Source organism: Gasterosteus aculeatus, chromosome 1 (assembly GCF_964276395.1).
Source record: "Gasterosteus aculeatus chromosome 1, fGasAcu3.hap1.1, whole genome shotgun sequence".
Classification (NCBI taxonomy): Eukaryota; Metazoa; Chordata; class Actinopteri; order Perciformes; family Gasterosteidae; genus Gasterosteus; species Gasterosteus aculeatus.
Genome location: NC_135688.1, coordinates 12,911,904 through 13,197,021, shown reverse-complemented (window position 1 = coordinate 13,197,021; position 285,118 = coordinate 12,911,904). Strand labels below are relative to the sequence as shown.

The 285,118-nt window shown below is 43.5% G+C and overlaps 15 protein-coding genes across 37 annotated transcripts; 5 read left to right on the top strand and 10 right to left on the bottom strand.

The window, feature by feature from the left end:
* Window positions 1-28,178: 28,178 nt before the first annotated feature.
* tada2a (transcriptional adaptor 2A) lies at window positions 28,179-37,589 on the top strand. The gene is made up of 15 exons (XM_040192097.2): window positions 28,179-28,451; window positions 28,949-29,055; window positions 29,142-29,201; window positions 29,360-29,451; window positions 29,958-30,115; window positions 30,561-30,649; window positions 30,866-30,938; window positions 31,017-31,080; window positions 32,110-32,153; window positions 34,168-34,278; window positions 35,290-35,361; window positions 35,766-35,898; window positions 36,288-36,331; window positions 36,658-36,737; window positions 37,212-37,589. Exons 1-15 carry the CDS (start codon window positions 28,352-28,354, stop codon window positions 37,395-37,397), a joined length of 1,413 nt encoding a protein of 470 aa, XP_040048031.1. The 5' UTR covers window positions 28,179-28,351; the 3' UTR covers window positions 37,398-37,589.
* Window positions 37,590-43,333: 5,744 nt separating this feature from the next.
* dusp14 (dual specificity phosphatase 14) lies at window positions 43,334-49,111 on the top strand. 2 transcript variants are annotated; one of them, XM_040192114.2, is made up of 2 exons: window positions 43,334-43,562; window positions 47,041-49,111. In XM_040192114.2, exon 2 carries the CDS (start codon window positions 47,127-47,129, stop codon window positions 47,751-47,753), a length of 627 nt encoding a protein of 208 aa, XP_040048048.2. In that variant the 5' UTR covers window positions 43,334-43,562; window positions 47,041-47,126; the 3' UTR covers window positions 47,754-49,111. The 2 variants fall into 2 exon arrangements, with proteins under 2 accessions (XP_040048048.2, XP_077944600.1); XM_078088474.1 differs by lacking the exon at window positions 43,334-43,562 and adding an exon at window positions 46,480-46,881.
* Window positions 49,112-52,067: 2,956 nt separating this feature from the next.
* synrg (synergin, gamma) lies at window positions 52,068-80,692 on the bottom strand. 10 transcript variants are annotated; one of them, XM_040192061.2, is made up of 24 exons: window positions 80,611-80,690; window positions 77,550-77,590; window positions 76,720-76,898; window positions 76,199-76,326; window positions 75,533-75,638; window positions 75,316-75,427; window positions 74,755-74,949; window positions 74,548-74,652; window positions 73,709-73,987; window positions 72,563-72,643; window positions 72,198-72,394; window positions 69,927-70,136; window positions 69,702-69,841; window positions 68,667-68,791; window positions 68,172-68,234; window positions 65,805-66,767; window positions 60,567-61,118; window positions 59,244-59,407; window positions 59,060-59,113; window positions 58,710-58,806; window positions 58,256-58,404; window positions 57,623-57,733; window positions 57,467-57,505; window positions 52,068-52,977 (listed from the first exon to the last, which is right to left on the bottom strand). In XM_040192061.2, the coding sequence occupies exons 1-24, from the start codon at window positions 80,643-80,645 to the stop codon at window positions 52,846-52,848; spliced, it is 4,257 nt and encodes a 1,418-aa protein (XP_040047995.2). In that variant the 5' UTR covers window positions 80,646-80,690; the 3' UTR covers window positions 52,068-52,845. The 10 variants fall into 10 exon arrangements, with proteins under 10 accessions (XP_040047995.2, XP_040047979.2, XP_077941420.1 ...); XM_040192045.2 differs by having other exon boundaries at window positions 74,548-74,949; XM_078085294.1 differs by lacking the exon at window positions 57,467-57,505.
* Window positions 80,693-87,008: 6,316 nt separating this feature from the next.
* Window positions 87,009-102,159, bottom strand: hnf1ba (HNF1 homeobox Ba). Of its 2 annotated transcripts, XM_040191315.2 has the most exons (10): window positions 101,464-102,159; window positions 99,545-99,744; window positions 99,042-99,309; window positions 98,718-98,941; window positions 93,663-93,817; window positions 92,478-92,598; window positions 92,210-92,392; window positions 91,630-91,748; window positions 91,173-91,217; window positions 87,009-89,072 (listed from the first exon to the last, which is right to left on the bottom strand). In XM_040191315.2, exons 1-10 carry the CDS (start codon window positions 101,841-101,843, stop codon window positions 89,052-89,054), a joined length of 1,716 nt encoding a protein of 571 aa, XP_040047249.2. In that variant the 5' UTR covers window positions 101,844-102,159; the 3' UTR covers window positions 87,009-89,051. The 2 variants fall into 2 exon arrangements, with proteins under 2 accessions (XP_040047249.2, XP_040047258.2); XM_040191324.2 differs by lacking the exon at window positions 91,173-91,217 and having other exon boundaries at window positions 87,149-89,072.
* An 18,294-nt stretch (window positions 102,160-120,453) lies between these two features.
* Window positions 120,454-124,339, bottom strand: dynll2a (dynein, light chain, LC8-type 2a). Of its 2 annotated transcripts, none has more exons than XM_040175120.2 (3): window positions 124,089-124,339; window positions 123,364-123,573; window positions 120,454-122,787 (listed from the first exon to the last, which is right to left on the bottom strand). In XM_040175120.2, exons 2-3 carry the CDS (start codon window positions 123,493-123,495, stop codon window positions 122,650-122,652), a joined length of 270 nt encoding a protein of 89 aa, XP_040031054.1. In that variant the 5' UTR covers window positions 123,496-123,573; window positions 124,089-124,339; the 3' UTR covers window positions 120,454-122,649. The 2 variants fall into 2 exon arrangements, with proteins under 2 accessions (XP_040031054.1, XP_040031042.1); XM_040175108.2 differs by having other exon boundaries at window positions 121,075-122,787; window positions 123,364-123,532.
* Window positions 124,340-124,825: 486 nt separating this feature from the next.
* srsf1a (serine and arginine rich splicing factor 1a) lies at window positions 124,826-129,108 on the bottom strand. 3 transcript variants are annotated; one of them, XR_013451059.1, is made up of 5 exons: window positions 128,624-129,108; window positions 127,906-128,084; window positions 126,593-126,765; window positions 125,639-126,412; window positions 124,826-125,238 (listed from the first exon to the last, which is right to left on the bottom strand). XR_013451059.1 is itself a non-coding variant. In XM_078081554.1 (4 exons), exons 1-4 carry the CDS (start codon window positions 128,809-128,811, stop codon window positions 126,215-126,217), a joined length of 738 nt encoding a protein of 245 aa, XP_077937680.1. In that variant the 5' UTR covers window positions 128,812-129,108; the 3' UTR covers window positions 124,826-126,214. The 3 variants fall into 3 exon arrangements, 1 of the variants encoding a protein (XP_077937680.1); XR_013451099.1 differs by having other exon boundaries at window positions 126,074-126,412; XM_078081554.1 differs by having other exon boundaries at window positions 124,826-126,412.
* A 2,438-nt stretch (window positions 129,109-131,546) lies between these two features.
* Window positions 131,547-134,612, bottom strand: LOC120827748 (fructose-bisphosphate aldolase C). The gene is made up of 9 exons (XM_040190856.2): window positions 134,407-134,612; window positions 133,723-133,859; window positions 133,375-133,586; window positions 133,163-133,217; window positions 132,897-133,057; window positions 132,728-132,811; window positions 132,440-132,614; window positions 132,134-132,333; window positions 131,547-132,054 (listed from the first exon to the last, which is right to left on the bottom strand). Exons 2-9 carry the CDS (start codon window positions 133,832-133,834, stop codon window positions 131,962-131,964), a joined length of 1,092 nt encoding a protein of 363 aa, XP_040046790.1. The 5' UTR covers window positions 133,835-133,859; window positions 134,407-134,612; the 3' UTR covers window positions 131,547-131,961.
* A 2,118-nt stretch (window positions 134,613-136,730) lies between these two features.
* On the bottom strand, window positions 136,731-141,875 carry LOC120828436 (uncharacterized). Its single transcript, XM_078107681.1, is given in 12 exon segments — window positions 136,731-137,479; window positions 137,557-137,667; window positions 137,752-137,840; window positions 138,122-138,211; window positions 138,379-138,406; window positions 138,490-138,630; window positions 138,632-138,786; window positions 139,236-139,305; window positions 139,882-139,950; window positions 140,028-140,111; window positions 140,194-140,772; window positions 141,573-141,875. Coding segments are annotated over 12 exon segments (1,914 nt in total). The 5' UTR covers window positions 141,777-141,875; the 3' UTR covers window positions 136,731-137,185.
* Window positions 141,876-142,363: 488 nt separating this feature from the next.
* LOC120828347 (bridge-like lipid transfer protein family member 2) lies at window positions 142,364-158,343 on the bottom strand. Of its 6 annotated transcripts, none has more exons than XM_040191926.2 (40): window positions 158,070-158,343; window positions 157,368-157,574; window positions 157,099-157,225; window positions 156,873-156,922; window positions 156,613-156,754; window positions 156,411-156,529; window positions 156,246-156,306; window positions 155,987-156,170; window positions 154,965-155,088; window positions 154,759-154,883; window positions 154,581-154,648; window positions 154,335-154,471; window positions 153,983-154,101; window positions 153,339-153,532; window positions 152,940-153,234; window positions 152,382-152,587; window positions 151,251-152,301; window positions 150,929-151,120; window positions 150,603-150,805; window positions 150,307-150,425; window positions 150,002-150,225; window positions 149,699-149,889; window positions 149,194-149,293; window positions 148,883-149,082; window positions 148,497-148,794; window positions 148,235-148,392; window positions 147,771-147,977; window positions 147,317-147,416; window positions 147,061-147,243; window positions 146,796-146,917; window positions 146,518-146,673; window positions 146,307-146,428; window positions 146,041-146,221; window positions 145,661-145,747; window positions 144,892-145,002; window positions 144,670-144,805; window positions 144,220-144,344; window positions 144,023-144,124; window positions 143,321-143,455; window positions 142,364-143,150 (listed from the first exon to the last, which is right to left on the bottom strand). In XM_040191926.2, the coding sequence occupies exons 2-40, from the start codon at window positions 157,436-157,438 to the stop codon at window positions 142,965-142,967; spliced, it is 6,711 nt and encodes a 2,236-aa protein (XP_040047860.2). In that variant the 5' UTR covers window positions 157,439-157,574; window positions 158,070-158,343; the 3' UTR covers window positions 142,364-142,964. The 6 variants fall into 6 exon arrangements, with proteins under 6 accessions (XP_040047860.2, XP_077961152.1, XP_077962269.1 ...); XM_078105026.1 differs by having other exon boundaries at window positions 153,983-154,137; window positions 157,368-157,497; window positions 158,070-158,332; XM_078106143.1 differs by having other exon boundaries at window positions 157,368-157,497; window positions 158,070-158,332.
* Window positions 158,344-158,353: 10 nt separating this feature from the next.
* Window positions 158,354-161,295, bottom strand: glod4 (glyoxalase domain containing 4). Its single transcript, XM_040191982.2, has 9 exons — window positions 160,952-161,295; window positions 160,585-160,634; window positions 160,366-160,486; window positions 160,136-160,280; window positions 159,467-159,603; window positions 159,281-159,367; window positions 159,073-159,186; window positions 158,899-158,985; window positions 158,354-158,803 (listed from the first exon to the last, which is right to left on the bottom strand). Exons 1-9 carry the CDS (start codon window positions 161,039-161,041, stop codon window positions 158,738-158,740), a joined length of 897 nt encoding a protein of 298 aa, XP_040047916.2. The 5' UTR covers window positions 161,042-161,295; the 3' UTR covers window positions 158,354-158,737.
* Window positions 161,296-161,364: 69 nt separating this feature from the next.
* Window positions 161,365-163,640, top strand: mrm3a (mitochondrial rRNA methyltransferase 3a). The gene is made up of 4 exons (XM_040191962.2): window positions 161,365-161,940; window positions 162,190-162,434; window positions 162,513-162,674; window positions 162,767-163,640. The coding sequence occupies exons 1-4, from the start codon at window positions 161,585-161,587 to the stop codon at window positions 163,351-163,353; spliced, it is 1,350 nt and encodes a 449-aa protein (XP_040047896.2). The 5' UTR covers window positions 161,365-161,584; the 3' UTR covers window positions 163,354-163,640.
* A 248-nt stretch (window positions 163,641-163,888) lies between these two features.
* nxn (nucleoredoxin) lies at window positions 163,889-207,297 on the bottom strand. The gene is made up of 8 exons (XM_040191970.2): window positions 206,430-207,297; window positions 174,546-174,663; window positions 172,523-172,656; window positions 170,956-171,056; window positions 170,741-170,847; window positions 169,887-170,066; window positions 169,619-169,743; window positions 163,889-164,919 (listed from the first exon to the last, which is right to left on the bottom strand). Exons 1-8 carry the CDS (start codon window positions 206,736-206,738, stop codon window positions 164,737-164,739), a joined length of 1,257 nt encoding a protein of 418 aa, XP_040047904.1. The 5' UTR covers window positions 206,739-207,297; the 3' UTR covers window positions 163,889-164,736.
* A 273-nt stretch (window positions 207,298-207,570) lies between these two features.
* txndc17 (thioredoxin domain containing 17) lies at window positions 207,571-209,805 on the bottom strand. The gene is made up of 4 exons (XM_040191994.2): window positions 209,294-209,805; window positions 209,009-209,090; window positions 208,301-208,376; window positions 207,571-208,088 (listed from the first exon to the last, which is right to left on the bottom strand). Exons 1-4 carry the CDS (start codon window positions 209,436-209,438, stop codon window positions 208,020-208,022), a joined length of 372 nt encoding a protein of 123 aa, XP_040047928.1. The 5' UTR covers window positions 209,439-209,805; the 3' UTR covers window positions 207,571-208,019.
* Window positions 209,788-226,520, top strand: kiaa0753 (KIAA0753 ortholog). 3 transcript variants are annotated; one of them, XR_013468483.1, is made up of 18 exons: window positions 209,788-210,211; window positions 210,428-210,724; window positions 210,834-211,104; window positions 211,267-211,376; window positions 211,473-211,535; window positions 211,909-212,118; window positions 212,742-212,916; window positions 214,138-214,325; window positions 214,550-214,671; window positions 215,175-215,327; window positions 217,156-217,245; window positions 218,062-218,149; window positions 218,283-218,354; window positions 218,493-218,642; window positions 218,802-218,880; window positions 219,087-219,207; window positions 223,881-224,204; window positions 225,640-226,520. XR_013468483.1 is itself a non-coding variant. In XM_040191945.2 (18 exons), the coding sequence occupies exons 1-18, from the start codon at window positions 210,071-210,073 to the stop codon at window positions 225,785-225,787; spliced, it is 2,709 nt and encodes a 902-aa protein (XP_040047879.2). In that variant the 5' UTR covers window positions 209,788-210,070; the 3' UTR covers window positions 225,788-226,520. The 3 variants fall into 3 exon arrangements, 2 of the variants coding, with proteins under 2 accessions (XP_040047879.2, XP_040047872.2); XM_040191945.2 differs by having other exon boundaries at window positions 218,286-218,354; window positions 223,971-224,204; XM_040191938.2 differs by having other exon boundaries at window positions 223,971-224,204.
* Window positions 226,521-229,279: 2,759 nt separating this feature from the next.
* Window positions 229,280-283,831, top strand: pitpnm3 (PITPNM family member 3). Of its 2 annotated transcripts, none has more exons than XM_040175588.2 (20): window positions 229,280-229,615; window positions 239,590-239,685; window positions 247,221-247,328; window positions 256,862-256,932; window positions 257,106-257,326; window positions 263,968-264,157; window positions 266,434-266,556; window positions 267,212-267,399; window positions 268,996-269,153; window positions 269,571-269,741; window positions 275,051-275,248; window positions 275,421-275,569; window positions 277,253-277,369; window positions 278,512-278,628; window positions 278,727-278,875; window positions 278,965-279,114; window positions 279,275-279,458; window positions 279,589-279,717; window positions 279,872-280,271; window positions 281,327-283,831. In XM_040175588.2, the coding sequence occupies exons 1-19, from the start codon at window positions 229,591-229,593 to the stop codon at window positions 280,193-280,195; spliced, it is 2,868 nt and encodes a 955-aa protein (XP_040031522.2). In that variant the 5' UTR covers window positions 229,280-229,590; the 3' UTR covers window positions 280,196-280,271; window positions 281,327-283,831. The 2 variants fall into 2 exon arrangements, with proteins under 2 accessions (XP_040031522.2, XP_040031513.2); XM_040175579.2 differs by having other exon boundaries at window positions 229,282-229,615; window positions 247,218-247,328.
* Window positions 283,832-285,118: the final 1,287 nt, after the last annotated feature.

Sequence of the window (285,118 nt, the reverse complement as noted above, 5' to 3'; positions counted from 1 at the left end):
GCAATGCAGGATGAAAATAGTAACATCTAATTACAGGTTAGCAAGCTCCACGTTTCCCACGTAGGGCAGAGTGTCGGGCCGCTCAGCGGACATGGGGCTGCCCTTTGGCTTTGCACTCTTGCAAAAGACCCTCGGCGAGTAAATGATTTGCAGGTACAGTTTCATTCTCAAACACCCTGTGCGCGCATTAGTGCCGTTCCTGCATAGTTTGTGCGTAGCTCTCCCAAACCGTGGTAAAAGTGTGCTGGAAGTCAGATGGCAGCTGGGTTGAAGGAGGAGGTGGAGAAGGAGGAGATGGCGGTGAGGGCGGAGAAAGGCCCAACCCGTGAGGTTTTCCTCGCCCATGAAAAAGAATACATCAAAGAGGAGCTGCGGTTTATGAAGCGGTGCCATGCTGTCGTTCTTCATACTGCCTCACAATGAGAGAACTGAAGCAGGGCGGGGTTGTGACAGAGTTGGTGAATCTTTGTCCCACTGGATTGAAAGAAATGTACATGTGTAGGAGACATCTGAGCTGTACGGCAGGACTTTTGGTACTAATGAAATTTACTGTGCACGTATGAGGGAAATTAGTAGCTGAAACAGTTTTGTTTAGGAAAAACTTTACTTTGTAATTATTGTAGTAAAAACATAACTTAAACCCCTTCAACTGGTTGTTTTATTTTCTTGCACATATCCCCGGTGAGAGTGTTATTGATGCCGCATATGCATAGTTACGCTTTGGGCCTTCTTGTATGTTCCGTCCCGGATTATCCAAAGTCTAATCTTGTACTACTCACAGGCAGCTCTACCCATCCCTCCAAAGCAAAAGGCATTAACAGTGAGTCATGATGTAAATCCACCTAACTGCAACAAACTGGAACAGCTGCAAAGATGTAAAATGATTGTGTCCTTTTTTAATTTTGCAAGATCAGCTTAGTAAATACAAAAAAGAAAGACCTAGACACAAATTAGTCATCAAATGAGAGAGGCTTGCTTGATACTCTACTGCAGCAGTATTTTCCATAAGAAGCTTTGTGTTTGGGTTGATAAAAAAGCTTGTAGATTACAGATATTACAGATGACGGCTTTATTTCTCGGATTTCTCCCATCTGTCTTCCTAAGCGTCTATGTCTTGGATTACAGACTCGATGAGTTGTAGTGCACAACTCAATGTCATATGCTTCTCTGGTTGTCCCTCTGAGCCCGTTTGCTTCTCTGACGCAACAGCTGCACTTCATAGAATCAGAAATATGCAGATGGAGTATTTATTGTTGGGAAAAAAAGACTCCCCTACATACTGACTTGTGCATTTCCTCTGATGCACATCCATCTAGCAGGCTTTTGAAAATCTGTCAAGTAAGACCAGAAGCAGTGACCTAAGGTCAAAGGTCACAGACCCACAGTGGCAACATTGCAGCAGTATGATGCTTGGATCAATCGTCGGCCAGGATTATCGGAAAAACACCCCAGGCCTGAGGTGAGGGAGGCGTCCACATGTGATAAGCTCACCCGTACACTTGGGTGAAATCTGTGACTGACCATGATTAATGTGCTACAGATACACTGTGGTTGGTTTCGCTAGAAAGCATTGCAGCTCAAATAAATCCACCTTGGAGAGCTAAAACACCAAACAAAATAAGATTAAAACATCAAATATTATTTTTAGTGAAACACACTTAAGGTTACTTAATAATCTATGACTTAATATGCAAATTTTCTTTCAATATTTATGAATATGATTTTTTTGTAATATTTGCGAAAAAGCCCTAGTCTCCACATCCATGTTCTTGTGTGCATTGTCTGGTGTTTAGCCAGCTTCTCCCCTTTAAACCATCCATGGTAACATACATCTAAACTGCCCATTTCTGCTGTTGAAAAAATACAGTGGTTGTTAACAGTGGTTTAATGAAATCTAATAAATTTACTAAAGTACTGTACTCAAGGCCAACAACTGACCTAACCTCTCATGCCAATGGAAGCCGATTTCCACCACAAAAAAAGAAGGGTTAGAAAATCGAAATTATGAGATAAAAAGTCCAAATTATAATTTCAATTTTGTCATCATCATTTCTTTTTTTGGAAATGGGCTTCCATAGTTAACCAATCAATTAGCTAACAAAGTAAATCAATTTGTAGGTGTGTTGATAATCATTGAAGTCATTTCATATACAAAAATTGTCCTGATTCCATATTCATAAATGTATTCATTTTCTTGTTATATTTTTGTTTTATTTAATCTTTTGAACTTGCCTCATTTGGCTAAACACATATGGTGACAATTTGGAGTTCTGGGTCCACAATCCCCCTAGTGTGTTTAAGCTTCATATTTTGGTTCTTTTAGGAGAATGTGAGAATTTGTTATGTGCTTAAGGGATGTTTGTTTAGGTCTAGGCCTTTCCATACTGGTGTGCAAAGTTATGTCGTTATAGTTTAAGCAATCTGCTTGACGTCATATTTCTATTAGATTTGGGTTTATCATTGTTCTCTACAAAACTACAAAGATCAACGCCAGCAAATGTTCTTTTCCCTCTAACTTCATCAATGAGACACAACTAAAGAAATATTGCACTTGCAAATGCATTTCAGACCCAACTTGATATTTTTATGAAGTTTTTGTTGGGTAAAAACAGCCCGTATTTGACACCTCTGTGAGGATTCTCCGACAGCTCATTTGCAAACTCCCAGAGAGGTGCGACTTTTTTAACCTCTGTTTGCATGCTGTGGGAAAGAAAAGTGTGTATTTGAGATTTTTGTCTTGTAAATCTGTTGCTTCCTGATATATGTACACTATGTGATTCAAAGTAATTATAATCTTTGTGATTGCATACACAAACACGCCAGTGTTATTACGTTTAAGTGCTTTACTTTTTGCAGATGGAGCACAAAGCTGACTGTGTGAAAAAAAAGGTTTTTTTTTTTATAGTAAATCATGTTTGCAGAGTAATTGGAAAGGATAGGTCAGTTTCAGTATTTTCTGTTCATACTAAGAATGTCTTAAACCCTTGATATCCATTCGTAATATAGTTCTCTGACTGTGTAATTTCAGGAAAACAAAGCTTAAAAAATAGAAATTCAACGTATTGCATAAGATTACATCTACGTACCGTGTGAAATGTAATTTATTCAAAGCGGTTTTGTCTCTGTACATCTCAGAATAAAACTCACTTCAAGGGTTTGGCATTTTAATAAGCACCATCTCAGATAAAACAGTTTATATTTAACTTTCATGGCCATGTGGACAGTGTGCACGCAGGAGGTTTTGCCGTTTGAGTCGATGAACCTGAAATGTCCTTCAGTGACCGTTGCTTACATGAGTCGACATTCACGATGACAAATCCTTCCAGCAGCGTGTGAACCTCCAGAGGCTCCCTGGTCATCCACATCAAAAGCTCCTTAAAAGAATATCACTCGGACTGTACTCTGTGTCCCTATCCTCTACTTTATTTTCTAAATTCCCCGGCTACCTAAAGCGGATCTTCAATTCCTGTCACACCCAAAGTGAAAAGGACAACCTCTCTGCTAATAACTCAACCTGAATTACTTTAATATTTAGACTCATTCTCTAGTTTAAAGTCACCATTCTAACACCCTTGTCTAAAAACCTACTTTCGGTTTACCTTGAACGCATTATAATGTAACCTAAGTCCTTTGTTAACTCCTTTATTAACCCAAGCAGCACCGGCGCTCACAGCTAATGTTGACCAACTTTCCTGTTTCCTGTTCCTGCAGAATATTTGTTACATAACAGCTTTGTCAGGAAGAAAAAAGTGTTTAAGCACTAGAAGTACGCGTTTGCAAATGTCAGTACCAATAAAGCCAGGATACGGATCCGATAGTAAGGAACACTGGTTGTTGCTGTGGTTCCAGTGTAGCTTACACAAATTGAAAGGTTAAATGATCAAATTAACTGCATACTTACCAATACAACATTTTAGCCTGAATTTCTGATACTGTTATTGGTATTGGAATAACTCTAAGCTTTCATTAAGTTAATACTATGTTTTAATACCACATGTTTAAACAATCTAATCTCCATTATTTACACATTTCGTTGTAATGAAAGTGCAACTGAAAAAAAAGATATAAATAAATAAAATTCTCATCAACTAGAATTAACCTAGCTTAATCTTGCGTTTAATCGTTTTCACCTCAGAATCCTCTCACTACTAAACACTGTTGTGTTTTGCTTGTGGAAACAAATCTCTCTGGCCTGAAGTCCTGCAGATAATCTTAACTCCAGCCTGTAGCCACTAAGTAATGCTTTCCTGCAACCCCGACCATGCAACCCATAATCTGACAGTGTGGTTAGTGCCACATGGCAAGTACATGAGCAGAGCAAAGGACTAAAATAGACTACAATGAAACAAATACATTATTTTGGCCTGTTTTGTGGAGTTAAAACTGAACCTTTTTGTAAGATAACTATCAACCATCCGCCTGCTAAAAGTGACTCATAAGAATATTGAACACAGGATGAAGCTGTTATTTCACATCCTTCATCCTAAACATCTCTCCCCAAAGATGAGATATTTGATTAATGATAAATGTCTGTACAGTAATGCAAATGAAACATTATGTTTCTGCAGTTCAGTCTGGCTTAACTTGAGTTTTTTCCTATGATGATGTGCTTATCATAAATTAGTTTTTCACTGGTAACAGCAAAGAGGATATCATTAAAAAAATACACATACACACAGTTTTGATCTGATTTTTACTTACCATTTAAACACAGATTAAAATAACTGTACCAATATTATGGCATGTTGTCCAGACCTTGTTGATCTGCAGCAGAAATAAAAAAGTGATATACAGCAGAATGGATGATATGTGTTTACTGTATACACAAAGTAAAAAAAATGTATTTAATACTAATATAAACATTAATTGTAACAATAAAGTATATAATGCAAAAAATAGTCCGAAATGAAGATATGAAGGAAGCAGGTTACATCAATCAAGACAAGGGTTATTCAACTTTTGTAGTATTAATCTGGAATTTTTCTTTTCTTTTTTTGATGATTTATGGATTAGATCATTTTGTCCTGTGGACATTGGTTAATACCCAGCAGGTTGCATACCACCAACAGTATATTTCAGTGTTGTATTCATGGAGTAAAGCCCTGCAGTAGCGATGTCACACTCCTGTCAAGCCCAGTTTAATCCTATTACAACCACTTTCATCATCACCAAGATATCTAGATTAAATTTCCTGTGTCAACAGCGATTACACCGGGATGGCAACGGGATTGCTGGAGCATCCAGATGGGCAGAGGCAACTGGAAGTGATCAGTAATAGTATAAGTATAGATTATGTAGTTCTCTGCTGGCTTGGGATGCAGCAAAGCTCTTTCCCTTTCTGCTCCATGTCTCTCAATCATCCAGTTGAAGAAGAACTGAAATTATGTGTCTCTCAAATTGCATTTCAAGACCGCAAAAGACACATTTTTCTCTCCTCCTTTCATGGCAAAGAGAGGAAAAAAAGAAAGACAATCTTGACCAGATGGTCCGGCTAAGATTATCCTCTGGACATGGCTGGCCAGCCTCTTTGAGGCCCAAACGGCCGCACGTTGTTTCAAAGAAGTCAAACACATTCAGCTGTGTGTAAAGCAGGTCTCTCCACTTGGGGTCCGCACGTCGAGTGTCTTTGTGCGTTTGCAGTAACGCGGTCAGGGAAGGGTTACTCAAATAAGTGTGGTTTGTCTTTAAACCCAGCTGCATTCAAACACACAGCACCACCCACACAAGTCTTAGGCCTTTAGTCCCACATCTGTGCTGTGGCTCAAATATCATTACCTCCCCCCCGCACAAGCTGCTGTGAAAGGCGAAGGACGCCGCCTTGCACGAACGCGCGGATTGTCTCATGTCTCGTTCCTTTGGAGACACCTCCCTCAACCCCCTGAGATAACCTCCCCTCCTACGGTGGAATATTAGCTCTGGTTTATTCCGAAACTTGTTTTGCCCAGATGTGCAGGCACAGTCCCCCCTCCTGTGCTCGGTCAAGATTAACCTCATCCTGAGCTGCAGGAACGGCCAGCTTCACCTCCCCGATGGAGACAGAGAAGACAGTGTGAGGAGTGCATAGTGCTTCCTTGAAGGAGTGTCGGTGCGCGGAGGTAGAGTGGAGCGGTTGCCACGGTGAACACGCTCCGTTTCACCAAACCATCCTCTGATTGGCCGCAGCCACGTCTAAGGGAAGAAAACTCTGCCAATTGGAAACAGTTGATGTTTTGTTGCCGGGCCAAGCTGTCTTGGCACAAAGAGGTTTATTGGCAACAAGGTCACACGTCAGGTTTATACGGGTGACACTTAAAAAAGGGCTCACATATTTGGTCATTTGTGTGGATGTTTGAGTAGAGCAGTTTTTGTTTTCCCAGATGAAGTGGCTGACAATCCAATATCATTACTGAAAGAATTATTTTTATTCAAATAAATTAGCAATATTTCACTTACTTCACAATGGAAGTAAAATAGTTTTAAACGGCCGCTAACGTGGTCATGAATAAGTAAAAATTAAAAAAAATGTAAAACATAACATAACAGTAAAGTGTCTTTACTTTATACACAACGCATATTTTACAAATACTTTCACCTAAGTAACGTGAGTGCAGGATTCATTTGTTGCACATTGTGGCCCTCTTAGACCTTCAGTAGGGCAGAATAATAGTAGAGTACAATGTAAACACATAAATAGAGCTGGAAGCGCCTCACACTTCAAAAGACAACTCATCTTCTCTATTGATATTCTCATGTCTCTGGTGGCTAAATAAAGCCAGTAGAACTGTATCCACCTGAGTATTGATTACTGAGGGCTGCCGGCCAAATACAAAAAAACAAGCAAGTTTGCTTGGAGTTTATGTGGGATACACCAAAACCCTTGAGATAAGCAGCCATTGCTGATCTATTTATACTTCATTGCAATGAAGTATAAAAACTAATAAAGTATTAGAATTATTAATATTAGAATTACCTTCAAATTGAGCTGAATATATTAAACTAGATTTACCTACTTACTCTACATTTCAGGCGTGTTACATTAGATTTATGAATTATTGACATACTTTATTACATCTGAGCAGTTCGTCCAAACAGATCCTCCCTGCTTTTATTAAAATACCATCCCTCTTTGATTTCAGGTTGGAAGCTGTGCGACGTGAACTTTCTGAACTTGGTGCGAAAGAGGAAAAACAATGAGCTCAGCGTGCTCCACGGAGGTTTCATCCTCTTCTTACTTTTTATTACCTCCTTTTGTATATGTAAGTTAGGTTTCCTTGCAACATGAAACTAAAAAAAGCTGATAGTTTAAAAAGCCTTTTGGATGTAACATCCAATTAAGCTCCTGTTCTCATTTCCTTGATGATGTCACACACAACAAAATTACAGTCAACCTCAAAAACGTAAAAAACCACGTTGAGTCTTTTTGTCGAATCATTGTTTATTACTGAGATATGTAGTGTTGACATGACAAGATGTAAGGTGTTACTTAAAAGGAATGTGGTGTTATTTTGATCGCTGTGTGTGGAACGTTAGGCGTGCATTAATGCAACGTGGCAGCGTGGCCTGATGTCATTCATTAGTCATGCATCTCCGACTGCCAGACACACATTGTCAGCAGCACGTGAGTAATTGAATCGGGCAGGCGTGCCTAAACAATTGGCTCTAATTGCATTAGTCTTTTAGACCATGGCAACTATTGTTCGCCTAAAATGTGCTCCTTCGGCACCAATAATTGCATACGTAAATCACCAACATTTGCCACCTAATAAGAGGGGAGAGTTAATGTAATAAAAGGAATTTGTCCACTGTGGTTGATTTACAGCGGCAGGTTGAATCAGACAACAGGATTCTGTTGAGCGTTGCTTCATTGCTGCACACTGTATCTCAGAGGAGATGTTTCATGGCTTTGTTTTAAAAATGAAAAGGGGGATGCATGCAGGTTATTTAATAATTAATAATCAAACCACCAGTCAGTTCACTTGCATGCACACGATCATTTTGAATTATTGACCAGATTAAATACATTTAGCCATAGATCAATTTTTCATAATCAAATACTACTTTTGTTTAGTTATAATTTATCGTAAGCGTAATTCATCAGTTCCTATGACATAGTTTTGAGTCATGTAAGACTTTTAGATCCCACGATTTCACATAGGTAGTTGCTAAATGTGTGCAGGAGTATCCATATTATGTCGTTTAGACTGTAACAGAATGGAGGGATGGAAGTGGGTCACAGTGACCCTCCGGTGCATTTAAAACTGACAGCAGACGAGAAAGGAAACATTTGACAGCAACTGAGGCTGTGGAAAATCTACCGGGTTGATCTGAAAAGTGGGAACGCCCTCGGTCAGCTGATTGTTTCAACAAAGAGGAGATTCCAGAGAAAATGTTGTAATAACACTGAGCAGGGTCTTTTTTTTTTTATAACTGTCATGAACATAAATTCCAGCCGCCTTCTATACGAGAATAATTTCCGTACAGTCCCTTGAAAGCTCGGCCTCCTCGTGAGTTGTGTGTGTCACACTGGGCGGTGCTAGGAGCGCCGAGACCGGCGGGGTCACGTTTCAGTTTCCCTGCAGCGGTCCCGCCTCCCTCTCGACCCTGCTGCGTTCTCCTTCCTCGTACTCCTCCTCCTTGGGGTGCGTTGAGCAGTCGCTCACATCTGGAGCCGCAGTCACGGGGCCAAACATGGCGCCAGCCCAGCGCGCAACCAACACCACAGAAACACACACGGAAACACACATGTCTTTTGTTTTTGTCACAAAATATTTTCGCCGCTCACGCTGAACTCATTATTCGACCGATTACAGAAGATGTGGAGTTCTGGATGCGCAGTTCGGATTCAGGCATGCAAGGTTTTCATGTGACTCGACAAAGCGGGACAAAGAGTCACGCTGCTCTGCAAATCTCTCCCACTGAAGTGCCCTTAAAAGCTTCTTAAATGAATCCAGAGAAATTAACATAAGCAGACCCCATTCCCTTCTCATTGAGGCAGGGCATACCCTCCTGCACGTTAATTGTTCACAGCTTTTATAATCCAGTGTTCCACGTGTGGGACGTGATCCAGGCGGCCTGTTTCTGATTAAGAATCAGCCACGTGGGATGAGACATGATGAGAGAGGGATTTTGTGGCACATTTTTCTGGGGTTTGAGGGTTCTGAAGCTATTCTCTTGATTAGTCGAGTGAAACTTTGCTGTGATGCTCAAAGTTCTGATTATTGCTTATTTTCTCAGTTAGATTAAAACAATGCATGCTGGGTAATTACATTTGTGGAAAAGGCGGGAAAAAGTGAGATCAGGATTAGTTGGTTATTTCTTTTTTTAGGAAATGATTAGTTCCTCCACTGAGAGCTTTACACTTTAGTCTTTCACGGGAATCTGTTGTTCAGGAACAATGTTCACAGTTTCTAGCAAGATAGTGAACACATTTTACCTGAGTTGTGTTCACATCGCGGTAGAGGAAAAGATTTAGCATAAATAGGCTCCTGTAAAACCAATGACTCATATCATGCTTATGTTCACATATTTCTTCATCTAAACATACTGACTTTATAGAGTACACAGGTTGTATTATCATCTAACCATGTATTCTTTCCAAACCTATTCTGAAAACACACAACAATCAAGTTTATCTAAAGTTTTCATTTTTAATAGCTTTCCCCAACATCATGAATAATTGAGAAACGTCAGCTGCTTATTTAGAATATTAAGCTATTTAGATATTAAGAGTATAAACTTGTAATTTGCTTTTGACTGTGTAGTGGGGGTTTGTTTGAAGTAACTCAATTCAAATGTTACACAACTTGGTTTGACCCTTGACTTTAACTCTTCCTCACAATGAGTCTCTTCAACTTCAAACCAGCGAGAAAGCAAATCTAAAGTGACCGCAACTGTTTTAACTTTGGGAGAAAATGTTTGTTTGTTTAAAATCCTATCGGTCATATTATGTTTTTTTTGTATGTTTTTTTCCAAACGTGTGTTCCATTGGCCCCTGTGACCTGGCTTCATGGCCCCTGGCTGTATCCTGCCTACCGGAGCAGACCGAGCTGCAGGTCCTGGTGTGATGAAGAATATGATCGTTAAGGCAGTGCTGTTTCTGTAGTGATGGGTCGCCAGGGAGCCCTCCATCACTGACAAGGCCATCCGTTGCGTTGTGCCCCCCCCGCCGGTTCAGCGTGTCGGGTTTCAGACACATGGAGCGGATTAACTATATGTGGCACTTTACCGGGGCGACGTCCACCACACCCTGACCAAGCAGCGGCTGGTTTGTTAGGAGGTCCTGCCTTGTTTTCTCTGTAAACACAATGTACATATAAGACTTGTTGTTGCAGGATGGCGGCCGTTTACTGCCGCTGAGGTCACTGTTGTAAAGCAGTCTGAGGAATGCTGCTGGAATTTAGCACACGTTGTTGAGAAGAACACGCATTTCATTGGGAGTAAACCGCAGCCTACATGTTGAGCATCTACTTTTCAAAAGCATTTCAGTTTTATTTTGATACATCTAATCCAAGCCCACCACCAATAGATCTTTATGCGACAAGCTTCTGTTTGTCGTTTACTGAGCTGCTTTTTGTAGCAACAACCCAAACAGCTGACAGGCAGTAAAACCAAAGGCTGAAAGGTGCTAATAAAGCTCCGTAGAGAGAACTGTACATCTGGTCGATAAGTCTCTGAGCAACTCCTTTCAGGGATGCGAGATACCATGAAAAATCTTGATTTTATTTTTGTGAAACCATCAGCGTGGCAACTTACTGAATTTGCTTCAAGGCCAATTGTACAATTTCTAATACAAAGAAAGCACAGTTTGTATGTGAGACGTTAAAAAGTGATCCTTTAAAGGGAAAATACATCAAAAGGATTGAAGTGCAAGGTCAGCTCCAGCGCAGTGGGCCAAGACTGTGTGTGTTTTGCTGAAGGACACTTCAGAAATCCATTGAGACTCCATTCAGCTTGTGTGTACATTGCTTATATCTTCTACTTTTGACGGCACATTCCTGCTTTTTTAATATAGACGCAGGCTTTTAGAGCCAGAGGAGGAGTAATACACTGAACCACGTTCAACAGCTCAGGGACTTTCAGTCGACATCAAGAGCCACCATTAATGAACTAATTGAGCCATTTATTAGCACCAGTCATCGGTGAACTTCTCCCTTTCAGACAATGCTTGGCTCCTGAATGAAGCTAAAGCTGCAAGGTGCTCCCACACTATTGACTGTAGATGTTTATAGGAAAAGGGTTTCTGCAAAATCCGATTAAGAAAGTGGAAGCCGAGACCTTTGCCAAGGGACGGCAGTGTCATGTGTGGTGTGTAATTTTGAGTCATTTAACACGTCCATCTCGTTCCATCTCCAAAAGCACCAACTGATTTCAAATGCATAAAAGGGGCAGTTAATCAAATTACAATGACATCGCCTCTGTCAACTGAAGTGGAGTTTACATTCTGTAGCACCTGAAAGATGAAAATGATGTCGTTGTCTCTTTCCTGTTCATCACCCCTTTCCTCCACGTCTCCACGCTGCATACATAATAACGGCAAAGACAGGGTTAATCCAAATGAAAATAGATTGTGTTATCTCAATCACGGCGGCTGAAGTAAACGTCAGCCGGGAAGGTCTCACGTTTCCGTCATGTCCCTTTAGACACAGCTACGCTCTGCTCTGGTAATGTTAACGCTGACTTATCAAGCCACACACGTCTGTAACAATGTCACACCGCCGGGATGAACATGTGAAGGAGGCCACAGATCGCACTTGGCAGGCATGGGAGCTTTGAACCATGCCGTTGAGTGACGCAGAGATGGTTATCTTTAGTCCGGAAAATACACATGAAGATGAGATCATTCACACCCAAGAGTCTTTCTTCCACTAAAGGAATGGTTTCGTTCAGCCAAAAGTTTCACGCCACACAGGTTTTGAGACCTGTAAGGTTTCTTCCACCCCCACGGAAGTGAACGGACTCACTTGTGGAGCATCGAAAGTGCCGCCTGCCAATCAAAATTGAATTGGAACTTCTCTTTCCAGAGAGAACGACGTGTACCAGTTTACTCAATCCATTAAAAAGTGTCAGATAAATGAATTATTATCAGCTTTTAGTTACGCGCTGTTATTTTTTTCTTCTCCTATACCTTTGTTGTGTTGTAACAAAGAAAGTGGTCATTGAACGTATTGCTTCAACAAAAACTATTAAATAGGAAAATTAAATGGTGAATAAAGAGCATTTTTTAGTTAAAGGATTTAAAAAAGTCAGCCAGATACAGTGAGGCAGATTCACATTGCATTTCCTCTCCTCTTATATATGTCTTACATGTCTTAAAGCCGCAAGGGAAAGGGACACCGTCTCCATCTTAAATGAGGAATCTAATGCAACAATCTCTCACAACAGTTTTATGGTGTACGATGGGTGACGCACAGGAACTGACTGATCAAACAAGAACGTGTCGAAAGGTGGTGAAAAATGATGGCGATAACATTGTAATGGCCTTGAGTGGGTATAAATTCCGGGCCGCTGAGCCTGTCAAGACAGCGGAGGATGAAGGAGTTGAGGTTGGGAAGTCGTGAACTGCCGTCATGAGCTTTGTGGTGACGGATGAAACAAAGATGGATGATAGGTAGGAGAGATAAGTCACTCCTCTGCCTGTGAGCTGCTCTATCTCCTGTCACAGTCATCAAAAGAGACCGAAAAAGAACAGAGTTGATCCTTCGATTGCCTCTTTGCAGGCGAGAAGACATACTTTGCTTTTTTTTTAAAGGGGACTTATACTTGTCATGTTTAAAGAATAGAAACCAGTGACAGAAGACGTCTAAACCTAAACTGTAGGCTTGATTTCAGCTTGCAGATGGACACAGTTCTCTGTTAACACTACTCCGCTCTGACCAACAGGGAGGCCACTGACCTTTGACCCCAGCTGGACAGCTATTCTTGCAGGGAGGGGCCCTGCTGCCGGTGTGCTGCCGGTTTAACAACATAATGAAAAGGTCTTTCATCAGGGGAAACAGCCATATGTCTTCTAAGCCCACCTCACATCTGCTTCAGTCAGGACATTATTGATTATTTTGGGAGCGATTTACACCACTGGTCAAATGAGAATAAAATGTATTTAAGGGCTCTGCCGATAAACACATTTCACTGAAAGACTCAAGTGGGCCATGTCTGCCTGATCGGAGGGTAAAATATTGAACAACGGGGTCGGGATTGAGGAGATAATGCCGTAATCCCCACCTGCAATTTTGAAATCCACTCAATAATCCTGGTTAAAATGGGGAGCTGCAGTTCTGTGTGAGCGTCTCAAAACTCTGCTATCTGCTAAATGTTTAATCCCTGTAAAACAATTTTTTACCAACACAGTAAGTCCCGTGCCGGTGCTCTGATCGACACAATTTTCAAAGCTGGGATCACGCAAACACATTTTGGACATAAAACTAAACAAAAATACCAAAAATGTCTGACCAGTAAAGGTGACTTTGTTTACCAGTGCTATAGCGCTACTATGTAAATAACAGTTATTAGCTGCAATTAAATCCATCCATCCATCCATCTTCAACCGCTTATCCGGGGTCGGGTCGCGGGGGCAACAGCTCCAGCAGGGGACCCCAAACTTCCCTTTCCCGGGCCACATCTACCAGCTCTGACTGGGGGATCCCAAGGCGTTCCCAGGCCAGTGCAGAGATATAATCTCTCCACCTAGTCCTGGGTCTTCCCCGGGGCCTCTTCCCAGCTGGCCGTGCCTGAAACACCTCCCTAGGGAGGCGCCCAGGGGGCATCCTCACCAGATGCCCAAACCACCTCAACTGGCTCCTTTCGACGCAAAGGAGCAGCGGCTCTACTCCGAGCTCCTCGCGAATGGCTGAGCTTCTCACCCTATCCCTAAGGGAGACGCCAGCCACTCTCCTGAGGAAACCCATTTCGGCCGCTTGTACCCGTGACCTAGTTCTTTCGGTCATGACCCATCCTTCATGACCATAGGTGAGGGTAGGAACGAAGATTGACCGGTAGATCGAGAGCTTTGCCTTCCGGCTCAGCTCTCTTTTCGTCACAACGGTGCGGTAAAGCGAGTGCAATACCGCCCCCGCTGCTCCGATTCTCCGGCCAAACTCACACTCCATCTTCCCCTCACTCGTGAACAAGACCCCGAGGTACTTGAACTCCTTCACTTGGGGTAAGGACACATTCCCTACCTGGAGTAGGCAATCCATCGGTTTCCTGCTGAGAACCATGGCCTCAGATTTAGAGGTGCTAATCCTCATCCCGACCGCTTCACACTCGACTGCGAAACGCTCCAGTGAGAGTTGGAGGTCACAGACGGAAGATGCCATCAGGACCACATCATCTGCAAAAAGCAGCGATGAGATCCGCAGCCCCCCGAACTGTAGACCCTCCTCCCCCCGACTACGCCTCGATATCCTGTCCATGAAGACCACAAACAAGATTGGTGACAAGGCGCAGCCCTGGCGAAGGCCAACCCCCACCGGAAACGCCTTCGACTTACTGCCGAGCACCCGAACACAGCTCTCGCTTTGGGCGTACAAGGATTGGATGGCCCCAAGCAAGGACCCCCTCACCCCGTACTCCCGCAGCACCTCCCACAGTATCTCTCGGGGGACCCGGTCATACGCCTTCTCCAAGTCCACAAAACACATGTAGACTGGTTGAGCATACTCCCAAGCCCCCTCTATGATCCTGGAAAGAGTGAAGAGCTGGTCCGTTGTTCCACGACCAGGACGAAAACCGCATTGTTCCTCTTCAATCCTTGGTTCGACTATCGGCCGAACCCTCCTTTCCAGCACCTTAGAGTAGACTTTACCCGGGAGGCTGAGTAGTGTGATACCCCTGTAATTGGCACACACTCTCTGGTCCCCCTTTTGAAAGAGGGGTACCACCACCCCGATCTGCCACTCTTTTGGCACTGTCCCAGACTTCCACGCAATGTTGAAGAGGCGTGTCATCCAAGACAACCCCCCAACACCCATTGCCTTTAGCATCTCTGGACGGATCTCATCAATCCCCGGGGCTTTGCCACTGCGGAGTTGTTTGACTACCTCAGTGACTTCCACCAGGCTAATTGACGATGATCCCTCCTCCGCCTCCAGCTCCGCCTCCACCAAAGAGGGCGTAGTAGTTGGATTCAGGAGTTCCTCAAAGTGTTCCTTCCACCGCCCGATAACCTCCTCAGTCGCGGTCAACAGGGTCCCATCCTTACTGTAAACAGCTTGGATGGTTCCCCGTTTCCCCCTCCTGAGGTGCCGGATGGTCTTCCAAAAACACTTTGGTGCCGACCGAAAGTCCTTCTCCATAGTTACCCCGAACTCCTCCCATACTCGCTGCTTTGCCTCCATCACGGCAGAGGCTGCTGCCCTTCGAGCCTGTCGGTACACTGCAACTGCCTCTGGAGTCCCACCGGATATCATAACCCGGAAGGCCTCCTTCTTCAGTCGGACGGCTTCCCTGACCACCGGCGTCCACCACGGAGTTCGAGGGTTACCGCCCCTTGATGCACCTAAGACCTTGAGGCCACAACTCACCGCCGCGGCTTCAGCAATGGAGGTTTTGAACATAGACCACTCCGGTTCAACGTCCCCTACCTCCACAGGAATGCGAGAGAAGCTCCGCCGGAGGTGCGAGCCGAAAATCTCCCGGACCGGGGCCTCCTCCAGACGTTCCCAGTTCACCCTCACTACACGCTTGGGTTTACCGGGTCTGTCCCGAGTCTTCCCCCATCCTCTGACCCAGCTCACAACCAGATGGTGATCAGTTGACAGCTCTGCCCCTCTCTTTACCCGAGTGTCCAGAACATGCGGCCTCAGATCAGACGATACGATTACAAAATCGATCATTGATCTTTGGCCTAGGGTGCTCTGGTACCACGTACACTTATGAGCATCCTTATGTTCGAACATGGTGTTTGTTATGGACAATCCGTGACTAGCACAGAAGTCCAGTAACAAACACCCGCTCGGGTTCAGATCAGGGAGGCCATTCCTCCCAATCACGCCTCTCCAGTTATCTCCATCGTCGCCCACGTGCGCATTGAAGTCTCCCAGTAGGACTATGGAGTCCCCTACAGGAGCCCCATGCAGGACTCCATTCAGGGTCTCCAAAAAGGCCGAATACTCTGAGCTGCTGTTTGGTGCATATGCACAGACAACAGTCAGAGTTTTCCCCCCCACCACCCGAAGGCGTAGGGAGGCGACCCTTTTGTCCACTGGGGTAAACTCCAATGTAGCAGCACTCAGCCGGGGACTTATGAGTATCCCCACACCCGCCTGGCGCCTCACACCATGGGCCACTCCGGAGTAGAATAGAGTCCACCCCCTATCCAGGAGTTTGGTTCCAGAGCCGAGGCTGTGCGTAGAGGTAAGCCCCACCAGATCCAACTGATAACGCTCCACCTCCCGCACAAGCTCCGGCTCCTTCCCCCCCAGAGAGGTTACGTTCCACGTCCCCAGAGCCAGCATCTGCCGCCCAGGTCTGTTCCGTCTAGACCCCCCACTGTCACTGCCACCCTTGTAGCAGCGCACCCGACCCCATCGGTTTCCTCCACAGGTGGTGAGCCCATGGGGAGTAGAGTGTTGGGCTGCCGCGTCACTCCTTCGGGCTGTGCCCGGCCGGGCTCCGCGGTAAACCCGGCCACCAGACGCTCGCTGTCGGGCCCTCCATCTGGGCCTGGCTCCAAATGGGGGCCCCGGGCTTCCTCCGGGCCGGGTAACTCCTTCCCTCTTCCGTTTTTTCATGGGGGTCTTGAACCATTCTTAGTCTGGCCCCTCGCCTGAGACCACTTTGCCAAGGGTAACCCTACCAGGAGCACAAGGCTCCCGACAACACAGCCCTCAGGTTCATAGGGACACACAAACCTCTCCACCACGATAAGGTGACGGTTCCCAGAGAGGGACTGCAATTAAAGTTTTCTTTTATACAACTGTTTGTATATTTGCACAAATAGGAACAACATGGTCACATGCATTGTCATTACAACTTCTGGCGTAGTGGAGAACTTGTTGCCAGCTAATAAAACCTCCATAAAGATGAGGGGCGGTGCAGATAGTTCTTTGCTCATATAGTTCATCTATATGAGTGACCCTTTGTCACATTAATTTCATTGTTTTCATCAATTACAGCTGCTTTCAGAATAAAAATATCAAACTAATAAGTAATCCAGTGATTCGCAGGCAGACCGCGTCCCCTCCTGAATGTGTGTTTTGGTAATCTCTCTGTGAGGTCCACGAGGACCTGAAGCTGCACGATTACCTCTCTGTATGAAGCACCACTTCACATGCACTCAGGCAAAGTGCAGTGGCATTCGCTGAAAAACACCACCGGTCATGGATGACAGTCTGCACAAGTAAAGACAAGCTTTCACACTAAAACGCACTGCCTTCAAGTTTGAAGGGGGGGGGGGGGGTTTCGCTCAGCACTTATGTCACTGACCTCCAGCGTTAAATAATTAAGGTAGACACATTTTGCCATGTAGTCTTGTAGTAGGGGACTTTCTTTTACTCTGATACATTCAAGGCGAGCATTAAAGCATCAGCTGCAGTCTTGGCCTCTTCATGAATTAAACATTGTGCCATCCAGCCCAGAGGGAGCGTTACCTTGATATCCACAGCAGAGCCGGGTCCGTCAGTACGAGACCGCCAGAACCTTAAAACTTGCACATGGTATTTTAGTTGCACCGTCTCACCGACTTCGGTATTTGTAACTCGCTGTAGTGCATCCTGAGGCTCATTTGAAACAGTAGACATCATTAGCAGCCTCAGCACTTCTTCCTCCCGATTAACACACAAGATCAGCACTTTTTATACGGCACACTAACTTTTGGCACACTTTTTGTCTCTCTTTGTTCTCGCAAATCGAGTTTGCTAAACTGACTTTGCAGTTGGGGGGGGCTGGTGGTCCCCGTGCTTCTCTGATGGCAATAACAATCTTCTTGAAGAAGAGATGTAAAAAGGCAGACATCCATGCAGCCCAAACAGGGAGAGCTCTGTCAACGCCGTGGTCGGTGTCATTAGATACTGGAGTTGCACTCAGGTGGGGGGGGGGGGGGTAAAGAAAATAAGGAAAGAAAAAAATATTGAAATTCTCTGGAAAATAGTGTATATGGCAATTGTAATGCACTTAGCCTTTCAACTCAATAAACTGTGTTTTGCTGGATTACTTTTATTTATGATCCCTTCTTATTATTATTAATTATCTGTAAATAGACAACTAAACTCTTTACGTAACATCCTGAGGCGTTACAAAAGCATTTAAACTATTTTAACACCTCAGATGTTCTCTTATCTGGAACAAAAGGATGCAGTTTTTTTGTGAATAAATCAAACTGAATCATAAGGAATGAGGGAGTACTTTGTCTTTTTTCATTATTTGTAGACCAGTATTGGAGAATTCAATTGGTTTAACTCAGAAGGTTTCCCAAGGAGCTTTTTAATTTGCGTGTGTGTGTGTGTGTGTGTGTTAACCAGTGAATCTTAATTTCACATTTGTGTCACTTGCCGAGCAGATAAGCAGACCGTTGAGAGACTCAGGGCATCGTGAGTGTTGAGAGGGAAGTTTATTTGGCTTATACAGGAAGCATGTAAACTGAGCTGGAGTGCAAACAGGAAGTAAGTGATAGATTTCAGGTTTTGTCCCAGCGGAGACAGGAAACACTCAAGAGTTCCTCACTCGCTTCAGCACATGGTCGAGTTGTTAGGGAGCTGTTGAGTTGTTGTAAAACAGAAAGAGGGTTTGTGTGTTTAATCTAAAATGTCTCGTCATTTCCAGAAATTGTATTTTCATCTTTTACATTAGACTTCCAATATGCGTCCTTTTCAATTCTCGAAACTGACTGGAGATGTTTGTCAGACAAAAGTCAAATGTTTTTTTCAAATAATGGATTATTGAACAAATTGCTGAGAATATTTTAGTTGAATTGTAAAACTCCAAGATTTATAAAGGGCTTCCTTGCAAAGAAAGAACATTTGACATGTGAGCTATTAAAGGAAACAAACAAAGACGCTTTCATAAAATATGATGAATTTTTTAAAATACACCCACTTCCTCCATATCCGTTGTACTTAATACAGACTGTATTAAACTGATAAACGAATAATTACTTACTTGTTTAATCATTATGCTGTTGTAATTAGCCCCCTCCACCTCCTCATCAGCTCCTGCTTTCGTTTTCCGGTTAAAAAAACTAAACCTCATTAAATTGAACACAAAATGATTCCTCTCAATTTCACATCGTTGAATGCTTTGTGATTCATTCAGGATACAATTAAATTAGCTTCCTGGAAGACTGAAAGGAGAGCGGGAGTTTGAACAGTGAGCTGATGCTGTCTTGTTTACTGACGGCGTTATGAAGATTGTTTCAGGGGATCAACAACTGAGCCAAACCCGCCGATGAGACAAACAGAAAGCCAGGAGGTGGCTGGAGGCTCTCGATAGCGGCGCAGCTTTCAATCCCCTTTAATGTCACACGCATGCATTGTATTAATTGTACGTGTTGTCGTTCTCTTGACATCCTTCATTGTCTGGAAGAGAGATGCTGCAAAATCAGGTCGATTTCCCCGTCCTCTGCAGATAGCTGCGTTCTAGCTTTCTGTCAATGTGGCTGATAAACTCTCGCAGCAGTGCTCCTCCGTTGTTCTGCTTCTTTACCCTCAGCCAGAGAGTTCATAGGTCAGATTCAAACCTACTTTTTTACTTCCTCTGCTTCTGGTGTCGCATTCCCCTGAAACTGATAGAGCTGACACAAGAGATGGACCTTCTTTCGTGCCACTTTTCTGCTGCAGCTGCAGAGGTCCCGAAGCAGCAGCCCGACTCACAACTGACACATCGACGCCAAAGAGAACATTAGTGACACGTTGAAACTTTCAGATCCCAGTGCTTTAACAATACAAACTGCTGCTGAAATGTTTGGACGGCTCCCTAAATGAGCCAATAACGGTTCTCTATCCCATACTGCAGCTCTTCAGTGGTCAAATGTAATTATGTTCACATCAGGAATCAGGAAACACATGCCCTGCTGCCGTCATTCTCATAGACACTACAGCTGTCCATTATCCATCTATATCTACTGCATGATAATGACTTTGAGCATATCTGCGGTGTGGCGGTGGATGCACAGGCTGGCTGTCTCTGACACAGTGCATGCCCGTACAGTCTCCCTGTAATCATCTTCCTGGCTTCTCCAGATAAGACACAACGACACAGTGTGAGGCTGCAGCTGGCTTCCTACCGGGAGATTTCCAGGCAAATCGTCTGCGGCGGTGTTGCTCGTGTGGACGCCTTGACCCCCCCCCCGAAGTCCAACGGAACCGATTTACCACTCCAACATCGTCATCCGAGCCGTCATTATCTTTGCTCCATGTGGTAATTACTGAAACCCCTTTCAGAAGATAATGAATGATAATGAAGTTTATTTTAAGTTTGAATCCGTCATCTAGGTCAGTAACAAGCAGGGGGGACGCCGCGGGCGCTTCTGCAGTGGCCCGGGGGTGTGTGGAGAAGTTGAGGAGTCGCTCAGCCCATTTGAAACGCTAGAAATAATGATTCAAATATGTATGTATACACTCATTGAGTCAGCTGAAATGAAAGTAACTAATGAAATAGCAAGTGATCAAGCTAATAGCAGTCATGAATAATAAAAGGGAAATGCAATTTTAAAAAGCGTAAAAGGGACTACAATAATATCTTTGATATATTTAATATCAAATGAACACACTAATGTGGAGTCGAGGAGGGGTTACTTGAGGTCACCTCAATTGGATAAGAGTGTTGAAAATAGAAGGTTGGGAATCTGATCTGGGTTGTTCCTTTTCTTTTATTGATTCCTGTTTGAGTTTGTACACGGTCAGTAAAACCTGGACACACCAGGAGTTGATTTACGTAGTTTCCCTCACCATAACGCACAGTATACAATCCATCGCAGTAGACATGAAGGCTTCAACATGTTTTCTCAGTTTCTGTGCACATGAGTTTTTTTTCTTCATGACAGTGTGCTCATTCTGTTCCATTCACCTAAAGAAGGACTAATCCTGTTGTGTGACCCTTGAAACCTTTTCATTAATGGATTTCTTTAACCAGTAAGTAGAACCATTTTCAGCTGTGATGTACATCAATGTTTGCTTTTGCAAAAAAAAGAGCATATAAAACAATCCATAAACAGCAAAAAGTTGTAAACAAGATGCACTTTGTTCTCACATCACATTTTTTATTCTTTAACAATTGACCTCAAAAAGGACTTAAGGATGTGACCTGTCTTAAAAAATCTTTATCAGCTCTGAACAGTGATCTCTCCTCATAGTTTGGCCTGTACTTTTGCTTGTAATAACTTCCATTCCTCCCTGATTGGTATTGGACCGTCGACCTACTGTAAGTAGTTCTGTTTAAAAAAAACAAAGTCCCTCTTCTCAAGATGATTTTAACAACAGTCCTGTACAATAAATCAGCTCCCAAACCGCTTAGTCAGTGGAAATACTCTCCATGTGGACGTTTTCCTCTGTACCATCAGCCAATAGAGTAGGAAAATGTTTTTTCAGCGCTCTGTGGGGCCGTGCAGCCAGAGCTCCCTCGTTACAAACCAACGGACACAATCGCACCGGAACATGTGGTTTTGATCGGCTCGGCGTGCGAGGCCGAGGCCAGTTAAAGCACCAGTACGCAACGATCACTCACTCTGCTGCAGCCAACGAGAACCACATGCAGGTTTTAGCCCAAATGCCCCGATCCCCGTCACTGGTTTCAGTGTTGTCTCGTCCCGCGAGAGCCCAGTTCCCAAGCTCACAAACAATGGCTCTGTATTCGTTCAACTTTGCCAAGCAGTTGTGAGACGGTCTCGCCCCAAACACATTGCCGATGTGGCGTACAGTAGGTTTTTAGATCTTTATTTGCTGAAAACAGCCCCCCTGCTGCGGACAAAAACAACGAGAAACAAGTGTGAAGCAGAGCAGTAAAGTAGCAGCTGAACAGTGATATAAAAGTCGATGAGGCCGAGGGAAGTGGCAGATTGGGGTGATAATTCTCTGTAGGTTCATTTCTTTCATACACGTTCCCCAAACTTTTGATGGCATGTCTCAATACTATTATAAAAACAGAGATTTGGCCACTTTAGTCACTTTAAACATAAGTTTATTTAAAATTATTCTCGCTTTCCCAAACTTTCGAAAGATACCTGAATATATTGCATTGCATTTCGAATGTGTATCAAATGATCAATGATCTGGAATATTTACCTTTTCTGAAATAGTGTAGTCATAAAATGCATGGACTCTTATTCATGGATTTGAATATTTACTCATATAATATCAATGTAGAGTAGTAACAAGCAGAGACAACACCTACAGGTCTGTGTGGGGTAAAAGAGGAAGTTGAGGGGTGCTGTGTTTCCCTCATATGGATATTTTTCATATAAAAACAAATTGCAGAGAACTTGTGTCAGGTATTTTGACTATTCCTTTATCTTTTAATAAATCAATACCAGAAAGAAAACACCATTATTTGAACGTGTGACAAAAAAACACTAAAGAGCATTTGGCAAGTTTTCTCTAATAATCAGCACAACAATCATATTAGGTCCCTTTTCTGGTGTTGGCCGACCTTTCACACCTTCTTACTAACTGGCCGACTGTGATCTCTATCGGCAGGTTGGCAACAGCATGTCGCACGTGTCCCTCCGCCCTTTGTTGCCGTTACACTTGGTCCATTCACTACAATACTGTTCAAGGGGCAAAAACCAAACAGCTACCCGCCCCTCCCCCCGCCCCCCCCCTGGTGATCTGGTCCCACACATCCAGGCAGTTTATAGATACGTTTCTGCTAGTGGAGAGCAGACAGGTCTGAAACCAGACCTGGCGACTCTTACCAACATGCATGTGTCCACATCTCGTCTCACGCTGTTGTCATTGCATTCCTCATCTGACCCTGACCGGCATCCATTGCCAACTTCAGCACACACTTACTTCTGAAAGAGCAGGTGAAAACCAGGAATACTTTCACTCTCCTGGCAGGCTGCATTTCACTGTGAGAGGTGAATATAGTGATGACGTGACACATTTTTACCCACCCTGTAAGAGCGGAGACATTATAGATTAACTTTTGTATCCAATGAGGTAATCCGGTCACGCTCTGAGGATATTGTTCTTCTCGTAGAGCTTGAGGCCATGCCCCAGCGACATCAGATGAGCCTTTGATAAAAGAAAAAAACATTTTTACATTACCCTCTATGAACCCTCGCTGTTATTTCTGTCCATTCACCGGAACCCCGCCAGAGATAATGCACGTCTACATTCCCCCCACAGATCAAGCCGAGGGGCACATTGTGTTAGCGAGCTCTCTGCAATGTGCTGGGGGACCCGGGCCGGCGGAGCTCGCCACCAGGAGCCGGACTAAACCAACAGGCCTGTTGTATCTCTCCAGGGCGCCACGGGGCAGAGCCCGAGCGTGGAAGCCGTCAAGGCTCCAGCGGCTGATGTGTTCTGACATTGTTGTGGTGGAGCCGCTCTGCCGTGTGAGGTACGGAGGAAACACGGCGCGGTTCACATGGGGAGATCCTTTTCCATCCGCAGCTCGGCCTCAGCGGGGTGCGCAGTCTCAAACACCCGCTTTCTACTCGCTGTGGTGTTACTTTTACTCAACATTTAAGAGGAATGTTGCACATTTGGTGCTTGTAGTTTATTGGTCACTTCCGAGTAGGCTTTGTGGATTTGCAGTTTGCTGTGCACGGGCCTGACACGTGTTTTCTCAGGGTTTGTGTGTGGAGGTACGCCGCGTGGGAAACACTTGCATTCCACACCCACTTGTTGACCTCGCCAAACTCTCGCCGTGCTGATTCCTCGGTGACGCCTCGGCCGTGGGGAGAGGACGTCCACCGAGATCCCGGGGAGGAGGCACATATGTAGTGGGAATCTCTTGTGTGGGAGGCATCTGTTTTTCATTAATTGAATCACATGTAGCACTGCTATAGGGAAGTTATTGGGGATTGTTATTGACATTTGTGTGACGCTTAATGCAGAGTCGTGGTCATTTCTTCAACACCTCACTGCTTGCGCCTGCACATAAATCCGCTGTGTAAAGTGCTGCATGTCGAGAGACATTTGGATACAACTTAAAACTCTCCACTTAATACAAAACCTGAGTAAAGCAAGCGTGTACAAGAGGAAAATAAAGATTCGCCTGACAATGCCAAAAATGTGGAACTGCTCCAGAGTGAAAGCATGAGCTCTTTGTTCAAAGACACATAGTTCTGCCTTGAGTCATTTGTCACCACGTAATGATCTAATCGTGTGTTACGTTTACTGTGTAACTCAGGTTGGGTTTGGTGAGAGAAAAATCTCACACAGCAACTGTAAGTTTATGATTAACAGCAGAATCTGAACTGATTGTAAACCCTGGGAGTGGTAATAAAACGTAACTTCAAGCCATTTGTAGCACACGACAGATGGAGGCTTACGAAAGGTTAAGAAAAAGTCTGTCGGTGTAATTCGGATTCAAATGTTTGTTTGTTTCTTTATGAATCAAACATTCCATGCATTTTTAAAGAATTCATTTTAGATTTCCTTCACTTGAAACCCATTTAATTGTTCATCTAAAAACATAATCAGTTGAAAGGACCTCCCTGAACACTAACTGTTACCTACCGGTTTTCTCATTGAAGCGTTTCCATTTACTAAGTGGACATTTTCCTGTCGCAACTGCGTGTTAATGAGCGGTAGTGCCGAGATGGGGGCAGGTAGTCTAATGAATATAAAAGTATCCTTTAGAGAGCGATGACACACATTACCACTCACACATTCGGAATTTCAAAATAAAGAAATACAATTTTCAGTGCTGAACGTCACCCACAAAATCCAATTTAAAAAGCAAAGCTCTCATTGTGCGTCTCTCCACTCCATTGTGACAACATCGACGGTATCCAGGTGTCTCGCAGCGTTGCCTTTTGTCCGAACTTATTAAAGTGCTCGTGTCCATTTACCTCTTTGCTTTTTTAAAGGGGCTTAATCCTGTTTCAGAACATTTCCATGACAGGAGCAGTTTAACACGTTTCCTCAGCCTCTAAGGCGTGTGCCAGATGCCCTCTTTTCTTCAGAGGGGCCCTCATATTCAAATCACAGCAGCTGGGAAGTGCTTTGGTAAGAGGCAAAGAAAGTGTGTGCAGAGACCCGGGGAGTTTTTAAGGATGTAATGGGATGGGGGGGGTGTGAGTTTGCCAGGCCGGCGTATAATCCGGCACACGTCTACAGCAGAGAAACCCGAGGGCTCTCACTTTGATCCACATTAGCCGTGTGAGGCCTGCAGGCTGGGGGCTCGCCTGGCCTCTCGGGGCTTTTTCTCTGGAAGGCATTGAGGGTGGGGGGGGGGGGTGGCATGTGGCTCAAGAGACAGCAGGTTGTCTGCCCACAGGCGGTGATATTGAAGCAGGGGCCGCACACACACGTCCCTCTGTCAGGCTGACAGTATTTTCTTTGTTAGTCTCCATGTGGATAATGGAATCTGCCCGCATTCGCTGCCGAGATATGATTCTAAACATTATGCTCCCACATATGCTCAACCTGACATTTTAAATTGGCTTTTCAAGACATTTCTTTTCAATTGACTTCATATAGAGGCTACAGTTCCGTCCTCGTGCAAATTATTCTGCCGCAAACACCCACTTCCATTGTTTCACGGTTATATACATGGCATTTTTACCTTTTCATATATTGTGACTGGTCCTCGGATCTGAACCAGGGTTCCACAAAGGTCACTTGAAGTTGTATGCGTTTTAGACCACTAGCACACTAGAGCACCACGTCGGTAGTCGTTGTATTAAGCCACAAAGAACACTGTGGGAACGTAAATAACAAATAACAAAAGGTAAGTGGACACCCAGTTGCAATTCGGGGCAATCTAAACGCTTCAGAATGCAATGCTATTTCAGACAATGGCATATTTCCTACAGTTTGGTGAAGACCCGTTCTTGTGGTATTCTTTATGAAGCTTTGTGTGGAAGAACTTTAGTGGTTTAAAATGGAACATTCAAAGAAGAGCCAGGCTCCCAACATCAGGGAGCAAATGGGGGCAAATCCCTAAAGCCAGGGTGTAAAATCTTCTGCGTGTTAGACTGAGATGTTCATAAATCTCAAATGGGTGCAGCGTTTGGTGTTCTTAACGTTTTCATCTTTAAATATACAGTTGTTGTGAGCTAACGGATGGGTCGTTCGGGGTGAAACTGTCAAACACAAAAGGGAAGTTCTTCTTTTCAAGATAAATAAATCATAACGCGCTCACAGGATTGTTAAACAAACCGCCGGCTGGCAGTTAGATGAAAATTCCCCCCAGAGGGAACTTACAACCGTCCCTTTATAGCGCACAGTCGGCTGGGAAGGCGCTTGGTGGTTACTCATGGATCCGCGTGGCTCGGGGGAGGATGACTGAGACGGTCCAGAGAGGTCCAAGGAAGCCCCAGAGGGTCAGGAGACGGGATGCAGGGTACGCTGCACTGAAAGTACTTGTCACTGTAGATCCTCCTCAAAGACATGGCCCAGAGTAAAAAGGGAAAGAAGAACATCTGCGATTTAGTAGATGCACACTTCCTCCTTCTTTATTTTAGAATCAAACGGTAATTTCATTGAAATCATGAAAAATAAAGAAATAACATGATGTTTCAAGGCATTTATATATTATATCTACCAGGTCTCGTGATGTGCAGTCAGCATGGGTGTCCTTAAGGAGATCTATTTGATTCAGGGTCTATTGCTGGTCACATGAAGGCACTGGAACACATCAGGAATCATAGATATGTACTGCATTAGAGGGAGCTGCATGCATGGTTATTCCTTGCTGGTGTGGGTTTTAAGAAGGGAAAAATATTGAACTTAACATGCAGTACATTGACCTGCGCAAGGCTCATGAAGTTGTAGGTGCTCAGAGAAAGACAAAGAGAGACTGTCGAGGCGTTTATTTATTTCTTCACAGAAATGGTGCAAGATCAACACCATGTGGTAGAATGGAGAAAGGCCACCGTCCCCTCTTTAAAAAAAGATAAACAGAATTCAAAGAAAATGTGCTGTTCAAAATCAAATGTTTATCATCAAGGGGTCATTTTGGTTACTTTTCCTTAATATGCTTAAAGGCAGAACATAAGCATTAAAAAAAGCACACCTTATCTTGTAATTTAGGGTCTTACAGTAATTTCATTGAGTCCAATCTCCTTTGTTCCATGTATGCACCACCCACCATGACAATTTCCTTGTATGTCCACCATACCTGGCAAATAAAAGTTTCTGATTCTGATTCTGATTTGATAAAAAAGGGTCACGCTGCAACTGAAGTTATGTCAACAAACTGCTTTCTCCAGAATGATTGGAAAGAATATGTTGTCAAGACAAACTACTGTGTGTTAGGTGCTCTAAAACTAGGATGCTATGCATAAACATAGCAAAAGACATGCCTGTTAAAGCGAAGAAACATGTACAGCATATTGTGGATTTAGCCTGAGGGCGAAATAAAAGAGGATCTGCAATGTTCAATTCGTATGATGTAAAAAATAGTGTTAATCCAATACCAGTATAAATCATGAAAAAAGCAATCTGGGGAATTTGAGTTGGGCAGTTGAAAGTGGAGGGAAACGTGCTGATTTAGATTTGTAGTAAGTTACATAAGTGATGTTCTTCCCGAAAAATATATTTGAACAGAACGTATACTTTAAACTGACAATGATTTATAGATTGTTGAAACTAGTTTTCTAATTATTCACATAGACATGTAAATACCAACACACATATACACACACACATATGTATGTGTGTATATATATATATAATTAATTATATATATAATTAATTGTTTTCTTTGATTTCTATGTTTTAATAAAAGACAGAAATGAAGATGAAGATGTAGTAAATGGGTTATAAACAATGTAAATATACCACGAATAGGCTTAAACAAATTGATAAAAATATCTGATAATCAGAGTTGAAATAAAAACAAACTTAAACATTTTGTGTATCCAGACTTGTACGACATTCCTTAAAATAGGTCTGACAAATCAAAGCAAACAATGTTTTGTTTGCAGTGATTATGTTTGCTGCTCAGCATTAAGTCAGTTAAATAAATTACTTTCTTTGGTTCTCATTACCCAAATGGAGTGTAAATAAAAATACTGTTCACCTCTCTACCACATATTATTTTATAATACATGTGTAGGTATCACAAAAAATAAATTTGATTTGTTGTGGTAAATTATGGCAAAATAGATGGTGGGAACTGCATTTGGTTGAATAGATAAAGAGAAGCCATTTAACATTTTACCTGAAATATGGTCGGTACTGAGACGTGAAATAATGGGAAATTGGATTAAATTAAGATTGTGACACATTAACTGAGCGGTCCTCCAGAGGAGGGCAGCAATGCGCTGATGTCATCAACTACCTTTAACGCTAAAGAAGAAGAAGTAGACAAACATTATTTTGGTATTAGAATTTGTTGTCTTATGGACCGCCTGCAATCTTTTGGGAGTAAGTTTTGATCATTTAATTATTATAGACAAGCTATAAACGGACAAGTATATCCAACTTTTCTTTAAACATGTCGCTGCTTTCCTAAATTACTCCTGGATAACTGCCATCAGCTCCACTGCAGCTAGCATTGCTTTGCTAGCGCTAGCATACTTAGCTATGTTTACCTTTTCAGTGCATGTCAGTTTTTGCTAAAGCAACATATCGTTTGAGTTTACTGTGAGATCACGTTCAGACATAACGATCGGGAAGCCGAGATAGTTAAACCTAACTAGTGTCCCTTTATCAGCAGCGTTAGCATAGCTAGCATCAAGGCTAACGTTACCGTCCTATGCGGTGATTTGTTCAGTTACAGCCGAAGAAAAGCGTTCGGCTCTAGTTCGCTTTGACCTACTTTGTACTAATGGCCTTTAGCTTGCAAGTGATCACTTTCTCATCATAGCAAATGCTCTTCTTTTTAGTTGGCAGTGATTAACGATTAATCCTGTTCGTTTCAGATGATCCTTTTGATAAACCACCGTGCAAAGGTTGCTCATCTTCTCTATCTGAGCCCTACATCAAGTGTGCAGAATGTGGACCTTCTCCCTTTCTACTCTGCCTCCAGGTGAGCCCTTATCGACCATAAGCATGTGGCATTATGGCTCTTGGTTATTCATGGCCTGAAATAAAATGTTTGTTTGTTTTTTTCAGTGTTTTACCAGAGGATTTGAATACAAGCAGCACGAGAGTGATCACAAATATGAAATCATGGTGAGTGAAATAAATAAAAATGTTTCTCCCAGCTAGACACTGACCGCGCTCTCACTGTGTATACACACATATATATATATATATATATATATATAATATATATATATATATATTATATATATATATATATATATATCCACACTCTACTCCCGATACAGACATCAGATTTCCCCGTGCTGGAGCCTGGGTGGACGGCCCTGGAAGAGATGGCCCTGTTGGAAGCCGTCATGGACTGCGGCTTTGGAAACTGGTGGGTGCTTTGTCACCTGTAGCTTGTTAGTCATTTTCTTGGTCAATCATCGACGTGTTGATCGCAAGGTAGGGGCTTGTTGAGATCTTTACCTAACAGCCGATGCCTGTCTGAATGGCACGTCTCTCCTTCATATTATTTTATTACAATGAAATCTGTAGAGGACCTGAACTCAATGTTATTAGTTGTTTGATGGAATGTGAAACATTTCTCCATATAAAGACAACCACTTGCATATTGTTGTCACACCACGTGATAAAATGAGGTAAAGCCCCACCGTGGAGAAACTTCTAGGCCAAAATATGAATTTTGTCAATTTAGTCAGTCAGCTGCTCCTTACTGGAAACTCACTTGTGACAACGCTTTAAGACGTTGTGTCATGAACTTGTTCTTTGAACAAATACTTTGCAATTACAATAAATCTGTTGAGCTTTCATTTCAAACAAGGATTTAGCGGTCTTGACGTATTTCTCTGAGTTTTTATTTGTGACATTTGTCTCCTGCAGGCAGGATGTGGCATATCAGATGCGCACCAAAACCAAGGAGGAATGCGAGAGCCACTATATGAAGAATTTCATCCATAACCCGCTGTTCTCCTCCACCTTGCTCAGCCTCCGGAAAACAAAAGACTCCCGCTTTGCAGAGGGCGCTATTCCTTTCAAACGTAAGTGCGTATTGTCTTCCTTCTTTGTTCTTGTCTTTCACTTGCATCAAAGCAAGAATAATAACAGATGTTTAATATTTGTTGGTTTAGTTATGTGTTGCCGTTACACATCTGTATGCCTTAATGTGAAATTATAATCGGAATAGGTCTTGCAAATGATCGTGGCATCGCTTATGGGCTTCCAAAGGAGGACTTATAGTTAGTAATTTAGTATGCCCGTTAAGCATACTACGGAACTTTGTAGAAGTCTCAAGGTCTCCATCTCCCACCAACGTTTGAGAGCTCGAACAACATTGCACTGTGAGAGTTCATTTAGTCTTATGACTGCTGTACGTAGTCAGAAATAAAGGTCTTGGAAGGAGTTTACTGGAGGCAGATTTCCTGTTGTCATACACGACACAAAAGCACCTTGATGTGCATTAACTGCATAGCTGTGCTTTTACAGCCACTGATGATCCTCCGCGGCCTACGTTCGACTCTGTGTTGTCTCGAGACATGGCTGGATACATGCCTGCTAGAGCAGACTTCATGGAGGTGAGGGGATGCATGTGTCTGTACTTCATCATCTACGTGCTAATAATACAGCCTGTCAACATGAATAAAAACTACAAATGACTTCATGATATTGAAACCGTGACTCATGCTCTTATTGTCATCTCCCAGCGTTTTATTTCATTCATAAATTGTTTTCAAATCTAAAAAAAAAATTCAAACCAGATGATGTACATTCATGTTTTAACGGTCTTTTAGGAGTTTGACAACTATGCAGAGTGGGATTTGAAAGACATCGACTTTGTGGACGATGATTCGGACATTCTACGTGGTTTGTAAAATCTAAAAAAAAATGGTGAATTGATTTGAATTATATACTTTACTTTTACTGTATATTCTTCTCTTTCAGCACTCAAGCTTTCAGTTGTTGATATTTATCATTCAAGACTAAAAGAGAGACAGCGAAGGAAAAAGTAGGTCATTTTCTTTCTTCATTAAATGACACATAATGGGCATTGGGTGTATTTGGGACGTTGTGATGACGCCTGTCTGTCAGTAGATGGCACTTTAAGCTTCTACGTTGCACTTATGAAGCCTCTTTTCCTTCAGTTTTTTTCTGCTTTCAGGCTGAATAAGAGCATTTCCTACTAAATACAAATGTACAAGCCAAAGAATTTTGAACCACTATCTGTGCCTTTTTATTATTAATGAATTCAAATGAAATGCTAATATAGTTCTAATTCCTAAACTGTTATTTTTGTTATAAGCACTTTAAAGATGTGAGTCCTGGGAGACTGGAATTGTTCAGCAGCGTGATTCTAATTGCATATTTAAGCCTTTTTTTTTTTTAAAGCTCTGATTTCAAGCTTCAGGTCATTCATGGCATGCAGAGAGGTCTCATGACACTGCTGTTCATTATGATGGCAGAAGCGCAGCATGGAAAAATGGTTAATGTAAGGCACGTAGGTTTACTTCTATTCAAAGTCTGAATCATTTTGGGAATGGGGAAAATGTTTAAAAGCCCCAGAATAGGTATGTTGAACATTTTGTGTTTTGGATTTCAGAGAAACAATAATGTCACACTAAACGATTCTAACAATCCTTCCAAATGAGCGCACAGTTTAATGGGATCAACAGCTCTCCTTCATGAAGGCAGATTATTATCAAGAGACTGTATAAGGTTACAAAAGGTATTGCCAAGTTTACCCAATGAGTGTACTTAATTGGCATAGGTTTTCACTACTCGCAAATGTAAATAACCCTAACCCTAACCCATTTAAACATATTCTTCTGAATATTGATGGCGTTTTGCCGGCTCATGTTTCGCTCTCTTTGGCTCTTTTCCCTCCGTTGTGTTTCCTTGTTCTTTCCTCTTATGGAAAAGACAGCTGTATTTATCATGTCACAATGACTTTATAGATTATTCCATATGGCTGAATGCCACGTTTTAATGTCATAGAGACGGCAATTCAAATTAAAAATGACATCTCGATTTCCCTCAGGGTCATCCGAGACCACGGATTGATCAACCTGCGGAAGTTCCAGAGTAAGTACTCACTAGCTGGCTCGCACTGGCTTGTTTCGTGGCCGTGTTCTTTGCAACTCAGTGAGGCATCTGATATCCAGCAGCCAGATCGCTGCTTGGGGTTTCTATGGATGCATGATGCAAAACAACTTCAGCGTAACAACAACCGTTGACCTCCACGGTCCCTCCGGGAGCTTAAATGTGGCAACTGATGGAGTTCGTATTTACGATCGAGGCTGCAAATTGTCTCCTTTTTGCCGGTGTGCCTCTGCGTGATTGCCTCTCTAAGAAAAGACCCTTGTGCGGTGAGCACTGCTGCCGTAATGAATGAAGGGCAGGGGGCTTTTTATCGATCCACGTTTCAAAAGGCTGGCTTTGAGCTGCTGGCTCAGTAATGTAATTCTTTGCATCTTTTGGGCTCTTTGCACCAGAGGTCAGAGAGAAGGCGAGCGATGTTATGTATTTTTCTTTTTAACCAGTTACAACCCCACCGCCCGTCGTTACATCTCCACTTGTTGCTCAGCGAAATTGTCTGTTGTTTGCGAGTCCTGCAGTCCTCTTCCCCTCATGTTTTATTTATGCTCCCGCCAGCGTCCGGTTAGACCTCCTCCCTCGTTTCCTCCCTCCATCCCCTTATCTCTGCAGACTTTCAAGACAAAAGGGAACTCTGAGTAGCTGTAGAGCTGCAGACTGGTTGTCATGGAGACTGTCAAAGACCGTGTGGCCGTACCTTGTGTGTGTGTGTGTGTGTGTGTGTGTGTGTGTGTGTGTGTGTGTGTGTGTGTGTGTGTGTGTGTGTGTGTGTGTCACATGCATTAATGGAGGCAGTTTCCGAGCCCGGGAGGCTGACGGTATCATGTCTCAGTAAGTGCCGCAGGCAGATTGACCACCTTTGTTGTTTTTAGGGCAGCGGTCCATCTGATGTCCTGCATGGGCTCGTTGCATTAAACAATTCCAGTTCGTGTGCTTCAGTTTGCAGTTAGTGTTTGTGCGCAGTCACATACAAGTCCCTCATCGGTGCCTCCAACATTGTTTTCTGTTTAAGAGCATGACTTCATGTTTTTCGCCCGAGATGCCAGCTGCTCATTAGCACTTGAATGCAAGAGCCCGATGAAGGAACTTGACTTACACACACACACACACACACACACAAACACACCCTGTCCTCTCACACCCACACAACAGCTGTCCTCTCTGGCCGTGACACTTGTCTGTTACTCAGCAACACGGGCGATGCTTTGAGGCGAACAGTACGATCGTTTCAGAGAGGGAGTGTGTATGCAGAGCTGAATGGTTGGTTGCAAATTGCTTTTTAATGCAGTTAGGTTGCTTGATACATATTCTTGTTGTGGTCTTAAAGCGGGCTTTGTATTTGTAAAAGGAGGGAAAATGAATCCAAAACATAGCTGGATTCAAAACACTTGGCTCTGACTGACACACTACAATACACTGAAATGCCTTCTGTTGGAAATGAAACCTCGGGGACTGTTTTGTTGTTGGATAAGTAGATATTGCATTCTTTACAATAACAGTTCAAGAAGAAGAAGTTTAGAAACCAATTGTACCAAGTATGTGTTTACAAGGAATCAGGGAGTCTCTCCGTTGAAAAGCCGACTGGTACGCTAATAGCTGGCTTAAAAACTGCATCTTGATCAGAGTTCAAAGCGTTCTGCTTGATGTGTTATTCCTACAAAGCCTGGTGTGCAATGATAAAACATAGACCCGTACGATCCGTTATGAAAATCCCTGCTCGGCAGTTTCAAAATAGTACTATTACTATAAATGACTCTTACTTTGAAAATACTAGTTAAGTATTATTCACAGGCATTTCAATCTAGTGTTGAATTTGAGTTGCTGATGAAGTATGTGGAAAGTCAGGCAAAATAAAATAAACAAAGTTACTGAACTTCCCCAAATGCACAAAAAAATCCCATCAGGCTTTGGTGTGTTGGTGTTCGGATTATTTGTTCAAATTTCCTGTTATATTTGTTTGTATCTTCGGCCCGCTCACTTCTCCCCTCCTTCTCTCCCTCAGTGCTGGAGCGATGTTACCCAAAGGAGGTGCAGGAGCTGTATGATGTCATGAGACGATTTGCCAGAGTGGCTGGACCGATTGAACATGATAAATTCATCGAAAGTCACGCACGTCAGTATCCGGCTCAGTGCTCGTCGATAGACTGAGGGTCACAAACACACAATCAATCGAAACATCGTTTTTTCCAAAGTGACCCTTTTTCTTCCCATCACTGTGTATTTGAATGTACAAATGGGTTGAACATGAAAGGGACAACCAACATGAACTGTGTTAACTTGTGAGGGTTTTTTTTCCAGTATGACCAGATCAGCTAGTTGTAGATTCTCCATCTGTTTAACAAGTTATTCTTCCATTTGGAGTTTTGATAACGGTTGAAAGTGCCACACAACACACTTGTTAAACAATGATGTCACTCAACAAATTCATTCAGATTTAAGTGAAAGTTTGTTTTATATATATTCTGGTAGCATTGATACCGCTCTTTATCTATTGCATAACAGCCAATGGTTGCTTTCCCATTTAGGCATTTTGAAATACGGTGTAAAACTGCAATCATTTTCTTTTAACCACTTGGGGGCTGCGAAAACAGGTCGAGGCTTTGTTTCTGTTTCCAGCTTTTTATATATGAAAGTCAATATCCCCTGGTCTCTACCAGCTCCTGAGGGAAATATCTGGGTCTTTATCTGCTAAATGCTCCTCGGTGTCCCCCAGCTCGTCTCTAGCTGTGTCGCTTTGTGGTTTGGTGCCGAGGACGTAGTGCACAGTGGGTTTCTTTAAAGCTTTTCCGCTCCCTGCAAACAAAAAACGAACTACATTTGCAAAAATGTGAGACTCACTGCCCAATTAAATGTCCTAACCTCCACATCTTACCATAACCGTCTAGCAAGAGTTGTTTAAATTGAGGGTTACCATTGTTTCCAGACTTTGTGCTGAGCTAAGCTAACCAGCTGCTCCAGTTAGTGGAAAAGCATATTGACCTTTTCAATTTGTCCGTATCGCCAACAACATGCACACTCTGCCATGTGAGTATTGATTGATTGGAACTTGTATGAACTCGTGAAACTTGATGCTTTTTTTGTTAGCAGTCTTTGTCAAACGCTGTTCCCTTTTTTTCCTTTTCAGTGGAGTTTGAGCTTAGGAGAGAGATCCGCAGGCTGCAGGAGTACAGAAAGGCCGGGATCAAATCTTTCTGCAGTGAGTTTGCTTTGCCCGTTTTTTATTCCTTTGTTCAACAAAACTTCATTTTAAAAGTTTCATGCATAAGCAAGAAAAATATGCAGCGTTGCAGCAGTGAAATGGGTCTTTGAGTCATTTGGGGTTTATGTATGCATGGCCCACTAAAGAACTCTTTTAGTGAGGTGTCATATCAGCTACACATGGAATGAGATCAGAGAGTTGCTGACAGAATTATTAAAACTTGAATATTTCCATTTACGTGATGTATGATTTCAGCAAATTGAGCCATTCTAAATCATTAAAACCGAGCCCCCTCACCTGGATCCCATCATTGCTCTCTGAGTATCATTCGCCACCCCGAGCCCACGTGTGCGTCTGTGCTGACCTCTCTGTGTGTGTGTGTGTGTGTGACCAACTCTCAGGTGCCAAAGTGTACGAGCGGGTGAAGCGGCTGCGGGAGGAGGAGCGGCGGAAGCGGACCATGTTGTGTGACGTGCTGCAGTACATCCAGGACGGCCGAGCCTGCCAGCAGTGGCTCAGCAAACAGGCTGCAATGTGAGACTTTGGGCCCGGTGTCCAGGGTGTGGTAGACGCACTCCTCCGAGACGCCAACCTGCGTCATCGCGCACACACAGCCGCTCAGAGACTAATGGAGCAGGCGTTTATGTTGCCGTGCATCCTCCTTAAACCTCCAGTCTCATTGGTATTTTTATTCTTTTTAATGATGCGTTTGTCTTTGGATAGTCACCAACTTCCTCTAATTATTCCACCTCAAAGCATCTTGTATGCGATGATTCATGGTTTTCTGGATGATGTTCCAAGTGAGTGAACAGAACAGCGAACAAAGCCCAGAAAGGGAGGAGGTGGGTGGGGGGAGGGGGGGGGGGGGGTTCGTGTGTGCGTGAATAAGACGCCAACGCTTGACTTTCACTTTGTGATTACAGAGATTCCGGCATCACTCCGGCTGTCACGACGATCACCGTGTCAGGTACGCTGCTTCTCTCCACGCGGCCCCTGGCACAGTCACTTTAATGCTGATGCTCCTCCGTGAATACATTTTTAAAAATAGGCCCCAACGTTCATATTTATCCTGCAGTTTCCCCTTTTTAAACGAGCTGCCTTTCCCTCGCCACTGGAGCACGAACAGGAAGTGCGCTGCACAATGTACTCGCTGTAGATATTTGTTCCTCTGTTTCCTCCAAGCAGAGGATGGAGCTGCATGTTGTCGGTCCGCTGTGGTGTTACTTGAAGTGCAGATCAACGCCGGCGTGCGGCGAATGTCCGTTTGACTGTTGTTGAATTTCTGCTCCACAGCAACAGGTAGGCGCAGCGCCCCTCCGCTCAATCTGACCGGGCTGCCGGGGACAGAGAAACTCAACGAGCGCGAGAAAGAGGTACGACTCCCCTTTATCTGCTCTCAGAGCGTCGCGCAGAACCACTTCACGTATGCATGAATGCTTCATATGTTGCCAAAAATACTTCTAAAGGCAAACTGGTTTGTACTTGAGGCAAGAATCTTACCCCAATGCATTTAAGGTAAAATCCTGTTAAGTGCAGCTGGATAAATGGTTATAAATTGTCCATGGTTTTTCTTTTACCTTTTACTTGGCGCTAATTGAATGAAGTCAGAGGCTCACCACAAGTCGTGTTGATTCCTCCTATGACATCAATTGAATAGCTGTTTAGATTTCGGGTGGACAGACCAATGCTTCCACGCCGCCGCGTTGCGGACATTGGACGTGCCAAACTCCCTCTTATTCTACCAACGTTTCAGACGTAGTTGGATTGAGGAGCATTTTCTTTGAAGCCCACCGAGGCGAGAATAAGGCGACGTGTCTTACTCCCTGGTGCTTGTTTTGTGCTTGCAGCTATGCCAGGTTGTGCGCCTGGTGCCGGGGGCCTACCTGGAATACAAGCAGGCGCTGCTGAACGAGTGCAGGCGACAGGGCGGGCTGCGGCTGGCTCAGGCCAGGTCGCTTATCAAGATCGACGTCAACAAAACACGCAAAATCTATGATTTCCTGATCAAGGAGGGCTACATCACTAAGGCCTAGAAACCTCCCTATGAGCACAAAGGAGAACGGGCTGTGGTTAGTGGTTCGCGTTATCTAATCTTGTAACTTTGTAAGCCTGTGTCATGTTAGCGGTTCTGCTTGTTGTTGTTGTTCATTTTGTAACATTTGTAAGGTTTGTTCATGTTTTATGAGTCTAATGGAATAAAATGGCAAATCTTATAGAACTCAGAACAACAGGGACTCGTGCTAAATGAGGATGTATTTATTTCTCCTGTCATAAAATGTTGATGCTGATATTTGACATGCTGATACATGTCAGATAATACAGGCCAAACAGATCCAGTCTTGTACTAATTACAAGACTTGGCAAAGACTGGTTCCTTTCTAATTAATTCATTCCAATTATGAACATTTTTTGCATGCAAACGTATAAGGTTTCAGTAATACATTTACTGGAACATTTTATCAAGAAGTTCTTTAACTCCTGTAACAATATATACCTTTGTCATTTCTCAAGACAAACAGTTATTTTAAGAAACCCCTTAAAACATTAACCTCCTAAAGTAAAATTGCAAAAAAGAAAGTAGCTGATTCACGCCAGCGGGAGAGGCGACGGGTATTGATCGGTCTCGACACCAGTCCAACACTGTTGGAAGTGAACTGGTTTGGAAGTGAATAACGAGTAGTATGAGGTAATGCGTTATGTTTCCCTGCCTGTGAATGGCCTCTACAGAATTACAGATTAAGTCAAATCTATACTGTAAATCTCATTGTAGAGTCGCACAATTCAGCCCCATCGTTGCTGCGCTGACGGTTTTGTCAACACGGTGATAGACACTCATTGGCATCGCGGACTCTATCCTCCGCGTCTCCATCTGTGCACGATGTGACGATGGAGGTCTGTGATGAATCCGACGCTGGCAGGAGGAGCAGGGAGCAGCCGCCGCATCCACCTCAGCTAACAGCCTGATTATAACGCCAGATCCCGAACCTCCACGATGACACACCGTCAGGACGCTGAGCCAAGATGCTGAAATGCCGGGATAGGATCTTGATTGAAGAGGTTGTAGAGGACAAGAAATTTCCAGGGTTTTTTTTCGATGCCAAGTTATTGATCCATAACAAACGAGTTGAATTACACCTTTCCCTTCTGCTCATTTCACAGGATGCCAGTTTCCTCATGTTCCACTTAACGAGAGGCTTAGTTCCAACAAGCCTCAACAGCCCAGGCTTTGATCTCTCCCCTCGAACGTTTTTTATTTTCCTTTTAACGCTTGTGTTCTTATGGCCACAAAATAGCGGCAGTTCGGCTTCTGTCTTTGTTTTAAGCAGATTAATAAATGTCACTGAGAACTCGACCATATCACTGACAATAAAGCCGCCGCAGAGTTACAAAAATTGCAATATATACCGCTTGAAAGATACACTGAAAAGTTAGAACACAGCTTGAAGGGTCGAACTCTGGCAACAGGACGAAAATGATAAGAACATTTTACGGTACATTTTGGTTGCCATAAAACTGAACACATAGTTTGCACAGTATCTAATTGCGACTGAGCTCAATGACCTTCACACATGGCTGTGGATTAGTTTGTCATGTTGCATTTGACCAATCACACTTGCTACTTAATCAGAGGTAATTAAGCCCCGCTTTACTCTACCGTTGTTCTTGATAATACTTTTTTTAATTTTTTTATCCTTGCAGAATGTTTAGTAGAAATGAAATGTCTCACAGCTCTTGTATTTGTTTTGGTTGTATTTGGATGATTGCATGCATATTGGGACTGGTCTGTATAGGCTTTGCTTCATTGAGTTCTGCTCCTGCAGCTGCGAGAGCCAAGCTGAGCAGACCGTTACGTTTAGACGTTTGTGACTAAAGAACAGGGTTGTGCATGTGAAGGCCGAAGACTTGAGACATTTTTCACAGCAGTAAAATAAAAGATGATCCAGTCACAAGTTAAAGGGCCTTTTTTTCCACTGCACTGACATTTATTCACCGTGTGGAATGTCTTCAGGCTCCTCACTTGTCTCAGCCGTGTCGCAGCACGGCTCGTGCCACAGTAGAGTCTGTGCTGTGGTGGCGTGCAGATGTTCGTGTCCCTGTTCTGCGTGTGCGCTCAAAGGCGACGTTTCTCAACGCGCCCACACAGACTCCTCCTCAGACGCCGTCTTCCCTTCGTGCCTCCTGCTGAGCAAGCGAGTCGGTGCTTCTTTTCAGAAGCAACTGGTGTCTCTGATATAAACATCACACACTCAAGACTCAAACGCTTGTTTTTGTGATGAGGATATGATATTTTTTCATTTGTCCTTGTGTTACTGTTTGTGGGGTTTTATGTGTCCACAAAAAAAAGATTATCAGGATCAGATAAATTTATCAGGATTTTCACACTGAGCAGAATGAAAGCAAGCAAATCCAGTGGAAATGATGGATCTCCATCCAGATATGTTAATTTGCCCTCAATTATTCATCTAATGATTTGCATGCTTACAATATTGAGATAGAAATGTAGTTTTAATCAGAATCAGTGAAAATATGCATGTTTTTAGAAATGAAAGACAAAAGGCAACATCTCCAAAATGCTCCTCTGTTGGCGATCATTTTTTTTTCAACTTATGTCTCCCACATTTTTGCTCTGTGTTGTTGTGACCCACTTTGAAAATGGCAAACACTACACGACCTGCCTGCCCTTCCTAATTTGCCTTTATCACTAGGTAGCAGTGAACCAATCAACACCAGAGGTTACCTTGGCAACCGGGTCAGCGCCATGCTGCAGTACAGGAGCGGCGATGGAGAGGAGGGAGGCAGGGGACGGACATTCGCCCTGTTGCTCATGTTCATTTGCTGGGCGGAGGAGTCGTGACTAACCAGACCCCCCCCTCCCCTCCCCTCCCGACTCCCCCCTCACACCTCCCTCCCCACCCTTCTGAGTACGTGCTTTTTCTCACTGGCTCACTAACATGGAAGACAGAGAGCCAATAGATGCGAGCCATTCAGCACTCAATGAGACATTACATCGGGGAAAGATACCTCCACTCATGTGCCCTCCGTGGATGTGACTGGTAACAGTGTGCGCACGTGTGTGTGTGTGAGACAGAGGCGCCTCGGGTCTCATTCCTTTTTTTTGCAAAGCAGCAAATGTGTCTTTGATGTGTCAGCGTCACTGATCAGAGCGACGGGAGACCACCTCGCTGCTCGCCCGTGTTGCCACAGCAAACACTTGTCTATTTACCAGCGTCACGGCCGCAGCCAAAGGGCCACCAGTGGGATCAGCAGCAACTTTATTTAGACCCATCACGATGCCTCCTTCCTCCCTCCTGCTCGCATGTCTTAGCATCTCCACCACCGCTGCTGACCAGAGAGCACTTTCCATTCCCGTCATCTTACACACCGGACTGAAACCAACGTCTCTAGCCGGTATCCTCTTGGACATTTACTGTGTGTCTTTGGGTTCCTCGGTCAGGGATCATCGTCAGTCCACTTGCTGCTGCTCATCTGGACTCTTATAGATTAATATTTCCAGATGCCACGTGTTTTTCTGCCGTGTGCTTGCCGTCATGTTCGGCATTCTACCTCAATATTTTATTTCTCGGGCATCCTGAATGGGATTGTTGTTGTCACAGTTTACCGTGAGGATCTCTGCTGCCTCTGAGAAAATTCCCAAACTGAACTGCACTGGTTATTTGCGTCTGTATGTATGAAAGATGTGCAAAGGATTTCACGGTTACATCCCACGTCTGCACAGTCGAGCCCATCGGTTCCCCCGAGGAACAGGCAGTCAGAGATAATCAATGTCCCCGCCCGCTTCATTCGGGGCAGACACCTCTTTCAGAACGTGGCTGCAGGTGCTTGTTATTACGGGGACGGCGTCATTGTAAATGTCCGGCCTCCTTGGCGGCCATATTAAACAGCAGCGTCTTTCCAGAAGGCCTCTGACTCATCTGACATTTCCCTCTGAACCCCAGTCGTCGTGTCTCCAGCCCCGCAGCTCTATCTTTCCCAATCTTATCCCTCCATCCATCTTATTGATCTTTTGCTCACATTTCACTGTTCAAATTCAAGGTTTCTGATTCTTGACTAGGATTATTATTTTTAGTTTTTTCACCATTTCCCCATATAGATCTCGGTTTCCTAGCATTTCTAAGTACGTGGTCAATACACCTTTGCAGCAGTTTGCACCGCTTGCCGCTGAGGCTGTTTGTTTCCAGTTGATAGAATTTGCAGTGTAATTAGGAGAGACTCTTCAGCGGAGGCCACGTGTTTATGGATAGTGTAATTTCTCCCGCATGAGCTCTTTGAAAGGGGATTGACTCTGGAAGGCACGTCTGATTATAGTTTGTACACGGATATACACGCAAAGGGCTGCACACACAGCTCAGCTACTTGAAGGTCTCCAACTGTGGGCGTGCAGATGGGGGAAAGGTCTCTGAGTGTTGAGGTCTGCAGGGATATCAAGCTGTTTCCTCCAAGGCAGGGCATAATGAGACATGAAATAACCCACCCATACAACAGGCACTGTGTATGTTTTACATACCCGCCTGTAGCCGGCGTTCAGGGCAACATTTAAATTGGTAATTTAAGTGTGTTTGAAGCGATAACAACTGAAATGCAAACATATTGCCAATTATGGGTGCGATCCGACACGGTTTATTGCATCTCCAACTCTGGGTTTCTCTCAGGGTTATATAAGTTTAAGACCTGCAACATGATCGCATACGTCCAGGCTTTGCTGGGGTAGGAAGGGCAGGAAGGGGAACCTTGGCCACTTAGGCTGACGTGATCCCATTTCAAACAAAGGTAAAGAAGTACCTTTGTTTAAGGTAACAGTCCACACATTGATTAGTCTAATAATGTGATTTACTTTTCTCCATCCTAAAAAAAAAGCATGGCCACATTATTAAGGACACTTAAAATGTTGAGGTCTATTGACATAACATATGCACCTGTCAACTGATATTTGTTGTAAGCATTGTATTGCCTCAATAAAAGGCTGCAGATTATTGGAAGAAAAGGCCTTGACTTAACCACAAGTAAAGATTTAATTGAACGTAATCACAGATTGGCAGATAGACAAACATCATTGACCCCAAAGGAATTTGTTCCGGAAACCAGAAAAACAAAAGACCTGAACACTCCGTGACGGTTTGTTCATTGATCTTGCGTTTGTAGCTGTTTCTGATGTATCAGCCCTGAGACCCAGGATGGCTATCATTAGAAAACCGTTTCATGTAATTGTTAGTACTGCATGTACATTCATTAGTGTACAGGGTGAACAGGACTGGTGAATGGTGACTGGTGAAACAGTCTAGCATAGGCCCTCGGGTACAATGCACTACGTGCATTGTACTTTTGGTTGCATCATCAGTGACTCTTTGCAGTGTGCATGCAAACCGGTTGGGATCCAGCTGTGGGCCTACATCCAGATGTAATTTGCTCACTAATTGCTTCTACATCTTCTACATACACTCCGAAAGGGTTTCTTTTCACACGTGTGATGATCGCCCTTTTCCATTGTGTCGGTACAGAGATTTTGTGCGTTCTCATGCATTCAGGGTTCAAGGTTTCATGTACAAATGTATTAAGCTAAATGCACGTAGTGTAAATTGGAGTAATGTAGTTCTTGTCAGAGTTGTATATTACGAAGTTGTATTTTTAAATAAATAATATTATTCCTGATTCTTTCAAAATGTAAACAGCCATTTAATGTTGCAGCTGGTGGAGCTGGAGCAGATTTAAATTCAAATTTTAAATTTCCCTCTTCAAGTTTTAAATATAAAAAATCATCTTCTTCAATAAAGTGAGAAATGGGCGCAGCTGAAGCGGGCAGATAAACGTAACAACTACAATATTCATTTCTGATGAGTGTAAACCGAGCTTGATGTGCAACCTGCGGGTATTTGAACGGGGCACCGCCTCGAATCTGCATGCAGCTTCTCTTCATGAACGTCCCTCCCTCCTCTGGCGCGTCAGCGCGGCACGGATCACTCCTCATACGCACGCACGCTGCTGTCAGTGTGAAAGCAGGCGGGCGTCCCGGCGGCTCTTGTTTCTGATGACTTTCGCACTATGTTCGTTGAGCGTCTGCTTCTACTCGTCCTCTCTCCCTCCCGCCGGACCGTACGTGTCCGCGGTGTGAGATCAGCTCGGCGGATCGCTGCAGGCGGGGAAGACGCTCCACTAACCCCCATCCGACGGAGGGTCCTCTGGTAAGTTGGGTTCTCACATGCGGGCATCCCGGAATATGACGCAGGCAAGAGACCGTTCACATCTATATCAATATATATTTTCCTCCAGTTCAGTTTTCTGATGTAAAAACGGGGGGAATTGGGGAAACTTCTGTGGTGCCACGTGTTGCTCAGTTTTGTCGTATTCGAGCAAAGATTCTAAAGACTCCACAATTTGTATTGTTACACTTAAAATAATCGATTCGCGTCACGGGGACGAGCATCGCGTGCGCGGAGGAGCGGTCCGGTTCACATCTGTAATCTCTAATAATAAACCTCTCGGAATCATTGGCTTAAAGCTCCACATGTTTACACGCAGTGGTCCCGCACTTCCTTTTACAATTAGACCGTTTTTTATATTGTCCGAGTTAATATTTGAATGTGTCCAAGGCAACAATAAATAGCCTTTATTTCCCAGAGGAAGATGTCTTTATGTCCACTTTACACTCTAAAGAGCAACTATTTGAGCTGTAGAATAATGTGCTGGTTTTACCCTTCATTAATTGTTTATTCGTCTATTGAAGAGTCGTTTGAATTTGTCAGGGCTCAAGATGTCATCGTCAAAATGTTTCCTTTATCCGACCAAAAGTAAAAGTCCAAATGTAAAGATGTCAAAGCCAAAGGAGCAAATTATACATTGAAGAAAGCTGGAGTTTATGATTTCATCACCGTGGTTCCAGTGATATTTACCTGTTATTCCCCCGGCACTCTGTACAGTTTCTAGGAAAATATTGAATGGGCTTTGTTGCAGATTCATTTTAAAATGGTTTCAGCTCTGTTTTAATGTGTTATTGCTTGTAGCGCCAGTCGTTGGTAATCGGTCTATTCAATTCAAACAGTCATTGTTTAAACATCACTGGATTTATCGGTTTTATCCATCTGACTTAATGATGGATGCAATTGTCCCTCTCAAAAACCTTCTACGGCTCCATACGATGCTTCATTCGGTAATGTGTCTGTCAACAGCGGTTCAGCCACCTTGTTTAATGCTTTTGTACTATATTTGCACGCTGGCCATCTCACAACGTAACATCTGGGCCCACGTCTCAGGCTGTTGTGTTGGTGTCCGAGGTGCAGCGTTGTGGTTTTGATGAGCTGAACCCAAAGTCGAACCCGTTCCTCAAGAGGACTTTGTCCCTTTGCAGTCAACTTTTGCTACCTTGTCCACCTTTTGCTACTGACAATTATCAGACCGTTCAGAGGTCCCCCTGACCGAAGGGACGGGTTGCATTAGATGGAGAGTTGAGGGCTGCAGGTACTTGAGCACCCTCGCCTGCTGCGTGAGGAGCGTCAGACAAGAATCCCGTTGGCGTTGGTGGGGTTTTTTTCCGGAAGGAGTCGGGAGGGCGAGGTTGCCATCAGGTTTTTGCTTCTCTAGTTTACCTGCAGGTGGGTCAGGTTTCCCTCCTCGAGGAATCCTCGCCCCCTCACACTGCACACAGTTAGAGTGACGGAGATGTGCAATAGAATTTTGTGAGGTGAAGCCGCCTAGTTCACCTTTGAATGATTGATAGTCGGGTTTCTATTGTAATCAACAAACACATGAGGACTTGGTGCTTTGATTTGGGAAACAATGTCCCTCTATCTGCTGTCCTCCGAGTGCCACTGCCCCCCCCCCCTCACCCTCAGTATTTGATTGACAGCCGGCCGCAGTATCCTCACTATCTACAAGATCACAGTAAATTGTTCTCTTTGCATAATTCTCCCTCATTCCACTCTCTGCAGCTCCACCAGGCCTTGCACGTGTCGTATTAATAACCCATGTCAGCACAGCTCCGGCCTTCATCAGCACTTTGGGGAGGGACGGGGATTATTTTGTTCCCTTGTCTTCTTCGTAAGGACAGAGTTTGTACCCATGTCAGCTGATGCTGTACATCTCATCCATCTCCTCAAACTGTGGCACCAACCCTCTGAAACAAAAGGTGTATGCAGGACATCGGTTCCCCTTTTTAAAATCAAATTGATTGATTGACCGATTTATTGGAGTAAGATAAACCCATGTCTAACATCATACAACCAATGCCAATTGTGTATTTTCCTATTTCAATTTTAGTTTATTGAATTTTGTTTCTCAAGATATTTGTGCTGCTATGAACATATAATAAACTAACTTGATTCTACAGATTTATCCATTGGTCATTTGCTTGGTTAAGGACAAATATTATGTATTTTACTCAAAATCTCAAGGGAGTTGCCAATTAAAAGGCTTTTAAAAGGCTTACGCAGGACCTTTTATTATGTTGTGCTTCTCTGACGGCCTCCTGATGTGCTCACTTTGATGGTCACACTTTTTTCCCCACTGGTTTGTTGTGTCATCACCATTGGCGACGGTGTACAGAGGCAAAGTAATTGGCAATAGGGAGACACGGTGGGGGGTTGTTGTTTGAGCCCTTTGATTCTTGTTTTTCTGAAAGAGGAACCGAACATGCTGAAGCAACGGAGCTTCAGAGGGAGCCGACGAAGGTGACGATGAAGCTCAAAACCTTCTGGTGATGAGGGTTAACCATTTTAACCAAACTTTATCTGAAGATGTTAATGATAGATGCACATGGAGGCAAAGTTATTTCATAAGGAATTTGAAACAAACAATTCCAAATTGTGGAAAAATCTAAAATTCTTTCGCAAATACTTGACTTTGACATCTATCCTGCTAAATAATACACAGTTGACCTGATGCTTGGGACCAACTGATTGAAAGGATTAAGTAGCATTGGTTAGCAAAGCAACGGGCACAATGTCACTGTAACGCAGATGTATTTAAATCCACGTCGTTCCGCTCCGGTTTTCAGCTAGAATTTATGAATCCCAAACCGCGTTGGCGGCCAGGAGCTGTGCGTCCTCTGCTGATGGCAGAAGTATTCACACAGGAGGGTGTTTCTATCATATGCAGTGCAGACAGAAATGTTGTTACGGTTCATATAAGATCTTCTTTTTCACCAGCTCATAAAAAATACCTTTTTTTTTTTTTTTTTGCAGGAAAAAAAAGCAGTTCCAGTTGCATTGCAGTTGTAAATGTGATGCATGAAGGACGTGTTTTATCAGAACATTTTGCCTAGATTGTGTTTCTTATGGAAACTTTCCGTTTGGTGCCAAAATGACATCAACGGAATGACGGCCGAAGAGAGGAGAAATATAATATGTATGTGAGGGCTGTGGATGGATGAACATGAGATGAGGTGAACGCACGCCTGCAGGGTGGAGGCTTGTCGGTGTGTTGCCAGGAGGCCATTCAACCGGAATGTGAAGAATCCTACAGCAGAGATCTCTGCCGATCAACACGTCACAGCATTCCCGTTAATTGGTGAACTTTTGTGTATTTTTTGCAGCGAAACGATTCCTAGAAACAACTGTCAGCACAATGCAAGCCACAAAAAATGAATGTTTGAATGAATGTCGTACGTTTGACTGCTTTGAAAACGTTGAATTTGGACTCAGGAGGGAATCTGTTTGTGTGTTACAGGATCTGTTTGGAAGGCTGCACTACTATGACTCTGAGTTCCTGAAGATTTAACTTGAAAAATAATTTGAAACCCACTTGATTCCTCGATGGGTTCCCGCAGCCATGGCTTCTTCCAACACCACCACCATCGTAGCGCCATGGTGCCCACCATGGTGCCGAGGCTACTCCCCGAGAACAGCAGCCTGCTGGGGGGAATTGCGCAGATCACCCCCAACCTCTTCCTCAGCAGAGGGAACGTGGCATCCAACCGCAGCCTGCTGCTTTCTAAAGGCATCACCTGTGTGGTCAACGCCACCATCGAGCTCCCCAACTTCAACTGGCCCCACATGGAGTACGTGAAGGTCCCGCTGGCCGACATGCCGCACTCCCCCCTCTCCCTGTACTTCGACAGCGTAGCCGACAAGATCCACAGCGTGGGGCGAAAGCGGGGCGCCGTGCTGGTTCACTGCGCGGCGGGGGTGAGCCGCTCGGCCTCGCTGTGCCTGGCGTACCTCATGAAGTACCACCGCGTGTCTCTGGCCGAGGCCCACGCCTGGGTCAAGGCCCGGCGCCCCGTCATCCGGCCCAACGGGGGCTTCTGGCGCCAGCTCATCGAGTACGAGAGGAAGCTGTTTGGTCGGAACTCTGTTAAGATGGTGCAGACGCCTTACGGGGTCGTGCCCGATGTTTACGAGAGGGACCGCAGGAGCCTGGCTCCGTACTGGGGCCTCTAAGAGCCACACTTAAGGGATCGAGACGGGGGGGGGAAGGAAAAATGAGCGCTCTCGCCCTCCTGCAATGCAGCTGCATGCATGTTCGGGCAAAGTGAGAAGCATGCGGGTGTACATCGGCGTTTGTAATGAATTCTGGTGCGTTTGGACAAACGGGGACCAAACGAGGGGTTTTGGTGCCGTTCGTCCAACCAGTTGGCTCCGTTTAGTCCTTGTGCTTGAGCAAAGCAGCTTCAACCCCAGGATCCTTCGAGCCAAAGGATCAGTCGGGCCAACAATGATTTCGGATGAGATTGAGATCTCTGATGTTGTTTTGGTGTCTATATTACACGTTGATTGGAGGAAGCGCATTCGGTGAAGGCTTTGACACTGCCGCTCTGACAGCGATGTCAAGTCCCTTTTTCCTGGCGTGATGATGTCATGTGGTGGTATTGTGCCAGTTATGCAGTAATCTTTAGTGTGAAGGGCAGCAGCAGTTCTCAATTCGTGGTACAATATAAATGTGCTGAAGGAAGAAAAAAAACACGCAGACAGTTACTTTATTGGAATGATCTGATATTGAGGAACAAACGGCACATTTCATGTCAAGGGTTAAAGATGTATCCACCGTCTTTGAGTTAGAAAAACGGAGAAAAGCAAAAAGTCAAGATCTATGGAAAGCTCCTGTGTAACACAGGGTCGACCGTTTCATCATGTGACCACACTATGTTATTGAAGTGCTATTTGATGCTGTATTACAAAAATATATAACAAACAAAAAGATACATCGCACCACAAGGGAATCTGTAGCTGTAGGACAGATGCTTGTCTTCACCTCATTTTCTCCTTGTTGTTCATAGGTTGCAAACGATTTGTCTTTCTTTGTAAATCAGCCTAAAGAGCGTTGTGACAGGCTGAACATCCTACTTCTGGTTGAAATGTTGAACTTTGCTGCGCATCCCGTCCCCACACTTATGAAGTTCAGAACCACTGCAGTATATCGCAATGAAGACCAAAGCATACCAATATTATCACAGTGCATTAAAGACTTATTTATTTTCCTTTTTTTAGTTTTTGGTATAGTATATTTTTCTTCTAAAGGTATTCTGTCGAGATTTATGGTAAATAAACCATATCCTTAGGCTCGAATACATTTCTTTTCATTTATTCATTCTTTTTAAATTTATTTTATAATTTTTTTAATTTTTTGGATGGGACCGTTGACACTTTTTATTTTTTCCCCAACAATGCCATAATACATTAAATGTGATATTACAATAACATCAGGTGTCAATTGTTAATAGGAAGGAGATATTCTGTAATCTGACGTCTAGTCCTTTGATTCCCTGAGACCGGCATATTAAAGTGGTGTTAAAAAAAGATGTCATGTCACTGTTTTTTTGTGCAAATTTGATTCAATTTTCAGCATTTACAGGAATAACTGCCCACATTTTTCTTCTGAAGACAACATGTCTGAGATGTTGTTGCTTGATCAGAATGCAGCGTTTCTTCTGCTGACGCCTCCTGATCTCAGTTACGCCGGCACGTTTTTCCTCGGGAGACATTTTCAGACGTCAAGCGCTGCAATCCATCACGTCATTTTGCTGTGGCTACAGAGCGGCAGGCAGATTATTGATGAGCGCCATGTGCCTGGTGCTCACTCCCCTCTGGAGTGGTCTCCACGATAAACACCATTACCCAGAGGGACATCGGATGACCGGCGACCACGACGGTGATGCACAGGGGATGTGCTCACATTACACTGCGCTCCATTACCTCACAGCAGAAAGAAATCCTTTTCTCTTTCTCTTCATTCTCACATTTTAGAGTAAATGATTTTTTTATATATATATATATATATATATATATATATATATATATATATATATATATATATAATTGTTGAATGTAGTATTTCCCTCTCCTGTGATAGTATTCGGAAGTACGGAGGGTTGTGAAAGTGTTGAGGAAGACAAAATGTATTAAAAAAAATACAGCTCAACAATTATATTGATACATTTTATGCGGAAAAAAGGGAATATTTCAGTTCATATTTCCGCACCACTCCAGTTTTGCATATTTGACTGAGCAGGTTTTTTTTCAACCACTCAAACAAAATATGAACATCTGCTATGGATGCAATGAATTACAGAATCACGGCTTCTCTAAGCTTCAAATTATCCTTTAATAATTTATTATAATCACTATGAGTCACTGCACTACTCCCATACGTGTAAACACTACATTTCCATTTTAACAAGGCCGTACGCACAACGCCAGTTATTAACATGCTGCTTTCCCTGCTGTTATGATCTGACAACCTGATTTAGCCACATATGCTGCTGGATGTAATTCAAAGTATGTATTTATTAGTTGCAAAAAGTAGCCACATCAAAAATGTGGATTATTTTGCTGCCAACAATCTTTGTAGACCTAAATAAATGTGAGTACAGTTTTTTTAAATGATGGTGTTTTTTCATGTTCACATCATACAATTATACAATGGAAGATATAAAGAATCCACAACTGAAATGCGCTTAGAGAGAATAAAACCCCTCACAGGGAGTGTAGAACTTCCTAAGCGCAGTGGGATGTGTTGCCTGATACGAGCTGGTCTGCAGCGAAACGAGTCAATCTTCCTCAGTGAGCGGCTGAATCAGCGCGTAACAATGACTCATCCGTCCATCGCGTTCACAGCCTCGACTGGATGAACTGATGAGAGCTCCGAGGCAACAGACTGTGAGCCATGGACAATGAAAATGACAGAAATTAGTGTTCAGGTCCGTGGGGAAATTTTGCATCTTTTTGGTGCTTTCGTTAAAAACGGCGGTACAGGATTTTTACATAAGTGTGATTTTTCTTGTTAGAAAATCCGATGAAAAGATTAAAACCGTGAAATGATCCTAAAGGTTTGTATCCCACACTCTCTCCTCTTCCTCTGTAGATCGTCTCATAGTTCGTTGAGCGCTGACTAGTATGTTTTTCTAGTTTGTTGGCATTTTATAACTGATTTTGGCCACGAAGGATTGATGCTGCGTAGCCCATATAGATTCAAACTCAAATATCACCGCAAGCCTCTAAAATCTAGTAGATACTCATCATGAATAGAAGACAACCTTACAAACGTTATGCTCTTCCCACAGTACAAAAAAATTACAACCCAAACAATGGAAATGTTATTGGAGAAAAAGAATGCAGGAAGCAGCTCTATTCCCAAGAGTTGAGGCACATGAATGTGATGGAGCACAGTCATGAAATACCAGTTAAACAGCACAGCGTCTCTTCCAACACGCTCCCCTCCAGCAGCCATCATCTCAGCACGGCGGACAATAGGCGCGCAGAAGACAGGTATTTCCATTTACGAGCTTTATTCAGCAATTGATTTTGGGGCGTGTAATTGTCTGTAGTCCCGGTGCTCACAGAGAGGATTTCATTTTCTGCAGGAAATGAATTAGGTAACAGCGAGAGGTAAATGGATGTTGGAGAGCACACCTGAACACACACACGCACACGTGAGAAGGATAATGAGACGAGTTTCACTGAGGCCCAAGATGCCTCGTTTCAGTGGTTGCGCTCAACCGCCGGCGATAGAAATGATTCCATTTGGTCGTGAACGGGTGGAGACGAGGCCTCTCCGGCCGAGGAGGCGGTTAATTACAAATGATGGAGGAGGGGGGGGCAAAATTCATGCATTTGGCCGAGGAAGCTTCTTGGAAAATCAGGCGGAAGATGAAAAGCCTTGTGAATTAAAAGGCTTATTTTAAGGCTGTAAGGCGCCAACACACAAAAATGTAGGAGAAACTATTTGGAAAACCAACGTTAAAACGTTGAACAGCGATGCGGAGTTCAAGAAGGTTATTTTCTTTATGACTAAAGTTAGATGAGATGATTTATACTTTCCCTTCTGTACTCAAAGCTACTGTCATTAGCTGATAAAATTAGCATCAAGTCATCAATGTATATAATATAAATACATAATTTCAACACCGCGGAGAGAAGCTACGAGAGTGACTTATTTTAAGATGCGTTTTATTCAAGGAATTGGTCAAATGAACCGCGGTATCCCATTTAGCCGTGGAGGACAGTTTTATCCTTTCCTTACACTTTTGCTCTGGTGTTTTTAAGTTTGAGATATATTAGCATTGTACCCAAAGAAAAACCACTCTACTCAGAGTATCGCTGTTGTTGCAGCCTTTTATGTAGCTGATTGAATCCCCGTTGGCAAACAGTCCAAATGTTTGGCAACAGCTCAAAAGAATTGATTAAAAATAAACTCACTGTACATACGAGAGTATGGTTTAAAAATAGCCTTTAGAAACGCTCAATAACGTCTGACACTTTAAACTGTATGCATATTTATTTACATCACATTTGGGTTATAATTACAATGCTACAGCACGACACTGTAATATACAAAAAGTGCTGCTGCAATTCCAGTTCAGAATCATTCTTTACCTTCAGCTCTAGCTGCACACAAAGACGACACAAAAACCAAACCGTTAGCATGAACCCCTTAAACACCTCGAATCCAGACTCTTTTCCTCTATAAAATATACATTTTAAATACCTTTAGAAGAGCTGAACTCTCCTTAACCGTGCAAAAATATTCAAAGCCATCAATTCAACATAACTCAAGAAAACCCACAAACGGCCCCAGTTTAAATGTTAAAGGTCTCCTATTAAAAGTTCCATTAAACAGACCTGACCCACAAATGTAATTCAAGAACAATAGGTTTGATTCAACGGCTCTGGGTCAACGGGAAGAAAGGAAGTCGTGAGAATAAATCCTCTCAAACAGAAGTAACGAGTCACATTAAAAACCCCAGATTTATATTGCACAACTAATAATTTAAATACATCGTTAACGAGTGAAAATGGATTCATTGACTTTTTTCAACAGTGAAAATCAGTGGAAACTATATAATAAGCACATTGCTCATTACTAATGTGACCTATGCAGCTGAAATCGAACATGGTAAATACAAAGGAATCCAGTGTCTTTGAACGTCCTCTTCTCGCTCCGCGGCGGCAGCCGGAGCGGCGTCGTCGCCGGCGCTCTACCTATCTGATGTTGATTAGCCTGTGCCCTGTTGCCATGGCAGCCGCAGCCCAGAGCTCACAGCAGGTCAGGTAGTATGAGGCCGGGGGGTTTGGGCTCCACACAGTTAATCCAGAAATTGGCGCAGCTGGCGTGGTACTGGTGGCCTCCGTACAGCAGTTTGAAGTTGTCCGTATCAGAGTTGAAGGCCTGTCAAAGTGGCAATTGGTATATTATGGTTTGTTATATATTATGCACCGGAAACAAAGAGACAATTAACTCATCTGTACACACAGGCGAAAGAGGGACAGACAGGGAAGATATGGACAAGGAAGGAGACACTGTATTATGCCTTCACGCACCAAGAATACTGAAAATGGGCACCAATGTTCATTTAGAGCATGAGTTTAGCTTTCACATATGGCCCCTACTGTACATTTCAGCCTAGTCGCATTTCAATAGACGTGGTTTTCAACCATCTAATCCCAGATAGGAAAGACTTAACTCGCTTTTCTGTCTATCCATACAACTGAACATCGCATGCATATAAATAGTGAAAAACCTAAAATAGGAATAACTGAGTCTTAATGTTTTCTAAAAAAATGATGTTATATTCAAAGTCAAACCAGGAAAATACAAGATGCCGAGACACCTTAAGCTCACTGAGACATTAAGACAGTGTCTTTGTTATTTTGGGGTAACTGAGGCTCAGATTATGGAGCGAATCGACCTTTAATCCCCAAATGGGTGGTTTGTTCTCCGGCTGCTACTGTTCACATGTTCACAAGTGTCCCCTGCGTGAGACACTGAACCTCTTCCCCCAGAGTGCTTTACAGCTGCAGAATGCTTATGGGGAGTTAAACGCACATTAAATCACGGTGTGCTGTGTCGGTTGTAAGTATCAATAAAATTAAAAGGGTTTTCTTGTGGTGAAATAAATAAAATGTAGACCACATGACATCAAGAGAAGAATCCTTATGCACTGTAAATGTCTCTGCTCAACCCTAGCAAACCTTACCGCATGTTTGTATGTCATTGCCTTTAGGCAAAAGCAACATTTCTGAAAAAATATCATATGTAGACGTATATTTAAAAACTGCTTAGGACGTAGTAGGAAGTATAAACCGCGTGTTGATGTTCATGAGAGGCTAATGTCTGCAACGTGCTGTTTGACAGTTTGCATCGGGGGGGATGAGACACCGGGAGAAAGGAAATGAGACACGTGCAACGAATCACAGCTTGCATGCAGAAAAGCAACAACTGCACCCAAATGCAGACTGACACGCCTCCGCCTGACTGAAAAACGCCTGCAGGGCACGCGGCCAGCGGGACAAAAGGCGTCCTCACGCAGACTGAATGCCCCCCTTCCCACACTGACTTTTCTTTAACACTGGCCCACTTGTTATCATGTACCTGCACGCTGCCAAAGCTGGAAACTGTCAGAGAGAAAATATACTAAATAACGGTGTGGTGACGCAAAGGGTAAACCGTCATCCCTTCTCCTCTCTCCATGTAGACTTTACACTTCAAACATGCATTTGTATGGGCACTGACTCCTCCCTAGACATCACCTGTTTGGCAGCGACTGTGGGCTGATTTAGTACTTTTCTAGACAGACGTGTATCATTAAGCTTTTAGACGGGAAGCGACTTGTAACTCAGGCTGAACATAAATGAGACAATCTATGCTTTCAAGCTGGAGCTGGTCAGATAAAACTACACCTCTTCTAATTCGGCTGACCTTTTAGGTGCATGTTAAGGGTAAGAATTCATACTACCATTCATACATGCTACCAGGAAGGAGAAGCAAAAAAATGGCCCTGAAACAGCCTTCTGCACCTCCACTCTACAATAGTAAATTGAATTTTTTTCAATTTTTGAAGAGGCATAATTACCCGTAACCCCCAGTCAGTGTCAATAAATGCCCGTTAGCACAAGAGCGGTCAGCATGTACAGGTACAGCAAAGCGTGCAGAGGTAGAGCAGCGGGCAAACATTACGATCAGCTGTTTTACCACAAGAAATCTCCCTTTCCCAGTACATTTGGGAGTGAAAACATGAAAAAGTACATGTTATTACACCTCAGGGCTACTTTCAGTCTTCAAATTCAAGTGATCTGGCCTTGATTGATAGATAGTACTGATATATGCCTCAGTCGGCATGCTCATGGTGGCAGGTCAGTGCAGTCCATCTGAAATATACACCATGTGCATGCACTTCACTTGTAAAGCTTCCTACGACATTCATGTATGCACTGATTTGTTTGGTTGAAAATATGGCCATTAAATACAAACTATTCTGCTGCTGTTAACAGCTGCTCTAACAACAAACTGAGCTACTTAACTATGAATCAATTTGACCGACCATTTCCGTTAAATCCTCAGCATACCTATTGGTTGCTGTTTCTATAGTTCCTGACATGAATTCCACTTTTACAGCATCTTCTTCCCGTAATAAATTGTGCATTTCTTCAGATTACAGTAGAGAAATTGTTTTTTTTTTACTACCATGCCATTCCATCTGGGTTTAATTGGCTGATTACTGATACAGCGGTGGAGGTCAGACACAATCGGCCTGCTGAGGCTATTTCTTCCCCCTACAGTCTGTGTCAGAACCAATGTGTGACTGAATAACTTGCACATGCACACATCTCCCCCGAGGCTTGGCATTACCTGAGAGATGTATTTAGCTGCGTAGGAACCTTGCTAACCCGAGGAACTGTTCCACCAAAATACAGATTTACCAATTCAAATTAGGAGGATTGGCACATTTGCAGAAAAAGGCTCTAATCCTCCTCAAGTAAAAAGATACACAGAAATATTGATCCAAACTCTTTAGGCACTTGGCAAACTGGCATTAACACGTAAATAGGCAGATATGCAAAATGATTCAAGTCCTTTTTCAGTGCTTCTCCCTGTAATTGCTCCAATTAACATTGGAGAAAAAACATCATTTAGGAGATGCACCAGAGCATCGTTAGCTGAAAAGTGTCATTTATGATCAAACATAACTGCTGCATTTGAATGACAAACAGAGATGAAATGAAGCCCTTAATGAATTGCAAATAAAATGCACTTTTTTTGGATCAGTTTGTTTCAACAAAGACAACACTTTGGAAAAATTGAAATTCAGTACCTTGTTTGAAAAACAAACAAGTACCTCTTCACTAAAGGACAAAGCAACAATCTGGGCCGTCTGCTGTAGCCAAAGCAGTTCTTTCACTTCATTATACTCTGAGGGGATGCTATTCTTCACGTGGCTTTATTCATTCTCAACAGTGTGGCTCTGCCAAAAACAAAAATGCAATTAAACGATGGGTTATTAATCTCGTGCTAGTGGCACCGAGACAAAATAGAACTGCATTCATTTCAGCCTGCTTCTATGCACATTCGAGTGAGATGTGAGTGTGTGTGTGTGTTTGTGTGCAGGTCTAATAGTCAGTAGTACTCATGCTCGTGACTAACGTGTGAGGCACATCTGCTCCTAGATGCCCCTCAGTCAGCCATATCTTGCCAGAGCCATCCATCTGTTCCTGCTCGGCCAACAGAGACAATTTGCGCCGCCATCCTGCCCTCCAGACCGCAGGGTCCGAGTACCCCGTCAGAGGCCCACGTCGATGAAAAGCAGAGCCACCGAAGGCGAGGCGGTAGACACACACACACACACACACATTTTGCACACAGCCCCAATTCACCGTTGATGACTGAACACTTAGCAGAAACACCAATAGTAGTTAGCCGCGGGTGGCGAGATGAGCAGTTACCCTGCGTAAGAGGTGGAAAATGAAACCCTTCCAAGAAAAAGTGACCCGCGTGACATTGAAGAACCAATCCCAGAGTCCAAGGACCCTCCCCGAGGTGCCAAAGTGACAACTGCCCTCTCTCAGCTATTTAAAGAGTGCACATTATCATCCAGATTTTTCTCAGTCGTCCTTCAGCACGAGAGCGGTGATCGTCCAATCACAGCTCAGCAGCTGGAAGGAGACATGTCAGCCCTGCCAAGCCCTGGATTTCTTCACATGTTGGAACGGTGCACATGGGTCTCTAGTAGGAGACGCGAGGGGAGTAATAAGGGGTGTGTGCTTTGTTTCAAAAATAGATCAACAAAAGTGTAAAGAATGAAGAGCGTCCTCTTCTCCGAAGTTCCTTCCATGTCAGATTAACGACTAGGTTATTTTGTGGAGTTATATAATTTAAAACAATACCACAATATTTATTACATTAAAGCGCCAGTTACCGGAGTTTTACGCACTAGTTCATTTTTAAGATACAAGCCTCTTTTTTCTCTTTTGTAGTGTACACAGTTCAAAGCTAACAGTACCACAACCTCACATTAACTTCATCTTCACTGACACAAAAAATACTTTATATGAGAACGGCGAGCCTTCGCCTGAGACGTTCCGATTTAGTTTCGTAAACATAGCATAGCTAACATCGCTCGCTGGCTATAAGTGATCTGGCAGCAACGGCGCTCATCATCGGTTTGTTATAAACTGCACGTGTGCTATGTGCGAAACAGAAGGCTTGACAGGCAATTGGTTAATGTTTGATGGATTGATTTGGGCTGGAATCTAGTGCGAGTCTTGTCACTCTGCCCCCCCCCCCCCGCTCGGGCTCGTCGGCAAGAACAGAATAGGCCCCCAAAAGCCCCCCAGAGGGGAAGAGTGGAATGAGATTTAGTTTACAGTTGAATGTCTCATACTCGTTTAAACAGACGTCCAATAGCGCTTTCTTCTTTCCTCTGCAAAACGTTTCAAAGTCAAACAGATGAGCACAACAATATTTGTGTAAAATAAATGTATCCACTAGCAGTTATCCTGTGTGTGTGTGTGTGTGTGTGATTGTGTGGGGGACCAACCTTGCTGCGTGCGACGACGTTGAGTAGACACACACCACAAGCCAACTCCTTGGCGTTCTTAATGCCGTGCCTCAGAATACAGGAGGAGAAATCGAGGGAGCTCTCATCAGGCTGCACGCACGCATAAAGAAAAACACACACACAAACTCATTTTACTTCCTGCCGCAGGGAAAAATGTAGTCATAATCATCTTTCCTAGAAGTGTACAAACAAAACCGATACAAACGTCGGTCTTTCTTTCTGTAAGAAAAACAGTAACTGATTTAATTAAACATTAGTTGCATTTGTTTTTTCTGCCTCCTTCCTCGAGCTTCCGCAATGTGAAAAAACTCTTTGAATGAGGACAGTCGTCCTCAGCAGACAGTTTAAAGCTGGGGTTTAAAGTCACATCTTTTGATTCAAACACCAACCTGCCAAAAAGCTCAAGCTACACTGCAAACAAATCATTGAATTTTTTTCCTGCAAACGGAACAACAATATTGGTTATGCCACTATTCCATTCGCTTATTGTTCGCTGTGTATTTCTGTACCTACACTTAAAAAGTTTAAACAAAAGTTTAAACGTATCCGGACGGCATCCGAGTCTGGTGCTTTTACTGCGTAACTGTGAATTGTTGCTAGGTTCTATCTTACAGCGAGCTTGGCCAGCGACATGAAGCCCATGAGGTTGTTCCACACGCGGCTGATGTCCTTCAGCAGCTGCTGCAGCTTCTCGGAGCACACGGCCGTCGCCTTGATGCCCAGCTCCACGCGCCGGGTGACGCGATACACTTCCACCACGCCTGTGGGAGGGAAATACACACACATCACGAAAACGAGGGCGGTGCGGCGTCTTCAGTCCCAGTAGCTCATTAAAAAGGAGAGGAGCACGACGAGGGAGCGGGACCTCGTCGAGGCGGGCGGAGATAAGCCATCGCACCAGGTGGGTTTAATCCTGTCCCCTCTGTGTCCTTCAGAGGGGCGCAAGGCCACACACAAGGTTCTTTAACAGCCTCACACTGCATAGCTCACATTGCCTTGCTCATGGTGGTGTGTGACTCTGTGTGTGACTGTGTGTGTGTGTGTGTGTGTGTGTGTGACTCCTCACCCAGCAGGTACTCCATGCCCTGAGCGGACTGGATGACCTCGGTGCAGACGGAGGAGCTGCTGATGCTGTTCAGGATGTTGTTGGCTTTGGTGATAACCTTAATGTGGGAAGATAGAAGCCAGCATTATAACACTATGCAGATGTACATTTTCATCACAACTTTACTTACTTGACAGTGCGCTGTTTTACTGTGTTAATAAGGAACCCGCTTCCAGATTCTGGTCTGGACATTTCAGGTGAAAAAAACGTCCACTTATAGTTATAGTTATGTTAATTATTCTTTATACTTGAATAGTCACTCTCGCGGTGAAAAATCACCTTGGGACAAGGCGGGACAAACAAATACAAACCTCCAAAGCACTTTCCAGACACCTCTGCCACTCGTATGCGTAGCGCTCGCTCTCCTGCAGTAACAGAGCACAAAATTATCTCCCATGAACACCAAAGCAACAGAGAACCACGTCTTTGTTCTGGAGCTTTTCACGGGCCGAAAATCTGGTGGTTGGAAATAGTTGGCGACGGGCGCCTCCTCACCTCTACCTCCCCGGTCAGGTCCTTGTACTTGTCCCTGATGACAGGCAGCGCGGGCTTCTCGCTGAGGGTGTTGGATCGGTCTCTGAAGGGCTGGTCCGGGGCCGGAGACGGGGGAGAACGCCCAATCTCCTTGTCGCCCAAACTGTGGCTGCGTTTGTGAGAGCCTGAGACAAAGCCGGAACACAAACTCGTTTTGTTTCACAGCCACCTGAGGTGAGGACTCATTTTGTCCTTTGTGGACAATGACAGCTTCAGTAAATGCTTAATTTGTGACAGCGATAATTACATATAAAAGAGAGGCACAAATATGCAGGTATGAATTATTCACCAGGACTCGCAGGCAAATCCTGGCAGGGCACCACAGCAAACATGGGCTATTCCAGTGGGGCTGGCAGTAAGTGCATTTGTGTGTTTGTGTATTCAGACGCAGGTAATCTACCCACCCCCCCTCAAAATTCTCCACCACCCACAGAGACATGCGTCATCGTCCCCACGACCCAGAAGCCCCCGCCCCAAGATCAGATTACTGTTCCACTGGGCACAGAGAGGAAAGAGAGGCTCGCTTTCTCACACAAATTAAATCGAGCACAGGGAGATAAATAGCAAATGGGCCTTTATGGCGGTGCGGGAATAGCTGACAAATTATTCCTGGAACATGACCGCAAACGGCGGTTAAAAAAAGGAGCAGCTTCTACTTCTTTCTCTCGGTGGATGGGGTTAATTTGTGCTCATGGATTTGGCCTCTGCTAATCCGTCTCACTCGTCATCCCAACACTGCCATCTAACGCCCGACAGCCTCACTGCAGGTCTGATAGGCTGAGCATGCGAGGGTGGCAGGAAAAGAGGCTTTTGAACAGTGTTGTCGCGCCATTTTAGGGCCCAGGGGTTTAAAAATAGCCCACAGCAGTGGTTCCGATACTCTTTCTGCCAAGTCCCCTTTTGAAGGCTCCCCCCTCCCCAAATGGGGAGTACCTTCTTTGTTTTGAACTAATTGCATTGAAATATATATACAAACCACATACAATATGAGTTTTTCTTCCTAAAATAAGAACACGATTCCTGAAGTTCTTAGTCGCAAGATTTCTGAACACAACAGGATCAAATAGATTAGTTGAACATGTTTTTTTTCTCTATACATGATTGAAATGTTTCCCTTTCTGATTAAATGCTGCAAGCGATGAGTGTTTTCACTATCAATTATTCCCATTTTCTTTGCTGTTCCTGGGAACCACTATTGAGAATAGTTAACATCAAAGAACGATGACGACGCGGTTACTTCTGTCTCTCACACGTAGTAGGTTCAACGTGATGATTGTCACTCACCTTGAACCGACAAGTCAAAGGTCGCCAGTTCGTTCTTGATCATCTCCTCGCTGGACTTGACGTTGGTCTGAGCGCTGGCTTTGAGGAAGTCAGACTTGCCAAACTTGGGCTTGTCCCCCTGAAAGGCCCCAAACTCATCAGAGGCCTCGTCTTGGTTTCCCTCGGAGCCGCCTTCGGCAGCGGCAGCTGGCGAGTCAGACTTTTCAGAAACAGTGCTCGCAAAGTCCCCAAAGTCGTCCTCGTCGTCGACACCGCTCTGCTCGCCGGGGCCCGAATCAACAAAGGCCTCAAACTTGTCATCCGTGGACGAGCCGTCCTCCGTGGGAACGGAGGCAGCGACCTTTGCTACGCCGCTGCCCGGGAGGTTTTCTGCACTGCCAAAGGTCGGCTCCTTCCTTTGCGCCGGCACTAACGAGGGAAGGGAAGCCCCCTCGAAGCCCTGCGGCTTCCTGACCTCACCGGGCAGACATTCCTCGCGGTCGGACCAGTCGTAGCTGGCCAGGGTGCTGAGCGCCGACGTCCCGAAGGGGTCAAATCTCATGTCGTCGCCGTCTGTAATGAGAACACAGACACCGGTGGTTCCTGGGAACAGACGCTGCCATGACAGGAGGAAGATCAATGAGCCTGGGTGAGGGACTGAGATTTTTGTTGGATTATTTACTTATTGATAGTTCAGGTGTTATAATACCTCACTTATCTCTGGTGGTGTCAAGCCCGAAGACAGTTTGGGTTTATTAAGTCTGACATTTCTGACCCAAATACAATCTTTTAGTGGTGCTCAGGAGAATCACACTGAAAAGCAACCATCTCATTTGAAAAAACAATACCCGTGATTACCTTGGATACCTCACCGTGGACAGTCCCTGCATGATTCAGAAAAATTATTTTATATGTGTTGAATCTACTAAATGTCATTTTCAATCCTGTAAACACCAAACTATTGTTCTGGAATGGAGGCAGAAATCTCAAGATATCTAAAGAATGTGCGAATAAAATCTGAAAGTTTACTAGTATCTTGTGTGGTGTCTCTATGCTGCAGTCAACATGTGGTGTCATGAATGAGATAATATTGTAAAAGGCAATATAACCACAAAGTGGGGCTGACTTCTCTGTTTCAACACCAGCGCCTGACTAATTGTTGTTGTAGTAAGTGACACATCTTTCCATGCACATTTCTCCTCACAAATATGGAACAAAATGTTTTGATGTTTGATGTCGATCATGTTCATGAGAAGAAAATGGCCGCTGTCAATTCACTACAACGCAATGAATACTAATACTGCTTGTTCTTGTGGCGCATAGTTCTCTCTACAATGGCCGCCACCTGCTGCCCTGCTCGCATTGATCGTCACTTGACCTCTTTATACTGAAAGATCAATAAAAGATCCCTCCTGCCGTTACATCTGCCATGCTTCTTACACCGTGTTGTGTTGGCAGAGCACAGTTTGTGTTCTCTTTCTTTAACAAAAACACTAACTGACACACCTCAAGCACATTTGTCACAACACCGGAGGATTCGCGGCTCTCTCGCGGTTATTTTCCGACACATCCGCACACGTCGACCTTGTTTTGCATGACAGAAGCCCTCAGACAACAAAAGCAATTTGTGAAATTGACAAGGACCAAGTACCGTAAGCCTTGTGTTATTAGATCACTGTGAAGAAATGGAAGAAGGAAAAAAAGACGGTACGCATTTGAGCAATACCAACAGTAATATTTATTACGACAACATGAGTAGAGAGAAAGAGAGAGGTCAGAAAGTACTGTGAAAGAAGTCTATCATTACAAGAGGTTTGTCAAACTAACACTTGTAAAATATTAGATTTCAGTCATTTAGAATACAAGGGCATGCAGTCAGGAGAAAAGGGTAGAAAAAAAAAAAACAGAAGTAAAAGCAAGATAATCCGAGGATATTGAAGCAGGACCCAGAATGAGAAGGCACATCCACAGACTAAAATCAGTAATTCTGGGGGGAGGACAAACTGTGTTTTACTATTGGGATGTAAAGCAACAGGTGTTTTGGAAAAGATTTGAGTACAGAACACTTGCAAAGCCAAGTTGAAAAGATAAAGTAAAGAACCAGCTCAAGGAAGCAATAACCCTTTGAGGACTTGAGGGAAGAATTGGTTTGTTTGGAAAGTCTGAACTAAACTGCCTTTTAGGAGCAGTGAAGACTAAAAATATACAATTCAGGATGCTGCCATTTATCTATTTACAATTATGAAATAATATTTTAGTCCTTGGGTTTATTCTAATAACACATTAAGGGGAGGTAATCACAACATCTGCATTAACCTCCTCATCTGCATCTAAAAACATTAAGTGATCTTGTTCAAGCACTCAAAGGGTTGCAGAAAACAAAGCCTGACATCCCAGAAAGGGTTTTAATTACATCCAAGCACAGATGCAGAAACAGATTTAAAGAGACAGTATCCCTATTCCCTTCAATAGACAGTGATTGTTTGACAAAGCAGGCCAATGTGCACGCACTCTTATAATCCTTTAAATTATACCACATCACTACTCGAGACAACAATGTTTTTGTTGACCCAAAATATTTTGATCTCACTAAATACTGCAGGCTACATTTAATTGACATACGTTGCAAATCACATCAGTAATCAAGGAGTCTTTCATAATCAGAGCTCAATAGTCCTGTAATAAAAATACACTATTAAATCTGTATGTATACATTTGTTTCCTTCAATAAAACAACTTGCAATACTGTTATAAATAAAATGATATATTGTATTATGTTCTTGTCAATTTCACAAATTGAAAAGGCAGGCATACTGCAGCAAAGAGCAAGGCAGGAAGGGTAATACTAACGGCGTGATGTTCTCAGAGAGCCAGACCAGAGAGTACACATGATGATTCATGCCGCACTATCACAGACAACGGTGAAAAACAAAGAAACAAACAAAAAAGAAAGATTCCTAAAAAATTAATTAAAAAAGGAACCTAACAAGTGAAATACTGCCTCTTTAAGATTACGTACATGTCCAGAGAACCAGGTGGTGCTCAAACTGCTCTGCCTTCTACACCTAAACAATAGATTAGCCCCAAAGCTCTCCGGAAAACACAACATGGGATAGATAAGGACAAAAGCCCGGTACGGTCGTGTAAAAAGCTTCTCAGGAATTTGTCGACTTTTAAACTGGCCGCGGTTATCAGGAGTAGCCTGCAGCTCCTTAGACTCAAATCAATCCAACTCCGTCACTACAGAGGGACCAGTTTTATTTTGATCACTGTACAGAAACTCAAATAAGGCAATGGGGATGTTTATATTCAGGATATCTTTTTCTGATCAGGAAGAAGAATGATAAATTCCTCGGGTGAAATGATATGAGAAACCTGTTGTTTAAGCAAGATTATCTGATAAAGTCGAGGAACAACAAAAAGTTGGATGTATGAGTGTAAAAAAAGAAAAGGGTTCAATAAAAGGTAGAAAAAGTAAAACTATTGTCAAAACTACTGTTTTAAGCTTGGAGGCTTTAACACATTAAGAATGTTTCTGTAAAACATGAGACCTGGCATGGAAGGTGATACGCTCAATGAATAAATGACAAGCACAGGAGAGGGAGGGCTGACATGGACGTCACCGGATTATCACCAAAACCGGGTTCTATTTCCTTTTAATCAAACTAGATCAGTGTATGCTCAATCAACGTCACCCCTGGGTGTAATTGCATGGAACACCACAGGGTTCAATTAGCAATTGACCTTCAATGTTAATAAACTTTGAACGAACAAGGAACAGCCCTGTGAGCCACCTCGGGTGTCAGCAGGCTGACTCAACCCTGTCCATATATCCGTACGTATGAATGAGATTGTAAAAACGCCCATCCAATCAACTTCGACCAATCGACTGCCGATGACCCAAGAGAAGTGGGTGGAGTTGATTGGACGCTGCGAGGACCAATTCCAGGGGTTAAACACTTTGACTCCACTTTCACAAAAGGTGATGTGCACGCAAAACAGAGGACCATTTGATCCGAAGAATACTGCATGGTAGGTCTGAAATACTGCACAGCACCACGACAGCACGAAGAACACCGGCCAAAGAATGCTTTTGCATACAGCTAAGATGCATTTAACATTTCGGCTGCTGCTGTGGAACACTGCTTCATTTATAAATAAAAAAAACATGTATGTAAGGAGCTGTATGCACTATTCTGAGCATTTATATAGCACTAAACAATTCTTTGCCATGTAAATACATGGTGGAGGAATGTCTACCTGAGCAGAAAATCAGTGTGAGTTGTTTACTTGGGCTTCCCTGTGCTTTGTAGACATACCCGCCCAACGGCGCCCGGACAGACTGCAGCGGCGCCCAACGGCGCCCGGACAGACTGCAGCGGCGCCCACCCTCCCGTTCCCTTCGGGGTGCACACACTGTTAGCCCGGACAGCCCTTTAACTGTGGCTGGTGCTGTTGGTGCGGTCATCTATGAGCCACTGGCCCGCCGTGTACCAGCTGAGAGCTACAGAACAAAGCGTCTGGCACATTTAAGTAAACTAAGGACTATATTTTTTAGCTAATCCATATTATGTTTTGCAAACCGTGAAAAAAATGTTGATTGATGATTTAAAAATTTAATTAAATAAAAAATAATGAATTGAAACTGCAGCCGACTGTGGGAAACGTGTGACGGGAATAAACAACACGATTGTCCCTGTAACCATCTCTTGTTCTCGACTGTATTCTATTCCACCGCTCCGTCAGCTCTGGGCGACACGTCAATAACACACTCCTAAAGTCGGGCCTGTGGGGACAAAAGGTGCAGTGGGGGGAGGCCCGCCTGCTACAACACATAGGGAGTCACAGTCATCCAACCTCGGCCTCCACCATTTTGTTTGACAAGAGGAACTTTCTGTCAATTATAATAAATGCTGGGGGCAGGGGGAGGGGCGGAAGCAATATTGACAACAAAAAGGGGAGGGGAACTAAGGATTCAAGTACATTAATAAATAATAAATAAATAAATATGATTTGATGAATGATGACCCGTGGAATGAATGATACTATGCATCTACTCTGATATGTTATTCATGTAGTGTTACGTCTCATCAGCGCTGGAGCGTATTCAATTTTAATTAGGGCTTCATTACTTGCCCTTTGATCCCTGTTTTTTGGTCACAAGTGGGCACTGAGGAGAAGAAGCCACCGCTGGCTATGAAATTAATACTGGATGTGACTGGATGGGGCCTCACCAGAGCAATCGCACTAGTTCCTCACCTGTAGCGGGGGGCTGGTGGGCCGAGAGGCCGGGCAAATCCAGAGAGCTGTCCGACATCACATGCTTCAGGTCTCCGCCCATATCCGAGAGCTTCATGTCCAGCTGCACAGAGAGTGCGTCTTCCGAGTCGTCCTTTCCTACGCTGCTCCCCCCGATGGACGGGAGGTCGAGGGACTTGACGGAGGCGGAGTCCTCTGTGGCCTGTTTGAAAGCGGCCACCTTGTCCACCAGCGTCTTTTCCGAAGCCCCGAGCGCCGTGCAGAACTTTGAGGACTGAAAGTCGGCAAAGTCGTCGGTGTCGCTCTTGAGAGAGAAGAAGGAGCCCCCGCCGCTCTCCTTGCCGTCGTCGTGGGCCGGGCCGCCCTCCAGGGACAGCTGCTTGAATACATCATACTTGTCTGAGGCGTGCTGAAGTCGCTGCTGAGTGGAGGCCTCCTCTTGGACCCCCACGCTGCTGCTCTCGCCTTTGGGCTCCCCACCAGAGGCGCCGAACGCCATGAAGTCTGCAAAGTCGTCCGGCGCTGCCGCCACGGCTCCTCCCACCGCTGTAGCCTGAGCAGCATCGGAGGATGAGCCGAAGAGTGTAAAATCCCCAAAATCATCTGCACCTCCCCCTCGAGGTTTACCTCCACCTGGTCCGAGCAGCAGAGAGGGGGGCACAGACACTGTGGGGAAGGGGCTGGGTTTTGTCTCAGTAGGGGCAGGCACAGAGGGGGCTATCGAAGAGAAAAGGTCCAGATCGGCCATGTTGAGAGGATTTTTGGGCTGAGAAAGAGACACTGCGGGCTGTTGCTGCTGGGGTAGATGTTGTAGAGACTGAGAGGTTGGGAAAGCAGAGGGGAAGGAAGGTTGAAAGATCTTGGCCGGGTCTGAAGGGTCTAATGGAGAGACGCTGTCTGCGGTTTTAAAGTCTGTGAAGCCGTCGTCGGCACTGGCGGACTTGAAATCGGCAAATCCTTCCCCTGTGAATTAAAGACGACAGTTTGAGATCATTAAAAACGCCGAAACCCAGCAGAGAGACATAATCGAGAACGTTCAGCTGCAGCGTAATCCTACAAGAAAGAAGAGTGGGTGGTTATCGGTTACGGCTCGGCCGCCTTGTGAACGTCGAGCCTTCTGATGAACGGTGGGCTGCAGAATGTCCAATCAACAACTCACAGCAACGCACACAAAACGCTACGCTACATAGAGACATCCACACTACCATGCAAAGAGCTGAAGAGGAAGACATTTTACAAAACGTAAGTGCATCTTAACAAGTTATGTTGTCCCTGGTGTCTAATAATCCCTCAACACCCTCCCAGTGGAGGAATAGTCAACATGCTGCCAGTACAAGTAAGACCACAATGCAAGACCGTTTTCTGTCCTGATACTATTGATAGAGGTAAAATGCCCGACGAGGTGCCCATCATCGTTCATGATAATGGACACTTTGAAGGGGATAATCTTGTTTACACAATATTACTAGTCAAATAAGAAAACGATCAGTGAACTTTCATTGTTCTGTTCCTTTAATTACAATAAATTAACTTAATTTTCTTGGTAACGGTACGGGATAGTGCACTGAATTAGATACTTGAGCAAAGGTTTATTATAAAACACATTTTGCACCTGGTCATGTTAACAAGGAAGAATATATTCCCTAGATAAGTCACAAAAAGGTTAGGCCGTTGCCAGTATCTAGACCTGTAACAATGTAACCAGTAGGTTATTTTACATTTTGGTTGACTCATTAATTCCAATTAGAAACTGAAATTGTTGAGATGGGTGTTGTTTGCAATGACAAAGCTCCATATACGCTATAAAAAAGACCAGCAGAAACATCTTTTGAAAGAGAATATTTTTGTTTCAAATCGTTTGAAACAAAACGCTGCTATAAAGAAAAAAAGTCTGAATGTATTCTTGGAGTTTGCGGGGTTGTTAATCTGCCGCTGTATGATATATGCATGGATGGAGACAGAGGATCTGTTCACACTGCTGCTGCAGGGTGGAGAAGAGATAACTAATGGGCTCATTAAGGAGATGGAGCCTGACAATGCCAAGGAAAGGTCACCGCAAAGCATGACTTACTGGAGTTGCAAGAGCTGTCCCCATCGGAAACTGTTCTAATGAAACGGGGATGGGAAACACACTAGTATCAACACGCCGCGCTTGCAAAACAACATATAGTGTAAAAAAATGGCATTTAAATATGGTATTGTGGCACTCTAACAACAACTACCCGAGTCATGAAATCCTGTATAATTTGGGGGAGTATCAAACGTGGGACCATATCAGTCCCAGAGAGGTGGAAGGAATGGCCATAGTTTGGTTAATGTGTGCATTTTGTAATCAGAAGCAAACTTCAATGTGTCAGAGTTTCTTACCGACTGGTTTCTTGTCAGCAGGTTGCTCAAGTTGTCTGAATACACTGTATTTGTCCCCAAAATCTGGATCGGAGGAAGAAGAAGAATGGGATATTTATGACCAGAAAACACAACACATTGAAATGTTAAACGGAATGTTCCCTTAATGTGATTAATAATATTATTATATTGTAGAAGATAAAACAATTTCCAGAAAACTGAAGGTGCCCCAATAAGTAAGCAAGTAAGAATTGATCAAATATCAGAATTTGAGAAATAGTGGTGCTGTTCCTGCGTCATGGTGAAATGTGTGGAAACCCGCGGGAGGGACGAGATATCACCTGTGTCATTAAGTTGGGATCACGTATGAAGGAACATTTCCTTTGGCCCTTCCTCGAGGGGGCCACCCACACTACTCCCTTATCTACTCTAATCTTTTCTTCCTAGATTCACCTGACTGGAGCCTTTCCTTGAGAGTGGACCGCGACTCGTAACATGCGTTGCCCTACAAGTTACCTGAGGCGGTGGGCGTAGGCTCCGCCGGCTGCTCCACCGACAGCTGCTTGAACACAGCGTACTTATCAGAAGAAGTAACGGAGGCGGATGAGGAACCGGACACGGGAGTCAGCATGGCAGACGCACTGCAGGGACACAATAGTGAGGTTTGTATAGAAGATTAAGCTGATTAAACATTCGCCGTAGGCTGTAAAGTGTGGTGAGTGCAGTGTAACACTTTTATCCAGATGTGTGGTTTACTCATGCAAACACTGAAAAAAAGACTAAATCACACATTTATTAAATATCTCTGCTATACGTTTTAAAAACAACTCGCAGTCCCTCTGAGGTTTTGTTGCTGCCAAATGACATTCAGACCAACAAAAAAACACTTTGTTCCAATTTATGCAATTGTGCTTTATTATTTCTAAATTCCCAATTGAATTTAAATGTTTTTTTCCCCTCAAAGCCCTTTTTCTGCACACATGCCAAACCAACATGAGCTTTTCGGTTTTTCATTAATTAGACAAGAATATAAGGTAGGAATCCTTCTTACGTTGTTGAAACAGTCTTTTCTACTTAATAATAGTGAGACTGTTAAATGATATCTCTGTCTTTTAACAGATAATTGCTTTTCAAATTCCTTTCTAACAAGACAGTCTCTCAAAATCTGCTTGGAAAGCAATATAAAGGACTGAGCTGATCTACTATTCATCGAAATGAATTCATTAAGAGATGACTCAAACTCATTGTTATTCTAGGGAGGTTATTACAAGATACTAAGACACTGTATAGTTTCAAAGATAAACGATTGAAGACTCAAATATTATGCAGAACAGCTCAGCTATAAATAGCACCTCGGGCTGAATATTACACCCTCATCACGACAAACATATTTTCTTAAGAAAGGTAGGACAAGTAAGAAGGCAAAGAGATGTAAGAATTAAAAGGGAACACTGAAGAAATATATGGCTTGTATTGTAAACTCGTTAGAATCAAATCCCTTTGCTAATTAAGTGAGCTAGAATTACAATTGCATTTAGGGTTGGCCGTTACCCTTTCTGGTGCTGCGGTGCGAGTGTGGTGGGGAAACTTCCGCCAGACTCCCCCTGGAACTCAGTGAAGGACTGGTCTCCGCCTCCTGGCTTTGGAGCCTCCTGGAAATCCTGGAAGTCGTCGTCATCGGCTTTGGGCCCCTGGGCCGGCAACGGGTTAGTGAGTACGCCGCGAATTATGACCATCTAACGGATAATGCAGAACTCAAAGGCATGCTCTTGTTACCTGTGGCGGAGGGAAACTGGCGATGAAGTTAGTGCCTGTGGGTGCTTGAGCCTGCGGCGGTGCTGACATGGAAACAGGGGGCTTGGTCATAATGGGCTGCTGGTGCTGGGGCATGACGGAGGCCATGGCCATAGCCAGGGCTGGCAGGTTGGGCACTGGTGGAGAAGGGAACTGGCTGAGAATTTCCACATTCATTGCTGGGAGCCCACTCTGAAACGAAGGAAAGAGACTTTAAGGAACTGGCGAGGGAAGCTATTGTAGAAACCCCACACGGGGGGAATGGATGCTGTGACCAAATTGAATAAGCCCCAATGGTGATATAAACTGAGCACTGCAAACTTATTTGATCAGGCGTACGGGAAATAAGCACATTTAATGACCCAGAGGCCTTAATCATCTGCTAATAAAAAATATCTTGCATCACAATTCGGTAAAGACAAATCAATTACAGCTCCTGACTAATCACTGGCAAAGTGAAATGTCATAACTCATCAAAACAATTTCTTTCTCCTTTCTTTTCCTTTGATTAGTTAATCAAACTGGGAATAAGGCTTTCACAAGGCACTCATCCCAACTCTGATGAAAATCTCCACGCTACAATTTAGTATTTTCAGCTACTACAACATAGCAGGAATGAAAACGGCCTCTAGGGCAGGGGTTTTCGAGTCATTCGTTGACGGGGGGGTAATACCGACCATTTTACCGACTCGGTTCTTTGAATCTCGTTCAGTAAAATGAACGAATCTTTCTTCGAGTCATTCGTGGAGGGGGGGGGGGGGGTAAGATAAATTCCCGACCGTGTCTTCGGGTTAATGACTTGTTCATCGTACTTTGAAGTCAGAATGCGTATCAGGTTGGCAGGTCTGCTTATTGATAGAACGGTGGACCACTTTACCTTCTGCCTCGTCAGTCCCCTCACCTCAAAATCTACCAAAAACTGTAGCGTTAGCTAGTCATTTTCCACCGGAGCTTTAGCTAGCTGCCCAACGTCGCGTTCTCTCCTGCGGTGTTAAATGACTCAATTCCTCAAGCTGTAGCTAACGTTAGCTAAGTCTATGTCAACAAAGCTCCTGGTTAACTTAACTTGGATATACCAGAAATATTAAAACCATCACTCACCCTGTTCGCAATTCACTGAATCTCGCGCTCCCTTCGGACACGCGCACCTGTTCGCAGTTCACTCAATATGAATACACACCCCCAAAAAAATCGAATCTACACAATTCACGTAGGTCACCTATTTTGGTTTCAAAACGGCAAATTTCGCCGAAAGGTGAGGGATTTTCATGCCTGACATAGACAAAGAGATGTGCCCAATCTGTAAATATACATTACATACAACATACACGTTACTCTTCATAGCTACACCAATGGCCAACGGTAGCCTTAATCAGGGCTATGGAGAGAACATGCTTTCAGAGTGTTATTTACAAGACTGGTGGAGTGAAGTGACGCCATCTCATATATATATATATATATATATATATATATATATATATATATATATATATAATTTTAAGACACACCAGTCAATATGAATGCACTTGCTCTCCACCGCTAGAGCATCTTTGGTTTAAGGTAAGACTATCTTAAGGTTTAGGCATTCCTCCCTCATCTCGCAATTGCCAGTCGAACATCTTTAAAAACCAGAAAACCATCAAACAATAAACAACAGTTGTTCAATTCTTCTGACAAAAAACCTACTGAGACAATGGAGGAAATAAGTTTCAATGTTGCCACGGAGCTAACAACACCTCCACGCTCCCACCTGCTCATACATGGACATGACTTATTAAATGGAAAAAAGGTAAACCAATTGAATGATGAGAGGGGTTACGATGCAGTGGCTGGTGTGACTTCATTTCCTTTGATGTTATGATGCATTCAGTGAAAAGGCCAAAAAAAACAAATGTTTGCAGATAAATTATTCAATGAAATCAAGTTCCTTTTGAACAGTTGTCACGAGCAGACTCCAACCTTTTCTCCTCAAGAGAATACACCTTGTCGGGCTTGTGTTTTAAAGCTCCTACAGATTTACACCAACCAAGTTGTGTTGTTACTACTTGCTTGGAAGCGAACACGGCTGATGGGGCCATATATATGTCTTCAAATGCCCCACATGCCCCGGGCTGATTCCCAGCGTGGCCTCTCTTCACCCAGTCATAGCTCGGCCCGTCTAATTGGACGTGATGGCGAGGCTCTGCGAGAGCCGCGGACAATGATTAGTCAAGTTGCTTTGAGGGAAAAGCTTGTCATGGCTCCAGTTTTTACCTGCGCCACACCAATCAGTGCAAGTACGGTGTAGAGCTCCTCCTTGGTCAGCATGCCGGGTGTTGTGCGATTGGCTGCCGCCCAGATTTGCCCCAGTGCTTCCCTGGGAAGTCCTGACGACATTAGTATCGGGTACAGATTGGCTGTGTCTATGCCCGCCGGGGTCATGGTGAATTCCAGCACCTTTTTGAACATTTCTAAAGGGAAAACCAACAGAAAGGACAATATTCAATCACGCAAGAAATGGAGAGATAATCTACTTAAACTATCCCAAATCTCAGTCATAATGGAGAATTTGTAGGTTTTCGATTCCACAAAAGACAGAAATCATAAATTATAAATGTCTAAAACAGGGACATGTATACCCGGGATGAGGTTGTCATTGTAAACCCACGCTGGCAGCATGGGCTGAATGTGCTCTTGCTGAGGGTAGACGCCAACACCTCCTGTCACAAGCACACACCCACACAAATAACGCACACAACACAATTAGTTGTTATTGCACAATGCTTTCCCTGCCATACAACTTGCCATGGCTCAAAAGAATTATTCATCTGATGTCATGCACTGCTGCACGGAATCACAAGAGTCTTTCCCGGTCAGACATGAGCCATTTATGGGTTCAAGATGGGCAGAGAGGAGACCATGTTGTAAAAACAAAGGACAAGGAATCAAATTTAACTGCTGACATTAACCCAAGTAAACATTTATGTTCTACATATAGAAAAACTACAGCAAATGTTGAGTCCTTTGCAAGGCATCTTATGGCTACTCAGGCAGCTGCTTTGCAAATAATACTCAGCCGTCAGTGGGCAATTAAATAAATCTCATTACAAATCATTACACTCCAAGATTAGCCTCTGCATTTCCCTCGATGACACGGACACAGACAGACAAATGAAAGCATAAAAGGAGTTGGCAAGTGGCATGCACAATCATCCTCGGATTTTGTTTGGGCATTAGTGGCACCTGCACAAACCATGCGCAACCCTGTTAAACCATAGCAGTCAGCATGCGGCAGAGCTGGTTCCCTGAGAAGGTGCTACGCGGCGAGCGGAACAAACAGCAGCAGCTTATTGAGTCCCCTCAGGACCCCAACGGACACAGTCCATTCCCCCGACGTGTGCAGAGGGCGCCGAGAAGACAAGACCCTCTGACAAGATTTGGTGTGAGGCGACAGAAGTGTGACGCAGGCAGATTAAAGAGCAGAGACTTAGGAAAAGCAACAGGGAGGAAACCTCAAAGACACCGCCATTCCAGTTGATCTCACAGGCAAAGTGAATTAGAAGTAGAATTTGATTTCAGAGTCCATGAAGAGTACGATGACAGCTCAGAATCTGGCAAAAAAAAACAATTGTAACCCAAAAGGAAGAGAACTATTTTTAGTTTGTTAGAAAAGGGTGTAAATATTTTCTATGAGAAAGAAAGAAAAGTACTGCCTTGATTGTGTGCAGCAGAGCGAGGGAGAGAAGAGGAAGCTGTGAAGACATGAAAACAGGCACGTCTCTCACCACTGTCTTTACTGGTTTGGGGAGACGGGTCAACACCTGGTGTGGGGGCGCCGGGCGCTGACACCGGGCACTCAGGCGGCTTTTCAGCCACGAAGACCGTACTCAAGTCCTCGGGGGCCGCAGCCCAATTCCTCGCTTTAGTGCTGGAGTGAAACTGGGTTGAAACTTTAGTTCCAGGACCCATTGCTGCCAAACTCGGCTTGGATTTAAAGCTAACCGGTGCCGTCTCTCCGGCAGTGAAATCACAAGAGGAGAAAAGCTTCTGTTCCAGGGACGGGCCTAAAGGGGGGAATGAGGAACAGGTTTCTTGATGAAACACACTGTCTAAACCAAGTGGTTAAAGTTAGATTCAACTGATGACTTAGTATACGCTGCACCACGGTGTATTTCTATTGAGAACATTCGTTTTAGGAATCATGAACAATGTCAATTGTCTTATCTAACCTGCAGTTGAGTCTGCATGATCTGAAATAAGATGAAACATGAGTGTGAACGTCTTCTATCAAACCTAAAAAAAAAACGATTCGGTATCATTGATAGATTCTGCTACACTTCCTAATGAGAAACAAGGTCCGTTTCTTATTGATGCTGGATCCTTGTTTGCAGTGTCTGGAGGCTTTAGGTAAAAAGGCCAGGCCATTTGCGGTGCTGGCTGCATGCTGCCACACTGCAACACACGCCGAGGCCAGCGCACAACCCAGACGTGCCAGTGAAAATATTTATCATCAGCAATAAAAGCAGCAGCTGTGATAAAAAAAAAAATCATTCAAAATATATATGGTTGGGTAAAAAATATGCGGATGGGCAGGGAGGTGTCAACAAAGCAAAAAGACAGTTACCTTGAAATGTAGATTGGGAGCTGTTGCTGACAGCAGAGTGTTGGGTGACAGTGGAAATGGACACAGAGGCAGGAAGGGACTGAGGGAGGGAGGAGGAGGAAAGTCCTGCATTCAGGGAAGGGGAGGAAGGTCGGAAGTCAGAGAGAGGGAACGCATTTAGGGGACCCTGAACAAAGTCACTAAACTCGTCATCGTCCGAGGAGAAACCTGACGCGGGGGCAGTGGACGAAGGCTGGACGGGGACCTGAGAGGAGAGGCCCGATGCAGAGGAAGTGGAGGAGGGCGGAGGGAAGGAGGCAGGGGCATCTACAGGCCCTTGAAAGTCACTAAACTCATCATTGTCTTCGGACAAAGCTGGGGAAAGGGAGTGAATGGGGACTGAAGGATGTGGTGGCGATGAGTCTGCAAAAATGAAGAAATAATGAGGATGGCACAACACAGGACACACACTGCAATGGAGAATGAATTACCGGCTGAACGTTCCCATAGTGAGATAACTCGAAATTCAACTAGAGTATCAACATACAGTATTAAATAAATATTTAGTTTGATGTTTTTAAATGATTTAATAACATTACACAGTTGGACAAATGTGAGGGACTGAAACAATAACGTGAATCTTTTTTTTGTCGTACACTCTCGTCAGACAACAGCTGAGCAGTCATCATGCTGACCAGCCTCCAATGAACCCATTACTCTCAGACGGAGGCATTTCAACAGATCTGCTGAAGGAGAGGAACAACAGATAGTCATTGCTGATTAAGGTACCTGGCTTCTTGGTCTGGGATGATGGATTAGGGTACATCTTAGCGTCTCTGCTGAAGCCATCCAGGTTGCCTTTGATTGCCTCCAAGGCATCGTCGCGGCTCTTCTCAGCAGTCTGAGTAAGCAGTAAATGAGGGTCGAGAGGCCGGAAGGTTACAAAGACCAGCAGTCGACATGCCATTAGAGTAGTAAAATGAACGGGACGTGGAGAGACACTCACTTTGGGCTTGACACTGCTGAGCAGCCTCAGCTTCTGTTTCTGCTCCTCAAATTGTCTTCTTTTCCTGTCTTCTTCCAGCATCTTCTGCTGATGATCCAGGCGTTTTCTAAAAGCGATCAGGAGGAGGTATTATACAAAATATCTCATGGATTGGTAAAAGACTCATGATCACACATACATGTAGACATGGAGCGCTGGTCTGCTGGATGGGCCACCGAGGCCATATCTTCATTATATTTAGAAAGTTCAATTGTTCAATTACAAAATGTCATTACTTTATTCTATTCAACTTCTGTGGGAAATCGTCATAACAACCCTTTGGGGCTGTAATCGGGCAGTTCAGAGGTAAATCCAGTTATCAGCATGCTAAGATGTTAAAGGACACAATGTTAACGGACACAATGCTAACGCAACGTTCTGGTATCATTTTTATATTAATTTAAAGCTACTTCTGGATCGCCCATGCCTCCCAATGATAACAAATCCTTGTTAAACTATTTAAATGATGCTGGTTAGGCCTTATGTGTCGGGGAACAAAACAGGGATGCCAGTCTGTCATACGCCATATGTTTAAAAATGTAGTTTGTTAGTTACTCAGTGGGCTATACATTTGTGAGCATCCACGCGTACACACAAACCATGACATATGTTGCAAAGACGTCTTACTGGTGCTCCTCAGCCATTTGTTTTTGCATGTCTGCAGTGTATTGTGGTCCGGCAGGTCTCATAGTCATAAACTGTGGCTGGCCCATGAACTGCATCCCTGGGTTCTGCATACCAATAGCCATCCCGCCCTGTGAGACGAACAAATATCAGAGACAGCAGCTCAGACATCCCGTTAGCATGAGCCCTTGTCACACTCTGACACACAGTATTACAGTTTTTCCAAGATGTACAGCTTTAGGGGGGGGCGCCAGGTGCGGACGGAAGGATATACATATATATACATAGAAATATATATAGACAAATATAAATGGTAGGGAAAACAATGTATTACATTCTCACACAGAGGGAAACCGTTTCAATTCAGAATGACCGTAAGATTAGCTCCAGGCTTCTACGTGAACGTAACCAGTTAAAGAAGCACAGCAGCATTTCCATATGAATTTCTAAATGGAAACAAAGGCGACAAATGTCTAATGACACAAGAAACAAACAGACTAACACAGAATTACGACTAAGCTCACCTGCATAGGCATAGCTCCTGCGGGCATCTGTCCCACAAAATTAATTCCCATCATGCCCTGCATGTTCGGTTGCATGACCGGAACCATAGGGAAGCACTGCTGCTGCTGCTGATGCTGCTGCTGCTGCTGCTGATGATGCTGCTGCTGCTGCTGCTGCTGCTGCTGCATGGGTACCATGCCTGCAAAAACACACACATACCAGTAAATGTCTTACAGTACAATTCGAAGCATGAGTCTGCCCAATTGAGGTACGCCGTAGACAACTTAATACTGGAGTTTGGGGGAAGGGGGAGCCTCTAGAGACTGAACATGATTCAATTTTGCAAATACTTTTCCAAGACGGCAGGAAAAAGACAGGTCGAGCAACAAACAAATCAATTCTGGTGACTACGGTGACAGCTCGGAGCACAACAAGAAGAGAAAGTGGAAAAAATAAATAAATAGAAATGTGCCTGTGTTTATTTTTGCAGAGGCCATGTGAGCTGACAGCCAGAGCCGTGCAGCTAGCTCCCACTGGAGCCTCCGGGTGATTCACTATTTCACGGCTCAACCGGGCTGACTAAGTGGCTTGTTTAGGTGGCTACACACAATGAGCTTAGTCTGAAATGACATTGCTAATGTAATGGCCCCTGAGAGATGCTTGTCCCCCAGCGCTGTGCAGATGGTTCATCAGGCAGCAAAGTCAAAAGTCTAAACATGACAATGCACGTAGAGCTAAATGATGGCTTTCCATTCATTCGACAGCTTTGGATAAGGAAAGTGGTCAAACGTGTTTATGAAAAGTCCGCTTAAAGGAATCGACTGGTAGTATTGACTGCAGAGTGACTCACCTTGTGGCGGCCCCATGCCCCCTCCAACAGGATACATAAAACTAGAGCGAGAAAATAAACAGAGTGGCAGGTAATGAGATTAAAGTGAACAGAGCTGTAGAGAACACCTTGAAGGGATTTTCAAACATTCATCATGTCGCCTGCAGATTAGAACAATGCAAAGTATAAATCATCACTGAATTTCTATCTTGCGAATATCATTTATTGTGTATAACAGTACATTGAAAGCAGGGCTACTGGCTGCCATCGAAATACATGTAAGTATAATGTTATACATATAGCAGGAAGTAAAAGAATAATGCGAATGAAACAGTGCAACTACCACCCCAAGTCATTTTATCGGATGTGGTTACATTAGGCAAACGCCTGCTTGTATTCTAATTATTGTTGACAAAAAAATGTAAATGATAGGGATGCATTTCACACACCTAAAGGTAAATACAAGCTTTGATTGCTTTTCATAATTGGGAAATTACATTAGAGTGCTTGAATCTAACATAAAAATACAAAATATGGTTGGTTTGCTGTCGGCATTCATTGATCGGCAGTGAGCATTTTTTCTTCAGTTTATTGTATTCCCAAATAACGGGATGAATTTTCAGACTCCTATCCTTTCATTTTAACAACAATACCCAAAAGGCAGAATCATTGATGTGGTTTCATTTCCTCAGGCGACTTGGACTCTCTGGGTCTGTGCCGAGAAATCAGGCGTTTAGAAAAAAACCATCACACGACGCTGCTACATGTCGGCCAAGTCTCTACTCACAGGAGCCAAGCCACACAGGCCTGCAGCTATTTGTAAAATAAATTAAAAGGACCCGCTTCTGCAGGCTGGAAACTGGCGATGCAGAGACAAACAGAATAAACTGACTCACTGGGCTGACGGAGTTGGATTTAAGAACTAATCTCCATAGGGTGACAATATCATACCGATAACTTTAATATCAACACAACTGTGCCAACAAAAGAGAGGCAGAGAACTCATCATTGCCAAAGTACTTAAACGTCTTTGATCAATTAAGCTCCATTTTACAAACAAATTGTCATACAGAAATAATATGGAGGTTAATAAATCTATTTATAACTGCTCTACAATAAATTAATATTTCAAATTGATTTATGGATGAATGACTGGGATGAAACACACTAATGAGCTTCCCCCCCAACAGCAGAGAGACAGTGAGCAATATAATAGCTTATTATTCCTATCTAATAGGGATACAGGGAAATCATTGATGCTTCATGTCTACTACTTAAGGAAAACTGCCACTGCATGTAAAGACGTAAACTCCACCATGTGATAACATGGTTATTGTGCTCACAGCTCATCACTGCTGCCCCCACGTGGAGAGAAAAAGTGGTCGGTTTAGAATAAACAGGGAGTCAAGTAATGCCGTTGCAGAGTCCCATCTGCTCCGCGTAAGATTTGCAGCTTAAAAGCATTAATGGGAGTGCCACGGCACTGCTTGCCACCATCCTGCAGCAAATAGCAGGTCATGGCAGGGAAGATTAACAAAGAGGGAGATAAGCAGCGATAGCATCTGTGGATGCCGGCGCCTTGTAAAAGGCCCGTAATCATCCACAACGCTATCATCAAACTGTTTTGAAAGCTGGGAGAAACAGAGGGCCGAGTTGAGGAGTTTCGGTCAATGTCATTATTACTGAGAAAGGTAAAATGAAGCTTGCAGTGCAATATATGGATGGTATGACGAGAACTCCCCGAAAGGAAATACAGATTTAGTTGTGAGATGAAAACAGGGTGACTATAAAAGAACCCTTTATTTAAACAGCAAAGAATAGTTATTTATGCTGTGATTTTACATGAATTATTCCGTTCCATCAACTAATAATCAACTCATAATCATTGTGCAGTGAACATCAAACTCTGGTTTTCTAATATCTGATCGGGTTCCTGGTAATCAATCCAGAGACACAGAAAGTGGCACAAGATCCTTCCATAAGTTTTTTTTTTTTATTCACCGGCCACCAGATGCCATGGAATAGACAAGAAGAATATACAAGCCCCTGCTTTACACAACAATCTGCCAAAACCAACAAATTACACCTCCGGCTGCCATTGACTATTTGAAGTGTAATAACCACCAAGTTATCTCGTTCCTGCTCTGCACTCACTTTGCACAAGTCAGTAACTGTCTACCAGCCATCGGCGCAGTGATCAGCATATGATAGATCACGTGCAGGTCCTCATGTTACACCTGCACTTATTTGCAGTCCCGGGGGCTCGCGTTTCACCTGAGGGATCAGATTCACCTGGCTGGTCGAGCTGCTGTCTGTTATTCAGCTCAGCTGGTAAACAGTCATGAGGCTCCAATGAGACATCTGTGCATCTGCTCAACAGCTCCTACAACTATTTATGAACCAGATAGAGATGAAAAATGTGCTTGACGTGGCTATTTTGCGATTCTGTAAATTCTTATTAGTTAGTTAAGACAACAAGCAGGGGAGTGTGATTGCGGAGGAAGTGTTTTAATTCAACTTTAGCAGCTTTTTGTTTTGTGTGGATCTTCCCACCTCTTCCGCTTCCCTTTAATAAATATCCAACCGTTTAACAACACGGTACTAAATTGTTAGACAGTGTACAAAACCAGATTGTGACGTTGCCGGCGGTGCACAGGCCCGTCTGTACAGGTGCTAGCTAGTTTCCTCCCAATGCTATAACGTTAGTTACAAAAGAGTAATGGACGTGTTTTCACGATAGAACCCTGGCTGCCGTTAACGGTACGGACAAGAACAGCTACACAAGGCATGACACGTGAAATGTGTCAATGTGCGAACACTGTGACGTTGTTTTGGTCCACTCAGAGCATGGACGGGCAGCCGAAACCGGGTAGCTAGCGTTAGCTTTCCCCGGATACCGAACGTTAGCTGACACCTGACAACCAGCCATCTCATCATCTCGCCCGTACAACACAAACACTTTTCAATCGCTGTCTTTGAGGCCCTTCTGTGTGTACTTTGTTGCTAACAGGCGCTCAACGGGGGATATTTTACAAGTTGTTCACATTTTAGCAACAGAGTTGATTTTAAAATGCCAAAATACCTGCCACCTCCCCCTGATCCTGGCCGCAGCGCCATCTTGATAACAGTAGTCACTAGTAGGAGATGACGTCAGCAGTGACGCTGGCTTTAGTTGGACTCGCCCTGAGTATAGTCTCTCAGGCACAGAATACCCACCGCTGCATTCTGATCCTCAAGTTTTACCCCAACTAGGAAATGATGTTCTCTTCATGTAGAACAACGGGATGGTGATTTATCTAGAACACAACCCTCTGCCAGGCAGAAAAAAAGCAGAAAAGAAGGGGAAATAAATGTGACTTCGAGACGTAGTGCAGTTTGACTTGAATGCAAACATTAGGGAATGGTTCTCGTGTGGACTTCCTGCAAGGCATGACAAAGGGCCTAAGATTCCCTCTATCAACTTTCAGTATTTTGCTGCAATTAAAGATATTTCCCAACAGATGTCAGTGTTAAGCTTGTTTTTCAGCTTAGTTCATGTTAAGTTACAAACACAGGATCCTTGGCTCTATAATAAAACCTGTTGGCAGTGTTTGCAGTCTGGCACAGGATGGGTAGTGTCTGTCTAGGAAGACATCATTTGTCATTCTGGACAAGAAGCACAGTGATGGAAAAATTGGGTCCTGCATGTGACAGCAGATGGATTACGTAAAATCTTAAAAGGCCTTTCACAATTTTCCTGTAACCCGTACTTCCTTTAAACCCACAAATCCTCCCTTTATAAAGAAGTAGCTTTAAAGTTGTACACAACTTAAGTGTCATTAAATATCATTCATCCTGTTTTGGATTGTTGCAGCAAATATGTTATATATTGATATTGATATGTTATCAAAATATTTAAACCAAAATTGCAGTTCACCCGAGCACATTAAATAGTTCCTCATGAAATTATGTCTGCTTTGGGTTTAAATGTAGCAGTATTTTTTTGGCAGATCCATCTTACTCCACAAGAGAAATTGCTGCACACCCACTTAATGGGAACAGCCACTATTTTGGTAAATTTATTACAGTTTGTGTTGTAGCATACATTTTTTAATATATCTTAGTCTCATCAACCAAAGTAACACTGCATAATTTCTTTGGTGGTTTCATTTCTCTTCATATCTCAAACAGGCAGAAATCTTTTCCTGTTTTTCTCCAAGTGTAACTGCTATTGTTTTTAGTTGATTTCTTTAACATGTATCATAACTTTATTACGTGTATTGATATTTCTATCACTTTCTGTATTGCCCGCGTATTGTGCCACCCCCCCCCCCCCCCCCCCTCGATGTCTTGTCTAACATTTTTACCGGCTGCTTGAAGCATTGAGGCCATTGTGCATCCACACAAAGTAATTCACTTGGCAATTTCTTTGTTACACCAACGACAAGGTGGAGCAACAAGGAAAAGCCTCTAGTATTGTCTTATAGCGGGTGTCGTTGTGAAAGATTTACAGCTTAATGAGAGCAGTGTAAGGCCACCAATGACAAGCCCGGCCGCTATCCATCACCTCGTCTGCCCTCGCGCTTTCCTCTCCCTCTGCTTTATTCAACAGCAATGATTCAGAGTCCATATACATGACAGAGGGACTAATGTTCCCATTTAGGCTGTAGAGTGATACACAGCTTATTGGAAAAGCTGCAGTTTTAGTTTCACATAAATGGATGGGAATCTTTAGTTTTACAGTACTTTGCACACATGGTGAAGACAGGGTGCTTTTATGAAGGGTGAATTAATTTATTTACATATATTTATTACATATGTATATTACATATACGTCTCCCAGAACAGAGCTGCGGCTGTAAGTGAGGACACTGAGGTCATGTCCTTGATATACTGAGTATGGTCTCAGTATCGAATCTAGGCAATTGTTTCTTTTTCTTTATTCTCTGCACTAGCACATGTTAGACATTAGTATCATTAACTTTGAAAAGTTAAAAATTATCCACCAGAAAAGTATTCCCCTAAGGCCAGAATGTTCATGGATGAATACTAAAAGAAAATATATTTAATCAGTCGTTTAACAGCATGAATTCTTTTTTTGAAGTGATGATCTCAAACATTTTGTTTTGAATAAATGTCTGTTAAGTTAATATCTATTATCGAATGAGTAGATAAAATAGTAATTTACAGCCAATTGATAAAAGCACTTGAATTTGCAGCATTACAAATCTGGTGTCCGTGGCAACAAAATCACAATCAACGCAAAGCTTGTGACGTGTTTTACGTCACGCGGCCGTAGTTGGGGCGTACAGGCAGAGAGAAACTCTCCAGCAGGCACATGAGAAAACAGCCTTCAAGTATCCAACTACATCGTAGTACACATTGACGAGAAGTGTGACTTTTATTACCATCTGTGAGTTTACGTGAGCTCTTTACAACGGCTTGTATTTGCTTCTATTAACACTCATTAGAAAGATGATTAGGCCTCGTCAGTCTCCTGTCCCCCCCCCACCCCACTTCACTGAGAGCACATGGAGGTGTCCCTTCCTGCTGTGTATGCCGGGTTTAGCTGGAGGTTGGATGTGGACTGGCTGTGGGCAGCCCCCCCGTCCCCCCCGGAGAGAGGAGGTCTGGTGAGAAGGGTGAACATTAACCAGGGTCCCTTTCTGGGCATCACACTATTCCCCATAAATCATTAACCCGTCCAGCATCAAGCCTGTGACAGCATCAGCATGACAACATCCATCCGTCAGGATTTCTCGAAACTGTAGATTTTCAGCCTAGATGCAAATTGATTCAATTTAGACTCATTAAATAGAATCTAGCACATTCGACCTGCAGTATTTAACCTGAAACACCTCATGTGATTCTAATGTCTAGTTTAATGTCTAGTAAAATCCATCAATTGTATCTCAACATTTCAATATTTTACAAGCTCATTAAGGGTAAATGCATCTAGCATCTGCTTTTGACGGCTGTCTCAAGCTGTGGATGAAATACGAGGGACTGAATCCTTAAAATTAGAAATGAATTGTTAAGAAATTAATTGAGAAACTGTCGCTGAATTTCTAGTACCCCTTCTTTTACGATAGAATACACACTCAAACAATATTCATTGTCTTATTTTGAAATAATATTCAGGACATATATGGCTACAGAACGAAAGCAGAGCCCTGAATCATGTGTCACATCGCTTACATAGAAGCCTTTAGAGTCAAAGTTGAGAGCTTGTGTTCTTCCTGTGGCCAAGACTGTGTTTGCTGCGTGATTTGGTGGAAAGTTAGTTCCAATTTAGTTTTATGTTTTGAAGTTTATGTTTGTTGAGTCTTCTGATTCTCAGTATCACCATTTATGTTTCCACAGTCAAAGAACTTGGTTGAGGACTGTCTGAAAATTTGATGAAAATGATTCAAAGTGGTTCATTTTTCGACTTAAACAAAACAGACACTAAATTAAATAATAATAACTACAGATTGAGTGCTTACATTTATCTTTCATATTAATGCTTTGAAAACGTTAATACTGATGAGCTGAATTGGACTTAATAAAAAAAAAACCTGGGATCAATGGCCACCAATCTTTTCAAGCGTCCAGCCTAGCTGTCACTGTAGGTGGTGCTGGTGGCGACGTACGGGCAAGGCTACTGATTGTCACCACGAAGGCCTGACTGATCTCCATGACTGTGCAGAGCACAACAGAAGCCTCCTTGATGGGGGCTTTTGATGGAAGACCTCTGTCGGAGAGCCGCTTCATACATGTGTATGTATTTCTCCATAGGAAGGTTGGCGTTAACTCTGGTCGCAGTGACCAATTAGCCCTGGCAGAGAGTGGCCTCCTGACCTTTGACCCCTGCTGGGTAGTCTTATCCATTGACCCCTTGGACCCCAGCTGGAGTTGATGTAGTACCCTTTCTTCTGCCTCTGCTAAACACACGGCCACATTCACCCTGTAGCTTCCACTTTCCGTCTCTTTGCCCCTCTGCTCTGTTTCCCGGGTGTCATCTCTCTCCTCGCGTTGACCTCTCGGTCCCTCGATCGCACAGATTTTTTGGTCCGCCTCCGTCATCATGAGGGATTGCATACTTGTGTAGCGCCAACCCGGACTGGTTCCCTTGACAAAAAGCCAAACTGGATTTTTCCATTGGATTTTATGATAAGCGCAGAAAATGAGCTCGGTGGCAAACGACTGTTAATGATTTTTACCACATTTTGTTCATTGTGATAACTTTCATGTATTTTCAATCGTGAATGCAACAAGCAGAAGTAAAAAAGCTAACCTGTGGCTAGGACGTTTTGTTACATGTCTTATTTATTACTATTCACTAATACCAACGGAGGGAACCGAATAGCAAAAAAAAATTCTAATTAGGGGGGTTTAGGACTCATTCCCGAAGCACTTTATACAACATCTAAGATAAAGGTTGATTGTTTTTTACGTTTCCTTTGTGTATACGAATACCCTGAGCTACTTTCAATATCACCACACAAAAGTATTAAACCTGCTTGATAATAGAATTAGAATTAATGTTAGCGGCGTTTATGCTTATCACTGATTATGACTTGATTATGACTTATCGCAGTATTCATGACTTGATTGCAGTAAGTTTTACACCATGACTTTAGTGGTGTTAATGCTGATTAAGAAACTTGAACTTGTCCTGAGTACAAATGTGTGCCGGGCAAGTTCAGAGTCAATAACTTAATATTACACTAAAATGTAAAGAACTAGCAGAGTTACAGGTGACAGGATTCGTTTCAGCAGTCGCACCTCCCTTGAAGAAATCTTGCGCGCACCGACAACATTTTGCTGGACAAACTCTGTGTGGCCAAAGTTGAGGCGGCATCATTCATGACCTTCCCTGTTTCACGCTCTGCTGCCTGGGAGTCATGCCAGTCGGCTTATGAGAGGTGAAGGGAGAGTCAATGATCCTCTGTTCCCCGGAGGTTTGGTGCTTTGATCAGACGGATGCAGCGCTGAATCAGCCGCTTGTGGAGGAGTTGACAATTATCCTGTAAAACTGATTGTGACGAAGACTTGCTGAAGTTCCCTGAAGATGGCAGCGGCCCTTCGTACGATGGGAACATCGAAGGAATTTTTAAGACTTAAATTGGGCATGATGATTCAAAGTTTTGTATAACAAGGTAATAATTACTTTGGCCTGTTAAGTGTAAAACATTTTGACATTCATTTTAGATCCAAAACATTCCCCAAATGACCAAAACTATGATGGTAGTAGCAATACCATACTTGCATTAGCAATGCGTGACGTGTGTATGCTTCTCTCTCGTTAAGCCACAATGATGCTGTTGGCTGGTATTCTTGAACGATAGTAGCCTCCTTTGAGAGATGAGCAAAGAAGAATAGTAGGAAACAGTTTTCCCCAATATAGAACTGTCAGATTGTTTGATAATAAATAGCATGTGTGGCAGCTAGTTATAACTTCAACCTTGTACTATAATTAATTCATTTAAAATAACACCTAATCAAAATAGATCTGTATTGAGATGGACATAAAAAAAATAAGAAATAGTTATCCATCAAGTAGATCACATACATCTATAGTCAGAACATCAGATGGCAGATATGAGCAAATAAAACCTTAATTGTCTTTCATAGAAAGTTATCATGTAATCATATAAACTGTCGGTAAAAGAGTCCGGTGCACATTTCTAACTGATGTCCAAAAAAGTGTCAATGAATTGAGCTTGTGTACTAATTCACAGCTGAATTAAATGGCATGTTTAGAGAGTTCTGTGTTGTGTTTTAAACTTTTACAGATGCTAATGCGCCTTTCAGTATTCCAATTTCTTGTAGAGAATAGAGAAAAAAAAGACATGGTCAGATCTTTAGAGGCCTCCTGGGTCTGAAAATCAAAGGCCTCATTGAAAACCAAATAGAGCAACATCAGTGGATTACAAGGCTGCAAACAGCATGGCTCCACGAAGGAGACCGCGGGTCAACGCAGTTAAGGATCCTTAGTGAAGTCAATAGGTTTACATTTACAAGGTAACTACATGGAATTCTTATTCCAAATCGGTTTTATAAGTATCTGCCAAAAAATGAAGGTGTGTTTCTTGTCATTACAAGAACTATAATGACAGCAATTATATGTTTTACAGTGTTCTTTGTCAGACCGAGATAAAGGCTGAAAGGAATTGTGCTATCAACAAGCCGGGTTCAACGAACTTGTTGCTTGAAATGTGATGTGCACTTTAGATCCATGAACTTCAAAGAGGCTGTCTGTCTTATCCCGCAGTCTGTCAGCAACACCACAACATCTTTGTTAAGGGTTATAAACATGTGTGTTATAAACATGTGTGGAGGCGGGAAGTAACTCAAGCCCTGTACTTTGGTACACCGTTTAAGTACTTCCAATTTATGTTACTTTTAACTTCTTCTCCACAACATTACAGGGGAAAATGTTATACTTTTTGTTCCACTGCATGTATCTTAGAACTATACAGGCGTATGTTTTTTTTGCAAATGAAGATTTTACATGAGTTTGAAATTGTAAGATATTGTTCCAAATGTTTTTAATAAGATATTAAAATATGATAAATTATTGTGTATCAGAAAATACAGTGATATTACAGGCTCAACATTTTTGGAAACTTCCACACAAAATAGGCAAAAACATGTTCTTTTTGAAAAAAAAAACTTTTACTTAAAATATCAACATTTTCTCAGAAAGTATAAATAATGATTTATGATTGATTTAAATTTTTATACAAAAATAATACATTAGCAGGAGAAAAAAGAATCATATCTGTCACAAGTGTGAGTGCCCTCTGATCAGATGGCAGAAGGTGTGTGCCCATAAAAACAGACACACACCAACTGACTAACATATTAAAAACACATGTAATGACCTAATATTGAACCGCAGACTGGATCTGACACACTTATGATCAGCATTAACAAGGATTCTTGATGCCACATTTTGTCCCCATCTCAAGCCCTTTTTCCATCGTCGTTAGTGAACATGAGCGAAACTGAACTGAGGCTGTGTGTTCGGTCAGAGCTCATTTCCTGCCTTCGAAGGGCGGCGTGAAAACACGCACCCTGGAGGGACGCGACCTTCTGGGGCGCTCATTCACAGGCGGGTCGCTGACGCGCGCATGCGCACCGCCCACGCGTCCCGCTGCTAGCTAGCCTGCGGCTAACGGCGCTACGCTTCGTCCGCTCCCTTCGCCGCACGCGGGCGAACAAAGTTCGTCTCCGTTCGTTCGCGCGGGCGAGCCAGTCTCTGTGGATTCCTGCATGATTAGAGGAGCTGCTGTCGCAACACGGCCCACTGTCACATCTCTCTCCTTCCACCAAATACCACAACAATTCCACTGTTTTCCTTTCTGAATACTTGTCAATTTTCCCATTCTAGCCTGGACGGGGGGTGGGGGGTCCTGCTGTGTGATGGGGAGTTATTAACAATATTTGTACAATTTGGTATCTTTTCACATTGAAGCAGGAAGTGGTGGGAGGAGGAGGAGGAGGAAGAAGAGGCGGGCAAGTCCCATTCCTGAAATTCACCTGAACCTGTGTGTGCAAACAACACGGAGGGGAAGGGCACCAGAGTGTGTGAGTCAGTCCTCCCTCCGCAGACGTTGCTGGCTGACTCCTATTCTTTGGTACGGTTAGTCACACGTTCATCCATCTGCTGTTCTGTTATTTTACGGGGACCTTTATCCATAGCAACTCCAGCATACGGCCTGTACAGCATCACAGTACGCTACGGGCAAATTGTCGGTGACTTCACTGAACCTTCAATTGATCAGTCCCAAGTGTGTCTCACGTCTTACAAAGAATCGCATACAACCTTTTTTTGACGTATTGCATAGTCCTTTCAAGATTGTCAAAGTCTCTTCAATCACAGTATACACATTGAACCCACTCCTGAAGTGATGAACCCTTTGTGTTAATCACCTGCGCTAGCGCAGTGAAGCCGAATGTGAAGGAATATTATGGAAGACTCTTTTAAGGCCCATGTAAGAATGTCAATCAAAACAGGGTTATTGTGATTGTCAAACAGTTCTGCTCACATGCATGACAGTTTGTGGCGATATCCAGGAACGCCTTGAGTCTTTCGGCCTTTACAGAGGTTAATCACCGTCTCTGTTAGCTTCAGGGCGTCTTCGTATTCCCACCTTAGAAGTTGTCCCAGACTTTGCAGTTTGTGAGCCATATTTTGCGTTTGTTTTTTTTGTTCCATTGTAATGTGAGAAAAGATGATGGCAAAAAAAAAAAAAATACTGTTTTCAAAGATTGTTTTAAAATCATCTTTGTTGATCATGTGTGTGCAACAGAGGGGGAATCCAGTCTCCTCACTTTCAGGTGCAGCGAGCTTGTTGTTTTTTTTTATTCCCAGTCCGACCCCATTTCTCATTTTCACCGCTTGGCCCAACGTCGTCGCCACCCCTCTAGTTTTGTTGACTGACTCATCATCCAGCGCGGCGTTGCCAGTTATTAAGAGTCGTCGTGGTTACCACGGTGAGAGGGTGGAAAAATGTGCTCCCGTTGCCGGGCACCGAGGAAGTCAGGTGGACGCTCTCACCAAGCTTGAAGAGGACACTGAAAGGAGAAGGAGAGAAATGTGAGACAAAGTAGACCTCCGTCACATTAAACAATAAATGCAATCTGTCCGGTAACACAGACTGCCTTTGTACAAAGAGAATCAAGGCTTCCTGACTGTGAAAACTTTAAATGGGAAGGATTACGCTTTTGCCTCCACTGCATTTAGAAAACAACTATTGTTGCTTTTCAGATTAAGATTGCACAGAACGCATCATCATTTTATGAAATATGATGTTTAAGTAAAATTATAAATGCAGCACTTTTACTGGCAATGGAGTATTTTTAGGTACTTTTACTTAAGTAAACAAATCAAATACTTCTTTCACCACTGGTAAACACATCACCGCTGCACCTTCATGTGCCACACCTGACCAAATACATTCCTCATCCCTCTTTCTCCCGACCTTCGAAAGCCTTGTTTCCATTGAAACACTCTCTTTTTTTAGATTGTTTGTGGAATTTATTTTTCCACCTGCCTCTCCAGGGGAGGGGGCGGGTGACCCAGGTGTGACCCTGCGGCCAGCAAACAGCTTCACCTGATAAAGGTGACCCGCGGGGTAAGACTTGAGTCATTAGACGCCAGGCTCCGAGCCGAGGTGAGGTTGAAACAGACGCAGGTATAATGGAGGGTTCTCGGTAAACACCGATCGCTATAAAAGCCTGAGCCACGCTAGTTGTGTCACAAGAAGAAGGCTGCCCCATCCAAATAAAGTCCAGATAAGAAAATGCCTGGGAGGGCCAACTGGCTAATTGCTCTCTAAATAAATGGCTTTGTGAAATACTCCAGAGTGATGCTGCCAGAGGTGGAAAGTAACCACCAATACATCTACCCAAGTACTGCACTTAGGTACAAGTTCTAGGTACTTAAGTTTTATGTGTAACGCAGGAGAGGTGCTTTTTACATGAAGTGCATTAGAGCTGCAGCGGTTACGGATGAATCGATAACTTGATCAGCAGAGAATAAATCAAAGACAATTAACAATGTGACAGTTCCAGCATTTTTTTTGTTGCATTTCTTTAGAGTAGTTAAGTGTAGGCTGAATAGTTTTGGGTTGTGGACTGCTGGCATGATAAAAAAAGCCACGTGATGAAGTCACCACAGGCATTTATACATTGATTTTCAAATGTTTTTAATACATTAATGAACTTAATCAAAGGAAAAATACTTGCTACCTGTTAAACAAGTTGTTCCCACCTCCTGACTCATTACATAAAGCAGCCTGTGTCTGTCAATCTTTAATTGACATAAATCAGATTTGTTTCAGTTCCGGTCCATTAAATGTCTGAAACAACTCGCCTATAATATTATATGCTCATCATCAAACTGATTGAAAATATTATTACTACTAGAAATACTAATATGCGAATTTTAGTAAAAAAATTCATACCGAGGTTGTTTTGTTATTTTACAGGATTTGAATGCTTCTGCCACCTTTGGTCACAGCTTTTATCACACCGATATTTCAAAGCCTCAGAGAATTTAGTTTTACTTCCTTCCTCTACTGAGGATAGGCCGCGCCCCGCTCTGAGCCATCATCCCATCGTCCCATCTGCCGGTCAGCAGCGCCACGCTACGAGTGCTCTGCCTCAGCGTGGGAAATTGAGCGTGTGAAAGCACCATGGACAACATTTCAGGCTAGAGCGATCACCGAGACCAGGGAGAAGTAGGAAAGAGGAAGGTGTAATTACCCCACCACCCCCATCTCATCTCCTGCCTCACTGTAGCATGGAGGAAAGTAGCAGCACGCCAGGCTTGAGAACTTTGATTAACAGCGGGGCTCATTTCCTGATCGCAGAGGTAACTCTCAGCGAGGAGATGAAAGTGAAAGGAGGCTGCATTAATCAAGAGGCGTTCAGGCTGAGGGAGCAGGTGATTGATTAGGCGTCTGTTTAAGAGGAAATAGGAGTTCTGAGGAGTATACTTTCCATACGTCCACCTCGTCTATTAGTTTGGTGGCAAATGGAAGAATTGGAACATCAGCAACATCCTCAACAGTAAAATAAACAGTGTGCAAGGCTTCTAATGTTTATCTGCTTGCTAATTTGGTCATTTTACTCATTTGCAATGCTTGACTGAACTGATAAAAGTGTATTTACCCAGGAGAGACCCCCGAGTTGTACCATCTTGTTTACTGCACCGTCCTAATGTGACAGGAATTAAACAGGTCAACACACAATCATAACACACACACACACACACACAGAGCTACACTTCTCCCTGTCATGATCCAGTTCCTGCTTCTATGTGTGTGCTTTTCAATCGCGTTGTTTCCCTCATTCAGAGCGCCGTGAGGTAGGTTTCTGTGTCAGTTGGTGGTGCCTGAGCTAATCAAGTGTTACAGTACTTTTTACAGAAAAAGAGAGATAGTGAAGGATAATTGTGTGTTGCAAAAAGTAAGAATTACCACAAAAAATGCAACAAAAAAAAAGATTTACTGCTGATTGTTATGCAGAAACCCAACACTGAAGACGTTTTTTCAACATAAAACCCACAGTAGCAGGCAGGCAGAGGGGAGAACATGCATTTGACTGTGGCTTCGGTGGTGTGACTGACCGTCTTGTTGGAGGACATGGAGCTGAGGGTGCTGAGGCTGTTGCCGTCTGTGACGACCATGGCCGAGGAGAAACGCGACGGGTGGGAATATTGCGGAGGCTCCTGCTTGTGAGGATACACTGCAAAGCAAGTTCAGACACATGCTAAGATTAACACACTTGTAAATTATTTTGTTTTAAAAAAAACACCCAGCATTGAGGTTGATACATGGTCTAAAGCAACTGCAGATACCAAAGGAAGAAGAGAACTATGATCTAATAGAATCAAAAGTGTGGTATGAGTGTACCTGTGATGGTATTTAGTGAGTGGAGCTTTCACTGTCTATTTCTATTTTTAGTGTTGACAGTTTGGAAAAACATGGATAATACCAAAATTGAACTTATTATTAACTTTTTACCCATTATTACTTATTACGAATTGATGAATAAGTCATATTAGTATAACAGGATGTATCAGGATAGCAGAAAATCCCAAAAATATTTCCTCTAAACATCCACACTTTACTCTTTCAGGCCTTTACAGTTAATGAAATGAACTATTGCATCCATAAGTGATGAGGGTAGAAATGATTGCCACTGACTGTGCGAGTGTGTGACGGTAGCCATGAACGGCTGCTGACTCATTTGGCCGGGGGACTGCTGCATCAGGCTCTGATGGTGGGGGCTGTGGAGCTGCTGGGAAAACTGCACCGGCTGCAGCGCCGCTAAGCTGCCCGCCACGCTGTTGATCACCGGCACCGTCTGAGATTGCGACGTGTTCAAACCTAGTGAGACGCAGTGAAACCTCCGTCAAGTTCGGGCCGCGATGGAATCAATGTAAAGACTTGTAGTTGTCGACGGGGGACTCACTCTGTGCTATGGCCATGACCCCGGATAGAGGCATGATGAGGTTCTGCTGGTGGCTGTGATGAGAACTGTGGATGTTGGTCAGCGTGCTGACTGGAGGAAGACCTCCACCCGAACCTGAAATCTGGGTAAAGAAAAAGGAAATAATGCAATTAGAGTTCTGCTTCATTGGTGTAATGTTTCTGAACAAACCACCCCACTTAAAGTTCTGAGTGTCTGCTATGTAAATTCACATAAATGTATTTTCAAAGTGAAACAGATGTTGGCTGCTAAACAAACAACAGACATAAATGTTGACTTAGTTAAGATTCTTTTGTGTAACCCTGTACTTGTGTAGCTTCACTCACTCACAGCACACAAGCAAATACTGATAAGAAACAAACGGTCAAGAAGAAAAAAGAATCATATTAAAAACATCACCAGAAAACTGTGCATTTGTTGTTAGAGCACATCGACATGTTCACCTGCGAGTTGGTTCATGCGAATGATAATGTGAACATTCGCAGAAGACAACATCTATGCATTTAAAAACAAGTGCTTCCACTCTGTGGCCGATGAGAAACTGCTGTAAAATGCACGGCCGGTGGTCATTTCACCTGACGTCGCTCCAAATGACAGAAGTATTTAGATGACGAGGAAGTTTGAGCAAGATGAGTGGTTCAAACGGTAGAATTTAGCATCGCGCGGCTTTTCAATTCTGGTCCAGAATTCTGTTTTTAATTTTGACGGTGAATCACACGAGCTATATCAAAAGTGTTGTTGCGTCACGACTCACGCGCTATGGGCCATTGCACAGGTTTCCTTGTCACTGATCAAATATTGGACTAGGGCAGAAGGGAGAAACTCCGAAGTGGCCGCGGACGAAAAGAACACATCGGCTATAATCAAATGTTGGCGTCATTTCTCTGGCAGAACAAGCAGCGCCTGTGGCTCTTCTTTGCGAGTCATTTAATCAATAAGAACTGAATGTGCCTTTGTCAGGTTTATTGGCCGATGCCTGTACACGGTGGTCTGGTGAAGGCTGTGTGCTCGTCCAGCCACCTTTCAAACAGAGCAGCACAATGTGATAATTGTTGCCTGTTGCCTGTTGGTCCATGGGAGAAGAGGTTCAGCAACCTGCTTTGTGCGTTTATGCTAAACGCAGCCCGGGCCTTATCTAATCTGAGGCCATGAGGTGTGTTCACTCACCATCTTGGAGTCAGGTGACAGCAGGCTGTGGCTGTGGTCCAATCCGCCCGGAGACACCTGCTGGAGCACCGACTGGCTGGTCGCCATGGCGTTTCCACCGTGGTGGCTGATGGTGGTGGAGGAGGTGACCTCACCGGGGCCTTGGCTGTAACGCACTGGGGGAGAGAGACGGGAAGTTAGTTTCACCCGTCCTGCAACTGCAGCAGCTACGTAGGGGCAGGGACCGGAGTGCAGGGCTCATTCTGTGCTGTGAAACGCCGCTGTCACTCCAATCTACCTGCTCTTTGAGGCGGATGGGGGAGGCCAGATCAAACAAACACAGTGACCCGTCTGCTGCTATCTGCGTAGCTCAGCCAAGGCCATTCCCCGCGTTCCCTCGCTCACAGCACAACTCCCACCTCTGATCAGCACACAAATTCTACTAATGGTTTTCTTAATTGCATCAGGGTCACATTTCGCCAGTAGTCAGATTCCTAACTGAGGCAAAAAGCATCAATTTGATGATATGAGTCCTTCAAACAATTAAACGATTACGGTATTTTAAGTGTTAAATGCGGGTTAAGTAGTACTCATTCTGCAGAAAATAATAATTATACTGATGCTCATTGTGGAAAAGACATTTTACTGTTGTAGCTGCTCAAGGTGAAACTTGTTAATAACTATTTAATATACAGTTTGTTAGTTAGTTAGTTCAGTGATTTCCAACCCTTAGCCCCTTCAAAATGTCACAAGATAAAAGAAGGTATTATTTGTATTATTTGCGTTAAAAAAATGGAATCACATAGTTGTAAATAAAGTAAATAAAATGATCTCAGGTTGTGTATTTTAAAAGCTTATCCTAAATTAATTTTAATTTTTTTTAAATACTCAAAACTATTGGTAAAAAGTACAACATTTCCTTGACGTGTAATGCGGAAGATAAAGTAGTATAGAAAAAAAGACCCTAAACATTCTACGTACAGTGCTCAAGTAAATTAATTGACTTAACTTAATTCTACATATGCACAGTGTTTCATTGAAAATGAAATTCTTCTTTCCCTGCCACCACTTAATCCTGTGTCTAGACTTCTTGTTGTCTCTCTCTGGAGGCCGGTAGGAATGCCTCACCCCACCACGACCGACAATCCAATTCCTGTTTGCCGATGCAGGCCCCCTCTGATACCAACAGAGTAAACATTACACAATTACAAGCAATGTCAAACACATTCTTATCCTGTGGTCTCAGCCTCACACAGACACAGAGCGCGTCTCTCCCTCAGTGACAGCGTAGAGACAGACTGTGTTTGCCCTCAGATCTCCCTTTTCCCCCTGAGCCCTTCGTCCCTGACCCAGGTGTGACGCCCTGAACGCCCTGTCAAAGTCGCTCAGCGACGGGACGCATTACAGCCATTTTGAGATAAAGGGGAGGGAGAGTCACTGACACTAAATGTGACCAATGAAGGGGGCATTGTGTTCTTTTTGCTGCAGGATGTGATTGCAGATCTGACCGTTTGCTTCTGCAACAAATCATCTTTCTTTGAGTTATTATAATAATTTTGCAAAGGCTTTTGCACATTTAAGCAATACTTTTAAATATTTTTGGGAAAAATATGCCATTGCAGAATTACTATGCAAAATGGCAAACAAGAATATTTAGAATTATTTCCCTAACTATTCCTTCGACTGCAGACACTTAACATACAAATACCGCGATGTCTAAAGCCACAGCGCTATATTTCATCCTCTAGTACCTGTCCTCCATTTTGTTCAGGCCACAGACTTCATATTGTCTTCTGCAACCCCACAACACTCCACCGTGCCTTGTAAACACTGGCGCAGAACAATAAAGCACTCCATTGGACTCATGACCCCCATTGCAACACAATGGAGGAGGACTCATAAAAAGGCAGTTATCTCGGAGCTCTTGAAGTGTCAGACACAGAAAAGGATGCTATTCAGGCCAGTTTTGTGTCTTTGGGTTCAGCAGCAATCCAGCTGCACGGAGCCCCGAAGTAAGTAAGGACGACTTCCACAACCTCAACTAAGAAAATCTGCGATAGAATGCAAGTTCCTTAGACATTTCTACGTCGGGGATTCTATAAAACTTCTTCTAGTTTCTATTCTATAAAAGATTCACTCTGGCAAGATGGGAACATCCGTGAAAAAAACGAGGCACCTCTTTCAAGAGCAGGGGGGAGGGCGAGAACTCTACAGGGGGAGTGGTAGCAAGGATCTTCAGCAGGTTTTAAAGGCTCTAGCTCCCTGTGTGACCCATGTTATATCAAAGCCTGCAACCCAACCTCAGGCAGTGCTCATTGTAGTGCCGCTGCATATGACAGACCTCCTGGGTCTCTGCAGGACGTATCCAGTCCCTTCTTTGTCGCTCTGGGACTCACAGACCAGTGGAAAGTGCAGAGCTAGGCCATTATTTTCTATGCGTGTGTGTGCGGGTGTGTGCGTGTGTGTGTGTGTGTGTGTGTGTGCGTGTCCGTCTTGTTTCAAGCTTGCCTGAGGTGACGGAAAGTAATACAACCCACGGATAATCCCCCCCACTACTGTGTCTGATCAGGAACTTCTTAGTCTGCTAGTTTTGTAACGTGCTGAAGGATGCAGCTCAGCAATCATTCAATTTTATGGTGACTTCAGCTAAATAATCAGTGCTGTAAAAAGTGCTAATCTGAAAAAAATCTCCATTAGAGGAATCCTGTACAGTAAATAAATCGGTTTTAGACAAAAAAAAGTGCTTAAAGTATCAAAAGTAAAAGTATCTGTAAAGCAGAGAAGCGGCCACTTCTGACAGAAGTAGGATTATATTTAAGCAAAGGGGTTTGCAACGAAACGTTTAATCCATAACAATAATCTGTATTTTGTACAATTATTCAATGTGTTTTGTTATATAAGGTAAATACTTATCTGTTAAATACATGATGTTTAATGGACAATATTTATCTTTGTGGTAAATATGTAGAGGCTTAAACTTACAATGCATATAGTCAAGTAAGTACAAGCAAAATGTACTTAGTGACTTTCCACTTCTGCAAACCACATTTTCCTTTTATTATTTTATTATGTTGAATTAATAATTACTGTTCTTAATAAAATTCCTGAGAAGATCTCAGATTAGATAATTTACTATTGGATATTAGGATTTTGTCTGCATATTTTTAACCATAACTAACTAGTAGGGAGTCAATGCTCCAAAGTAAAATGACGTAAATAAGATGAACTACTCGTTAAATGTTATTAATGGATGAGCGGTGAAAACAGAAATACACGGGTGCATGCAAGCATACGGCTTCTGACAAGCGTCGTAACGTGCCTGAGATCAGTTTCATTCCTGGAAGAGAAAAAGGTCACAACCAAAACTGCACGTCACACTGTTTGACTCTCTATCCAGTTGTGACTGACTGATCAACGAACTGAAGCAGAATCAATAAAAACTCCCAAGAGGAGTTTCTTTGATCCGACCCAGCGGTGACCTCTCTTGTATGACTGAAGGTGTGGCGACAGTTCAGAGGGGGGGGCGAGGTTTCTCTGTAGGCGAAGGAGGGGTCATCAGTCCTGTCTGGCCAGAAAAGGGCCTATACCCGAGTGGACAGCTCCTGCTGCTCCAAGTCTGCACCCAGCCTCAGCAACTATGCCAATGCCCATAAAGCTGAAGGGGGGGTGGGGGGAGGGAGCTTAAAATCAGTCCTCCTCAAGCCCCAGCAGAGATAAATGAACCTAGGTTACAGTCACTGCAGTCTTCTAATACACCACAAACAATGGGACCCCCCGCTGAGGCAGAGTATAGAGAGAAGAAGTCAGAGGAGCCCCTTATCAAAGGCCCGGGAGATGTAGTAGCAAAGGATTTTAATTGTCCATTAAGCATGCATAATACAGGCCGTGCCCTGGCAACGCGATGAGACGCCCCGCTGGGATATTATTGTCGGGCCAGGAGCTGACACTGAAAAACAGCTGATGCTGTCGGCAGGATGCCAGCAGGACACCTTGTAAGCGGCCAGCTGAGGGTATTCTTTGTGGGGAGAGCAAAGTGTTTTCCACCATGCACCCTTCTGCAACCTTATCACTGATCCTGCGCCTTGGCAACCTGAGGTCAATGCCTGGTCAGGTGTTCTGAGCATCAACAGAACCCAAAAAAAAAAAAAAAGCTCAAGCAAACAGACTATCACCAAAGAAAAAAAAAAAAAAAAAAAAGCGGGCCAAGGCCAACAGTTTGCTTTCCCTTCAAAGCTCGCTCGTGTTCGAACACGAGACGACAACAATAGCCTCCGAGTGAGACTCTCAAATCACAGTTTTATGGAGGGTGAGTGATGGCATGGGGGATAATGCTCCCGCCAGGCCTATCAGCTTTGTTTTTATGTCGTATACGCCAGGTAGACTCAGTCAATACTAATTACTGCAAACGCAAACAGCGGGTGAGGGCGGAATGGTCAGAGCAGTAACGCACGGCATTTCCTTGTTGTGGAGACTCTCAGCGGAGTCATTAGCAACCTGCACGGGAGGAGGAAACGTGGAAATGACGGCGTTATGCAGAGGTAACCTGGATATGTCTGTCCCCCTCCCCTGACCCGGGCCTGACCCTGGCCTGTCACAGGATTGCTGCCCTTTGTGTCATGCTTCTCCATGCTGACTTTGGAGTGGAGATTGCAGGTACAATGTGGATTGTTCTCAGTGTGTTTTCAAAGATCAGAATAACAATGGCATTTGCTCAGCTCACTCACTCACACTCATTGATCAGTGTTCCCCTCTTTCTCTGCCCCTCTGATCACATCAACGGCGCTTCGTATTTTCACACCGAGGGGGACTAAATCATGGGCTTCTTTGCGCCTAAAACGCAAGCGTTTAGCGCCTGACACCACGCGTCTGATGTAGCCGCCGGATATTCGCAAAGACGAAGACAATATCCCGCGTTGCTGTTTTAACGTTGAGACTTTCCGCTCTGAGGCTTTTCTAGGAGTCCAACCGTAAATGGGTTGAGTGCTCTTTCCAATGAAAACCTGTCACCACGACATGTCTGCGCTCTGTAAGGCCGGACTGCATGCAAAGCGTGCAGTCCGCTGCTTCTCATCTTACTGGGAGGTGAAAGGCTGGTCTGGGGGTGATGCGGCGAGTTGTGGGACAGCAGAGTGTTCATGCCGTGGGACGGTACGGTGATGGCGTCCATGGCCAACTTCTGCCTGAAGGCTTCCTCTTTGCGCCTGTTGGCGAACCAGTTGTAGACTCGCACTTCAGTGACCAGATTAGAGCCGAGGCCCTGAGCTTTGGAGGGGGAGACGCCTCTCTGAAGACATTCGGCTCTGCGGAACAACAAGTGAACGGGGAGAAAGGTTCGGGTTGGTTGCTTTTGGGGGACATTTTTCAAAAGGAGGCGGTTGGAAGGTGTTGTGTTTTATCTACCTGTTGCACTCTTCTACCAAAGCTTCCCTCTCCTCCTTGCTGGGGTTCTTCTGGCGTTCATAGGCCTGGTACAGGATTTGCTGGGATGCCGGCCCCCATTTGAAGCGGTTACGTCTCATTTTCTTGCAGGACGGTTCACTGCCTACCTCTTCGCCTGGCTGACCCATGCCCTGACCAGACGGGTTGAACTCGGGGAAAAAAAACACGGGATCCTGATTGCCTTTGTCTGTCATGTTGCTCATAGAGCCTTGCACTGCCTGGTTGAACTCTGCAAAACAAGAAGCGGTAAATTCAATAAAAATCCTTTTTTTTTTACCTAAAAATTAAACTACACATTTGCAAGAATATTGGTGTTTAACATTAACCAAACATATTTACTTGTGAAGGATCTAATGTCCAAATTGATATTTCTACAGGGAAAGCACAAATAAAGTACCGAGCTGTTGCCATGCGTATTATTTTAAGCCGGGCCCAAGCTGTGAGAAACTCAAATATGAACTTACGTCGGAGAATTTCCCGCTGTTTCCTGACGTACCACGTGTAAAGGGCGGCTCGCTTCTGCGTTTTCATGGGCGTGCCTTTGTTGAGGTGCTGGGAGAGGTGAGACTGGTTCAGCCCTGTGACGTCCACCACCTCCCTTTGGGGGATGTTGTGCTGCTGCATGTAACCTTTGATCATGCGGGCAGCACGCCACGGATCCTCTCTGGGTTCAGATAAAACAGAGAAGCAGAAAGCGCTTATTTCACCACTGAACTAACTGCAGCTTTTGGGGAAGTCGTAAAGAGCAAAAACACCTTTACTCGAGGCTGAAACAAAGTGGGGTCTATTTCATGCTGTGAAATTAATGTAAACACCAAAAACAATTATTCATGCATGTGGGGAGATTAGGTTACATTGGTTGATATTAAAATGGGTTTATTTATAAGTATAGAAAATGTACAAATACAGAAATACTTTGATGAAACACACGTGAACTTGTTCCTTTGCTTTAGCGTCACTGTTTTGTTAGGGCCTCAAGTTTGAAGGGGAAGTCCCTCAAAGACAGCCCGTTAATTGTTCCAACCTTTTCAATAGGCTGTAAATACTTTCAGTTGGGTTACGTTTGTGTACATTCAAAGTACGCATGAGCAATAAATGCCCCAAAATTTCCCCAAAACTGTGAAACACATCTGCAGACAGCTTGGCAAAACTTTAAACTTGAAAAGGAAAAAGATATAGATGTTTTAAAAGTATTGGAAGTTAAACCTGGCATCAGTCTAATAGATATGGTTGAATGTATATTTGAATATAAAATAAATTAATTAATTGGATCATATATTTCTTAAATGATAATCATAGTAAATTTAAGGTCATGATTGTGGTCTGTTATATTAAAACTCAAAGAAAGGTGAAGTTCAAAATATAGAATTTTCGTTTCAAAGAAATTACATTTCTAACGTCAAGGTGAAGAACGCATGAATATATCAATTAATAAAAAGCGCTGTTACCTGTAGAATTTGCCCTATAAATGCCCAATTGAAATGTCTGCAGCAGAGGGACAGTATACGTCCAATCCAGCAAATACGCTGCGATGTAAAAACGGGTCGAGATTAGCAGGCCTGACACGCTGACGTCGCTAATTATAGCAAATCTACACACATCTGTTTGTTTTGGAGAATGTGGAGGCCCGACAACTAAGTCTGCGGGTTAAGTGGGAGATGTTAGTTTATAACTTTTGACAATGAATAACCAGATCTCCATTCACTCTAATCACAAGCCACTGTGTATCTTTCAGTTGATGATTTATAGAATAAAATTAATAGTAACTTAACTACACGTGGGTTAGTTTTGATATTCTTCCGGTGCGTGTTAGGACGTCAAATATTAGTTTTACAGTGAATCAAGTGGTCCGCGTGAATTCGAGGGAATATCCGCGTGAGGTCCATTTAGAATTACTGTTTTCACACGACGTGTTTACACGTGAACACATGTAATATCATTATTATCAGGAATGTATCCTATTTAATTCTATTATCTATCTAAATGATCGGTGAGAAGTTTTTTTCGATTCACTTTCTCTTCGTGTCTCCTCTTGCGATGTGTTGTGTGTGAAGTTAATAATAAATAGATATACGTTCAGCTGATATTTTCACGGGTAAAGAAAGTAATAACCCGTGTGAATAATTAGTAACTCAATTGTGAAAACAGAACCGCGGCGGGTTATTTAAAAATAATTGTGAACAAACACGGGAATCGCCTTTTATATATATCCTACATTTATTTTAATTGTACGCTTAATTTTCTAACATCAAAAAATATAGCATTCAATATGAGTTACAGTAAACGGAGTAATGCCTCCGATTCAAATACATTTGAAAAGATTCCCTTTTTTTTCATAATAATAAAAAAATAAATAAAGTCCGAAGACTCGTAATCAACTCACGCCAACATGCGATCCACCTCCGCGCGCTGCTCGGCGGCCTCCTCCGTGTTCAGCGACTGGAGCTCCTTCAGTATCGGCGGGGTGTCGTAGTCGTCCCCGTCCTCGGAGCCCTCGTCCCCGGACATCTTGCCCTTGCTGTGGCCGTTGGTGAGCGTGTGGAAGACGGGTTTGGAATCCACGTCCACCCCGTTCATCTTGCCGCTCTGGGGACGCGCGGGGGACATGGGCAGGCTCTCCAGTTTTACTCCAAAGCCAGGCGGACTGGGGTCCATGTCGTCCAGGGCCTGGATCAGAACATCCTTGGTAACTCCCGAGTCCAGCAGGGCGCTGAGGAGCTCCTGCTGCAGAGATGTCAGCTTGGATACCATTTTTAAAAACATGAAAAACTCAACATAGGCCTGCTGTTTGCGCGCTGCAGCAGATGGGATGAGGGGGTGGAAATGAGGAAACAGAGGGAATACAATAAAAAAAATTAAAAAAGTTTACAAAAAGTTCCTTTCTTCCTCTCTGGTCCAGATAGTGGCCGCTGACACCTGCTCCGAGAAGCTGCTTCACTTCCTTGTTGAAGGAGAGGATGGAGCTACTTTGTCATGATGCTCTCGCAGCGCAGGGGGATATAAAACGTGGTAATGAGTGGGCCGGCTGATGGGAGCCGTATGTAAATCCACTGAATAAGGCCCTCTCTGGGCCGAGGCGGACATGTGTTTACACTGCTGCACTGCTGCTTTTATTGGCTCCCCTTATCAGCCAAACTTTGGGAGACTTTGGACCCTGCGCTATATGCCACAAAGACTTTTAAAGGAAGGCAAAGCTGCGCACACACTCACACTGCGGGGATCTTTTATTCCCGTTTTGAAGTAGTTCGGAGAGCAAAAGCAACAGGTTTCTCTCTTAATTATTCAAGTGCTGTCATTATTACTTAATGAGATCATCGCATAGGTGTTAATAGCTGCCGTTGTTCTTATTAATTCAGTTTGTGTCGTGTAATGAAGCACGTTAAACGCTTTACTTTAAGGGATGTCAGAAATGCTTATTACATTTTAATACAGTGGGCAGAAGTGGTTTTTCTACTTTCTCTGAAGAAGCAGCCAAACAGTTATCAATAATAAAGAATAATCTTTAGAAAGATCAGTCGTACTCCATCTTCAAAATGTCATAATAAAATACTTTTTCTTTTTTTTTTTTTACTTAATATGTGACTTTATTTTGCTTTTAATGGTTCTTAAAAAATCGTAAAAACGTGGGACAGAAATCCGTTTAAATTAGGAGTTGTAAATCTTCTCAGTTGTCTGTTATCTGCACACGATGTCCCGACACGATATACAACTATTTGGGTTCCTTAAACGGGTAAATGAAACGCATCCGCTTTTTATCTCGCAAATTTAGAAAAAGAGTCAAATCTACGATTTACTCAGGGGATAAACTAGCTTTTAACTAACGCACGAACAGAGTGAAGTCATCGAGGAGCCTTTCCACCTTTGTTTGCGTGTAGAACTGTTCTGTAAATAAAATAAAGCCATTGCGTTTGTCCTCCTTTAGTTAAAGTCTATAACGAAGACAACGAGGTCAACAAACAGGTGCAGCTCGATGTTGAAGGTGTCCAATCTGGCTTTACGGTTCAAATGGATTTTGTTTTACTTTATTAAACAACCTTTATTGTCTTAAATGTATCCGGTCAACTTGCCTTCACATTTACATCTGCAAAACTATACTGCATCTTTTATGGAGTGCTGGAGAATGTTTTAATACCCTTTGGCTGCATGATACAGTTATGTTGTATTAACGGTTTTGTTAAAAAGTTTAAAATGAAAAAAAGGATTGGCTGCTCAAAGTTGGACTCAGATTAAAGCAAAAGAAATGTCCAACATGGCACAAATAATTGTTATCTGCCACTTTTCCCAGAATATCATACATTATGAACGATAATAAAAAAATATATATAAATGAACCTCTACAAATTAAAATATGCAGTGTTGCATGTTGCACCTCTCCAGCATGAGTGTGTAGCCCGACCTGAGGTGATGCAGATTACATAAACAGCATTGTATTAACACAGACATAAGAGTTTCTATAAAATGGAGATGGAGATGTTTCCACTCTGCACTTTAGGACATACATGAATCTCTCTGTTAAATCCCTTTATGGCATCTGAAATGAGACTCGGTGGTGAAAAAGCTATTTTCACAATGACACAAGTGTAACTCTTTAAATAAACTGATTAATATTGAAAATCCTACAAACAGTATAAACGTTGTTTTCCTCATTTGAGTTGACTTGACAAGCTGAGATCATATTAATTCTGTTATGTCAGATTATTTGAATTTTATTTAAGCCCAAAATGTTTAAAACATTCATGTTTTCTGAAATATAATTGTTATTGAGCCCAGTGTTTCCATCAGGTAAATGGTGGATGAAAGTTGAAAAACTGACATGGGAGTAAAGTTAAGTTATCAACTTTCTGTGCAGCGGGTACGTTTTTGGCCCACAGTGAACAAGCAGGTAACAATCTGCAAACAACAGATGAGTGGTTTTGACAACAATAATACAACTTCAGAATCCCGAGTGAAAGGTGTACTCGTTCTTGTGATTACAGAACATTGTGTTGTCAAACTGTGTCTGTAGTTTCTCAGAAAACTAAACCAAACCACGTTAAATAATCTTTCTGCGACTTTGCTGTAAATAAAAAGAGCACAAATACAGAAGCTACCGACCTCGTGTTTAAACATGAATGATGTTTTACAAGATTATTGGTTAGATGTGTAATCTTTCAGTGTAGTATCAATGGGGTTGATCATTAGTAATACAGGATTTCCCTCAACATATTAGCACCAGAGCCAATATAATGCAGCAACTCGTCCTTAAACACAACATGTGCTGTTTGAGGCAATTGAGCCTTGCAGGGAGTCTGTATGACGATCTAAATGTACCTCGTATCATATGAATCATTGCAGTTACAATGCAAGAAGAGATAAAAACATAAATTCCAATAGGGTCATTAAACAATCCAGTGTCCCGGAGAGACAAATCTCTGTAGGAATGTTATTGATTTTATAGTGCGGCCTTTTAGAAGTACTCAAGAAACCTTTCCTTTTCCTCTACTGCAGCTTTGTTGTTCATTACAAGGATTACAATCTTTTCTCAACTTTTTGGGAATAATGTTTCCCTGTGTTGTGCACCTCAGCCGCCCCTCGCTAAAGTGTGTTGAGTGCCACAGGCGCTCGTGGGTAAAGTAAATAACCCAGTGGAAACACATCAATTACAGTGTCTGCTGCCCTGTCATCTCCGGGTGACAGGTTATTGACTCAAGGGTTTTCAGGGCCCAAACAAACTGACTGATATTATTAATAACAGAATAAATTGGGCTTTTTGCTGTCTGACAAAAAACGTGTTAAAGTAAAATGTTAGATATAGGTTAAAGAAAGATGATCGGAAAGACGGTCCCATTACTTAAGATCAGAGAACATCTTGCATCTCAAATGCACGCCAACCTCTCGTCACCTCTGGGTGAAGACACCTTGCCGTACATTTTTTTTCTGGCACATTCACAGTTCTTCATTCAAAATCTGTCAACCATTAACGACAAATAATAACATGCGGCAGAAAACAGTTTATCCATCACGACTGTTGAGAAATCGTACCGAGCGCTGGAGCGTGATGTGGAACACGCGCTGCCCATTAACACTTGCACACAGATTGGTGACACATGGGTTGAGTAACCGAAGGGACAGGGACCACATCCGGGGGGGCCGGGACAGTCCAACTGTATTCTGTCAGTGGACGTGTCCGTCCACCTGAGCGTACAGCGCAAACAATCCCACGGAAAACGCCCAAACTCAAGGATTCATTTATTGATGTATTTATGGTTATCATTCAAAATGAGTAATAATCCACAAAAAGGAAAATAGCCCCCAATAAATGCAACACCTACTCCTGTTTAAGAAAGTGGGTACTAAAAACTACGGTACCCAGATGTAATACTAAATTATTTAGCTATTTTAAGTAGGATCAAGTCCTTTTCATAAGTAAACCTATAAAAAAAAAGAACTCATTTTGAACAGACACTAGAAATCATGTAAAATAGTTACACTTTGTTCAGGACACATCCACAACTGATGCGAGGGGAACGTATGCCGTTATATTCTGAGCTGCACGGCCACTGAACAAGCTGCAGGGGGGAGAACCAGAGTCTGTTTAAAAAATGTACGTATTCTCAAAGTAAAAGTCTAAGAACGGAGGGTGTCGTATGTTGTACGGATCGCCCCTTTAGACAAATTTAGTTATTATGGCCATGTACAATTGACTTGACTAAAATATTTAAATGAGGGGGAAGAAAGTCATTTATATCTAAACCGTATCCACACTAAAGTAAATAAACGTGCTTCTCTCATTAGTCTGGATATGATCATCCTCTAAATCTGGATCCAGCCAGTTTGCTTGTTCTCGCCGTCATTTTAATGCTTCAGCTCCAGGGACACACTGTGAGTTACCGATGTTGGGTCAAGGAGTGCTCGGCTGCTTTGTGTGCGTGTCTCTGACCTCTCTCGACCTCTCGCTCCTCACCCAGGGCCCGGCCTGGTCAGTGCACTGACTGGAACATTTGGAAAGTGACCGAAATAAAAAAAAAGGGTTAAAGTCTACTTGTTGTGTACGTGAGAATCAGGAACCAGCGACCATGTACCGTTCCGCAGACTGAGCTGGACCTTACCCTCACCCTGAACCCCCCCACCGACCACTCATCCTCTCCTCAGAGGCTGCACGGGATTGTTTGCTGTCAATGCCGACGTTGGCTGCATCTGCATGAAGAGACGCACAATGTTAACGTCCTTTTGCAATTCTTTAAAGTATTTAGGTTGAAGGAATAGCACCACACTTTTGGGAGGAGTCATGTGCTGTCCTGCCAGAGATGCTACACTCTCTGGTCTTTGAACTGGATACGAAGGTTCAGCCCTAAGTAGCTGCTTAGTTTAGCTTAGCACAAAGATTGGAAACAGGGGGGGCTAGATCTGGGTCAGTCAGACAGGAATCACTTCTCAGCTCCTCCAAAGCTCCATAATAGCCGCTTGGTTAAGGATGACGTGTCCAATTAGGTTTGTTACAGAGAGTCTTCTCGAAATAAACCTCCGTTTGACTTCAATGTCTAACGTCTCTCGTGACCAAATGTAAACGATTGAAAGTGCTTCGTTTGTTTAACTACCATCAATTTGCCTTCCCGCCTGCAACCCTCTGTCAGGTGCTCTGAGCTCGCTACAATGGAGTCAGCTGTGAGCCCGGCGAGCGGCGCACACGCGCTTAACCTCAGTGCGTCAGTGTCGGATGACGGGAAGCACTGACTGATCCATACAAAACAGTGTGTAACAATGACACGTTGCATGTTTCACGGGAAAGAAACTTCTAATTCCAACTTGGAAATAAAAAACAAAAATATTAATAGCAATAGTTTTTTTGCTCACTGCTATTACGCAATTGACACCAGTAAATGAATTGATTTTTTTGTACAACAAATCAACCATGGACCTCACTGTCAGGGAAACTCTTTTAGAAGACTTTTCTAATGTAAAAACACGGAAACACAATTTCCCTAATGAAAACGTATTAACATATTAAGTATTTTAAGTGAGTTCAGGTCGTAGGTCAACTCAACTTACGGGAACCTCAAGGTTGGCGGTTCGAACCTACATGTCCCATGTCAAAGTGTCCCTGAGCAAGACACCCATCCCCTAATTGTAAAACCGTGGGTTAAAAATGCAATGTAAGTCGCTTTGGGTAAAAGCTTCAGCTAAATGACCTGTAATGTGATGTAATGTAATAATGAGACAGGACACAGAAATGTTGTGCAGATGGCGCCGTGCAAGACCAAGTAATAAACAACACTACGGTAAATATAACTACAGTGTAATGAAAGGTTACAGAAAGTTCATAGTGAACTTCTGAACTAAACTAAAACTAAATCTAAGATCACAGCTCACAACAAACAAGTGACCCGGCACAAGGTAAACAATTTTACACATCAGTTTTTGCATAAAAGTATATATAACAGGTGATTAAAAGTGTCTTGTTACTTTTTGGCAAATTGTCTCTTGACTCGACCAGCAACAGAAAAAACAATCCTCTATGGAGAATCTAGATCATAAGAATGAAAGATAAGAGTCCAAACATCCCAACTCTCATTTCTTATGTCAACCTCCCTCACAAAACCTCATTAATCATGCAAATCCTCTGGCTTCTTTAACGATACGGTTGTTACGGTTTATCGGTTATAAATCCATCAGCAATCAGACTTTTCCACTGGTGCTTTGATTTCATCACAGTTTTCCCTCACCGGATCTTTGATCTCTACCGGGGCAATAAGATGTCGTCACCCCGCCCATGAATCACCAGAAGATGGCTTTCACGCACTGAGAGGACAGAGTTGTTTGCTGTCGCCTGATACAAGTGAGGATAAGGAAGAGGAAAGTGATGGTAAGCGGAGACATCCATCCACTCCTCCCAATTCATAAACATGACCTGAGGATGATCCTGCACCAGGAGCTCTACTGAGCCCGGCCAGCCTGCAGCGCCGGTCGATTTGAGTCAACTCTGTGGACCCGCTCTGCAGCAGGGCGTGTGTGTGTGCGTGTGTGTGTGTGTGCGTGTGCCAGATTCTTTCTTTGGGTTTGAATCAAACCCAGAGACTTGAAAGTCTTTGGACTGTGTTTGCTCTCCATGCGAAAGGTGTGTGTGTGTCGTCAGAGATTGAGCTTTTCCTCCTCTTTGCTTTTGTTAAATCGTGTCAGATCAGAGCAGCTTTGAGGTTTTTGGCTGTTAGTCACCACACGGTAAATTGGTTTCTGTCCCGGTGTTGTTTGATTACCTCTTAACTTTTTTTGCCTGTGTAGTATTCTTTATCTTTTTATTTGTTTTATGCATTGACACAGAGGCTGATAAGAAACACAAAACAGACCCGACAGATTTGGGATTTTCCTTCCTGGTGAGCTCCTTGAGGCCGTATTTTGTCTGTCAGGGCAGCACGACCCCTGACGCCACACAGCCCCCCTCCATACTCCCACACTACTACTGTAACCGAGCCGAGCTGATGTGTTTATTGGGTGGAAAAAAAGGAATTGTTTTAAATTGCATTCATAATTGTGACTCCAGCAGCATGAACGATCAGCGCGGTTGATCAGGCTCCATCGGTGTTTGGGAACTGAAGAACTACTTTGGCCTTTGGAAACACAGTTTGGGTCAGAATAACTAAAGAAACGGTGTTACTTAATTGCACCAAGTTCCGTGATGAATAATTAATGTTGATTTTCTGGAAATTCGCGTGGGACACGACTGTGGTCTCCTGTGTGACAGAACATCGCTTTTCCTAGTTTTCCAAACTGTTTGTGAGAACAGTCTAAACCTTCGGTTGGTGGAAAAGGCCCAAATGCTACAAAGAGTTGCCCAAATTGTCACAACCTAATCTAAATTATTTCTACTTGCCTGATTAGATGGAAAACACTGGCAGCAACTGCTCAGCGAGCACATATAACTAGACTATGATCACACAGCTGATCATGCAGACAAGTTACATTACATTACAGGTCATTTAGCTGACACTTTTATCCAAAGCAACTTACATTACATTTGTAACCCATGGCTTTTTACATTATTGCCCAGGGAGCAATTAGGGGTTAGGAGTCTTGCTCAGGGACACTTCAACATGGGACCTGAGGGTGATCCTGCACCAGGAGCTCTACTGAGCCTGGCCAGCCTGCAGGGGCCTGCAGGGGCCTGCCGGGACCCGAACCACCAAACTTGTGGTTCCCAGCACACCCTCTCTACCCCTGCGCCACGACGAGAGAGTTCCTCTCTCCAACCCTCAAATCCAGTAATACAGGTCGTCATTTGGAGCTTGGACGTTAATCCGATTGATTTTACTTTCACATATTCAGGAATCAATTGAAAGTTAACTTATGTTTGTAGTTGTGATCATGTTCACCCTGTTATAACGGCCATTTAATTATCTATTTTTTAATTATTATTTTTTTTTTTTTAATTTTAAATTTTAAACAGCTTCTACAATTCAGTTGCAAAGTAACGGACAATGATTTAATCTAATCCTATCAAGTTTGCCGGATACATTCTATATAGTTTTTCTTGTAATATATAGTTAAAGTGTACAAACTTATTTGGCATCAAATGCCATAATGTATGGAATAATATATTAAAAAGTATCTCAGCCTCAGGGGACGAAAAGTCAGTCCCTTCTTCTCTCACAAGTGTGCGTGCGTGTGTGTAGCTCTGTGTGTGCATGTAGCTGATGGAGATCTCCTGCCTGTCCTCCTCCCAGCTGCTGCTGCTGCTGCTGCTCCTCTCTCCTTCAGGCTGGTGGTCAATATTGACTCAGGGATCGAAGCAACAGCCACTTTGTCAGGGTGCTGGAAGGGGTGGGGTGGGGTGGGGGGGAGCAGACCTGCTATCTCTATGGCATCAGGTGAAAACAGAAAAAAGGCTGCTTAAAATATGATACAGAATTAAGGAAAACAACGATTAAGCACAACACAACATGAAAAACCACAGCACCGTGTTAACATGTTAACTATCATTGGGTATCCAACGTTCCCAGTAAGTCAGGAAAGGGTGATGGGGAACTATCAATACAGTGACCATGAAATTCAATTCCTGTTTCACTTTTTGTTGATTTACCAGACTTTATAAATTGTTTGGATCCTGCATCTTTGTAGTGCTTTTCATTTTGTATTCATCTTTTTTCTTTAATTCTTTGTTGAATTTAAAACTGCCAAAACGTGGTTGAGAGAAGCGTCGCATTAAAAACTGATTTACTCCAAGAAAGTAAATGAGCCAAATCCAAAAAATCATGGGCTCACAGAAGCATGTGAAAAAAACTCAGGTATGGAAAACCACACCGTTGTTTTTTAGATTAAACTGTATGAAGCATCCTCAATTATAAGCAGTACATGTGTTAGATACTTAAGAGAGACAAACTCTTCCATTAGTTAATTAATTAGATACCATACATTTATTGGGGCGAATGCTCATTCAAACTGAGTGGAGCAAAGCAGCTTGTTGGCTGCCTGTCTCAGCGAGAATCAACACACAACACGTATCTGTCGTTCCTTTCACTGAAATATTGTTTTTATTGTTTGGTGGGTGATGAGATGGAATAATTTGATCCTTCCTGAAAGTACAACGATACCCAAATGTTCCCAACAGTGTGCAAGATGTGCCATCTTTGATAACATCCCTGGTTATCTATTAGTGACTGTTGGTCAACTATGTGAAGATTTGCATGACTCTGACACTGGCTCCTGAGCTTCAGTTCCATACCAGTGGTTCATTTTGCATAGTCCTGCAGTGAACATTGCATAGACTCCTTTTGTAGATGCTTCTCTGAACCGCTCGATGAACTCACTGCTGTCACCTAGTGAACAACAGGACATCATGCAGGTGACACTGACCCACTATCCTGCATGCACCTGTTCACAAGGTTTCCGTCCCATTATTCAACATTTTATTCAACCTATCAATTCAAATTCAGTGTATTTCGGCGGTTGTGTTTTTGCACTGGCCAGACATTGGGCACTGGTAGCATGTTCAAACGCACGCTCGTATCAACCCTGACCTTATTTTGAGCAGAAAACCTGTGCCGGGTCCGACTAAGGTGTGTCACTGTGCAATAAATCTCTGAAGAAAAGAACATGAGGGAATCAGATCCAAGCCATTAGCTGTTGTACTCAGCAGGAAGTCAAACACATGCCTACAAGGAAGAGTTTGTGACGAATTATGGCGCACGATAAGAAGTCTCTTTATTTAGCAGCGCATTTGGAAACAAGGCAGGAATGCAGTTATCAGATGTTTGCTTTGTGCTTGTTAACACACAAAATGCTGTGCGAAGTCTTTATTGTGCTTCACAGGACAGACAAGACAATCTTTGCAAATTGGACTCATTAAGACAGAAGACAGAGTAAATCAGTCGTGCACAGGCTTTGTGGTAGGGTGTGTGTGTGCTCGTCTACGTTGTGAGAGGCTCTACGAAAGAGCTCAGAGGGAGGAAGTATTTCAGCTCCTTTACCAATGTGTCAGCTTTCATATACAGTACGTTTGGGTTCTTTTGCAAATAAGGTGACAGAATGAAACGTCACACATGAGCTTGGGCTGAAAAAATGATGCTATGCCCGTGGGTGAGGACAATTTAAAAGGGTGCTGAACAAAGGGGAATACAAAAAAGAATGCATTATTCAAATAAATACAGTGCATTATTGTGTTTGTAGCTCGACCAGCAACATGGTCAAATGGCTTTGTGCTCCAATGGCTCCTGCATTGATAAGCCAGCGATCAGATGTGTTCGGATGCTTATTGAAGAGCTCAGTTTGACGCTGCGGGTCAACTCAGGAGTTAGTAGTAGGATACAAATGGTTGTGGTTGGCTGCCTCCCTGCCTGGTGTTATTCTTTCTCCCCGTCTGTGCAATTAGAGATGCAAAAGTAAATAACCTGCTCTGCTTCCTCTGTGATTAAACGGTGGGTTCACAGCACCCTGATTAATGCAGAGGCATGTACGCCCACCATTAGCCGCCATGAGAGGTGGAACCTTCTGACTGGAACCCTGCAGAACAAACAGCTGTCGCAGTCTGCACGCAGAATTACGCAGCTTTAGTTATTATATTTTTCTCTTTCATTCACCCTATTTTATGAATTGAGATGAAGTGTAGATGAATACATATCATTATACAGTAAGTGGGGCATCGTGATTTTCAGATGTTTTTAGTCAAGGGAAGTAACAAAGTGCATTTTACTTGAGTTCGCATTTTCTGCTGTTTTATTCTTTGCTCCTTTAAGTTTCAGAGGAAAGGTACTCTCCTTATTAATATGCCACAGAAAAATATACAGTGCTTAAAAAATATACCTAACATTTGATCAGCTTGATTCTCCAAGAATATTGTCAATTCTATTATTATAATTATTTCATAGACTTTTTATAAATGGTAAAAACTTCCCACATGGCATCATTCACCCCCACTCACACACTGATGACAGGAGCAACCACACACGTCAGTCGCTAACATTCACACAGTGTCGTCACAGCTACAGGAGCAAAGTGTTTTGCCACATCGGCGTGAGGGTTAGCCGGGCCTGGAACCGACCCAACAACCCTCTGATTGGAGGACAACCGTGCTCCCCACTCACCCACAGTCACCACATAGACCTGAGGATCAAGGCTCAATGATATCCTTCTGATTTCATTGACTATCTTCAAAGGCAAATGCAACTTGACAATGGACGTAGATAGAAGCGAACAAGATAACGATCTGAAAAAGGACAACATAATATAATAAATGTCCAACAGCACACAACATACTTCAAATGAGCTCAAAGTCAACCAGCTATAACAATACATGTTGGAGTTTTCAAATGTGTCCGTAATAGCTATTAATGTAATAAATATTGTGTTATTCATCATTAGCTCTGTAGATTTATCATGGGAATAGTGATGAATTAACAGGTTTTAGAAGTCTATTTGGCTTTTCATCCTCTTTTGTATGCTACTTTTAATCATATTCTTTTGATAATGCCTCTTTACTTTTAATTTAAGTAATAAATTGCATGCTGGGTAAAATATGTTTACACTGTGGTATTGCATAAAAATCATCTGGTTAATCAGAACCTCATAAAACAAACCACATGACTTCAAATGGGCTTTTGAAGCTATTCTAATTCATCTTTCCTCTTAAAAATATATATATATATATATATATATATATATATTCATAAACACTTAAAATGTCAAATCTTTTTCTCTTCTCCCACTATCCAACACTCATAGATCTTTATTTTTAAACCAATAAAGCCAATAACACAAACATGGGACGGGAGCAAGAATGAACTAGATTATGGCAAGATTATTTATTCTGGCAGCAATTTATTTTCCTGGTCTGACAGATGCATTAGGAGGTTATCTGTCCGTCTTTGAGCTCTTTTTATTTCTTTTTTTTTGTTAACAGTTAATGTGTAACCGTGTGTGCGAGGAATCGGCACATTTCCTTTTACCTCATGAACCGATCGATGTTGGTGTGGCTTTGCTGCAAGAGCGCAAAATGGGATCATTGTCAAGTGAGCTACAGTAACTTATCGAAGTTTGACGTGAAAGAGGCGAGGTCATACTGTGTGAACAGGGGAAAAATACAGCTACAAAACAGTAAAAGGATGAACATCATGATTGGCTGGCGACCAATCCAAGGAGTACCCCGTCTCCCCCCGGGACCGACTCCAGCCCCCCCCCCGCGGCCCTGTGTGCAGGATAAGAGGTTTGAAGATGGATGGACGGACATCATGAAACAGCCGCCATTAACCGGTGACACGAGCATGTGAACTTCATCTGTTGCTGTCAGGATAAGATCCCGTCTTTCTGCAGGTGTGGAATCTGTTTTTACTGTAAACATGAACTGCGATAGGAAAGGTCTCACAGCAGCTTTTGAACAATTAAGCTTCTGGCCCTGTGCCACCTAATGTGGAACCCAGTTATCTATTATTTCAAGAGTAAAGAGAAAATCTTCACACTCAGTTAACCATGGCGTCTGTCTTGTCCCCGTGATTGCCTGAAGCACCTACAATTACCGTTTTTTGTAAAGTCATCAGACACGACCCTCTATTCCAGTAAACCCCAGGAACGCAGCTTTATGTGCTGTTCATGTTATTGCTCATTATTCGTATCATCAGATACTGCTGATTATGTCAGCTTCATTGGTTGACCTGTTCAGGCCTGGAAAATGGATTCATAAGAAACGAACCATAAAAGAATCAAGACACTGGTGTCTTGATTCTGACACTGGTTCGGACACTGGTGTCTTGATTCTGGTTCTGCGAGGCAGGGAATGGGATTATGATTAGTTTTGCATAAATGAAATTATGTCAGACTACGGTGGCGCTAAATGTATATGTATACATCAGTCTGACCTCCACGTTTTCTACCTGAACCCAAAAAGTTGGCCTCCGCGACGCACTGCATAGATTTTGCACAGAACTCCACCCCTCCCCCCCATCCTTCCACATCTCCACCACCTGCGGACTCTGGACCTCTGTCTCCACGCTCCTCTGCTCATCCTTAAAATTAATTCACCGGCACAACTCTGTCCCTCCAACACCACATTAACCCCCGACCAGAGGAGGCATCCTGTTGGAAAGAAATGCCCCTCTGTGGCGTCACGGTGAAACATCAGGTTGACCTTTCCACCTCGGTCCCTCTCTGCGCTCGTTTCCCACCCCGACTTGCTTCATGTAGATTTCAACATGCTCATGCTGAATGATCTGGAGGACTGAACAGAAGAAAAGACAGCAAATGAGTACCAACGTGTGGCTGTATCTAGCATACAGTATGTGTCTGGAATAACCCTGTCCCGTGTTTGAACATGTCGGTGGTTACCCTGCTTCTGGAGGAAGACTCATTTCAGAAGGTCACGCCACACTGGCTGCTTTCTGGAGGAAAGAGAAACTGTAATTGGGGGCCATTAGCTGTTGCCCAAGACCAGTCATGCAGGGTCAGTTTGTAGATTGAGATATGGTGACTGCACAGTCCCAGCGCCTGTATCCGTGTCCCCTACCTGCGTGACTCCCCCCGACCTCCATGACCGAACCCACCCCCACTGCGCCCCATACACTCCGCACACACCTCCCCGTGTCCTGTATTTCGCATTGTCTTCAAAGAAACCTTGAATTGAGCCAGGGCCAGCCGGACCCGACAGCAGCCAAATAAAATGTGACTTTTCATAACATCCCCATTTTATAACCTCATCGGTTGCCCGTCCGACTGCACCGGCACTGCTTTGTTTGGAGGAACTGCTCTAATTCAACACCGATTCCAGGTTTTCATGTTGGAAATAAACAGTATCTATTGCACAACTGAATATCCAGAAGAAAATTGGAATGTAAATTTATTAACATGAACTGGATTAAGAGAAGCAGCTCGCTCGAGACACCGACATCAAAGTTGCTGCATTGGTGAATAACGGCAGCCTACTGCTTCCACATGCTTAGGTTACATGCAGAGGTCTGCTTTAACGCATGAGCTTGTATGTTTATGAAAAACGTATGTAAAATTGGAATTCATTCCCCTTAAGCTGTGAATTAAACTACTTTAAACAAAGCAAAACAGACCAGATTAGTAAACGCTAAGCAGAACTACACCAAGACTAATAGATCTAAACTAAAATTAAACATAGCTAAACTAAACTAACTGCTAAGATGAACTAAAACCGGCCAATTCAAATGTATCGTAAAAATAACCACTGTTAAAAAATTACCTTTGATTTATTGATTACACTCATATAAATTGCAAATTTCCAACAAAACCTCCATGAGTTATGTAGTAGTTATCAAACTCAGTGTTATTAACAAACTTGTTGACGAGATGTAGTTTGAAGGAAAGAAATTGTGAAAGAAAACAACCAACACATTTTAACAGAGAACTCATTTCAATGGCATGTCTTGGAAACTCTCTGACTGGGTCAAAGTTATTTTTTTAAAGCGGCACTCTGAAGGGTTTTCTTAATTTTCACTGTGCCTTTCCGCGAGACATTTTTTCGCAGTGCAGTTGTCCCCCTGAAGTCCCAGAGTCACTGAGGCCGGAGTTTCACAGTGCCGCTCATAAAGAGTTGCCCTGCTTTATGACCCTATTGCTCAACACTGCATGCCTTCAGTGCTTGGATATGATTTGAGATAAGGCAAGAAAGTACCGAAGCAGGTCTTCCTCTCCTCCTTCCTTACGCTGCTCGTTGAGGCAAGTGGCAACGATGGGGAACACGCTGAAGTTTGGTTAGAAAATTGCCGTGACAGTAAATACAGAGTCTACCGAGTGAAATAAAGTGAAGTGTTGTGTCTCATTAGCTGTTGATGTAAGGTGAGAAGTGGAAAAGTATGACTACTTCTTTGGAAGATATCAAAGAAGGTGTGAATCCCTGAGGTGCCCCTTATTGCATACAAGTTTTATAAATCTTTATGATAAGCTGATTACCTTATCCTTGACAGCAGCGCACAGCGAAGGCAGTAAAGGTGCAGGATTACGAGGTGATGGTTCATAAAGGTTCGGCTCAGATAAGATGGTTTGTGGGAGCCAGAGTCAAGACTAGTGAATTTACGTCAGGAGAAACCAGGTTTTGTTATTGCCAATGAGGCGGATTCAGCCACGTATTGTTGCAAAACATCTGAACTTTTGGACCATTGTTTTTCAATTGGGGAATCGGGTTGAGTTTTGCCAGGAGCAAACTTTTATGTGTTCCAGTAGTGCCTCTGCTGACAAGGTCATAAAAATATTGCGGCCCATGAAAGGCAGCCGATCCAACCTTTAACCTGCTCCTCACTTAGTCATGCAGGATGTTTGCTAAGATCTGGTGACTTTAAAACTGGGCATTGTGTACTGCGTGTTTGCATAAGTATATTGTTTTTATGTTTGTTTTTTTCCATCAAGAAAAGAGTTGATCGTTCCTCTTCGGGGGCCTCTACGCTGTTTTCAAAGTCTGACGAGCTGTATGTGTCCATTGTCATGACAACAGTCCCAAGGAAAAGCCTCCCCCACTTATATTCACCTTTAGAATCTCCAGAATGGCTCTATTAATGAGGCTAATGGCACATGAGCGATACCACACCTGAGTGAAACTGCCTCAGCGGCTTCCTGGTTTGCGGTGCGAGCCTTGGTGGATGCGCCCCATTCAGAGGAAACCAATAGAACAAACTGCTCTCGGGTGCAGCAAAGCAGACCGGGCACCATCATTTATGAACCATATCACCTCTGGGTGCCCTACACGCAAGGACAAAAGCACGCTATCTGCATGCAGACTGTCACGAGGCAACGCTCTCGTGCGTTTTCATCAGTTCACATAACCAGGTCGTTTGTCGTAGTGTTGTGGTTTTCCTTTAGTTTTAGAAAATTCCACTTTTGTAAGATGCAATGTTTCTATTATGCCCTAGATGGAACGTACTTGCTTCTCCTGAGCCAAAGAGCAAATTATTCATTCTTATTTCTCACAGATTACAATTCATCTTTTTATGCATTTTAATTTGTGAACACACAAACTCTGAAGGATTTTCCGTCAGTAATAAAACATAAAATAAAGCGTTTGCCATGTAAATCAAAAGGAGTTTTCACTTACTTAGCATTACGAGCTAAATCAAAGCTTTGCAAAACTGTAATTTGTGTTCAATCAATCGAGCATTCAATTCTAAATGTGGGGAATATTGTGATTTGATAACAATGACTCAATGCAGAAGTAATTCTACTTTTAAGCCTGACTGCTGTAGAAAGCATTGTGAAGCTTTTCACCGACATGTTGCAACAAGAAATCTGCTGTAAAGAGAAATGTTTCCCTCTTGTGGTCAAAATGAGGAAAGGCGTTTCTTCATATATATATATATATATATATATATATATATATATATATATATATATATATATATATATACTGTATATGTGTATACATAATATATATTAATCATATTAATCATTTCTTGCTCCCTCACTAACAAGGGCCCTCGTATCTCGTGTCTTTGCGGTTGGGTGATGGATATTCCAGCTATTCTACAGCACCCACAATGTGCATCTTTATATCATTGAGCTGAGACAATACAGGCAGATGAAGCGAGGAGGTGTTCTTTCTCATTTCTCCAATGGTCTCAATAATGATATTTCTTTAGATAAAGAAAGAATGGATGCGTTTTTCCTTTTTTCAACCACTGAACGAATAAATGTAAAAAAGCATTTCACTCAATGAATGTATTCAAAGTTCATTCCCTCTGACCATAACTTGTACTTCAAACCTAAACCCTGCGTCATCATGGTGGTACACGTCCCATTTGCTTCAATTAACATATAAACGTGGCACCTTTTTTATTATTCAACATCCCTGATGTTTGAGTGTGAGTCATTTGCCTCTTTGTAATGCAGGTGTTAATTCGGCCCGCTGGTCATCACACAGACGGCGATGAGGCGATGAGGCATCTACGGAGCACAAGCCTTCAACACGTCAATGAGAGTGAGCGAAGCACGAGAGTAAGAAAACAACTGTGTGTTCGGCGCAGTTCAGGTGATGCAAATGTTCTTCAGACCGGGCATGTGAGGGGCCACAGAGGAGTTTGAGAGCACATGGATAAAAATATGTTGCAAAAATATGTTGCAATTGGATCAACCTCAGTCATATCAGTAAAAATACATAATTCTCATCATGTAAAGGATCAAACTTTGTGTTCAAACCATTTCTGCGTTGAGTCCATTGTCTGTGCGGTCCGCATGTGAATGTGCTCTGACCATGAATTACAGGTGCGTGTGGGAAGATAGCTGAGGGCAGGTACGTATGTGTGAGTGTGTGGGGGCCGGGAGGCCGTGCAACACATCAGTCTCTGTGTGAATGAACAAATTCAGAAAAACAGGCTGGATAAATGATTTTATTCCTTATTTATTTCACTCCCCAAAGGAAGGACAGAATGAATCCGAGGACATTAATTGTGTTGAAGGGAATTCTTTTTAGCTTCAAAACCTCATAGATGCTAAGGTGCGTTGCTAAGTCTACAGCGTCTCACTTCACCCACTTTAACCCCAGTCTGTCTCTAGAAATGATTCATTAGTTACTTGTCCTTTAATTTGTCTGCTTCCTCAGCTGTACTGCCTCAGAAAGCTTGTTTCTACAGATTTACACACACCGACATCACACAACTTTAACACAAACTCAACACAACAACAACAACATGACCCTTTACCTGTACAGATGTTTTTGTCCATGAAAAAACAACTGCTGCAACACTGAAGGGTAATAACCTCTCAGATGACGATCATGTATTTTTTAATGAAGAAAAAACATAAACTCTACAATTTGGCCTTTCATTGCATCACATTGAAATGCACACTGTTACATCAGCCCGGATCCTGACACACAATCTCTGGATTGAACCCGAGGTCACACTTCTGTTCCTGTCGACTGCAGCCGTGACGACGCGGGTTTGTAACGACGGCCAAACAGCAGCGGCTGTGTTCACAGCGCCCACTCCACCCGAAATCATCCAAAGAAGCATTTAAACGTGGCTCTGGGTGGCACATTGTTGGACACCACCAGTTTGTGTCACGTTGATGGGATAAGAAATCAAAACCACTATTTCTGCAAGGTTGGGAGGATGCAACTTAGAAGTAAAAAGATTAACGATTGGTCAAAATGTGGCTGATAATTCCCACATATGTGATGATCTGGAGTAAAAGTTGAATTGTTGCAATGTAGCGTTTTATTTTTCAAAATGTTGGGGGCCTTGCAAACGAGATATTGAAGAAAGAATTGTTATGATTTTATTCTACACAGGCTGAGATTTCCTGACTTCTACCCGTTATTTGTGGGTCTAGTATGAGATTCTAATCCTACATTTCCCACAATGCAGCATGAGAGCATTTTTTTTGTTGGAGCCTTCCTGCCGGGTAAATTCCAAAGCCCTGGTTTTGGGCAATGAAAGACTGGGAGGCTTTCTGTCAAAACTCACTATGACAGAGACTTTATAGATTCCTTAAGAATTAAGTATTTTTAATCATTATCACGGGGCAAGCAATTTACATTCAAACCCATAGAGTGCCGCTTCAAGAAATGACTCGTAATATGTGAAATACAGGAATCTAGAGAAAGAAAGTTCCTCCCCCAGAGAGCGGTGAGCAGCCATAAGCGTAACAAACACAACACTGCAGCCACTGATGGTTCGTGAGTGAAGGTCTCACACACGTGTTGCTGTGGACTGTTTTTCACACCAGACCACTGGAGGCCACAGTTATTGGGCGCAAACACGCAGTGAATGCAACAGTACAAACATGCTTTGTGCCCTGCGGCTTTCAAGCGTGAATCCTTAAACCCACGTAGTGTGTGTTCATCTGTTTCCCATCCATTTTGTTCAGTCAGTTCTCCCCGTGTGGATTACTGCTGTGGCTTTCTCTTGTCTATCGTGTAGTCATTTATTTTAGAATCAGCATAAAATGTAACACTTAAGTCAAATCATTGAGGGAGTATTTTTTTTATTGGAAGGATGTGTCTCAAGGTCTGTTTAGAAGATAGCAAAAGCACAGAATAGTAGATTTGAGGAACTACAAGCGGTAGTGGCTTCAATAACATGTTGATGTATTAAAATGTCTCAACATGATACAAGAACTGAATTGAAAACACAAAGAGTTGAGTTCGTGAGAAGTTAGGAAAATCTTTTTTAACAAGTCTACTATCAATAAACTAACTTAACGTGGTGTGTTGCTGCTCTGTATGATTGTAGAAAGTAGCGTCTGTTTAGCAAAAGTTACATAGACTCACTTTGAAGGACGGATTTCACATTTTGGATCCAAGAGTGACATTGAATCCCTTTCTTGCTGACTAAAACAAAAATGTTGATACCACACATATCTTTACAGTAAATATAAGTTAGTTTCGGTAGCATTGGTCTGCCCAAACATTAAAAAAATGTACCTTCTAGCACCCCATAAGTTAATTAGTTACATTTGTTTTATATCTCTAGTGGTTTGACCATTTTTATGCTAAGCTAACAAGCTGCAGATGCCGGCTTCATATTTACTGAGGAGACATCCAAGTGACATCAATTGCGGAATAACGAGGAAAAAAAGGCCACCCTTTAATAAGTCAACAATTATCTTTTTTTATTTTATCGAGTTTATACGATTTTGGTTCTGTAGCGACCCACTGTTTAACTCTAATGAAGTGCAATTGTACTCAAGCCAGTTACAGTTGAGAGCAACGACAGGCACACGTTTTGTGCAAATTGAACAGCATTGGAACGGCTCCTACATATACACAGCAAAAATACATGCCAGAGGAAAACAATACTAAATCGGTTTACATTGACTGATGTCAATCCGAGCTAACACTTGAGATACACATATTACCCATTGTTGGATTATGGGAGTTAGCAACTGAAAACATTGTCTTTACACGCAGAGAAAACATGTGATGTCAACCAACTTGACCCCAAACACTCCTTTATTATCTCTCCAACCTGCCCTCTTAAAGAATGCCAACACTCAACTAATCAGTGCGTCAGAGATACGTCTCCTGCGGGTTGAAAGTACTCTTAAATGTGTTGCATTTCTTGCAGGTTAACACGTGTAAAAAAATGTTTTAAAAAGACAAAACAATGACTAAAAGTATTACGAGGCACACACGACGACACGAGCATCTGAAACACGCGGGGGCTTGTAGCATCGGAGGAGCCGACTGCGCACGTCTCTAAATCGCCTTCCTGACACTCAGGCCAAAGTCTACATACTCAAAAGTCAAATAAAGGAATTAACTGCGAGGTGAGCTTAGGTTCGGGTTTGATGACAGTTAAATAAATTGTGTGGGCTTTTTTTTATCCTCCAAACATGCAGAAACACAGGATAACAAGAGTGAAATATAGGTAGGCGAGTTGGAAGAGTCTGCTGACCGGTCTGCGGTGTTGTTACTTGGACTTTTCCGGCTCATGCTCTGTGTGTGTGTGTGTGTTTATGTGAGAGCTGCGTTCGCTCGGTTGTCCCTCACAGTGAAATCTTAACATCCACAGAAATTATTTCCTGTTGGGAGATTATTTTAAATCCAAATTGAAAACAAAAAAGTTTTTTTGCATTTGCATGTACAGACAACTAAATTCCTTTAAATAAACCAAAAACAGCTTCAATAAACTGAACCCATGCTGTTTGTATATGTGGAAAACAAAGGAAGGCCGTGAAATAACTCATCACGTGGAGACTATTTCGCCCCACTGTTCAACTTCTTTTTCCCCATCACACGTTACAACCATGACAATGGATTGTTGAACTGGTGCACGCGGTACGATTTGAGGTTCTAAACCGACAGATGGAGTCTCATTAGAGGGTCTGGCGATGCCACGTGTGAAGGAAAGCAGATGCACCCCTACATTCTACAGCTTTCCTTTATCATACAATCAAGGGCCACGATGAAATCTTTTACAAACTAGAATTCAACAGCATTAACAAAAACTACTCCAGTTGCATTCCAATGGCAACTATTGAAAAGTAAACTTACTGTAACATACATATTAAATAGTGTATAGTCCATGCAATTGCGCACGGCCGGGTTTGCATCATTATGGTATGTCGTTATTAGTGTATGGGAGACATAAGCCACCAGTGCATTTTCGCATTTCGGTTCAGGGAGACGAAACTCCTCAACACCCGTCGGAGAGACTCCTCAGCCGGACTTGAAGAGCAAGATGGCCACTTGGCCCAAGTAGAAGTAAATGAAATGCTTGGTCTCGTGTGTGACGTAGCTGCCGAAGTTCCTCCCGACGATGCAGTGCCAGGTGGGGTTATACTTCTTGTCAAACTCCTGGGGAAAAGGAAAAATAAAATAAAAATGAGTGTGAAACCAAAACAAGTGGCTGCGATCTAAAAAGTTCTGGTTGAAATAACATGAGGGACGCAGGTACCATTGTGGGATGATGGTTATTTTCATTTAATACGTTACACGTCCCTCCCAATTCCCCACCGCCCCTTTCTTTCTTGGAATATATAGGAGGAACCTATTGGGCCTACGAATAAATGAGGGCATCAGGGGGTTTTGAAAAAAGCTAATTTAAATGTAGACTGGAAAATCCAGAATATCTTTGAGGTGTTTTTTATTGCGTGTCCTAGAATCGGACACTCAAACTGTAGAATCTGTCGCCAATAATACAAACACTTGAGTGGAGTGTGTGAGGTGGGGTGTTTGTTTTTGTTTGTTTTTTGGGGGGGGGGGCTTGTAAACTCCTGGTATAGAAAACAACAACAACAACAAAAAACACTGGCTACGGCTGTGATCACACGCGCCTCGTTCTCCACATCGGCACAAAAATAGACCCGGGAATAAAAGCAGCCTCTTGGATGCGCGGCGGATCACGTGATGCAAGCGGCCGTCCTGCCTCACCTTCTTGATGTAGGCAGCGATGTCCTTCTCGATGTTGTACTTCTCCATGGCCTGCGTGGCACAGTCCACCGCGTCCTGCTGCATGTCTTCCGACATGTCGGCGTTCTTGATCACAGCTTTCCTGTCAGTCATGGTGGGAGGCGGAGGAGGAGGTGGAGGAGGAGGATGCCTGCCCGGGGAGGGGAAAGAGGGGGGAGCCCGTTCACTGCACTGGGAATAAAAAACACCGCACGTACAAGAAGCCGATGATGGGGATCGTTTAGGCCCCCCGCGATCATCACAATAAAAATTATCTTTGAAAAAAAAAAAAAAAAACATCAATCGTAGCGCAGAAGAACGGGCCGTTTGACGTTTTCCGAACGCGTGCAGTGATTCATCAGCGGAACTTGGGCTCGGGCGCTACATCGAAACGACGGACTTAAGAGCGTTGCATCGACAGCCTGCGAAACTTGATACAGGTGGAGTTCTATTACTTGGCTGAAATCACTTTCCGATAAAAGCGGCTCGTGCATCAGGGGACCAGAAGTATCCAGATGTATCTAATTACTTATGTGCTCGTGCACAAACACACCTGCTCGTATCCATCGGCGAAGCTCGGGCGAAATACAGTAAGACGTAACAGTATAATACATAAATGAGCTCAACATCACGAGAGAATCTGGAAATCAGAAATATGTCATGACATGCAAGTCAATGTTTCGCACAAAAGGGAATCTGCAACTCACCTTATTTTGAGCTGAATGAAACCAGTTTATCTCCAATAAATCCGATGTATGTCAAGCAGCTAGAGGAGGCTTGGACGATGCTGCGGCTAATTGCTTTTTAAAGATTTACCACAATAAGCATGTGAGTAGGTTGTGTCTCTTTTCTGCTGCGCTCCGGCGGCGCCCCGCCCCTTTGCTGCACGCCGCCAGCCGCCATTGGCTGAGCCGCGGCCTCCCCGCGTGTCGCAAGCGTTTTTCTCCAGCTGCGGTCTGCCGGCATCTTATTTCATCCCACAATGCATCAGTAAACAGTGCACACCGCCGACAGGGGGGCTGGAGGGGGAACAAGACGTGGGCCACGCGCAGGTGTCGCTGGCTGTGTGTAGAAGAGGTTGTCGTCACATAAGCGACCCCCTGGGGCTGAGTGCTGAACGGGTGGACTACTGCTGTTGGGGGGGTCATATTAACATCTTTACTAATACTTCATGTATAAATCCACCAAAAAGTATGTATGATAAATATGTTGAAGTTAAATTGTACTTATAATGGTTCTTATCTATAGCCAGTTGTAAATCGGCTTATTGTATGAAATTGCATTTTTGTTTCTTGTTCTGGGTTTGTATCCTTATGGTTGAAATGCAGTTATTGTAAGTCGTTTAGGATAAAAGCGTAAGCTAAATGACAATGAATGCAAGTGTGTGCGGTCGCGCTTTAAAATGATTCCTAGATTGACATTTAAATGAAAACAAATTTAATTATTTTTGTTTGGAAGTATTTTATTGAAAATGCTAAGAGAAAAATCAAGATTAATCAAAATAAAATATACAAACTACTCCCACATGAAACTCCAACCTCCCAAATTTGTATTTCTTTCATACCAGGCATCTACGACTCCATCCTTTGATCCAACTTCCTGGTCCTCAGTTTCGTTTTCTTGTAAAATAAAAGCAATTACCATTGGAAAACTTTAAATAGGCAACGGGGTCCTAATGGGGAAAAAAAAAGAAAGTTGCTCCGGGACTCCTGTTAATTAGCACTGAAATCAAACTTATTTGAATCCTGGAAAACTGATCCCGTTCCGAGCATCCATCCTTGCCTATCCCTTTCCTAATCGATCCACTCATCCAGCGCCAAGGATTGGGATCCACTGAGCCACTCGTCCAATCAAAACCTTGAAATACCAGGAAGAAAACCACAGGCAGACTGTTAGAATAAAATGTTACAATTTGTAGGCCCAATTTTTCCATTTTTGTGCACTCATGTGAATTTTAAGATCGAGAAGGAGAAAAACACCATAGAGCTCAAACACTACAGCTCCCTGAATTTAAAATGTTTAACCAATGACAAGTTAAAAGTGGAACGTCTTTGCAACAAAGTAGTGATTCAGATTGTTTTACATTTGACAGCAAGGATCTTACACTTACATCACAACACTTGATCTAGGACTGCTTATTTTGTCACAAGCCAGAGTAGCAAGTTAAAACTAGTACAGCACATATGGCTTTATTAAATATGACATGCATAATATGGCAACCTATCAAAACGTTCAATTTATGGAATATGAAGCGTACCATTGCCTCGACCTGATTGCTCCTCAATTAGATGTCCTATTCTGACCATACAAATGAAATGTGCTCCACAATGGTTTTTATTCCAAATCACTTTAATCCTTCTCTTCCGATTTCTAAGAGGAAGACACAAGGGTAAAATACAGTTAAGTATTGTGCTCCCTGTCCCAACAGCCCACCGCACGTATCCAATAAGAGATGCTATGTGTGTTGTTTTTAAAAAAAAAATTATTTCAACACTTGCAAAAACATTGAGTGCAGCATATAACAACTCAACATTTTTGAATCTCCACACAGCACATTTCTTAATGTTGCAGAAACTGAGAGGACAGAGAAAAACAAAAAAGGACAAAGCTGCTGGAGAGGGTTGGGAAGAGGATAAAAGAAGAGGAAGAAGAGGGATGTGAGGGGAGAGGGGGGGGGGGTACAGCTACATACCAAGATCAGTCACAAGGACATCGGGACATGAAATGCGAACGAATTCAGATCAATTGCCGACATCTGAAGGAACAAAAAAAAGCGGGTAAAAACCGCAGAGTACATCAAAACACCGAGGGGGGGGGGGGGGGGTAGAAAGGTTTAAGAGCGAGAGCGAGAGCGGCTGTGGCGCGGCGAGTAGCGGGGCGACCCTCTACCGCGGCAATGGGAGTTGCTGCGGCTGCGGCTGGCGCTGTGACTTCGGCTCCTGCTCCTGCTTCCGCGGCTGGGGGAGCGGGATCTTCCGTAACTTGGGCTGCGGGGGCCGTCTAATTTCACACGCACGTAAGCGGTCTCTCCCTGGCGGACACAAGAGAACTTGACATTGAAAAGGCAAAACCCCGTCCTCTGGTCCTCTGGTGGAACTACCACGGATGGAAACAAGGGCCAGGTGTGCGTCAAACATGTGGCATTTCTTGTGGTACTCACCTGGACCCAGAAACCCTATCCGTGAGAATGAAACCAAATCAGTGCACATACCTCATGCGAGCGGAATTTGGTGTTGTCCAGCTTTCGTACGGCATAGGTCATGTCTTCTTTGCGCACAAATTCTACTACCCCGGTTCCATCTCTAAAAACGTCGGCGTAGCAGACGTCGCCCGCTTCACGCATGTGGTCTTTCAGGTCCTGCCAGCTGCCGCTCTGAGGGAGTCCTGAAACATCCAAACATCACGTTAGCCCCCGTTCACACATTGTAACAAAACGTCAACAGCACTGTGATTAATTCAAACCGGGGGAAAAAACAACACAGGTCAATACCGGTTCAGCTTGAAGACATAGTTTGTTAACACTAACCCTATGTGAGCTTCATTATAACGTAATATTTATAAAATGCAGCAGAGCACCATGTGTTATACTGTGGCTAAATGTGTTAAAACACATAATAACTTGTGCATATTTATGACATTCCAGATTTAGATTTTCTACACGTTATTTTTATTCCATGTGCATTCTCATGTTTGGCATCCTCGTGGCAGCTAGTGGGGAACATTGTCAGCTAGAAACGTAAACAAAAAATGTGTTGTTTCTGACGGTCTTGATCATTACGTAGCTTGGTACTTGGTAAACTAAAGCCATGTTCATTATAATAAGTTCAGTTTTGTACAGTAGGCTAACTTGTTACAGCAGTGAGAGTAGGATGTATGTCCACACTAGAGTCCACGCCGCCTCAATTATTTGCGGCTGTTGGAGTCCATCAAAAGCGTGAGTTGGGCGACTTGGTAATTACTGCAAATGAAAGCCTGTTCAATAAAACCATTTAAAAGATGTATGGAATGCAGAACATTGTATTCTAAATGTTTGCTTGCATATCTGCTTATTACAAAACATTTGGTTTTGTCATATGACAAGGTAACCGCAGTTAATTACCCCAAATTGGCAGTTTATTTTCGTTAATTCTTATGGAAATTGAATATTCCCAGGAATTTTGCACCCCTAGGCAAGGGATTGTTTGAGTTCCAAGATACTGTGGCTAAGTCTTATTTCTGGTATCATATCAGCACTAAAGCATTTTGAAAATAAACACCAACATCGCAACTAGCACACAGGTAACATGTGAATAACTCAATCACGTGAACATTGTATGTATAAAACTTCATGTGATGGAGTAAAAGGTGTTTAATATATCCCTACTTCTGCATAGATTGGTATGTATGATTCATCCATAGTTTCCCAGATGTAGAACACACAAACTGGAGCTCAACGTTTGACCAAAGTTTGCGGGTGATCCAAGCACGAATGAATGGCACAGACATCCGTGACTCCTCTGTGCATTGGCCATTTAAACGACCTACCCGACACGATGACCCTGTACTCGGAGCGTCTGGACGGAGGCCCGTATCGCCCTCTGGGAGCCCCACCGATCCCCCCGAAGCCGCCTCTCGAGCCTCTGCCGCTTCGGGGAAACTCCACGCGCAGCCGGTAGCCGTCGTAGTCGTAACCGTCTCGCCCATAGACCGCGTCATCCGCGTCCCTGGTGACGAAGCGGCAGGTTGAACGCAAACACGTGGATGGCGGGCAGTTAAGTTTGACACACATCACATACTTAACGTTAGACAAAATGCAGTGACGGACGGGGGTCAGCCATGCTAGCGGCTAACGTTAGCTCGGTCCAGTCTACGGTTGCTAATCCGCCGTGCAGACGTCCACGGCAATACAGTCATTTTGCCTCCGTTTGTGCTAAGACAAAAAACAGTGTTATTTGTTATTCGTTCGCCAAGAAAGCGCTCTTGCATTAAACACTACGGAGTTAAACTTGGTGTAACTTTATGAGGAAATTGGCTAACCAACTAACGTTAGCAAGGAAGTATGTTGAGTCTGAGTTTTGCTTTATGGGTAACGTTATATCATTTAGGACGCAGTGCAAACAAGGGCAACGAGGAAACACATAACTAACTGAAAACCGGAACAGCAAACACACCGTTAGGTGGACACGGCTACAGCGACTCCAGGGAGTAGTCTGAGCCTGCGTTAGCACACATTTGTTAGCCACACAATGGGCTAGCACCTCACCTGGGATCCTCGAATTCAATGAAGGCGAAAGGGGGCCCGCCCCGCCGGTTCTTCAGATCGATATCTCGTATCGCCCCGTATTTGTAGAACACGTCCTCCACGTCTTTTGTGCGAATATCAGGGGGGAGATTTCCAACATAGATCCGGCAGTCGTTGTTGCCGGCGGGGCCTCGCACAACACCCGACATGGCAGCGCGCGGTCGCTCGCTAACTTCACCGTAACGGTTTACTTGTTTTGCCCTACCGGAGATCCCGCGGGGTCTGCGCGGCCACGCGGTGATTATACTCCGAGCAGCAGCACGTTGGTTTTCTGTCTTCGAGCAGATATCGAGGGCGCCGTTTCGCTCCGCAATCCGAAGATGGTGTTAAGTGGGGCGACAGTAATCTCAACGAGGCGCCCGCTGCTCCTGTTCCTCCTCAGGACCCGCGCGCCTCCACAGAAGCGCTCGTGAATACCGGAAACGGCGCGGACGCGTCCGCAATACGAAATAGTCCGCGAAAAGGATCCCGGGTAAAGATGCACGTTAATCTAGTAACGAAACATGTGACTAGTTAAATGAAAGTCCATTTCAACTATTATTGTATTAATTTGTTCAAAAACTGAGAGAGTGCACGTTGATCAGGTTTGCGGAGAAATGATGTTTGTTATACTGTCCTTGGACAGAGATAATCGAGATATAGAGAGGACAAACGAGACAATGTGTTTTAAGACAAATACGGGCCTACCTGTTCTCAATAATTATCCTTAGTACAATATTTAATTACACGTTGTGATCTGGCTAAGCAATTAAGACTATTGCTGACTTTTCTCTTTATCCTCAGTAAATCTATGCCCCATAAGTATTGCCTAGTCTTAATTACAACCACATAAAATGTATATGTAAAATGTATTTATTATTTGGAAAACTCCCTTCAGGTTGTTACAAATATAATGCAAATATATACTGTAGGTATAATCTATAGATAATGTCATCTAAACATATCAGCCTGAACCACATCCCAATCCTGCATGTTACGGTTTATTAGTGGAGTTTAAGTCAATAATTATTGTACATATATACACCCCTTTATTACAATAGGTGCATCAGCTATCTTATTGCTAAGTTCTACCAAACTAAGCATAGTGGTAAATTGATTATGAGTCACTATACAAAAAGTGTAAAAAGAAATCAGGACCGCTGGATGGTATTAGGTATGTACAGACCATGAGATCGACAGGCAAAAACTGTTTTACAATACCTGAATTTGAAGTTTACTGTGTGAAATTACTCCTTACATTCCTGTTACCACATCCCTCTTGTATGAGCAGGACTGTAGTGGAGGGTAAACGCACGTAAACGCCGTTTACGCACCTCTGGAATTTTGGAAATAGCGTTTACGCACCTATAAATAGCGTTTACGCACCTATAAGTGGCGTTTACGCACCTCAAAGTTCCCTGCGCCTTGTATTCTTCCGTTGGAATAATCCAAAATAAACCTGGTGTAATTTTAAAACAGCTAAGACTACGTTTCCTATTGTTGAACATATAAAGGCCGTAGGCTGAATCATTTTCATCTGCGCTGTATTATGGTCTGGATCCAACACATACACGTTGTGGATCAGCCCAGTGGTCCCCAACCTTTCTTACCTCACGAAGGTCTCCGACGGGGGGGGGGGGGGTGTAGAAGTCGTTGCGGGCGGAACGACCGACGGGGGGGGGGGGGGGGGGTCTGTGTTCGCTGGTCGTGCACGGTAAAAGGACGTGGAGGGTAAACGCACGTAAACACCGTTTACGCACATCTGGAATTTTGGAAATAGCGTTTACGCACCTCTAAATAGCGTTTAGCCACCTCTAAGTTCCCTGCGCCTTGTATTCTTCCGTTGGAATAATCCGAAATAAACTTGGTGTAATTTTAAAACAGCTAACTACGTTTCCTATTGTTGAACATATAAACGCCATAGTCGCGCGCTATGTGTTCGCTGGTCGTGCACGGTGAAAGGACAAGACAAACGCCTGCTGACGCATAGATTAGAAAACAAGTCAGTTCTCAATGTGAAAAAAAACATGCTGTATAGGCTATTTATGATGACATAGGTAGTACATGAGTGTTTTCCTTTAACTTATGTTGTCAGTGTAATTGACAGGCTGCTTAACTGGTTAACTATTAAATTCAACATCATTTTCCAGGCAGTGATAGGACAGGCAATGATGCAGAGAGCACAGGGAGAGGAGAAAAACCAGGTCGAATAGAGAGAGGAGAAGCACAGAGGAGCCATGAACCCCAGAACACGTGTTCTGGGGTTCATGGCTCCTCTGTGCAAGGCAGGACCTGACGTGGAGGACAAGGAGGCCCTCTGGGCACTACTGTAAAAAGGAGACTGCATATGTAGATAGTTCTTAATCTGCAATTGTCTTGTTGTGTTGTGTTGACATACTTTTCTTTACTGTTTTCTTAAATTTAATAAACTACTAGCACATTTATTCATTGTCATTGATTGTATATGACTTTTACTGATAACATAATGCAATATAGCCAGGACAGCTTTACAGAGTCGCGACGCTTTGTGTTGCGTTGCTTCACATCGCGTCGAGGTCTGTATGATCACAAAAGTCAGAGTTTACCCACCTCTAATTTTACCACTACAGCACTGGGTATGAGAAATAATAACACAATCACATCATTGTTTTTCTGCTCTACTCTACTTTGTTTTATCTCTCTCTCTCTCTCTCTCTCTCTCTCTCTCTCTCTCTCTCTCTCTCTCTACTCACCGTGGTTTACTGCATCTCCACAGATTACAACCATCCACTCTTTGGTATTTACAAGAAGTACAAGAAACACAGCGGTGTGCACCACACCATGTGATAGTTGGTCCGTTGCCAGTGAGGTTTAACACATTTTAAACAACATTGGATTCATGTAAAACAGAACGCCCACAACAGACTGAACCTGAACACTGTTTTATTTATTGAATGCTTACATTGTTGTTGTTGTTTATCAAACTACTACATAAAATTTAGAATGAAAACAGGCACAAAACCCCATCGTGTAGTTCATTTCTGCAGCATAGATTGTACTTTCTACCAGGGCACTTCAGAGACAGATTAGCTTAGATATTTCCATGTGATATCCAATTTAATAACTAACAACTGCTCCGTGTGTGATAATCGCAAGATTTTAAAGCTTTAGTTTTGGCAGTGTCACAAAAGCATGTCCATTCGTAAAGCAAACATCCGGCGTGCATGCAAAAAAAATATCCATGTCCTGCTGATCATGAGTGTCAGAGCTCTGAAATAACGTCTTATCTACATTACAATTCCTCTCCTTTGTTATGACAGAAACGCGGCCTCTCTGACGACTCAGTATGCATGACAGGAGCCGTAGCTGCGCTGGCCAGACTCGCCATAATTATCTCCGCCGTTGTACTTCCCTTGACAGGCCAGACTGTTCGCCTGTGAACAGAGAAGTCATTAAACAAGCAAATAAACAGAGAACAGGAGACGAGCACCGGGCGACAAGAGGTGGAGGTACCTCTGCTCTCTTGATGAACTGCTCGGTGGCGGCTTTCTCGTTCTCCTTGTGTCCTCTCCACGCTCTGAGTGCAGACGCTTGCAGGGCTCGGCCGAAGGAGAACGTCAGGACCCAGGGTTTGACCAGAGGGCAGTTGTTGATGGCATTGAGGTGGACAGAGGCCTCCTCTTCGCTCTGACCGCCCGAGAGAAAAGCCACTCCTGTGCGTGAACAAAAGGCTCTCGTTTTACTTTCGCTCTGTTGCCACAAAACTCCAAACAAATCTCTGTAAAAATCCTCTCCAGACGCGACAGCGCCCTGGGTCACCTGTGACCGCCGGGGGAACAGTGCGGCGCAGGGTGGTGACGGTCGCCATGGCAACCTCCTCCGGAGTGTATTTAGTGGGGCAGCTGTGTCCGGCGGTGACCATGTTGGGTTTGAGCAGAGTGCCCTCCAGGTACACATGGTGGTCCGACATGGCCTTGTACACTGCAGCCAGGACCTGCAATTCACACATTGGTTCACCAAAGGGAGCGCGAGCAGCTACTTCCCTTCCTCCTTTCAAGTAACAACGTCACACACACAGCTGCATGCACTATGTAAGCAGAGAGACACCTTCTCAGTGATGTACTGGCTGCGCTTCAGGTCATGATCTCCGTCAGGCAAAATCTCCGGCTCGATGATGGGCACAATGCCGTGCTGACAGAGAAAAGGAAAGATTATTAGAGCAACACAGATGCATCCTAAACCTGTATAGGCGTAGTTTACATGGTTGGGTAGTGACCTGCTGGCAGATGCTGGAGTAGCGCGCAAGAACATTCGCATTTTCTGTAATAGCCAGTTTAGACGGATTGGTGTCGCTGATTTTAAGCACACAGCGCCACTTTGCAAAGACAGCTCCATCCTTTTTGTACTGCGCTATGCGCTCCGACAGTCCGTCCAGACCTGTGAGGTTTAGAAAAGAGCTACAGTTTGTCTCGTAACATGCATTCCTCCGGGGGGGGAAGTGAGTGATAGCGGCTGCACACCAAAACCGTTTTTTTGTCTGACCCTGTGTGGTGGTTTCTCCACTAGTTCCTGCCAGGGGGACGACACCCTTGTCAACCTGTGGAATGAGGCATGAAGACGCGGGTTACATTATCACAGAAACATCATCAGAATCATCAGAAACCGTTGCCGCGCCGATACACAATCGATCACATTTCCACACAGGTCGTTACGATTGTGTGACATTCACACAATTTGGAACTAAAATGGCACACCTTGACGCCGACCATGATGCCCCTCTCCCTGATCATTTTGACAAAGAGGACGCCGTTGTCAGTCTGCTGGTACAGCGTCTCGTGGAAGAAGATGACCCCTCCGATGCAGCCGTTGATGCGATCGTCTGCGCTGAAGAGAATCTGCCGGTACTGTCTGCGGTTCTCCTCCGTGTTCTCCACCCCGACCTGGGCCAGGCGCTTGGCTATGCTGCCTGCAGGTGACATATAAATATATATGTATTTGAATGTTGATATCCATTGATATCAATCACAGAACTGACTGTTGCTGGCAACATTAATGGCATGCATTAACTCTACAGTTAAAATATAAGAACGAGTGCTACAGACCCACAGATTCATCTGCAGCCAAGATGCCCTTCCCTGGAGAAACTATGCGTAGAGCGGTCTCATGCAGCTCCCTCTTCTGCGCCTCGGAGAGTGTCGGGGACTGGTGAGTCATCACGAGTGACTGGTTGTCCTGCGGCCTTCAGAAGTTGATGTGTATTAATTATTCGGACGTAAATGACCAAAGAGTACTATTACACACCCATGAAGTTTGATAAGATGGAAATCGACCAATCATCCACATTAGTTACTCTTCTGCTCAAGAGAGGAGCAACGTATGGATGTATGATGTTGTGAAAGCAGTCCATATCTGTGTTTTCTCAACTGGGTTTTAATGAGCGCTTTAAAGATGTTCAAAACAATGTTACAGTAACTTTTGTGGCCGCAATTACTTGATAAACAAAGCAAAATATGGATCACTTTAACATACTATAATTATACATCCAAGGAACTAAACCACTCATGAAATATCACAAGTATTAAGATAATGCATGTTGAAGAAAAATGGACTAAAATGTTTTCTTATGGTGGATAAACTTACGTAAAGTTTAAATCTTTGAACCTTTAGGTATAACTTTTGATATTATATTTGCAAGTGCAAGTTTAAAGTTAACAGCTTGAAGCAAGTGCAAAGAGATTTACTCCCTAGTGTCAGAGGTTAAACCCAGAATTAAAAAGTAACCTTACCTGAAATCAGAAATCAACGGTGTCTTGTCCAGTGAAGCGATGAACACTAACTGGAGACCCTCAGTCAGCTCTGGTTTGTATGCAGCTCAAGTATGTCACACGTCATCGGCTGACGCCGCTGGGCGGCGCTTGAAGACCCGCCTCTGCCCCATATTAATTTAAAGGGTTTTGATGAGTCATTGTTTTATTTAAATAAAGATTCCTGCCATGGCGTTATTTTATGCGGATGGTTCCACTTGAGCATTTCTTCAGTCAGACAATGTCAATCTACTACTTGCATTGCTGGTGTACATATCGATAATTATTTTTTAGTATATTGCATATTGGCTGATTGTAGACGTAATGTACTCTTGTCAGACCCGCCTCCCCTATAGAAGGATCATTTAAGCGTTTGACCATGCCGCGTGATGTGCTATTTTTAATGCAATTAGTAAAAATGTGCCCAGAGGAAGATTTCAAGTCTCCTGATAATTTGGTCTTCATCCTTCGAATCGTCTGGGGCGTTTCAGTCTCAGAGCAATCCCTGCACTCTGTAACTTTTCTACGTGAGCTTTAAACTGTAAAGAATGTGATGGAACAGCTTCCGAAATAGAAATCATTTTCAGGTTCCAGTCAATGTAAATGAACATGGTGATATGACCCAAATTATACCCAAATGAGGCCAACTACATCGATCCCACTTTGATGAAGGAATCTTTTAGTTTGTCCTCTATTTATCAAACAAACTATTTTTTGCAATTTTAGAGTGTATCAGACCATGTTTATTTTCAAAGTGCAACACGGAGAAAGAAGATGATGTGATGACAATTACATGAATTACTATATTTGTGCATTATTGCAGTGCAAGCTGTGCTCAGGAAACTCCATGCGTTCTGCTCTGTGTTCAAGGGAGTTCGACTCCCAGGGACGACTTGCCTCCATTTTCAGGGGACGTCTCTTCCTCATTGTGGGTCAGTGTGCCTCGGAAACGGGATGTGGGTCACTGGACTGCCTGGCACTCTACAGCCACAACACAGCCTTGGTGGACCTGTCTAAGACAAGGGCCTGAGAGGGAATTCAATGTCAGGAGGCAGTGGGAGGAGGCGCCGGTGCTCCCTTTCAGGGAGAAACAAGGTTTAAATAGATACAGGATTTATATAGCAATTATACGTGGCTGTCTCCTGCGGGGCTCTGGATATTTTTTCTCTGTTACCTAATTAAAAATATTTAATGATGATACTTTATCTGGTGCTCAATTTTCTCTCCTATTAAGGTTGTCCTCCATGGGTTTTTGAGCGCTCCGCTAAATAGGTCGAGGCAAGGCTGAAAGTTGGCCACAATGTACGAAGGTGTGACATTAACAGGAGAACTGGTTTAGAATTAGACACTCGTTATGTTTCGCTCCAGTGTCAAACAGCAAATAGCACAGAAGTTAATGATTGAGTCACTGATCCTGCAGAAACATTTAACAACCACCACCATCAGGAAGTTGTTCCTTTTAAGTTTGATTGTGTGAAGTGTGATATTTTATACACAAAGAAAGGGAAGGCCTTATTATTATTTTGATAATCTTTCCCATATTCTTCTTAAATTTGCTTAAACTCCATACAACATCCACTTAACAGGCGTTCTGGGGATTTTGATGTGATTGTACAATCTTATCAAGTCAATTTCTGCAGCCCAATATTGAAAAATGTCCATCCATCCATCCATTGTCAAACCTGCACACAGGGTCGCGGGGGGCTGGAGTCCATCCCAGTCAACTTCGGGCGATAGACTGGATTGGTCACCAGCCAATCGCAGGGCCAACACAGAGACATTCAACCATTCCTATTCACACATCTACGGGCAATTTAAAGTCCCCAATTAACCTGATCCCCAGAGCATGTCTTTGGACTGTGGGAGGAAGCCTATTGAAAAATGTAAAATGTGAAATCTGTTCAGCCTACAACACGCCGTCCTTAGGCCCTCGACCCGGATAAGTCCCACTAAAGAACGGTATATTAAAAAAAAAAGAATAATTTAACGCAAAAGTTGTCACAAAATTGGCAACTAAATATAATCTGTCTTGAGATTGTTTTGTTTACTGCTGTTTTCAGAGTCTAAAGACTAAAGCCACTGTGGCATGTCACTTTTGAGTCCGCATGGGCAAGAACTCTTAAAAGTGTTCAGAGAACTAAAGCTGAAACGTTATGGGACTTTTATAACATGACAGCAGGTAATCACATGTACTAGTGATATGTATATCTGCGAGATTCTTTGGAAAAAAAGCTAGGAAGTGGACCTTGAGTCCATCTTTTAACAGAAGTTTAGGGAAATGTAGAATGTAGATAGAATCTCCCTGTACAAGAAAAATACATTTTTTATGGTAAAACTCAAATGACACACATATGAAGATTTAAATGGGGAGGGTACCGAGGAAAGCAAAGTGTTAAATGAAACCCAAATACATAGACTTATTTTTGGTGATAAGATGTTATTCAAACAATGAATATTAAATTCATGTGAGAGGGGAAAATCAAAGATGTATAGAGCTCAAAGGAAGACAAAATGTTTGCTTTTACAAGTTGAAATATGAAGTTGAAGCTCTAAAGCATTTCATAGAACTCCAACACTGTAAATAAACCCACAATGATACTAGCAGCATAAAATGTATCACACAACGTTCTTCAATTCTTAAACACTGACCCATAAGATCACCAGTTGAACTTTAAAAGCCAGTCCACGAGGTCACACGTATATGAGAGAAAAATGTCTCACTTCCGATCAGCTTTTTCTTAAACATAATTCAGTCTTATGCTTAACAATTGTGCTCAGTGTCCGGGCTCGGGTCCGTGTTGGTCAGTGTAGGAGACAGCTCAGTGGGAGTTGTAGGAGAATAGAGGATTTTATCGCAGTCAAATTCATCAAAGTAGTCCAATGAAAGGCCCCTCGTTGCTTTTGCTGCCCAATCAGGTCGAGTCCTGAGCTCCAGGATGACTTCCACAGGCGTCTTCTGAAGGATGACAGAATCAAACGAAGTGCCACGAAAAAAAGCCTGCATCTCCAGACACTCCAGGTTGCGAAGCCGGGTCACCGGATTCTTGCACAAAAGCTGCGGAGAGGATGAAATACTTTGTTAGGAGGGATCCCACCGTGCATGTAAGAGAGAGGACAATCCCATCTACAAACCTCAGAGAGCAGCCAGACCAAAGAAGAGCTTAAGGTCCCAGGTGGGGCGTAAGGGAAATCTGTGACCTTCTTCAACATGGCGGTGTGGTCCGACTCGGCTGGTAGCGGAAACTGTAAAGTGCAAAAGTAAAAACACACAGGCAGTGAACAATACAACAATTATAGCGACAGTAATATTACGCGTACGGCCCTGACCTCTCCTGTCACCAGTGAGAACAACATAACGCCAAAAGACCACCAGTCGGCCGCGTGGTTGTACGGACCCCCGCCTAAAACCTCTGGAGCTGTCCAGAGAAAACAGGAAAACAGTTATGAAGAAAAGAAAAATCAAGACCAATAGATTCAATTTAGAAAATGAAAAAGGGTTATTAAACAGATGTGGAAAAGAAATTGCATTCCAGTGGAGCAAAAATAAAACCTAAATTTCCTTACAGTTGTGTGACATTCATGACGGTGCAGCTAAAATGATGCTTTAACGCAGTCAACCAATATGCAGCATTTTCCGTATCTCAAACAGCCACAATATTTCACCCCCAAGTGGAATTAAATGAAACCAAAATCTCACCCATGTATTGGATGGTTCCACATATTGTAAACGCTCTTCCTCCTCGCTTCAGCCGCCGGGCGAGTCCAAAATCCGACAGGCGAAGGTGACCTGAATCATTGGAGATACACACTGAAACTGAAACCTGTACAATTAGTGTTGATTTTAATATTTCTCATAGTGAATAAAACTCATTGAAGGATTAAAATAACTTAAATGATTGAATCTAATAACCAACACTAATGTTTTTAGTCAACAGATAGATGGAGAAGCATTACCTTGATCATTTAAAAGAATGTTCTCCATCTGACAAAAAAAGTACAATTACTACCACAGGAGGTCATATATACTAATATTGAACATACATATTAAACTAAAGATAATCATACCTTTATATCTCTATGCACGATGCCTAAGTCATGAAGAAATCCTAAAAAAAAAGAAAAAACCAAAAGCCCTTAAATGAGAATACAGACATCAATGCAAGATGCTCCGTGTTTAAATCGTCCTTTAAACTGGCAAGATGTCACTACAGGTCACTGCTAACGGGCAATATGATACGCATGAACAACACTTGCCCAGCGCACTGCCAAGCTCTGCAGCAAAGAGCCGGACATCGTCCTCCCCAAACTGGCCCCTCAGTAACCAGTAAGTGTACAAGTCCCCGACGCTGCAGTAGTCGCACACTGCAAAGGACGAGACACACACACGCACACACATACACAGACAATTGTTATGTCTTTGAAAGCGGCTTAGTTCACGCAGCACAAAAGCCTCTGAAATGAAATATCTGGAATGAGAGGAATAAGATGAAACATTTTGCGGTAAGGATTGATGTTTGAGTCAAGTTTATGCGTCTGTCTCGCCTCCTGTTACCTGAGTTGCATATTTAAACACCACTTTGGACAGATACAAATCAATGTATCCTATCAGTGGTGCAGGGTGTGCAGCTTTAGCCGGCACTCATTCGATGCCATGGTTCTTCTTCGACACCCAGCAGACATTTGCATTCACACTCAGGGACGCCGCTGTACAACAACGTAACAGTTTTATGTTCTTAAGGAGCATAACTGGAGTAGGGAGAACATAAAGAAGGACGGTTGAGGGGTTGAACTGTTTATGCTCATTGACTCACTAATGAAGAGATGGTGTTGTGTCTGCCAGCAGTCCTGCAGATTGTGGATGAACGGGTGTTTGAGCTGCCGCTGCAATTCAACAGGTGAAACACACACACACACGCACACGCACACGCACGCGGAGTGAAAAGGAATTTAACAGTGAGACATGACGATATAAAACAGATGACGCATATGACTGTATGGAGTTCGTTCTAACACACTTGCTTTTTCACTGCAAGTCAAACATCCCTTTAAGCAGCGAGTTACGTCTCACTCATACGCCGAGTAGCCGTATTACAATGCTTTATTATGTTCCGTTGAGCAACTTCTTTGACTTAAGTAAAGAGATAGGGATGATTTTTCTTTTTCATTTAACGATTCATCTTCATTGATCTCAAAACATTCTGAAAAAATGCCAAAGTAACATCCTTGGATGGAATGTTTAAATCAACCAACAAGAACACTATACTTTACAACATACAGTATGTAATTACAAAAACGAGCAGTGTATCCTTAGATTTGCTGCACATATTTGGCAAGCCTTTTTAAAAAATAATAAACTGAATATCAAAATAATTCTTTCAATCAATTATCAACCAATGCAGATCTAACGTGCATATAGGAACAGTAAAGCAACAGTAGTCTTCGTCTCTGAAATTGTACCTGAATGACGACTTCTTCTTTTGACTGCTCCGAGACTCCATGCTTCAAGATATTTGACTTTGGCAGAACCTACGCAACAATAGAATTGATTATGGAAAGAATTGTATGTATGTTGTTATAGAACTAATGATTGTGGTTGAACAAACCTTAACAGCGTAGGTCCTTTCTTTGAAAATGTCCCTCACTTTCAAGATGGGTCCATATGAACCTTTGGCAATGAAGCCCAGGATCTGTTATTATAGAAGAACAGTTCATTTCATGTTTTCCACCATCTGCTTCTTCTATGCTGATGAACGTTCCCGTGTTTGGTACCTGGAATTGGTCTCGTGCAGGAAGTCTCCGCTGTGGGAACTCAGGCAAAAAGACGGAAATGGGAGCTGGAGGAGTGGTCTCTGTGTCCTCTGGAGGCAGGAGGGGTTTGGGGACGGAGGGCTCCGTGTCTTCTGGAGGCAGGAGGGGTTTGGGGACGGGGAGTTTTGTGTCTTCTGGAGGCAGGAGGGGTTTGGGGACGGGGAGCTTTGTGTCTTCTGGAGGCAGGAGGGGTTTGGGGACGGAGGGCTCCGTGTCTTCTGGAGGCAGGGGGGGTTTGGGGACGGAGGGCTCCGTGTCTTCTGGAGGCAGGAGGGGTTTGGGGACGGAGGGCTCCGTGTCTTCTGGAGGCAGGAGGGGTTTGGGGACGGGGAGCTTTGTGTCTTCTGGAGGCAGGAGGGGTTTGGGGACGGAGGGCTCCGTGTCTTCTGGAGGCAGGGGGGGTTTGGGGACGGGGGACCAGCCATTCGGTCCCACCGGCCGAGAAAACACGGCCGAGTGGGCCAGTCTGTGATTGATGGAGAACCCCACGTTTGAGAGGAACCCATGACTGAGTCGACGCTGAGCAGCTGGTCCTTCTCTCTAGATGACGAAGAATTGGTTTTTATTATTTTAGACGGGTTGAATCAAACCCCTTCATCACTTATCCAATCAAATATATCCTAGCAAGTTTGTTTTTCCATTTTACCAAAATGACAAGGCAATGCTCAAAAATACATTTACAGTAAATTACTGCAAAACACCCAAAGTATCATGTTACAAAACATGTTTAAATTAACAGTAACATTGTGTAATTACTTTAAAGCAAGTATGAAAAGCACAACACTTTTTTAGGCCCACCATTAAATATAACGTGTACTGTAAAGTTATTGTGGTAACTTACGTATGCCTATTCTAACATGCTTGAAAGGGGATATTAACCAAAAATAGCGATTTCTTGAATAACTCCTTGTTTTGAAAGCAGATCTATTTATTTGTGGCTTTAAAGAGATGATTTAAGATCTTTTAATAAATAGGCTGCACGAATAGAGAACAGAAAATACAACACAGAAGCTTCATCTTTCGCGTGAACATGATTGTGGTGCAGTTTATACCACAGTAAAAAGACCAAACCTATGACACTAATTGAATGAGCTGCAGCCATTTCAAGCACCGCTCCGCAAATCAGACCAAGCCTCTAGTGACGCTCACGGAGGAAGGAAAGTGATCACAACAACACATCAATACTGCAAAATTTTAACAAAACTCCAATTTGATCCAGCGGACTGTGTTGCATACAAAAAAACACAATTTCGCAGCAAAAATTGGTAGTAAAACACGTATTTTATTACTTCCCATCAGCCACATCCGGGACATCTGCGCATCAAATCTGATCCCCTCACCTTCTTCTTTTTACTGATGTCGCTGCCCATTAGGAAGCAAAAGGAAAAACAAAAACAAGAAAAAGAAGGCAAACGTTCAGCTCGTCCTCTCGCGTCCTCCTCCGTCCACGCGTCGGTGTTGTTTTGGGGGAGTTGGAGACAGAAGCGTGACGCGGAGCCGCGGGACCTCCATTGCGCTCCAGTTGGCGCTGTCAGATGCGCCATCCTTCACCCGCTTTGCGCACAAACCCAAACACCGCTGCCACACCACGAGCTTTTTTTATTTTTATTTTTATTGACAGATAAACTGTTCACCACAGAGCACAGCGATGTGAATACGACGGATTTCGCCACATGATCCGTTTACATGAAATGTTCGAGGCATTTGGTTATTTTTTTCTTTTCTTCTCAACAGAAATGTGACGCGAACGATAAGCTCAGCAGCAAGAAATCAATCAGAAAAACAGACATGCTTACAAAAATATCAAAATACTTTGCATAAAAAGTGCTTTAGTAATAAAATTACAAAACATACACTCAAGTGATTAGCTGCAAAGTACTTTTCATTTCCTTTGCCACAAAGCTAAAGGCGACATGGCGCAACACGTGGCGTGACATGTGCTCGTGTTGACATATTGCACTGGGGTGAGGTACAGTACATGAGAGCAGGTGAAATACTAAATATTTAGTCATCATTTTTGGAGATAAAAGGCCTTCCTGTCAGTGACACTCATACAGCCATTTGCGATACCTTTCGTTAGTAAAACACACACTGATATTTATTTCTGACATTTTATAATAGTTTCCTTTAAGGGGGCTGAAGGTGCATCCTGTCGTATTTATTTGGGCAGAGATGCAGTTTTCCTGAGCCGGCAGGAAAAGGTGCTCTCAGCATTTATCGAAGCAGAGGAAAGCGAAGCGCTCGCAACACATCGTACAGATTCCCCGCTACATTCAACGTAGCACAAGTGGTCGTGTTGTGTATGAAATGCAGAGTGAACGTTTAATGTCACACATAAACAAGTTAATTATATCTTATTTGGTCCAAAACGGCATCCTGGTAATTTATGGAACTCAATCTAACCTTTATTTATACAGGTAATCTCATTAAGACCCAACATCTCATGAGACACCTGCTTGAGTTCCAGTGGGGATTTTGGACATTAACTGTAAAACAAAAACCAGCTATAAGGATCACGGATACAGTGACGTATCTCCATCAACTATTTGAAATGCTCCACCATCTCCCTTTTTCTCTGCAGCCCTCAAAAGCCAGACTGATGTGCTGATCCCAAAGAGGCAGTTTTCCCTGATTCTCGTAGCCGGCATGCTTCGGCGGCAGCCGCCGTGGATCTCCCCCCCTCCTCCCCCGTGCGCCGACATTCGGACTCCCGCGCGCGAGTCTTCGTCGCTTCACTTTCGCCGACTGAAGATGCTCTTCTTGCCGGAGCTCTTGTCCGCGCCGCTGAGGCCGATGAGGAGCCGAGCCTTCTCGTCCTCCTCCTGCTGCTGCATGCTGGTGTCCGACTTCCCTTCGGACGCCTTCCCCCGCGGCTCTGAGCCGGAGGCCGGCTTCAGACGCAGCTTCTCCTTTATCATCTGCGCAAAGGGGAGCGGAAACAAGGAGTTCATAAAAACAGAACCTTTCAAATGTTTCTGATTCTGCTCCAAGAGATTAAAAACAATAAGTGCACTGATTTAAGGGAAATTCTAAATTATAGAAAGAGGCCACACAGTTAGTGTGTGTGTGTGTTGATAATGTTGTGTACCTGTGCCACAAGAGCTTTCCGGCTGTCCCTTTTCACCGCCATGGCGAAGTCGAGCCAGGTCCAGGTATTGTTATGGTACTCCAAACAGGGCAGAACCAGGTTCAGGTCCTTCCAGTCCACACTACTCTTTTCTCCCTAAGTACAACATTCAAATGGGGCAGAACATTTATTCAACATCCCAAAAGTGTTCGCCATCATTAGTTTTTTTTCGGCCTCAGAAACGAGCTGTATTCTGTTCTCATTAATTGGAACTTGAGGAAAATTTCTAACTCGGTAGATTTTTTGCTAAATTTTCCACTGACTTCTCCAACCAGCTGCTTACATGTCTGTCTGCAGTTTCATACTGAGCAAGTACTACACAGTGGGTTCATTAAAATACTTTTTTTGCTAAGCTACTGAGAGCGGTGAGAGTGAACCACATTTTAGATTTATTTTTTCACTCCTGATCTGATTATTCATTATAGCACACCAACTCTTTTTTTAATTCAACCCTTAAAACGTGTCTTTAGTCTTCCTGCTAAAGCCAAAAGGCCACATTTAAAAAATGTAAAAGGTTAATTATGATCCAAGAAGCCAGGAACATTGTGACCTTCCACAGAGTGAGTTTTGTGTGGATCTCCTCAGCTGTATTTAGGTAACGATGTTAGGCGAGAATAATCTTTTCGGGTCTTATTTCTATTCAGAGCTGCGCAGAAAACCCACCTTATAGCTGACACACAGGGGCACTTGGGGAATCTTGACGTAGATGAAGGAGTTGTTCATGGCCGCGCGCTCCTTCATCTTATCAATGTCATCAACAGGATGCTGGTGGGAGGAAAATCATGAAACGTAAAATCAATCATCTTTGTCCCCCCCCCATGCCTCCCATCTGAGCACCGATATTCAGAAAGCACAAATACCTCTGGCGGTTTCCTGAACGACCTCCTGACCCCCGCAGTGCGGTTCAGTCCCTGGGCGACACCTTTGCTGGGGCCCATAGCACCCATAATGTCCTCGGATGACTGCCGAGGCTTGACAGGGATACCTGTGACACAGATCGCATCAGCACCGTGGCCTCTGCACCCGACACCCAATACTCCCACTGGGCATTTCTCTCTCACACAGACACCTCAAGGTCAAACCCAACATTACAAAGCCTTTTAATAGCTAAGAGGGATGACACAGCACAGTAATGGGCTATTTGATACAGCACACACACACACACACACACACACTTGTCAGAGAAAATGGACACTATTATTGATCGGTTAGTTGTTATAGAGCACACGTTGGTGACCCCACAGAGAGAACGCAGGCTGAGGGCTTCTCAGTTTACTGCTGTCATACTGCTACTGTTGACGACAACATACCTGTAGTGACCAATCTGAACTTGTCCTCTTCATCGGTCACCTCTTCCTCTTCAACATTTCTTCCCGGGAAGAAAAATCCCATCATCCTTTTGAAGAACTGGTACATCAGCTGGATGGTGAGAGGCACCACGTTCACCTGATGATTGAAGCACATCCATCAAATTAAAAGACGATACGGGCGCTTCTAGGAACGTGGGTGCGCGTGCACCTGAAGGTCATCACCTCAAAGTGCTCCTTGACAGAGATCCCTCCCACAGGGGGGCGCACTTTACTGAAAATACGCAGGGCAAACTGGCGTCCAGACTGGCAGTTACTCTGAGGACGAAGTACAACCTGTAACATAAAGAGGGAGTTGATGCGACAATCCCCAAATAAAGCTGGAAAACTCAAGATTCTCTGTGGAAATCCTACTTTGATGTCAGTTTGACTTTGAACAACACACACTATTGATGAGATGAACACAGTATGGACAACACCACCAAGTTGTTCACACATGCATCAAGGAATCCTTGAGTGTACATGCAACACCGAGTATGAAAGTCTGAAGATGGGGTCAACACAGACGTCAAGTCTTGGTAGGAGCACTGTACATACCCTCACACGCTGCACAGAGGAAACCAGGCACAGTCAGAAATAGTGCACAATGTTGGCTTTTTGGAAATACATGAGCATGTTTTTCAACAAAGTCACTTCATTTTTGTTTTGTAAATAAAAAGGCAGGGTTGGTAATCTTGAAGAAACTATCAAGCGTACAGTAGATTATAAATATGGAGAGATCGACAACTCTTTTACACTGAGATTATCTATCAGCACTAAAGATGCTAAATCTTGCGGAAAAGTCGGAGTATCACAAAGACACTCCTTCAAACGTCATTTCTGTCAAGATGCAACAAGAGCTTCAACAAAAATGACAAAACTACTTGAAGATTACCAACCCTGCCTTTAAGGCGAATATGAATTTGCTCGTCTGAGTGAGGAGAGAGAAATGTACCTTGTATGCTGCATTGGGCAGGAGGTTGTTCATCGTGAACCAACCTAACTCTAACAGATGCTCGGCCGTGTCGTCAGACTTGTTTAGCTGTGGTAAGAAAGAATCAACATCAACATTCCCCTTCCAGCAGTGATTGATTAACTAAATTAATAAACCAGTGTGAAGAGTGACACATTATAGGATATAGTGGTGCAAATTGTGTTTTTGCAGTAAATTATCTAAATGATCCAATGATGGTTCTTCACATTTTTACCAAAGGTCAAATATTAAAAGGGGAACATGAGAGGAGAAAATTTATAATTTGGTGGGAAGTCCGGTAAGTTTTCCCACGCTGGATGGCCAATGAGAAGTGATTCCGCTGTCCCGTCTGCAGTGCTTACCTTACTGTACATAAACCTCTGCAGCTCCAACTCGGCGATGCCAAGCTGGCCGTCTTCTTCGGTCAAACACCAGCGGGCCTGGGCGAAGTAGATCTCGGTCCTCCTCACCACACTCACATCCTCTGGGGGCTTACGCAGCTCCAGCTTGTTTGCCCGTTGCAACTGAAAGTCCTTAAAACACCTGAAAGAGGGAGCGGATTATACATTCCTTGAGCTGTGCGGTAAAGCTTGTCAGTATTTTACGCGAGTGAGTGTGGATGTGAGACCTGATGAGAATGTTGAGCTCTTCACTCTTCATCTGCATGTCGTTCTTCTCCTGATTGAGCTGGTTTTGCAGTCTTGTGTTGATGTCCATCAGTTCATCACCGCTCAGCTCTTCGGATTGTGCCTGCAATTGCAATTAGAATTTACATTTTCTTTTTCCCCCACATAAACTCTATGTTGCAATTAAGAGTAACGTAGCACTAAATCCATTACCCTGATGTTGGAGTAAATCTGTTTCTCAAGGCGTCTAATCAGGGCGAGGTGCTGCCTCACTGCCTCCTGGAGGTGCAAGATGCTGCTCCGCTGCTCTTCAGGGTTACTGGAAATCTCCAGCTGGAAACGCACACGCTGCTTCTTCTCACTGTGTTCCTACGTGTCCAGGAGATTGGAAAAAAACACAAACACAAACGCACACACAATGAGTCAGGAGGAAACATCGCTAAGGACTCCTTCTTAAGGTGTTATAGGTTGGGATTATTGGTCCAGCATACCTTGCGTCTGGGCTCCACGTGTAGCAACAGGTTGTTGACGATGTCCAGGATCATAGCGTACTGAACAGGGTTAGTGGATATCTCAAGGTCGTGATGAATGAGGGTGAAGGTGTCCACTGCGCCTGTTTAAACAACACAATAAAAACACCTCAAAGCTAAAACAGGGACTGAGTTATAACATATTCTCCCCACCTGACACTGTTAATATAACCACATTTTACAAGAACCCAGATGCATTTTTCCTAAAAGGTGAATCGTGACATACCAGCTTGTTTTTTCAGAAGGTCCTCTTTCTCGTGGTTATTCCTCAGCTCCGGTGGTTTGATCTGCGTGGCCACCTCAGGGTTGATGTCGTGACTGTAACTGATGTAATGCATCCGACAGCTACAGCGGGAAATGATTCGCTGAACCTGCTGAGCCTCATTCACCTGCGCCGGCTGGTTCCAGTCTACGGACACGGATGGAGGAATTTATTGTCTGATGTCAGAGTACGTTTCCATGTGGTACAGGTAGTAACTTACCTGTAGTGGTGCTAACCATTCCTCCCACAGCCTGGCCGCTCTCCATCAGCTCCAGCACGGAGTCTACATTACGCTGCCTGTGCTCCTCTATGTTTTTCACCTAAACACAAAACAGCATCAGAAGAAGCAAATCGGTGTAGGATCAGCACTGCACACGGATGGCTTACTATAAAGCCTTTGTTGTATGTTGTAGTTGAATATTGAGCGTTCTTTATTTTCAAGTGTGTATTTATCAGAAGCCACAGCAAAAAACGTTCAATCCTCTAACAATGCATCGCTTACAGACAACTTCTATTTCAACTTCTTTTCTGTTTTAAACCACAAGGAAATGTAACGTCAAGAATTGTACTACCGACACAAAGGCAGAAAGTGATTTGTGTTTTTTTTAAATAAACATTTTTGTCTCATTCACATCTTTAAGACGATCAAATGAAAACTACAGCGCCGTGCTCACCTCCAGCCACAACTGCCTCTCCTCCTGCTCAGATGGGTTGGGCTCCATGGTGGCAAAGTACTGCATCCCGTCCAGCAGGCAGGTCCAGGTGGTTTTCTGCTTCAGGGTGTCGTTGTACCAGGCGGGGTGGTGCTCGCACTGAAGCAGCTGAGCCTTTGCAGCGGACACCAGCACGCAGCCTGCAGTCTCTGTGCCACGCAACATCATCTGGCAGAAGCAAAGATGGAAAAGAATGAAACTGTGGGCCAAATTGACTAGCAGTAAACCAACTTTTGGTTTTGGTAAAATAGGTGCCCTTTAAGATTAAATAACCCATTTGGGCAGTTTTGAAACAGCTGAATCAGACTTTGTCAAAGAATGCTGTAGCCACTAATGCTGGATTTTGTCTTTACATAATATTATACATGATCTTCAATAGTGTACAAAAAAAAGGCTTTGATATAATCAAAAATGAAGGAAGCTACCTGACAGTTGACCAACTCAATAAACCAGTTGCGGTTATAGACATCATCCGTCTGACAGGCTGCGATGCCACACAGCTGGTCGCTGACGCCTGAATCCTCCTCTGAGAACACCACGAACTTGTCCGTTTCTTCAATCAGTTTCTGAAGCATCGATGTTCCTAAAAGATTAAGCGGGGGGGGTGGGGGGGGGGGGGGGGGGTCAGGTTTGTGGGGCTTCCTTGACTCTGCTTTTGTCTTTTACCTTTTCAGGCTATTCCCTTACCCTCATTTTGACTTTTCTCTGCTCGACTGGCGGTGGGCGTAACTGGTGTGGTGGGGGCTGTGGTGGGAGAGTAGTTGGAAGGAGAGCGCTTGAGCTTCTTGGTCTGCAGCTGGGTGTCGATCCTCAGACCCTTTAACGCTTCGGTGGAGAGATTTCTCTTCAGCACGGACGCTTTTTTATAGCCGTCGTACAGCCCGAAGGCGATGTTCCTGTTGGTGGTGGTCCAGGAGGCCCGCAGGTCCACCAGGCGCAGTTTGTGTGTGTAAGAGGCGTTAGTCTCATCCTTCTGGTTCACCTCCTGTCAGAAGCAAACGAAAAGAGCTTGATGGGCAATTCTCCGACAGCGAGTGAGAGACTCTTGCTGCGGCCACCCCCGGGCTTTTTACCTCCTCCATGCGGTTGCTCTGTCGCTGGTAGCTCAGGGACGACAGGCTGAGCAGGTGGGTCTTCTTCACCTGCGCGTTGATCTGGTGGTCGGCTGTCTCGTCCCAGGTGGAGGCCATCAGGTGAACCGTCACCTGGGAGAGCTCACTAACCATCTGGGTCACGTTCCATTCAGAGATCAGCCTCCTCATCACAGTGCCAGCTGAGAGACGATATAAAAAGCAGACACACACAAACAGAAATCAATACAAATATCATACATCTGCGTGCGTGAATGAATATTTTTGCCTGAATGGTGTGTTAACACGCGCACCCTGTGGAATGAGTCGTTGTGCTCCTCGAGTGAAGACGTGGCCTTTGTTGCACTCCACTTGGACACCTCTCTGCTGGGCGAAGGAGGCCCAGTAATGCACCTGGAGGACACGCAATTAGTAGAAATGGATGGTAGATGTTAGAGTGATTTTATATGTGGTGAAACAGGGAAAAGGGGTTGAACACAGTTAATTCTAATTAGCCAGGTTTTTATTTATACACATATAGAAATATATTTATCTATTAAATGCATTACCCCAAAAATATCAAATAGCATGACAAATAAATAATACTAAATTCCTGATTGGGCGTAATGACCAGATTCATTGTGTAGTTTGTATTGAAATGCAGCCCAAGCTTTGAATATATTTTACTAAAGCCTCAAAAGCACGAAAACATTTACCTTCAATATCTAAGACAACACCATCTGAGGCAGATTACACGGTAAAGGCAGATCTTTTAGTATTTTAGACTGTTGCTGGAAGGCAGACTAGAAAAACACTTACTTGTAGTTGTGGAAAGGCAGCTGTGTAGGACATCTGTTTGTAGTGCTGACCCAGCTTCTTGCGGATAGGCCTGAGGCTGTGGAAGAGCTTGCCTCTGCAGATGGGTCGAGAGACACCTGTCCATGTGGCCCAAAAGTTCTGCATCCAGCGCAAAGTGCTGCTGTACAGCAGAATCCTCGGCTGGGAGGATTCTACAAAAAAGAAATAAATAGTTCACTTCAGCTAAATACATATATGACGCTGGTTTTATAGCACAGAGGGCTTAGCGTGGCTAGATAGTGTATCGTACAGAGCGGCATGTACCTGTGCCGCAGTGCTGGTTAAGGTCCATGGTGATGGAGAGGTTGAGGTTCTCAGAGCGAAAGGCTCTGTAGGAGTCATGGTGTTGTCCTGAGGTCACATCTGCAACGTTCTCCGCACAGCAGAGCATTACAGCGTAGTGGTCATGGGGATTGCCATGGCAAAGCCATTGGAGGTCAAGGGTCATACACAGGTTGGGCAGATGGAGGAAACAGATATCATCATATCTAGTAGGAAGAAAAAAAAAATGGGACCCGTAATACGGAATGATTCAATAAAATGTTTCCACATCAGACACCTCCACTTACTTTGACGCCGTCCTGACATTCACGTCCAAATCTCCTTTAAAAACAAACTGGCCTGGATTCCAGTCAAAGTTCAGCTTGTTCCACTCCCAATGCAGGTTTTCTGTAGTGTTGTAAGGGTCCTGTAACGTTGAAGGGTTCATCGTTAAATCAATTTATTCTGCTTCACATTCAGATGCATTAAAAACTGAGGCGTCAATGAGTGCCATGAAACACACACTCAGTGTTTCAAGAGATTTGTTGCAATCATATCTATCACATCTTTGCCAAACAGCTTTTTGGTGTACATTTGTTTTTACCTCTGTAGCCAGCTGATGAAGATTGGCCTGGTCAATGTCCATAACCCAGCGGCCATGCAGAAGGAGACGGCTTTTGTCCCACCAGGCCAGTAGAGGTGAGGGATCAACTGTGGGTTTGGTCAGCAGGTCAACGGACTGGCCAATCAGAGTCCAGGCAGGGTCCCAACATGGCCCCCACACAATAGTGTACAGAGAGATGTTGGCTGCACAAAGAATATCCAGTGAGTGATTTATTCATTTACGCTTATGCTTTAAAGAGCAAGCCTCACATTAACCAACAACTGCTGGGAGAATGCCACGGTGACGTCATGGTTCCCGTAACTCACATTTGAAATCGTAGTAGAACTTGAGTGGTGGCATATTCCTGTGCACCGTCACGTCTCCCCATGGCGGACCAAGTGGGACGATCTCTTTGCGATGAGCCCTGGCCTGTCCATCCTGCTCCGTCCCAATCAGACGGCCAGACAGCTCCCAATCCCGGATCTCAAACAGGTAGCGAGGGTAATCCCGAATTCGCACTGGCAAAGCGAATAGAGGAGACTTTTTTGTAAACTAAAAGCCTTTAATGACATGTTATGTCCAATTTGGTCCCCTCTAAATGCCGTCCCATATCCACCAATTAATGCTGTAAATCTTTTCTCAACTTACCTAAAAATGCCACCAGTTTAAACTTGACAGCCCGACACCACTGGATCACCAGAGGGAGACCATCCCTGGGGAAGGGACTGATCCCATCAATGTCCCTCAGCTGCTCCCTCACCCTCTCTGGCCCGTGAAGACCCTGGTCAGCGAGGGCGACTAGCTCCAAGTCGGACACAGTCCAGGTCAGCAGAGACTTTCTCATGGGTGTGTTGGCGTAGAGGCGGCGCGAGCGCTGGATGTAGATCTCAATGTGCTTCTTCTCCAGCGAACTGTACAGCTCTTCAATCTTTCTGGCAGGGAGAAGTTCCCCGTGCTGCTTGCGCAGATCTGCCACCTTCTTATCCAGGAGCTGCAGACGCTTCGCGCTTTCCTTACTCTCGTCCTTCATGAGCTCGTAGTTGTCCCGCAGCTTGATCTCAAAAACGTCGTCCAGGAAGACAAAGGAGAACTGGCTGATTTTGACCACGAGGTCGGGAGGCAGGCGTCGGGCGCCGGAGGCTTGGCTTGGGGAGCGATGCAGAGTCTTCAGCCACTTCTGCACATTAATGGCCATGTCGAAGGTGTTCGAGAAGTTGTACTGGTAAGGAAACTCGATGGCCAGCGAGGGGCAGGTGAGGACCCAGACACAGTTGTGGGGAGTGGTGAGGAAGGGAAACGCGTCTCTGTGCGTCTGCATCTCTTTCAGCTCGGTGTGTGTTTCCACGTCTAGACTTTTAAAGGTGACGATGTCATTGCCGTCAAAGTTGAGGATCACGGATGGGGAACGTATATGCATGGAACCGGCGTGCCTGGAGACTGTGAGGGCTTCTGCGTGCAGGAGAATGTAGTTGTGTTCACTGACGTGGGCGGTCAGACGTGTGCAGCCCAGTTCGACTCGCACACACAGCTCTCTGCTTTGGCCACAGAGGATTTCAGCGTCCGCAGGTTCGGATGGACTCTCCTCCCCTTTCTCCCCGCAGAGCATACGCCAATAAGCCTGGGCTTCAGTCATGTGCTGGTATAAGACCATGTGGTCGGGCGACGTCCACTCAACAGTGAGCTCCTCTTCACATTCAACCTGAATGAGACACAAAATAGGAATATTGACAAAAAAATGACTTCCGTCCAAAGAAATATATCTGAGGGAGATCTTAGTACCTGCAAGGTGTGGGTGGGGATGAAGTAGGAAAACGCTATCTCGGTGAGTTTGAGGACAGGATTGGGGGTTTGGGAGGCGGGGCAACATAACTCCATGTTATCCGTGAGGGCTTTGATCGCTGACAAGCTAATGCTCTGAAGAGACACAGTGGATCGCTCTGCGGAGCAGTGGACTTTGACGGTGTCCATCCGCATAGACACGGCTCCTGAAGAGAACCAAAAGGAATCAAATATATAAAAGGGTGAGTTTTGTATTGGCTGTTGTATTTTACCCCACAAGATAATGAAGATGCATTTATGGGTTAGTATTAAAATTACTTTTGGTCATTTGATTTTTGTCAAATGTCGGAAAATATTTTGAATTGCCAATTCCAATTTTATAAATTAAGGTTTTGTCTTGAAATCAATTAGTGCTTAAATCAGCCAAAATAATATGGTTAAATTCTAATAATAATGTTTGGCACTTTTTCTATACAAGTGAAAAAAGTAGTTGTCCCTGCAGACTAAAACACTCACTCTTCGCTAAAGTTACATCTTCCATATTCTGAAACCTTTTACCTGCTAGATTAGACCGTGTGAACACATTGACATCCTCCAGACAACAGTCCAGTTTGAACAGCAGATGGAGCAGTGGGGAGGACATTGGTGCGGCATCCTCAGCAGAGGGAGACACTAAGGCCACATCTGGCAGCTGTGGCCCAGAGTCCAGAGGAACACAGATGAGGTTGAGCAGGCGAGACAGACACAGTGCACATGTCTCGGAGAGCTCCACCTGAAGCCCTTTCAGGCTGGACTCCACACTCAAACTCTGGTTCCTGCTACTCGACTCCATGTGGGGTCGGTTGAAACTCCCCTGGACGGAAGAGTACGGCAACATTAGCAAATAAATCCAAACCGAAAAACAATGAATTATCAAACGTACATTCAAAACAAGTTTCTACTGATTTATGCTCCTACCTGAAGACCGAGCGAGTCTAAAATTAGCGCTTCTCCCCACACGTGTTTACCGGGAGGATGGGGTGCTTGCTGGATATGAGAGCCCTGACCCACCCTCCACCAGAAGTTGTCCAGGGACAGCGAGGCCCGCTGGTGCACGTTCTGGGACTCTGTGATCTCTGCGTCAACTTTAATGTCAAGAAGATGCTGCAGTTCTACAGATACAGGAAGTGCAAGTCATCATTAAAAAAAGCATTGAAGAAATAGATCCTTTTTATAAATTGCAGCAGTATAGAAGTTTGAGTTCCTTTCCACAAATAAAAGCGACTTCAAGTTAACATGGATATGAAGGAGTACAAGTTAATGTGTAACATTTAGAATGGCACTCTGAGAAAATACCTTCTCTTATCTAGTTTGGCATGTTTGGAAAAAGATTGACACAAAAGTTGCCTCCATAATAAATCTCACAGAATCTACTGAATGAAATGTGTTGCAACAATATTACAGGACTTCCACGTGATGTTGTAACATTAAGTACTCTTGCTTACGAAAGAACGTCGAGGTCATACATTAACAAAACAGTGCCCTCGTTTTGCTTTGTAGCAACAGCATATGACGTCCACCCGCATGTCTCTCAAGTTCAGTGTGTGACAGACAGACGGTACCTGCGCTCGCCGAGAGGAAGCCGAGAGCAAAGGGCGTCGTGTCCCCCAGCTGGACAGAAACATTAACGTTGGACACGGAGGAGGTGATCATCACGGGAGCATCCAGGTGAGGGAGGCGCCTGAGGAAAAGGACGGTGGGCAAATAATCTAATGGACTACAGACAATGCCATTACGCCATGGAACAAAACAACACGGAATGAGGGAGTGATAAGAGAAAAGGGTAAAATATGATATTATATTATTGGGACAGAACACAGAGCCAATCACTGCAGAAAACTTGTGTCTGGCTTGAAAGTTCCCAATGTGAGCCATTAAGCAACCGATGCCTTTGACTTTCTTTTTAAAACTTGCCTTTTTCTATGCGCTGCCTTCCTGTGGATTAGCTGTTCCCATGGAAATAGATGTAGCCAATGGGAGAACTCCTGGTGGCGGTAGTGGATGATGCAAGTGTTGATCGTGAATGATCCCGAGATGTCAACAGAGGAAATCTAAAAAGGTAGAAAATTATAAGAGAAAAAGTCATTATAATGTAGAAAAAAAAGTTATGGATTTAAGAAGCTTTGCTGCTGTAATGTGACCGTGAAGCATCTTCCTCACCTGCAGGGCTGTCTTCAGTGTGTTCACACAAAGGATTCTTTGCCTACTTTGTGAGAGGAGAAGTCCATCTGTCAGTAAAAAAAAGAAGAAAAAGAGAGATTCCAGAATGTGTTATTCTTAGCTTTCTCCTTCATCCAACTCGCTCTGCATTGCCTGCAGCACCCAGCTGTCCACCCACCTTCCAGAAGGAGCTCCAGGTTGCTCTGGGGAATGCTCAGCTCAGGAGTGAAGCTCCTAAGAGGAAGCTGCTCATCGTCCCGTCCGTAGCAGACTTTTAAGGACTTCAGAGTCCAGTTCAGGTGTCTGTGCCGACGGGACAAACAATCGTTAAATCGAGTCCAACACAACAACTTTATGCAATTGACGGTAAAATGGTTGACTCACCTATTCTGGCTGTGCATGGACATGGTCACATTTGTATTATCAAATTCCATTTTGACCTTGTGGGGAACCAGCCGATGAAACCGCTCCACCGTCTCAGTCTGGATGAACACAGCGTTTTCACACTCTGAAAGGATAGAGTGCCAAAGCTATTAAATCACAACGAAACGTGCTCAGTCATAAATCATATTCGAAATGGTTCTATTGACAGAAAATAAGGCTATGCACGTTAAAAAAAAGATGTTGCATATGATTTTTTTTTATTTTTACTTTTAGCATATGCTGGCTGATATTTTCTGGATGGTGCTTATTTTTTAGACCAACTCTACAAGCAAATCTAATTCATTTTTGAAGATCCCAAAATGTGTTTGGCATGGTAATACCAGAATAAGCTAATGTGCCATGTCCTTCCTCTTTCCAGTTTTTAGTGTGAATAAATGGCTAAAATGTCAACCTCAACTGTAAAGTATGTGCTACTGGGATCCCACTTTTAAAAATATATATTTGTGTGAATAAAATCACAAAATACCACCAGTTACAGGAAATAGTGAGAAAAGAAACAATACTTTTACCAATGATTTCTTATTTTTTTTAAACTACTGCATAACTTGTACTTCATTTATATTTGATCCACTTATCATTCAGCATGCAGACATTTTAAGTCAATACAGCTCTGTGTTGTGACCTTGTCCTCATTTTCTTGCCGTTTAGCAGAACAGCTTAAAATATCACAGACAACTTTAGAAACCCATGTGTTTTAAAGTAAGCAGAAGGTGACTAATGTTACGCTAGTGTAAAACCACTATAAACAACACTACAGTTATAATGCTTGGGCAATAAAGAGGAAATACAGCTAATAGTTGTATATGTGTTGAATCTGGTTGTACAAGTTGACATGCCGCCCCGTAAAATCAGAATCCCGGAAGCGAGATGAACGTCCCACAAATGATTGGTAATTGACAAGCTTGTTTGTGCACTGGACTTTTTTTGGGACTTTTCAGAGATTGAGCGATTGATTGTATCACCAGATGATTCCTGACTGCTCTTTTTGGGAGAAGGCGGCAGCAGGAGTTGGCTGAGAAACAGTCCCTCGTGGAGCTCTGCTATAAGCGTCCTCACGTTCAGGGACAGACAACCTGGCTTCATCTCCGGTAGGCTCACATCTCCAGACAGCAGCAGGCTCAGGGCCACTTCAGCCAGACATAGGTCCTAAAAAACAGAATGCATGTCAGTCACTTACGCCTAATAAAAACCTTGTATTTCAGGGGAAATAGAAAAACTTACCAACTGACTGCTTTTAAGTACTTTACTGCTTAGCTGCCCGACTGAGAAGTGCCACGCCAACCTGTGACAAAAGTTAAAAAGATCCTTCTTGCTTTTCTACTAAATTTGATAATTAAATGAGATTGTTAGTAGACAGAAACAACACAGACTGAAGGGAGCGGTTACCTTTTACTCTGGTGGTCCAGCAACAAGGTGATGCCAGTAACGGTCATGTGCCATAGAGACTCTGACAAAGCCAGGTTGAGGACCATCACATTGATTGAGCTGACGTGGAACGACAGCAGCTAGAAAACGCAAGACGAGAAGAAGTGAGACGCTTTCTACAAATACGTTTAGCAAAAGATTGACCTTCGGCGAGGCTCCATACTTGGGACAGGAAGCGTAGCGTTGTGGGGCTGAGTGAAATCTTGCCAGACTTTTTTCCGTGGCTCCCCTTCCCCAAAGGTCCGAGTGGTGCCTGCAAGTCGACCCTCACTCTGGTGTCGCCAACACACAACGCCAGGTATCTCCTGAAACACAAACACGTAGCAGCTGTTTTCAGTAACGGGTTACTTGGAAAAAAATCTAGAACCAATTTTCTCAAAGATCTCTAACTATCTGACTGAGAAAATAATGTGAAAAACTTACGGCAAATCCTGATTAAGAAGTTTACTCGAAATCCATATTTTGTCAATTTCCTGTCATAAAGAGAGTCACTGTTATTGCGCAGCCATTCCCCAGATATCCTCGGTATACAGTCGACAAACAACACGTGTTCTGGCCATTACGGAGCCGAACATGAACCCCTGAAATGAGAACGTGTGTCATTTATGAGCTCACTAGATAAATGCCATGTAAACACAGCGTGTCGTACCAGAGTATGCTGGGGGTGAAACTGGATACTAACTCCTTGAACAGAAAACAGCCCGACTGATTGGATCTTCAGATCCGCATTAAGTGCAGTCTGGAAGAATCGCACAGCCAGGGTGCATATGAGCCATCTGTAATCAAAAAGGCAAGGACAGTATTTTTTTGAGTTTGGTAAATATGTTTTCATTTAACACTGTCAATCAAGGACAATACACATCTGGGTCAAATCACCAAACGTCACCTCGCAGAAATATAACACATTTCCATTCTTACCTGAAAATGACACATAACAACAGTATGCCGAGCAGAAGAATAAGCAGGAAGGAGATCAGCAAGGGAGGCATCGTGTCCGGAGTTGTTCACACCCAAATCTCGGACATGAGTCTGTCTCTCGGTCTCTCAGCTGCTGTCAAAGAGGAGCATACTCACTTCAGCTGAACACGACCTTAAACGAAGGTGCGAGTATTGTGTGACTGCTTGCTAAAAAAAACAAAAAAAAAACAATATTCAATAACTCCTCCTTCGCTGTGACACGCTGACGCAATATTTGCAATGCAAGCTAATAAACGTCAATTGTCTTTTTAACAACAGCCCCGTTAGCACGGCGAGGCTAACTAAATAACGACTGTTAGTTACAAGCCAAACATGAAATAACACGTAGCTTAACTTTAGGACTATTCAATGGGTACGACTATGACTTGTGTGTAGTCCCCGTAAACGAAACACACTGGCAAAACAGTGGCTCGGTGTTTGCAGCCGTAATCCCAAAGTGACAAAACACAAAATTAGTTTTCAAGAGGTTTGTCGCCGCGTCATCCAAAAACAATCAGTAGCAAATCTGTGTTAGCAAGCTAACGCTACAGCTAACTTAGCTAGCATAGCTGGCACCCATAACTCGGCGTTCATTTTGGCTATAACCCGTTTCTAATGTAGACGTATTCGCTTCCATCGGCTCCGGCTGGATACGTCACTTACCCCGACACCGTCATGCTACTGTGCTTAGTGGTGCAAAAGAGCGTCGCTATCATCTGACAGTTAACTCTCGGCTCGGCCACAGAAGCCATTGAGTCGCGCTCCGCCCCGCCGAGTGGGAGAGGAGCTGGAGCCGCGCCAACGGAACACGAACAAATATTAATATCTCACTAAACTGTCCAAGGACCATTGAGCGGAACCAGTTCATACACTGATAACACACAACACTGACCACACGCAAGCTGAGTCGAACTCTTACAACAATGGAGACAAGGTTACAGAAACAATTCATATTCACTTTTTTATTTTTAAGAATGATTACATACAAGGTAAACCACGTGACATAACTATTTCTACCACGTGACACTAAATGCAGTGATCAGTAAACCAGCAGGACCCCAAAGGGCTTTCAAAAAATCTGTAATAATGTCGGTAAGTAAGTTGATCTAAATGTGTCTTTCTGCCACCTATCTGCATTATTGATAGGAGCAATATTCATTGGAAGAAAGGACAAAATCAAACAAACTGGTGGTGTCAATGTGACTGTGCGTCAAGGCACAAATCCTGGCTAGAATGATTTGCGCGCAACCCAAATAAAGTTGATCGAGGCGTCATTAAAACACCACAGGGGCCTCATATCACAGACGGAAAGTGGTGTTGCCCGATTCATCTCACGCAGCAGCTTTCTGTCTGTTGTGTTTGGCAAACCACTCGTCGCTTTTATCTTCAGCCACGGCCTAAAAGACAAGTTTAAAAGCAGAAAGTGCAAAGGTACAGTGACTATCCAATAGCATATTTCATCTATAGAGGAAAGTATTGCAGCAACACCAACCTTATCAAGCAGTTTGCTTCCATTAGGGTCCACCGTGGACAGCTGCCTGAAAGCCTCATCTCCCACAAAGCAAATTTCATGACCATCCTAAAACAAACATTGTCCAGGTAAGTTTATTTTAAAAATATTAACTAATTCTATTTTATTACTGCATGATATTAATAATGCACTTACTGGGTCAGCCAATATCACTACTTCTACCGTGGCCTTTCCTGGAGTGTCCAGGCTGACTAACGGAGTGAGAATTTTCTGATTTTCCTTTTTGATTAAGGCCTCCAGGTCAGTCAGCTGTGTGATGTAATGCAACATTTATATTGAAAATGTTGATAATTTTCTACAATATGAACAATTACCAGAATGTAAACGTGAAATAATGTTTTACTTGCTCCCGTGGACAGGAAAATGCTATTCTTCCAAACGCTGTTCCGTGATCTATTGTCCCACTGTTCTCACGGAGCTCCAGTTTACACTGCATGAGTAAATAAAATATTACAGTCAGACCAAAATACATTACTGATTTAATGAAACAAAATACAAAAGATAATTACTGCTATGACACTTGACTCACTTGCGTGTCTGTAAATCCCATCAGCACTGTTTTCTTTTCCTCATTGTTTTCCATCACATTCATTCCTAAAAGCGTAGTCCAATAGTGGATCGATCTTTGGAGGTCTGATACTCCGAGACAAACTTTCTGCACAGGATCTGCGGACCAATTGTCAAAGGTTAGTGCTGAAAACGTTTCTCTTCAGCACACTGCACGTATGTCTGCACCAGCTGCTGGTTCTGCAGGAGAGAAAAATTCCCTTTACAGTTTTGTGTGGGTTCTTGTCATGAAGTTCCCATTAAAAAAATAATGATAATGAGCTTTGCTCCAAAAAAAACGTTTAAGATGTCTTTAGATACAATCATGACATGCTTACAGTACAATTAATTTTGTGTATTAAAAACTATACAACTATTCTTCATTATTGATGTGTGGAGTGATCAATAAATAAATAACATACAAAATATATTAACATATTCCTTGACCAATATAATGATGAAATGAGTACTGCTGTGAATACATGTTAAATGCTTTGAAACCAAGCACCTCTTTGCATTTGTGAAGCTGTAACCAGCCTGGTACTTTCACTTGATACATGTGATGGAATATCCAAATAAGTCGCTTAATAAATTACAATGATACAATCGGGCAGATAATAATTTAAAAAAATACCTGGGAAGTGACACTCACCAGTGGGAGGCTGCTCTTTGTCCACGAGGTAGAAGGGATACCCTCCCGGAGCCTGGGTCAGATACAGAGCCTGTCCTACCTCTGTTAGCGGCCATCCCAGACGTTTTGCATTGCTCACAGCCTGGCTCGACTGCAGAGTGACCCCCTAAAGTGAAGACATACGTCACAATAACCCTTTAAAACACAACGTTGGTGTCCTGCGTAAAGCCTTTCACTTAACTCTCACCCACCAAGAAGTCATTGCCAAGTTGATACTCTCCCACCCCGTAGTTGTACGTCAGTTCAGCGACAAAGTGGTCATCCTCAGGGCCGAAGCCAACCATCGTCTTGCTCCATTTTCCATCGTACGGGCTGCAGGGACACAGGATGAGGACATCTGTGTAAATCTGTACTGCAACTGTGTGTAGTATGAGTGCAAAGTTCAGATACTTTAAGATGTCTGAGGTTACCCATTACACGTTGCTTTGCAGCCTTCTTCAAACTCCTCATGGCGTAAAATCTAGAATGAGGGAGAAGATATGAAATAATACGCATTGAGTGTAAAGATACATTTATTAAAACACCCTAGTTTGACTGACTCATGTGGCAGGAGGAATTTGAGTTAGCTAACTGACGTTACGCAACCCTGGGCGACACAAAACATTTGATAAATTGCTCCGGGCCTTTAAATGAAGTTCATAAAATTACAATCGGAGTCATGATCAGCTTTATTTTCCCAGTGCGCTTACGCATACATGGAATTTTAACCCTTTTTGTATTTGCTATTCACATTCTAAACAGTTTACTTTTACAAATAAACAAGACGGATAAATGTACCTTCATACCCAGAACATCTCGGTAAAACATAGCGGTTTTGGTCCTGTCACCAACTTTGAAAACAAAATGCAAAGCTCGTCTCAGTGCCATATTTCTTGTCTGATATAAGTTAACGTTTATGATGAACGTGAAGGGAGATCGATGAGCAGGCAACGATTAAGTTTCCTTGTGAATCGATTTCTCCGTTGTCGATTGGAAGAAAGTAAATACAAGTGAGCAATGGGCAAACAGCAGGAATGTGCAATTATGAACGCGATTCCTGATAACTATTATAGCCTATGTTGATTCATTAAGATTCTTAAATCCTTCTGAGGAAGTGTAACGTTTTTGAGCAGGATTGGAATAAATAAAACGATGTCCGCCCCCCCCTATTCGTTCAGGGTAATGGTATCACCCGGTCTGTCACAACGCAATGCCAATGTGAAATAAGTAAAACGTATACAAGTATACGGAGAACATTTGAAAAGATAGTGCAAGTAGGTTAGTGAATACGCAGTAAATTATTAACGTTACTAATTAAACTAAGGGTGCTTTTAGATAATCACACCATGCAATATTACCTCCACCACAGCTGGTGGCGTAAAGCGCGCAGTGTCGGTGCTACTAAACGAGAGAAGAAGAAACGGGGCAAACATGGCAGCCTACACGAGAAGCGTGATATGCCTTGTTTCCATGGAGCGGAGTTCTCTTCTGTCGAGGGGGAGCGCTGTGTTTGTGGAATCGAAGCGGTACGTACGCGGACTGAGGAGGAAACCTGTCCAAGTGTTGATGCCCGAAGACGTGACGGATAAAGCCGCCAGGCCGCCGCCAGCAGCGCGAGACGCCCGGAGGCAGCAGCCGGGACAAGAAGTAGTTCCGATGAACCCTCCCGAGCAGCGCTTCGCTAAAGCGAAGAGCAGTGTGCATTTGGCTGTGAAAAACACCGTTCAAAACGATCTGATTGATGGGCTTCGCTTCGAGAGAGCTCTGCCGGGAGATAAACGACTGGCGTGAGTGTCACTTGATTTATTGCCATGATTACACGTTTCAGGTTTTTTGTCAGTGTTTCACACGTTTTTTGTCAGTTTCAGATGAAGTCGTTGCTCAGTTTAAAACGCAGTGTAGGAAGGACCCTTTACTTACACTCCATTTTCGGCTGCTCTATGTTGCTGGTGTAACAATTATGTCATAGCTGACATTTATTGAGATGTATAAACTGGTCATCATTCATATTCACACTGTAATCCTGTGTCCTTCAGGCGGTTAGTGAGCGTTGCACGCTCAAGGACCTTTCGGGAGCACCAGGGTAAAATCCTCCTGGAGGGCAGGCGCTTGATCTGTGACGCCCTGGATGCTGGAGCCAACCCGCAGATGGTGTTCTTCAGTACCGTGGATCGACTCCGGGAGCTGCCTTTAGACAAGCTGAAAAGAGCCACGCTAGTCAAAGTCAAGTTTGAGGAAATCAAGATCTGGTCCGACCTTGTGGCCCCACAAGGGGTGATCGGTGAGGGTCACATATTGTTAGTTATGAAGCACGTGGCGTGTTTGCAGTTTGTTTCTGACTGACTTCTTTTTCCCGCAGCCATATTTTCTCGTCCGGACCCTTTGCGATTGAACTTCGCTAATGAGGATCATTCAGTGCCGTTGTCCTTGATATGCGACAACATACGAGATCCCGGCAACCTTGGGACTATGTTACGATGTGCAGCCGCTGCTGGCTGCCATAATGTCCTACTCACAAAAGGTACGCTTATTAAATATGTGATATCCACCTTCTGAATGTGGCGGTTCCCTTGCTCGCGTGTCTCATACGGTTGCGTTTTCCCCCATCGACAGGTTGTGTTGACGCTTGGGAGCCTAAAGTTCTGCGTGCAGCAATGGGCGCCCATTTCCGCCTACCCATCTATCCCAGCTTGGGCTGGGCTGATGTGGAAAAACATCTCCCTAAACTCGTGACTGTGCACGTGGCGGACAGCGGCTGCAGAGAACCGGAGAATTCACACGTTAACGAGTCTCAGAAACCCTCCAAAGCCGGAGACTATGGCTGGGTCAGCACGAAGCCCAATCAAAAGAACACGCGCTACGAGGAATACCATTCAGATTCTGACTCAGACTCAGATTGTGAGGGAGGGCGACTCTCCCTTCCGAACGTGGACACCAAGCTGTACCACGAGAGCTGGGCGCAGAGCGCCACTGCCCTGGTGATAGGCGGCGAGACGCACGGCCTGAGTGTGGAAGCAGTAGAGCTGGCTGAGAGAACCGCCGGCCGCCGGCTCTTTATTCCAGTCGTTCCGTTTGTGGACAGCTTGAATTCAGCTATGGCTGCCAGTATCCTTTTATTTGAGGGCAGGAAGCAGCTGTTGAAACTAATGCAGGCATCTGGAGGGAAATGGAAATCTAAAGCCGGGGAGCAGCTCTCGTGAGAAGTGTGGGACTTGTGTATATTTATCAATGTCACTACAGAATGAATTATTAAAATTTCAATTTGTCCTGCTAAGAGTAAACCACTGGATTTCAATTAGTAATTTGTGAAATGGTCCTATTTCAAGTTAAATGTATGCATTCAGGAATTATCTTCACTAAAATGTGAGAACTGGTCGTTGGAGTTTCTTTGAGCTCAGGGTAGCATCTTTAACCCAAACCCATATAACCGATGACAACCCTGAGCTGCAGGAAAATATACAATAAATCTCACTAGAAAAAGTTAAAAGCACTTTGTGCTCCTTGTCTCCCCCTGCCTCAAAGCATAGCGGCATGGTCTCCATGAATCATTCTAGTAAGGACAAGTCCATCCTAGTCCTGCAGCCCATGCAAATCAGCAGAAGTCAACAAACCTCCATCCCACCGACAGTCCGCACATTAACAAATCTGTATACAGTCTTATAAATACAGCATTTGCATTCAAGCCCACGAGTCATTGGAGTACTTGTAACCAAATAAATGGTCATTGCAGTGTGCTTTACATATCCAAGAGCTAACTTTATTGATGGAAAAAAAAACTGCTTGCCAGTGAATTTTAATGGGTGTGAGAAGTAATTACTAAAGTACCAGAATACAGGGATTTATACATTCAACTCTTCAAATGCCATTTCTATGCCTTCAGAAACAACCTGGTCTTTAAATCATGGGACCTTCACAGAAAATCCTCATAATGACTGAGATGAGAAGCCCCACTAACAACTGGCAAGAGATGACTTTCACTTACAACTAGACACGGGGTTTTTAAAATAGCAGTCATTTGGTCGATAAGAAGCAAGTTTAATGTGCGCTTTAGTGTATGTGCACCTGTGTTTTATCTTTTAAATAGGGCCAGAAAGGCTTACGGCTACATCCAACTGAGGTGAAGCATTGTTGCACTACATGTGAATTAAAACAGTAAAAATGCCTTTTGTTCTTTCTCATCATTCAAGAACCAGAAGTAACCAATAAAGCAAAGAATCAGCTGAATAAAGTAGGTCCACTGGGTAATTATCTGGTTTTCTCTAGAGTTCAGAAATGCTATTGTGAGAAAAGAAAAATACAGATTTTCTTCAGGCAAAAAAAAAAAAACAATCTCCATATATATTACTGTAGGGACTATCGTCAATGCAAGGCACCACAGGAGACAAGGAGGACATGTCTAAAATAAAATAAAAAGGTAAAATGTCAGTAAAAAAGGTGAGATCTCTTTAACTGTGACTAAGTCAGCGGGCAGGTGGGAGAGACAGTACAAGGATGGGAATTGCGAGGGAGGTTGCAAACGGGTCAGGGTCCGATGATGGAGTGAGTCCCACATAGCATGTCCAATTTATACGTGGCTTTCCGCTTTAAATGGGCTCTGGTTTCAGCTTTTCGGCCAGGAAGTCGCTGACAAATTGCTCCACTTCGGCCGGCGTGATCTCCTCTACGTCGCGGACGTACTTGGCTCGAGCAGACATGTCCAGGATGGTGAGCAGAGGCGCTGCTTCGGGGAGGTTAGTGTAGTCCCGCAGGGAGTCACTCATGTCATCCTGTGGGGGGAATAAAGTGTCATTAGGTGTGACGTCACAGGAGGTAGGTTCCTCACATTCATGGATGGTCTTGTCGGAAAGTCCAAAAGTGGGGATGTCTTAATCTTGTCTGCCAATAAGTAATGAACATTTGTGAAACAATCCCAAAAATGTTCAACTGCAAAACAGATGAATCCAGAAAAAAACATTAATAGATTCTCAATAATCTTCCAAAAGTGTTGTACATAAAAGGTCAGAGTTTTTCCCAGAAAAGAGTTGTACCGCAAGTCTGAGGGCTTAAAGATGATAAAGAGGACAGGAAGAAAAGAACATTAGTGGCCATTTAAGGCTTTTCTTTGTCTCTACAGTAAATACTGGTTCCCTGCACACTAATCTTGCAAGTCCATAGAACAGTTTGTTGGAAATGCAACACTGCAGGGCTGGAATTCCCCACGCTGTTTGGCGTGATCACATTTTCTAGGTCAATCTGGTGACAACACTTAGCTCTGCTGGTTTTCTTGTAAATTACTTGACAGTCTGAATTCCTTTGGCCTTTTTCACAAAAGAGAAAAAGAAGGCTGGGAACTATTTGTTGAGACATCCCACCTTCATTTACAGCATGATGAAACTGTGGGGGGGAACATTTTCAGCTCGATGGGAGCTGAGCTTTTCTCATAATCCGTAGGCATTTAAATCACTTCGTCAAACGCTTGATGTGTTCCAGGAAAGAACAGACTGAATGACACATTTCTCTGCTGCTCATCAGTTCCGACTTTATCTTTGGCAATTTAGGCATGAACCATTACTTCAATTAAACCACAACATAAATCAAACCATACAATTCTGAACTGCCTGGCACATTCTTTAATGCCCACTTCTTGAGCAGAGTGTGGGATCGCAGCCACGCTTCCTTCCCGTGTGGGGTCCAACAACACCCCCGCCGCTTTCAAAAAGTACCTCATCAGATACAAGTCTGATTGCAGAACCGTGCTGAGGTGTGAAGGAGTTTGTTACAGATAGATTGCTGCGGGATTTGGCGGGCGTTCCACCCTTTTTTTTTTTTTGTTTACTTTGCAGCTATCTGAACAAGGGTTCACACATTTGCCGCCTGAGGCTCGATGTCACCATTCACCCTTCAACAAGCCAGGATTACAACCCCTGTAGCCCCGGGTTACAGAACAAATCAGCAGCAGGCAGCACCTTTCACACAAGCTTGAAAGGACCATTAATTTTGGAGACTGAATAAGAAATCCCACCCTTTTGTAATTCAGATCCAGCCGGGCGTGCTTCTGGATTCGGCATTCCTACCAGACAGATTCTCTTCTCTTCGTACCTTCCACGAGTCAAACGGATTTGAGGTGTTACGCTTTATAAGGTCACAGGGTTCACTCGTTGGATGTGCACGGCTACGAGCGATTCCCCCTCAGTTTAGCTCGCTGGCTCAGAGCGACTCGCAGAGATTACAGTTTCACATGGAAAAGATTAGGTTGAAATGCAAAAACTAAACACGAAAAGGCCAGCGGGTGGCACTGCAGCAAAGAGTTGGACTAATGGCGGAAATGCCTCTGATGTTAATACTGTTACTCATTTATGTGCCACTGTGAGTTTTGTCAAAACAAAGTCCGAGACAAAGCGACTTTGAATGGATTTCTTGCTACATGACGCTCAAGCCCTTTGTTGGGTCTTATCTGCTAGCAAAAAATCTGTAACTACTCTTGCTCAATGAACAGCTCGGCTGTGCGGTTACCTAAAAAGGATAAGTGTGCCAAGATGTGACCTCTCCTTAACAGAGCAACGAAGAGATGAGTAGCCGTGTGGTATTTTTTTGTAGGTCACTCCGAACGGAGCCCATTTTAAATCACCGTACGTTGGCCACTAAATACTCAGACGTAACCTGCCACCAAGAACAACGTCGTTACGAGTGAAATACTGCTCGGTCGTCTGTCTGGAAAGGGAAGCTTTGCCTTGCAGGCTCGGTTGATGTCATACTGAGTGTAGATTATTGATGATCTGGGCACGCGTGGAAGGGAAACCACAAAGAGACATTCCACAATCAGTTACCATGGCCGCGCCTCGACGATATGAGATGTAATCTCCGCATCAGTCTTCGCCGCTAGGAGGTCGTGCATCCTCTTTTGTGTGCCTTCCCTGCTTGTGTAAACTGCTCCACTCCAGAGCCCCCCCATGCAGCTCAGAACAAAAAAAAAAAAAGACAAAAAGGGCCTCTCTGCTACAGCCCGCACGCACAGCTGTGATAAGGCTTAGCGTGTGTTTACCGTGTGGGGAAGCTGCGTTAGGCTTATTCCGATTATCGATGCACCGTGGCATTTCACAGACGATGGCCAGCCGATAAGGCCCGAACCGATAATGGTGAACAAACCTCCCCGCCGGCCTCTGAGCTGCATCAGTCTCACTGGGAAGCTCGGATGGCTTGAGGAAAAAGTCATGGTTGGGGAATTTGGGATATTCCCAACAGCAATTGCACAAGTGTATACAAATCATGCAACTGTTATGGTTTTCTCTACATTCCATGCATTTCTAATTAAACAACACTAAATCTCTACATGCAATGATTGGGTCTCTAAGGCTGTACAGGTGTCATGTTTATCTTTTTCCTCACCATTTAGTTAAGTGTTAAATATGCTAACATTTAGCAAACAGCACCAACACAGATTTTAATTTGTGGTGCTAAAAACATCAGTTATTGATGCAATGAAGCAATACAAAAAAAATCCAATTTAAAATAGAATCACTGGCACTAATTTCCTCATCCTGGATCAAGTTGCACTTGACAGGCTGACAGGACAGAGTGGAGGACTCGGTTTTCATAATAATGATTGCGTGCTCAAATATTTAGTAAAAAACGAAAGGCAAGGTTTTCCTGAGATCAAATATTAATGCACAACAAAAATGCACGACTGCTTAGATTTTTGTCGCCAAATTTCATGCAAAAAAAAAAAAAAAAAAAAAAAAAAAACCTACACAGCACAACGAAAAAGATCTTTGATTTTGCATTAATAACATGCCTATACTTTTAGTCCGGTAAGAAGATCTTGTGTCATTCTGTTCTGCCCGGCCTCCCTCCTGAGGGCCAACAAACTGCAGCCTCATGGACACAGAAAACCCAGCAGCTGGCCTGGCAAGGAACTACGGGGGCTACGGGGGCTACGGGGGCTGACCCCGGCCTAGAGCCGCAGCCCGGACGCTACACTCCCTGATTGCTACCAAACGGGAAAAAGGATATCGGACCCCGAATCCTAGTAAAATCTGGTGATTTGATAGCCGTTCGAGCAAAAGTCAGGAAACTACCTGCACTGCCTGGATGCAAAATGATCCGTCTTTGCATGTGTGCCACTAGGGAAACAAAGTCCACTTAGACTGTTGAATCACTTTCAGCACCAGCGCAACAATGCAGCTTTGTCTTAAGTCAAATAAATACTGGCACACACACACACACAATGAACATGAAACGCGATCATGTTTAACTCTGTAAGGCTTTCTTGTTCTGTGGGTGCATGTCAGGGGAATGTCAAGGCTGACAAGTGGCCTTGGACAGACACACACACGCGGGGTCAGATAGTTGGCGCATGTGCCAGCCCCACGGCCACGAAACCGGAGCTCTGCTTCAGTGTGTGACACGAGAGACCAGCGTTGTCCTCTCAGACACCTGGACAGTTGGGGCTGGAAGGACGGGGAGGTGGAGGCTAGATAGCGAGGGAGCTGGGCAGAGGCAGCTAACGTGGTGATTATGTCGGCCGCTGCTGCGAACGCCATCATCATCATCAGCTCCGGAAAGGTCGGGGCGGAACAACAACAAGGAGATAACGGTTATGAAAACTTCCAAGTAAGACAGGACTCGCCAGGAGAAAAAGTTGGAGATGGAAGGATTACTTCAACAGGAGAAGGCCTTCTGGGCCACTATGACCAGTTATGATAGTCACCAAGTTGAAGTCTGGGTCATAGATAGAAGCGTCACTCTTGTAGGTTCAAGAGGCTCTACGGGCTTCTGATGCAGTCATTTCAACAGTGGCTGAGTGTTGGGCTTATGAAAATTGAGGAGGGACTTCCAATGTGTGATTGAGTCCGACTGCAGGGCAAAATATCGAGTGATATTTGGTATCAGTATCCTACATGTAGGCTGAAAGCACAAAGGCAGAAATACATTGGCTATGTCGGACTTAAGTGTTGCGTAAAAAAAGTGTTTTTCACTACAGTTTGCTTAGTTTTAAACGGCAAGGTGTCCCGCGGTAGAAATATCTCAGATTTCTTTAATAACCAACGTTAACTTGGCTATAAGTCAATATTTCAACAATGGATCCTCTACTCATTTGAAAAGCGGTTGTCGTTGTGGTAAAATCCAATCCCCCGACTCTGCATTTTCCTTCCGTAGAAAATTGTGGCGCGTTTTAGCTGATAGTTTTCTTCTAACTTTGCCGTTTTGCTTACTTCAATTGAGGATTTAGCAGCTAAAAATCTAAAGCGCTGTCGGCCAGACACTGTTAAGGGTCCCTATTTGTCAAGATTCTTTAACAAAAGGATTTATTATTTATAGTACATGTTTATGAAATATCAAGATAATCAGCCTCAAAACTCATGTATCGGTCAGCATACCATTAGTCACGACTAAGGCACTTTGCCAAGCGTATCACAATCACTCACAAATAAGTTGCTGGACATCTCAGCTATACGCATTTGCGTTGTCCGGAGTGTCTCATCTCACCTCTCCAGCCACAAAGAACAGCAGCGGCATCTCCTCCTCCTTTGCCTTGTACTTGACCATAAGCTTCTCCGCTATTGGCTGAATTAGCTCCTTGGCTGGTTCCAATTCACCTTCCTCCTCTGCGTCTGAACCAAACAGAAAGAGGTTTGAAACATTGGAGAAAAAAGGTCCAGCCGGAAGATGGGAAAACGCACAGATGAGTGGAACGGAATCCCGGAAAGCGAGATGACAGCAGAGCGATTACACAGAAAACGCAGGGCCAGCTCACCCACAAACAGGACGAGGCAGGGCCCCTCGTGTAGCTGCACGGCGTTGGACTCGCTGAGCTCCAGCACGGGCCGAGGGTGCCACGGAAACAGCCGGCACTCCGGGTCGTTCAGCACCTCCACGCGGCCCTGTCGCGTGATCATGTGACCCTCTGCGTCCAACAGAATCAGCGTGGGAATACCTGGTGAGGGAGGAAAGGGGGTGAAGTCAGTGGCAGACGCAGAGGAAAGAAGTGCGCTGGAGACGAGCGAAAGAGTCAGAGGTGGTTGAGGACGTTTGTGTTGATTACCGCCGCATGACACGGACTGCTCCCTCCCACTGACATTTCTTCTTTGTCGTCTACATGTTTTTGGACAGTTTTGCAAAGCTTTTGCCTGTCAGCTTTTGTGCCCCCCCCCATGTGATCGTCTCTCACCACCCTTCCGTTAACAGAACCAGCTCCATCAGAACCAGCTCCATCAGAACCAGCTCCATCAGAGAGCCGACAGTGTACTTGAGCGAGTGTGTTCCTGAAGTCAACGGAGGTCAACGCCGTCATGAAGGGTTTGAAATGCGGGAGAAGGGGGGGGGGGCGGCGCAGTGCTGTCTTGCCTGCATTCCTCACATACTTTGCCGGAGAGGCTTTTGGCCAGCTCTCGCTAACTTCATCCAAGCAGGCAAAGAGGCTTCCGTAGCAAAAAAAAAAAAAAAAGGCTGTGGGGCAAATCCAAGTTTCTGTTTGCCTGCCCATCACAGGAAGCTGTCCGCCTATGAGCCAATGACCAAGTGAGTGAACTGACAGAAATAATGCATCCACACTCGCTCTTCCCACCCTCCGAGAGGTCAGACAACGTTCACGAGGTTGAGCTGGCTCACCTTGTATCCCATATAGTCTGTTGAGTCGTGAGCGCCGAGCCTCATCCGAATATGGCACCGCCAACCAGGGCATCTCGCTGAAGTACTGCTGAAAGGACTCCTCGGACCTGAGAGGGGAACACGGCGACGCCACAGTTTTTAACAGCCGAAGAAAGAAAAGACGCCATTTGTGTCTTGCGTACAAATATGATCTCATCTGCCTCTGTGATTCTTACCGGTCAGCACTGACAAACACGATCTCAAACTTCTGACCGGACTCTTTCACAGCTCGATATGTTTCAACCAACACCCGGGTCAGACTGCGACACGGGGGGCACTAACGGAGAGAGAGAGAGAGAAAGAGAGAGAAAGAGAAAGAGAGAGAAAAGTGAGTAAATATGATCACACATGTGACTGGTTGCTTCCACTACTTTGGGTATTCCCATTCACCTTTCCACAAGCTTCTCTCAAATATAGAAGTCTTAAACCAGCTCCAGAACCTGTTGTTTTGGGTGTTTGGAGAGAAAACACTCTTTGGAGCAGGACATCAAGGCGTATTTATACGAGACAAGGAAAGGAACTTATGCTAGTCATGTTTTGGGTGGCAACATCTTTTGTACAACCTGCTCTAAGGTCTCTGCAGTGTGTTGCAGAGAAACAACAAATTTCACTCGCACACTCGTTTTTCTGGCTTGAAAGGCGGCATCACAGGTCATATTTGCTGAATTTAGAGTGCTTTACAATGAATAATAGATTAGAAATGCCATAACCTATTTGGTCATTTTGTCCATATTTTCAATCTGGTACCAAATATGTTATACAAGCACAATTGGTCATTTATAAAATATATGTATGTATTAGTGTATAAATAAATGTAAATGTGCTTTGAATATTGATATTGTACATATCTACAATATATTGACTCCTTTCTCGGGTTTCTTGTAGAAATAAAGGCTCAAAATTAGTCGATAATAGTTTTGCGATGTCATAGTTTGCACAATGTGGGGTCAATGCTAAAGCTTCAGGAATCTGTCCCAATTGGACTTTTCTTGCCAACGTCTGACTAAAGTTTCACTGCTATGAGATGAAGCCCCTCACCTTGGAGGCAGATAAGTGAAATACGGGTCATGTTTTGCCACGGGTCATTAAAATATGAAATAAATAATGAAAGCGTGTAAACAGATGCCACGGCCACGTTCTAGACACTGTTTAAAATCACTTTACTAGTGGGCGGACTTGCAAGAGTAACTATGGGGAATGTTGTGTGGAAAAAAATGTTCTTGTAAATGATTTTTGTGACTGGTCCCAATTTCGTAAGGACCTTGGGGTTCGCGCCAGCCTTCAGGCGTCACCGTGACGAAGAGCCGGTCTCTGAGGCCGCGACTCTGGCAGCTGCTGTGCCGACTGGCCTCAGTAGCCGCCGCTGCATCTCATCAGGAACGGTCGACTGATGACATAATGCCTGGCGTGCATCACTGAGGCGTGACCTCTGCTGGCTATCAGCGGGTCCACCACCCAAAGAGACAATAGAGATGATGTCAGTGGGGTGGGAAAAGAGGTGGTGGGGAAAGGATGAAAGGTGAAAAGGATCCAACCACAGCTAGTTTAAACACACAAACACAAAGGAGTCGCCTCCACCCTGCTGCGCTCTCTCATCAGTCTCGACTTTCCGCTGTCCCTTCCTGCTCGGCTGATGGTGCCCTTGCTCGCCCATGTTTTTCGGTGTTCTGATAAGAGTTGAGGCCAGAAACATGTTTAAAAAAAAGAGGCTCTTTGTTCTTTTTCTCTGTGCCCCGTACTCACCCAGTGTGCGGAGAAGTACACTCCCACATAGTGTCCCTCCAGGGAGCTGCTGTCGGTTGTCTGCCTGTTGTTCCTGAGCAGAGGCCCTGCCACCACCTCCGCAAATGGCTTTGGGCCCCAGGGGAACTCCAGGCCTGGGAGAGGGTACAAAAGAGGAGGGGGTGCAAAGGGAAGAGGCAGAAAATCATTTGAAAAAGATGGGTAAGAAAACAGGACTGACAGGTTGGCGGCATTGTGCAGCTGAACATACAGATAGAAGTATACCAACGTGCTTACAATGACAACGTTAACATGCTGATGTTGTGCACGCGCCTTATGTTTACCAGTCTGCCCATCTCACAGTCTAGCTGAGAAAAAAGAACTTTAGTTTTACAGATTTTGGGTCAGAAAAACATTTGAGCCGGTGATGGAGCGTCTGGAGATCAAACAATAACATTTTATCCTCAGGGGAAACAATGTGTCTTTAAAACAATATTTCTGGAATCCATAAAGTAGATGTTAATGCGGCTATCCACCACCTTGTCGTGGCGTGTAACCCATAGCCAGAAAACGTTTTCTGTCAATTAACTCAATTGACATTGAATCAGTCATGTGGGGTCCTCATGTATTCGTTATTTACAGGCTTCTCCCCCCCCTTTCACAAATGGGCTCCAAAATACACACTGGATTTAAAATATGGTTTTATTTTTATGGCTTTTTTAATTTTTATTACTGCCTATGCCATGCCTATCAAGCAAACAAAACTGTGCCAGAACCCCCCCCCCCCCCCTACTCTTTCACACTTACATTTCCTTTTCACCGTGTCCTCATAGTTACTGGCAAGCTCAAGAGATGCATTTGGTGCAGCCAAATTAAAAAGGGAGGTAATCATAAATAAAATCTTGAATAGCCGGGTCATAATTGGCTTTTTTTGAGCGCATGGTTGTCTAGGGCTTCATTAGCCAGGACTGACACATCTCCAACGCGCTGACACAGCCTTTTATTGTTGTCCCAATTATTAAAGTGCACTCCATCTTTGCGCTGCAGGCTAGTCAGTCGCCACTCAAGTCCGGCCTTTCATCGAGAGTAAAAGGCCCTGAATGGTTCACCCGCCCCTCCCAGTCCCCAATGTACGGTCAACTTTGCATTACTCCTCTTTCAAACAGAATCTTCTGCAGCCAAATTGATTTTTCATGTAAGCAACTGCTCTTAGTCTGCCTCTCAAAAGAACATGAACTGATCAAGATGTACAGTTAAAAGAAGTGAGCACAGGCATAATGAAGTGACTGTGCACATATTCACTTATTGCCAAATGTAGTTTGAAAGAACAGTTGATGAATCACAGGTAATTCTGCAGGCTCTGGCTGGCTTTCATTAACCAGGGTGTGAAGAGGCACCGCTTTCAAATATTGAGATGTTCACAGCCACAGAGGAAGTCCTCTGTAGAGGGAGAGGAAGGCATGCTCACTCTCGTTAATTCTCCGTCTCCACTTCAAAGTGCAGAACTGATAGGGTCTGCAGATGAGAGTGTAAGACACGGACACGGTATAATATTCATGCAGCACCATATTTAAGGCGGGATCAACACAAACCGAAAGGTGGGGAAATTAAGTTTGTGCAAAATGTTTCAGCCAAATGCCGATAGTTGTGGCACTGCAGTATATCTCCACTCCCACTCATCACACTCATTACAGAGAAAGTGTGGTGTCTGCGTGTATGAAGGTGCAACTTCTGTTCTCATTTAGGTCTTGCTTTAGAAGTTTATCCTTCTCACTCGTTGGAATGATATAATGCAATAGATATTGGAATTTTACTATATATTTCTATTAGTCCAATCTTTATTACTCAGAGGTTACTCACAAGGTTTCTCAAAAGTCTATTACCTCTTTATACTGTGACATTTGTGTTTAATGGCTCAATAGAGTATTAAGGTCAGAGCTTGAGGTCAAGGGATACAATTAAATCAGGCTGATGCCTTCACTTATAAATTCACCATAAGTGCGTGTGTGTGTGTGTATCTGCCTGCAGAGCTGGCCGATCTCACCTTTGGGGTCATCCCTGACCACCAGCAGACCGTTTCGACACACCACCTTCCCCGTCGTTGCGTCCACAAACACCAGAGATGGGATACTGGTTACTTTGTACTTGTTCCACAGCTTCATCTGGAGAGAGAAAAGGATGGAGAGGTTGGGGGAAAAAACAACAACATTTAATACAATTTCAGAGCCGGAAAAATGCGTAGTCTAAAAGTCTGTCGTCAGTGTAACGCAGTGTAGTACTTTAACCTGAAATACTGCAGTATAAACAAAACGCAGAGTACCATATAGGTTTCATAGGACAAACACTCTTCTGTTTAAAAGGAGGCTTGGGGGTAGAATGAAAAAAAGCCAGTAGCCCTGAGGTGAACTAGTAGAGGGGGAGAAGCACATTGCTCCGCTTTAAAACAAGGCTGAATTGGAGCAAACTCGTACAGTCCCTAATGTGTCATGAATACGAGCAAACTTTGTTCTGCAGTAAAGAAGAAGTGTCTGAATCCTTAGTGTGTAACACAATGAATTATTGAGCTTCCATAGACATTCATGAGGGGCCCTTGGCCTTAATCATAATAAATTAGCGGATGTGAAAACGACCTCATAAAAGCTCCTTTACAGTCAGAAAAATCTCCACGAACTGACGCTATTCATGTAGTTCAGCGATCAGTGTGGTCCTCCTCTTCAAAAGAGCAGATCGAGCCCAAATCTGAATTTTCCATTCACAGCGAATGGAAAATAGCCACAGTTTGCAAAGAGCAAAATGCGGCACCCTGCAATGTTGCCGCCTCCGCAAGAAGAAGAAAGGGGGAATCCCTGCCATGACATCAATACCGGAAGAGCCGAGGAGAGAAACACCGTATCACAACGATGCAGACCCCCTGTTTGACTTACACACCTGCTAGGATTTTCTGTGTGTCAAATGAACACTTTTAACATTGTTCAATGTACTACCTGTTGTAGCCAAACTATTAAGTATCCATACAAAGTTAGAGCTGTCAACATAAAAACCCGTTAATCTATGCGATTAATGTGGCAGAGATTAATGCAACAAAATATTTTAAAGTAGTTGACGTACGTTTGTTTACAAACCGGAAGTTGACCACGGAAACGAAACGGCCGCTCGCTGCATTCAGTTACATAAAGACAGAGCTTTTTGCATTGGAAGTAAAACTAACAGGCGAGTCATACAGCGGAGAACTGTGCAGAGGAATTACTCCACGTGTCGAACAGAACGGGGACGAGTGTCACACGGAACATTTAAAGCACTGCTAGGCTAAGCTAGCTGCTAAGCTAGCTACTATGCTACTTCCGTCTCAACGGAATCTAAACGTTATTCTGCAGAGGACCGCCACTGTGTCCCTAAAAGACCGTGGTTTGTAAACGTCCTGGCTAAATGTGGGGACGTTGTTGGCACTTCAAACACAGCCATCAAATGATGGAGTTGAAAGCAAAGTGCACAAGGACGGCAAGAAGAGTCGCTAGTTCAACACCTTCCACCCGATGGAATTCTGCCTCCAAATCAAATGTATGTAGTTGTGTTAAAAATAACATTGACAATTAAACAAACTAAAATACAAACGCTTGGGTGTATAAGTGTATATATTGTTTTTCTTCTAAAGACAAAATTTTAAAAGTAGACATTTATTTTTCATTAAAAACAACATTGTAACAACATGTATTGCCATCAATCGAAATTAATAAATATCAAAATGTGCGATTAATTAGTCAATTGTTTTAATCTATTGACAGCCCCTAAAAATAATGCTAGTATTAGTAGAGTAGTAATAGAGTAGTAGTAACTGGCTGCATGCTAAATGGAGCGAGCACAGCTTTTCTTGCGGCTCGGTGACCTGCATGTCTTGGAGTTTGATTACAGGTTGACGTTTTTGTGAAAACAGTGAGCCGTGCGCAGACACTGATATGCAAACTGAATAAGCGGGAGGAAAGCTTGAACACGCTGTATGTTTTACTCATATTGTGAGTCTCCTCTTTACGCATACACTCCTCACCACACGCCTGTTCCGACAGCCGGGCAGAAAAGGTCCCCTGGACAAGACAACCCGGAGCCTCCAGGCTACGTTGGTCTGGAAGTCCCTCAAAAGCAACCTTCAGCGTCGGCCACAGTCAACAGTTTTACCACACGCTCCACGCTGCTCTGGAAATTCAATCTCCGCTCACAAATTGATGAGGTTTACGGGCGTTAACTGTGACCGTCTCCAAAAAAGTCAACGTGCCCCGGCACCGAATCGGTTTAACTGCAGGTTTAACTGCAGCCATTTCGCTCGGGCTGTCTGTTCCCGTCGTCGCTGTGAGATTTAAGGGCAGATTTACACAAAAGAGTGAGAGGGCCTCAACAGTGGAACAGAAAGAAAAAAAAAGAAAAAAAAAAGAGCAATTGGAGGATTGTTTCTGCACTCTCACTAAAAATCAAGAAAGGTATTCCATGTGAAGGACCTGATGTACCCACGCTGAGGTTATGTATAAATGCCGCCAATCAGGTTAGAAACTGAAACTCCACTACATGTTCGTGTTCATCCTCCAAGAGCATTTTAAAATAATTGATACTTAAAGAGGAAGATGATGTACCAAATCCAAGGCTTTCCAATTTGTTTCAAAGCGCTGTTGCTGCAGCATCGGGAGAGCAGCTGAGAGATCAGCGCATCAACCTCAGGAAGCAATTCCTCTTTTTCGTATTGCCACTAATTCACTGCATCTGCGAATCATGTCTGCCCGGTGATTTGGCCGCAGATGAGCGTGGTGACGAACGCAAAATCCTTCGAGGGTTTATAGCTGCCTTTAGAATGAAAGGCCCAATATGATTTCATTGAAGGGAGTGAGCGGCTGTGCGGGGGGGGAAGGGGGAGGGGGGGCCTGACCTTGTAACTACAAAAGCGACACGTCTGTCGCACACAAACGTTAAGCGGCTTTCAGGGCTCGCAAGGGTGGAATCTCACACACGCTGGTCACAGCCTAGCGTTGAATGTTCTTTGGACTTGTAAATCCTGAAATCTTCCTCTGAAACAGGACAATAGCTCTCAGAATAGCGGTCCTCCTCGCAGATAGAAAACATGAGGAGCGCACGCCACAGCGATCCATTTCCTCCCCAAAACACGGTTTCATTGTCGAGCGCCGCTGGCTGTCCATTACAGCTGAGACAATAAATACAACATGTGGCCTGGTAGGAAAAAACCCACTAAATCAGACTGTCAAATCTGCCCTCGGCTCGGGAAAGAAAAAAGCCGGTAGAAAGTGATGTTGAGGATATTTTTGTTGTCTAGTTTTATTAGTCTGGAACAGAACTCTGCACTATAAATAAAGCTACAGCCAGCAACTTGTTATTGATTTGATTGGTACAATGCTAATAGTTAGACATTATTACTTTGACAGACCTAGGCTAGCCTTGTGGTTCTTTGTTCAGTCTTTATGCTAAGCTAATTGGCTGTAGCTTCTTTTTTCATGAACAGATGTTCGGCTAGTATCAAGCTTCTTATCGAACTTTCAACAAGACAATAAATAAGAGTTTGAATGTTGGACCATTCCAGATGAATTGGTAACTTTTGGAATGATTTCTTTTTTAATCCTCATATTAAAACTGATCAAGTAATACTGTTAAGATTTTCTAAACAAAAACATAACATAAAATGCAAGTAAGGGCTTTTATTTTCTTTCTGTTGAAGTAACATTCTTTTCAATAAAGCGGGTCAATTCAGAAAACTGCGTCGGGATTGCATGTAACCATCCCCGGCTTTCTCTAAGGGGGTCTCTATTCATTATTAATATCAACAGACTGTAACCATATAGCCGAGCAGGAGGCCTGGCTATATCGTTACGCACCGGTTTAAAGACGCCAATAACCCTTGTGGAGAGCCCACCAACGGCTAAGGCTCCAGGGAGAGCTGGAAATCCATACTTACAATCCATTAGCTCTCTCTGACATGCAGACATTAGCCTCACACTACGCCCAGTGCTCGTCATGCTAATTGGATCACGCATGGCTGCGGATCCATATCCAGAAGAAGAGCAAATCAGTGGGGCCAGTAGATCAGAGGGCAGGGACATACCAAGGTTGAAATTGCGTCGCCTCACTGATCAAAGGATATGCTGCTTATCTTCAGACATGAGCTTTTTTTTATGCGATCAATGACTACTACTAGTGTGTTGTGGACTGAAAGTGCAGGGAAAAAAAGGAGATAAACAAAATCCCTCCAGTGAACCAGATGTATACGTTAAATGCCATGTGTGATGATCGCTTTCATGCCTCATTGCTCAGTTGCCCTTTATGTCAACGTGGTTACCCCTACGTGGAGAAACCCCCCACCCCCCAACTGATGTAAGGGCCAAAAAGGTTTTTACAACTCTACACTTGCTAAATTTTTAAAAACTTTAGAAACCACCTTCCAGTCTGCAGTAAAATAGAGCCGTTGTCAATAAGCGGTGGACGTGGGCTTTGGCGTGGTGAGAGTCACCCTGTTGAGAGAACTAGAGTAGAATGAATTTCATCAGCCAACGAGCCCGGTTCCCCCATCACTGTTCGAGCACCATCTCCTCACAGATGGGCTTTCACTGTGTGAGGGACGAGGCATCGGCCCGATTCTCCCATCGCCCTTCAGAACAAGAGAGGACCAATGTTAAGGATCCAATTCTTATGAAAGAAAGGGATTTTAAACTCACAAAGTATTCAATTCATAACTGCGCACTGGTGATTCAACGGCAACTATATTTTTGGACGAAAATGGGTCTGACATAATCTTTTTATCCATGTCGAGAGGAATCTATTGGCGCAGTTCACTGAGCCGATTGAGAAAAAACACGAGGGACACAAAAGGGAAAACCATGTCCCAGTTTGATTTAATTAAAATCTTCAAAAAGGGGGAAAATGCGATCTAGTTCTACATCCGATTGAATGATCATCCCCTGCAAGACATGATACCATCAAAATGACAAGACATTTGTCCTTTACTGAGAGAAGCTGCGGACAGATCCCCATGGGAAATCTATAGATGTAATGTAAATAAATAAATACATTAACAATGTGCCATCCCCTGTGCAACATAGATAAATGCACTGCAAATTGATTCAAACCAACATATTGGTGCACTTTAGCATCAACAGTTCCTTCATCACGCTTGCCTTCAGGTTCAAACATTCGGCATTCTCTTCTTTGGTTGAAGACGGACGAGAAACCAACGCCTCCTGTCTAACTCATTAATAGCGCTCTACATCTTCTTGCTACACTGCTGCAACTCCCTTCTGGCAGGGCCCCTGCAGCCGGCGTTGACTTACATTCCTCCATGCTCCACCCGCCCCCCTCCGCCTCTGCTCCGGAGCCTCTCAGTAACTGCCTGTATCCACTTCAAAACCCTGTAGCCGCTCTTCATGGCTACAAGGGGAGCCCTTCCCTCCCACTTCTTGGACATACTTCAGCAAACACTATGCGGCGGCCAGCGTGTGTGCTGCTCTGACCAAACTATCGCTTTACCTGGTCAACAGTGTTCACCGCCGTGGGGAAGTACACATCTCCAAGACTGGGACAGCTGCATAGTCGCTGCCATTCTCAATGCTGTACCGGCCTCCCTCTCAATATGCATCACTGTGCAGATCATGTTGCATTAAATGAACCAATGCATGAAATATGCTCCTAAACTTCTGCATCAATTGATTATAAAAAAATTAAAAAAAAACAATGTTCCCCGCTTTCTCTATCTTCTGACCACTTCCATCTTCCCTTGAGTGCATTTTCCATTATGTACGGGCCAGTCACTCCAGCCTACTCCACTGAGCTCATTACAGAGGCTCATCCTGCACTCCACATCCATTGTGTTTGGCAAAGGCATTACCACAGAAAATTGCAGACCTAAAAGAACACCGCAGATTCTCGATATCAGGCCTTCTCAATGAAAAATGCTGCCGCCAATCTCGTGTATTTTATTAATCCTATAACATCGTCTGGCCAAGCCATTTTTGTGGAGGTTTTCTCCCGAACGCAGGCGGGATATGCGGGCTAAATTGCTCATTTTCCCCCTCCTCGATAAAGAGGCCCCCTCGTTGCCACGGTAACCTCCCTCCCCATGAAGTCAGGACACAGAGTCACCGAGTGCCAGACACATTGTGGGCTCGTAGTTAATAATTCAGTGATAAATTAACGGTTTTGTGCGGAAAACAGGTGCCAGAATGTCAGAGGGCTTAAGCTCAGGGAAATGACCCAGCAGAAAAAGGGAGGGAGGGGGAGGTGTGTGGGTGTTTTCCCCCCTCAAGCCTTGTGTGGAGACACAAAAGCGACCCCTGAATACAGGCTCTTAAACCCAAACTTGGAACCCTGTACGACGAGATGTTCTTCTGCCGTAAAGGACCCGGTGTAACAAAAGCAGGGGGGGGGATTGTAAGGGAGTAAAAAGCCAGAGCTCAATAGGTCTCTGCAGCATTGTCCCTCCACAGGCGAGGGCTGCCCAGGAGGCCTACATTCGGCGAGGCCAAAGGTCGGGAGAGCAGGGGGTGTATTCTTCACTTCCAGTGGTGTTTAGACCACTGTGCCTTCCTCTTCCTCTCTGGTTCCCTCCCATTAGGTTTACAGTTCTTTATCGCTCAGTCACACACACACACACACACACAGTGGAGCCACACTAATGAGGAAAATGTTTTAATTGCATGCCTCGTCCCTCCACTTTATTCATCCATGCGTGCTAAAGAAACATTATCAAAAAAAAAAAAAAAAAAAACGCATCTCCGTAGGGACAGAATAAAATACAGCTGATGACACTGATGTTTCATCATCAGGGGATTAGAAGCCATTTGTTGTGTATTACGTGTTTGAGAGTCCCAATTTAATCACGCTTTATTGTTGTACGTAATAACCAAGTGGGAAGCAGCAGGGTGCTAGAAAATACTTCAGAAAACATTGTTTTATAGAGTGGCCTAAAAGTAAAAAGAGGTTTGTTGAAGAACTACATTGTCTGTTTGGATTCTTTAGACGAAAAATAAATACCACACCGTTTTCAAACACATCTGCATAACTATGGAAACCAAAAATATGCAGAAACAATACTCATAGTGTAGTCAAGGTAACTTACTTATTCAGGGCAAATCTCTGTAAGTCAATCAGTTAAGAAGTGAGCAGTAATGCTTCACTGTTTTTGCTGTACACAGCGTTGAGGTTGACAATAGGTGGCTATATGAATATTCTGTCATGCTTTCTCAGTGTGCGGTGACTCACACCTTCAACACCATCGTGATCCTGCAGTTCATCAAGCAAAGGCCTGCAGGGTCGAACAGACAGACGATAGAAAGCCGGTCTGGCTCTGGACCAGCTGCTCTTGCTCTATCAGTTACCTTAGTGTGACCCTGGCATTAAACACTCGGTTATCTGCAAACTCATGACTTGGAAAGCCTGCTGAATTTTTCCATTTTTTTTTTTCACGGTGTTTGCCAAAAGGTAATCCAGCACACTCAACTCTCCCTCAACTGTAATTCACCACATATTGGAGCGATTTTGGCGCCAAATAAAAGGAAGATACGTGTTGGAAAAACACTGTAGCCTCATTAATTCTGTCCCAAGCAATTACATATTACTAATGCAACAAAACACATACATCAGCAACTTTTTACGCATGTGCTCCATTAGCTAGGCATTAATTCTACCCATAAGCAGTTTCTCTGCCACCCCAGGTTCCTTGATTTTCAGCGGTGAAGGGGGTGGGGATGGGGGGGCCCTTCGTTTGACCCCACATTTAACTCACGGCAGTTCTGTGTTTTGTGCTGCAGCCACTCCCTGATCCCCTCATGAGACATTAATATTTATGGACATTTGAGGGGAATGTTTCAGACACATTATCAGCAGTTTGTGCATAATCAGGCAAATACTGAATACATTCACATCAATCTTCGGAACTCGTCTTTACATTTAAGGCCGCTGGTTTGCACCAGCATGCACGCTTCATAATGCTATTCAAATTTGGGGCTACATCACTGTGTCCAGCATCATTGAGCAGATGAAGACCTCGGACAGCAAAAACGTGCGAAAATAGGGCACCTGCGCACTCCAACAACAAGCTCATTGCATTTTACATTGTGTCGGTCTAATTATTAATGAAGATTAAAGCTAAATGAAAAGGACTTCATTTTTTCAGATAAAGAAATTTTACAGTTGAAGAAGAAGAAGAAGAAGAGTACCAATTCCAAGGCTTTCCAATTTGTTTCAATGCACGAATGCTGCAGCATTAGTGCATTGATTTTTAGCTTTTTCAATTGTTCATTCAATTCGGAATAAAATGTTATGTACATAAATGTGCTGTCCACAGCAAGCAAGGAGCTTCATTAATCACAATAACAACATTAGTCTGCTCTGCCTCATTAATAAGCACTTGTAGACTGGGCCCCAGCAGGTGAACACACACAAAAGCTAAGTCGCTAAGTCAATTTGTTTCTGCTGCTTTTGGCCATGATGGGCTGCCTATTACCTGAGGCAGAGCCACATGCGTGTCTGCAGTGACATTTGGTTACACGGTGACACTTTATAACCATCTATTAGCCCGTTTCCTATTCTAGTCTTACACTCGTTAAAAGTCACATCTGTTTGGCCGCGGCTGCAGACCGGCCCCTTGCCTTTTTATGGCGGAGTTGTACAGCTGGACCCTTTTTCGTATCTCGCACAAGCACTCCTTCCTTCAGCCACCCGCCCTCCTCCTCTGCCAGCTTACGTTGCACAGCGGGGGCGACAGACAAACTCCGACTCCCATAAGCTTGCTCTCCGATAGAATCTGCATATATTGGCCAGAGACTCTTGGGTACAGATTTAGTTCAAATCAAATATCAGTCAAGTCTGGGACACACTCACACGCACTGGAAACAAAAACATCCATTTGATCCATTTTTACTCTATTTTAAATAACCACTTAATTATGGCGTGTAACTTATGCAAGGAAACATCAAGATAGCATTTGACAGTTTGAAAGTCCTTACATTTGACTCCCATAGTTTAATTGGGACACTGGGGATACCATTCAACGGTGTTTACCTCAACCAGAGTACCTTACAAAGCAGGTTTGCAAGATTAGTGACAAAGAAAAGAGAAAAGGAAAAAAAGACGACAGAAAAAATAACTGAATTGAGAGGAGACAGGCAGCCTTGGAACAGCAATAAAAGACATAAAAGCACATTGTAAAAGTCTTCCCCGTAGAACTCTGCTTTAAAACGTGGTTTAAAAGATGCTACTGATCTGGCTAGCCTCAGCTCTTCAGCCCTGGCAGAGTACTGCAGACTTCAGGAGCCTCTGCAGCAGAGACTAGGTCACTTTTTGTTATTAGCAGAGTCCTTGGAACATGCTGTGGCGCTCAGCCAGAAGACCTGAAGCCATGTCTCCCCCCCACCTCCCCCCATAAGCACTTATAAAAAGGTCTGATATGCAGCTTTGAGTCAAACCCCCGCGGAGCCTCAAAACAAACATCCATCAGTTTTCTAGATACTTAAGGTCAGGACTGTGATGGCATCGCAGTGAGCCTCTCTAACAACATCCTCCAGCCTCTCTCGGGGGGGGGGGGGGGGCTGAAACTGGAACAGCAAGACTAAAATACCACAAACATGATACGTAATGTAAGAAAATAAATGTGACGACATGTTCATACTGATGGGTTATGTACCTGTCTTAACAAGTTCATTTTCAATAAACGCCATGGAGAAAAAAAGAAAAAATCCATTCAAACTAGCATAGTAGCTTTAAAGCGAAGCTCATCCAATGCATGAGAATCCATCTGCTTTTGTCTTCCACAAAAATGAATAACAAATTATGTCTCATCATCAATCATGACTCAAACATGAGATCCACTCATGATTGTGTAGTAACAGTTGTGCGTATCTTTTGTCTGGCTACTACATGTCTTGTGCTTTGTTTTGAAGAGCTGATACAATTTACAAAATCACGTTGTTGTCAAAGCGTGTGTTACGCGGAAGAAGAAAATGCACGTCTGTATTTGTAGAACAGGTCTTGTAAACCAAAATCTTCAAAAGCCATAAAACGACGGTAGAAGAGATGATGAAAGAAGGCTGGGACGGACGCGCAGAGAGAGAAGTCAGAGAGCCATTAGTGTCAGTTTTCAGGGTCACGTCACCCTAGAAGGCTGACTGACAGGGCGGAGCAAGAGTTCAAAAGGTCAGGCCTGTAATAGCCCGGTTGAAACAGCTTGGCCTTCGTGTCATCTGTTCACGCCTAACTTCCAAGCAACTCCCCCGACATCACCATCCCAGCTCCTTAAATTAAACCTGAACAGAGAAAAACCTTCACGCAGTGATCTTCCCACTCATCACCGTCCCATGCAGAGGACCTCTTTCTGAGACACACACACACACACACACACACACACACACACACACACCTGTAAAGACTGTCAAACTGAAATAAAGCCAAGAATAAAAATTATTTAATTTCCCAGCCAAGGGATTTCCAGTCACAAAGAAGTGCCGTCCAGCTTCTGAGCTCGAAGCTTCCACTGCATCAAAAACATGTGCGACATCAGAGGAAAGTGTGCGCTCAGCGGTGTGTTTGTCATTCAGGTCCACGGGCCTGACATACAGATCTGAGGCCTCCCACGGATGCAGGCAGCGATCGCCAGCCCTTGCTAAACCTTGGGCTTCCTACAGACTCTTGATATCTCATTTCAGCGGTTCAAGGGCTTTCTAAGACAAGATGATGTAATCCTCTGGCAACAGGTCCTCCCCGCGCAATGCAACACATTATTTGCTGTTCAAGAGAATTAAAATCAACCGAACATTAACCGATATCAGCCGGCGGATGCTTGCTCAGAAGACCTACAGCGGGGACAGGAAGTTAAGGACAATATGGGGAAGAATACGAGGTTTTAACGTGGATTTAATGTGGCAAATGGTCGACTAAAGAGCCGGCAGACATAATCAGATTTCTTGTTTCTAAAATACCATTTGAATTCCAGTAGCCTGTTGCACCAGCTATGTGTGTAAATTCATACCATGGCGTAGTTTCGATATGGAGGACATCCATTGAATCTTACCAAGATTCAATGGGATGTCGACACGCACACTTGATACAAGTGAGTGTACAATGAGAGGGATTAATTTGATGTTGCGTTTACTTGTTATGGAATTTGCTCACCACTTCGCTCTTTTTAACAAGTGTGTTCAAGTTCAAGCGCCTTGGTTGACATTGTGGTAAACATCCGCCCACCACACACACAATTATTGACAAATACTTTTAGAACTTGTGAACATCTGAACCACCAAGTAAATTCCGCCGTTCAATGTAGCGGATTATTTTGGTCGGACAACTTGTCGCACAAACTCCTTGATTTTGGGTACAAGCCGGACCTTGTGGTTCAAAACTAGTCTTCTCTCCAATTACACCTGAATGCCTCACTGGACGAAACATCGCCTTCTGCAAGTATGCTTCAATTACAGTCAAGTGGTAATGTGAAAGTAAATAGTTGCGTCAAAGCGGTTAGTGTTAACTTTACACTAATCAAACAACAATTTTGCCCTCGCCTCATTTTCTACCACAAATCGAGCTTCAATCCCACAGCAATGTGTTGAGACACAATGTACACTGCAGGTTTACTAAAAGTAAAAGTAAAAGTTGTTGCGAGCTGCTCAAACAACATGTTCCCATGACTGCAAACATACGATTACCTTGGCCGAGATGGAGACTGTCCTCTTTTAATCACAGCCCATCTACAATGTTTTTAAAGCCAAACAGAGCAAAGCAAAGATTTGTACTTAATTTTAGTGCAGCCAATAGACTGGAAGGTTAAGAAGCTCAGTGTGGTGTTTGGTTTCAAATGTTGGTTCATTCTTTTTTTTTTTAAAACACACTTGATATGAATACCAGAAAGCACAATACAAAGGGCAAACAAACAAAGAGATTTTACAGCTTCTACAACATTTGTAACCATTACTTCATGGAATCTCAGTAGAAAATGGACGTCTGGTTCAAAGGGTGGGGATTGGCGAAAGGGTGTCCGTTCGTGCTTGGACTTCCTCCAACAGTTCTCTGGACCCAGTTACAGGAAACCTGCACATAACTGCAGCCCGAAACAAAATGGAAGAGGACGAACCTTAAATGACCCTCCTGCGCTGCTGGACTGAGAATCAAACAATCCACAAATCATCCTCGGTGACTGCAGTGTTTTAAAGGACTTTATGTGCATCTTGAATAAAGAAACCGGTGCAGGCCAAGTGTATCAAGTCATCCAGCCCAAAGCTGCACAGGAAACGACATCCTAATGCATTATTGTGCCGTGCTGGTTTTGAAAAGCTGTCCAGGGAAATGTGAATAATGTTTTCCACAAACTCCAAAAGAGGGAGAGAGAATGAGCCCTTTTCAAAAAGTAGTCAACTCCTGTAATGGCCAACATTAAACTAAGGCCGTCCCATTAATATGAGTCATGGAAGACCACAAGCAGTGGTCATAAAAATGCAAACAGCCAGGAGCGAAATTGAATTCCGAAACAAGTAATAAATCTGCACTGAAAGGGTTTTTCATACATCAAGACTCAAGTATACGTCACAATCCGCAACGTCTCCTCCGCAGTTCGAGGCTGGAGCTGCGCGCAGAAACAAAGGACGCACGCGGGTGAGGGGCAGCTCTCCCTGCGTCCGCGGCAGGAAGGAATGTGCAGTGGGTTTACTGGGTTTATAAATAACCGTCAGAAACGGGCAGACACAAAAGGCGCCGCTGTTCTAAGCCGCACGGCTCTAGCAGAGCACCTTCTCTGCCCTGCTGGTTTCTAGCAGCGGCTCACCGGCGCAGCCAGCACCAGTGCCTGACCCGGCCCACCAAAGCAAGCATGCCTGCATATGTGTGTGTGTGTGTGTGCGCAGCTCCAGCATCAGAATACAGAAAAGAATAAACGCATTCTATGGAGGGAAACAAGGTGGTAGTGTGTGTGTGTGTGTGTGTGTGTGTGTGTGTGTAGGTGGGGGTTAAGTAAGGAAATTGGGAGAAACCGCTTTGAAATACAGCTGCAACCTCGAATCCTTCAGCAACTTATTTTGATGAATGAATAATGTTCACATTCATTTTTCTTCTGCCATCTATACAAAAGCCACAAAGTCTATTTCAACCATTTAGTCACTCCGGTAAGATCCCTGGTTTAAAAAAAAAGTCTATTTGCGAACATTAACGGTCCATCCAAAACGTAGCTAAAACAAGAGTGTGGGATGAATTCAAGCAGGGAGATTTAGTTTATTGCATTGTTGTCAGGGATCACAAACAAAAACACATACACTTGTGTTGCACATGTTCCAGATTTAGCTACCAGTTTGGATCTACAGTTACTGTGTTTCACACTTCCACAACACGTTAGTATACTTTTTAAATAGGAATTGCAAATTTGTAAGTTTTACATTTGTTGAGCAACTGCATAAGCACCCTGTCGGGTACAGGAGTTACAACGCATCCGACTGGGCCCGAGCTGCAAGGCTACACACAGCAATGAGGTAGCTTTGGGAATAATGAGACCATGCGCCTGCAAGGATGTGGTTGCATGGCGCGACGGCATGAAAAGTGGCAGACCGTGTTTTTGAAAAGCAGCGAGTGCTTCTGAACATGCGCTGCTGCAGAGCTGGTAGGAACAGATTATGACGAGAATCAGCCTGGTTCTTATTCCCCCCCCAGTCTCCCATTCCTCCCACCTTTATTTAGTTTAATAAAGGGCTGTAATGGCATGCATTGAGCACGCTAAAGAGGCGAGGGCTGAGGGAGGCGGGGTGAAAATGTGATGGGCTGCATAAAAGCCAGTCACACTGCATTTAAATGCTTTTCCCTCAGACACAGTAGAAATGGAAAGTGAGGAGGGCTGGACAATATGTACTTATGGAGGTCCTGTTCTTCAGGCTGTGGAAAATTGGATTGTAGTGCCGATTCTGCTCTCCTGCCCGATTTGTCAGTGACAGTTCTCTCTAAAAAGACCCACAGAATACAAAACCGGATATATTTTCCTTCTTTTAGGGCACAGAGAGAAAACAGAAGAGTCTGCTTTATATGTAGCACGCATGTTAACACCTCCATCTAGATTCACAAAAGAGAAAATCTGTTTCACAACACAGCGCTCCTTTGACCTTTCTCAACCAGTCATATCTCAGAAACATCTATCCTGAAAGGTTCAGTGGCAAGAGTCCAAACAAAAGTATCTAAAATCAATTTTGCTCAGCCAACATAACTTTACTTTTTTGAAAAAGACAAGCCAATGTTTTCTACAATCACTGAATGAGACAAGGAGTCTTTTTCAGAGGTGAACATCTCCATTTTCTTATGAGAGTGTGATGTGATTGAGAGTGAGCAGAGTGCAATTGGTTTGCATGCATTGAGGTGAAATGACAACTTGGATAATGTGAAATCCCGATACAAATGGTAAAAGAAATAATCTTCTGCCCTGTGAGTTAATCGAATAATCCAATATAAACTAGAAAAAAGTTAATGTTGCTCATCACGGAGACCATCAAGCCGCACAAAGTTCTCCCTCAACGTTTTGCTTTACACAGAGGGCGAAAACCTTTTACAGGTTAATCCAAAGCGGTCGACGCATTAACGTCAGTGTTTAGCGACATGCAAAGTGCCGTTACTTTTACAGACACAGAAGCTCGATGTGGAGCGGATCTAATTAAATGCTGTTCCGCATTAACACGATTGGGCCAACCTACAGATTTTCGCCTGCTCCCTCCGGCCTGAGTGGCACTCGGTGTAATGCAGACGAGCAGCAACCGGACCAAGTAGCTTCCTGGAATATACACACACATCCCGCCGGACGCAAGCGAAACCGACATCCATAGACACCGATGACCAGCATGCATTGTGCCTCTGGGCGCGGGAACGTGGCAGCAGTGTTGCAGTTACACAATGGACAAAGTAGAAGCGGATTTCCAAGGCTTAGGGTCTTTATTAAAGCCCCGGGCGATATCCAGAGGTGTAACCTGTAACGTCACTCGAGATTTCCAATTACAGGTTAAACCCAAACTAACTCATCTGGATTGAACTTAATATATTCCATCTTTGCCTGCAGTCATTTTGTTGTCACTGGGCTTCGGATTAAAACCCGTGTAGCGCATGTTTTGCTCGGATTGCTGCCAAATACCAACCAGGAAATTGTGGTCTGTCAAACACATGGTATATGTGGTGGCCTACAGAGCTCACTGTTTGTTAGTGGTTGCATTCCCCTACTTAGACCTCAGAATCACAGTGCTGAATGTGGGTTTTGCTCGTGTCGGATGAAGCAGGTCTCAATCAGCGCAAACAAGCTGCAAGCTAATTAAAAAAAAAAGGCATCATGTGTAGAATCAATTCTGTTATACCCAAAGCAAACTCTGCGGCATAACACTCAATCATGGCTCATTTGTATCCAGCTGGAGAACTAAACAGTCTGGATGGAAAAAAGAAATAAAAAGTATGAGAATATCTGAGCATCGAGACGTAAACAGCAGACCTTTGTTCGTACGGATAGAGAGTCCATAAGGGAGTCTGCTGCACGACCAGCTCTGTTTGTGCGCTCGCTCACGTTTGTTGAGACAATAGGACCAACTGGTCGAGATCTCGCCGGTTGCCGCTTCTAATGAGGAGTTTGCTGCAATAATATTTATAATTTCTGGCAGATAACCTACCGCGAGGAGATCTCACAGCCGGCTCTTTGCTGCTGCACGTCAGCGCTGCGCAGAACAAAATGTATGAAGCTGAAACGCATCCTGCCATTTGATTTGCCCCTATAGCAAAAGAGCCCGCTTTAAAAACAGCAGGAATTCACTCTCTACTCTTACGAGGACTCTAACAAGATCTGGCATTTATGATCGTCACATCATTTTTTTACCGCTTCCTTGTAATGTCCGAAGACATGCTTGGTACTCTTCATTAGCAACGACATGAACCAAACCAAACCAATGCCTTTGACCAAGTCACCAGGAATAAAACATTGGTTGGCATTTTACAATCAGAACTAAACCACGAAGAAATGGAATTCAGAAATTACATTCCACAATTCTCCACACAAAAAAAAAAAAAAGTTTCATTGGAGACCCAGCAGAACTAAATTTAAAAAACAAAACAAAAACTTTTAAGGAATTCAACACTTGCAAACTAGCAGTTAGCTTGCGTGTTAGCCAACAATAGGATTTAGTGCTAACCAGCCTTTTGTTATTGTGAGCGTCTGTAAAGTTGGATGCACAGGATAAAAAGGACCGATGCAAAACAATTCAAATACTATCCTCAGAATGAAAAAAGGTTAAAACTTTACTGCAATACATCCCAATTTGCATTACGGTACCTTTGTGCAACCAAGTGGTAATGTTAGATTCTAATTTCCATTGCCCGCCTACAAGGCTTTGTTTGGATGTGCACAAAAACTACATTGCTTGAGAGTTTAATCACTTGCATTGCAGAGAAAACAAAGTTTTGCAAAACGTTGCATCTTCTCTGAAAATCTCCCAGTCTATGAAAATCGATATGCTCCCCTTATGGAGAGAAAGAACGTGTGTGGGCCAACTGTCCATCACGTTAGTACGACCTCCACACCTCTCGCAAGTCGGGCCAGGAATCATCCAGGTGGATCCTTTATCTCACTGTAGTTGCCGCTGGCGATCATTTGACATGAGATGAGACTCTGTTCAGCTTTTTGTTGATTAATTCTTTCGTCTCGGGCCAGAAATAAATCTGGGAACCAATTCCGGCACATGCGCTCCCCCCCTGAGGAAAACAATGTTCACTTGTAAGCCCACCAGATCAGTCTGGGTGGTTCAGCAAACTGAGCAGCGAACGGACCAAACCGGACTGGTTCAGCCCAGATTGGACAATTCATTTTTTTCCCCCTGCAAATCATTTATCTCCGGTGAAACGACCGATCAGACAATGCTGCAGCTTTTCTCCCCCTCTTTTTAATGAGCTCACAAACGTCACAAATTGCCTTTCTGTTTGCAGAGAGAGATTCTCTCAGCAATTTTCATACATGATACGAAGAAAAAAAAACTAAGGCCTACATGGAATTGTAGTGAAAATGAAAAAAAAAGGGACATCATGGTTTAATAATGGATTTTCTTCTACAGTCCATTCCATAATGGTCTCTAGAAAGCCAATAACCACTAATTGCTCTTCCAAACATGAGCAGTTGGACCGTAATGACTCCATAGCTTTGACACGCTGTCAATTTGTCCTTGTGTCTCTAGAACTACAGCTCATCACGTGCTTCAACCCTGTAATGAATTCACAGTGCAGCACCTCTCCCTTCTTCAGAGATATAAGTGAAGTAATTGCCCAGAGTTGCTCTGGTTCAGCCATTAAGAGCCCACCCATCTGGTCCCTAAGCAACAAAGATCTGCTGCCTGAAGATGATTTCCTGTTTCAGTCCAATTGCAATCACAGTGCATCCGTTATGAGAGGATCTTTTATTTTTCTACAGCTGCATCCATTGTCAAGAGATAAATAGACTATGTGGAGTGTACACTTTTTGGACAACAGTTGAGAGTTGACATTTTGTTGGAAGGTCAAAATGCAAACTTAATACACATGTTTAACTTTTAACCCATCCGTCGGTTTGCAGATTGTTACGTCCAACACTGATCTTTAAACACAACAACTGGAACAGCAGCAAGCAAATAAACAAAAAAAGCACTATACTTCAAAACTTGTGCATCCTCTTTTTTCAGGGAAAATGTGCAGTCATTCCAAACAGCTGCTAAATTTCTGCTGTGTTGAATCAGGCCACAATGAGACTACAGCTTTACAAGAGTAATAGGATAAAGCAGAGGTCTAAATGCATGAAAATAATTTAGGTTGGGGTTGACTGACTGAGTCAAGCTACCTGCTGATTGGTGCGCTTCTTAGTATAAACTTCTACAGCCAAACATGGACACCAACCTACTACACACTACTTTGTAAAGATGATCATTTAGCAGTTTTACACTATACTTACCTGACCACACTAAACACACCCCAAAACCAAATATAATGGAGATATGGGTGTCAAATGAATGTGTATTTACCTACTGAGAGGCTTAATAGTGTCTGGAATATCTCATAACCAATCTGTGGTTTGAGATTTGACGTCGCGTCATCTCCCTTATTCCACAGCAGGTTATGAACTGATCACAAACGGGCAGAATGTCACAAAGGGAGTGAGCGGTCGGTTTAGCTGGGACGTTTTCAATGGTAATGGCCCGTACTGAAATGAATCCCTGGAGCAGGAGTCCATGTTGATGCTTAACAGGACCCGTCAAGAGACTGCTTTGCATATATTGAGCATCATTGCGAAAGCTGATGAGGCGCCGCTCCAGTACTCAAGAATAACTTGTTTTTATTCCACTACAATTACTTACAAACCTAAACAGACAGAAACCACTTTCTATGAATCACCTGGAGAAAGCCAAATAAATTTGCCTTGCAGACCTACAGAAACGTGTTAATAAATGATTCCATCTCAACAGCAAAGAGATCTCAGAGTATGCCCATAATAGCCTATTAGCCCCGTGCATCAGCATGCTCTAATTGTTTGTTTGAAGTGGATTTCACCGCCTCTCAGGCCCTCCACCTGTGCTCTCCCTCACTCAACTTGAGTGACAACGCCGCTTGTTGCCGCCCGGGCCAGAGGGCAGGAATCTCTGAGTGCGCGCTGGAATGAAAAAAAAGGGAGCAGCCATTGTGCACGGGGGCCCAAACCGAGCAGGGGGTTGACTTCAGAAGGAGAGGCACCATGTTTTTAGTTCCTACCAGAAGCAGCAGGCAAAGCAGCGTTACACGGGCGTCCCCCCCCCCCTTTCCCCACAGCCGGCCTTGATTTACAATTACCACCCGTCACTTGCCATTCCATTGAAGCAAAAATGCCATTTGATGCATAAAAAGGGATACATGGGTGAATAATTACATTTTGAATCAAGTTGAAATAATCTCTTTAGTGATAAGACGGGTTAGAGTTTCAACTGGAGGAGAGGTCGGCTCGTTTAGAAGGAAAAAGAAAAGCCACACAGACCCCCCCCATGTGTGATAAGAAGCCTCAACTCTACTCAGATGCTTGACCTTGAAGTGCCGCTGCACAAACAAATACTCATATTTACAGAGAATTTATGTTGAGTCATGCAAACGCAGATTCACGCTGTAAAATAAAAAGGCATTCATTACTTTTAAGGACCAAAAAAAAAAAAAAAAGGGGGATTCTATGGAAGAGTCAAAGACTAAATGGATTTTTCCTCTTTATCTTCAGGTCAGCATATTTTGACTTTGTTCCGAAAAAAGATCTCAAAAGCAGATGACGAACAATGGATGACAAATAGTGCATCCCGTAGCCGTCTTACTGTAAGACAAGACATAAAAAGAGAAGTCAATATAAATGTTGGGATGGAATTGGGCAATAGGTCCAAGGTCCCGATCAGCTGCGCAACCTTAAACGTTTGTACAAGCAGCTTTGCAGCGTTTCAATTTGGTGGATGTTGACGACACAGCAGGTAGTCTGGCCTTTTGAGGGAGCGGAGAAGTGGGGCGGACAAAAAGCAAGGGGGTGGTAAAGAGGATTACGAGGGACCAGCGTCGAGGGGGGGGCTATTGTTAAGAGTGTGCAGGAAGAGTGGCCCATGCTGGAAACGGACTTTAAAGTCTGGCCTCCTTAATGAATAACAGGAAGCTGTTCGGTACACGTCTGCACACGCCTCATGAACACTGAAATGACCTTCCTGTTCACATCTCCACCATCGTGTCCAGAGGAAAACACGTATGGAGGATGGGCAAGCAGCAAAGCGTAGAATAGACCCTTATCACGGGAGCCATGCAGTTTGTTAGTTAACCATTGATTTAGCATCTTTTTTACCAAAGCGACGGCTGTTTGAGTGTTTCCATTTTTCAGTGGCTGCGTCTGGCAGGCGGCTGAGGAGTGCTGCTCATCTGGGAGAAGGATGTTGCCGACAGGCAACACTCCACCATGTCAGACTGTAATCATCTCAAAAGACCTTGAGCTGGGCCCACGGACGAGGAATTACGCGCTCGCATTAAAGCGCTGCAAATTTTGTGGTTATTACACAATTTTAAAAAAAGGTCCAAAAACACACACAACAAGAGTCTTATTATGAACGACCAAACACTTTGCCAAAGACTTACTAGCGGTTTTGATTATTTCTCGTGAATTTATGTATTTTCTGTTCGAGCTGAGGTGGGAAAAGCAGCCATGACCAACTTTCATGCCCCCATTTGGATGAAACGTGATGACGGGTTGTCTGCCAACGTTGCCACGCCTGTCAATCCAATATGATCAAAGGAAAGTCCACACGTTTCTCATGAAACAGACCATCTGAGGACAGCAGAGGTTTTGGTTTTTCCCCCTAAACGTCAACTTAATAGCTTCATAAAGGCCATGACCGTTTATGGGATGAAAACTACTTTGAAACCGGGTTTTCAGGGGCCTTGAGGATTCATAAGGGTTTAAAAGCCTTTGGGAACCTTTTACACCTCCCTGCTCATGCAGGAAAAAAAACATCCAAATGTTTAAATATCAAGGACTAGAGCGGCATCAGAAGAAACACACGTTGTAAATAGAGAACGCAGTGCACACGTGTGCGTCTAAATACTTCAGGGTGACAATAAATCCTCGAAGTGGTCCAGTCCACACTGAAGACGTCAGCTCAAACGACGGGTCACAGACTCTGACCATTGACCTGTAGGTTTATTTACTTTGTCAGAATGGCTGCACATGCAAAGAAATCCCCTGCTGGGGAGTTACTACATTACATCCTTTGAAAATCTTTCAACAGCAAAAGGAAACAGCTGCATTTGAACCGTGCCAGCAGACTGCAGTAATTATTTCGGTCCTCGTGCTGGCGTTCGCTTACAGCTGCTCACGCTGCAGCACTGGCAAACACGAGCACCGTGGATCAATCTGTAAACTTAATGACAAGCACACCAACTGAGATGATTGACTGCGTCGCTGAAGTCAAGGCTTATTTACCTCTAGAATCTAGCAAACTGACAGGAACACGTTTTCATTGTTTGGATAAAGAAGTGCTATCCGGGGGTTTGCTTAATGACGGGTGGTAGAATACGGCGGACATGCTGCACACATGAGGAAGTTGCATTCAGAGACCAGTGATATCAAAGCAGATTCTGAACAAATATCAAAATCCGGGGAATTTTTACATGGAAAATGATCACATGTAAAACATTTTTCCTTCTTTTCAGGAAACATGGATGAAGGGGAAGCAGCCGGAGTGAAAGATGATTCTAGGAGAAAAGAAGGCCAAAATGGCTCCAGGGCCTTACCATGGAAGGGAAGCTGAAGGAGGAGGAGTAGAAAAAAAGACCGCAACTCAACCAGAGGCTGTATAGTGAGTGAAATCATGAACAACTAGGACACACCTGACTCTTTGTAAGTTAATATAGATCTAATCTACACACTTTGTATTGTCACGGTTCACGGCAATACTCAGATACCAACAGACTCATGTTCAAATGGGTCACACTTGAGAAAACCGTTTTCTACGATTCCAGGGCAGTGTTTGTGTGTGTTACACCAATTTCTCAAAAACTGGCAAATAACAGATTGCGTGTTATGATCGCCATCCAAACTTAAACTGCTCTGCTTTCCACGGAAATATTCTGAGTTTTAAGGCTACACCAGGTATTTAACTTTGCTCTACTCACACTTTATGGAGAAAAGGATATAGGTTTATATAAAAAATAAAAAAAGGAGGCCAAGAGAGCATAAGAATACACACTCTCACCCACTGCGTTATACATGTTCTGTACTTCTGACAGTCACATCCTTCAGCTCTGCATTGTTGCGATGGCTTCAAAAACAGACACAATTAACAATAATTGCCCGTTAGCCAGGTGATGTCAAATACTGCTTTCATTGTTTTGTGTTCATGCTCAGATGCCAGTAATTAGAGCATAATTACAGTTTAAATTATCAGCGTATCTCCCCCCCAGCGGAGCCATACAGATTTCACTCCCGCCGCAGCAAGGGTAAGAAGATTCCTCTCTCACTCAGCCTCTCGGGCTTAAAAAGAAGAAGTTTCAAAAACTACCTGTGAGAATTTCGAGGGCATTGCAAAAAGATCGGGCCATTTCTTTTCCCTCCCTTTCATCGACATCGAACACCTGGAGCAACAAAAGCGATGAGGGGGAAGCGATGAAGTGATGGAGATGCCTTTGTTTCTCGAGGGGTTCAGCCACACGGCAGACAGCAGAGAAATGATTCCACATGTCTGGCTTTTCATTTGCGGGGAGCTTCGTCTTTGCGCTCTGGAGGAAGACGCACGGATCAAAAACATGTGCCTTCTGGTTTGGGGTCTCACCTTTTATCCTTTGAGCGGGTTTTTACAAATACCGGAAAATGCCAACAATAATGATTTAGTGGTATTTCCTGCGTTTCACTCTTTTAAAAACATGGTGCATACGAAGTGCATACCTCCGCCGCTTCCTGCACACTATAATTATATGACAGATGAAAAGACAGAAGGGGGAAAAAAAAGGTATATGACTTGGCACAAAGACATTCCTGACATGAATCCTTCATCGGGCCTTTCTTCCTGCTTCGGTTCCTCAGCTTTCTTTGCTTCTTTATGGGGGTTGTGTGCATTCTTAATGATCCCAGCGTCTATATTCCACCTCTAAGAGAAGAACGGCTTACCAACCGTCACGCACAGACCGGGGTTGTCGGATCGGAGGCTGCTGCTGCCGGACTTGCCGAGCACACCTGCTGCTTCCAAAGCCAGCAGCGCTGTCAAATGAGCAGGTGGCGACTGACATACTGCGGAGCTGTGGAGCAGTAGGGAGGGGAGAGTAGTCGGTCTCTGTTTACGCACTCCCTCAGCTCGCCCGGTCTCCGGACACAATTTAACACCCGACAGGGTACGAGTCACATCAGCAGGGTCTCCCCTTAAAAGCGTGCAAGTTTTCTGCCAGTTAATTTCCGTCAGAGGAAGAAGGTATAAAACATCCTGGTTAGAGTAGCGTTTACAATCTAGGAAAACGTGACTTATTGGTTTTCTTTAGAGCTCATAATTCCATTTCAGAAATAAAAATGGCTAAAGAGTGTGTGTATGCTTGAGCAGTAATGGGACATACCGTCCTCAGAGAAAAGGTTCTTACGCTTTAAATCTTTAGGGAACCAAGGAAGGAATGTGTGTGCCTAATGTTTCTCAGAAAAAAGCTGGTCACATGGAATGCAAGCAACAAAAACTGATGTCATTATTCAATACTGCATCGGTGGCAAAAGGATCATAATCCTATCGCAACCCCGCAAAAAACCCGGATTTTTTAAAACTTTTTTTTTAAAGTTGGGTATGTGTAATTTTATCCCACTCAATTTGAAATATCCCTTTATTAAATTAACTGAGAAACCGTTTATTACTACAATAATTAAATGGGAACGTCTCCTTTGGCTAATCCAGCAAATCAAATACCTCACAAATTAAGTAATTTCTGTTCTGCAGTCTGACATTGATGTGCATCCTCTACGAGTTCAAAAAACAAAGATGTTTAACCCGGGAGGTAAAAAAAAAAAGTATGTATGTATTGTAGACATTGTTGAACCATAGGCAACCAACGTTTCTAATATCACATCTTAAGCAAAGTAGCACACTGCATCGAATCATAGATCAACTCAACATCTGCAGCGTAATCAAATTCCTTCCCGTCTACTGGAAAGCAGAAATCCCCCTTAAACAAAAAGGACCTTTATCCACTCAAATAGACGACGACACCTGGAGGCTTAACACGGCTGCTTACGCTTCTCCACAAAGCAAACTTGCATGCAAACTTTGCAATCCTATCTTGATGTCATGTTGCAATAAAATAAGCCAAACAAAACAAGCGTCATTCACATTACAAGAGCACAACGTAAAATGTTAAAAAGTATTAAAAAAACAAAACCAAAAGAATACTGCCTGCACCGCAAGAATGGATATGGTTAATACATCAGAATAAACCTTGTGTGGGTAAAATGAACACCAATGAAGTCTGTTGGATCCAAAGAATCCGGCCCAAATAAGAGCCCCGTCACGGTGCCGTTATCTCTGCTGCCCTTTGAAGCCCCAAGCTTCATGTGGCTCAACAACAGAGTGAACAACGCGCCGGACTAGAAAGGACGTCGGCCACAACTCTACGTGCCAGTAATCCCTTTGAGGCCCCGGCGTCTCTAATTGCCTGGACACTTGTGTCCGAGGGCGGCGCTCGCTCCACAGCGAAGAGAGGAGACCCCTCGTGCTCCTTACAACAGGCTTAAGCTGGTAAACCCTTTCATTCAACACGGCCGTGGGATCGGTGGTCCGTACCAACAGATTGGCTTAAAAAAAAAAAAAAAAAAAAAGTAATCAAAACCGCCATTAACCCCCAATAAGGAGGCAGAGCTAAGCACAGGGCAGCCTCAGCAGGGGGTCCGCTCTTTCAACAACGTAAAAGTGCGTGATGATGTGTGGGAGGCTTCTCTGACGAACACACGCCCTCCTTATAGTCACGACATTAGCGGGAATGTGTGCATTGCGATGGGGTTCTTTATTTGAAGAAAGACGTGGTGTAGTCAATTTTAAAATGGGACGTGACACATGGGAGACAAGAAGGCCTCAGAAGACGTCTTCACCCGAAGTGTTCAATCCCCCTCACTCCAGATAATCTGCACCTCCCATGACGCCATGGCTTCCTGTCATGGTCAGTATTACCCAGACTTCTCTCGAACCTTTCTGCTGTTACAGCCAACAGCTGCATATGGATTACTGGGAGTGAATCATCTGGCCCTATCATGGCCAAAAAAATAAATCTGTTTCGTATCGTCAATGTAATGTTACTGAAAATACACCGGCATGAATAAATGCATCAACAACCCTGCAGGACCATCATTAGTTTTCCATAATAACTTGCCCACTCAGTGACCTTGAGTAACGGCTCACAAAAGGTATTCTAAACAATCACATGACTCTGGCGTGCACACGCACACACACATGCCATGACAGACGCCTACTGGGAAAATCAACATACCCATTTGTCCATGTGGATATAATGTGCAGTTATGTGGAGAGATTGCGGTTGTACTGGTGTCGAATAAGAGGGGCGCGGTACACTCGGTGAACCTGGACAGTTTGGAATATTTAGATCATTAACTCAAAATACATTAAATGATGCTTCAAAATGCTCCTTAGTGTGGAATCTCCTGGGAGGAGCAAGGGATGGGCGCACCTGGCAATGATTCTAAGCGACTCTGGTTATTATAAAATATAATGAGCAAACTAAAAAGCCAATGAGAGCCGCTTCTGCCGGACGCCTCTCAATTTCGCTTTACTTTTACTTTCTGCAACATGCCAGCTAAGCAAGGAGACCATTTAAACCGGCTACGAAGCTCTAGTCCTGTTGAATGCTTACCATTTACTTTCTCCAATTGTTTTTCTCCCCAGCAACCGTTTACACCCTCAACTTGCTACCATACTAAGCCATGAAAACGGAGCTGCGTCAATATCATGGAAGCCGTCTGTGACCCGTCAGACGTGATACATCCACAGCTGGCTCGCTGTCCGGTGGGAGCTTAACAGCTTACTGTAAATACAGCATCTGCCTCGGGGCAAAGTGGGGATCACACGACAGTTCAAACCAACGGATCTGAATTACGTAAAATGAGCATTGTGTTTAGATGCTCATCGGTTTATTTAAACAGCAGAACAAGGTTTACATTCACAAGCAGGTTAAAACCAAGAGAATAAGGGACTTTGGCCGAGTTCCCAGTGGAGTCTGGGTTTAAAGTTTCCCTGAGCTGTCAGAAACTGTGACAAAGTGCCATTCCTGAATTTTAATATTATTCAGTTTCCTTTGGTTCCCGGTTAACAACTATAATCTGTCTGTTGCCGAGTGACTGGGGGGGGGGGCGACAGGTTGTCATCGGATGTTACAGACAAGACATTATGCAAATACTATCCAGTTAGGAATAGCTCAACATTTTGGGAAATTTGCTGCAGGTTTAGTTTCTTGAACACTGTGGGCCGATACTGAACAAATCGGAGCTTTAGTCTAATCACCATTTAAAGAGCAAATCAAGCAGAGTGGAAACATAAAAATACAATAAAAATGTTTTTAAAAAAAGACACCATGACCAAAAACAGCTTTGCACTCAAGCTACATCTTTACAGTTAGACAAAAACCGTGTGAACGGTAAGAAAGACAGCGGGGCTGGTGCCGGTGTGCCATGCAACGCGCTGAGAAAGTCGCTCTCTTTGTTCGCCGAGCGGCTTTTCAGAAGGAAGCCGGAGCAATTACGCCCTGATGAAAATAACCCTGTGAGGAGGGGAGCGTTCACTTGCATTTACACCACACTGCCGTCATCCTGGGACCGGGATGGTGGTCACACGGAAGGATAAGGGCTATCGTCCAAGTGGAAAGTTGTCACGCTGGAAATGGTCATACAGTGAGCGGATTTCGATGAAATCAACACGCGCCGATACATCGTCCTGAAGAGTCATCGAGTGCCAGATGTTAGGATGGACATTTTCAGTGGAAGGACCAAAGCATCGCTGTGGTTTATATTTAGCTTAGGAAATAGGATCAGTGCTGATACTGCAGGGGGAGACTGGGCAATAACAAAAAAGGAGCCAACATTCAATCTAGGGGAGATAACAAAAGGAAGAGGAAAGACAGCCCTGGATGGCAGGATGCCCCTGGGGCGGCTATGCTGTTATTATGTTGGAAGGGGCTGCTGAGTGTGGGGCAATTAAAGACCGGAGGATTGAGTGGGGGAGGGTCCAGGCACAACAGCCCGTCCATGACGGCTTCTCAGCTCAGAGAAAGGACCAACAAACCTCACGCACATGGCTGCAGTCGCATTAAAAAAAAAGAACCACAGAGCAGATGATGGCGCATTTATGAATGCAAGTAATTCTAAAAAAAAAAAAAAAAAAAAAAAGCGTATTAAATGGAAAAGCTTTGTGTGACCGGCTTTCCTGCCAGCAGTAGTCCAAATTGAACTTTATGGTGCACTCGTTTGGATGATGCGACTGGCAAGTACGTGTCAAATAGGCTGATTTCGGGTAATGTGCTCAAGCGGAGGAATCATCTGTTGTTCTCGTCGAGAGCTACTGCAGACACTGTGGTGAACACATTATCTTTAACGTCAGTCCGCCTTGGAAAGTCCTGACTGAAACCCACACGGTCCAGCTGGAGAACACAGACAAAGAGGAAAACTCAACCCTGGAGTATCGCTTCAAGGGTCCGCGGACCGCAGACAGAGGTCGAAACCTTACAGCTTTTGTGCTTGGTCTTCTGACGGGTAGATAACGGAGGAAAAGACAGATTGAGTTGCAACAGGGAATGGGTTTTTCCATGAGACACTGCGACTGTTGGCTAAACTCTCACTTGGGTAGTTTGAGCCTCCAAACTTCGAGATCTCCATCGTGGCCGCTCATAACTTTACAGATCTACCGGTGCAGAGGACACAATGGGCAGTGAAAGAAGACAGTAACACAATCGCCGTGGTGTGAGATGTAACAGTTGGCCTAGCCAAGTATCCGGGGGAACACACACACACACACACACTTTTCAGTGGAGCGGGTGTCTGCCCACATTCTTTACATAAGCTCTTGTCAAACATGGCGCACAGCAACAAGGCCTCACAGCTGCAGCACAATGGAGTCACGCTAAATTACAGCGCTGCAGCCGGACATGCACACGTCCAGCCAGCCGGGGTCACGAAACACAGTGGAATAAATAAGCATTATTTTGCGAAAGCCGCGTCATTCCAAGACTACATGCCGGCCTACTTTGCATTAATACATCAATGTGGAATGATATATGGATTCAATGATCAACGACCCAATATTGATGGGAAGTAAAAACATTGCTACATAGTAATCAATACATTTGTCTGCATCACCATTAACCTCCCACCGCTCCTCCTTCCTACAGAGCCAAAGTGCCAGACCATATAAGTTGGTTAAACCCACAAATTAATAAAGCTACTGAATTTAGTTGAAGAACTTTATCATTGCAGATCTTGGTATGACCAAATATTGTATCCGTCCCAATAAAAACGTCCCAAATCATTTGGTATTCATGCTGAAACACCTCTGCTACCACAACGGTGACCTCAGAAACACCTCAGTTTGAAATCTCTGACATCTGCTCCCGTGGGCTGCAGACAAATACCTCCTCTCCGAATCCCACAATTGCATTTCTAAAGCACTCAATTACAGATGTTGCACATCACAGACACCTCAAAAAATGTCACATTCCCTTGACGTTATTAACCCACACTGTGAAAGTGTACAGGCCCACAGAGCACAGCCAAGGTGGACAGATCAAGAGGGGAACTACCGCTGTCGCAGTGCGAGGTGCTACGATGGACCGGGTGCTATGCGGTTTTCAGCAGATCAGCGCCGAAAGACGTCCTCGGCCCCTCTGCACCCGTAGCCCCTCGCTGTGGGCCTAGTGAGCAGAACCGCCGACCAGGAGGCCTCACTGTGATGAGCACCTCCTCCTCCTTCAGACTGCCGCGGGAGCAGCTCGTTCTACCCGCTTTGGTCAAGTTGGCTTTTCTCATCGCCGTTGGTCGAGGTTTTAATTGACTTACATGGAACTCTCCCCCGCCTGCTGCACAAGTCCATGTGAGGCGTTGCCAGCAAGCAAATACTGCGAGACAGCTGGCTGACCCAGGACAACAAGCAGACGTCCACTCGATGTTCAAGGATTCCTGAAGACAGACACTAGTGGACATCCTCCATGCCGTTCAGAAACAGGGTCCAGAATTTATAGAAAGGTCAATCAGACATGCAAATGAACTAATATGAATCCATTGACACCATGGTCAATTGCAGTTAGTCTGTCCATTCGTACTGGTTATAATAATCACATGACAGCTTTCACGCCCTTCGAGGAGAGATTAAAAATACAGAATTTACTCAACATTAAGATGGAAGCAGACGTTCCCGTTCCTCTATTTAAAATGAACAGGATCCCCTCTCGATTCAATACACATTGTCCGAAAGAACAACGACCCTGATTGAAAAGAAAGCGGACGTCCTCCAGTGAGATGCAGTCTAGTCCTCACAGGGCAGACGGGTCCGGAGGAGGAGTGAAAGTACCCTCGGAGATGCTCATGCAGGCGGTGATGCTCTGAAAGACAAAGTGCATCCTCCGGGGTGGGGGGGGGGGGGAGCACAGAGTCAAATAGAGGCCCAAGAGGAGGTGAGGGGGCCACTTAAGTCTCTGCACACCTGCAACATCAACAGGGGCCCTCCACTAAAATCTACACCCCTCACCAGGTCTGTCAACAGAGCGCACAAACCCACAGTGGCGCCTCGGCACGCTGTTGAATTCATATTTAGATGGGAGCCGCCATCTTCGGCGCTCCCTGTTCCTCAGAGCCAAATGAGATGTTGTCCAATCTCATCACCAGCTGACTTCACACCTCCTTATTTACAAAATATGAATCTCTTGCTTGAAGCAGACACATCTAATTAGAAGCACCAAAATGTTTTAAATGATATGTGCATTTTGTTGACCACCTTGTGTGCTGCAAAGTCCACACACAATGGGCTCTTGATCAGGGCTGTAACTGACAATTATATTCATGAATTTGGATTAGCTGATTGTCAGGAAATGGCAATTTGTTGTTTTCACATGGACTGATTTAACAGTCAAAAACAAAAAAGGTGGTAACTTTACGGTCATATGTGACTCAAAAATGCAAACACATATTTGGCATAATCAGCAAAATATACAACCGATAGTCAGTCAATAGACATTTAATTTGCAACTAACTGTTGCAGCTCTACAGCTAATCAAACAAACAAAAAAAAAAAAAAAAAAAAAAAAATCAACTAGCAGACGTTAAACAGATAACCACAACCATTTAGACAGATTAAAGGCTGCCGTGTAAATTAATGCGCATATCCCAGCACACACACCCGAATCAACTATAACAACATAATTGAAATAACAACACACAAACGAATCATACATGAATGAGTGGATGATGAGGGAGGGGGGGGGGGGTCGTTCTACACGCCTCGCACAGTTATGAAAGTGTTTGCATGCTAAAGCTGCTGCTGGTCACACATGTTTTACACCTCTGGGTTACAATGAGAGAAAATAGGCCCAGAGGTTGGATGGAGCCCAGACTGGACCAAACGTGCAGGCCGCTGCAAAACACCGACCCACAGCTGTGCCGCTGTATTCTCTCATCAGGCCGAGGGAGCCGATAGCCAGCCAGCCAGCCAGCCAGCCAGCCCCCCCCGACCCAAACATCAGCGTGAACAATGGTTATGGTGATGCCACAGAGAGTCTCCACGAGCAGCTAAAAGACACAATAACGTTGGTGGAGGACGTGCTCCGCCCCAAATGCCAAGGAGACGACAACCCCCCCCGCCCCCCTGTCGCCTGCAAGCCTCATTCACGCCTGGACTTCATTATGAGGTGCAACGGAAATAATCATTGGCAATCTGAAAGAATTTACAAGACAATGATGCAGACAAGTCATGCCTCACCGACACAAAGAGCAGTTAGGGTGGAATTGGCTCAACGTGGCGAGACTGAGAAACATGCTTTCTGACAAAGTACGGCCTGTGTTAAATACTGGAACATGTTCTATGCCACTGGCGTTTGTAGCACATACTGTGTGACAGGACAAAGGGGTATATTTTCAAATCAAGCCTCGGCCAGGTTTGAGCCATGCCGATCAGTTTTCACCGTCTTTATTGATAAGCCTGATTGATGCAATGCAAAAAACAAAGTGACCAACATATTGTTGAACGCGCCTCAATTTAGATTTAGAGACAGAAACAGACTTGTGCTGCAAAACACACACACACACACACACACACACACACACACACACACACATCACTTACTAAATGTTAAAAGGAAACCTCTACCATATATCCAATATTTTTGCATGATCTATACACAGGATGTTTGAGTGACTGAGTTTTTGTGGAGTAGTTTTAACAATGAATAAAAGAAACATTTTGCTTACATATATAAAATCAGTCATTATTAAAAATGTAATTACAATCCAATGTAATATAGATAAAATTTGTGATGACCTAAAAACAAAAGACATGCGTATTTCCACTGGCGTGATAACATTTTACACTAAAGTTATAAATAATGTTAAGCAAATAAAATCCATGATGTCCAACGATTTACTAATATACTTAATACGAAGGACAGATCAAATGACTTAAATCCTCCAAGCACTGCAAAGTTGTAAATTAGATCAGGAAACCTGTAAAAAGGGGTTTAGATGAGATGATGGCAAACATCACTGGGCACGTGGACAACGTGTATCCAAAAATAACAGTTATACGAGACATTTAGCTGAAATATGAGGGGTCAATAAACATTCCTTGAGCAGAAACGTTTGGAGGGATGGAAATGTATCAAGTCTTTCCTGATTAGTTAGGAATGTCTGGTCTGCCATATTCAGATTATCTTGATTAAAAATGAAGTCCAGGACAAATAGTTTATAAAAGTTTCATTAAAAAGGCTGAAATAAAACACCTTTCGGTTTATATTTGTCATTCAAATTTGCTCCCGAGTCTTTGCAAATACTGCTGACATTACACAGATCATTTTAATTTTCCATGTGGCTTTTTCCGTTTTAACCCCTGGCTTTCTTATAATTAGATTTCCTGAATTGTGTGCGCGTGTGTTTCCAATCACTACATCTGCTCGGTTTATTTTAAGATGCCAGAAGTCCCTCTTGAAACCGGATTCGAGGAGACGTTAATAAAGCAAGGAAGCTGAGGAAACTCATTTAAAAAAAAATGTTTTTTTTTTGTTTTTTTAAAAGGAGCCACATTGAACCGTGCACACCTGCACACTGACAGGAGAAGCAGACCTGGTTTCCAGCCCACCCAACGCATTGAAACCCGCTCTGCGGGATACAAAGCACCGATCCGGCCGGTGCTTCCTCGCCATCCTCCGCAACCGCGCATCTTACCTTTTTGTGTCGGTCTTTGAAAGGCAACGCGGGCCACGGCATCTCCTGCAAAAAGTCCTGCCAGTGTTTCTGGTCCTGATCGGACGAGACGAAGACGATCTCCAATTTGTCCTTGTGTTCCGACGCCTTCTTGAACCTGCCGTAGAACTCGCACAGGCTGCCGTTGAACTGCTTGCACGGGGCGTTCAGGCTGCATCCGAAGAAGAGCCCGACCAGGGAGAGCTTGGCGCCCGCCGACTGCACGTCCACCTCGGCTTTCTCGCGGTCGACGAGCCGCTCCCCGAGCAGACTCACCAGGAACTCCGACATCGCGCCCGTCCGTTAGCCCGAGCCGAGGCTAGCGTGCGTGTTCAGGGCGACACCCGGCACTTCCTCCACCTCCAATTTGAAGGGTTTTTTTCTTCTCTTCTAGGTGCGCTCCGGGCCCCCGTGAGGCGCCGTGTGTGTGCGTGTGTCTGTGCGTGCGTGTCGCCGCGGCTCGTCCTCCGCTGTGAGCGCTGTGCAGGAATGCGCTGCGCTTAAATCGCCCTGACTGCAACAGCGGTTGCGCCCTCCTCCTCTTCCTCTTCTCCTCCTCCTCCTCTCCCAGAGCACAGTTTTTAAAATCACGGTATCGGATTATTCCAGCTACACGTGAAACAGGTTTATCAATTAACTATGGTGATTTATTTGAATGGGTTTCCAATGGGGAATGCAGCTTAATCCCCATACATGTGTTGTACAATGGCGCTGTGTATTTCAGAGTAACAGATTTGAGGTTTCGAATTCATATTGCATTTTAATTAAGTGTTCAGGGGTTGAAATGTATCTAGTTTCCTTCGGAAACTCTCCAATAAACTCAGCTAATAAAAGGAGTAGTCGGGCTGACATTATACTACACTCTATTCCTATGGACATACTGCCACCTAGTGTTCAGTACAGCAAACTACACGGGGGCAACAAACGTTGAATTGTAAAACATTTTTTGTCGTCCCCTAATTCCAAGGTGCATGAGGGAGGAAAATGTCTATATAGTTTTTAAAAAAAAGTTTAAATGTCAATCCCCAAGAAAAATAATTATCCAATAAAAAGAATGTTGTGAGACCGGTACTTTTTAATCCTTCATCAGTCATCACTACAAAGAAGCTTACTTTCCGCCTCATTTTCCACATCAAGTTTTAGTTTATTTGAATCTTACTGCAAGGAAACACAAATAATCACATAAAAAAAAGGGTCACAATGAAAAAGAATCAAACAGTTTTAAAGAACGCAATTGACTTTTTAGACCAACGTTACATTTGAAGATACTCATCAAACTCAAATAAGAATGTAATGATTGCACATAAAGCAGCTTTGAATAATTACTAGAGTTACTTCAGTTCTTTATATTTCCCTTTGCAGAGGTTCAAGTACTGAATTAGTGTGTCTTACGCTAGATGCTCATTATTTTGTCGACCAAGTTACACAGTTGCTGATTTGCATCGACATTCCAGAAGGAGACGCACTTAGTGCACGTTTGTCGATAAGGCTGGAATTGTGTGGTTGTGAATTTACTGTTTGACATTGAAGAAATGATGAAATGATGAAATGATGTGAACATCGTAGAATTCCTCAGTCCTCGGTGAACATCATCCTCACCAGGTCTGCTTTGAAGCATTCTTCCTCCACCAATTTCTGAGGCTGAAACAGAATAACGGAGGGGGGGGGGGTAAATAAACTCTATCTAACTACAGCAATATTATAAGATTGTGCTTTTTTATAGGCAACATTTTACATGAGCCTGGATGATACCTAAACGTTATTTTCTTATTGTCTCATTTCTATCGATGTTTCTGCCAAACCCTTACGGTACAACTCATTTTAATGTAATCATGTCAATAAAACAGTCTTACTGTGCCATATCGCAGCAGAGTGGGAACTCCACTCAACTTCAGGGTCTTCTTGAAGTCGTTACTTGGATCCTTCCAACTGAAGCATGAACATAAACATTATTAGGGAGCTGAATTCACCAGTAGCCCCTTTGCATAGTTACTACTTTGAAGGAGCAGACATGAAAAGGCTGAGGAGGATTTTTCTGGAGAGGAAAATGAATATGCAATATATGAATAAGCACTATTTGGGGCTCTAGGATCATCAAAATGTAATTCAGATTTATTACTGAACGAGTAAATACCACAATATAAAAAGTTATTTAAGTTATTTTATTTTCAAGATAACCAACTTTCTTAAACAATTACTTCTGTCTTGATTACTAACACCTCAATGTTCTCTCTTGACTACTAATCCTTTATTAGGTTTATTCATTATTTCTGTGCATCAAATTCCTCCTTTCTGTCTCTCTACAAATGTAATATTTTACAACTGAGCGCTTTGAGTCTCTGCAAAGTACTACGCCAAAGGTAACTGCAAAATAAGATCCAACTTCATAATGTAAGTCTGGATCCATTAGTTGCACAAATTGCCAGTTGAATAACAAAACATGCATCGATTTGTATTTTAACGATAACACATAATAGTCAGTCATAATTTGGACTGCGGTCTTGTTTTTTTGACAACACAGTTCACCATTAAAGAAAAGAAGAAGAAAGAGTGATACTGACTAGGCCCTTTCTCCCACTTGACAGTAGATGAACACAGATCCCTCAGGAAGGTGAGTCATCTGTCCTCTAACAATCGGCTCCGCTGAAAGGATCAAGGCACCAAATGACACAAAAGGTAACGATCGATCACATAAATACAGGTTACGAATCCCTGACAGCCAGAATACCGACAAGTGTGTCGCAAACGGTAAGACGATCATACATTTCAATCAAGTCTATTCAAAATGAAACCAACTAACGTTATATTATAGAGATTCATTCCAAGCAGGCAATATGTGACATTACCTTTCACACAGTCTGGGCACCAGCTCTTTCCTTGGGCGTCTTTATTACCAGAGAAATAGGTAAAAATATCCTTCCCCTTTCTCTCGGATACAGCCTGACTGAACTCCTCGTATCCGCGAACGGCCACTTCTTCGTAGTGAGCCATCGCGTAGTCCGAGTTAATATGGAAATGCGCTAACGTGACCCCGTAAGAAGCACTAACAAGTGTTATCAAAAATACTACTCTGTGAAAAACTGGACCACACAGAAATACTCAAAATGTGACAGTGGCACTTCCGGTTTGTGCGACAGCTCTTAAAGGCACCATGTCCCTAAGTATCATTTATCAATACTTGTATTATTTTAAACTGCCCCTTGTCAGGGAGATATTTTGCATTTTAAGTAATTACAATACGTAATAACCCATAGATGCACACTGGTTTTCAAAAGATAATATATTTGTAAAGGAGCGATATATAAAAAGTATGCGGTTGTGTTGATGTTTGACCTCTTTGACGATCCGTACTTTGTTAAAAATATCCAACTTCCGTTCACCGGCGTTCTGTTATTGTCATGGCGGCATTTCAAACACTTGACAAGCTTGGTTTCAAATTTAAAAAGAAAACCATGTTCCATATTTAGGTGTACTTCCAGTCTGCGACGCTTCGTGGGATTCATTTAATTAAGTTAATTTTTCCGAACAACAATTCAACGTACAATGTGACGCCAGTTAGCTTGCTAATGCTAACGTTAACTCATTTGGATTGATGTTAAGCGCTGTTAGCTATTTTGGCTGCTATGACAGCACAGTTCCACCACAGAGGCCCCACGATACCCGAAGCATCCCAGAGGGGTCAGGGGAGAAAATGGGTCGTCTCAGACCCGACTCGAAACATTCACAACCGTTGCGATGTAACTACGGCCATGCCCCGAACCAAGGTAACGTTAAACCACCATCTACATCTATCGTTAGCCGAATCGACTCGGTACGTTATGTGGAAAATCTATGGGGTCTGTTCACACCTGGACGCTGCTCGACATTATCCTGCATCCATATTCTTTGTATTGTTTTTTTTAATTCCAGGTATAATTGTAAAATAATGGTTGTTCGGATCACGTACAAGGTGGATTAACACAGTTGTTTCTTCTTCCCAGCTCCTGTTCAGCGAGGCTTTCCCTGCGAGTTCCAGCAACCGCGCCACTCACGTATGCCCGCCGGCCCCCATCGTGATCGAGAGGCTGCTGCCGCCGCCGGAGCAGCGTGAGCGGGTGGAAAGCACCAGAAGCTCGATCAGCTTCACCACCGTGTCCGAGGAGAGGCTGCGGGCGGCGGTGCGGCTGGCCAAGCGAGATCTGCGAAGAAGGCGCCTTGAGTCAGTGACTGCATCCCCGGCCAAACCCTCTCAGGACGCCTCCTCCCTCCATGAAACAAGTAATGCAGAGCTGCTCGAGGTAAACGATGCAGATGCATGGCACACGTCCTATGATGAACAGTTCCCTGGTTTAATTCATTTGAAGAAATTATGGCTGTTGTTTTTGTCATTTTTTCTCTCTCTCTAAGGAGCTCGCTGCCACTCCGAATAAAGCCAAGTTTAAGACCTCCAGTCCAAAAAATATCTCAACCAGATTGGGGTTCAAATTGTCAGCAAACAAACAACCGCGGAAGCATCCCATTTTGCCCATGCCTCGGATTGGCCGGTCGCCTCCCACCAGAGACCCCGGACCAAGACAATTTGGAGGAGATAGAAAGGCGCCTTTAAGCCAGGAGGTCGGCAAGCTGCAGTATGAGCTGGAGGTGTATATTCAGAAAGTAGAGGCACTGTCCAACAGAGGTAACCCACAAAAACATCTTGTTACATTAGGCTTGTGTCTTCCTGTTATTTCACAAGTAATACCATTTTTGGGCCCACCAAAATAAGCACACTTTTCATATGGTATTACATTACATGATAGTTGTTGGAAGATAATGATGAATAATGGTATTTAAACTTCAGGGGGGGAAACAGAGGAGCCGCTGGAGCCTGAAGAGCAAAACAAGTTGGATATGCGCAGGCAGAAGCAGGCAAGCCGCTCGGCACGAGTCATCTATGTTCTCCAGCAACAGGTATTTCAATCTCTACCTCATGTAATTGAAATAAAACTTGATTGACGTTTTATTTTGCTCCCTATGTATTAACACTGTTCCCCAACATTTTAAAAGGTCAAAGAGATACAAGAAGATATTGAGAGATTTCATAGCCAGAAAACGTGGGACTCCAAAAAAGTAGGTCTTCAGCATTGTCATCCATTTACTGCTCTTTAGAGCTTGTTTGTTTGTTGATGATAGTAAAACGTTCACAGAACTTGGTAAAATACCTCCTATCCTTCAAAATAGACGCGTTCTTCCCTTTGTGTATTTAAACACAAAATGAGTGGTGTGAAAACAAAATATATATTTTTTCTGTGTCAGGTATTAAATTAAAGAAAAAATGATTTTCACACTCTGTTCAAATGACTGTTTCATGTGCCACATTATTAATTATTTAAATAAATATTGTTTTTCCAGAAAGGACCGTTTCAAATGCTAAGCAAAAATCTTTGAGCCATCTGTTTTGCTCATCTTCGTACACTGATCAACTTTTTGTCTTTTATTTTAGTCCACAACAGTGAACAGGCTTGCAGCTGCACACCGTGGGACACTCCGGGTTTTGCAGTTTGCTGTCAACCAGCTTTCAGATCCTTCTCATGCCAAGGTTCCCCCTTACTACAAAGAGCTGGGCAAGCTGATTCGCATGCTCTCGCTGTGTTCGGCTATGGTTGAAGCAGAACGGAATCTAGAGACGGCCGACATCCTGCAGAAACTAGAAGTAAGAAGCATGAAGTGCAAATCAGAGGATTTGGATCACAATATCGATTTTCATTGTTTTTTTTGGCATCATTCTAGCACTGTACACTGTACAACGTAACAACTATTTTAAGGAGCATTAGGAACAAAGATCAACCAAAACACTATTTTGTTAAACAATTTAGATATCCTTGAAGTTAGTTATCTGAGTATCTGTTCTACTTACTGATGGAAAGGCTCATGCCACCAGCTTGGGATTTCAAAGTGCTTACTGAAAACAATTCCCCAATTAGCGCGCCATGAGAAGCTCACTGCAGCACAAGTGTAGCAGTGCATCCCGTGAGAAGACTAAAATAAACGTGAAATGATGTATAGAAAGACCCAGTGTTCCAACAGCATTACTCAGATATTGATGTAAATGCCACCAAATTAAAGCTGATAGTCAGCACTGAACCTTTTCTTATGCTTTTTTGTTTATTTAAAAAAATAATATATATATATGCACATTTCTTTTTTGGATGACAGGGAGTTCCAACAAATCATGTTTTTTTCTAACTTGTTTAGTCAAAAGTTCATGTTGTGTCTGCAAATGCTGCTTATTTTACGGGGTCATTTTTTGATGTCTTGTCACTCTATTCTACTAAGACTTTGGATTCTGCCCTGCATAAGCAAGATCTTCTTGAAAGGATGCGCGCCCAAGCACATCCTCCAAACAGGAAGTCTCCTCGCGGCACGTCACCCTCAAGTGCACCCAAGGGTCCCAGCACCTCAGCTGTTCGAGGAACTCACAAACCAGCAAATCCCAAAAGAGCAATCCGTGGTGAGTGGCTGTTCACCCGTACTTATCATGCTATTTATTCATTTAAACCTTTTATTTAACCAGGAATGTCCCATTTGAGATTAGAAATTTCTTTTTCAAGGGAGACATGGCCAAGACAACATAGAAACACATACATACAAACAGAAAACACAGAATAAGACCCATTAAAAGTTTAAGAGACAGTGACGTAACTGGGTTAATTAAAAATAAAACTGACATTTTTTGGAACCTGCCTTTATTTCCTTAATTCTAGATCAGATAAAAGCAGTAAGTGGCATCAGTTCTTAAATCATATATATATATATATATATATATATATATATATATAACAGACGGTTAGCTTGGGAGCAGACCAAGGATTGCCTTATAAATGAAGGTGCACCAATGACCGAGCCAAAGCAGGCCATCCTACCCGAGAGTATAACTCCCAGTGGTGAGTCAGAGGTTTACAGGTTGAAATGAATCGCAGTGATTCATGGTAAGCTGTGTCCACTATATGAAGACAGTTTGCTAGTCCAACAAAGGTTAAAGATTAGCATCAACTAATCTCTTTTTACATTAGTTGAAAAACGCATCTTATTTTGAAAATAAAAACCCAGTTTTCACCAGGTTTCACCTGTGGCTGAAAAGTGATTACTTCTCTTTAGTTAGTGCCTTGTACATATAATTCTTTATGAGCATTCTTTATAACCCCATGTATCTCATACAAATGCAATCTTTCCCTTCATGAATTGCCGCAAAAAACTGCCCCGACAGTAAATTGTGTGTATGCCTTTTGATGAACGTAAAACCGTTTTCCCGAGCATTTGGAAGTCACCTGAGGGCTTTTGTGCACTTGTGTTTGCATCTCCCACTGTGCTTAAATGGCTGCACTAGGCTCGAAATTGATAAGTAACCACAAGGAAGTGAAAAACAGGAAAGCATTTGCAGCACTCTTGCTGTTGGTCCCCCACTGCTTGGTCCCATGAGCAGTTAACTCTAGCTGACTTCTATTGGGCTGAGATGCATCCTGTGGATGAGAGGACACCGACACCTTGAGTGAGCTGAGGGATCCAACTGTTTATCAAGGGTGTTAACTAATTGTTTAATTGGACCCTCCCAGGTTTCAAGCTGATTTTACTTGATTACTTTAATAAGGATGGAGAGACAAAGCTCCTCCTTTATTTCTCGTCACATGGGATACAATAAGTTCAGATTTTTCATTTCCATTTGTGTCACCAGGTAAGAGAATGGCCTCACAGAAGCCCAAAACTGCTTCTCACCAGCTCATGAACCGAAGAGAGATGCTCAGGGCTGGCCTGCAGAGTCTTGCCCTGAGCGAGCTGCAGGGACGACCTCAGACAAACACCACCTGCAGAAAAGGAGGGGCTCCACCCTCTGGGAGAAGCGAAGCTGGCGTTACAATGAAGGTTTTGGCTCCACTTCTACAAGTCTGAATATTGGTCCAGATAAATTGTAACACACAGGAAATGCGTCAGATTATATTAGAAGCACTGTGTTTATTAAAACCCACTGTGAAGAAGGCGTATGATTGTCAGCTAGAGGTCTCTTCGAAGATCTAAACAATGTGAGGACCGTGTGAACGGCCTTAATATATATGTGTTGTTTTTTGTTGTTGTTGTGGCCTAATCAGATGCAGGAAGCCGGTTTCCAGCAGCCCACAGTTTCCTCTCAGCTTAGAATGAACCAGCTCCCCCAGAAAGAGCCCTCTGTGCCCTGGATACCCACCTCCCCCCACTCTCCTCCTCCACAGCGGTGAGCCTTTTATCACTCTGCACAACCAATGACATGTTCATAAAAAAAAAATCAATATATGTATACATATATATAATTGTTCTCCAATGCTCTCATTGCACAGTAGATTACTGAATTCATTATTTAACTACGATGATACTGCTGTGTTGGTTATTGACTGTAAAGTCTAAAACTGTAATCTCAAGTCTCCAGTTGGACTATATTACTGCATTGTGAACAAAAGTGTCCGTGACAAGATAAGATATAAAAGTATTAAGGGGAAAAGGGGCCTGGAGAGACTACAAATAATTTTTGAGCCAGATGGGGGATGTAAGCAGCTTTATTGTAAAAAGAAAAAAGAAATACTAGGTCTCTTTCGTTCACTGTTTAATTGGCGGGCTTTCCAAATCATTGGAAAGGCCTTACTATTGTAATTGTAAATTACAGTGCTGAACCATGAAAAAGAAACTCTCATTCCCTGTAATCCCGATATATGTGTTATCCCTCCGCTGCCATCATAACAGATCGCCTCAGAGGAGAAGACCAGAGCCTCGATGCCTCTTTTCCCCCTCGAAGCCCTCGTGCAGCCCTCCCAAGCAGGTGGTGAACGCTGGTTTGAGACCAGAGCCGGCTCTGACCTCACAAAAGAGGACACAAGCTCAGAATGAGGCTTTAAGGTGAAGCCCTTCTTCTGCAAACCATATGTAGCTTTAAATCCCTTCTATTGGTCAGACATTTCATAAGGAGGTGTTATGGTCCTTAAGATTAGGGGTTTACAGTGGGGAAAATAAGTATTTGAACCCCTGCCGATTTCTTTGCAAGTTTGGCCACTTGCAAGGAAATGTGTGATCTATCATTTTAATGGTAGGTGTATTTTAACATTGAGAAACAGAATAAACAAAAAAATCCAGAAAACTGCATTTTATAACATTTATGACTTTATTTGCATGATGTAGAAAATAAGTATTTGAACCCCCAAGCAAACAGCAAGAACTCTTGCTCCCAGGTTTATACACAACCCAGGAGGGATTTTGGTCCACTCCTCTTTGCAGATCCACTCCAAATCCTTCAGGTTGTCTGGCTGTCGCTTGGCAACTCGAAGCTTCAGCTCCCTCCACAGATTTTCTATGGGATTAAGGTCCGGAGACTGGCTAGGCCACTCGATGACATTAATGTGCTTCTTCTTGAGCCACTCCTTTGTTGTCTTGGCCGTATGCTTTGGGTCATTGTCGTGCTGGAAGACCCACACTCGACGCATTTTCAACTTCCTGGCTGAGGGAAGGAGGTTTTCGCCCAAGAGTGCACGATACATGGCGCCATCCATAGCCCCCTGGAGGCGGTGGAGTCGTCCTGTACCTTGTGCAGGGAAACAGCCCCAAAGCATGATGTCCCCACCGCCATGCTTGACTGTGGGGATGGTGTTCTTGGGGTCATACTCAGCAAGCTTCCCCCTCCAAACGCGGCAAGTCAAGTTTATGCCAAAGAGCTCGATTTTGGTCTCATCTGACCACATCACGTTCTCCCAATCCTCCTTGGAATCATTGAGGTGTTCATTGGCTTCAATCGGCCCTGTACGTGCGCCTTCTTGAGCAGGGGGACCTTGCGCGCACTGCAGGACATCAAATCATTACGCCGCAGTGTGTTTCCAGTGTGTTTGCTTGGTGACTGTGGTCACAGCTGTCTTGAGATAATCAACAAACTCCCCCGGTGTAGTTTTGGGGTTATTCCGCACCTTTCTGATGATCCCAGGTACTGCACGAGACGAGATCTTACGTGGAGCCCCAGACCGGGGAGCGATTGACCGTTGTTGTTGGCATTGGGAGCCAGAATTCTTGCTGTTTGCTTGGGGGTTCAAATACTTTTCTGCATCAAATGCAGGTTAACCCTAACCCAAAGTCATAAATGTTATAAAATGCCGTTTTCTCGATTTTTTTTTTTTTTTTTTTTTTTTGTTGATATTCTGTTTCCCCACTGTTAAAATACACCTACCATTATAATTATAGATTTCTTTGCAAGTGGCCAAACCTGCGAAATTGGCAGGTGTTCATATACTTATTTTATAATTTATATATTTATTTATACTATATATACAGTATATATATAATGTAATATATATATAATTACTGTATGTCCTAGCAATAGATATAAAGGGACTATGAATGAAATTTGAAGTCTGTTCCTCTGAGTTATTTTTAACCTCTTTGTCAGACCCCACTTGCTGAGAGCCAAAGGCAATACTCTGATTCTAATTCAAAGTTAATTCCATCCAATAATGTAATCTAGGCGCCCGCTGCGTTGAGGCCATTTCTCTCCGTGAGTGATTAGTACTTGGCCTGTTTCCAATCGTTATGAGCGACTCATTGATTGAGTGTTACATATGTGTCTCTGTTTAATCAAATCTTAATCAGGGGGGCTAGCAGCCTGAATCTAGAGAAACGGATTTGTGTATGTATGTGAAATGGTTACATTGCGCTTTGATGATTGATGATTACTGGCTTGGTACAGGAAAGCATGGCTGGATAAGATGACGACGCAGAGACTGAACGAGCTCAACCGGCTGAGTAAAGAAGAGGCTCAACGCATTCAGTCGTTACGGTACAGAAGAAGTCTAATTATAGATTTAGTTGAAGGTCATAATCTTTAATCAATTGTTGAATATGAACAAAGCCTCAAAGCCGATGTGAAAAGAATCAAAATTACTAATAAGACTAATTAAATTCAATCTTCAAGCTACTATGAGAAACTTTCATTTTGTGTTGATGTTGTGTTGAAAAGCGTTGCATCATGCTGAGCACAGTCCAGGAATCCACACATAACTGTGTTGTACAGCTCAAATACAGCATGCTGCTACAATTACAGCCTGGACATGATTACCTGCAAATAATAGAAGAGAAAATAATGCAGGTTGTTACTGTGACAACATCCCCTCAGTACCACAGACAGCACATGTCCTCATAGATCAACCTCATATCTCCTAATCACTCATTGGACACTGCAAGAACAGCAACAGAACAGTATGCTTTGGAAGAAAATGTACACTAATGGCCCGGTGCACAACGTTTGCATCCTCTGCGTTTTACAGTATTGATATATTTACTATGGGACCGAGCTTATTTAAACGGGTAAATATAGTCCACTAAACTGCATGGCAGAGATCTGAAATCAGTCCCTCATTTGGAGTTGCTGTAAGAGAGCATAAATTCATCAGTGTTCACAAGGTCTGCATCCTTGCCAAGTAGTGATGCATTGATGGTTTTGACCTCTTTTGCAGTCGATTTTAATATCCAAGAAAGCCTGACAAATACTGCTGATTTGTGAAGAACCCTATTGAGCTTGAAAACCAATTAAAAATGGTTTGTATTTGTATAACTTCTGTGACAGCTTGCAGTGTGGGTGTGTTTCGGTTTACAGGTCAGAAGTTGTCTCGCCGACCCGGTGGGCGGAGCGAGCTGAGCAGGAGGCCAGAGACAGAATTCAGCCGCTTCTGGATGAAGCAAAGGTAGGGCAGATTTACACTTCCCTTTCCTTCCTTTTCATATGCCACCTTATATGAAGACGGGGAACAATCGATAAAAAATGAGCAATGTTTTATAGAAAAGTCAGTGGGACTTGTTTTTGTTCATTTATTTCAGCAGATCTGTGAATCCGGGACGAGGATCAACCCCTCGCAGAGGACCGGGCAGTCTGAGGAGGCGGCGGAGAGGGTGAGCGGCGCCAACGTTGCTAATACTTCCATGGGGAGAGATACAGTTTGAACTTCCTATCGCGGCATAGTCAAGCCCAATATTCAGCTCACATTATTGTGTGTGTGTGTGTGTGTGTGTGTGTGTTTTCCTGAGCAGTTGAGCGAGGCGCTGCTGGAGGATCTGCTGGAGGACACTGCGCGGGCGGCGTGGGTGGCTGAGACGGACCGGCAGTTTGAGGGCATGGCCCAGCGCCGGCTGCAGGCCCCCACCCTGGAGAGTATGCTGCTTCGGATGGAGGAGATACAGGTGAGAGCGCCCCCCCGCCCTCTGAAAGGCCGAGCCCACGGAAGGTCAGCAGTGATGGGGCTGATATTTATAGGGCACTCCGGTGACAGCGTGGGTCCGGGGTTGTTAGCTGGTGGCCGTTTGGTGATAATATGCATTTATCTGTTTGTTTCTGAGCAGAGGGACCAAGAAGAAGTGAGGAGACGGTTTGCGTCCATCACCTACTCAGACCCTCTTTACTGGGACAGGCCAGACAAAGGTAAAACAAGTTAAAATAAACAATTCAAAGAAAATACCCTGATGTCTCCTGTAGGTGGAGACAGCGCAGGCGGGTAGGAGGCGAATCCTTGTGGTTTTGAGTCCACTCTGCTTGCTTTTTGCATCCGTTTCCGCCACGCTCCGCTCCGTCCCTCTCGACACACACCACCTTAACCCGTTCCTCCCCTACCTCCCTATTCTTCCCAGGACACCAGTGCCATGCTCCGCCCTCGAGGCCGGCCTCTCCTCAGCCGATTAGGCTAACAAAGCCTGTGCCGGGGCAGAGCTTCACAGCTGATATCTTCCTAGAGAAGCCTGTGGACGCCGGGTGGGTTTGTGTGTCTTTTACCTGTTCAAATAACACATCATCCCTACCTCTTCCGCTCCTTGCTGTTTTATTCAGCTTTATGAGGGAGTGCAGACACTTTGGAGTGTTCCCAGAATAGTACGCGGAGTCCGGTATCACGGTTTGACCTGTTTAATCTCTTCAGATGGAATAAAAGGCTCCATCACGTCCATCTGTACAAAGAAAATATACACAACAAAACGTTGGGTTTCAATTACTTGGGAGTTTTGGTCACTTTAATTGTAAATTTAATGGGAAAAATAAATGTAGCGAATTACAGGTTATGATCAGCAGCAGCAGCATCCGCAGGAAGTACTTCACCATTAGTTTAATTAGGCCTCTAGACTTAATGAAAACTAAAGTAGTTAATGCTTTTCCAACGATGCAGTTTAAAAAAAAAAAAATTTGTTACACATGACGTGTCGTAGCCCTGTAATCACTCTCCTAGCCGGGAGGCCTCAGTCACTCGGCGGTTGTGGTACCCAGGGCAGATAGTCTATTCACGACTCTGGCTACAAACCCGCAGAAACACCATCCACTGCCCAGGGCTTTGGCTCCGGCTTTGGCTGCTCTTCTGCTCAGAGTGACCTGGAAGGAAGAGGAGAGAGAAGTGGAAGGACTAAAAGTTGTTGACACGGACAAGCCTGCAGTATGCCGTATTTTAACAAATTCCAACAGCACGCATTAGCCAAATTACGTCGGTGCCTCGGGTTCTGTTCCTTCGTCCCCTGTGACTCATCATGCACTCTTTGTTCGTAAGACACCCATCAAGTATTAGCTCTGTTTTCATTGCAAACACGGACAGCTATTTAGTGTCTAGTCTTTTTGGAGGAGGTGTTGTATTTTAAGTCATTATTTATTCTCCCTTCAAAGGTATTCAGCCTCGCAGCTTCTTAACAGGGACAAAGCCATTGGAGAATTGCCAGGTGCTTTGTCTTGAAACTGGCAGAATCACTGCAGCATCATAGAGAAACAAACCTCACTACGTCCCTTTTATCCTCCGTCCAAATTACAATACTTTTAAAAAGCGTGGGCACTTGGCTTGAACCTTTTTTCTGTCTTTTCCTTTTTTAACACACTCAACCAAAGTCCATGTAATTAGGATTTTCTTTTTACATTTATTAATAGAAAAGATGTGTTGAAAACAAATCTCTTTTGTAGTTGACCTACATTAATTAGTATAGATATAGTCATGTCATGAATTTGCTCAGCTTTTCAGTACTTGCCAAATTCTCCCACTGTGACAGCACAATCTTTTTTTCTGTTGATCATGGTGATTTATGTCAAAAAATGTTGTGGCCCCAAGATCGTAATCACAATTGCTGCCATTTGAAAAAAAACTATCTAACTGCTTGGATAATTAAGCATTTTTGTCTCAAAAGAAATGGTTATTTATTTGACTTGACATTTCTCCTGGACAAATGGGATTTTTTCTGTGCCGGGAAACAGCTGTACATCTGTATCTAGAGAAAGAAAGTCCCCTTAGAATTAATGAAGTCGCAAATAGGGCGTCATTGTTGTGTAATGGTGATAGGAATTTTGTTAATTAGGAACATTGTTTTCTAAAGCTGTCTTCTGGGCCCAGGACGCTGCTTTGTAAACCGGAGTTTCAAGCGCTTAAATCACCCGGACGGACATTTTATTACAATATACTGTGGCTCGTTGCATCAGCAGTACCAAAATGAAAACATCGACAGTTAACCACACCAACAATCGTAGAAACAGCCTTATGTAAACTTGTTGCAAGTCCCACTGAAATCCACCGGATTATTGTGTAATTACATTTTGAAGGACAAGGGAAAACCATGTGAAACCTTTTTGGAACCAATATGTGAACCCCCATAACAATTGGAAAAGGTGTGTATTGGATGAAAGCATGAAAGATAATGTTTGAATAATGAGCACAAAGTCATTATTAGCTGTTATAATCCAAAACATCATAAAATGTGTCATATTAATCATAGAATATAATTGATTCAAATGCCACTTACTGCCGAGGTAAAGGGCTGCATTATTGTCTCCAACAAAAACAGTCTCGATTTAATGAGGATGATCAGCACGCTACCCTTAAGTTATTTTGAAAATGGTTTAAAAGGGTCAAGATCATGTTCAGTTCATACAGAAATGTCACCATTTGATGCACTGTACCAGATTAAAGCCTCGGCTAATTTGCGTCTGTAGTTTGCTCAGGAAGTCCAAACTGCAGGCAGCTTCCGGTCAGTCTAGATATTTATATTCCTGCCAACAGTTCAGATCATATTTTCCACAGCATGAAATATGCAGGGCATCAGCATGAAGGAAACGAGCCCACAAGTGTTGTTTGTTTGTGTAAATTAGGGCTGTCAATGGATTAGAAAAAAGTAGTAATTAGTAAGTAAGTAATTATTGCACATTTTGTAATTCATTAATCTCGATTAATGGCGATTAATGAATGTTGTTGTTGTTACAATGTTATTTTTAATGAATTTTTGTTTTTCTTCTAAAGACTAAATCTTACAAGTAATGAGTAATCACTTTAGAAACCGTGTATTTCAGACACTGTTGTTTAATTGTTAATGTTATTTTAAACACAAAACTATGCACATTTTATCATCTTGGAGGCAGAATTCCACCGGGTGGAACATGTTGAACTAGCGACTCTTGCTGTGCTCATGCACTTTGCTCTCAACTCTCCATAATTGAACGGCTGATTTTGATTTAGCCAGGGCGTTTTCAAACCACGGTCTCCGGAAGTACACAAATGTACGTTAAAATATTTTGTTGCATTAACTCGGCCACATTAATCGCATTGATTAAGCATTTATGTTGAACTGCCTAGTGTAAATGTGTCAGTGTTGCCTCCTCCTTATGTTCACGTTAGCAGCATAGCAAGGTTTGATTTTTTTGGGGGGGTTATAACAGCGAAATGTGTGAAGAGCTATTCATGTTTCTCAGCCCACAGAGACACATCAGCTGCTGCCGTCAGCAGGGAAACCCAAAAATGTTCCATCTTGCACCCCACATATATTCTGTGATACTTTTGGGTTGGTTAATGAAACGAGGCGGATGAGTTTGTTGTTTACAGTTGCTCAGGCTATCATGGCCGCGCTAAGCTGATGCTAGTGGTTACCTTTGAGTCATGACTTATCTCAGAAGAGATTACAGCGGCATTCCACCCTCCCGCCGCTCGACATGACCCATGACCCCGGCCCCTTCCTCCAGAGGAAGTGTGCCGTACGTGGCGATGCCTCCTCGCCTGCTTTCATGCTCGAGGTATCACTCAACCACATAGACAATGGGGTGAGAGATTTCATCTTAGGAAACATCAGCAGACCGGCAGATAAGATTTATGTATCCATGGTGAGGAGCGTAACCCCCCCCCCCCCAACTCGGCTGATGCTGAACGACCAACTGCATCACCTGGTCAAACAAATCAATGAAAAGATAAAAGCCCCACTCTGCAACATTCTAAACCTTTCATGTAGTATTTTCTTTTTATCTGCTCCCTCACGCAGCCGCCCCCTTTGTGCACAGCGACTGTTGTCCTCACAGACCAAGGCATCGCGTGCGGAACAAACGAAACCGCGTCTGCTTGGTGGATTTTCAGTTGTGGTAAATCTGGTCCAGACCTCACTTGTCACACTGGCTCCGATACCACGTGATTTGATTAAAATACAATATGTTGTCCCTTCTGAAATATCAAAGACACGAGTAGTGCAATCAATAGCAAAATGGCAAAACCGTTCCTTGACACCATTCATCCTCCAGCTTTCTCTGTCCTGCTGATCTCAAAAGCCTCAGTGAATCTTTGCCAAATCCCCTTCTACTCGTCAGCTTCAGCGCAGCCTGCGTCACTGTTCATGTCTCTCTCGCGGCACCGTCCTTTTTGACAGGTCCCCGGTTTCCAGGGCGATATGTGGAGCACTAACTTGAAAGTCACTCCATGGGATCTTCCTATTGGCTAACGCGGTTCATCCATTTCTGTTTTATTTGTGCGTCTGGCCGGTGAATGTGAGAGCCGGCTGGTTCAGACGGCTAGTCTGCGTTCCCTTTTCCATCACGGCCCACGCACAAACACACGCCCTCGGGATTTTGTACGCTGTTCTTTCTCAGCCTTCGTCCTTTCGTTGAGCTTTTTAAGCCATCACACAGTGAATCCCCTACTCACACATAGATATTCAAGGTTAATCTTGAACTTGACGAGTTTTTAAGTTTTCAAGTGTTTGTTATAAGGAAAAGCAGGCCGGCTCACATTTGTCTGAATTTACCGAAAAGTCAATTGAACCAAGTGCTGCTGCTGCATTGTGCGCTTTTGCCACATTGGTCCTCGGATGCCCATCAGAGGTGCTGGCACTTTGATATTTACGGCCTCCAGCCGCCGCAGACAAAACAGAAACCAGCTCAGCTGAGGCCGGGGAGCACAATACAGAGGCTCTGCTCCGGGAACACGGCACAGAGTGCCGTCGCAACAGCCGGGCTAATTTGTCCAAGCAGCCAGGATTATAAAGCCTGACTGTGGCAATTCCCAGCTGAGCTCTTACTCTGCTCGGGGCGAGAGACACCTCTCCTAAACATATCATCCTCAGCCTTCTAACAGCCACGGTTCCGGGTCTATCACGCCGCTGCACTCCATTCTGTCTCCCTCGTCAGTAAATCACTTGTTATCTCCTCCACAGCTGCTAGAAGGCCCCAAAACGCTCCGGTGTCTTGGAAACCCGCCCGTCGGCCTCGCCTCACCGGCATCATCGTCTTGTGTGTTTTCTCAGACATGGCATCGCCTCCGAAAACAGCCTGACCCATGAGGCGTCCCGGGATGAGCTGCAGCCCACATACAACACGGCGTTCCCAGTCCCTGCAGAGACAGCCAGGAGGACCGTTGTCTCCGTGCCGGGCGGCACGCTGGGAAGCATCCGGCAGTACCGGGAAGCATTCGAGGCCAACCTGCGTGTTGTGACTCACGAGGATGTCGGCTGCTTCAACCCCTGGGCCATCACAGACCGGTAAAAGCCTAACAGAGAGGGTTTCCTAACATCCTCCCCTGTGCATGAATAAATGATTTTTGCCTTTGAGGTTTTACGAGAGTACCTTAAGTACACGTTCGCAGTAAGCAGAGCCACGCGGATTCGACACTGGTCCCTCCTGCGCTCTGTTTCCTGCGTGGAGATGTTCAGTCTTCCCGCTGTGGGAAGATCACACAGTTTATGGTTTGCGCAGCGTGTCTCTGGTGTTCAGTGTTATTCTCCTCTCCCACTCAGACATTTACATATTTAACAGAATTCTTAAGTTGCTGCAATGCAGAATACTCTCCTCTGTGTGAACCTACTGAATCCGTTTGATGTATCAGATCGAAATCTCTCAAAGATACTTTTTAAGTTTTTTTCCCTGCATCACAGATATGTGTGTGGGCGCAGCTCGATAAACTGTTGCTGGCCAGTTCCCACCCGCGGGACCTGGCTGACTGTGCCACTGGCTCATAAACTCTCCCATATCCACCAACCCGTGCTTTCACAAGATGAATCTTTACTTCCTGAATTTGGAGAACAAATACGGAGGAGAGACCAATCACTTATTATTATTATTATTATTATTAACCTTTGCAGAAAGAACACAAACAAATGGACATCTAACCCCCCACCCTCCACCTCCTTTCATTCTGTCTAGTAGATTGATTGCACAGTAGCTGAACTTTAGCACAGGAATCGTTTATCCTTATTTTGAATTTTTTTTTATACTGGTGGACAGAATAATATAAATGAACCGGAAAACGAAGCAGGATACGATTTCTTTCATAAGTGAAAACTAATGTGTTTTTGGGGATGTAGTTTCATTATATTTCTGCGGGTTAGACACGCATAATATGAAGTGTAATTCACGAAAGCTTATGAGTGTTATACACGTTTCTTAGTGGCTGCACCCAATCCGTCATTTACTGTGTCCAGTGTCAAGAGCAAGTATTCTTGTACTGAATCCTGAAAGGTCAAGGTAGTTCAACAAAGCGCAATTAACTCACTCACTTATTGCCTGTGTCCCTGCTTCAGTCTCCCACTTTTCAGAGTTATTTTCCTTCATTTTATCCCTTTGGAGTGAAAGGGTTTAAAATATGCAGCTCAGAAAGTCAATAGACTCATTGTTTGTTTCAAGTGATATAAAAAGCTTTTTATGTCAGAGTTCCTTGACCTTTATTATTCACCATATACATATCGGCCAGAAACCGAATTAATAATTGGGGACTTTACAACTGTGGCTTTTGACTATTTCTAGCTTTATGAAATTATAGTTTTATTGCATGTGATGCAAAACATGATTTTTTCAGATATTGGAAGAATTATCGGTTAGTCTGTACCCGAAACTGTCATCTGTCTCTGTCATCTGAAACGTGCTTCGATGGCAACTACGTCGCTGTGGCTGATCCCCGTGTTCCTCCCTGTCCCTCAGTCTGGCGGAGGAGCTGCTGGCGGAGGCCGTGGCCGACGTGGCGGCGGAGTTCCAGGATGTTGTGGAGGAGTACGCCGAGGCCGTCTTCACCTCGGAGTTTCTGAAGCCGACCCCGTCACCACCTGCCGCGGCTTCAGTCGGTCAATAGGACGTTACGGCGCCGTGGATTTGCTCGTGTCTCACAAGTTGTAATGCGTATTTATTTTATTGAAAAATCTGCATTTTTTAAGACTTTCAGCACAAAATATGTAAATATAGACCTAAGACGATGATTCTGCTCTACTTTCTCAGGCGGATGTTTCATCGCAAAATTAAACTCATTCACGTCTGTACTTATTTTTTTTATGTACTAAGATCTTTATTTAATTGGGATTTTTTTATTGAAGCCGCAGAAGATGAGATTGTTTGATTGCACAGGGAGCGTCCTCCGTACTCTTCATGGTCCATCTGTATCTGTGATTGAATTCTGCTGGGAAAGTTACTTTAGTTTAGATTATCTTGGAGAGACCCTTTCAGAGGATTATAAGATTACCGCCCTACTTTGCACTCCGTTTCAATCCCCCTGAGGATTACACACACTTTCTATTTTCACGTTAGTGTACGGAAATAAAATATTCGGTTCCCGCCAAAATGTTGCTGAAAGCCAGGAGGACGTTGATTCCTTGTTTGGTTTAAATGTCTAAGTAAATGGTGTGACCACAGCAAAAAGCTTTCTTTCTCCTCACTGGTGAATGTGTTATCCCAGTTGCACACATTAAAGGGTACGGTGTTGATATTCTTTTTAATTGTTTTAACACCTTTTTTTTAGAATTCCTGTTTTCCTTTCTTTCCTCTGCGCAAAATAAAAATCACAGCCACGAGTTTGGGTACCGTAAACCATACTAATGGTGAGAAATGTCCCTTTTTGAATGCAAAATAAAATAGGAAGGACTTGGCAGACAAAAAAATTCCCCTGAGCGCAACATGAAAGCCGTGCAGTCCGAGCCGCCGGGACACGTCCAGATGTTGTATCGGCCTGTGGGGACCAGCCTTTGACAGGGGACATACAGTGACTGAACAAATTAGCTCACATTGAATCCGCTGCAGAGACTTTCTCTCCCGCTGGCTCCAGTGTGGCCGTCGGAGTACGTGCCGGCTTTCACAGGCTCCAACTCTGTTTCATCTTCGCTATCCAGGGCTAAGAGAAATCGCTGGGCTCGAGGAGACTCTCCACGCTGACCAACGGGGCTGAGGGGGTTCTGACGTTGGCGATCGGGGACTTTTGAATTTTGAATTTCAAGTGCTAATTTCTGATCATTTGTCCCTGTTGTGAATCAGAAATGTCAAACGAGTCTGCTGAGGGACGTTTTAAAGATCAAATATTTTCAGCCGGCACCACTTTTGACTGTGTGACTGTGTCGTCGGAGTGAACCGCTGATTTGGCTGCCTACTTTCTTTGCACATCTGTCGCACAAGCAAGAACGTTCCAAAGCAGATGTTGCGGCTCACATAGCAGAATTGGGACTGGTTTGCACATATTATCATTTCAAATGGTCAGAGTTTTGACCTTGCCACCAGCAGGCAGGGCCTCATTATCAAGGCTAATTTGAGAGTCTGTGCAGGACACGGAGGACGGAAGCGTATCCGTTATGTGTGTAGAAAGCACTATGCCGTGCAGGTCCATCGGCGATGTGCCACGTGGGATGCTAATGCAACGTTTTAAACTAAATCTGATGGCTTATCACTTATGTTTGCTTTTTGAAGGGATCACTTCTGCTTTCTCAATGAACCATCTGTCATGCAAATTCTTGCATTGACTGCATCTTAGACATCATGGAAGTTCCTTTAACTCAAATTATTTTGAGCCTTCATTTCCAATCTGCATTTCATAAGACACCTGGGCAGCTTTGGCTTATCTGCATCATTAATTCAGAGGCGGCTTTTCATTTTGGGTGCAATCAACGGTCTCAGAGCCAGAAGCTCGTTATGAAACAAGTGAACAAGTAGAGTCCTTGCAGATAATTAACTAAATTCACACCGCAGACTTATGAAGAGTCTCATTGCATTGTTAAGAGGGTGAATAGACTGCCTTAAAACATTATTAAATCCCTTCTTGAAGAATCTGAGGTTACTTAATCTGCCATGAATATGGTTTTGTATTTCTAATTTTAAAGTTTTTTTTAGCTTATTATGTTTTGTACAGAACATCAAATATTGATCGGAACCAGTAACTAGAGCTTTGAATTAAATACATATTTGCAATCAAATGTGCAAAACACACACACACTAAGCCTCTGGTCTGATTTGACATCGTAGCTTGTGGTCTCTGGTATGGAGTCATTTATTTATTTCATTATTATTTATTGCTGTAAAATCAACCTCTCGCTGATGTGGAGCTGCTGCAGCTTTCTGAGTAATGTGCTCTATTGCTCGGAGAATACTTGCATGCAGAAGAAATTCCCTTAATACAATTATCCATTTGTTTTTTCCCCACTTGTATCCAGTCAGTGCAGCCATTTGGTGTAATCAGTGCTATCTGTCTTCCTGGCCTTGAGGCTTTCTCCCCATAGTTTTTCTCTGTGGGATCTCAGCTCAGAGTTCTTGGCCAGGAGTCTATTGTTATTGGCTCTCACCATGAACACAAACTGGCCGACTCTATTCCTACGCTTTGGAAATGTAGCCCGATCGGCTCTCAGGTTCCTGGGCAACGTTTTCGGCCACAGGCGTTTTCCTCTGTCAATATTCATTTGTGTGGACGCGGCTGCCAAATCACGCCCCAACCAGACCGTCCTTCTGGGATTGTGTGCCCCTTTGGTTGTGGAGAACGACGACGTTAACGCCTCACCGCTTATGTCCCTGGTAGGTTTTTCCCATAAGCGCTCAGTGAGAAATCCTATTTTGCAGCAATTTAGGTCAAGCATTGCAGTAGCGCAGGTCAAGCCCCTTCCTATAAGTGACCACGGTGCTACCTGCCTTCCCAGTAATGGTTGACAGGTGTTTCAGCTGTAAGTCCTTTATCCTCGGTTTGCCGTGATTTAAGGCCCTCCTGCTCCTCAGCCTTATATACCTCATCATCTTATTCACCTCCTACATCGTGTAGCTAATACAGGCTTTTATGTTTCCCTCTCAAAGATTATACCTACTTTGGATCTGACATGTGTAATTGGTCTAATATTCCTGCGCAGACAGTTGTATCAATTCTTTTATGCAGCCAAGCAGATACCAACACGTATTAACTTCACATTTGGTCCTCACCGTGAACCTCCAATATCCCCGACGAGGGGGTTTGTCCACCTTCCTTCCTACCTAAGTGACATCAAAATGATTTTATTTAAACCTATTCATCGTATGATATTCGGTACACCCCACAGGGCCTTTCTCGAGGGACCCCCGACCCCCCCCCCCCCTACACACCTCCCACCGCCACCTTGAGCATTTTGCAAAGTCAGTCACGGTGAGAGCAAAGAGGACCGACGCCATTCAGAAGCACCGCTGGAGGCGTTTTGGAGTCGCAGCCCGGGTCTCATTTTGGAGGAACTCTGGCTGATGTTTGCGGCGGAGAGGAGAGGGAGAAGGGGGGAGAGGAGAGGGAGACGGGCGGAGAGGAGAGGGAGAGAGGGGGGGGGAGAGAGAGAGAGAGAGAGAGAGAGAGAGAGAGAGAGAGAGAGAGAGAGCTGCACGGTGGACATCAGATGTGAGCCAAGTCTGCACCGACCCAACAAATACCCAAAGTGTGTCTCCTTCATGGGCGGGTCGAGGCTCTGAGACCTGACACAGGTGAATGAGCGCACATCCGCAGAATCATTTTGTTTTCCCTTTACGGACTCGTCCCCCTCTCCCCCCCCCTCTCCCCCCGGGGAGAGGAGAGACCGACGCGGCATCTGTAGCTCTGCGTGCAGCGGGCGGGAGACGGACGGAGGACGGAACGACTAACGCGGCGGCTCTGTGCCGAGGGACCGCCGAGACGCGGAGATGTCAAAGGAGACGAGAAGAAAAGGTAAGTGTACCCCGGGGGGGGGACAGGGAGGGACAGGTAGACACACAGCCGCGTCTCTCGTGCAGCTGGAGGTTGCCTCGCGTGGACAGACGCGCGCGGCACGTTTGGGGGAAATCTGCAGGAATGTGCGACTGTCTGAAAACGGACTTGTGTGTGTGTGTGTGTGTGTGTGTGTGTGTGTGTGTGTGTGTGTGTGTGGGGACAGTGGACTGTCCAGCTTTGTTCTGTCCTCCTATCCGTCTGTCCTGTAAATGTGGGACCCGTTAGATTCTGTGACGCTGCAGGGTCCCGTAGACAAAAAAAAAAAAATCGAAGCTGGAAAGAAAATAAAAATATGATAAAAAATAACTTTTGCTGAAATCGTCAAGCTTAAAGAATCCGGAGAATGAAGAAACTATTTGACTCTTGAGTCTACTATTCTATTCAGAAAATGGAACAATAAATCCGAAATGAAACCCCAGAATAACAACAGAGGAGTTGCTATTAATAGCAGGCAGTCTTCCATGCGGCTCGTTCGGTTGTTAAATTGTCGGTTTGTGGGTCATTGTTTACATATCAACGGGCCTCTGAGCTCGTGACATTTCTGTAGCATAAAAGCTCCGCTATTGCTCATTCAAAGGGAGTTTTGCCCTCAAATGATGCCCTCGAAGAAAGGCAATCCTAACAACACACTAAATACAAAGCACTTGGAGCAAGTGTGCGCCACTGAAAGCTCACTGGCTTCCCTTTTTTGTGTATTTGATTAATCAACACACAGGTTCTGTGCTGTGCAGCTCCTGTATAATCACGCTGGGGCCAGCAGGAGGGCATTGTCTCTTCTTCAGTCGGGTGTCTATCTCCTTGTGTCGTCAAGCATCTCTCCCCAGCTGAAGAACCCCAGAATAAGTCCCTTAAATCTCTCAGCTTCAGAGAGGAGGACTGAAGGGGTTTGTGCTGCGCCCTTTTCCACCAGGCGAGGGAGAAAAAGAATTTCCCTGCAGAGATCAATAAAATACCAGACCCTTATTTCTCTCGCTACTCGTGACAGTAAGTGTTACAAAGGAGAGGGAATAATATTCAATTTGGTTAAGGATTTAAAATATAAATGTCTCTGATTATTTAAGTAACATTCTCACTGGATACAAATCTGCACTGCCACAGAAAGCGGAAAGTCTCCGAAATGGAATATACATAAGAAAAACATTTGCCATGTTGTCAAGAGGGCGTGTCAGGCTGAGATCCGGAGTTGTATTAACCCGTTACATCTCCTGCTTCTTTTTCCATCACCCTGAGGCCACCGATTATACAGAGATGCAATGTTTTTTTCTAATTTGTAATAGAATTATGAGGATTTGAACAAAAAAATTACAGTACAGTAAATTCAACATAAGGCATAAGCTGGTAAAATGAATGAAAATGAATAAATAAATAAAGACAAAACATTCTAAAGGTCATTCTCATTCTAAAAACGGAGGCACAGATGTTCGGGTCACTGTTTGTATATTTGCATATTCATGTGAACTGAATTTCTATAAACTGCGTTGAAGAAGCAGCCGCTGAGGTCACCGTTGGTTCCACTCCAGAAATCAAGAAAATACTTGTGTTTTTATCAGACAATCTCGCAATACAAATGTGGTTCTTTGAATTGATGTGAGACATTTCTGTTATTTTTAGCTGGACGGTATCTCCAGTTAATCTTAATTATATTGCATTGAGCCGTGATATTCACTGGCTAATGGAAACTTCACCGTGGGGCCTCGTTTCAGCCCAGCGCTATAAAATCCTGTGAAACCTTGAAATGCAGATTGAAGGCGATGTGCTGGATGTGGCTCTACTGCATGCATTCACATTTCGAGCATGCATTGCTTTGGTTCTCATTAAATATCGCTTGACTTCGGCTCGCGGTGTAACTTGTGAAGTCGAGCGGCTCCCGTTGACAAGTTGTTCTTCAAAGTAGACGTGGACTGGGCAGACTTTTTAATTGTGTGCTGATCGTATCGCTCCCATTTTCAATTATAACTGGGCTGCAGGGGATTCTACGTTACTTAATTCCAGTTTAAACCTTCTCTCTTGACTCACACGAGAACTGAAGCTGCACTTTTATCCGGGGTAAGGATGATCAAGTCAATAGCGAGGATAATATGCTACAGGTATTTTTCCATTGTCAAATTATGCCAACGAGCATTTATGGACCAGCTTTACAGTTCAGAGCGTCTTTTCTCAGCTTCTGCACAAAGGATGGCCGTGTGCCCCTGATTCACTGACTATAGGAACCAAAAGAGAGCCACTAGTTTTAATTACTATTGAAAGATAATTGGAGCGGCAGGGTTCAGGACTTATGGCGGCTGTGCCGAGTAAAGCATCGCTCCTCAAAACAAAAGCAGGTCGGACTCAAACATAGTCATTTTTTTCTGGGTTGGGTCCCCAACTATTGGTTGGATTGCTATGACATTTTGAACAGACGTTTTTTGCCCCCAGATGTTGACTAATAAGTATTTCAATTCATACTGGGAGATTTTGCAAGGGATTGGTATGAACTACAAATATTCCTTCCCAGTTGCTGTTTATGACTTTATGTCTTTGTGCCTTCCTGAAGTGTGGTCATCTGGTTAAATGTCTTCATGGATTAAATGCCATGAAATTTGATACACAACATCAGTGGACAATATTTTAATTTATTTAGCACTATCGCGTTACCAGTACACCCTCATGAGGCTGCTACATGGCTGTGGACTATTAGACATTCAAAGATGACAATTGGCAATCAGCCACTTCACAAATGTTGCATTTTGGTTCCTTTTACTTTCTATAGGGACATGCAGAGGCTCAGTTCGAGCTGCTTTCTGTAGCCGGATGAGTCTTGATGCTGCCAAATCTTTTTGAGAATTTGATCATTTTCCGTCATCTTCCTTCTCCTTCCCTCCCGGAGTCCTAACTGATCCCCACTGTGCGTCCTCCCTAAGACTTTATGAACCATTTCCACGCTCAGTGGGAGATATTGCACCCCGAAGCACTTTGTATTTGTCATATTTGATGAAATTGTATCAGTCCGAAATGTGTTTTTTTTTCATTTTGCTGTCCAAATAAAATAAATGGTCGGCCTACCTGCTGATTCGCTGAGAATCAGCGTCAAGCTAAAAATAGAGCTTGTGAACAGCCCCGTCTCTTTTCCTCTGCGCTTCCCTCCCTGTTTCTGGGGAGGTGAATAGCGATTGTCTGGCAGTGTTTTACCGTTGAATCTATCATGTTTGCCACCTCGTATTCAGGAATCGACTGCTGGCACAAAAAGGATTTTATGTGATGATGTCAGCGATTTCTCAAATCCAGCTCAGTTGAAGACACAGAACACTTTAGATAATATGTTACACCACCAGCAGCTAGTTATGCTTTGGTCGTTGTCCTGGCAAATGGTCCCCAGTCGGCCCCCCGTTTAGAAGCAATGTTCTCTGAGCTCCACTGAGGCCTGTGCTGATGCATTCAGCGCGTGACCTTTGCTTTTTTTTTTTACTCAAACATACCAAACTGGGCTAATTTGAACTTAATAGGTGTTTGTCATGAGGAAGCACACTGGGCCCGTGTCTCGGAGCAGCTATTCACAACGCACACAGCAGGCTGGCCCGCTGCGGCCTGAGGTCGGGGACGAGGCTGGTGGCGGGGGACCGCCGCCAGCCTCCAGACGTCTTGTTGCCTGTCACTGCCAATAGTCTCGACATCGCACCGGCGTCTGAATGCAGAGGGCAGAGATTGTGTTTTCTATCTCTACTTTAGTGAATCACAGATTTACTGATTAGTCAATAAGGAGATATTGAACCAGTTTACTCAAAAGCGATTCAGTGGTTCCGCCCTTTCAATTGTGAAAATATTGCCTTTGTTCTTCTGCGTGTTTAATGGCCGTAAACTGAGCGGCACTGATTTTAGACGGTTTGTCTCATGATACAAACAATTTTACAAAACATCATCATTGACGTCAATATTTTATTGATCATATATATAGCTTGATTGAGGAATATATTTAGCTTTTGCCACCTCGCGGTGTGACGTGGCCGTGCGGTAACTTGCGAAATGTTAAGCATCCCTCAACCAGAAATCAAGCATAAGACTGTCAAGGCTAAACATTGTTTTTCAACAGCCATGTTGAAAATCAAAGCCTCCTTGTGGATCATTCGGCAGCTAAATGAGAGGGATGGATATTTCTAACGTTCTCCATGTCGGAAGATGAAAAGATTAAATGAGTTGGTAAATGATAAATTCAAGCCTTTAGCCAACTTGTTTCCCGACAATCCCAAATTGGTTTCTTGAATCCTTAAATCATGTACAACAAAATTTGAGATTATACTGTAGTTAGTCTGCAATCTCCTCACCAGCCAGTTGTAATTAAGCGGTTGCCTCTTCACGCAGTGCAAATCTCATTAAAGACCATGAGAGCATGCAGTTTGTAGTGTAAGGCCTTCACACGCAGTCATCTTCGGGCTTACGGTACTGTGTGTGCTTATTGTGGGATAAAGGCAGAAGGGGAGACTGCAGATTTAGCGGTCTACGATCGACACATTTGTGACGATAGATCGAGCTCCTCAATTTCTCTCTTCTGCTGTGGAGATTGATTTAAACTTTGTGGTAAAATGAAGCTTTAATTTGAGGACATGGCTATTAATAAATAGCTATTTCCAGCTCATAGAGGACCAGGTTGGCTCTTCTTCACTGTTTACTTTCCGGGAGCGACGGGGTGTTCACTGTGGCATGAGATACACACACAGTCACCGTCTTTTTCAGAATCAATTTCCTTCACGTCTAGTCAACCTTCAGTAGAATTTCCTCTCGATGTGGTGGATATTGCACTCTGATGTTGTGGACCGTCCAATGTTCATTCAGAAGTGCTTTGCATCATCGCATCACCTCCTGCACCTCCCCTCTCTGCGCGACGGCAGCCGCTGCCATCGCTTATGACCCGCAGTATCTTTTGGCCGCTGTTAGTTGCGTAGAGTTGAGAGCGACAGAGTGAATATGAAAGGCTGCTAATTACAGAGTCAGGAGATTGGCGCTCGTTTGCATCTGGGTTGGAGAGAAGCGAGGGCAATGACAGATAGAGCTCCGGCAAGGAGAAAGCCTTTGAGGATGGTAGAAACTGATTAAACGGCGATTCCCATGAGCTCGTCCACGACGCTGCGCGATCGTTATGCTCCATGCCAGAGCACTTCGCGACGAAGCAGTTTCGCGTTTAAAAAACGGAAAACAACTGTCGTACATACTGTTACAAACAATCATCTTACATACTTCTCATCAATGAGAAAGTGTGTCCAAACAAGTGTGTCTGAAATTGATTTATTGGTCTGGACACTTTGCTTTGCAGATATGCCGTTTCAATGAAATGCTAATGAAACCCACCCCTGAGGAAATCAACAAAGTCATGCATATATGCACTTCCATAGGCATATGCTACCTACTTTTCTATCCCACGTTATTCATTATGCATCGCCATTAACTTTATGATGCCGGAGGCTTGTGTGCAGTCTAAGGTCACATGCTATCGTTCTGTGAGGATTTTTGTCAGTAGTCATCCAATAGATGTAATAAGAAAGATAAATGAGTCCCAGAGTCTGTAGTCAAGCTTTTCCTTACTTATCTGGAAGAGTTTTCAACCTCACAGTTTGCTTAACAGCTGGCTTAAAATAGAAAAATGCAACCTTATATAACATGTACAAGTCTGTATTGAATGTCCCGTGAATCTAATGTATCTGGTGCACATTAATTACACTGAGAATCAATAGAAAATACCACACATGTTCATAAATTATAGGTTTTATTTCAAATAGAATAACCTGAATTAGAGAAAGAGACTAAGAAATCTGTTCCTTGTGTGAATATCATGTAACACGAGTTAAGCAGGATGGAGGATGTTAACATCCACTTAGAAAAAAGATTGCCTCACTTAGCGTTTTAATCCATAAATACAGACGCATCTGCAGCAAATAGTCGCCACAGGTTTTGCCGGATATTAAATGGGCCTTAGAAACACTTCTTATCACGTTCACTCATGAAAATAAATATATAGTACTTGACTGTGTACAGATGTATATACAATAACCGTTTCCCAGAAAGATATATAAATATAATTACCTCCTTCAAACACACCCCTCGGCAAATATTTTCTAAATTAGTCCACTCTCATTTGCCCATTGTGAAACTCGACCACTAATTATACTAAAAAGACTAAAAACTGTAGATAGAAATTTCCCTGTCATTATCATCGTGACTTTCATTTTGCTACCGCGATGCTCCCGATCCCACAATGCAGAAAGTCCAACATTGGACCAAGCGACTGTCAGCCCCGCACCTCTTCATACATGTGCAGCGGTGCAGCCGTGTGTTTGTAGTCAACATAGCGATTGATACGGGATGGACAGATATGGGCGGATACAACCTGTTATTGCAACGGAGTTGCTCCAGTGATTGATGCTCTCAGCCCACCGTTTCAGCCGTTACAGGCCACTGTGTAAACACCTCTGGCAGTGGATAATGGAAAGAAAGCGATGAAAGAGGAAATAGATGAGTCACAAGCAACCTTGTGCTGCTCTGGAGTAAAGCTTTTTAGTTACTCACGTCACTTCCTCTCCTTTTGTTACTTCCTATAAGCTGCACATTTAGATTCCAAAGACAAGCTTATTGGGGTTTGCATTTATTAATCTCGCAGACAAAGGGAAATTGATAAAAGCAACTGTTTAATCACCCTTTAATGTTTTTGGCAGGGGATTATTTGAAACTGAATTTGAGAATGTAACTTAGAATTAGTGAGAAGGACTCCAACATCCTAATATTTAGTTTATAAACTGCTATTTGATGTTGTCCTTCATTGTTAAATCTAGAATACTACCCCAAATATGTATTAATTGAGTGTAGGAGTGTACTAATTTCAGTCCATTGTTCTAAAACATGGATACATTCAAATTAAAATGAGTCAAACTCACGAAACCAATGTTTCGGTACGCTTTGCCAGTAGCAGAAAAAGACGAATACATCGAACTGAGACAAAAAACATGTAAATTGCTGATTTGTCCAATCCAGTTGATGCTAACATCCAAAACGGAGACGATGTGAAGGTGGGAAACATTGAACCGGCTCAACATCATCATGTCCGCGGGGCGTTTGTGTGCAAACCATCATGCTGATGTTAGCATAGCTGTTGTTAGCCTAGCTGATGTTAGCATAGCTGTTGTTAGCCAAGCTGATGTTAGCATAGCTGTTGTTAGCCTAGCTGAAGTTAGCATAGCTGACTCACAGAACGGCTAGCATGGCTGCGGACTCCTCTGCTCCCATGCATTGACACAAATACTGCTTTGATATTACTATACCGTTCGCCTTACTATTTTAAATACTTATTGACACTGTATTTTTGATTTCTTTAAACACCTGGCTGATCTACTTCGGCCTAGAAAGTGATGTTGTTAATGCTAAGCCAATTACATGTAATTTGCTTGGTACTGCATTAAATACATTGCTGTCGAATTAAACAATCACGTCCCTGGTTCTCATAGAAATGGGGATAGAAATGTACACGTAGGAGTCCTCTCCATCACCAACTTTTACAACATGCCAACTTTCGGAAGTGAGTAGATGGGACATCGGCTCCCGCTGGTGACAAAATGTTCCCGCTCCTTGTTCTCGGCTCCAAGCGGGATGGTCTGCTCACATTTGCCCTGCTGCTGCCTGTGAGATCCTAATCTGTCGTTCTTTCAAGCGTTCGGTCAGTAGCCGCGGCGATATGGTGCAACGAAATCCCCTCCAGCGAGTTATGGCAATCATTTCTATCACCCGGTGAGGCCGTGCTTGTTGAAAGGCCGTCCGCTGTGTGCCGGGTTAGATTCTGAACGTTCCATTTTCAACGCGCACGCACAGGAGAAACAGCCGCAACACAGGTGTGCGTCTGTTTCGAACCAGTGGATGCGTTTCTTAAAAGCACTCCAACATCACTCAGAAGGCTTGAAGAGGTGACAGACAGGGGAGCCACTCAACGCCTGATAAGGGGCGGCGTGTTTAGGGCAGCAGAAGGCCTTGGGGGGGAGGGGGGGTGGTGCCAGAATCGAGAGTGTTTTTTTTACTTTTCAAAGTTGTTCCTTTCCTTCGCTCACGCTGTGCACTCCATTTGCCGTGAACACCGGGGCACAGAGCAACGCCTCTGACCAGCCACATGCCGCCTCGCCATGACGCCGTGAAGGGCTCAGGCAGTCAAGTAGGATGCACAGCGGAGAGCGCCGGCTCCAACGGCAGATGCTGAACAAAAGGCAGAAATGTGTAAACACTCACGCCTAGGGGTTTGCGTTTGGCCTTTCGTCCGGCAGGTGCCCTTTTATACATTATTTTGCAGCGTTAAAGCCGATCTAAATACTACGCTTTCCCTTTCGTAGAGAGCACTACTGTCTGGAAGATAATGTTTATCTTGTTGTTTTGTCCGGTAATTTCATTTTTCACAGTGAAAGCAAAGAATCTGGCCTAAAGGTCTTTATTTGGTAGTAGCCTGTAGTTGACAACAATGTGTATGTGCCGCTGGTGACGCCAGTTCAATCTCCACCCAAGGACCAAACTAATCCTATCCTCAGCGTCGTTACTCATCCTCGGTAATGCTTAAGGCAGAGTCAACAGGGATAAATGCTTTTTGCTTGGAGGTTCAGGGATCCTGGAGAACTTTTCTGCTGACGGGCAGATTTTCAAAGTCAAAAGTAGAAGAGGGGGAGCTTCCGTTGGTCCCTAAGTTGGTTGGCATATTGAATAATTATCTCGGATCAAAGTCCTTGGAAAGCAGTTTCAACAGCAGTGAACGTGCTGTTCAGGAGGATTCCACTGCTCTTTTAAGATTCTTCATGGTTTCTTGACGGTTATTGAAAATGATGAAGAGGCTTTTTACAGCGTTGTAAATGTTTTCCCTCTATTTGGGAGTGATAGCGGTATGTGAGAAATGATCAAACAGAAATCCTAAATCGGTGTTCTTTTTTGCCAAAGCAGTTGAAGTGAATTGGTGACATAGATTTCTAATGTTAGTGTTAAACTACCCCAACAACAAAATGGACAATTTCTCTTGAATCCGAGTCCCTCTTGCTGGAGAGAAGACCATTTGTTTGCTAAACCCATAAGGACGAGTTTCTAAGTGACACGATGTTGAAATGCATCGGGATGGAGAGGACCTACAAGTGGGTTGTGTGATGTGTGAATTGTCAAAGTGAGGGGTGGAAATATCGCTGTGGCAAAATATCTCCTCCAGCACAGAGTAAATAAATAAATAATAATAAGGAAAAAGGCCTTCGGTTGTTTGCATACAGGTGTACAGAATATGTGATTCATTACATCCTCAGAGTGCAACAATAGTGAGAGGTTCTCACGGCCGACCCAAAGATGATGAAAACATCCCCAAAACTCTGGGAAACATGAAATGAATTCTATTAAAAGTGCTAATTTATGCTTTTCATCCTGATGTTTTTGAATGCACAACATTCGAGCCCTGACACAGTCTAGCAGAAAAACAGCGGAGAGGCTCCTGCCATTCCTAATTAATCTTGTTAATGAATTCCAACCTCGAGCAAGCAGGATTTGTCAGTTTTACCCGACAGTGTAACAGCTACTCCCTGCTTTGGGGAGTTTGGAGGAAGAAATAGCTCTTCTCTGTTGTTTGCGATGGTTGAGAGTGAATACCGTCAACAAATGCCAAGTGCTCTAAATCCCATTTCATCCCTGCTCTTATATCAGAAGGTCATAAAAGCCCCCCTAGCTGAGACACTTGTGTGCTTTGACACTGCACAGAGGAAAGTCCATTTAGTTCATTTCACCTGCCGGGGCACTTAGAGGGACGCCCATCCCCACCTGGGGAGTTGACAACCGTGGGGTAAAAAGAAAGGAAAGTGATATAAATGTCTTTGAGTTGCCTCTCCAGTTCTGTGTTTATTGGTGATACCCTGTTGTCTTCCCTTCAGTCTAAAAGCAGATTTTTGTTTTCTTGTTCTGACCCGCAGGATCATCACGAAAGCACAGCGCCACTCGTTGGTGTCTGCAGGATATTGCTCAGGAATCAGTCGAAAGCTCCGATGAGGAGTTCTTTGATGCCAGAGGTTAGTATTGCATTTTATTTTACAAGCTTTCTCTCCAAACCGTTATTGTCTTTAGAAATGATCCAAACCTCTGTTTCAGCATTTGAAACGGATCCTTTTCCATTAAGTGTGCAAACGTGTTTTCACTGGAGGAACTAACATGTGGTTCATTTCCACGGGTTCTGCTTTTGTGTCCATATTTATTTATTGACCAGGACACGCGATTGAGAAGATGTTTGTTTACCAGTCTTTTACTGTCCCAGAGGGAGTGAATCCGTGAAGTAATTATCCCGACAATTATCCTCCACAAGTGGTCATCCCGAGAGATTCTTATCTGTGTTGTTTATATTATGAGAGCTTCCTATTTTACATTAAGTCAGTCAATAGCCAGGGGTGTGTTGAGAGTTTCTGGTGTCCAACATTCTTTCTTATCATATGAAAACATGACGAGATTTAAGCTCAGTGGGAAACAGATTAAAGGCCGTCTGCTGAGATCCATTTCCACTTTGGTCGGTGGAAGGGAATTTTAAGAGCTGCAGTATGAAGTTGTATTATTTGTGTATTAGAATGCGATTACTACATTTATTCAGTGTTCGTTGTCATTCACACTCCCTTTTGTTGTTGTAATTTCACTCTTCCTGTCTCAATCTTTTGTTTGCTTCCCTCCCTTCACTTCCTGTCCCTTGCACATTCAGTTTGCCAAAAAAAAAGGGCACGTTCACTGCAGATTCCTTATCACAGCTGTCGCCGAGCAATGCTGCACGTTGCTCTAAATTCATTTTGGGAGACTGTTGCGGAGGCGCCTATCAGCGTCGATGGGGGAAGATAACGTGCATGTGCTGAATGTGAGAAGATGTGCTTACTCACGTTCCTCCTGCAGGAGATTCCACACTTATATTATTATTATTACAGAGTGTGAAGGGACGGAGAGTAAAGGTGTCCTTTCATCTCTTTTAACTAAATAGAATGGGCAGACGCTGCGCGCTGTTGTCTTGCGTGCCAATCAAACGTACAAGTACTATGCAGCGGTAGTATGTTATCTAGTTAAGGAAGCACACATAATTTGGCAAAGAAACATTTCCTTCCGAGTTCCTGAGACAAATGATACTACTAATGTTTCTACAGTAAATATGAAGCTGCAGACGGCAGCGGTTTATCTTAGCTTAGCATAAAGACTGATGTACTTGACAACGGCCTCTACAGGCACATTGAAATGCCCCCAATTAATAATGATAATAATAAAGGCATTTTTCATTGGTTTAATCGATACACAACACAACTCAAGTGTAAAAACAACATGTTGTGGTGTGCAGGAAAGTCTCGTAGACACAAATAATCCAGACATCCCCTCAAACAAAACATCAAAATTGTTGTTCTTTTTTTCATGTCTCTAATTAGCTTATTTGCTTGCTTGACCGAACATTTCGCAGCTCATTTTTGCCATCACTCCACACGGGGTAGTGTTTTTTCAGATCTGGGTTTTCGAGAAAAACCTTGGATTATTCTTTCAAGTTGCATGAAAGCATGTCTGTCACAAATCAACAAAAGGAGCTCCATTATAGAAGCAGCAACATTGAAACGTGAACTACAATGAAGCCAAAGAAATGAAGGACATTTCAAAGGAGATGTCTGAAGATTGTTATTTCGTTTCGCCGTTGCCGTGTGACTTTATTGTCTGAGCCTGTGGACAAAGTGGAGCACAGGGAAAGGCAACAGAGCAAGTTATTCCAAACATAAACATGCTCAGTATGAATGACACCTCCCTTAAAAGGGAAACCAGAGCTCCTCAAGCTCCCTGCAGTCACTCGCTAACCGCAAGACTGTGCCTCTCCATCTCAACTTAAATATAGCTGCTCTGGTCGCTTTTATTTCTTCTGTGTACACTGGATATATGTTTTCTTTAGCCAAAAGCCATTTCAGCCTTTTATAGAAAAAGCAGTGGGAGTAACTGAAAGAATTACATTGACTAGTGACCAACGTGCGTTTGTCATAATATAGGCCTACACCACTCAATCCGTCACAATAAGCTCGGGGGGCATTAATGTGGTTGTGATGGATGCCTTCAGCTCCACTGTCTAACCCAGTGCATCCAGAAATCTAAGAAAATGTTTCATGGCTGGATGGAATTTGCACACTTTTGCTAAAGATGAGCCCTAACTGTTATCTTGTATCCTTTTGCTATACCATTTATTTTCATTCATTTATCCTGCCTAAATTCTCAAAAACAATCTCAAGGGTTTCTTCCTCCAACCTGGATTTCTAGTGTTTTAAGTGGCTATACCGAGTGGCTTATACTATTCAATGTACTTTGCCAGTACCAGCGTGCAGTGAGCTCCTCGGCTGCTGAAGAGCAGCGCTTTTCAAAGTGCATCCTCAAGTGGAGGTCACAGATAGTCTTCCCTCTATAATCCATCTGATTTGATTCGAAGGCAAACAGTGACCGTAGGGTTTGTAAAGATGGTTTTTATCATTCAGAGTGTTTCAGGGTGCTGACAGCAGTTTAATTTCCTGTCGGGCCAAGTCTGTCACCTGACCTCGCTGACCCCTGGATGACTGGGCTGAAAGCAAAAAGGCCATAAAATGGGGATTGTAACGGTCTGCGAGAGCCTCTTTATGAAATATGCCAAGCTTCTGCTGATATGTGAAGGTCAGCATCTTCAGGCCTCTTCAACACAAGTCTTTGAATGTGATAAATTTACTTAAATATTATATATAATGACTTGGTTAAGAATATGTTTTGTAGACCGTTGGTCTACTAAATCGAACGATCCCAGCAGCTACAAACCTCTTTTCACATTTATTTCTACACATGAAGCTGTGCACAGCAACAGTCTGTGACTCACTGCAGCGGTCTACCAAGTGCTTTATAATAGCATAATTGAGTAATCAACAAAGCAGTGTAATAAAAGTAAATACATTTAAAAGGTTGAATCTGGGCATTAAGGATAAAGGGTGTTGTAAGACGTACTATTTCTTTTCTGGATATTTTATTTTGTGATCTTGAATAATGTATACATTTCACTGGGCTCATGAAATAAAGTAAGGAAGAAAAAATAAAACCCGACGCCTTACGTCTTACTGTAAAACAGTGAAACGTATGTTAAAATCCAGCAATATCTGTGTGGGATGTTTCTATGGAAACAAATTGCTTTAATAGTGCAACCTCTTCACAGTATTGTTTTCACATTTAATGATCACTACTTTGCTTAAAAAGCTCATTTGGACCAAAGCCTCCACTTCAAATATTTATTTCAAGAGATTACAGAGAAACGCTGGGCCTCAGCCAGGAAAGAAAAGAGAAAAGGTGTTTTGAATTCAGGACGGTCGGTTTTTGCGTTTTGTAAGAAAATCATATTTAGATTACACATTTCTCGGTTCAATCCCTTAAGCAGAAATCATTTCTGAACGTACATATGAACGTATACATGGCCGTTTAATAGATCCTTCATTCAAGTCTTCTTCTTGGAAACTTTCCATGGGAATGAATGGGAATAAACTGGACATTTTGTGGTAATTTACCTGTATTTTACTTGTCATATATGTCAAAACAACATATATATTTTTACCTAATTCATCTGTGAGTATTCTTTCACTGACCAAAAAAATGTTGCATAAAATGTAAAATGAGTAAGGCTTCTCAAGCCTCTGGTTTTGGTGTTCATCCTTAAATCCTTCCAGGTCTACATTCTACTCTTGCTGCTAAAAGGTTAGCCTGCGGCACACAAATGCATCTGGTATAAAATGAACATGGCTGCAGTTTAGAAGTGGTGAAAATGCCAAGACGTTCAAAAACAGCGTTTAATGTTTACGTTTCTGGCAGACAATGTTCCCAACCAGCTGCATGCAGGGTCCCGCTGAGCCAGGCTTGCATGGTCTTGTTCTCAACTACATCTAAAGTCCCCCCGTTATATGCTTTTGCAAAAAATGTCAAGAATTCCAAGAATTCCTCAGCTTAACTTTTCTTAAAGTTTCCAGGAATTTACTGGAAATGTTCTGCCCCTCTGCAACCCCAGCCATTAGTAACAAAAAGGAAAAATCCTACCGCTCTCCTACTCAGCATGCTACATGGCATCGTCATCCACTGCAGCATCACTTAGCACGTTAGCCTCACGCACGTCTACACCCACATGCAGTCCTGCACGGATGTGAATCGTCTCCCTTCACTCATCAGGACTGATGCTCGAGCAAAGGCCAACGCATTTGTCACATTGTTTATAGATGAGAGCTGTTGACTAATTTGCTGTCTGTTAATCCAGATTAGGTATTTGATGAGATGAATTTAAATAATGAGCTGAACTGACCCTGAAAACAAAGCCGTGGTGTTGGCTACTCCCGCAGTTTAATTACATGACAAACTGCCTCAGGAAGTAAACTGTCTGTATGCAAGACGGGCATCTACGCTGCACTATTAGTGCGTTAGTATGAGCTGGTTCACCTGGGTCCCCTGAGACACAGTCAGGATTAACACCATTCTCGCATTGTGTCATTGTTGTTTACATCCAGGAGCCCATGAGTTTAGCTTTTTGGAAATACTAGATTTTTTTCCCCGTAACACATTTAATTATTAAATGCATTACAACAACATCGTCAACTACACAGATTGTTAAATAAAAACAGATGGTTCAGCTTCCCGTCTCTCCTGCCACTGTGTCTCTCACTCACCTAAACAGCCTATTCAGTGCACCTGTTAGTCACACCCACCTCGTCACCTGCCCAGCCTACTGCCCCCACTCCTTTCAGTAATTATAGTAAATATACAGGAATGGTGAATATAGTTTTAGCCTTCATATTCTGTTGATGTAATCAATTTTACAAAATGATAATTTGCAAAAATGTGTGTGTTGATAGAGAAATGGTCATTTTGAACTAAACATCTGCTGCAGTGGATTGGAGCCATGTTATGCTTAATCACAGCTGTGTTTTATTCTGCCCCTGCAGGCGGGGATTTCACTGATTTAATGTTTCTTTGTGAGTTGATCTGGGAAATCGACTGCTGGAGTGTTTGATCCAAATCAAGTTGTTGGTGCAGACCAACCTGTAATCTTCTGCGCTAGCATAAAACAAAGAGATTAGTAGGAAGTAGGAAAAGCAAGTTTGAATAACGACACATAAAAGTTCTATGAAAGCAATACGAATCTAACAACATTTGTATGTGAAATCATGAATACACATGTTACATAAAGTGAGAGGCTGCGCTGCAAAGCACCACTTGTTTAAGTATTAAATGCTAAATAATACATTTTATTTCTCACTCTATCCTTGTGAGTTCTACTCATGGTGTTTCGATGCCATCCACCTTCAGTAGCCTACTTACCTGAGAGGCTGTTCACGCCGTTGTTATGGGATAATCCCCAAAGTAATCTCCCCTTCATGGAGTTTGGTGTCGGGAGTTGAAACAGATTAAAATAAAACCAGAGGTGTTATTTCTGATAATTCCATTCAACTAATACATGATGGTGAGATCGACAAATGAAGTATGAGACAGTGAACATACCATTGAGGTGGTAGAGGTCACCCAAGGACATTTCCTCATCATTTCCCAGTCGAGGCATGTATTGCTCTCTTCCACTCTCGACGCCGTGAGCCAACGAGATTTAAGAATGTGACTCAATTTCGTTTATCTCCGGGCTGTACACTTCTATTTCCCTTTGCTTCGTCGTTCACCATCAGACTGCGCCATTCTGTCCTGTAACCCAAAAGCAAGAAATAAGGTATCGCTCCCATGTCATTGTCTGGATTGTTTATGCATTGCTTTTGCTTTTGCTTTTTTTCAGGGTAGGTACTGTTTTACTTCGCCTCAAACACGTTATGCTCCTCAGAGGAGCTTCTGTTTTGGCTGCGAGCTCCAGGAGATGATTCAGTAATCTGCCTCTTCTGGGTGTTGAGCTGCTTCTCTCGCATTCTTCTGCTCTCTAAAAAACAGACTTTCTTATAACCTGCTGTGCGTTGTTCTCGATTCAATATGACCATCTCGTCTTTTTTGCTCCTCTCCATTTTGCTTTTTTGAATCTGCAATTGTGTGCGCCGTTGCCCTGTCATTATTACATTTGGCTCAGCACCCTCTGACCGGAGGAAAGATAGGCCACCAAAGAGGGAGTGGAGGCGGGGGAGAGAGAGGGAGAGAGAGAGAGAGAGAGTCAGAACAGATAGCGAAAGACAATCTGTGACCAGTAGACCGTTCGCTGTGTGATCTGCATGGACAGGCAGTGAAGACTCACGTCAGAGTCTTTCAGAGCTGCCAGGCGGGAATGTGTGAGCGAGGAGACACGTCTGTCAGGTAGAGAGGTCTCTCTCTGCATGACTCTCCCCGTCTCAGACGGAGGCGTTTAACACAGCGAGCTCGTCATTTCGCTTGATATTCGCCACGGCAGCGGAGCTCGTTCATTTTACCACGACGACGCGGTGGTTCCATGTTCGAAAGTGCCTGCATGCCAACACTTGGCAACGCTGGATGTTTAGACTGCTGCTCGGGATCACTTGAGTGAAGCTCAGCTGGGAATGACTCAATATCACTCCAGTTAGGGGAAATTATTTCAACATTCAACATCATCTCCTCTTCCAAATCAGTTTTACTGAACTAAACTAACTAAACTAACCTGTTTAACTGTCAGACTTTGTGTTTGTGAACGGCGTTTGGGGGTACAGGCAATCACAGAGCTGATGGCCTGAGCTCCGAGAATAAAAAAATAGCTGCATGGAGCAGTGTTTTGATGAGTGCTTTCACATAAGTGCTTTCTGCTCTTCATGTACAAGGTCACGTTGTTCCACATTATTCCACTGATCCAGAAAGAGAGTGTAGTATTATTAGCCGCAGTTTTCATTGAATTAGAAAAAAGTTACTTTTGATTAAGGGTACAAGGCATTTTTGCAGGGAACAGAAAAAGAAACTGCACATGGTACCTCTTAAAATGAGTTCAGGCCCGTTAGACACAATATTTACCCGGTAATGATCAAACAGTGGCCAGCGGCGTGGCTGAAGGTGTGACAGTGCTTCCCGTTGGAAAGACATAAATACTGATCAATCTGATAGGCCAGCTTAATAAACATGTCACATCACAGTCTCCAGGGTGCAATTAATCTGTGTTAACATCATTCAGGCCAGATTTACATGCTGCAAAGGCAGCACATTGGTGATCCCATTTGTGTTCAACCAAAACGAGCCCTGCGAATGTATGTTTTCACTAGAGTCTGTCGTTGGCCCTGTTAGGCCGTCAGGTTTGCATGAGCAGCCACATTTAGACAAACCAAGTCCAAGTGGCTCCAGTCCGAGTGGCGCTGATTGTGTTCTGGGTACATAGTTACTTACTTATTTAAAGGTGTGTTGTCCGTTTTACTGGAGCCACACAACTAACAGGAGAGTGAGGCAGACGTCGGGCACCTGAGAAGATGTTGAATCTGGCAACAAATCAAAACGCATGCGTAGCTTTAATCTCCTCTACGACCAAATGAAAAGGTTTCGATTTCATTAATATGCAGAGAGGGGTTTGGGTTTTTTGTCTTTGCTGCGCCGTTTCTTACGTGTCTTTGTTTGTGTGTGTCTGTGTGTGTCCCAGCAGATGTTATGGAGGGGAAGAGTGCCATACTGCTGGGCATGAGTCAGTGGAACTCAAATGACCTGGTGGAGCAGATTGAAACTCTGGGACACATGGAGGACCAGTCGCACGGTACACTTTGCACACACACACACACACACACACACACACACACACACACACACACACACACACACACACACACAAATTAGTAATTACACTCATGACTCACTGAATGATGGTAATGGGGGCTAGACGGAATTGTAGCTTCTATTTATAGCTGCATGAAGTCATTTTTTTTATATCTCTAGGGCGTCAGGAAGAGTAAAAAAAACAATATCGAGGTGTAATGTGTACAAGAAAATATCAGCCCTCTTCAAACTCCATTTGGGCCCAGAGTAGCCAGATAAACGCTGCATCTGGGCTGCCGCAGTGTATGTCAACAATACTTTTTGGTTTCTTGCAAAGTGAACTGAAATGAGCACAACGCTTTGATTTACTTTAGAGTCAAATAGTGACGGCTCCGCTCACCACCTCCTGGGTAGAATATATTTCTAAGTAGTTGAAATTAGATAATCCAAAGTAAATAGATTCCATGTACCGTGCTTGTAAAGGGGGAACATTTTTTAGTCAGCTTTAAATGATAAACTAAGCAAGCCGATACAAAAGATGAATATGGTTTTATGGAGATTTATTATGCAGATATTCAACACATTTCTAGCTCAGCGCTAAAATTCACTTCAAACAAAGAGGATTCACTTCTATTTTTCCGTAAAACAAAACCTGACAAGATGACAAATGGGTTGAGCACAGATAGGTTTGGATGTTAAGTTTCATATTTGCTCTATGTCGTTGCCCAATCCATTACTCAATATTCCTTCATGAGGCATCGAAGAAGTAAAAATGGGATCAACTTCCGTGCTCAATTAATAGAATTTCCTCTCTTTCCTTAATTTCAGTTGAATGTTATTTTTACGCATCCTCAATGCACTCACTTAAAGATGCAGAGGACTGAAATAGCAACAGCTGTTCTTTACTTTTTTTCTCAACCCCAGACTTTTACCAATATACAGTAACTTTGACAGAATAAGCTCCCTCTGTAATTCAGGTAATCAAACAACATCTATACCTACTCTGTTAGTGTCTTATAAGGAATACATCTTAATAAAAGAAATGTAGACCTTTGTCTTTATATAAAAGAATATTTATGACCCAATTGGAAGGAAGGGCATCATATTTTGGCTTTAATACAGATCAACAATCAAATGATTCTCCTGAATTATTCCTGCAAGAAAGTTCTTTATTTTTAATTAATTAATTTATTTTAAGTCTCTGGTGTGATAACAAAATCCCAGTAACTGAATATGTTACGGCCCAGAGGTTTAACAGCACAGTATTTCGCTGACACAATAAGAGCACATCGGTCTGTGCTAAAAATATCATCGTATACTCTCAGTCTCCATCAAGGTTTTAAAGCATTGAGTGAACCTGCTACTCATCAATATACCAAAAAAATAAAGAGAGATGGATAGTCAAATGTTTGGACACACTTTCTGCAGTAGTTTTTTTGGCCAAAGATTTAATCCAGTGTCCCTATCGCTAAAGACAACAGATGTAGCTTAAAAGTGGATGGCAGCAAATAAATAGTCATTATATTTAACTATATAGAGAAACCTCAATAAACAAAACATAGATTCAATACCAACTGTGCTCTACAGCTCCACAGTCCTCTTTAGCAGTTTTTGTTAGGTTTTGTTTACTGAAAAATGGACCGGATTTTGCCATAAAGGTCAGCGCTGAGGTCTGACTAACCGGGTAGATGCATTTAATCATTGTGCTTCACTGCGAGTGTAGTCTGGTCCTGCAGGGACAAAAGAAACAACGCCTGCAGGGATGCTGTAGCTACTAAGTCATGTGGCGGTAACTGAAGGAGTGGGTGCACTGTGAATATTTTACATCCCCCTCACATCCCATCAACAAACCACTCATGAAACCAGTAAGGACCTGTGAAGTGGTCCATGCCAGTACCCGTTAAAACAAAGGAAATAACAGGTTTTCATCACTGCAAATAGCTGCCCCATTGAAAATGAATTTTTCCCTTTCATGTCCATAATGACACAAGATTATTTTACAAAATCAACAATAAATGTATCATTCTAATCCAAATACAGAATATTAATAGTCTTATTATTTAAAGGTAGACTCCATCAGTGCTCTTTTCCTTATTTTTCACATGGGAAAGCCCACTGAGCCATTAGCTAAAAGCAGTGACAAAATAAGGTCATCAATAATGTTATGAATTATTTAAATAACTTGCAATACAAGAATATTTTCATTTACCCACAAAGGAATGAAGCCGCTTTATTGTCTCTTTTCAAAGGCAATCGCACTTTATTTACAAAAAAGTAATTTTACCTCACAGAACACCAGATATGTTTGCGTATTGCTGTATCAACCAAGAACAAGGCTACAAATACATTTCTCAGACAAAACTATGTCTCAAATGAAGGACAGCAGGTTTATGTAGTTCTTGCGAGCTTCAGTTACTGTGAATTCTTTGGCTCCCACATCAGGTGTAAATCACAACAAACGAGAACTTTCACTCTCCACCATTTGTGGATCGCTGACAGGGTGTCTGGTAATAGAACAGGTACTCACATCAGTGGTGCTCAAGATGCATCTGGGGACTTGTTACCGTAAATGTGTGTGATATAGATGGTGTCTGCAAGGGTTTAAAGCTGGTGTCCACACGCTGTGGGAGACGCTGAAAGTAACTTCATTACATATTAACACACTGTCCGCTGTGTAAAAGTATAAGTGCACACTGGGTCTTAAAGACCATCTTTCTCTACTCTTAATAATGTACGGCATTAGCATGCTGGCCAATCTACTTGATGAAATAGAAAAGGGGGCAGCGAGTGGATGCGCCTATAATCAATGCGTGTGACATACAGCAGGTCTGAGTTATGGTAATGCATTCTCTCTCTCTCTCTCTCTCTCTCTCTCTCTCTCTCTCTCTCTCTCTCTCTCTCTCTTTTCTCTCTAGTCAACAAAGTCGAACTCGCCAAAAATAGAAACACCCCCCCAACACGATGCTGCATACAAATGTTTACATCTGTGGGGGCACGGGAAGATTTGACAAAAGCTGTGAACATCGGGGCACAGCTACCAAAAAGCCCAAATGAAAATGATCTCAAAAGCAACACCAACAATAGCTGCTGCAACAAAAGAATCATTACTTCAATTTTGGCCCTGACAGGGCAACACAACAAGCTGTAAACACATCAGAGGCACATTATCATCTTATAAAGACGAGATGGAGAGTTGACCCCCGAGCAGGTAAGGCAAGTTTAGAGCAAAACCAAAAACTGCTGCTGATAAAAAAGATGCTGATTATATGTGCTGAGAGTGAATAAAATGATGAGCCAGATGTACGGAAGTCAAAACAAGGAGTAAAAAGACACTACCAAGCTCCATTGAGCCGAGGGGAAGTTCAAGACCAAGAAGCTCTTAAATGAGACACCGCGGCTGCAGCCACTCATATGCATCATTACCTCATTGCATGTGATCCATTGATAGTGGTTCGTAATGACAGGTGAGAAGAAAAGGAAACCTTAAAGGGCCGACGGGACCGCTCATTCTGTGTGGCAGTTGAGCGCCGACATTCGCCACCCTTTCATCTGTTTTTTGGCTCCTCAAAAGCGCCTCTGGGTTCATAGCCTCTCTCCCTTTGCTCTCCATTATGCTCCCGTGCCCCCTTTTGTTCTTTCAGCTTCTATAACCATCCGCATCCTCCCGCAGCTGCTCCCTCACTCCCCACCATTGCCTCACCTCATTGCGTACTTCTATTTCTCCCCCCTCCACCTTCTTACAATCATTACTTATAAGCTATAGGCGACCGGAAATACTAATACACCCTTATAGGGGCAGCGATGAAAACCGTCATCGCCATATTGATGCTGTTCACTTTTCATTGGCATTTTCCCCCCTGCTTCATTTACTTGCTGATACGGTGTGATGTGAGGATGTAGCTGAACACAAAGTGAACCTTGGAGAAATCATCTATTTTCTATGGAGCATCACAGCTCTTTCTTCTACATGCACACTTGAGCTCTCTTCCTAAACACGTGCAGAGCGAAAGAGTAACACAGAACATACATTTAAGAGAGTGATAGGGAAGATAATGAAAACAAGTGAGGGAGCGCCAGGGGTATCACTGCCTCGTTATTTATACAGCCCATTGTTGTCAAAGGCTCTTTCTTCATTCTGTCTGCATTTATTTTGCTCTTTTTGAATATCTGTGGGCAAATACACTTTGTGCAAGTCTGCATGTGTTAGCGTGCTGATCTCATAAGAAGTAAATGAGTAATAAGAAGTCAGAAATGCCATGAGATCCCACATTGAGCACAGTTAGTCACACCACAAAAACACTGTCTGTGCCAAGAGCTCCAGCAAGGAAGGAAGTGTAAAACGGAGGATGAGGGAGAACAACTGCATGTAATTAAAAGAAACAAACACGTATTAAAGGCCACGCATTCTCTGCTTCACTGCAGATGGCTGACACCTCCCTCTGCCCTTTAGTTATGATGATTGAGCGTGAGTGTGCATGTGGAGGGGGATTGTGAGACACATCGAATGTCCTTGGAGTGGCACGCGTGGATGTGCCATCCTGGGGGAGTTGGACAATCTGTGCAACTTCTGAAGGGTTAAGAAATGGCCTCATGCTCCCGGTAGTGATAATGACTCATAATGAAATAATAAGCAATACAGTTACAAAGTGAAATAAAGTATGAATGGTAAAATAGAATTCCCCTCGTCCAGTCTCATATGACCATCAATATTGGTTCAGAGGAGGCTTCTGCCTGCTCCTTCTCCAGCTCAGCGCTTTAAATCTTGCGGGGGGGCGTGTCCCTTCTGCTGTTATTGTATGTGATTGGCTGCACATTCGAGCCCAGCTCCTCCCTCCTGAATTCCTTTCCTGAATATTACTGTGTAACTCAGTTCTATATGATCCAAGGTGAAAGGAGAAAAAACTCCCAAAGGGAGAAAATTGAAAAATTGAAAGGAATCCATAAAGGATCATAAAGCATCCGTCCTCAGGTCTTAATGTTACGTTGTGACTGGATGTTAAAGTGTAGAGTAATTATATGACTATGAATTGTGTTTGATTCATATTGCAATTATTGCATCTAACAAGCTAATGTAATAACTAATAACACACAAACTACAATTCTAACACCAAACATTACTACATGTAGTGTAACTAGATGTGCTCTACTGCTTAAATCCTCTGGTGCACCTGTTGTTAATTCCATCAACACCAACACAGCTGAAACGCATTAACATCCCCTCTGCTACTTACCTGAACACATCGTTATCAGAGAAGTGCAATTGAATTCATGCCATTTCCTCATAAAAGATTGTTCCTTCATTTTTTGGAGCAGTAGATAGAATTGATTTAACTGTATTCATTATCTTCTCTTTTTCCTTATCTCTTAACTGAGTAAAATATCTTCTGATAGCTGCTGCTGTAACTTTTAGCAATATCTCTTGTGACATTTCTGGGTATGTTTGTAAATCTGTATAATTCAGTCTTTTTGGTAAATGTCAGATTATTACTGAATGAGCCTCTGCCACCTCACTTCCTATTCCTATATAATTATGTGTCTGTGTGTGTGCGTGTGTTCAGCCAGCCGGTTTGTCATGCAGCGGAGTTGGTGGCGTCTCCCGGGGTCTTTTCGCAGCAGGGCAACACGACAGACCCTAATTCCAACAGCGGTGGACAGATGGCGGAGCTTGTTAGCAGGCGTGCACCGTACAAGGGGTCAGAGGTCGCTGATCAGCCAGTCAGGAGGCAGCAAACCTTCAAACAAGCAACCTACCTGTTGCTACGAAAACAGCACACACGGTTTCCTATTCACATTTGTTTTCTCCAGCATCATAACAGCCATAAAAAAATATTTCTTCACTCATACATCCCCATGCAATGGCGATGTCCTCGTTTTTTTTCGAGCTAGGGACCTTTGTTAGATTAAGTGATGTATTCCAAAACATTCTCTTCATTATCTTTTAAAAACATGAAAAAATCCTTACAGTGAGATAGTGCATTTCTAGTGTTACACTGACGATCCAGAGGCTTTTTTGGCCTTGTGTGTTTATGTTGCAGCGTTCATCCTATCGGGACCATATGGGTTTGGGAGTAAATAAACACATAATATTTTAAACATGCTCCATGAAGCCTTTAAGCCTATTTTTGGTTCCCTGTTTTTATAACATGCAAATTCTAGCACGTCTTGCTGAGTTGAGCTTAGATTTAGATTTAGAGGCAGAAATCCTTTGCAGGAAGAAGCCAACCCTGCTCCTCTCTGTGGACATCTTTTCACACTAAGGAGTTTATTCACTGCCTGACAGTCAACATTGAGGACATATTGCCATTTCCATACTCCGCGGGAAGACAACTCTTTCCCGATGATGATTGTTGAACATTTTGCCTCTACCTCTCATCCCGCTGCTTTGGTTTTCACCCGTCTGCTCAATCGAAGGTGGTAATTATGGTAAAAGTCGTCAACACCTCAGAAGAAACAGGAAACAAATACTTTGCACTCTGGTGATAAAAATAGAAGTCACCTAGTTCAGGCAAAATACAATTGTATATTATAGTTGTACAGACCAAATGAAAAACTTGGATCAACATCAATATCTCCTCCCTGCTCATTCATCTGTAGACTTCTCTCTAGAGCCCTCTGATCTTCACAACCTTCTTTTTCTGGACGCAATTTTCTCAGCCTCTCCCTCAAACATAGGTCAAGAAACATCTGAGACGACATTATGATAGCCGATGCAGTGTGTGTACCTGGCTGACTGCGCTTTAAACCAATGCAAACAGCCTCGGTTGCTGCTGAACAAAGCCATCTTTATTAACTTTTCACGTGTAAAGGTTCGAGGAAAGGTCATTCGTTGGGGGAGAATGAGCGCAGATTAACTAAATACCACTAAGCTTCGTGAAGTACGTCTTGACGGGCAGGACTCAGACCTCTGACAGGAAGCTTGTGGAAACAAAAAGAGTGACAAAAATCTGCCTCTTAACTGCAGGGAACCGGTTTACAGCGCTGAGCCGATCCAAACAAAAAGATCTTGTCAGTTTCCTCTAATATCACACAAATGTCCTAATTGTTGGATTCATGAGCAGCCCAGCGTGTGCGCTGCTCTCAGAACTGATGAGGTGAGCGAAGCTCTGCTATTTCCTCTGACTGTTGTTCCTACAATCTGCTGAACGCAGCTGTTTGTTGCAGATTGGCAGCCAGGGCCTTTTTTAGAACAACGTGAGATGCAGGGCTTTTCATAATAAGTGCTTGAATGCACTCTGATAACACAATTGTGTATGTTTTTGTTGCTCCATATTAAGGCAATGTTTTTAGAAATGAAGGTACTACTGATTATTGGTCAATATTTTTCGGGGGTTCCAAAAGCCAAGCCACGTACATCGGATATAGCTGCAGCGATCCCTCCCCCCAAATCAGAGAAATCATGTTTCTCTCAATCATCCACAGGAACTGCAGCGTTTGAGAATGGTCATGAAATTGAGTTCAGTATTTTTCTTTAAGGCTCCAACCCTCCAAAAAGTAACTCATATGATGGTTTCTGTTAAGAGGTTCATGCTATGCTGTTTTCTCAGTGTGAAAATGAAGACATGGCTATTTCTTAAAGATTTACCCCGACTTAAAGTGCCCCGTACCCACTGGGAGAATGATCACCAGCTGCGACAGTCTCGCTGGTATTGTTTTCACCCTATGAGTCTGGGTGAGTCATCGGGACAAAACGCGGCCTTGGAGACACTTACAGGAGCGACCACACAGTCGCATTTCATTGCTTTCCGACGTGTTTAGGACAAGGACAGATTCCGTCACCGCCATACAACCACGCAAGGTGCAGTCGTGAAACTGTACAGGTCTGTGGTGAAACGAAGGTTGTGTTTGAATATGGAGCAAGGTTGCCAGAAGTAGGCGGTTGGAAGTGGAGAAGGGGCATTGTATAGAGTATTTACATATACATGTATAATCCGCCTCTGAATAACTTTTTTGTTGTATTTTTGCTGTAAAGATGGTGATTTTAACATTGGGGGTCCATGGGGATTGACTCGCCCTTGGAGCCATCCATCTAAAAAACAGATATTTTCAGCACATTGCACAGGTTGCCAATTGTTTTTTCCCTGCTAGCTGTTAAATTCCGCTTCACAGTTTTTCCCCCCCTATAGTTCTTAACAAGATTTCCGGGAGGAACTTCTTCTGCCCAACCGGAAAAAAAGACCTTTCCCACATTGATTTCCTTTTACTTTGTGACCAAAATAGTGCAGCGTGCCGAGTCCCTTGTGTGTGTGCTGAGCTGTCGTAGACAAGCTGGCAGTCAGAGGCCGGCTTTGGGCTGGCTGAGGCGTAGAAGGGAGAAGACATGCGGAAATCTGCGAGAGCCTACCATGACAGGTGGTCCCAGAGCGGGAAGCCAAATAAACGCGTAGCCCTGCCTCCAGTCTGGACAGACAAAACAGTAAGAGAGACAGAGCTCAGGAATAGGACGGGTTTGGGAGCAGAAGAGCCCGCCGGGCGGTAGAAATTGTAATGTGTGTGACAACGATTGGTGTTAGAATTGTAGTCTGTGTGTTAATAGATATTAGTTATTACATTAGTATGTTAGATTAATAACTGCAATATGAATTAAACACAAGTTATAGTCATTTAATTACTGTACACATAACATCCCAATATAAAATTGAAGCCTGGGCGAAGGGTCTTTTGGATTTTTTTTTCCCCTTGTTGTTTTTGAGCAATAAATGAGAGGCAGATGTTTGATTTTGTACCATATAAGCTGAGTTAGACATAATGGTAAAGATGTGATGAACTGTGATGATTTAAGATGTATTAGGATTAAGTGTATAAGTGTATTAGCTCATTAGATGATATCAATATTATACATGCTATGTTATGTTTATAACTTTCAGAAGCCTCCTGAGAACCATTCTTGATGGTTTTATGAGACTGTACCAAGGCACACAAAATATTACTCATACCATATTTCACTTCACTGTAATTATATTATATATATTGCTTCTGTTAGTTATGAAATGGTTTATAATTTTTAAACTCCAGCCAGTAGACGCTTCTTGACTTCTCGCCTCAGCCAGGCCGAGGGTAAAGGTTCAGAAAATCACAGATGACACAGCCTGCAGCTTCCGCAGAGGGTAATGAGTTTGGCCAAGTTCCCATGAAAAGCCGAGCTGCAGAGAGAGAGAGAGAGAGAGAGAGAGAGAGAGAGAGAGAGAGAGAGATGCTTCTAGTCATCACAGTTGCAATGAAAATGTCCCCAAACCTGCACAGTGCACCGTTTAAAACAATTCATTTCCATGAGAAAAACAACCACCTTCCAGCTGTTTACTGCCAGTATCGACGTCTTCCTACCATTTCAGCCTAAGGTTACAGACTATCGCCCAGTTTTGAGTACAGAACATATTCACCAATCCATATCCATTTACACCCGGTGCTTCTGAGTGGAGTGGCTCCTGCAGTGACCCTTTCTTCTCCCTTTTCTTCCTTTTTTTTATCTTTCCTCCTTCCTTGCTTGCTTCCTTCCTTCCTGCTACTTGCTGTTTCTACCCTTTACTTGTCCAACAGAGGGCCTCTACCAGCTGGGTGGTCCACGCTGTCCCCCTCAGAGCAGCATTGAAGGCCTGGAGGACACAGAGGTGGGATCATTATGAACAGCTTTCTCAGTTCATCCTCCAGCAGGACACGACACGCAGAAGCACGCAGTTATTCATCATGCTAATATGTGGCCCATCTTTCCCTGCGTCTAGGTCTCGTTTTTAAACGTACCTGAACCTGTATTTTTTGTCGGTTTTTTTTTGTTTTTTTTTAGATGAAATGCAAAACGCACGTGCTGCTGCTTGTGGTGCACGGAGGAAACATCTTGGACACAGCAGGTGGAGACCCGAGCACAAAGGCGGGCGACGTGGCCACGCTTTCCTCAGTGCTGGAGAAGGTGACGCAGGCGCACTTCCAGGCCGTCGCCGAACACGTCAAGATCAAGCTGGTGCCGTGTCTGGCCGTGTGTGCCGAGGCCTTCTCCCTGGTGTCCAAGTGAGTGCTGTTGCCAGAACAGAGAACAGCCTCTTCGGCCCGCTTTCAACTGGATGAAATCCAGACGTGGTTTAAAAGGGTTTCGCTTTGGCCACATACACACTGAAGACAGATGAAAGGTCCTTATAAAGTATTTCTTAAGTGCTATAAATAATTCACTAAAAGTCTTAAATCGCTGAAGCCACGGATGAATGCTCGACTGCCTTTTAAACAAGCAGCCGGGATTCATGTACGGCTGTGATGTCACAACTATACAGCTGGCTGGGGAGTCAATCTTTGGTCAAAGTGGCGCTTCGAAGACGACAAAGGCGCAGCTGCTGAATATCAGAGCAGACTGTGCTTTATTTTTTTTAATCAACAGGCGTTTTAATGTAGCTAACAACTATCCATTAGCACACACAAATGCATGGATGGGCCATGAGCGAGACTTTATGACACTCATGTTAGGCCTTCTGGATAAAAACAGCCGTTGCTGCCTTCTTCCGCTCCTTTCATGTCACAGCGAGAAAAATGAATAATTTCACTGACACCAGCTGCAACATCCCATGAGTGGCTACTTCCACAGGCTGCTTATCGGACTTGTCCTACTTGGTAGGACTTAAGAGTTAAGTCGTGTGGAGAGACGGTCCAATTAACACTTCCTAAGCATCTGCTTAGTTCAGCCGGGGACACACCAAGTTAATGACCATTGTGAGATTTGATTTGGCTCTTAGAAGAATCAGAGCAGCGACGAGCAAAACATATTTAATCTTTGTTTTGAATCAGCAGCAAAAAAAAAAACCCTAATGAGGAAGAGTTTGGGCGAAGGAGCGGGGCTTCAAGGAGCCGTGTCTTAAGTGAGAAGCGTCAGGTTTTATTGGCCGTGCTGGTCAGCTGCGTGAATGTGGATGGAAGTCAGTGAACTGGTGAATGAGCGTGAATGAAACGGCTAATGTGAGCAAGTCGGGGCTCTAAGGGACACTAAGTCCCTGCTGCAGAGGCTTTTTTTTCACAGAAAACTTGTGGTAAAAACACAGGTGTGAACAAGTAAGACTACTATGTAATGTGCATGTTACGTTATGTGAATTACATCGTTCAGCTTCCTTTTGAGGGTCTCCGTTATGTTTTGTATTAAACATCTCAAGTCATTCTCACAAGTTTCATAAATAACCTTTGACACAAAAAAGACTTTTGACAGTTTCCAGGGGGCAATCAAGGAATCTGTCCAATATGAACGCCCGGCTGCAAGAACGAGCAAAGAGGGAAAGATGTTCGTTTTGATAAGGTGGTGAAGGTCAAATGAGGATATGGGCAAATTCCCAAGTAGATATTGCAATGTGAATTAGTATGCTGAAGATGTCTCTCTGCCCCCGAGAGCATATGTGGCCATGTGGAATATTTGAATTGTAACCTTTTTAAATGATGTCATCTCTAATTGTTACTTCTCTGCTTAAGTCCCGTTGGTGGCTTAAATGAACGACTAAATTGCATTATACGGTTTCATTTTGCACTGATCCTAAAGTCTCTGCAAGGAATCCTACGGTATCTGCTTATATAATTAGCTACATTTACTTATGTTTCAGGTTACATTTAAGGTGTCAATTTCAGAGTTATAGTTAATTGTGGATGTTATATCCACAATTAACTATAACTCTGAAATGATAAAAGGGGACTATAGTAACTGAGTGATGAACAAATCTATGTAGCGGATCCTCATGATGAATAAGATACGCTTTATGGCCATTAAAAGTCACATGTCTTGTTCCTCGCTGGAAGGAGCGTTTTGGTCTTGTCTTGCTGTCTGTGCAAAGAACTGCCGACGCATAACTGATGATTTCATTCACATTCAATGAAGCGCTCTATTCTGTGCAGGGGATGTTTTTGTCTGAAGAGTCACTAATCACCAGGACTGAGACAAAGTGTTTAGCAGTCAGGTCCGAGGCTTCTGTCTGGTTTTGTGATTGGCGTTAGGCCGAGTGAAGTAGTGACTGGAAGCAAGTCCAGTCTGAAGACACTTGAGTCCTGTAGATTCTCGACAGCTTGACATCTGCGCGCCTTTCACCACATCCGGGGATTAACTATTAAAAACCTGCCCATGGCCCACTGCCCACGGGAGTCGAGCAGAGCTGAGTTTTTGCGATATGTCTCGGTCGTGGACCCAAACATACATATCGAAGGAAGACTCGCTTGTATTAAAATGCCATGTCACAAAGGACCAAAGCTGCCTCATGAAGAAACAATGACATTTCGATGACATTTCTTTTTTATTATAGCCCCAGTTGTAACACTGCATTTCTATACTTTTTTCCAATATTTTAATAAAGCCATCTAGTCTGAGTCCTGTCCAAACGTGACGTATTTGAACTGATCCCACAAATCTGATACAATCCTTGCTTGACAACGCATTGACTGTGATTGGGCAGGTTAACGGGCGCCAGCCCGTCATTGTGTGTATCAAGAAGCATCCTCCTCATGTCCCACGTCAGTGGTTCACAAACCAGGAAAACTGAAGGCCCCCCGACCTCCCAGCTGAGTTGTACCCTTTTTGTTTAGAATTAATTGCATTATAATATATAAACTATAAAATATTAGTTTTTCTTTCTAAACAAAGTGCATATTACCTCACTTTTCCACCTCAGTTCATTATTTCTTTGCAGCTTTTACGGGGCAGGACAGTTTTCCAATTTCTTTTTGCTTCTTGATCAGCGTGGTGGGTTTCCAAGTGTCTTGTCAATTTAGTGGGCTTCACACTGTCTGGTGGCAACACACTGAGGTCTCACGCCATGGCCGACCTTAGTGATTTGATAGCCCAGTGACAGATTCGCCTCGTTATATTTTCGTACATTTACCTTTCGTACAAAAAAAAAAGATTCACGTTATTTCTTCACTGTTTGTTATTGGGTCAAAATCTCGCTCAAGGAAAAGTCTCCTTATAAAATCGGCTTGTTGAGCAGCAACAGGCCCCACGTTACAGCAATCAAACTCTATTGTCCTCCTAGTGTAAGAATCCACAGGGACACCCTCACATTTCACAACTCGCAGGAGCCGGTTCCCCCCACGTCTCCGCTCCTCCCTGTTTATAGGCTCCTTTCCATTATGTTGTCTAATTGCGTTAACAATCCGAGCTTCGTGGACACGGACATTGCGGCTGAAGCGAAGGACCCTTACTGGTATTATTTTAAATATTTTATATTTTTATTGGCTGTACTCACTAACTACTTATATGTATCTATTCAAAGGGAGATCTAATAAGAACAATCTGAGGGTGAAGTTAATATCTTTTTCAGCTCAACACAACACTTTTTCAACTATGCCAGTTAACAGTTTGCTCTAATTATAGTGTTGGACTCGTGGGTGTGCGGGGCCTCATTTAATTGCACGCCAACATAAACACCGGAGCGGGCGGCCCCTGTGGAAGGAATCGCTGCTGTGTGGGTAATTCACGCTCATTCTGGCTAACAGCTTGGCTGAAAGTCACACCACGGGATGGAGGTGGCAAAACCTCTCGGTGCCTCCAAGACAAACTTTCACATAAACAAATCACTTTTGCCTCAGTGCTTCTGACACGATCCCTCGTGTACTGCAGGAAGTCCCCATAGAGAATGAACTTGTTCCTCAGCATGTGTTGTCCTTGTTGCCGTTGGTGCGTAAAGCCTGCTGTGCTCCCCGATGGGCTCCGAGCGCTCATTATTGACTCTGCCTGCTAATGAACGCACCTCTGAGTGTTGGCTGGGAGCTGCGTGTCAAGACAACACACACGTGTAATCCATAAAACGCACTCACACAAATACATCCCACGCAAAAACAGTCGGAGCACGTCTAATTGACAGTGACAGAGAAAAGGCTCCCAAATTGATTTTCTCTCGCAGTCAACACACTTTAAACAGTCTGAAGAGAAGAGAGACACTTTTAAACTGCTGAAAACTTCATCTTAACAAATAAATGGGTTCCTTTTTCAGTCGGTTCATTATCATTTTACCCGATCGGTTGTCTATCAGGCACAGGAGATGGAGAAGGATGACGTCATCTCGTCCGTGTGCACAAATAGCGACCTCAGTGTGATAAACACTCATTATTCTGACAATTGGCGGCAGTGGGACACGTTATTTCTAGACCCCCTCTAATTAGGAAAACTGTTCATTGTAACTGTGCAAACTTTTACTGTGCTAATTAAGCAGGAATCTGACAGACTTTGTCTTGACAGACAGAGTTTTTAGTTTTACATTATATAAGGGGGAGTGTGGCAGGGAAGGGTAGAAGAATCCATTTCAAGGTCATACTGGGTGAGATCAGGCTGGTTCGACGTTTAATCGGCTCACACTGCGTTATCTTTCCCTCAATGTTGTTAATGGATCTCTATCACCACATTACCGTGAAACCCCACGGACGACTTCTGTAAGTCTCTCAATAGGTAATAATATGGTAATTATACCCCACCTTTAGGGGATATTGGGTGAGTCTTTCAGAGTGGTTCATTACTGGAAGAGAAATAAAGTGTAAAGCAGGAGCCACTTCAGGAGGAACCTGACCACCAACCATGTATAGCCGACTTTTTGCCTGATAACGAGGAGTTTTGATGGTTTGTCGGAGCGAGCTTTTCAGAAGCACATGATTTTGCAGAAAGATCAAAAATTACGAGGAACCATTTTTTCTGAACAAAATATATAACCGTCAGTCCACGAGGATGTCACATCTTCAAACTACCTCTCACACAAACAAACAAGTAATTTATGTGCGGACTTCAGCATGCAAAACAGTGTCTGCTCCGTCTCAATACTAACAAGTGATTTTATAATAAAGTAATTATTCAACACACATAATGAGTGTTCACCTGGTATTTGTCTAGCACTGCAGCGGGTGTTAAACCTCTGTTCCTCTTCTGTGACTTGTGAACCATGTTCAGAGGTAGCGCTGTGTTTGGAGTATTAATAGAAGCTTTTTCAATGAGCATGTGTTTGGGGAGTATTCGAGCAGCATTTGTTAACAATAATTTAAAAAGATCATGGCCAGGATGCTGGCATTTCCCACACCTTAAAACTCATAAAACATACCTGGGTTTATATTATGAGCGGAAAACTGCTGCCATCTCTTGCTGAATAAATTTCACACAGCAGCATCCCTCGAGGAAGTGACATTTCTGTTATGCAAATAGCTGCGTGCAGTACCGTCCCAGTGACACAGAATACATTATGATGGTTCCTTTCTTTCGTGCAAATCTGCATGGAAGTGTCTCAAAGCGTAGAATCCGTCTCGAAGAGCTGCTCTGTGGAGCATCGGCCGTACGAACCTGGGTACCAACACAAGTTTGAGCATGTTTAGCCCCGCCTCCTTTCAGTTCATTGACATGTTCCTCTACTTACTAAGTAATTTACTCAATAATAATTACCACATAATATGATGTGATTAAACAAACCCATGTATATTATCTCTCAAACACTAATGTAGTTACTCCCACAATTTAAGTTGCGTAATCACAGTAACATGTGGAATTCTTTCACTATAATTCTTTGTACAGTGTGGTAAAAAATTTTTTTATAATTGCCGTCTGGTTGTAGTCTGGTTTATAGTTTTTCATATTTTTCAACCCATTTATTCTGCTGGCTGATGTAAATAATCACTCTTTTAAACACAGATCACTGTCTGCTTTTGTGTCATTAATGTGGATTATGTAGGTGGCTCTTCCCACTCAACTACACGATGTTGCTCCGCAGCACAACAATCATTTGTCTGTTTTTGGGGTTTCACAATGCCTGCAGCAGGGTATTTCACATTTGCCACCAAAGTGGGCAATGTCTGCTATGAACATGTTAATGGTGGAAATAATGGCTGATGATGATATTGAAGCAGGAGGTTTTATCTGGATAATGCAGAGTGTGTTAGCGCTAAAAATAGGAATATAATTATAAGATTGTAAGCAATCAGCCAAATGGCTTATTCTGAATTCACAACAGGACATTCACAATCAGTAAAAGAACATGTAATTGTTCTGGTCCCAGTTGATTTCTAATGGGAGAAACATATTCTTACATAGACAGTACACAGACTCCTTTGTTCCTTCCCCGGGATATTTGCACAATAACTAGCCCTTTATTAGCAGGTTGAACTCAGGTATAGTTGGAATGTGTGCAGAGCCAGTAACTCTCGTTCTTTTATATATATATATCTATATATGATATATCTTATATAGCAAATGTTATATTGCAATTGGAGATTGGGCTTGGGTGCCACGTTTAGCTTATGGGAGTTTGACAATGTTGACGGACCTTTTCCAAATAGTTTGTGTCGCTCCGTTCGTGGGACTCGTTGATTAACAGTTCTGAAGTTCTGAGAGCAAAGGTACCGCTTCCTCTCCTTGCTCTCAGTTTTGGTGTTCAGCCAGACAGTAGAAATAATGACTGATCTTTTATTCGAGAATTGTCTTTGAAACAAGTGTACTTCCCAAAATGTTCTGTTATTTCAGTTTTATGTCAGTAGTATCAGAACTGTCCGCCCTTTTACCTGCACAGAGGTTGTGCCCGTTGGTCCGCACCATCCGTATCATCAATTTTTATGGGATTACTCTCAAAGGGCTTTGTTGAGATGTAACATGATTATTCAATCCGTTGTATTTATTCTTGCTATGCCTTTTCCCCTTTTATCAGCCTTGTATTCTCGTCTTCCAGTCTGAACCCGTACAGCTACGATGAGAGCTGTGTGTCCAGTAGCGTGGACCACCTGCCGCTGGCTGCTCTCCCCCTCCTCGCCATCGCCTCGCCGCGCTACCAGGACGCCGTGGCCACCGTGATCGCCCAAGCCAACCAGGTCTATCGCAGCTTCCTGCAGTCCGAGGACGGCCAGGGATTCACTGGTCAGGTCCGTCTCAAACATCTTCTGCTTGGAGAAGAGAGAACTCTGGCTTCTACTCATTGAATAATGAGCTGTAGGCACTTTGATTGGATTAAAGATTGCTTTTCAGTGAGCTGTTTAATTTGTGGGAGCACAGGCTCCTTAAGGGGATCTAGATGTCTTATTATTTCAGCAGACCACATTTCACGTTCTTGTTCTTAACAACTACTTGGTAAGAAGCTGCGCTTTCCTGTGAGGTAATGATGCTTGACGAGACTGTTGACCATTGACACAGAGCTACCAGGGAGCCCGCGTTGTTAGTTACTCCACCCCCTGAAATAATTCTATTCTATCTACTTTTTTTGAAGACAAAATAGAGATTTCATAGAGAAGCTGATAGAAGGGTCTACAATATGTGTTCGGTGGATTTATCAAGTATTTTAATGTGAATTCAGCATTAGAAACAAAAAAGCTTAAAAAAGATGGAGACAGAAGCTAAAGACTATAAACCAAAGTTTAAAGTTCAACTCCTACATCATAGCAATTGAGACAAATGAAACCATGAAACTAAGGAATAACACTGAAAGGTATTTATTCTCCTTCCATCCCCTCTTGCTAACAAGCACCAATAGTTTGTAGCTTCCATCTGGCAGGAGGCTGAGGTCCATCAGGACTAAGACCTCCCGCCACACGAACAGTTTCTTCCCCTCGGCAGTCGGGCTCATCAACAGAGCCCGGTCCCCCACTGACTGACTATGACATTCTACCGGTCACTCCCCTTCATACTGCACATGTCACTTTAACTGTCATTTATCACTTTGTCGTCACTCGTCACTTTGTTACTTGTTCGCTAGTGCACTATGCTTAATATTTAAACTTTTTTAATATTTTAAATTTTTAACTTTAACTTTATTCCCTTGTTTTATACTAACCCATAGCCTTATTCTTTTTTTTTTTACTAACCCATTGCATTAGCATTTCATTTTACTTTATTTTATTACTTGTGCACTGCTGTCTTGTTGTCTATTGTTACACTGTCTGTCACGGACCAACCTCCAAGACAAATTCCTTGTATGTTTGACATATTTTAGCAATAAATGTTTCCTGATTCCTGATTCCTGATAGTATTATTATAATTATCATCACCATTTAACCATTTAAGCAACAACAAAAAGACAGATAGCGAGGAGGTCAAACATCCCTCGGGATATTACAATACAGGTCATTTGATTGGCTTTTGCTGTAATGGCTACATCGGTTGATGGAGTTGTATACGTGTACTTTCCCACTTTATTTCTACAGCTTGGTTTGTGGAGGAGAATATTGAATTCAACCGCTCTACTTGTAATTACATTTTTTATAAGCTGTGTGTATTTTCACTCTCACACTTAAGTTAATTGTTTATTGGCTGCCGATGGAGTAATAATTGTCGTAGTAGTAGTCATACGGATCGACACCACTAAACGAAAACTCAAGTTGCAATCAAAGGATGTGGTATTCTCTGACTACAAAAGTGAGAGTACTGGAGATAAAAATCAAGCATACAAATGAATTCACCCAATGACACCGAAATAGGAAGAAAATCTAAAAAACATTCTGACTTGACTGTTTACACGTTATTCTCAGATGGTTAGAATACACATTTCAGTTAACAAGTCTGACCACTCCACTGTTGGTAATTACACTCTGAAGGATGTGTTCTGAAACAACAGGGAATCGAATTCTATGTGGGGGGGGGGTCGTTGTTGGGGGTCGTCGTCGTGGCGCAGGGGTTAGAGAAGGTGTGCTGGGAAGCACAAGGTTGTTGGTTCGAGTCCAGGCTGCCCCATGTTCCATGTCGAAGTGTCCCTGAGCAAGACACTGAACCCCTAATTGCTCCCCGGGCTAAATGTGAAAAAAAGCCATGGGTTTAAAGTGTAATGTAAGTCGCTTTGGATAAAAGCGTCTGCTAAATGACCTGTAATGTAATGTAATGTATGTGTGAGTGTGATGTAGATGTTACTTGAGGCGATGCACATAAGAAATGGAGAAGCTGCTCATAGCTGCATATAATTTAAATTGCAAACCCAGAACAACACTGTGTAGGAAAAAAAAGTTGTTTTGTGAAGTTTTATCAGCAGTTTGATTGATGACAACTGGCACAGATATTGCATAATGATCTGTTTGTGGCAAATGTTAAAAAGCATTGGTTCATTATATACTGACGGCTTGTGTTATTTATACACATTATGGAACTGTCCATTGTCCCCCTGATATGTCCTTCGCTAACTGAATGCAGCGAACTATCTTATGTTTCCGAGCAGGTATGCCTGATGGGTGACTGTGTGGGCGGCGTGCTGTGCTTCGACGCTTTGTGCTTCAGCAACCACCAGAGGCCTGGCAGCCCCAACGGCAGCAGCAGGAACAACAGCACCGAGAGCCTGAAGGTAGGAACCCGCGGCTTCACCCGTGACGAGATGATGCTGATGCTCACACCTGTACCGGGGAAGAGAACTGCTGGTACGTCGTTAAGATGTCACTGCACATGCAAAAAATGACGCGGTTGTGTTTTATTTGGTCCCTGTGGTTAAATACTACAATCGCGCACCCGTGCTGTCCACAGTACGCCTACGTAAACAAAACACCTCTGCCTTGCTTTTAGAAATGTCGTCAGCACAATGGAGCGAAGGCCTTGGCGCCGTGTTCTCTAAAGTCTCTAATGCGTAATGATTGGAAATACAAGTCATAACGGAGCTGAATGTTGTGTGAGGATCATCATTTCTGTCTCCGCTGGGTGATTTGATTGCAATACAATTTTTTTTTGAGCACATCTCTCATCGGTTCCTGTAGTGTGCGTGTTAGGTACTCATCATTTTTCAGCTGTCATTTGATTTCCTTTTCCTGCTGCTAAGCGTTGCTAGATCTCCACTTTCTGGCTGTTGCCCCCCCCCCACCATCCCTTCCCTGTTCTCCTCCACCTTGCAATCCACTCAAATCTCCATAGATTCACTCCTGCAGAGGGAAGGTTCACCTATGGGATCACGTGTAACGATCAGGTCCACCTACTCCTTTTAATATGGCGTTCCTCCTCCTCCATCTCAGGATAACTCGGGCCTGCTCGGGGAGTCCAGCCTGAGTCTGAGTTCGAGCAAGAGGCTCAGTAAGAGCAACATCGACATCTCCGCCCCCAATGAAGGGCACAGCCCGGGCGGGCCGCCGCTCAGCCGCAAGCAGAGCGACTCCTATGACGGAGACACCACGTCCACGGGCCAGCACAGCTTTTTTTCGAGGTACAACAGTATGCATGAATATGCCCGTACACAAGGGGGGCAGTATTTACCTGTGAGGCAACATATCACTTTGTTTATGACCAAAGCCTGACATGCTGTTTATATCAAGGTACATATACCTTTTAATATTTCTGGATGTATCAGGTAATTATGTAAAACCTTTTGTCGATGTTGGTCAAACAGCATCAGATGTACTGGAGTAGAAATGCCGTCTCATCCCGTTTGGAATTGAGATGATAACACACGTGCAGCATGCCGCCGCGGGCTCAGGGTTTCCTCAATTGTGTCCCCCTGTCTCGCCACTGCTCTTCATCAACATTTGCAGCTTGACTGCCCAGCCTGCCTACCTGTCTCTGCTGGACTATAAATAGCCTCTATGCCCCTGTGCCAGCAAGTTTATGTGTATAAGGGGGCGGGGGGCTGATTTTAGCCGAGTCGAGGTGGCTGGAGGGTCTCCAGCTGCCATGTTGACTCACTTCAAGCAACCAGTGTTCCCATTCCAAATCACACGCTCCAGTAGGCTGTAACCATCACAGCAATAAAGTGACTGAAAGTCCCATGAATTCACAGTTATGCCACATTGTGTCCAGGCGGTACACCTCGCTCCCTGCTCTTCTTCTTACACTGATTAATGGCGGGCCTTGTTGTCTGCTGGGTGACCTCTTCTTCTGGACGGGCTCTTCACCTCCCAGTGGATATTCCCAGTCCACAAGAGGGCTTATTAAAGCTCCTTTCCTCACACATAGTTAGCTTCTTTTATCGAATAGCCTATTGGAAAGCTGCCTACGTCTGCTTCCCTCCTTTTCACAAGCACCTCTTTCTGCTGAGACTCTCACTGGCAGATGTAAATGGTCACAACACTTTTTATGAAGACCCAGGTGACGGCAATCAGTCCAGCAAGCATTAGTCTTGATGTCCTAGATGAACATTTCTTTCACCGTACTATGTAAATGGTAGTAAAACTAACCTCTGAAGTTGGGAAGAAGAACATCAACCACATTTGGAAATCTATTTAGTCTAAAGTGCTTTGAAAAAAAGAAGCGATTATGTGGCGCCGGAGCTACTGAGAGGCTTCATCCATTCTTAATGAAATGATGAATGAAATGGCTTAGTTTAATAGGATGACATCATTCAAATCTATTTTCCACTCTCAATAGAGGACAGGAAATTTGAAACACGTTGTGCGTTTCGTATAATCCCTCATGAAGCAAAGTCAACTCACATTGGCTATACGTTGACATCTACTCCTGATTCTATGAGTAAAAGTGTAACAGAAGTATAATATTTGTTATTAAAGCAATAAGGTATGAGAGGCTGTACTGCTGCATGATCCGTCAATGCTATTGTTCCTATTGAGACGTATGATTGCAGAATTTGGGTTACAATTTTAACATATTTAACTATCAATATAATTAAATAGTAATAATTAATTCCATAACATTTGTAATTATTTGCTGTCGTTTAACTTGCTGTATATTTCCTTTTTATTCGTTGTGCCAGGTAAAGTCAGACGCTGCATAGCGATTCAACTTCAGCATCGGCAGTAGACACAAGTGTCGTGTGAGACGGATAACATCTTATGTTGCGTGTGCCCAGTTTGATGAAGGAAGGTGTGGAGCTGCGTGGCGGCAGTGGCCCCGGTCTGGTGTTGAATCCGGGTCGATTTGACTTTGAGGTGTCAGACTGCTTCCTGCTGGGCTGCCCTTTGGGCCTCGTACTGGCCATGAGACGTACTGTGCTGCCTGCCGTCCAGGGTAAGACTCAAAACACGGTGATTCTTAGCATCCACACTTGAGTGAACGAGCTCTCGCAGATAACAGTTCTTTTTAACTTTTAACTTTTTTATAACCCTGCACTACAAGAAAAGATATGTTTAATTCATACACTCTCCTCCATTCAGTGAATTGTATCACAGGAAAAGGTCCCCTGACTGCATCACTGATGCTAAAACAGGATTAAAATGCAAACTCCTTGAGGATTATTTGGCCGTAGTCCCTCAAAGTAATAAAAGTCCAAATAGTTTTGACTGTAAGTTTAGTTGCCCTACTTGTTTTTTGAACCTCCAAATGCTTCTCACACAGCTGCACTTATATTATATTATATTATATTCTGTGTGCTTTACACTCTTTATAATGACTTTGTTTGTCCTTTTGTGTTTTCCAAACCCTCAGTGAGCCAGCTGCATCCAGCCTGCTCTCAGATTTTCAACTTGTTTTACCCTTCGGACCCTTCAGCCTCCAGACTGGAGCCGCTGCTGCAGCCTCTCTTCCACAAGTTGCCGCCTTACGCTGTGCCGCGCTACCAGCGCTACCCTCTAGGAGATGGGCGCTCAACGCTTATTGGTAGGAAATGTGACTGAACCCTGGAAATCAATATGTGAGAGCATCTCCTCATGAATATTTCATTGGTTAATCTATTTTCAGGTGTAGTTGTTTATTGTGCATTAATAACCTTTGCTGCCCTATATTTTAAAGCTAGCAAAAAATATATTAGGAACTTTGTTAGCGGGTCTAGATTTCAGAGGCAGAGAACCTGTGACCTACTAATGTAACTTTCCACAGCCACACGTGCACATAGAGCCTCAGTCCCATTTATGTGTGCTTACCCTACATATGCAGAGACAAATTCTGCCCCAAAAAGTAATAAAGTAAAAGTAATTATGCTTCTTGTGGTGCAGTACCTTTGCCCTACCACCACTCTCTGAGGACCAGGCGTGTGAGATATTGGTCTGCTAGATATAGCAGAGTACTGCTCTAATCCCCCTTGAGGGCCTGGTTGTAGAGAGTGAGTCCTTAATGAGCCACTGAATTACTTGAAGCATGTTTTAGCACTCTTGGGACAGAGGGATGACGCATAGCCTGGAGACCCTACTCCTCCATGCACCTACCTCAACGAGGGAAAGTGGGGCGAGGACTAATCTGTTGAGCCAACCGCCCATGAGCATGAACTCAGATCAGAGGAGAAGGCTTTGTGGTTCGTTACACGGCTTTGAAGAAAATAAATCTCCGTTACTGAACACAGAATCATTGGAAATGTTTAACTCACAGCAGAAACAGATGTGGATGTTTAAACATGGAAGCGTATCGGCTACCCAAGTCCAGTCCAATCCAGACCAAAACAATGTTATGTACATATGTTGGCAATTTTACAACAAAAAAATTAAAGTCATAATTTAGTTTTTTCAGGTGCCTGAAACAAATACTCAACAAAGACTTGAGAACTATCATGTCTCCTACACCCAACCAAACCTAAATGAACATTCATTCAACAAAGAAGAAAAACTAGCGAACTAGCTCACACATTTTTGGTTGATTCTCTGACAAAGCAGAGATCTGACCGGATCATTATGGCCGAGCAATGATCAGCTTGCCCTAGACTTTACTAACATGGTCACTGTAAAAGATGTAGAAGCTATGTGCAAATTAGCTCTGTAACATTGGGTTACAATGGGAAAATGTTGAAGCAATTTGTACCTTCTGTATGTTCCAAATGGGCGCGTTAATAACCGGTCAAATCTGAATTAAAGCACAAGTTAGAATTGAATGCTGGCAATCAGTGCTGTATTCAAGACCGCCTAAAGAAACAAAGACCAGAATGTAAAAAGGCTTTGAGGGGCTGAGAAACCAAGACCAAGGGTAGCTGAGGGGATGTGCAAATTATCTTTTGTTTTCCACAAGCAATCCCAGTAATGATGTTATGAAATAAACCAGACAATGCACAGACAATTCAATGCTAAATCCTTTGAGTGTCTTGCTTGTATGTGTCCTGTGCCACAAAAACGTATGACACATGGTAATAAATACCGCAGAGTTTTTATCCGTGTAAACTGGGAGGCTGAGCTGTGTTTTATTAATTCAATCAGGTTCAGCCACTCAAAGAGCGAGATGCTTGACGCTACTCAGAGCCCAGAAAGATGATGGAGTGTAAAGGCAGGCGCACAGCGTAGACTTGCCGCTATACCGGGTTTTAATTAAGGGTCTGAATCCCTGCACCAGTGATGGGGCCTGGATGCTGTCAAATTATGTGTTAAATTAGAAAAACTTAGACAGGTGCACACGGACAGAAACAGACAAACAAACACGCTCGCTCACACAGACACACCGAAGGAAAAACAGCACGCATAACCCATGTCCTGTAATAGTGTAATTAGTTGTTATGAAGGCTTGAAAAGGCAATCAAATCAGGCTCCTGTGTGTATGACTTTGACATCAACACCCGGTGGTGGACAGTGGAGCTTTTATTATGATGCATGTTGCTAATATAGAGGCAACGAGCCCTCCTGCTATGTATTTCCAGCTATGGTCCAAAGGGGAATATGATCCTCCAAGACAGCATAATGAGCACCTACTCGTAGTAATTTATATCATATTAATCCCATGGCTAACGTATATGTAACGTGCTTTAACGTAAGGATGGGAATGTATCTCTTCTCGTTATTGTATTATCTCAGATGGGGGACTAGTGCGCATGGAGGCTGAGAGGCAAGGACACAAATCTCTTTTAGTCACCAAGACGTTTCAAGGCCGCGCTGCAATCGTCCGCCCTCACCTTATGAATACTCTGCCCGTTCTTTCACTTAGCACTGTCATCAGCGGTTTCCACCGCCGCTACCCATCTTTAAATCACAATCGTTTGGTTCTCCTACCTGTGGACTGGTGTGTACTGTAATTTTTCACAAATATTTTCACTCACATTTTTTCTTCTGTGATTTACAGACACAGTAACCAGCTTGTTTTCTTGCCTTTGCGTCTTTGTCACCATGTGGTCCTTTTCCCCTGCTTGCTCTGGCAGGTTTCTGATGCTCCTGCCTCTCTCTCTCTTTCCTCCACCACCTCTCCACCACCACTAGTAGCGGCTGGTGGAAAATTTACTGGGTAGCGCTATCCAATCAATTTGAGCCAACATCCCAGAATGATTAAATGCAAAACTGTCAAAATTGCAAATCTTGTTAAATGTTACTTAAACTGAGTGTTTAAGAAAATGTGTGAGTCACTGGTTCTCTCTGCCACAAGAGTCTCTCCCTCCGTTTTGGCCTCATCTTTTTATTTTTAAATTTATGCTGTGAGAGAACGATTGTTGTGTTTGTATTCCAGAGATTAGACACAAATAACAGATTCTAGTGTGTGCGTGTGTGTGATTAGAGATTATTATTGGGTTTTGTGTAACATTCAATTTCAATTTCCATCATAACAGTCCAAAAAGAGGACTTCAGCAATCAACCTCACCTGATTCTGTGCAACACAAGGGGGGGGGGTTGGTCTTTCCTCTGTAATCTGTTGTGGATGCCAATCTTTGTCCACCAGTTTCCACAGGAACAGTAGTTTCTGAAAGTCTGCCTCATCTTTTACAAATCTGCTTAGATATCTTAACACCAGTAAAAAGCCTCTTGTGGTCTGTCAACACAAAGTCATCTGCCAACTACACCTTGAGTCAATGAATGCTGTCAGATACCAACTAACTTTAAATTAACTTGTTTGTGATGATATTTCAGTAATCAATATCCATCAGAACATGGAGGTTTTCTGGTTTTCGAATGATTTTTTTTGTAAAATAATGCCAAATACAAAAGTCCTATTTTCTGCCCCTGAAAAGCAGACCCTTTATACACCCAACACAACGATTCTAGTATTCCTGAAATGAATGCAGTGTGTGTCAGATTCCATCATCCTCATCATCCTTAGAGACCGGCTTCATTAACCACATCTGATCCTCCCTCATGCAGCTGCTCATCCGTTTTCTGTGGCGGTTACCGATCCTTAAAAGTGCAAACAACCCAACATGTGGTTGCATCTGGCGATTTATTCATAAACATTCCAGCAGGCAGCCGAGAAAGGGTTCATCTGACACTTTATACCTTACACAAAGGGAATAACCACAGACAGGGTTTGGAAAGAAGATTCTACACTTTGGGTAATTTTGCGGGTCTTGTCACAGTAGAACAGTAGCAGGTCCCGAGTCCATTGACTCCAGTGGGATTCATTATGAGCACAGAGTCATTTAAGTTTCTACAAGCCGCATATCATTCAAATATTCAGAAACTAAAATGGCAATTTTCCATCTTTTTTCCCAGAGATTTTTAGCTGGCGCCAACTATAACGCAATTAATGGTTGTATTTAGCTCATTTTTGTAATGCCGAATATGTCTGTTAGCCACGTAAAATATATCGTTACATCTGTGACGCTAATGTTTGTGAAGGTCATGGAAGTGCGAACAATCTGTTAGGAGAATACGTTTTTTTTTGGCAGTGATACAGTGATTTTGGCAGTGATCTGCCCAAACCCAGACTCAATAATGTGCTCTGGTTAACGTTAACAGGCCAGCAGGCACACCTGCTCCTATCTAATCTCAGCTCTCCTCAGACGTGCGGCTCGCTGTTCGCAGCTCTCCGTTTCTACCTTACATCCGCTCCATCACATCAGCAGACATCCCATCGGATGTGTACGTGCTACATTAAATGTCAGTGAAGGACGTTTGCAGAGGCGGGGTCGTTGAGGCTTTTACTTGTGACATACATACAAATATAGATTACATTGGTTTGTAGTTTGTCACTGAGTTTAATCGATAGGACGTTGTGAGGCGCTCTAATGGGTTAGAGACTCGTTCAGACGTGACTCACACCGCACACAGTTTTCATAATATATCCAACATTGCTGGAGTGTTCTCATAGAAAGAGACTCAAAATAGAAAGTCAAGCAACACGGCCTCATGGCCGTGTTGCTTGACTTTCTATTTTGTAAAGCCATGTTAAGCCTTGTTGTTTAGTGGGATCTGTGTTACAATCAGTCAGTGTGAGTATCCGCTTCTCCCCGCGATGCATTTTTTCTTTCGTTAAAACAAACATCCACTAATATTCTTTCTACAATCTCTAATAAAAAAAAACTTCTGTGTAATAAAGCAATAAACAGTGTAAACCTGTGTAGAAAATTCCAGCTGTTTATTGTGCATGTATGTTTCTGTTTTTGCCTTTTATTCTCCTTTTCTACCAATATTTTCTTATTGATGTTTAATGCTATGCATATTAATTTGTCTTTTCACAGAGAAATATCCATGATAACATAGAAATATCCATATTGACATGTTATGAATTGTAAGGTAAGATACTATTAAAGTGAGCTGGGAGCCACTTCTCTTTCTAATGAATAAATTATTGATGAAATATGCTCCTTCTCTGCTCCACGACGGAGGAAATGGCAAGTAGATCCATGATGTCTGGTAAGACTAGGTCTCCTGGGAAAATTTAAATTTTAAACATTAGTGCCCAACAAATAGGAAAGACCTGCTCTCCAGCGCGAGAGAAAAACCCGATCAGGAAAGGAGCATTCTACTCAGCAGAACCAAGACGATGTTCAGAATCGAGTCAATACAATTGGATCCAACCTCATAAAGAGTAGTGGCAGTTTCCGTCATCGTACTCGGTGCTTCTCTTTGTTTTTTCCTTGATACAACAAATAGCAGGTCGATGCCTAGCAAGAGGCTATATTATCAGGAGAAATAACAGCATCGATTTTACGATTGAGGCCAGTCAATTGTTGTGTGATCAAAGCATTTCCTTTCTCTCGTCCCTCCCTCTTTGTCCTTGTCTTTTTTTTCCTCTCACTCCACACCCCCCACCCCCTCTTCTCCCCCTCCCTCCCTTGGCTCCCCTCTTAGCGGAGAGTATTCAAGGCCACTCCAATGTGTTTTTGGAAGGTGAGCAAACTCCTGGAGGTCCAGCTTCAAAGACGTCCTCCGGGACTAAGACTGAAGGAGGAGGGGGGGAAGAAGGGGGTCGTAGAGCCAGCGTGACCAGTGCGGAAAGTGAAATTTCCATTTGCTCCCTGGGCCAGCTGGGAAACACCATTGCTAACAGTGAGTGGGAGGGAAGAAGCGAGCCCCCGTTTTATTATTCAATTATGTCCTGTGAATGTATTCCAGGTCACGAGGTTTCACAGCTCTGAATTTAAACTCAGATATGCACATGCTTGTATATGTGTGTGTGTGTGTGTGTGTGTGTGTGTGTGTGTGTGTGTGTGCTTTCCAGTTTCCAGTAGCTGGTGGGGCTCCAAGAGGCTGGATTATGCTCTGTACTGTCCCGATGTGCTAACTGCCTTCCCGACGGTGGCTCTACCTCACCTTTTTCATGCGTCCTACTGGGAGTCTACTGATGTAGCAGCCTTTGTTCTACGGCAGGTGGGAAAGCCTTCTTCATTAGTAAGAAATGATCAAAAGCAAATTTATGTAGCGTCCTGAAACCAAGACTCAGCCTTAATTAGCATACTTTATTCTCAACAGTCGCAGGTAACTATCATCATCTAAAGGCCCTTTGAAGGGAGCTTCACAAAAAGTAGTAGGCTACCTGTGTGAATCGAAATTGTCTCTGAAAGTCTCTGACTGTTTTCTCAAAAGACCGACCTTGTCGAATCAAATACGTACAGATTCTCCATACCCATTTTTTCTGGGAGTAGATGAAACGAAATGACAAAATATGGCACATCTCCAGTCTCTTTTTAAGGCCAGACGTTTGCATGTGCACCGCGTCTTTTTAGATGTGACCAATGTGGTCTGTTCCACGTCCATGGGGGGGGGTTTGTTGGCTTTTACGACACGTTATTTTAACCAAAGCACAAAGATGTCATTTTCTGATTTAAAGTTAATATTCATTGCTGTAACATATGAGAAACCAGGGGAAGGAAGACACTTCTTCATGTTGAGACTTCTGCTGGATGTCCTCTTGGCCTGTGGAGATGTTCCTGCTCGCAGTGAGCATTGCTGTTTGTTCTTGAGAAAAGGGGATACAGTCTTAAGCAGAAACAGCAAAACCAATTATCAAATATCTTGGTTATTTTATTTAAACTTAAACTTTTTTCTAATTAATATGAATTACTTATATATTATATCTAATTCATATTTTCTAGTATAGTTTGATTTCTCTGCTATAGAATGTTATCAAACAGGTGATATGAAACCCTGAATTAAACCTGAACGAATGAAAGAATTATTTAAACAATTACACAACAGAGACAGACATTGTTACAATATAACAGACATGTAGATGCATACCTTTATATTACCATAATATATGAGTTAGGTTCATGTATGAATATATGAACCTAACTCCAGGCAGCAGCGCCTGCTTGAAAATGAATTTGTCCCTGCTGACGAACCGACGGGCAGAAGCGGCGGCGCATGCATGAGCAAAGACTCGGCGGTTTGACACATGTGGACAAGATGGTGGGGATTGTGGGTGAACTGCCAAACAAAGGGAAGGATCACTATCCTAACTGTGTTAGCACTGAAATTAAAGCAGAATTTGGTCGTTCATGCTGGTTTATGAATAAATGTAAGACAGGACTTGATTCAGAAAAAGTCAAACATTTTAAATGAAATGTTGTGTGGGGCGGGAGGGCACTAAGTATTTCTAATATCTCATCACATTTCATCATAGTCAAAGTCACAGGACCCCGACGTTGATTAGAATAGTGTCACCGGTCTTTTTATGTCTAGCACCAAGTGGGACTTAAACCTTGAGCAGAGGCATCGAATGAGCGCGCACACGGCGAGCTAATAAACATGACAGAGACATGAGACGACAAACATCTAATCTGAACCTTTTACTTTTCTCTCAATCCAAGCGTAAGTATGAGGATGTCTTCCAGTGTTACATAAAACAAGGAGCCTCTCTACCTGCAGTGCATCCGAGAGTCAGGCATGATAATCATCGATTCTTTCTCCGTGCTACATTCATTTGAGTCCTCCGAATCGCCCCTCGGCCCTCATTCTGTCACAGTGCTGCCTGTCGTGATGTGTGAACCCTAATTTCATTTCCAGGCCTGAAGTGTTTAACCGTTTGGTCTTGCATGTGTCGGTTGACAGCTCATGGGATGTGGCTGTGTGAAGAACCGGGAAGCGGACAATTTGGGCACAGCTCCGTTCTCTCCCTCCAGCCCACGAGAGAAATGGCTCAGAAGGAGGACGCACGTCAAACTAAGGGTAATTCATTATCCTGTTGGCTCATTTCGCATAGAGATACTTTTTTCCCTTAACATAAATGCAGATTCATGGCTACTCAGTTAACTTTCAATCTTTTATGTGAACACATTTGTGAAAATTTAAACAAAGATCTTTGGCTTGGACACCAGATAAATAACTTGAACAGAAGTTGCCCCTCTTTCTAGTGTTTTAGTATTGTGAACTGTGTGATCAGAGACCTACATTTATTTAAATACTCCCACACTGAACTAAAGCAAGCAGACACGCACAATTACTTGATGCTTCTGAGCCCCGCAGAGTAAAACCATCAAGGTCATACTGCTATACACAGAGTGCTTCTTTTATCTGCCATTTTCTAAAGCCTACAATTTAGTGGCTGCTTGCTTTTGACAAAAAACAAGTCCCCTGGTCCTGAATACGATTCACTATGCAGAGATTTAGAGCCACTACGTTCTGTTTCAATTTGGGCGCAGACGCCTCTGTCCCGGCATAGAGATGCTATTCAAAGAGAGCAGGCGTGTAGTTGTGATCGTCCTCGCCCTGGTAAGAGGGGGTTCTCACGGCTGGAGAGGGGCTAGTGTGTGGCTATTTTATCTTGGGCAAGCGGTTATTTCGCAGGTGAGTGTTGTCCCCAACTCGTCTCTTCCACACTTTGTCAGTGAGCGGATTGCGGTGGTGAGGTGCATCGGATTCAGACAAAACACCATGAAGAGTACCTAGAAAACTGCTTCTGGTAGACATAAATAAATATCACACAGTGGCTGCGATGTCTTTGGATTGTGCCCATTTGTACTCATATGGTTTTATATTTAGACTCCTCCCCTCTGCCTTAGATTTAGACCCTTTGTTAAATCCTCGCCAGAATTTATTGAATCTGCAAACACAAAATGAATTTACTTCTTAGCTGCCCATCAAGTTCATACGGTGCACCATCAGCATTCTTTAGGAGTCGTGTTCTGGGCCTGCTCCAATATTCACTTTTAAGAAATGTGTTCATCTTCTCTATCTCTAACTCTTCTGAGCTTTTGACGTCACCTCGTCATCTTCCTCATTGAAAAATGAGACTGGCTCTAGAGCATCACATAAGCACCAAACAAAAGCCATGACTGAACTGTGTCTTGTGCTCTCGCTCTCCGCTGTAGAACGTCACTGCCAACCACAGGGTGAATGATGTCATTGCCACAGAGGACGGGCCTCAAACTCTGATTGGTCGCTTCATGTACGGCCCTTTGGACATGGTCACTCTGACTGGAGAAAAGGTGGAAAATAGCAACTCGGTTGTTTACGGCAAGCTGAGGTTTGTGTATACAACACTTACTCCCATCTCCAGGCCGTTGACCACCTCTGCCCCTCTTAGGTGGACATCCTGCTAATGACACAGCCGCAGTCCGGCCGATGGGTGTACTTTGACACAGATGTGACCAACAGCAGCGGCAGAGTCACATACACGATACCCAAGAGCAAGAAGCTAAGCCTGGGAGTCTATCCGATTAAAATGGTGGTCAAGTAAGCATCCGTGTGGCGTGCTGCATTTTCAAATGAGCTGATGAATCCCGTGAATCAGCCGTCTCTCCCTCTCCCTTTTCTTTCCCAAGGGGCGATCAAACAAGTGCGGAGGCCTACCTGACCGTGTTGCCGCGGGGCATGGAGTGTGTGGTCTTCAGCATCGATGGCTCTTTTGCTGCTAGTGTGTCAATCATGGGCAGTGACCCCAAAGTCCGCCCCGGAGCCGTCGATGTCGTCAGGTAACCGGCCGACGCCCCCCCCCGCTTCAGAGATTGAGACTTGTTGTGTGCACAACGAGCACTTTAACCATTTAAGAGCGTCCTCTCCGGGATTACGCCGCTACTGATGGAAGACGAAAGACTTGGAAGTGTGTGTTTGATGCCATCTATTTACGTGCAGGCATTGGCAGGACCTGGGTTATCTGATCATCTACATCACCGGCCGCCCTGACATGCAGAAGCAGCGCGTGGTCTCCTGGCTGTCGCAGCACAATTTTCCCCACGGGATGATCTTCTTTTCCGAAGGCCTGGTTCATGATCCCCTTCGACAAAAGACCATCTTCCTCAGGAACCTCATACAGGAGGTAAGCTGCTGTGTTCAACCCTTCGTCCTGACATTGTCGCTCTTTTGCAGGCTCGCAGCATTGTGGCTTTAGGTTGTGCTGCATCAAAATGCCGCACTCCTCTCTGACTGAATGTTGTCTCTCTCGTCAGTGTCACATTAAGATCAACTCTGCTTACGGCTCCATGAAGGACATCTCTGTTTACAACATGCTCGGACTCTGCCCCTCCCAGATTTATATTGTCGGCAGACCTTCGAAGAAGTACCAAAATCAGTGCCAGGTCATTTTAAATTCGCTGTCTTTCATCGCTCTCGTTAGAAGGATTTCAAAACATTTCTGTCTGCCTATTGTACGTTTTGGTTTTCCGTCATTTGCCGACATATTTGAACTACTCTTCTTATTTTCTTAACCCTTTCTCTGTATGGCGTCTGTAGTTCCTCAGCGAGGGATACGCAGCGCACTTATCAACCCTTCAGTTCGGCCACAGAGCCAGACCCAAGAAGTCGGCTTCGGTGCGTATGGTGCTGAGGAAAGGCTCCTTCGGCCTCTCGGCCAAACCCGACTTCCTGTGTAAGCGAACTCACCTGCGCAGGACCATGTCGGTGCAGCAACCCGACCCGCCGTGCACGCCCAACCCCAAGCCTGAGCGGGCTCAGAGCCAGCCGGAGTCAGATAAGGACCCCGGAGGAGGAGGGGGAGGAGGCGGGCAAAGCACATGGGGGCGGTCCTCCATCCACCGAGGAGACACCACTCCCTGACGTCGAAAAAGAGACGGAGGGATTGCAGGAATAAAGAAGAGGAGAAAAACAAAGTCGCTTAGTGTCGAGGGCTAAGGTGACATTTTATGTTTAAATATCTGGGTTTTGAAGGAGCAGCGTGTAGGATTTTGTGGCATATTTCAGTGAGGTTTACATTTGTAAAATTGAACACCCCCCTCGCAATGCAACATTGCAACTTGTTTGTGTCTTTGATTAGACGTCCTCATGCAGCCTCCCACTGTACAAACCCGCTTTCTTAAATCATCATAATTTTAGATTATACAAACGGCAAAATAGATAAACTGAACTGAATTGGCGGAAGGGGTGCAGAAGACAAATATAGGAATGAAATGTGCAAACATCAAATGAGGTGGGGGTAGTTGACTGTGCACCTGTCCCTTTTTGTACATCATCATCATCGCCATGCGAGAAGAGAACGTCTTCATCTCTTCTGTTAGAACCTGGCTACGGTTTTCTTATGAGCATCAAAGCAGTGAAGATTGTCATAATCCAACTCTTGGAAAATGCCTCAACAGCCTGTAACGTTGGGTTTTATTTTTTCCCACTCAAGGATGAAAACGGTTGTTGAATAATGCAGCCATTCACCTTTAATCTCGCTGTGTGGTCTGTTAAGGCTTCAGGAGATCAAGGCTTAGCAAAACTTTGACGCAAATCCAGATTGATTTTGCTCGCTACGCTTGAGTGCCGACAAAGTCGATAAGATTATGTTCTTCGATGCCACAATGTACTACATTAAAATATTACTTTGTATTATCACCAATTATGATTAAAGTCTGAATGCACAGAAGAAGACCAGCAGAGCAGGAAAGTAACGAACAATGAATAATTCTTCTGTAGATTTAATATTCCTGTGGCAGCCTCAGTCGGAGATGCTATTATTAGCAGCAGCTCCCTTTGGACTACTGAATGTTTGTCCACGGTGATGATTAAGCCTACTGCTGAGCTAAAACTGCCCTTCCAACCCTGAAATTGACGTATTTCCATTTTGAAAATATAGTTTGTGCAATTATGGAAAGTAAAGTTATGTTGGCCTGAGAGCCTTCTAGAGCCGAACAAAATACGCTTATCAGATCTGAGACACTTCACTAATTTTCCTCTCTCTTTTGACAGCGTCACCTCTGGCACCAGGTAGATATGTACATTGGATCCTCTGCTGGTACCCCTTCAGCTCAGCTTTACCTCCTGCTTGGTCTTCTGCACTTTTCCGCCTGTTGGGCCCTTTTTTCTTGTGACCCGCTTGGTGGATTCTGTCACTTAGTCTTGGTGCCTGAAATCTGAAGCGGTTCCCCAGGGATGGCCAGGATTTTTGTGAAATTCCCCGTCGTGTTAAAATGGTGTATAACTGTAAAGTAATGTGCTTCAGATAGTGGATATACTTGTTTAATTCTTCTAAAACACACACACACACACACACACACACACACACACACAGAGACAGTTTCAGAGGATGGAAGATGTGGTGACTTCAACACTCAACACAACAGATTCCCCAGTGCGATCAGACGTGCTGACAGGCGGTCGCGTTGACTGACTCCTACAGTAACCCTCCACCCATGTAAATACAAGACGCAGGTCATCCCTCTTTGGGCCTCGGGACACAGAAGCGCTGTGACATTTAAGTTCCAGCTGCACAGATCTGGAGGTCTGTGAGATCTGCGGCTCCGATGAGCCGACCTCGCTGACCTCGGCGGCCTCCATTTCACTTGCACTGTAAGATGCGCCTTACTGGCTGGTTGCCCCCCTTTTGTTTCCCTCCACAAGTCTGGCAGAAAAGGACTTTCGACAGCCGCCTCAGATCGGGTCCACAACCGCTGAGGCGCGACTCGGCCCCTGAGGTCCCACTTGCACTATGGAAGTACGACGCAGTCGCTCTCAATTCAGCGGCGGGCACTCGCTTCAGAATCAAAGAGTTCTATTTTACTGTATTTGTAGTTTGAGTTTTTTTTAGTGCAGAGCGTGAACTGTCGCTGTGTTGTTGGTTACTGTAACTCTGAGAAGATTAAACTCAAATAGTGTGTAGGTTTGACCAAAAAATGTTTACAGGTTGACGGAAACGGATGTAAAAAGTGATCAGAACTTGTTTATACACGTAATTAAAATAACGGCGTAATTGTCATCATTGGAAATGTTAGATTAGTTGCTTGATATTTGCAGATGCTTGTCAGTTGAAATTCCTCCAGAATGCCCTTGTATCCATTGAATTTAGCTGCACTGCAAACAATGGATTTGTGATTAAATTTGATGCCATCTTGTGCACTCGGGGTGGAATTGAATATGTTTAAAACTGCAAGAAAAACATATTTTTCTAAGAGGAAATATTGTAAATAGAAATATTTTGTGTATGTATGTTTTTGAACCTCGTTGTTTGACTCGTTGAATAGTTGATTTTGGCCTTAAACTGCATTTGATGTTGTGCAAAGATATTTATTTGAATTTGTTTGACCAAAGTGTTGAGTTTCTGACAAAGTGCATTGTATCAAGTTGGTATTTTTGCTTTAACCTGTTTTAGATACTGTATACAGTATGTGTGCATGTGCGATCGAGTGTGTGTCTTAAGTATTTGTCGTGGAGTTGTATTTACTGTGAACGTGGAGAAAGCTGTGATGATGAACATATGTATCGGTTTGGATTAAATCACTGTGTCGGAGGATTTCTTCGGCAAGGTTCTTTAACCTGCTGGAAAAATGGCTTTTGAGTTCTCACATGGTCTGAATAGCAGAGTGGATCATGTCAGCCAGAAGGGAGCAGCCTTGCCTTCTTCGTTTCCTGTCTGTACGCACTAGGTGGTCCGGTAATTAGCTGCTTGATTTCCACTACTAAGTATGTGTGATTAGCTCTGTAATTGCAGCGCTTCGAATAGCATTACTTGGTTAATGTAAAATGCATACCACATTTAATTTTACATTAAGCTCAATACTGAAAAATTGTCCCCAAGCATCAAAATGGGATCATCCCAATCAATACAGATGCTATAAGTCTGTATAACACATCATGATTTCTCCATGACATACACTGGAAGAGTGAAGTATTTATGCTGAGCGGCATTTCAGTGCACTGATGATGATCTAACGGTCAAATGGTAAATTTTCTGTGCATGTTATGATTTCATATTGTTAATCAATGGCTCTTAATTGTCATCTTTATGATACTCTTAACTAAATGTTTACTAATTTGTAAACAGGGATGAGTAAAAATGTATGGTCTGAATTTCAATACTACACATTGGAGGAAATCACAGAAAAAATGGATATATTTTACAGTGTAGAATAATCTATTTAGCGATAGGTATGTGTTTTTTAATATATTTAAATAATACATTATCCTCTCACTTACTGTAATTGATGTTTTCAAATAATTAGTATTCACCAAGTCAAGACTTAACTATCGGGTATAGACTTAACTCGCCATTTATTAACAATTTCTTTGACTGAAGTATGCTTTGATAAGTTGACTGACATATGTGAAGCTCCTTTTGACCAATGAGGACGAAGCACCTGGTTTCATTATTAGTCGTATTGTTTTGTGCAGATCTCCTGTAGTAATAAACATGTTGTTGTGTTTATTGGACTCAGTCCGTCTTTCATTGTTGCATAAATAAAAATATTTCACATTCAAGGAGTTTATTTTTACTCCAGGGTATTATTTCGAAAGGCTTACTGCGTTAGAAACTCTGTGTTAGAAACCTCTCTGCAGCTTTCCCTTTTTTTCGATCACCATTCACTGAACAAACCTGACCTGAATTAATATCGGAATCAGCTGATCTGGTTCGATTGAGCACAGAGTACAAATATTAGGGCGACGGGCTTTTTCAGCGGCGATGGCCTCCTGCTGTCTCACTTGACCGATAAATGGGCTTCAACCCTGTGCAGATTGCTAGCAATAAAAACGTCCATCCATTGTCTCTCCGGCGCTACACCACAGGCAGCAGTACGGGCAGCACAGATCTTTAGTGGTAGACAAAGGTTGAATCAATTAGTTACTCTGATTCGGAGCAAATGTGACCTATTTAGACCCTCGATGAACACCATAGAAAAATGTATGTTGTACTTCGGTATGAATTACATTTTCAAAAAGCCAGCCGAAATCTCCTGTTCTAGAAACCCACTGAAGGGACAAAGAAAACCGCTCTATTCCTGTAGTCAATTTATGTTATTCCAAGACTGTCAAGGGATCCCAGTGCCAACTTAATGAAATTATTCCTAAAAAAAAACTCCATGGGATCAGCATTGATTGGGCATGTGTGTAACTGGGTACCAACAAAACCCATTTCATTTATTTATCCTAATACTTTATCCTCACACAGATTCATTTGAAACTCACTCGTGATGCGTCAAAAGCAAACATAAAAAAACACCATAATACGTTTCCATCAAATTATAACTCAGTTTCTGTTTCAGTAGAAGGCTCATGTATGGGAGGGATATTTTGAGGATACAGGGCTGCTGGAAGTTTTCTTCTCGACAAATCAATTGTTTTATAAAAAACAATATCTTCATGGTGTCTTCATAAATGAGCTCACCAGAGTAATGTTGCCAAGTCTGTGGGTTGCAAACTAACACGGCCGAAGCTCTGCTCAGAAACAAGAGTCTGGATGGCAGAGCTTTGAGCTAAATGCTAACGTCACAATCACAATGCTAACATGCTGATAATTAACAGGTATAATGTTTACCGTGATCTCTATCTAAGTTCAGCATACAATCATTTGCTAATTAGCGCTTGAAATAAACAGGAGAGTTTGTTAAGACAGGAGCAGTAAACAATACTGGGTTTGGTGATTGCTTTATGACCTACATAGCGGCTCCAATAGGAGATAACTATTTAAAAAGCTATATAATAAATTAGATTGTTTTATGTCTTTTTTAATGTGATCAGTAAAGTTATGCAATTCATCCCTGGGCATGA

Bases quoted from the DNA above. Each gene is read 5' to 3' on its own strand.
- tada2a (XM_040192097.2), top strand. From the start codon at position 28,352: ATGTCATCAACTACCTTTAACGCTAAAGAAGAAGAAGTAGACAAACAT. The intron at 29,452-29,957 runs GTGGGTGCTTTG...TGTCTCCTGCAG, and splicing joins GACTGCGGCTTTGGAAACTG to GCAGGATGTGGCATATCAGA. The intron at 36,332-36,657 runs GTACGCTGCTTC...TCTGCTCCACAG, and splicing joins CACGACGATCACCGTGTCAG to CAACAGGTAGGCGCAGCGCC.
- dusp14 (XM_040192114.2), top strand. From the start codon at position 47,127: ATGGGTTCCCGCAGCCATGGCTTCTTCCAACACCACCACCATCGTAGC.
- synrg (XM_040192045.2), bottom strand. From the start codon at position 80,645: ATGGCGCTGCGGCCAGGATCAGGGGGAGGTGGCAG. The intron at 69,842-69,926 runs GTAACAAGAGCA...TTGCCGGCCCAG, and splicing joins CCAGTTTCCCTCCGCCACAG to GGGCCCAAAGCCGATGACGA. The intron at 58,405-58,709 runs GTGAGGAGTCAC...TCCCTCCCACAG, and splicing joins GGGCATGGAGTACCTGCTGG to GCGTGGTGGAAGTGTATCGC.
- hnf1ba (XM_040191315.2), bottom strand. From the start codon at position 101,843: ATGTTTTTAAAAATGGTATCCAAGCTGACATCTCTGCAGCAGGAGCTC. The intron at 99,310-99,544 runs GTAAGTTCATAT...CTTGTTTTGCAG, and splicing joins ACAGCGGGAAATTCTCCGAC to AGTTCAACCAGGCAGTGCAA. The intron at 91,218-91,629 runs GTCAGTCACACC...CTGTCACATTAG, and splicing joins CCATGTCCTCCAACAAGACG to GACGGTGCAGTAAACAAGAT.
- dynll2a (XM_040175120.2), bottom strand. From the start codon at position 123,495: ATGACTGACAGGAAAGCTGTGATCAAGAACGCCGACATGTCGGAAGAC. The intron at 122,788-123,363 runs GTGAGGCAGGAC...CCTTTTCCCCAG, and splicing joins TCGCTGCCTACATCAAGAAG to GAGTTTGACAAGAAGTATAA.
- srsf1a (XM_078081554.1), bottom strand. From the start codon at position 128,811: ATGTCGGGTGTTGTGCGAGGCCCCGCCGGCAACAACGACTGCCGGATC. The intron at 128,085-128,623 runs GTGAGGTGCTAG...CTTCGTCACCAG, and splicing joins ATTGAATTCGAGGATCCCAG to GGACGCGGATGACGCGGTCT. The intron at 126,766-127,905 runs GTAGGTCGTTTA...TGGATGTTTCAG, and splicing joins GTACAGGGTCATCGTGTCGG to GACTCCCTCAGAGCGGCAGC.
- LOC120827748 (XM_040190856.2), bottom strand. From the start codon at position 133,834: ATGACTCACCAGTCCCCGACACTCTCCGAGGCGCAGAAGAGGGAGCTG. The intron at 133,587-133,722 runs GTCTGTAGCACT...TGTCACCTGCAG, and splicing joins GGCTGCAGATGAATCTGTGG to GCAGCATAGCCAAGCGCCTG. The intron at 133,058-133,162 runs GTCAGACAAAAA...TAAACCTCACAG, and splicing joins TGGAGAAACCACCACACAGG to GTCTGGACGGACTGTCGGAG.
- LOC120828347 (XM_078105026.1), bottom strand. From the start codon at position 157,438: ATGCCTCCCTTGCTGATCTCCTTCCTGCTTATTCTTCTGCTCGGCATA. The intron at 157,226-157,367 runs GTAAGAATGGAA...TTTTGATTACAG, and splicing joins TTGTTATGTGTCATTTTCAG to ATGGCTCATATGCACCCTGG. The intron at 152,302-152,381 runs GTACTAAGATCT...TGTCTCATTCAG, and splicing joins TCCCCACCCACACCTTGCAG to GTTGAATGTGAAGAGGAGCT.
- glod4 (XM_040191982.2), bottom strand. From the start codon at position 161,041: ATGGCACTGAGACGAGCTTTGCATTTTGTTTTCAAAGTTGGTGACAGG. The intron at 160,635-160,951 runs GTACATTTATCC...CCCTCATTCTAG, and splicing joins GAGATGTTCTGGGTATGAAG to ATTTTACGCCATGAGGAGTT. The intron at 160,281-160,365 runs GTGGGTGAGAGT...TCTTCACTTTAG, and splicing joins AACTTGGCAATGACTTCTTG to GGGGTCACTCTGCAGTCGAG.
- mrm3a (XM_040191962.2), top strand. From the start codon at position 161,585: ATGGCAGCCTACACGAGAAGCGTGATATGCCTTGTTTCCATGGAGCGG. The intron at 162,435-162,512 runs GTGAGGGTCACA...TTTTTCCCGCAG, and splicing joins GGCCCCACAAGGGGTGATCG to CCATATTTTCTCGTCCGGAC. The intron at 162,675-162,766 runs GTACGCTTATTA...CCCCATCGACAG, and splicing joins TAATGTCCTACTCACAAAAG to GTTGTGTTGACGCTTGGGAG.
- nxn (XM_040191970.2), bottom strand. From the start codon at position 206,738: ATGTCGGAGTTCCTGGTGAGTCTGCTCGGGGAGCGGCTCGTCGACCGC. The intron at 174,664-206,429 runs GTAAGATGCGCG...TTCTCTCTCCAG, and splicing joins TCAAAGACCGACACAAAAAG to ATGAAGCTGTGGAACAAGTA. The intron at 171,057-172,522 runs GTGAGTACGGGG...TCTCTCCGTTAG, and splicing joins TGTACTTCTCCGCACACTGG to TGCCCCCCGTGTCGCAGTCT.
- txndc17 (XM_040191994.2), bottom strand. From the start codon at position 209,438: ATGGCTCACTACGAAGAAGTGGCCGTTCGCGGATACGAGGAGTTCAGT. The intron at 209,091-209,293 runs GTAATGTCACAT...TGATCCTTTCAG, and splicing joins GTGCCCAGACTGTGTGAAAG to CGGAGCCGATTGTTAGAGGA. The intron at 208,089-208,300 runs GTAAGACTGTTT...ATTCTGTTTCAG, and splicing joins CTCTGCTGCGATATGGCACA to CCTCAGAAATTGGTGGAGGA.
- kiaa0753 (XM_040191938.2), top strand. From the start codon at position 210,071: ATGACAGCACAGTTCCACCACAGAGGCCCCACGATACCCGAAGCATCC. The intron at 214,672-215,174 runs GTGAGCCTTTTA...CCATCATAACAG, and splicing joins CACTCTCCTCCTCCACAGCG to ATCGCCTCAGAGGAGAAGAC. The intron at 218,881-219,086 runs GTAAAACAAGTT...TATTCTTCCCAG, and splicing joins CTGGGACAGGCCAGACAAAG to GACACCAGTGCCATGCTCCG.
- pitpnm3 (XM_040175579.2), top strand. From the start codon at position 229,591: ATGTCAAAGGAGACGAGAAGAAAAG. The intron at 239,686-247,217 runs GTTAGTATTGCA...TGTGTGTCCCAG, and splicing joins GGAGTTCTTTGATGCCAGAG to CAGATGTTATGGAGGGGAAG. The intron at 269,742-275,050 runs GTAGGAAATGTG...CTCCCCTCTTAG, and splicing joins TGGGCGCTCAACGCTTATTG to CGGAGAGTATTCAAGGCCAC.